Source organism: Notolepis coatsorum (genome assembly GCF_963971535.1).
Source record: "Notolepis coatsorum genome assembly, chromosome: 16".
Lineage (NCBI taxonomy): Eukaryota > Metazoa > Chordata > Actinopteri > Aulopiformes > Paralepididae > Notolepis > Notolepis coatsorum.
In genome coordinates this window covers 54,511,510-54,799,867 of record NC_140180.1, presented here as the reverse complement: position 1 = coordinate 54,799,867, position 288,358 = coordinate 54,511,510, and positions in this window count along the sequence as shown.

The following is a 288,358-nucleotide window of genomic DNA, read 5'->3' as shown; positions in this document are numbered from 1 at the left end:
CGTGGGTGCGCTCCGCCTCGGCTTGGTCACGGTCAACCCGCTCCAACTCGCGCGCGAACCTGAGCTCTTCAAACCTAAGCTCCAACTCCAACTTGCGCAGCCCCAGAGAGCCATCAGAGACTTGGTCTAACTCCTCACCGGTGTCGTCATGCACCACCTCTTGGGTGGTCAGAGCCTCTACCAATGTGCCCCGCTGCTGTGCTTTTCTACCCGGGGCCAGCTTAACCCCATAATGGTCCGCTATTCCCGCCAGCTCATCCTTCGTGCACACGCCTAACAACCCCACTGAGAAAACGAGGGATACCTACAAACACAACCACCATATATCAAAACAAACGAAAACAATCAACCCCTAACTAACCACAACAAACAAAAGAAAAACGGCTTCACCCTAGCGTCTGTATAGTCCCGGTCCCTACCTACTTCGGCCACCGCTCCACTACCAACCCTGGTACTGTATGTACGATATCTAAACAAGCGCTGGCACGACCGCCTAATGCCTCCACACCTAGAGGTATTCGCAAATCAACCACTGTCATGTGTCAAAAAAAAAAAAAAAACCCATCCCCAAACATTCTCAACCCTCACTATAGTACCCCTATATAAGTAACTACTATACACACGCCGGCCTAGGAGGAGCCTGACAGGGTCCTTCTAATACCCCGACCGCATGTGGTGTGTCCCCAGGCGATGGAAGGTACCATATATAAAATGGTCCAACTGCCCTAGCTGGTTGAGAACGCTCCCTATTGGAGAAGTATTTGCCAAGGGGGTCTAAAACATGGGTCACACACACGACAATGCCAACCATACCTCACAGTGTGGATCCAGCCCAGCGGCCATCACCAAATGCTTGCTCCTAGTCGTTTGGCCGAGCCCCCATATTACGTAACCATTGACTACAGGAAGGCTCGTTAACTTGTCAATGTTACACAATAAGGAGACGGCAGCCAAAGTATCTAAATAAAGAATATTTTAATTAATAGTTACCATGGTTTTTCGTAACTGAAATGAACATCAAATAATAGACAGACAAACACAGGACTATACAGACAGAATCAGCACCAGACGGAAGGGATGACAGACTACTTATACACAAGGGAATGACGAGACAACACACACCTGGGGTAATGGTAATTGGGTACACCTGGGGGGAAAACAATAGGGACTACACACCATGACAAAGGATTACATCTAGACATGACAACTCACATTAGGAGCGCCTGATCAGGGCACAAACATACCCCCACATAACAGGCACGTTACAGGGTAAGAGGGAGGGGGGGGAGGGAGTTTCCTGGTCCCACGCCCTGGAAGATTGGGCGTGTGCACCGCGGAAATTCCCCAGCCATAGAGTACGTCACTGTGCGCGTCTCTGTTGGTAAGACTTCCGTGAGTTGTTCAGGTCCATGTTATGTATCTGTTTTCAGGGAGTTGTCAGAGCTCCTCCTCACGAAGCTCCTCCTCGGGCCTTCTGTGAGTTAGGACTCTCCTTCCCTGTGAGGGAGCCTCCTCCTCAGATTGTCAAGGTGTGTAGAACTTCAAACAGGAGTTCTGCTCTATTGTGTGTATATTCGATTAAATTCGATTATTGAGTGTGTATTGGTTCAGTGCCTCCTCCTCGGAGAGCCCTAACCCACATATTACATAGCTCAATGTTGCAATATATTCTTTTCAATCTATACAGCTCACGTGGGAAGTCTCTCTGGGGATTTCCGTCTCCTCCCTATGGCGAGGATGGTGGGATGTAAAAATGTAAAAAAAAATTACCCTCAGCTGCGTCACGTGGGATTCATGTCAGTCTGTGTTCTTTCTTTTTTGAATAAAAAGAGGAAGGTACATGAAGCACGACGGCTCCGTATCATTCTCCCAGGCGACTTGGAGGAACAATGTTTGGTGTCTTGCTAGACTATCCATTGATGTGTTTGGGTCTTGACGCATACATAGTGCTGGCTCGGTGTGTTTCTGTTAAAGAATCACACAGGGGCTAAGTGCGCCTTGGTTGCTTGTTAAAACAGCGTTTTTATAGGGCAACTGGGATGGAGTTTTGTCTCTTCCGAGCGCCAGTTTACTAGGTTGTCTCGATGAATTCTCGTTCATATCTGGGGGATGTTAACGGAATAGATCTGAACATAGGTAGAGGGGTCTCACGCCCTTGGGGTGGGCCACTGAGCACGGTCCAAATGGGACCGTCTGGGTGGCGCCCTCTTTTCATGTTTTAGATCGACACGCATACCTACCCCCTCTCCTGGAGTGGGCATGTCAGCGTGGTTAGGACACGGGACTGGTCTGGTCACGCTGGTCCAGGTCAGTTAACCCGTTGTCCGCCGGGGATGCAGATCTGCTGTTCTGGTACCCTGAGGGACTTGTGCTTTTTTCGGGGGGAAAAATGCCGGGTCGGTCCGGGTGTCACAGGGTTAGGCGTTATGGAGACCCTTTGTTGGGTACATGTTGTACTCTGCACTATCGTAATGGCTTACGGCCATACCAACCTGTACACGCCCGATCTCGTCCCATCTCGGAAGCTAAGCAGGTTCGGTCCTGGTTAGTACTTGGTTCGGAGGCCGCCTGGGAATACCAAGTGCGGTGTGCTTAGGGCTGGTTCTCCATTCTTTTCGCTCCTCTCTAACGCATGGCGAAGAGGGGGCTGTTGGGGTGGTCTTGGACCTCCTCTGGTAACCCTGTGCTTCCCGTGCCGCCGGGCCCGGTCCGAAGTAAAGTTTTGTTGATACCGTAGGCCTGGAATAACCCTTTCTTCTTGAGGGGTTATAGGAACAACCACTGTCTGTCCCACGAGGGTGGTTGATTCCCTGGTGTGTTGGAGCAGAGTCAACTCCCGGGTTACCCGGTTGAGTGTGCCCCTGCACGTTCATGACGTCTGCCAATCATGTCAGCCTTCTCTGCCTCGACCCTTCTGGGTGTTTTTTTTTAATGGAGGCTTTGTCATGGTGATCAACAACGCCAGCATACGCGCCTTCCGCCGGGGGGGCTGTTTTCAGCTGACTCCTTTGGCGCCTGTCTCGTCCGCAGTGCTCCAGGCTCAAGTTACAGCCTGCTGCCTGGTTTCCCCGGTGCGCTGCCTGCTTCCGTTGGTTAACCTTTTGAGTGCTTATGGCCATGCTGACTGCCTGTTCTGCAGGGTCAGTGTGCCAGGCGGTGTGCTATTGGGGGGAAAGGGCCTGCTCTTGGAGGGGCCCTATCCGAATACGCTGGCGATGTGGGGGGCGGTGTCACTAAGTGACCACCTGGTGGGGTCTTGATGCCTGGCGTCATTGACCTCTCCACGCCCCCTTTTTCCAGGGGATCCAGTCCCTTCAGTGGGACTGGGTCTTCCTTCGCGCTCCGCTGCTACGGCCTTGCCACGGGGTTGGGGTTGCTCTTGACCCCGTGTTTTTGAGGGCAGTAACGAGGTTGTTCCTTCCGTTCGTTCCCTGGTGGCATGCGGGTTGTGCGTGTGTGTAGTCGTGGGGTCAAGCCACGGTCTGCTCACCCTGTGCGTTGAGTTGCTTGAGTTCCTCTTCGCCTGGTTGGATCCGTCGCCCTCCCGTAAGCCTCCACTAGGGAGGGTGTACTCCATTAGGGAGGGTCAGGGCGGCTCGGTCCTCCCCGGTCTGATGGTTGTGGGGGGCCTCAGCGGGGTGTATTTGTCGGACTAAGGCTCCCGCTCAGCTCCTGTTATGCAACTAGGTGCTGAGCGAAGCCTTAACGATACAGAACGTAAGGTTATGTATATAACCCAGTTCTGTTAGTTATGGTGCGCTCAGCACCTAGGACGCCGCTGCGGCCCTTGATTTTTCATTGTGGTGAAATTTGTTGGGAAGGAGATGAGTGTGTGGCCCCACCCCTGCTTATGAAGGTAAGCGGATGGGGGTGTGGCCAGATGAATGCTGGCATGTAATGGTACATGGTGGAATTTTTTATTCAGTGTATATATACGCTGAAGCGAGATATATGCAACTAGGTGCTGAGCGCACCATAACTAACAGAACTGCGTTATATACATAACCTTACGTTTAAGAGCAGTCTTAAACTACCCCAACAGTGTTGGGAAAGTTCACTTTCTACATGAACTAGTTCAGTTCACAGTTCACACATTTTAAAATTAACTAGTTCAGTTCATAGTTCATAATTCAAAATTTTTAACTAAAGTTCATGGTTTCAAAAATGAACTAATTTATAGTTTATAGTTATTTTTTCAATACCTTACTGCAAGCTATTATTTGTCAAATTGATTGCCACAATCCATATAGAACCACAGAATACTGGCCTTTCCATAACGATTTGCTCCCGTCCATTCAGTCCACACTAGTAGCATCTGCAGCTTTCATCTCTACAGTATATTTTCAAAAACATGAGGAAAACGTGCTGCTTGGTCTTTATTAAGTATAATAATATAAATATACTTAAAGTACCAAAAGTGAAAGTAGTCATTGTGCAAACATATAACATATATAAACTAGGGCTGTCAGTTTATCGCGTTAATTAGATTAATTAATTACACAGCAAATTATCGCGTTATGAAAATTAACTCAAACATTACAAAAAATACATTTATTTTGTATCTCATTCATTCCGTAAGAACGTAGAATACATATTTACAGACTTTTTTTTATATGGCCCATTTGCATGTTCTTGGTATCTGATTCTAGGGACATCTATGGATCTCAGGGAATGTATTCCCAGTGTCAGAAATGTGTCTGTTACTAGGCTTGAGTAAATTGTAATGAACCAAATGAGAATATCAATTGGATGTTGAGGCTCACTGAAGACAGTCTGTGATTAGGTTATGTAAGATGGCAGCTGTCTTCTAATATGGCCTTCTTTGACATGCTGACATGGTCTTATTAAATGACTAGCTCTAGTGTCTGACCTGTCAGGTATTCTAGCTCTAGTGTCTGATCTGTCAGGTCCTCTAGCTCTAATGTCTGTCAGGTATTCGTCTCTCTCAAATTGACCAGACCTGAAAAATCTAAGCAAATTAATAGATGGAAGATGATTAAACAGAAGGTTTTGTAGATACAGTACTGAATTCTGCCATCCAGACACATGCAATTTGAAATATGATTATAGAATATAGAATAGCAGGCATAAAATGGTTATGCGATTAAAATGTGATTAATTAGATGAATTAATTACAAATCCTGTAATTAATTAGATACATTTTTTAATCGCCTGACAGCACTAATTGTAATTGTTCTAATTGTTTTGAATTATTTCTGTAAAGAGTACATTTATATTTGATACCTTTAAATAGACCTTTGATTTAAATAGACATCTGATACTTACCATATCCACGACGGTTCCGGTACCGGTCCCAAAATGACATCACGTCATAAATCAATCTCTCTAGACTATATGACATAATGTTGTTGAAATGTAGTAAAGTTAAGAGTTAAGAGTAAAGACCATAATCCTGTCAAAAACAGCAGTCATAGTGTATATTTTCAACAATACGTTTTTTTACCAATAGGGTAAGTGTTATTAGTGAGATTTTAGTTTATGGAATGTGTTTATAATTTAGCGATTATCTGCCATTTTGAATTAGCGCCACATTGCCGAATGTAATCATATGAGGAGAGGGCATCCAAAGCTCTCAATGAGCATTGGAATAAATAAATAAAAACTACCTTTTCCAGCCGATTCCAGCTTCCTGCAAGCCAATGACTTCTGTATGAATCTTTTTTATTTCTCGGGATTCTCTATCACAAAACTGAATGTTATTGGCATAGATTGAAGCACATTTAGTGTGTCTACCTTCTGTGAACATTTAGCAACAATCCCTGTTGCAATCCGATCCAAAATGGCGGAGCCATATCCATTATAATAATGGAACTGTACATACAGTAGATTTCATTCACGGTTCTTCCTGCACGCCTGGTGATACTAAATCCAAATTGAACTCGGGCATTTGAAATATAAGATTTGGCACAATCCATAAATGTGCGAATTGGCAATAATAAGGTAATTTATAAGCCTGCTATTCTACATTCTATAATAATATTTCAAATTACATTGGTCCGGATGGGAGAATCCAGTACTGTATCTACAAAACCTTCTGTTTAATCATCTTCCCTTTATTAATTTCCTTAGATTTTTTGTACACATAATCTCAAGAAGGTATACTGAACGAGATTAGTGCTAGTTTTTCATGTCTGGTCATTTTTTGCATGACGTTATTCACTGTCAAAGATGCAAAGAAAAATCATAATTCATATTCTCCTTTGTTTCATCACAATTTAAGCAAGTCTAGTAATAGACAGAATATTTCTGACACTGGGAATACATTCACTGAGGCCCATAGATGTCCCTAGATACCAAGAATATGCAAATGGCCTTGTAGAAGTGGAGCAATATTCCATTTACTTAGGTATGTATTTAGGCGGATTTTCAGAAAATAGGGCACCGGGCTTAAGAGGTTAACAGATTAATACCTACCTGGTTTGATAACTCATGTATCTTGATATTATTTGTATTCAACGTTTTAACAAATATACAAACAAAACAGATCCCAACTCCCCATTACAAGACATCAGACATGCACAACAACAACAAAATTTAAATTAAAAAAGATTAAAGATTGACAGGTACATACATAGCAGACCCAAAGTCTGAAGTCTTTTTACAAGGCTTTGTCTAAGAAACAGCTTCACAGTTGCCCCTCAGTCCACTTAAAATAAATAATAAAATCTGAAGGCTATCAGGCTTCAGTTGATGCCTTTAGAGCAGGGAGCCAAGGGGGAGAAACACCACAGAACAAACCCAGCAAAAACAAACAAAAATAAGTGCTGTATAAGTGTAACGGATGGTATCGTGAAGCGCAGTCAAGAAGGGCTGGGGTGAGTAGCGGTGCCAGGATGGTATCGTGAAGCACAGTCACGAAGGGCTGGGGTGAGTATGGGTTCAACTCACTCTCACATCCTCAAAAGACGCATAGACACGGTACAAAGAAGTGAATTCACCTCTTGGTCTGTGTTGCTGGTGGCGGTGTGGGAGACCGGGGTTTACCTCCCACTCTGGGCATCGATGTTTGAGGTGACATTGTCACAACCGTTACAATGGTGCTGTGACCCGGATGCCTTGGGTGGAGTAGGTGAGTTTAAGGAGGGTGAGTGTAACGGATGGTATCGTGAAGCGCAGTCAAGAAGGGCTGGGGTGAGTAGCGGTGCCAGGATGGTATCGTGAAGCACAGTCAGGAAGGGCTGGGGTGAGTACCGGGGCTATGGGTTAAACTCACTCTTACATCCTCAAAAGACGCATAGACATGGTACAAAGAAGTGAATTCACCTCTTGGTATAGAGGTCTGTGTTGCTGCCCGCGGTGTGGGAGACCGGGGTTCAACTCCCACTCGGGGCATCGAAGTTTGAGGTGACGTTGTCACAAGCGTTACATAAGTTCACATTGTCCTAGACATCTACAGTATGTATTATATATTATAATTAGGGATGTCCGATATTATCGGCCTACCGATATTGGCATACAAATGTGATATCAAAAAGTATCGGTTTTCAATTTTTTTAATTGTTTTATTTAAAAAAAAGGAAATTTAACCTTTATTTACCCAGGCAAGCAAGTAAGAACAAATTATTATTTTATTTATTGTCAAAGTATGCATAATGTTGTGTTAATTACACGACAAGAGATATGTAATGTTAATTACCTGAAATTATTCAGTTTTATGGGGGGGGGGGCCCTGCACATATATTGGTATCGGTTGATATCGGTTGATATCGGTATCGGAAATTAAGAGTTGGACAATATCGGTATGTCGGTATCGGTAAAAAAGCCTATATCGAGCATCCCTAATTATAATGCTTGTTGCCAGGACAATAATTTAGCCCTTCAAACTAAGAAAGCAAGTCTGCCTTTGAGGTTTTCAAGTCTAATTATCTAAATGTACGAGTTGAGTGTTGGTCATTCATAGCATAAAACAGCATAGGAGTTTTTTGAGTGATACCTCACATTAACACTTCAAATGATCAACTCCACAACTACAATAATTAGCGTTACATAAACAGGCTTACATGTTTCCTCGTTACAAGGGCCCAGCAACCAGATCACCCACTCGTCTACAGGTATATCAGTTTTATAGATATAAGAAAGGGTTGCCAAATATCTTAACATTTACTGAGCCGCCCTGTGTTCTCATAACGCATTATCTCCATATGTAGCATATTGATGAGTTCTGTCAAGCAGGTTTGGAAAACAGTACTCTTTCTATCTTAAAGGAAATATAAAACATGTATCTTAAAACCCAGTTATATTTCGTATGGCTTATCGCGTCCCGCTCAAGCCTATTGAGATACCCCTTATCTCCTTGTACCTACTGTACACCACCACGAACACAACTTATACACCCACACCTGACCGGGTCCCGCCTCTATGGAGGCGTAGCCTATAAGACCATGGTCCTGGTCACCAAACACCCTTCCTCTATTTTCGTTCCATCATATTGGATGCAATGCACCTTATGTAACTAGTAGTATGAAAAAGATTGGAGGAATTGCGTAATGTTGAAAGCTTACCGGAGGTTGCGTGCCCCTGGCATCTTCGAGGCATGTTTCAGCGACACGACGGGCCTATGTTGATGTTCCTCATCTGTCGGCAGCCAGATCAAGGTGCAGCGTACAAGGTTGGCTATCGAGCCGGGTTGTACAATGGTGAGCCCTGTGTCATTAAGCACGAGTATTAGTGTTAGTAATGCTGGGTTGTTGTTACACAACCATGTTGTGTGTCGGCGCCAGGGGGGGATGGTTTGGTGAACGTTCACTGCGGTGAACGGGTTCCAAACGGTCCTGCAAGCGTGCTGTTAAACAACTAATGCTAGCTACATGCTAATACTAATGCTACATGCTGAACTCTACTGCTACGCTGTTCTAATGTCTCCGCCGTGAGATGTTGTCACTTCTCCCTCCTCTTGCCCGGTTCATCAATGAAGGTCAGTCGGTAGCTGATGTGGGGGTTTTGCTGAGTCCTATTACCTTTTTACGGGTAAATGGGTTGACAACAGGGTAGGCCGTGGCTAGGTAGCCTAGCCAGGTACGTTACCTTTGTGTTCCGGTGGGGTCTGTTGAACGGTGTCCCCATCTGGGAGCCGATGCGTGAGCTCGGCGGTGTAGCAGTAGAGCTATACTACTGCAGGATGGGACTTAACGGTGGGTTATGGCTCAGCTGGCTAGTTCCTATCCACATTGGCGTCGGGTAGTGGGGCTATGGGTCCAGCTGACATTGTAAACATGTTGCGTGTTGTGCGCAGGCGGTTGTTGATCTGGGTTCCACATCGCCTCACGCTAGGCTGTAGTAGTGTAGGGGCTACTGTTTTGTTCTGTCACTCTGCTATGAGAAGGTCTGTCTATGCTACAGCTGACGGTCAATCGGTGTTTATTGGGGGAGTATGCGGGGGGGGCTTTGTTTACCTTTTTTGGTAAATGGGCTAAGCTAGGGCTGGTGTGCTGTTGTGAATATTTTGAATGAAGGCGGGACTAGTTCGCTCTGGTCCGCCTCCCCTTAACGTTGTGTATATGGGTTTGCTCATTCTACAGTATTTTGTGGTTTAGTTCTTTTATTCATTTAACCCTTTCATGGTGCACACCACAGTGGAGGTTGCTGTTTGCAACCACCAATGGTGCTCCGTGTTAACATCAGTCCTTTGCTTTTGACATATTGAAACAGTGCCCCGCCCGGCCGACGCCATGGGTGGGTCGGCCTGGCGAGTGGCTGGTGGGCTGCTAAAGCCTGTACCGCCACGATATGGAATTGGCAGCGATTAGAACTGTGTTCGAATTGCTGTTTTTTCTATTAAAAAAATTTTGTCTGGTGGCGGGGCCTTGAGGGCCAGCCGACGTCGACACATCGTGCGAGGTTGCTGACGTTATTAGCTTTGACCCAGCCACAAGCTATAACCGCTCAGGGTTCCCCTCTCGGCAGGGGATTTTGGTCTTCTACTGGAGCGCGGGCGGTATTGTCCTAGGCCCCACACCGCCTCACACCGCGCAGCCAGAAGAAAAGAGAGCAGGGCCTCATCAGCGGCGATGACGAGGCCCTCGACAGGCGGCCATGTTTTCCCCCGCCGGAGGTATCCTGGGCGTTGAATCGACAAGTGTCCACAAGGCCGACAGCCTTGGCGGCCGAGGGATCGGCCATGTTGGATGGGTTCGGCTTGAACAACAAGCCGTCACCGTCCTGCCGCGAGCAGCCCGCTCTCCGATCACTCCCTTCCCCAACACCACCGGAAAAAGTGGGCTCTGATTGTTTCCTTTGGCTGCGGGCCGCGTGCCTTCATTGAAGCGCGGGCGGCCCCACTTTTCGCTTCTCATGGGGACAGGGGCTGACACCCAGTTGATGGCTGAGCCTGGGTCTGTCCGTGAGAATGTTGTGCTGTCAAGCGGCTCCCACACCATAAGCTGTGTTGGTTGAGCCTGGTGTTACGTCTGTCAACTATAAGTGTTGTCAGCAGGGGGGCTCGAAACCTTTTGAGGCACACAGTGCGGGCTTCCCCGGCCTCGCCTTCGCCAGGCTAGGTATCATGTTGGTGCCTCCCACTCCTGAAAGATTGGCAGTGGTCTCGCAGGCACGCGTGATTTGGGTGGTAGTAATATCACTGCAGGGCTACGGTGTGTATGAACCCATGGGGTCCTTACACCTTGCATGTCCGGCTGCAGAACAACTCCTCAGCATGTTCTGGAGGGGTGTTCAGTGGGGGGGCTTTTTTCACCTAGAAAGTTCCGCGTATTAAACCGGCCCTTTCTGTCGGGGTCCCCCCTTGGGTGCGATTGCCTCATGGGTGGTGTCAGGGTCAGATGTCCCGACACGGAACGCTCTGCTCGCACGGTTCCAGGGTTGGCTACGCACAGCGGGTGGGACCAGGCCAACTATCTACAGTTCCTGGCGGACCTGCGCCACATGGCGGCGGGTGCGTTGGGAGTGTCATCACATATGACTACGGTAGTACCATATGTCGAGGTGGATGGAGAGAACGCTGAGGCGGGGACTTGTGTTTACACAACCCCACCCGTTTTCGGGTTTGGTACAGACCCTATTGTCAGGGTCTCCAGCAGTGACAGCTCTGGTCAACGGGATCCAATCTCTGTGGACGAAGCAAGCCATCGTCGTGGCGTTCTCCTCCCGGTGTTCTCTGGTGCCTGAGAAATCGGGAGGGGGGGTGTCAGACCCAGGCTGGACCTGTCCCATGGGAAGGTTCAGCATTTTTTGGATCGTCTCCTACCTGTTGAACACTGTCAGGTGGGGGTCTGGTTCTCCTCCATAGACCTGTAGGATGCGTATGCGCATCTCCGATCTTCCATCCTAGGGCTTACCTACGCTTCCTTTGCAGGGTTAGCGTATGAGTACCAGAGGCTGCTGTTCGGTTTTCTCTGGCTCCCCGCATCTTCACCAAATGCGTGGAGGCCGCACGGGGGCCTCTGCATTGTCAGGGGTTACGGAGTGTATTCTGCCCTGACGACGTTCGGGTCCTTCGCGGTCAAGGTGGATCGTCAGGTCTCGTACCAGGCAGGTCCCTACCAGCCTGGGGTTGCTGTAGACTGGAAGTAGAGTACTCCTCTTCCCAGTCAACGGTTGGAGGGCTATGGGCATCCCTCTCAGAGCGCGTTGTCAACACGCTCGGGAGGTTCCGTCCTAGGACGGTTACGGCGCTGTCTCACGTCACGTTTTTCACCGACGCCTCCCTCGCTGGTGACGCGTCGGGCCAACGCAGTAGGGGGCAGCTGCCCGGTCTGCGCTACGTTCAATGTGTTGGTGTTGAAAGCGGTCCTTCTGGTCCTCAAACAGTGTTGATCAGGACGGACGATACGACGTCAGTGTCGTGTGTCGACAGACAGGGAGGAGTACGCTCCCCCCGTCTGCACCAGGCGGCGGGCGGCTGGCTATGGGCGTCCTCCATCTGCGCGGCCTGAGGGCTCCCCACATCCCCGGCAGGGAGAATGTGGGTACAGGTGTACTGTCGCGGCGCAGTCCTCATCCTTACGGGTGGGGATTACGTCCGGACATAGCCAGGCAGGTCTGGGACCGATGCCGTGCCGCCTGGGATTCTTCCCCATACATCTGTTAGGTCAGTTGCTGGGACGGGTACGTTGAGGGGCGCAGGTTCTTGATCCTGATGGTGTTACCATCCGGGATGCGCATGCTCCCTCCACTGTCGCGCTTACGTGGGCGCCGTTGGAACAGCTGTCTTTCAAGACCGCGTTCTTGCTGGCCCTGGTTCTCGGTACGTCCAGAGTGCCTGTCTTTCGTTCGATTGCGGTGCCACTCTGCGGCCTAATCCTGCCTTCGTGCCTGTAAATATCCGGAGTTCTTCCGCTCCAGGGATATTGTGGTTCAGGCGTTTCATCCGCCTCCTCACCTGTCATGTCCGGTCCGTGCTTTGGGAATGACCTCAGCCGTACTCAGGACCTCGGGGTCACCGTTCAGCTTTTTGTCTGTCACGGTGGTTCTCATGCCGGTAAGGCACTATCGAACAACGCCTGTCCCATTGGTTGTGCGAGGGCATTGCCCTCTGCTACACGTTGGCTGGGCAGGATCCCCCTGGGGGCGTCAGGGCGCACTCCACTCGTGGGGTGGCTGCCTCTGCCGCTCTCCTGGGTGGGGCTTCGGTGGAGGATCATGGTCCTCCCCGGGCCCCTTTGTAAGGTTTTACCTCATGGACATGACCGGGGGTTCTGTCTCCCAGGCGGTTCTGGGGTCTGTGGCCTTTCCTGCTTCCCGTCCTTTGGTAGGGTAGCAGGAGTGTGTGGGTATGGGCCACAGTGTATTAGGTCACACGTGGTTCCGCCTGTGCTGTGTGTTCAAGGGGTTCTAGTTCCCTCTTGTTTGCACTCAGGTGGAGTTGACTGCGCCCCCCCTTCGTTAGGAAGGATGGCTCCCCGCACCCCTTGATGTGGGCTTACGGGTCATCAGGGGGTACATCTGTCGGGTCTCGCGTCCGCTCTAACCCATATCTCAATAGGCTTGAGCGGGACGCGATAAGCCATACGAAATATAACGATAGGTTATGTATATAACCTAGTTATATGAGTATTGGCTGAGCGTCCCGCTCTAAGCGGCCCTGAGTTCCCTTTTGAGGGATCTTTTACTGGAACGGGATTTTGGCGAGGAAGGGTGTTTGGTGACCAGGACCATGGTCTTATAGGCTACGCCTCCATAGAGGCGGGACCCGGTCAGGTGTGGGTGTATAAGTTGTGTTCGTGGTGGTGTACAGTAGGTACAAGGAGATAAGGGGTATCTCAATAGGCTTGAGCGGGACGCTCAGCCAATACTCATATAACTAGGTTATATACATAACCTATCGATATAACCTACAATCTAAAGAAATGGTTAGTTGAATCTCTAAACTAGAGGGACAACCAAAACAAGTTACTGGTTACTTTGAAAATATGTATTTAGCTAATATGGATGCCTGATAAAAAGTGGGAGGAAAAATATTGTCCTTAAAGGCATTAAGTAGTTATGGGGAGATTCGGATAGAGAAGTAAACCCGTTGAGGCCTGGGGAGCATTTCATACTTTTTATTGCCTGTGCTGAGTCTTCAAGCGAAGACTTATAACTCTCTTCTATTATTGCAACTTGTAATTTATTTTTAAAGTCACTAATTAAGTCACACCTTTGGACTCCGAGGTATAGAGGTATACCTCATTGATTAATCAGTGGAAAGGAGATCAAAACCGGACTGGATGGAAATGATCTTATTATGAAGGTCTGGAGAGAGCATTATTGAGTGTAGATGATCAATTTCCAATATTTCATCTGAAATATCTGACAGACATTGAGTATGTGAGCAGTGAGCAGATTTTGTATAAGAAATAATTTGCCCGCAAATATAAGAGCTTCCCATAATGTTTCCATGGATCCATTCATTAATAGACACACATTGTTCTGGGCTGAAATAAATTCAACAACACTGTCCCACTGAGCTATTCAGCTTAAACTTCCTAAATTTAGCTCCTTTGAACACAAAAACATCGAACATGTCACATTATTTAACCTATATATCTATATGAGTAGTAAACCGGAAGGTAAGATATTTTGTAATCTGAAGTCCATAGTTTCCTGCAGGGCACCAGCATTGATTGATGAGGCTTGACAAGTATATTGCACAATACACGGTTGTATGACCGTTGTATGTAGGTTTGGTGCAAAGCCTAAAAAGTTTCACTTCCTGTTTACTTCATTTGGTTTGATCTGGGGGTTATATGGTCTGGCTTATTAAATATATAATTAATACACAATACACATTGATACAATAAGTAGGATATCACTAGGTTTGAAATCACTAGTCACTAGGTTGAGTATACTTTTACTGTATTTTGTGAGGCAAAACCTAAATCTAAACCATGCAGGTTCCTAAACCCAGAGTCAATACTTTTTCACAAGTTGAGAGCATCTATTGTGTATTTTTTCCTGTATGTGTGTTTCAAGGACTGTGTGGTGGCCATGTTGTGCCCCAAGCTGACTGAGAACATTGACATTGGGTCTCATTCCTCAATATTTTCCAAAGAGTTCTCTTTGAAGACTTATCTTGGAACCGCCTGAGACAGAATCAATGACAAGTTCACTCTGAGCGCTTTTAGACCGCCCGGGCTCCGTTTCAAGCTCCAGCTCCGTTCTGAACCCTCTGAACCTTGGTGCTATCTGGCGAACCACCCCGCGTTTACACTCATTTAAGCAGAACCAACATTCCACCGTCTCCGTCATCAACAGGGCCATTACTCAGGCGGAGGTAAAAAGAATGCATGGAGAGCGAGCCTCAACGTGCGAGCGCACACACAAAAGCACACACGCACTGTATACGTTTGAAATTAATCGTTCCAGCAAAGTAGGCTTCTATTATTCTAATTACTGTTTTAATGGGTATCACAGTAGTAAGTCCTACTGTAGAACATGACATATTAGTATGACATCTGATTTATTAGGGTCAAACACAATTGGCACAAGTGCAAATGATGGATTAGTCACTTAGTTTTAATATCAGACTGATTAGCTCAACTCGTTAGTCTGCTGGCTGTGGATCCTATTGTCACAGGTTCAAATCACTCTTGGTTCCAATTTTTTTTTTTATGTTTAATAAATGTATCCACTCTGGTTGGATGGTGTGTATCATGTATATGTATGTATTGTGCTGTATAATGACAATACATTTGAATCAAATCTCATTTTGAAATCGCTACCTGTTGAGTGGATCAGCATGGTGCAATGCAATCAGCTCCGAAGCTGTCTGCCACTGCCGTGTCCATAGGCAGCGTATCGTTTCAAACTTGAACTATGTGACATGGCTTGAATCAACTGCTCCAGTGGAGTTGCTCAGTGGCCAATGGTGTCAACTGTGGTTGTACTGGGCAGCTCCCAGGTGTGAATGGAACTGTGTGAATGTGAAGCAGGGCGTTCCTGAAAAAGTGCATCTGTGCTCAGCGAACCTACCCTGGGTAAATAAAGGAAAAAATTATATTATCGCGCGATACTAGTATAGCGTTAACGCAGCACGTTAACGCCGTTAACGGCCCAGCTCTAATATATATATATATACATAGATTATCTTTCAAATGCCCGAGTTCAATTTGGATTTAGTATCACCGGTGTGCATAAGAACAGATAATGATCTACTGTAATTTACTGTACTTTTTTATTTTCATCACAGTGCAACCATTTTGAAACTAATTTCAGATCTGATTGTTGCTACATGCTAACAATAGGGAGGAGAAACTAACTGTGTTTCAATATTTGTCAAAAACTTTACCTTTTGTGGCTTATTATCCCGAATAATAACAGTTGGATTGTTATAATAGTTGGATTGTATATAATTCATTCAGAACGCTGAACTTTGAACCCCCACAGAATCTGCCAGGAAGTGTAGTTCGGAAAAATTCCAACGCTGATCCACAGCTATGCATGCCCTCGATAGAATGGCTGCAAAAAAACTACAATTCCCATGGTTAAAAATGTCCAAAATGGTCGCTGTCTTGCAATAGACTTCAGCAAATCGAAAAGTTAAAACTATCTAATGTCACTTTTAACCTATTGCTAAACTAACATATTGATGATAAGCATTCTACATGCTTTTGTGACATGTTGGTGATGTTAATACTTGAATACGTTTGATTTAAAAATCGCAATTTTTGTTTGCAACACTCTGAAAAATATTGATTTATGAACATATGCCATTTTGGGGTCGGTACCAACCCTGTCGGGTGGAACAGGTGTTAACAAACTACCATTGTCCATTGAATTCAATATTCAGGATAAAGGTACACATTTTGAACACACAAGAGCGATACTACACAGGTTTGCTGCTCTGACACTCCGGTAATCAGCTCTCTGGCACCAGTTTAAAACATGGAAATGCCAGAATGAACCTTGTTACCTTTGCCAAGGTGAAGCCTGAGCTCAGGCATAGTGTAATGCAATACAGTAACAGGCATTACTTAATCAGGATACAAAAGAAAAGGTATTCTGCAGCTACAGATGAGAAAAGAAAAACATAATAACTTTTTTTTAATCTGGGTAATTTTTCAGGATTATTATAAAAAAATATTTACTTTCTATATAATATTTTATTATATTAACACTCTCCCTCTCCTTTCCTCTAGGTAGGTAGCTAGGTATGTATAGGTAGGTATAGGTAGGTAGGTAGGTAGGTAGGTAGGTAGGTAGGTAGGTAGGTAGGTAGACAGACAGACAGACAGACAGACAGACAGACAGACAGACAGACAGACAGACAGACAGACAGACAGACAGACAGACAGACAGACAGACAGACAGACAGACAGACAGAGAGAGAGAGAGAGAGACAGACAGACAGACAGACAGACAGACAGACAGACAGACAGACAGACAGACAGACAGACAGACAGACAGACAGACAGATAGACAGACAGACAGACAGACAGACAGACAGAGAGAGAGAGAGAGAGACAGACAGACAGACAGACAGACAGACAGACAGACAGACAGACAGACAGACAGACAGACAGACAGACAGACAGACAGACAGACAGACAGACAGACAGACAGACAGACAGACAGACAGACAGACAGACAGACAGACAGACAGACAGACAGACAGACAGACAGACAGACAGACAGACAGACAGACAGACAGACAGACAGACAGACAGACAGACAGACAGACAGACAGATAGATAGATAGATAGATAGATAGATAGATAGATAGATAGATAGATAGATAGATAGATAGATAGATAGATAGATAGATAGATAGATAGATAGATAGATAGATAGATAGATAGATAGATAGATAGATAGATAGATAGATAGATAGATAGATAGATAGATAGATAGATAGATAGATAGATAGATAGATAGATAGATAATATATTGTATCACATACATGAAATGTTGGATGGTTCCTCTTCCTGTTATATAGCAGGAACTATATTATTCAGTCCCCGAACTCCATTGATATAATTTGCCATAACCTACTGTAGATGATCTGGTATTATATCAAGCCATTGGCCAGACATCTTGGTGTTACTCTGATTCTGGCTTGAAGTTTGATTTACATACAAACATCATTAAATGCAGTTTTTATTCCTTTAAAATTATCTCCAAGATTAGGAATTTTCTGACATCCTCTGATCTTGAGAAGGTCATCCAAGCGTTTGTATAATCTCATCTTGATTACTGTAATTCCCTGTATACAGGTATTAGTCAGGCTTCTCTCTTTCATATCTGCAGAATGCTGCAGCTAAGCTGTTGAAGATCCAAAAAGATGGACCATATTGCTCCTATTCTGAAAATGTTGCACTGCCTCTCCGTTACTTATATAATTGGTTTAAATAATCCTGTTGTTTGTTTATAAAGATAATATACATGGTCTCAATATCTAACACGTCTGCCCTTCCACCCCTTCTGTAGGTCCCTTAGGTCCTCAGAATAGGGGCCTTTAGCTGTGCCACAGTCTAGGCTAAAAGGTGACTATGCCGTTGTTGCTGGAGCCCCTAGATGGTGGAAATGTTTTCCCCTCAGCCTCAGATCAGCTGAGTCAATTAATATTTAAAAAGGAAAATCAGCTCAATATCTAAGTAAGCTTTTGTGCCTTATCTGCATGTATCTGCTCATCTGTCATGTATTGCCTGCCTGGAGCCACATATCTCTCTTTATATATATATATATATATATATATATATATATATATATATATATATATATATATATATATATATAATTTTATTAATTAATTAATTAATTATTAATTAATTGTTAGACTAGAAGTCTTTATTTGTCATGCAGTTTTAACACACACACGCGAGATGGGCGACCCACAGGAACACACACACACATGCACTGAGTCGCCGATGAAATGTCTCTCTGCACTTTTCCCATCCCGTTGTCCTTCCCCCCATGGGCAGCCGGGAGCAGATAGGGCGTCAATGTGAGCCGCGCCCCGGGGACCAATCCAAGTGCTCCTGTCCGTCTTCGTACACAGCGTTAGCGATCTGTTGTGCATGTTTTTCCATTGGGTTTATCTTATCGGGGGGGAAACCCTTGCGAGCACAGGGAGAACATGCAAACTCCACACAGAAAGGCCTGGGAGATACCCCACCTGAGTACCTGGCATCATGTAAACCTGGTCCCCAAGCGGGAATCGAACCCTGGACCTTCTTGCTGTGAGGCGACAGTGTTAACCACTACACCACTGTGCACCGTGTGTATATATATATATATATATATATATATATATATATATATATATATATATATATATATATATATATATATATATATATATATATATATATATATATATATACACACATGCTCACACTTACATGCATGCTGTACATACACGTGCACGTGTGCACACACATAATTTATGTATTGTATCATTTTATTTTATTTTCAGTTCATACTTATTTAATTTCATTGTATACCCCAAGAACATTGTAACTCAGATACAAATCTGAAAAATATGCCTTACAATCTCCTTTACAATGTACAATCATTATGTTACTCTTCTTGGCATTGTATTGGATGTCACATTATATACCGTACTGGGAACATATCTTAAGTAGCTGTTGTAAGCCAGCACTATACGGAGAGAACACAACCAAGTCCTCTGCATACATACGATGATTAAAAACAGTATTTCCTGTTTTTTTTTATCCACTTTTTCTCCTTTTTCTATTTTTCTCCCATCCCAATTTCGTATCGCCAATTCTCCCCTCCCCTATCTTGAACGTTGCTAGACTATGTCTCCCACTGGTCGGCTGTAGTGAGGATAGAAGCCTTGCATCATGTGTCCCTTCCGGTACACGAGGAGGCAGCCTGTCGCATCTTTTCACCAGACAGCGCGGACTCTCAGTGGCGAGGAGTAACGCGTGGAAGGCTCACGCTGCCCTGATACTTCCTGTCTCTGCTGTACAGGCGTCACCCAACCGACCTGTAGACGTCACTGTCCACAACGTCCAATCCCCACCCATCGACTTTCCACCTGCTACCTCTGGCAACGCTGACTCGGGGAGTCGAGACCGGAGTCTCTTGCATTGGTGACGAAAAAACAGTATTTCGAACAATAAATATTGTTCTCCACTATTATTAGCTGGCCATTAGTGCTATTTGTTCAGAGTCTGACCGTGTGCAGTAAAAAACTGTATCCGAGTCTGTTGGTGGCCGATGGCGGGTATATCCCTGAATGGCCCGAATTCTCAATCCACCTTTTGTGACGATGCCTCGAGTTACATGCCGATATGTGAGGCGTGCACCAAAGTCTTTAGCACCACTCCCGACTCCCGACGTTCTAGCTCCATCAATCATTTGGCGACCTCGAAAATTATTGGACAGGGTTGTAACCCATGAGTGTGGCTTTCCAATGATACCCCATGTGGTGATGAGGGAATCAGGGATCTAGGTGAAAAGCAAGAGCTAAAACAGGAAGTAAAAAAATTGCCGAATGCATTGGAGTCTATGAGAAAATGGAAACCTGCAGACATTTTTATTTTTTTCCCACATTTGACAAAAATCGCTCTATATCACTCATTTCTGAACGGATGTTTATGAACTTTGGACATGTACTACACAAGACTTCAGGCTATGGACCCAGGGTGTTCTTCATGTGTGTATGTGTGTGTATGCAATACAATTGTTTTTCTAAGAACAACAACTCTGGAGATCTCTGGAACCCTCACCCATACTGGTCACCTACAGACATTTGTGAGGATTTTCACAGCTCAATAATGTGACTGTGTGTTATCGGCCGTTCTCACCCAAAGCAGCCAAGTCTAGCAGCGCGGCTGCTTTCAATTCAGTTCCGATGTAGAGGAGCGTATGCAGCCATGAGCTACAACACCGCATACACTCCTCTACATTGGAAATTAATTGAATGCAGCCATGCTGCTAGACTTGGCTGCTTCGGGTGAGAATGGTCCAAAGTGCCACATACATTGTACTGTAGGTTTTAAAATTATATTGGGGAGTTACCTTGCAAGGCAGCGAGATTCACAAGATAAAATGAGAATCCATCTCGTCTGGCTTCAAGATATGCGCTTGTGGCCAAACCACAGTGGTTCAGACCAGTCAGCGTCTTAGGAGGAACTACTGGCACCTACGGGCTTGTTTTAGGTGCTTTGATTCAAATGTTTTTTACGTATTCTTATTCCTTACAAATACGGTAAAGATCATCTACCGACATGCTAACTACATAGCTAGATGTGTCCTTGTCGTTGTAAACTGCGACTCCTACTGGTCGGTCGGGCGCCTGTTCAGCAGGGAGGGGATCTGGGGGAAATAGCGTGAACCTCTGCATGCGTTACATTCCCGCCAGTGGCGGCTCGCCACTAGGGGCGCTCGGGCGCCGCCCCCCCTGGTTAACCCTGGTTAAAAGAGAGATGAACAAGAAATCTTTTTTGTTTTGTTTTTTGTTTTATAGCCCTATAAATAATATAAACATGTTTAAAATGAATAATATTTACTCATTTTAAGTATGTTTGTGTTTCCAATGCACAACATAACATTAATAATATCAAATATAAATAATCGTTTTCCTGAACAGGAAGTGACTCACGTTCCGTTACCGTAGCCTCATTTCTCCTAGCCTTATTTCTCTCGTCTCGGGCTAGACGCAATAGCGCTCCGTGCACTGTTTCATCGCTGTATCCGTCGCAGCCAATCAGTGCGTAACGCGCTGTGCGTTGAAAAATGATGTATTATGATGGAAGCCGGGCGCGATTTGAAGCGGTCTAAGCCAGCAGCCTTAACAGCGTCTATAATTTCCGTAGCCGCATTTTGCGGAGACGCTCTCTGATTGGCCGACGTCAGTTTTTTTTTCGTAGCCGCATTTCGTGGAGACGCTCTCTGATTGGCCGACGTCAGTTTCTGTTGTAGCTGTTGTGTAACTTGTGTTGTTGTGATGCAGCTATTTGTCTTAGAGCGTGACGGCAAGTTCTTTCGACGGTTAAGCTTAGGCACTCTTTCAAAGTTGGTTAAGGTTAGAGTTTGTCTTAGAGCATGGCGATAGAACGCCAGGTAGTTTTCAGTCTGTTCGACGCGGAAATGGGCAAAGAAATCATCACAGTACTTGTGTTGTGTGGTGCTAACACTTGGCTAACAAGAAGCTATAATATGGCGGATGCAGTCTGGACAGTGGTCTGGATATACATCAACAGTCTGGGACTGTGGGACACTGGATTATACACTTTATCAAGCCCTCCTGCCCTGGACGTTTAAACTAAACAGTGAGTCTCTCTCTCTCGCTCTCTCTCTCTCGCTCTCTCAACACAGCAATGCTGTGTTCCTGTGTCTCCGAGAAATGCGGCTACGGAAAGTATTGACGGTGCTTGCTGAGATGATAATATCGCTTCAAAGCGCGCTGCTGTGTTGTGAACTATAACATTAATTTAGCTGCTGCTGATGCATAATGTATGAATGAATGAATGGTGAGTTGTTTAAAATGACAACATATACATGTGTTAATTATTTTATTGGATTGATCCGAGAGACAGAGAGAGAGATTGCTCCAGAGCATTTATTAACGTTACATTTTCAACTCGACCTAACGTGAACCCCCTGCGACCACCCAACAGTAGATAGTACGGGCCGCCACTGTTCCCGCAGTGAAACTCCTCGCTGTCAGGTGAAAAGTGGTATTGGAGGAGGCATGTGGTAGTTCTACACCCTCCCCAGGCTGACAGTGGGGCAATGCACGCAACAACCAGGAAGGGAATTGGCTAAATTCTACTAAATTGGGATGGGTGGAAAATACAGTAAGCCAATTTATTTAATAGTTTATGTACCGAAATATGGATCTGAATAACCTGCACCCTTAGCATGCAAATGCCTAGTAGCTGTGCATGTGCAAAGTGCTTTCACCCCCCCAAGGAAAAAAAAGAAAAAATAACAACCTTGTCCTACTCCAGCTGCATGTTTTAGGAGGAGCTGTTGATCATTAACACTTCACCCATTGTCTCTGGTCTCTGGCAGCATTCCCTGCTCTGTCATTGGCACACTCTCCCATCTTGTGTTTTAACAAACAAGCCTCACACAGCTCCATTCTCAGCCTCCTACAATTTAACGACACAACACCCTCATGAGTGCATGCTGGCAGCATGCCTAGCCGCTCCAGGACTGTGGCACTCTACAGCAGAGAAAACTGGAAGTGAACCCAATCTTGTTTTAAACGTGTGAGTGTGTGTTTATTTAGTAATTTACCCAGCAGTCATTAGTACTATGAGTCTATCATTTTCCCCTCTCTGTGATCCACTCCAATTAATTATATCAAACTTGCACTTTGGGTTATAATTAGGGATGGTTGATTTGGTTTCAATTTCTGATATTTAAAACAAATGTAATGTCACAAACTAGTGAAAAAGCTGGATAACTACTGTGTTAGAAAAAATATGTTAAACGTTAGCTACTCCCACATGCACTAGCCTGGAAGCCAGCATGCTCAAACAATACTGTAGGCCCACACTCACCCACCATGTACCCTTCACAGTGTAGAGAGGCACAGGCACATCACAAATTATATAGTATCGAGTCACAACCAAGCTAATCTCTATAAACAGATATCTACATGAATGCAGAGCCTGTGGGATGGCACTCAAAATGTAGGTGGTGATTTCTACAGGAACATGCTTTGGCTGCATGCAGGTAAAAGCTCTGTGTGGGGAACGAAAAAGGTGGAACGTATTGGCCGAAATGTGGTCTGGATCTAAAACGCCTACAGTAATGATGTCTGTGTGTTGTGTGTTGTGCGGAGAACACGTGCGACTTGTGTAATGAAAGAAACAAATTGCTTTCAAAGTCGGTTTACACAATTGCCTTTGCTAATCGACTGTAGACAATTACCGGCACACGGAAGAGGAAGTCTTGGCCCGGATATTAAAATAAAAACGATAGCCGATGGGTTCCAAGATTGCACACAGCTCCACAGTCCACATGTGAACATCTACGGCCGAATACCGGGTCAAAGAAAAAAAAACTCTTCCAACGTGGGGTGGTGATAGAAGACAGATTCATATTAAAAAGTGTTTTTAATGCATATTAACAGTATTTAACCCTTTGGTTGCCGTTCACGAGAATTCTTGTTTCTGTGGCCCAGCGGTTGAGTCCCGGAAACGAAGATTCTCGTTTCTGTTGTTTTTCCTTTTTTTCGATTTTAATATCCTATTCAATGTCACAGAGCTGTATTTTGCCTGGAAAAGGCATATTGGGACTCTGAATGTGCAGTACCGGCTAGATCCTGGTAGTGGCGCTGTCTCGAGAATGCAGTAACCCCTGTTGCAGACCCGGTGTCACACTGAACACTCCGGGCAGACTTTTCTGTTAGCCTGAAGCGAGGGCTTCACCCGATCGCATGGAATACTGTTTGGGACAGCGGATTCATTATGCCTTAGAGGGTTATGGCGTGGGCCGAATGGACATATGATCTACCAGATAGCGATCAAATAATTTGAAAATTATTTTTGGAATCCAACCGGCCAAAGGTAATAGGAAATTGACGTAAATTTCAGCTTGATCGTGCAAGGATTTCATAGCCATACCCCAGATTAGCGTATGTTGTGGTAATAACGAATGCCGTTATTGGCAATCAATTCATCATAAACGACCCCCCTGCCCCCCCCTTTCACGCATTCATGGTGGAACATAATTTGTAACTGTATCGTGTGTAGGGACGAAACGCCAATGGATTTAATGTTATTAGCGCCGCACCTTATAAATAGCCTCACAGGAATTATCCCAGACCATTCCGATATAACACTCATATTCACCACGGTATAAAATGGGAACGTATCAATGGAATTTTTTTTCTTTTTTGCATCTTGAACGGAAGGGTCTTACTGTCAATTGACAATGATAGTGGATCCATAGCTATAATATAAAATATAGGTTTAGCTCTACAAACAACGTGACGCACAGTGAAAGTTTGCAATGGAAAGCTGGCCTGACAACAGCGGGCCCCGTCTAATGGCTGGCACTAGGGATGTCCGATATTATCGGCCTACCGATATTATCGGCCGATATCGGCATTAAAATGTGATATCGGAAAATATCGGTATCGGTTTTCAAAAAAAGATTTAATTTTTTTAATTTTTTTTACTACATTACTATAACCTTTATTTACCCAGGCAAGCAAGTAAGAACAAATTCTGATTTTATTTATTGTAAAAAGTATGCATAATGTTGTGTTAATTCCACAATAAGAGATATGTAATGTTAATTACCTGAAATTATTATAAAAAATGCCAATATCGAGCATCCCTAGCTGGCGCTTAATGTGTTTTAATAAAGCAGACTCAAAAACTACACACTACCACAATTGATGCACAAAACAAAAACTAGACTTGAGAATTAGGGATGTGTGCATGACTGACCAAAATCATTTTAGAATAGTCTACTGTTCTTAAGACCGAATATTCAACCTCCCTCGAAATTTTATTTTTATTTTATTATATTAAAAATATATTGTTAAAAATATATTTCTGTTTCAGTTTAAATTCAGTAAACATTTTCAGTTTCAGTTAAATTCAGTTATTCTTTTTCATAGAATGGATCATTAAAATGTGGAGGACGGGAGGGAAATCGGATCTGACTGTGCGAAGAGGGTTTAGCACCTCAAATGCACACGGTGAGCAGACCATGGGACTTACCTTCGTTCAGAAGTACCCGCGACCACATGCCACCAGTGAACGGACGGGAAGCAAAACACCCACGTCACAGCCCCGAACATCACAGGGTCAAAGGTCAAGAACCCAACCCCGTGGCAAGGCTGCAGCAGCGGAGCGCGGAGGAGGTCCCAGCCCTAGGACAACCTGAGGGCTAGGACCCCCTGAAAAAAGGGGCCTGGTGAGGCCAGCAAGGCCGCAGCATCGGGACCCCACCAGACGGTCACTGGTGACATCACCCCCCACATCGCCAGCATATCGGACAGGGCCCAAATCAAGAGCAGGCTCTTCCCCCCTTGGCACGCCGCTCTGAAGCACTCTTCAAGAGGCTACCCCCCCACAACACTGCGGGCCCAGTCGGCGTGCCGGGGAGACAACCCCCAAGGAGGTTGATCCCTCAATCCAGGCAACAGGCCCCAAGAGCAGAACTCGACCTGTGCCTGGAGCACTGCGGACTAGACAGGCGCCTAAAGGGTCTACTGCGAGAACAGTATCCCGGCGGAAGGGGTGTTCGGTATGCTGTGCACCATGTCATAACCTCCACAAACACGACCCCCCAATCCAGCGGGTCAAGGTTCAAAGAAGAGGAAGACACAATTGGCAGACGTCATGAAAGATGCGGGGGCATACTCTTGGGCAGACGGGGTCAAGCCCAGTCTCAACCCGAGAGTCGACTCTGCTACCAACACACCGGAGAGAACCAACCACTCCCCTATGTTTAGTTTAACAAGAGGCGGTTGTTCCTTTAACCCACCAAGAAAACTCAGAAACATAAATGCGTATATACACAGGCTATACAAGCAGTACAAGTGTTTCAGTTTTCAAAGGGTTAACCCAGGCCAACAGGTCGACGAGAACGAGTTTGGACCTGGGCCTGGCGGACCGGGACCTACACAGGGATGCCTAGAGGGGTTGACAGCAACCTCCTCGACAGCCCCCTCCCATCCCCGCTCTGCAGGGGGAGGGAGGGGTGAAACAAATGGAGAAGGACCAGGCCCCCTAACACAGCGCAAGGTACAACACAGTATGGACCAAGCACGTCACTGTTAAGGGCAACTCGTAGTGGCATACACATGACACACACATCCACGACATCAATCCCCGCGGCCGGGCCGACCCGGCATTTTCCCCCCGGAAAAGCACAAAGTCCTTCGGGGTACCAGAACAGCAGATCTGGGCCCCGGCGGACAACGGGTTAACTGACCTGGTCCGGTGCGACCAGAACCAGTCCCGTGTCCTAGTCACGCCACCATCCCCAGTCCTAAGAGTGGGGTAGGTACGCGTGTCGATCCAAAACATCACAGAGGGTGCCACCAAGACGGTCAGTACGCAAATGCACTTCTCCTGGTGGCCCACCTCATGGGCGTGAGACCCCTTAGCCAATGTATTGATTTACTCCGTCATCTCCCCCCGGAGATGTACATGAGCCGTCGAGTCTAACCTAGTGCACTGGCGCTCGGTAGAGATAAAATCTCCTTCCCAGCCGCCCGCATAAAAAATGCTGTTTCTATGAATTGGGCAACCAAGGCGCGCCAGCCCATAACGTGGTTCCACATTGAAAGCACCCAGGGCCAGCGCTATATGCACGTCGAGAACCCGAAACACATCAATGGTGAATTCTAATAAGAAACAAAGACAACGTTCCCTCCATGCTGTCTGGGACGAGCAGCAGGAAGCCGGTCAATAAGACACAGATACGGGTCTCATATGACGCGTCTGAGCGTAAACCCTGTCAATTCTGCTCTTTACACAATAGGGGAAGACAGAAAATCCCCCAGAGAGACCTCTACGTGAGTAACAATTGAAAAAGATATATGTAATTAATATATTTTAATAGAGAGCAGAGCAGAAAACAAACAGTTTTCAAATGCATCGCATCATCCAACTTTGACAATGACAGCGGTCCGCAGCACAGAGCCTGAAAAGCTCACGGATGTCTCATGGCCAATAGAAAACTTGCCTAGTGACGTATTCCATGGCCGGGGAAATCCCATGACCCACCCATCCTAATATGGAGTGGGACCAGTGAACCCCCCCCCCCCCCTTCCCCCTCCCTGTGACATGCTGACCCCACAGCCCGACAGGGAGACTGACGGACAGGAGGCCCAACCCCCTGACCAATCAGTAAAGGGGGGAGGGGTTTATCAGTTCACCCCATATGACCCCTCATCCCTGATACGATGCAACAACAAAGCAGCGCCATGACACCAGTTGTTAGCGCGCTACATGAAAGTGCATATACCTGTTAGGGTAATAGCTTTACATTCTGCACGCCAGCCACAGACGATAAACTTGTTTGTGTAAAAAACAGGTTTTTATACAAGGCTTAGGCTCATGTGCGAAAACTTGCCACCTGCATTTTTATACCTTTACCCTAAAGTAAAGATAAAACAACAGATTCAAAGAGAGGGTCCAAAAGACCTTGGTACAATAGCTATATATGTAACCACTTCTGCAGGCTAACACTCAACCCAGCTGTGGACTCAATGCCACGTTTACTTAAACGTAGAACATGAACACACACAACCCCCTTCATACAATAAAAAAGGCATAAGTTCACTCTTACTACTGCAAGAAGAACGCCGTCTTTTATGTCGAGAGAAGACATAAGTGTTACGGTGGGTGGCGAGGGAAGGTGTGTAGAACCCAAATGCTGAACAGTTATGAACCAGAGAGAGGAGGCAGAGTCGACAGCGAAAAGTATAATCGAAGACTTTACTTGAGCAGAAGTAAACAAAGGAACACGTTACAGGGTACAACAAAAGCGAACTGTAAAACATGGAAACAAAACCTCAGCTGTGCTGGAAAACGGCGCTAGGAAGCTGGAACGGACTCAAAGAGAAACAAGAGATAAAGGGCTATTCCGCGAACGGCAGGAATAGCAGGGATACGACAGGATACAGGGAAAACAGATCACAGCACGGAAAGATACTGGAACAGGAAGCAAACAATGGCGCAACACTGGTAGACAGGGGGTGGCATGAATATATAGAGAACTAATTAGACTGACAAAAAACAGCTGGGGCTGACAGGCTAGGACACAGAACACTAACACAAAGAATACATGAGGAGTAGACTGGAGCAATATTACAGGGACAGAAATAATACAATGAATACAAGGACACTAGACTAATAGGCAGACATCTGAACATACTGGGGAGCACACAGGAATGACAGGACCGATAACAAATACAAGGGGAACACATTAATACACACATACAATAATCTCCAGAGTAGGCACTCCTGCAGTACCGCAAACAGAGCGCCAGAGGGTGGCAGAGGATTGTCTGTCTCCAGTTCAGATTATGACAATAAGTCCTCGACCAAGTGCTAGCTACAGGCCTTGCTAAGCTCATACATAATAGCGACCAAAAATAAATTTCAGAGAAAACTGCCCCACTCCCTAAGCAAGAACACAACCCCAACAGTCGTTGAGGGTTTACATCGTATCCCCAAATATATAGTGAATAAACACATGTTTTGTAACAAAAAACAGTCCCTCCCCAGGAGGGACCCTTTATTTAATAACAAAATCATATTTTGGGGGGGGGCAAACAGGGGAGTCACTAGCGTTGCCTGCCGCGTGCAGAACGCCGTTTGCCCCCACAGGAAGCCGGCCCGGAGGGACGGTGCTGAAGAGCCTCCTGGTCACGTCGATCCCTACCGTTCCCTCCGGGCGCAGGGCGACTGGCTGCAGCGGCAGCAGCACTTCCTCCACTCCTGGCCTTCTTCGCGGAAGGCCCAGCAGCGGTGGTGGTGACAGTGGCAACGGCCGCAGGCCTCTGCCGGCGTTGCCTCCTCCTCACGTCACCGGTGGCATCGGGTCGGGGAAAATGGGGTTGGAGCCAGGCTTGGGGGCGTGGAGGTACCGTTGATGGTCATCTAGTACCGCCCCGCCCACCATCAGCCCCGACATGTAGCGCGCCAGCTGCGCAATGTTGGAGGTTGCAGCCAGGCTCTGTGTCGAGGCGATGTACACCTGGTCAATCCATAAAGCCAACTGCCTAGCCGACTTCCCCTGGGGAACTGGCTTTCTTAATGGCTCCCACACCATCTCGGGGCAAAGGATGGATGCCATCGGGCTATCAAGTCGAGGCACCCTGTCCCTTAGCCCCTGGACCAAACCCACCACCCGCGTGACTGGCACGTAGGCGGGGGTAAGGCCAACGATGCGGGATATTACCTGTCCCCGCGCCACGTAAGTCTCCATTGCTGGGAAGAATTGGCAGACAACGCCCATCTCTCTCACAGGACGACGTTGCCAGAGATGACCTATCATGTCATCGGGAACAGGTGCCGGCAGTGTTTTAACCTAGTCCCAGAGTACGAGGGTCCTCAGGGAGACGTAGCACTCCCTGCCATTCCCTGAAGGGGAGTGACACGTCTCCGCTGGGCCTTCGAACAAGAGAGCCCCCGCCCCCTCCATGTAATCCTCAGTCTCCATCGGATATGGAGAAGAGGCGAGAGAACTCTCGCTCGTCTCCAGCACAACACTACCACCAGGCCGTTCACCCCCGCTGCTCGCCGTCTTACGACGAGAGCGAGCCGAGGCAAAGAGTCTGCGACGCAAATCCCCGTCGGCCGACTGCCCTCTGGCGGGGGAACCAGGGCCGGAACTTGGCCACCTCACAGGAGATGGGAGCTCAACGGCCCCTCGGCGAAGCACACTCTCCTCCGGGCGCCGCCCAGGCGCACCTGCCTGCCACGACCGTGGAACCAGAGACGCCCCACGACACACGGTGGACGCAGCGATAGTGAAGCGCTGGTGGAGGGTAGCGTTGTAGTCGTCTAGACTCTCCAACGGTGAAGACATTATCTCTTTGTTTTTTCGAAAAATAGCAAGAGAGAAAAAACAAAGATACAATGTCAACGTAGCTCCTCTCCAACAAACTACTTTGGCACTAAACTTAAAGTGGTGTATACAGACACTTTCGGTGGTGAAAGTAGGGAAGGAGCTGATTGTGTGGCCACGACCCCGCTTATATAGGAGCGGATGTGGGTGTGGCCAGGCGGAGGTAAATAGGTGTGTGCATGTGGAGAAAGTTATTCATTATTAGAGTGGATAAAGGGATAGTTCCAATAGAGCAGAGCGTAAAGCTATACAATCTATAACAGGAACAGAGGGACTAAAATACACAGGGAGCAGATGAGAATACAGGACAGACCAACAAAGAACTACAGGGAACTACAACTAAAGAACAAGACAAGGAACCAAATAGTACAGGGGCATACGATAACTGTATTGTAATAGGAAACCTTGTCTTGTATACATTCTTTGCCATTTCTTTTTTTTTTGTTCATTATATCCTGACGGTCATGGATATAATAAACTATCTGCACAAGGATATCTATATGCAGATTATTTATATTCATGGTTAAGAAGCACCAGACTAAGACTTGTTGTCCCTTTCAGTTGCATTCCTTACTGTTTATTTCTATTTTTTAATTAAAACAATATAACAGGCAGGCAGAAAAGTGGCCATTTCTTACTTGAACTTGAGGACTGTATACTTTCTTTTTTACAAAGCTTAGCTTTATACTTTATACATATAGCACATGCATGAGCCTCTTTTGAAAGGGCTGTGTTCTGAGTCCCCTCCTCTACTCGCTGTACACACACGACTGTGTGGCACAGTGGAACAACAACACAATCATCAAATTTGCTGACGACACAGTAGTGGTGGGCCTGATCTCTGCAAACGATGAGAGGGCCTACCTGGAAGAGGTAAAGAATCTGTTGCGGTGGTGTCAGGAGAACTGCCTCTCCCTGAACGTCAGCAAAACAAAAGAGATGATTGTGGACTTGTGGAGGTCGGGGGTCAGGGACTACAGCCCCCTCAGCATCGACGGGGCACCGGTTGAGAGAGTGAACAGTTTTAAGTACCTCGGAGTCCACATATCCGAGGACTTGACACACACATTGACAGTGTTATCAAGAAGGCACGGCAACGCCTCTACTTCCTTAGAATAGAATAGACTTTTAATTGTCATTGCACAGTATACAACGAAATTTCAGGGGAGCTCCCACAGACCGTAGTACATAATACATACATGAACACATAACACATAACACTGTACATAACAGAATATTTTAAATAATAAAGTGCATAATGGGTGGTAATCAGAGATTATCAAGTGCAGTGGTAAGTGCATGGTGCACGTGAGGGGACAGTCAATGAGTGTTTAACAGTCTAACTGCTTGGGGGAAAAAGCTGTTCTTAAATCGTGTACTCTTAGCATGTATGGACCGGTATCTCCTCCCTGAGGGAAGGAGCTGAAAGAGGTGATGTGCTGGGTGCGACTGGTCCTTGATGATACATTTGGAGCGGTGGAGGCAGCAGGAGGTGAAGACGGAGGTGATGTTTGGTAGAGGAGTCCCGACGATCCTGCCTGCCGCCTTCACCACCCTCTGTAGAGCCTCTTGCTCTGCCTTTGTGCAGCTGGAGAACCACACAGACACACCGTAGGTCAGCACACTCTCAACCGCACAATGGTAAAAGTTGACAAGGAGATTTCGTGGCAGGCCAGCCTGCTTCAGCTTCCTTAGGTAGTATAGGCGTTGCTGAGCTTTTCCGATCACTGAGGCGGTGTTGGTGCTCCAAGACAGGGTCTCACTCACACTGAGACCCAGGAACTTGAACTCAGTGACCCTCTCCACTACTTCGTTGTTGATGAGCAGAGGGGAGTGGTCAGGCCTTGATCTTCTAAAATCCACTATAATATCTCTTGTTTTCTTTATATTGAGCGTCAGGTTGTTATTATCACACCAGACTATAAGGTCCTCCACCTCCCTCCTGTAGGCAGACTCATTAGACACCTAAGGAAGTTCCAAGTGAGTCAGAAGATCCTTAAGAACTTCTACTCATGCACAATAGAGAGCATCCTGACTGGCAATATCACCTCCTGGTTTGGGAATAGCACCGCACAAGACCGTAGCAGACTACAGAGAGTGGCCCGTTCAGCCGAACGCACAATTGGAGGTGAGCTTCCCACTCTCCAAGACATTTACAAAAAGCGCTGCATGGGTAAGGCTAAGAGAATAATCAAAGACTCCAGCCACCCAAACAACTGCCTCTTTGAACTGCTGCAGTCAGGCAAGCGATACCGGAGTCTCATGGCAAGCACAGAGAGACTCAGAAGAAGCTTCTATCCCCAGGCCATCAAGATGCTAAATGACAATAACACTATGTAACAAACCATCAAATACACTCACAGCACACACATCCACACGCACACACTCACCTTAAACAAGCAACTCACTGCAGCACCCACTTTACCCACTTTAGACACTTAACACACTTTATATTTATTGGCAAAGAATTTGCACTACAACTCATACCTCATCACACCTTACTGTAAATTGTACCTAAATTGTACCTCATCCCATTTCTGCATTGTACTGTATATTGGATTGTAACTCAGTTACTTTTCTATTCTGCATTGTATATTGTATATATGTAAATTGAACACTTTTGTCTACGTACTTGACTTCTATTTTATACTTATCTATTTGTATCTAGCACAATCTCTGGAGCAAAGCAGAAATAAGCATGTTATATAAAAGTACTCTGTATGTTTGTATGACAACTAATAAAGAAACTTGAACTTGAACTTGAAAGATAACATTCTGAAGTTACTAATGCAAAAAAGGATAATCACTTTTAGTGCTAATGAAATAGAGTAACAGAGGTTTGAACTTGAGTTGAACTTGACCTTGTGTACTCACATTCTTCTTTAGTGGTTGCAAGATGCCTGATTCCATTATTCCAGCATAGAGGTATTAGCTGTAAAACACTGCGGTTCCATAGCCTGAAAATCTCTTCAGAAATTAGTCTTTGACTGACACCAAAAAAGAGTTCCAAAATCCATTTCTGCCATCCACCTCCATGCATTGTGAAGTCTGAGTCACTTTCACCTAGTTCATATATTTGCACCCCCCCCCCCCCCCCCCCCGCCATGTGGGGTATCATTGTAAGCGGACACTCGTTAGCTACAACACTGACCAATACTTTTCACCATCAGCGGTGATTGATAAGTTCTCAAGTGTATACTGTCCGGCGTGGTCATTTGACGCGCGGCCTGTAAAAAGACGTTCGCCTGACATATTGTCATGTAACTCGAGAACCGAGGCACAGAATTGGTTGAGTTAGGTGGCGTTCAAACAGAGGCAAATAGATGTTTAGAACGGTAATGGTTATATGTTCGGCAAAAAAAACAGCCCCGAGCCGGTAGACACCTCGCAAAGTGCTGTGACGTGCACACAGGGACGTATATGTCCCGGTGTGCGTTAACTCATTCACTGCCAACGACAATTATACTCGTTATTGGCCACCAATCGTTGAACGCCAACAACGAGTATTATTGTTATTTGATCGTTATTTCTTTTATTCGATATTTCTATTCATTACAGGCCCACTGACTCGGGGTTAACATTGAGAATCGCATTGAGAATGCCTAGGTGCAATACCGGCCGCATCACGCTAGGCGGCGGTATCGAGCACCCTTTCTAACATTGTATCCTGGGCTGTGGGATGGCCAAAGATTTCGGGTTACATTTTTCCTTGTCGGGCAAGAGGAACGGTTCTGCCGGTTACATTGAAGCCCGTCAAATATGCCTGATCCATATGTTATGGTGGATTATGCTGTCGAGCAAATGGACATTGGATGTACCAGAAGGTGATCATGAAATTGGAATATTGTTTTTGGAATACTCCCGGTTGCAGGTAAGGACGATGTGACGTAAATTTTTGCTTGATCCTGCAAGGCTTTTGTACCGATCGGGCTGATACGCGTTTTTAGTGTTGAATACGAATGCCGTTACCGACAATCAAATAATCAGAAACGGGCAACGTCAGGCAATAAACGGCAACGTCTACAATGGAATCGACGTATACTGCAATAACTAAGCATTTCATGAATTACCCTAGACCGCTCTAAAACGATACTTATATTCACCATGGTATAACACGGGAAAAATTATTTTATATAACTTTTTTGCATCTTGACCGGAAGAAACTCAATGTCAAATGACTATAGTATTGTATCCATGGCTATATAATATAGAATATTTATACAACGGCATGCAAATTTCTCGATTCTGATTGGCTGAAACAGTCCATTTACACGTCTTTATTGGCAACAATCCACGGTCCTGGGCTCAGGACCCGCCCACAACCGAATCACATAATCACTCCGCCGGCTCACTCCGGGAGAATGTTGATAGCGCCAGAATGTTGATAGCGCCATAACGACTAAATATGAAGCGATTCTGTCAAGGGGAATGTGTTAGTCCTTTAAACAATGTTGGATGATGTAATTGATGGGTCTTGAGTCAATCTAGAACAAAAGAAAAATCGCGGATTGATTGATTGATTAATTGATTGATTTAAATTTCTACTTCCTTCCCACTGACTGCAGCGTTCACTCTCACACTGTCCGACGCTGGCGTACCCACAAACACACACACACACACACACACACACACACACACACACACACACACACACACACACACACACACACACACGCACACGCACACGCACACACACACACACACACACACTCCTGTCTGCAACAGCGGGGGAGTCAGACTGAGAGAGAAGCAGCGCTGTTTTAAGTGAGCCTGGTCTATTGAATTGATTGATTGGTTGATTGCTAATTTTATTACTGTACCCCTGGTTTCCAACTGGTTAAGTTTAGGCTAAAAGAAATAAATAAAGAAATAGGGCGAAGAAAACGTTTTTTTTTCCTATAGGGCAAAGAAAACCTTTTAATTTGTTTTACCTACTTTATATAGAAGCATCTAAGAATGAAGTTCTATGGAAAGTAGGTCTGCATTCCCTTAACAATTGTGTGTATTGAGCCGTACTGTATTGTACCCATTCTGCATCTGGTAATAAAATTTTCAATCAATCATTCCAATAATACACAGTTGGATGTGTTAGTTGGTTGGATGCACTTCAAGCTGCTTCCACATGAGGCAACTTCTCTCAATCATTCCAATAATACACAGTTGGATGTGTTAGTTTGGTTGGATGCACTTCAAGCTGCTTCCACATGGAGGCAACTTGTCTTTTTTGTAGTTGTGGGAACTACTTTTTCTGGCGGATGGTTTTTTCAATAAATCTTCGATTAATGTGTGTTTATTGTATAGAAATAAGGTTGGATGAATCTGGCAGTTGTATAAAAGCTTTACACCACTTGCAGTCGTGATTTGTGAACAATAAACCATGCCTAGGGGGGTCTAACGACCCTCGGCTGCGCCTCGGGCCTAACGACCACCCCTAGCCATGGTTTATTGTTCACAAACCACTCCTGCGCGTGATGTAATGCTTAAATATTTAGCTCTACAAACAAGGTGACTAACTCACGTTTACAGCGTGGCAATACTACCACAGGATAAGGCTAATCCCCGGCGGTCAATGAGTTAAGAGGTTAAACATCGCACAATGAAGTATGACTATATTATATAAATATAGTATTTGAACATGATTTAAAGGCCATTACTAAATTAGTCAATCAATCATAGAGGTATGCCTACAGTGAAGTACAGTATATTTGCATGGCAATTTCCTACGCATGTTGTAAAGTGTCTGTGGTGTTTGTTTATTTATAAATCCTACCTTCTGCATAGAAAGTGGCATATGCATCATTCAGGTCCCGTTGTGTGCGTATGCAAGGGTTATAAATGAGGCCCCGGGTGACATTGCTTCCTATGTACAGGACGCATTATTTTCTAAACCTAGCCGCATTTCTGGCAGACGCTCTCTGATTGGCACTGACTGACGCTCTCTGATTGGCCACTGACACGTTTGCCCAATCGCGTGACGAGCTGTGTCTGTCCATTTCCACGTCAAACAGCCTGCAAACTACCTGGCGTTCTATCGCCATGCTCTAAGACAAACTCTAACCTTAACCAACTTCGAAAGAGTGCCTAAGCTTAACCGTCGAAAGAACTTGCCGTCACGCTCTAAGACAAACTCTAACCTTAACCAACTTCGAAAGAGTGCCTAAGCTTAACCAGTGTAGAAACAGGCGTCGGCCAATCAGAGAGCGTCTTGCCAGAAATGCGGCTAGGTTTAGAAATAACGCGTACAGGACAGAAGTCAAGACATTTTGATGTAAAATCTCTACTCGGATGAGAGAGAAAAAAGACAGAGTTGTAAGCAATATAAAATATAAAAAGACTGCGATGTTGTGAATTATAATAGTAAAACTACAGTTTTCACTCTGCAATTTCTTTAGCTAGCGACAATTTGTGTTTCCGTGGCTTTGGTAGGGACATGTCTCTTTGGTAGTGACATGTCTCTAGCGTCCCTATATAAAACTATGCCTATGTTCTGAAAATATATTGTTGCAGTCTGGGTAGTGTAGAGGTAAAAACACTCACCTCTACCACCACAGAGACCTTCCGGCTTGGTCAGCCATCCCTACGAACACAATTGGCAGCGTTCACAGGAAAGCCAGTGAAGGTATTAGTCCAGGTTGAGACAATAAGACAATTTCATTGTATACATTGTATTCATTTTATAGGGTGAATGTGTAAAACATAAAGTGAACACATGAGACAGTGCGTCCTCTACGTTTAGACTTATACGTCTTCGATTTAGAGCAGAGTAAATGATTTCTGTCTAAACAAGCATTTTTCATCACTGCCCCAGATTTTTTTTCTAGCTCTCCTGAAAAGTCATATCTCAAGACCTTTCACTACACTAGGCTTGCACATGCCTCAATTTAGTACTTGAGTTGAGTTCTAACTGCCTGTGTATTAAACATGTGAAGTTACGTTATTGATGAATTGAAAATGGGGGACCCTGATGTAAACAAGACGAACGTCTTTCTCTGGTCTGCATCCCCTTAACAATTGTGTTTATTGAGCTGTACTGTATTGTACCCATTCTGCAATCTGTTAATAAAGTGTTCAATCAATCAATCAATCAAAGCCTACTGTAAAATGTGTGAAGTAAAAAAATAATATATATATTTTTTTAGCCCATCAAACGAGTTGCTGGCCTTTGCTGGTAAAAGTCAGAATAATCAACGGGCTGGCAATTATCAAAGGGCAGGCTGGTCATGGATTATAAAAGGATACAATATACTTCCCAAGAAAGACCCTGGGAATAACATTATGAAGCACAAATAAGCAGATGGTTCCATGGCTGTTTTGTCGGCTGTTATGGACAAATTAACTAAATGGTATGCAGGATTTGTAAGATAAGATAAGATAAGATATTCCTTTATTGATCCCCTTGGGGAAATTCAGGCATCATAGCAGCATGGGGGGGAGGGGGGGTACAGGTAGTAAGAACAACACAGGCAGTGTAAACAATTTGGTCAATTTGGTCAATATAATTTACTATCTGACTAGCTGAAGAAAATATTCACATTATTCACAGTGTCACATAAGGTGCAGTATGCATAAGGTAGTGTTATAATTTACTATCTACTGAGTACACATTATTCACAGTATCACAGTATCCACTGAAATATACATTATTCACAGTATCACAGTATCACAGTATCCACATAAGGTGCAGTATGCCTAAGGTAGTGTAGGTTGTCCTCCTTGGGTTCCTATAAGTCCCAGGTCAATGTCTGGTAGCAGTCGCTGTCACTGCCCCCTGTTGTGGAGCCTGATGGCCGCTGGTATGAAGGACTGTCCGAGGCGGTTAGTTGAGTGTCGGGGGGGGAATGAGTCTGTGGCTGAACGAGCTTCTCATCTTGACTAGCTCGTCGTAGAGGGGGTGGTAGGGGTTCTCCATGATGGCAGCCAGCTTCCTTATCATCCCCCTCTCTGCCATCACCTCAAGTCTAGGTAGCTCGACTCCCACCACAGAGCTAGCCTTCCTCACCAGTTTGTTGAGCTTGTTGGTGTCCCTTGAGTTGATGTAGCCTCCCCAGCATGCCACAGCATAGAAGAGGATGCTGGCCACTACAGACTGGTAAAAAGACTGCAGCAGTCTGTTGCACACATTGAAGGACCTGAGTCTCCTCAGGAAGAACAGCCTGCTCTGTCCCTTCCTGTAGAGGGCCTCTGTGTTATCCGACCAGTCCAGTTTATTGTTCAGGTGTACCCCAAGGAACTTATATGAGATGGAGATGGGAATCGGGGGGGGCCTCTTCTTGCCCCTCCGGAAGTCCACCACCAGCTCCTTGGTCTTACTGGTGTTGAGTTGGAGGTGGTTGCTGTCGCTCCACCCCACGAAGCTCTCCACCAGGGCTCTGTACTCCTCCTCATCATTGTCGGTGATGTAGCTTACGATGGAGGAGTCGTCTGAGAACTTCTGCAGGTGGCACCCGCTTGAGTTGCGGCAGAAGTCTGAGGTGTAGCGGGTGAAGATGAAGGGTGACAGCACAGTTCCTTGGGGGGCGCCGGTGTTGCTCACCAGTACGTCAGACTGACTGTCCTTTAGTCTGACGTACTGCTGCCTCTCAGTGAGGTAGTCCTTGATCCAGGCCACCAAGCCGTGCTCCATCTGCATCGCGGAGAGCTTCTCCGCTAGCAGTGACGGCTAGATGGTGTTGAAGGCGCTGGAGAAATCAAAGAACATAATCCTCACTGAGCTGCGCGGCTTCTCCAGGTGCATTGTATTGCCATTAGGAGTATTGATGTTCAATAAGGTCATCAATTAATTCATTCATCATTCAGTCAGTTTTACAAGTGTTGCTATTAATGATGAGTAAATTATAGTCATCATGCAGGTGTGCTGTATTTTTGTAGTTAGCTATCATTATGCATTAGGAGGCATTGTTGCTACATTGTACAGATGTTGTCTGGTAACATTAGATATTTTGTATTTTCGTGTTGAGAGAGAGATCATTCGAATTTAGTCCCACAGCAGACCACTTGGAACCACATTAAGTAAAAGAGAGATACAAACACGGCTATCTGGTTATTGACAGCCGGCTATCAAAATAACCATTATGCAAATCTGTAAAATTAACCTGTGCTTTATTCTAAAATAATAGAAAACAGTCTAGGTTATGCATTGTAACAGACTACAAAATGAGCCCTCTTACCCCATGCATAAAAAACACTAACTCCTAGCATAATGTTCTCAAGCCTATAGGACAGAGAAGTATTACGTAAAAGTTAGAATGCCTGAGAAATAAGTACAGGGGTTACAAAGTGTAACATGCACAAAAAAGAACAGGGATTTCAGTGTGTAAATGCGCATAAGAATGCCATTGTGGGAAAAGTAAGAGATTGAGAGACCTTACAGCTAGACAGAGCTAAATATGAGTGAAAGGCTCCATGAGCCATCTGCTCACATCACCTCAACAATCAGAACCTGCAGATTCTTCCTGAGCAGAAGGATCCACCGCTTCCTAACAAAAGAAGCCACCCTACTCCTGCTGCCATCAATATAATGTCTCGACTCGAGTACTGCAATGCACTGCTAGCTGGTTTACCGGCTACCGCCACCAAGCCACTTGAACTCATACAAAACGCAGCAGCCCACCTGATCTCCAACCTACCAAAGTCAGCTCACAATACCCCACTTCTCAGAGAGCTGCACTGGCTTCCCATTGCCGCACAAATCCACTTCAAGGTCCTTGACCTAGCATACCATGCAGTGAGGGGAACGGCTCCCTCCTACCTTCAGTCAATGGTCTCTAAATCACACCCTCAAGACCCCTATGTTCTGCATCTTCTGGCCGCCTCAGACCCACACCTATCCGAGCTCCTGGGAGGGTCATCAAAATTAAGCAGGCTATTAGTCCTCGTTCCACCACCATCACAGTCAGGACAGCTGAAACCCGGCCAATTGTCTGCCGTTGACTAAAAACACACCTCTTCAAACAATATCTGAAATAATTTTAAAAAAGAACTCTCTTACTTACTGTTTTTTTTTTTTTACTATTATGTACCCTACTACTATGCTACTATTCTTATACTACAACCTATCAACCCTTGTAATATGTAGATAGGCTACTACTATGCACTCAGAGTGTAACACTCAAGCTCAATACTATTTTGACAAACAATGCCACTGACCCTTCTGACAGATGTATCCCTCCTGGTGACTTGTTGTTCACAATCTGTAAGTCACTTTGGATAAAAGCGTCAGCTAAATGACTAAATTGTAAATTGTAATTGAGTATACCCTGATCCCGACTGACGAAGTCTGTCTTGCCTGGGTGTAGCAGAAATCGATGTCTTCGCACAGCCACTATGACAGGCATATCTTTGACATAGCTCTGCCTCTGGCTGCTTCACCTCTGGAGCGTAACAGTAAGAAGCATTTTGTATAAAAGTATTCTGTACTTCTGTATGACAACTATTAAAGATTAAAGATTAAAGATTAACCATGACTACGAGCAACATCATAGTCATGGTCTGAAGTCTGCAGTACGCACGGATGGGACATAACAGATGCATGCTCCTTTGCCTGTCGTCAGATTGGGGAGGAGGGTAAAACTACTTGAGCACAATATTTCTTGAGCCCTTGATCTTCTTAGGGACAAAGGCAGGATTTGGCCTTAGGATAGCACTGCTACCATCCCAGTGTGGAGTCACAACACGCTAGACTCCAGTTATCACCCCCTATCTTTAATAAATACAGATGTTAAAATGATAAGCAAGGCCCTGGCATTAAGAGAAGATAGAATCAGAAATGTCATCGCTTGTACACCCAGATCAGACCGGTTTCATCAAATAATGACATTCCTCAGAAAACATTCAAAGATTATTCAATATAATGCATCTATACAAAACTGATACAGCGATCAAACATCCTGCTGCCATAACACTAACTATGTGTAACCATGAGGCTTAGGGTATATAACAGACAGACAAAGCAATTATATTTAATATAATTATCTTTATTGAATATTGTAATTAGTGCTGTCAGGCGATTAAAAAAATTAATCTAATTAATTACAGGATTTGTAATTAATTAATCTAATTAATCGCATTTTAATCGCATAACCATTTTATGCCTGATATTCTATAATCATATTTCAAATTGCATGTGTCCAGATGGCAGAATTCAGTACTGTATCTACAAAACCTTCTGTTTAATCATCTTCCATCTATTAATTTGCTTAGATTTTTCAGGTCTGGTCAATTTGAGCATGGTGTTATTCACAGTCAAAGATAAAAAAAAATGTATTGATATTCTCATTTGGTTCATTACAATTGACTCAAAATAAAATGTTTGTTCAATCAATCACCGCGCAGATTGATTGATTGAATGAAAATGTTATTAACAGATTGCAGAATGGGTACAATACAGTACGGCCCAATACACACAATTGTTAAGGGAATGCAGACCAGAGAAATACTTTCGTCTTATTTACATCAGGGTCCCCCATTTTCAATTCATAATGAATTGTAAGTAAGGGTGCAACTTGCACCGTGCAATCCATTCTTTGTGGATCTAGCCCACAGTATTTCTGACACTGGGAATACATTCCCTGAGATTCATAGATGTCCCTAGAATCAGATACCAAGAACATGCAAATGGACCATATTAAAAAAAAAAAGTCTGTAAATGTGTATTCTACATTCTTATGGAATGAATGAGATACAAACAAATTATTATAAAAAAAAAATTTATAAAAAGAAATAATAATTTGTTTGTAATTAATTTTGAGTTAATTTTCATAACGCGATAATTTGCTGTGTAATTAATTAATCTAATTAACGCAATAAACTGACAGCCCTAATTGTAATATAAGAATAAGTTGACTTTAATACAAATATAGTTATCACATTGGTATAAATAAGTTGCCTTTACTACGAATATAGTTGTCACAAAATATCTAATAAAAAGAGAGACAGACTGAATCCACACTAATGCTCACCCTAACCTAAGATAGGCCAAAGCAGTGACCACCTGTTGACCACCACCTGTTATGACACGGAAATGGAAGAATGAATATCCAAGCATAATATTCATAATATAACATACTCAAAATACTGCTTGTTGCACACTATAAGGCGAACACTTATAATCACCATTTAGCTTCACCACATTTATCATAAAACACTCACACAACGATACAATGGAATGCATGGCAATAGACACAAACGAGAGAGAGCTTAGACTTACACTTTGAATGACTGAATGAAACACCCAGCGTACAGGGACGCGGGAAGGGGGGGTGCTGCTCTCAATTATTGCAAAAAAAAATAAAAATATATATATATATATATATAATTTTTTTTTTTTTTTTTTTATGGCAGTATTTATATATTTGTATATACTGTAACTGTATAACTGTAACACTGTATATTATAAGTTTATCCTGCTCAAAGCACGTCACCATTTTAATAGTGTGTGTATTGAGCCGTACTGTATTGTAGCCATTCTCCAATCTGTTAAATAAAGTTTTCATTCATTCATTACACTACTGTATGTACACAATCATACGTGTAAAACCGAGTAGATTTTCGAGTGATGACAGACTGTCACAGACTGATTGAATGACAGGTGAAACAACTAATTGTATTCACCTCCCGTCTCCCGCCCTTCCCACGCGCCACGAACCACTGAGCTACTGTGATACAGTGCTTGCGCAGTCAGTCGATTTGAGCTAGTAGTCAGACTTTGCTAGCACAGAATGTCTCACTCGCAGAAAAGAAAAATATCAGATTTATTTTCGAAACGTCCCGCCGGTCCCAGTGACAGTCCCACTAAATCTGATAAACGTCAGAGAGAGACAGAGACGACAGGTTCAGCCTCAGCATCAGGTATTGAAGAGTTAACTGAGTCTGTTCCCCTATACCCCCCCTCGGGCGCCAGGGGCTTCCACTGAGGGGTGATGCAAATAGGGATGGGGTGTTATGGCAGCTCATGATGGAAAGAGTGCGCACCGAGTCTGATCCCGAGTTGAAGAATTGGCTCCAAAAGAGAGACAACTGGATGTCCAACAACATCCAAAACGAAATCTTACAGCTGCTTGCCCATGATATTCAGCGACAAATTAGAGGCAAAGCATCCAAAAGCCCAATCTTTGGCTTGAGCGCTGATGGAACCACTGATGTCACTCACTGGAAAAGAACAATTCTCGTGTAATATACAGTTAGCCGATGACAATTTGGAAACTCAGAACTTCTTTTGGGGTTTTTACAATGCCCGGCCCAGACACAACAGCCGAGACGCTGTTTTTGTGTATAAAATACTTTTACGCCTCGACCTGCCCATGGAGAGGCTGATAGGATACTGTTTTGACGGGGCCAGCAACATGTCTGGGGGGTACAGGCTAGACCAGGGGTTCCCAAATTTTTCAGGCCGCGACCCAAAAGAAAACGGTGTCAGAGAGCCGCGACCCCCACTATTATAGGAGGTAAAAAAATTATTTTAAATGGAAATGTATGGTTGAAACATGCAAACGTTCAAACGCACACACACTAATAAGCATTGGAGGCTTTTAACCAGGGCCGGACTGGGGAAATCATTCAGGCCAGGAAATATAGCCCCAGTCAGGCCACTTTTTAAGCAGGGGGTCCCCCACCAGGATTTTTTTTGTTACAAAGACTTAATTTCCTGCATTCTGGTGCAGGCATTTTTTTTATTTGTACCCTTTAAATGCCAATGTTTGTGATGGCATCACAACTTATTGTTAAAAAACAGGCTAGCATATGTATGATTAGCAACAACACAGATTTTTATGGATTTTCAGTTTTTTGTAATTGATAAATACAATATTTTATTCAACTTCAGCCCTGATCATAACACCACATATTCATTTTATAATTCTAACCCTTTAAATGCCAGTGTGTGTGATGGCATATATTTGCAATATATCAAATGCAAAGTAAATTTTTCTGGGGGGGATTATTACAGGCTAGCATGTGTCAATGATTAGCAGTTTTTCGTAAGGATCCCGCCTCCACCAATCACATGCGGCTCCCTTTGTGTGTGTGAGAGCAAGAGAGAGAGAGAGAGAGAGATAGTTCTCCAACTTGTGTGAGTTGCAGTGATCTCCTGGTTATTCCCCACCTAGGTTATCTAACTATTGCGCTGGTGCAAATAGAAACACTGGCCTGGCCTGCTTCTAAGTTCAGTGGCCTGACAATTTTTTTTTTTTTTTTTTTTTTTTCATCTGGTGACCCCCCAGCACCCCCTGCCGTTTTATAGTTCCTGCGTGCCTGCCAGCGTAGTAAACGCCACACCCAGCACACACCCGGACCGCAACGGTACCAACCTGAGGGAAATCAGGACAGTTCGTCTGTATTATACTATTTATACCCAACAGTCTGTGCGTGTAACCATAAATAAAAGAAGCGAGCGATACCTTGGTATCGCCAGGCGCAAGCACAACGCCCCGCCTCGTCGCTGTTCACAGTCTGTCGTTCCCTGGGGAAGACCAAACATGGTATAAACAACTCGACAGTGCACCTAAACCTAGCGACATGACAATGCAATAATGATAAAGACTTTACAAAATAGTTAAATTACTCACCAGGACACTTGAGTATTTACCCGCCACACTCTCTCTTGTCTGTTAACATGCGTGGGAAAATGAATGCTGCTGTCATCGCCCGTTCCCAACTAGAAGTGTTTGTTTCAGCCGCCATCCGGCGAGGCGGAAATACACGCCGATGCCAGAGCCACACCCACAATACCCCCAGCTGGCCACACTCACCCCCCTACAAAACTAATCAGGGTCCCACTGATCTCCAAGTCCGTCTTTGGCCCCGAAGGACCCCGCCTCTGTGTAACAATGCTCAAGTTGCGACGCCCCAACCCCTAGCACTGCACTCTTCCCCCCTAGATGGCGGACGGCCGATCGCGGAAGATTAAAGGGATTAGAATGCACACCCGCATTGCTACGGTGTGACCGACGCACCTGCACCGGGAGCATGGTTTTCTCCTCCGGTGCCCTCCGTTCTCTGTGGGGCCATGGTTTCACCGGTTCAGATTGTGCTCGCTGGTCTCGATGATGGGACTGTTCCTCAGAGTCATCCGGACTACCATGATGGCTCCATTCTGGACCCACCTCCTTGGGATCTGACCCCAAGCCTTCTTCTGACCCACTACAAATACCAATCCAAATCATACTATCATCTTCACTCTCCTCTCCTTGCACCCCCCTGACCTCTTCCCTTTCCCCCAGCACCCCAGCACCACAACGCCGGACCTCAGAACGGTGAACATTCCTGGGCAGTCCCGCATATACTGTACATACATACACACGTATACACCAATAACAAAATAAAAACACAGTTAAGAATCATACACATAAGCAAATAAACAAACAAACAGACATATGCACAGCCTATGTACAACAGAAATAAGCAGTTCATCTCTAGTCTTTACAGTTTTCTTCAATTGCATAAACACTCAAATCAAAAGTATTACACAATTATCAAAACCTTACACTCAAGGAGCAAAACATAGGCCCAGATTTGAACCCCTATAAGCACAATGTCAGCCTCACACTTTTTGCAAAACAATACACACAGTGATTTGCAAAACACTAAACACACTTGCATTACATTAGACACAGAATGTCAAATTACCACACATATGAGCCAATTGGTTAAACACAGCCATCAGATGCACAAACACATCATTGCTTAATTGTAGATACACCAATCAGGTTTAAGCACTATAAAAATGCAGCAGGTGAGTCCACCTGTCTTCAACCAAAATGGAAGGAGAGTGAAGCACTGTAGACAGAGAACGTGAAAATATACAATACATTCACCAAACACTACACAAGACAACCAATGATGCAGACTGATGAAAATATAAATGTTCTCCCATTTCCCCAAATCAGTCAACATGTCAACATGGAGAATCACAACAAAAAAATATCTTGCCAGATCCAGCTAGGCAAAGAGATCATGTCTAGTATTTTATGTACTCTATTTACATTTTTTCAAAATAATTTTTGTTTTACTGTAATTTTAACCTGTACTGGATACAGTAGTTTATGTTTGTCTGATATGTGCTGAGCTTACAGTGTTATGCACATAGTAGCATGACAACTGGGACATGTTTTGTTGTGATTCTCCATGTTGAAATGTTGACTGATTTGGTTATATGAAGAGAACATTTATATTTTAATCAGTCTGCATCATTGATTTGGGTATATGTAGATAAATAAATTATATTTTCATCAGTCTACAGCAGGGGTCTGCAATTAGATTTGCCCACGGGCCAAATTTTCCCCAAGCCATTGTGTGGCGGGCCAATGATAATGAATTTTTTTTAACTCTGTCAAAATAAACGACATATACATGTTTGCACTGTCTTTTTTCTATTATAAAGTGCCTCTCACACAGTGCATAACTCATGAACAGATCAGTCATTTGATTTTAATGCAGGTGCTCGCATTATAAATCGAATGTATTATTATTAGTATAACACATGAACAGATCAGTATAGGGTGCATTTGATTTGAAGCACCACGGCGGGTGTATTATACATTGAATGTACAACTCACCATAATGCAGGCAGCCCTGGGCTTATTATTGTTTCTGCTTCGGTCCTCCAAAATCCATGCTAATGTTTGAAATATGTCAAATGTCCACTCGCGTTGAATGCCCACCCATGTCCACCCAACTTGAACACAGTTGCTTGCTTCATTGAACCCATTCTGCAATCGGTTAATAAAGTTTTCAATCAATCTGTACAAAAGGCCCAAGGACTGGGCAGACATAAGGACTGTGGGGTGCTGTGCTGCTGTTCTGCTGTTCTGCAGCGGGACGCCTCTCAGTCAGACATAAAGGCTGTGGGGGGCTGCTCTGCTGTTCTGCAGCAGGATGCCTCAGACATGTCTAGACATGTCTGTCGATAGCCAGCATCCATATATACTAGTGGGCTTAGAGATTCCTTCAGTTCATGTGTGCGTCCCTGATCACAAGTAAGTGTTAAATATGTGTATGATGAGGACGCTTAGTTATTGTTGGTGATTTATATGGTTAAGGCCTATACTAATGTTATAATTCTACCAGCTGTTTAGGAAGCAATTTACCAGTATGTTTATAGTGATAATCTAGCCTATTGGGTATAATCTATGTTGTTGATTATAGTATCTAGTATCTGTTTAGCACAGTTTACCCCTGTAACTAGTATAGGTAAAGCACTGCTTATCCCCATTGGTAGTTCCACTCGTGAGGTTTATGTTACTTGTAGCAACAGTATATTGTATAGTATATAACAGACTGATTAATGAGTACTAGTAACGCTGATGTCTTTGTTTCCTCCCCATTTAGAACCACACACACACACACACACACACATACTCCCACCGTGTTAATGGGAAATAGAAGTAGAAATCGCCTGTGCATCTGTCTGACCATTGATAATAAAACTCATCAAAGAACGTTCCTGCCTCCCGTGTCCTGACTAGACACCCCGTGTTGTTGACTACATTTCCTAACCACCAAGAGCTTCACTACAAAATGGTCCTTCGAGCCGGATAGAGTCAACGATATGGCAACCAGTCAAGGAGGGACGAGCCTCCCCGCTTCACCATCCGTGCGCCCCAGACGCACCGTGCAGCGCCCGAGATGGCTAGACGACTACCTAGTGGACAGTACACGCCAGCGTGACATAGAGCAGCTGCGCAGGCATGAAGAGGATAAAGCACAGCCCAGTCCCGCTAGAAGCACATCCCCCATGCCACCAATGCAGAATGTGCACGAAGCAATAATGCACCAAGTTCTGGAGACTGCGCGGCAACAGAGTGAGACGGCTCTGGAGAATGCACGCAGTGCGCGGCAACAGAGTGAGACGGCTCAGAAGCAAACCGAGCTTTTGGAGCTTGTTTTGCAGCACCATTCCTCCCGATCCTCAGCTCAGTCGTCAAGGAGGTCATCACGGCATCAGACTCCAGTTCGCCAACTCCACCCAGAAAGAGTAGGTGAAACGCAGGTCTCCCCTGCCCGTGCACCTCACTACTCCCCAGCCGAGGATCACCCAAGTATAGCTGCAGTGGAGCTTGTTCTGCAGCACCATTCCTCCCGACCCTCAGCTCAGTCGTCAAGGAGGTCATCACGGCAACAGACTCCAGTCCGCCAACTCCACCCAGAAAGAGTAGGCAAACCGCAGTTCTCCCCTGCCCGTGCACCTCACTATTCCCCAGCCGAGGATCACCTAAGTATGGCTGCAGAACTAACCGACCAGCTAGAAGATTTGAGTATCCATGAGCCAGAGTGGACACTTCCCCCACCTCTCAGCCGAGCCACTCACCCCCTCCAACGTGCAATCGAAGTACCCCACGGCCTTCAGGCTTGCAAGCAGGAGAACCAACATAACCAAGGCTCCTCTCGTCCGCCCAGCCAGCCCAATAGGCCAACCCAGAACCTGCCGCAATCAGAGGGCCTGGCAAGAAGCGGACCCTCATACTGGCCACCGACCTCCTACCCGAACCCACGAAGCACATCCAATGTGGCTCCGCCTAGCCGCAAGTATGAGGAAAGGAATGAGCCTCAGCAGAGTTACCCGCCACCAACCTGGGCGACACCTCAGGTCATGCAGCAACCCATGCATCAGCACCTGCCTCAGTCTGCACACCAGTCAGCACATCAACCTCCGTATGTGCCCTACCTCGCCTACCAAGGGAACCCAGTCATAGCGAGACCATATCCCTCCACAGTATACCAGCATGCACCCCCCAATATAGAAGGTCCAACATTCCCGGACTTTAACAAGGAGGATAGAGCCCAATACGTGGAACTACGCCTTTCCCTCAGTACACTCCTCAATCCTTCTCATTCCGAGCATTACAAGTATGCCATTCTGCTGAAGCATATAAAGGTGCCGCGTGCCCACCGCCTGGTGCTGGCTTACGCAGAGTCAAGTATGCCCTACTCGGAAGCTCTGAGGGCACTGGACGAGCGATACGGACGCCCATACCAGTTCGCTCTGAAGGAGATAGAGGACATGGAACGCTTACCACCCATTCGAGACGATAGAGCCCTCGACGAATTTGCCATCAGAGTGCAGTCGCTAGTCGGGATGCTGATGTCTCTTCAAGGCGAAGGTCACGAGGAACTCCATTGCGGCTCAAATGTGAAGCGCCTCCTCAACAGGCTTCCCAAACACCAACAAGAGAGTTTCTGTCGTCAACAGTACAGAAAGAACCCAGACAAGACGACGCTGTCCCTCACCGACTTCGCAGAGTGGCTGAGGGTAGAAGTCAGATGCCTGGACATTGAGCCCTCCCTTCATGCTCACAGTGAGAACGACAGGAGAGACCCCAAGTATCAGCCCAAGATAAAGGTCACTAAGGTGATGCATGGTACAGACAACCCCCAAGATCCTCCACCTGAAAGACCCTCCAAAGTATATCAACCTGTCCAGACCCAAGGGAAGGGTAAGATATACTGCCCCTACTGCGAGTCAGAACACTACCTCAGCCAATGTGAATGCTTCGCTAAGCTGACCAGAGGGGAGATAGTGGACTGGATCAAATCCAAGAGAAGGTGTTGGAGATGCGGTCGTCCTCACCTAGCCTCTGCCTGCGACCTGAAGAAGCCGTGTCGACTCTGTAAGTCCAAACACCTCTCCGTCCTGCATGAGGTTAACCAGAGGAGTGGGAACGAGCCCACCATCACCTCAACAGCAGAGACTCACTACCTGGATCAGCCAAACGGATACAACCGAGTGCTCCTGAAGATCGTCAGAGTCAACCTGCACTACATGGACAGAGTCAACACCTACGCAGTGCTGGATGATGGCTCAGAGAGAACCATCCTGCTCGCTTCAGCAGCACGCCACCTGGGAATACAGGGTCAAGCGGAAGACTTGACCCTTCGCACTATCCGCCAAGACGTCAAGACCCTGTCAGGCTCACGTGTCTCCTTCGCCATCGCCCCAGTATCCGAACCAAGGAAAAGGTTCCCTATTCAAGGTGCCTTCACCGGTGAACAGCTAGGTCTGTCTCAGTACAGCTACCCAGTCACCCAGCTCCAGGAGAAGTATCGCCATCTGCGAGGCTTGGTGATTCCACCAATCGACGGAGCTCAGCCAACCCTCCTGATTGGATCTGATCACGCCAACCTGATCGTACCGATCGAGCCGGTGCATCTGGGCCCCCACGGTGGCCCTGCGGCAGTCAAGACTAACCTCGGCTGGACACTCCAAGGCGCAGCAAAGTACATGCAGCAACAGCTTCAGACCACACAGTGCTTCTTCACTGCTGCTTCCTCCCCATCTGCCGAGCTATTCAGCCAAGTCGAACGGCTGTGGCAGCTGGATACACTGCCTTTCAAGAGCAAGAGGTTAGTGAACAGATCCAAACAGGACAAGTACTCAGTGGAGCTGTTGGAGGCCGAGACCACCCGTGTAGAGGTCAACGGAGTGCAGCGGTATGCCACCCCCCTCCTGCGAGTCCAAACCATGCCCAAGCTGCAAGTTTCAAGGGAAGCTGTAATGAAGAACCCACGGAACACAGAGGAGAGACAAGCCCCTACTGAGGTTCCTCTGGAGGAACCTAAAGACAGACGAACCACCATCAGTGTACCAGTGGGAGGTCCTGCCCTTTGGGACACATGCAGCCCCTGCTGTGCAACCTTTGCCCTCCAGAAACATGTCATCGAGTCTAGCCAACCAGCAGAGGATGTTCGCCACAGTGTAGAACAGTGTTTCTATGTGGATAACTGTCTGCAGAGTCTGCCCACCAAAGAAGAGGCAAGCAGCCTCGTGAACAAGCTGAGAGCCCTCCTAGCCACAGGCGGCTTCGAGATCCGCCAGTGGGCCAGCAACCAGCCAGAGGTGATCGGCAACCTGCCCAAAGAGGCCAAGGCAGATAGCAGTGAGAGATGGGTCTCCCAGACCCATGGGGAAGCTCACGAAATGACACTAGGACTCAGTTGGCACTTCATGGAGGACACGCTCCACTACAGACATCGCCCAGTTGCCCCAAGCCAGACAACTATGAGAAAGATACTAGCAAGCCAGTACGACCCCCTGGGTTGCATCCTGCCCTTCACCACAAGGGCCAAAGTTCTGGTCCAGAAACTGTGGGACACAGACCGCGACTGGGATGACCCACACTTATCTGCCGATCTCCTGCAACCCTGGACCACAGGGGAAGAAGAGCTCCTACAGCCCCGAACAGTCAGCCTCTCACGGTGCTACTTCCTCATGGGGCGGCCCGACTCCTCACTCCCTCCAGTGGTGTACCCTGAATCCGAAATCCTCAGCCGGAGAAGATGGCGACACAGTCAGGTGTTAGCCGACCAGTTCTGGACCCACTTCCTGCATAACTACTTACCCTCCTTGCAGTCCAGGCAGAAATGGGTGAAGGACACAGAGAACCTCACTGTCGGCACGGTGGTGATGGTGATTGACCAGAGGCTACCTAGAGCACTGTGGCCTGTAGGACGGGTCACGAAGACCATCAGGAGTGCCGACGGGAAGGTGCGGTCTGCAGAGGTGCAGGTGGACGATAGGACCTACACCAGACCAGTGGCCAAGCTTATTGAGTTACCAGCCATCCCAGAGGACGCCCCGACAACGACTCCGGAAGACAGTTGAGCCTTTCCATGAACTAATCCACACCGTGGATTAGGGGGCGGCTGTACAAAAGGCCCAAGGACTGGGCAGACATAAGGACTGTGGGGTGCTGTGCTGCTGTTCTGCTGTTCTGCAGCGGGACGCCTCTCAGTCAGACATAAAGGCTGTGGGGGGCTGCTCTGCTGTTCTGCAGCAGGATGCCTCAGACATGACTAGACATGTCTGTCGATAGCCAGCATCCATATATACTAGTGGGCTTAGAGATTCCTTCAGTTCATGTGTGCGTCCCTGATCACAAGTAAGTGTTAAATATGTGTATGATGAGGACGCTTAGTTATTGTTGGTGATTTATATGGTTAAGGCCTATACTAATGTTATAATTCTACCAGCTGTTTAGGAAGCAATTTACCAGTATGTTTATAGTGATAATCTAGCCTATTGGGTATAATCTATGTTGTTGATTATAGTAGCTAGTATCTGTTTAGCACAGTTTACCCCTGTAACTAGTATAGGTAAAGCACTGCTTATCCCCATTGGTAGTTCCACTCGTGAGGTTTATGTTACTTGTAGCAACAGTATATTGTATAGTATATAACAGACTGATTAATGAGTACTAGTAACGCTGATGTCTTTGTTTCCTCCCCATTTAGAACCACACACACACACACATACTCCCACCGTGTTAATGGGAAATAGAAGTAGAAATCGCCTGTGCATCTGTCTGACCATTGATAATAAAACTCATCAAAGAACGTTCCTGCCTCCCGTGTCCTGACTAGACACCCCGTGTTGTTGACTACATTTCCTAACCACCAAGAGCTTCACTACACAATCAATCAATCAATCAGCCTCGTGTTGCCATGTGAACACGTGAGAGACACCGGTTGCGATAAACCCATATTTTAAATATGACTCCTCGTTTTGTTTGTGTCTTGGAAGTCGTAGTTTCCTCTTCTGGGTCCTGAGTTGGTATTTCCTCTTTGCAAAGAATCTATCCAAAGATGTTTGTTTTGTTTTTACTAAATGGTTTAGTTGAATTAAATTAGCTGGCGCACGCCGTTGGGGATCACTGCACCGGAAAAGAGAAACTATACGAATTTTCCATTGGTTCTCCGAGTCCACGTGATCATTTCTTGCATTTCAATTGGCTATAGTGACAGACATAGATAGACATTTACATTTCACCTGCTGCTAGGCCTGCTAGCTAATCTAAAGCATGGATAGCATGCTCAGAAGAGTACAGCAACATCAAGAGACTCGCATTGTATGTGCTCACAATGTTTCCTTCCACCTATGTATGCGAGTCGTCTTTTTCATCAATGAATGCGATAAAGACATCTCAGAGGAACCGACTGACGCATAAAAGCCTTGAGAACTGCCTGCGGATTAAAGTGACGTCCATATCACCAGCGAATAGTGACCGACGGGAGATGCCACTTTTCACACTAAACTAAAGTGAATACTAAGCCTGCTATTGCCAAATTGTTTAAAGTTTAATTGCATTGTTTTTGCAATGTTTTTAATTGCATTACTGTTTAATGCCAAATTGTATTTTTCATTTAATTCAAATACCTATAGCGCCGTCATTTCAGGAGCTTCTTCAAGCACTCTTTTTCTTTAAAGTTAATTGCATTGTTTTTGCATTGTTTTTAATTGCATTACTGTTCACATGCATGTGTGGTGCCGTCAGTCATGACTCATGAGTAAAGATAAAGCTTGAATGACTTACTGAACATGGTGTTTTTATTTCATGGACTCGCGTTTCCCATTTCAGCACCAGCGCTGTCCACCTCACTTTGAGCAAGCCTATATACACGTACATTGCACTCACCTGTTATTCACTCTCAACATGGATAAAACATAAAGTATGCATATAATAAAAATAATATATATATATATATATATATATATATATAAAATATAATATTAATATAATATAATATAAATATAATAATAATAAAAAAAATTATTAAAATAAAATAAATATCATATTCTCAAAATAAACTGACGGGCCAGAAATTATTGCTGGCGGGCCAATTTCGGCCCGCGGGCCGCCTTTGGTCTTGTGTAGTGTTTGGTGAATTTATTGTATATTTGCACATTCTCTGCGTACTTCACTTACAGTACTCTAATCACTGAGAAGTAGAATTGCTAAATGTGTTTTAGGTTTAAGCACAGCAGTGTGTGTAACTAGTTCAAACAGAATTAAGTCATATGAAATGTGTGTTTCATATGGTAACAAAATGTAGTTTTTATAAATTACTGTATGGTTTTGACAAGTGTTTAATTTAGCAAAGGATCTGAGGTGTTCTGATAATTGTGTGTGTGGTTGTGCTAATTGTGTGTTTTTGAAACACCGGGCCCCGTTTTCAAAATCATGCAGGGCTTATTGCTCCCGTGGGCGGAGAACAAAATAATTAGAATCTCTCACAAATGCTCAGGAAGTCCCGTTTTTCAAAAATCTGTAAAAATAGAACAAAGACAATTTCGAGTGCATATAGTGTAATCTATATGTATCCTTACTTGCTAAATGTAATACGACTTGTAAATATGTTTAATTCTTGCTAAATTGTATAGTTCTAAATATCCCTGTATTCCCCGAAACTACAACGCGTCACGTACATGCACACACGCACACACAAACAGCGCATAGGTGTTAATCACTGAGTGATCTAATATGCATATTCTTCAGCGCGAGAGGGGGGGGGGGGGTTGTGTTTCTCACTGTCTGTCGTTGATAATATAATCTGAAGAGGTCCTGCATTATTATTATTATCATTCTCGAGAATACACGCGGACCCGACCGAACGTTAATTTATGAATTAAAAGTAGTCTAACATGCTTTTCATCCTCGCCCGTGTATATACCCACGTCGCGCTAAAACAACATAACTACTGTATGGCAGAGACAGAGTGCGTGTGTGTACGAGTTATGAGTTATCTCGCAGTTCATTCAAGCGCGCATCACGGTGATGACAGCTCTCTAGAAGAAAGGTGCGCTCACAGGGGCGTAGCTGGAGATTCTGGGCCCCATGAAAGAATCAATTTGTGGGCCCCCAATCTATTAAAAAATGTGGGGCCCCCAATCTATAAAAAAATTTGGGGCATTTGCTGGGCCCTTGGAATCATCCTAACCCCCCCCCCCCCCCCCCCCCCAGCTACTCCCCTGCACACACACACACACACACACACACTCTCTCTCTCTCTCTCAAACAGAAAAATCAAAAGAAATCAGTACATTACAGAAGGAATTTCTTGTACAGTCTTGTACAGTGGGTGACAATATTGTCACAAGGAAAGATGAAATTACATACCTAGGTTTCATGTCTATCTATATCTCCCTCTCTCTCCCTCCATCTCTCCTCTGTATCTCCCTCTTTCTTTCTCTTCCTCTATATCCCTCTCTCTCCCCCTCTCCCCCTCTCTCCCTCTATCTCTTCTTTCTTTCTTTCTTTCTTTCTTTCTTTCTTTCTTTCTTTCTTTCTTTCTTTCTTTCTTTCTTTCTTTCTTTCTTTCTTTCTTTCTTTCTTTCTTTCTTTCTTTCTTTCTTTCTTTCTTTCTTTCTTTCTTTCTTTCTTTCTTTCTTTCTTTCTTTCTATTATATTACTATTATATATCTATCTAGATATCTAGTGTGTGTATGCATGGCATCAAATCAAAGTGTGTGTTGCTGTAGGCCTGCCTGTATTGATCAGTCACACTATACCCCCATTCAGCCGTAATTGTTCCCTGCTGGGCCTTTGTTTCATGGTGTGAATTAGTCATTGACATTGACATCACATTGCATTCTGGGAAGGAGTGTAGTTCCCTTATCATTAGCTGAATTCACTGAATTCTCTTCAGAGGCTCCTGCTGCAAATTGGTAATGACTGTACCAGAATGTTTGATAGGACATTGATTGAAAACTATCGTCTCAAATTTGACAATTGATGGCTTATTTTGAAGGTATGAATCTGTAATTTTACATTATGTAACAAAAAAAAAGAGAATATTCTGAGAAGGTGGAGCTAGAAACTCTAGACCTCAGGGGGTGCAATCGGAAAAAAAAATGTATTGTGTGTTTCATTATATACATATGTTTCAGTCTTCTCATACAAAAAAGATTCGATTTTGGGGTATTTTCCTGCCTTTGGTTCGCTTTGCATTCACATCTCAAATGAACCGCAGCAGGGTTCACTTGCAAGAGTCAATGAGCTTTCACACCACCCCAAACCAACCGGACTATCCGAGGAAATTAACCAGGGTTTGATTAAAGCTTATTATAATTTATCACAGTATCATGATCATGTCTTTGTCAGTGGACACTGGACATGGGTATGGATGGCTCCAGGTGCTGCTGCGTTAAAGTGCACATCTTCAATACCTATCTGTACTATTTAAAAGCACAGTGCAGGACACACTCAAAGGTTATCGCACCTCAGAGATGGCAGTGGACATGTATGACAGGACAAAGGCCATATGTAATGGCCTTTGGATTGAGGAACATACTACCAGCCAAAGGAGTAAGCAGAAAAGGATGGACGAGTATGTAGTTGAGTCATCTTGTGGCACAAGCTCAGACCTCAGCTCAGGAGATCAGCTGAGACAGAGACTGTTCTATCCAGTCGTCGACAGAATGCTGCAAGAGCTTGAGAGCAGGTTCTCATGAGTTGGATAACAACTTATGAGAGGCATACAGGCATGTTATCCAGCCTCAGACCAGTTTCTCTCACTGGAATTGCTGCAACCCCTCGCCACACATTACAATATCCAACTATTGCCAGAGGAGATCACAGTTGCAAAGTGTTTCCTGGTCAGGACAGGCAGAGATGCAGTCCCTACTATCCAAAGTGTCTTTTCCCTCCTGGATGATGATAATAATAATAATAATAATAATAATAATAATAATAATAATAATAATAATAATAATAATAATAATAATAATAATAATAATAATAATAATAATAATAATAATAATAATAATAATAATAATAATAATAATAATAATAATGATAATAATAATAATAATAATTATTATTATTATTATTATTATTATTATTATTATTATTATTATTATTATTATTATTATTATTATTATTATTATTATTATTATTATTATTATTATTATTATTATTATTATTTTGGCAAACTCGATCTCTAAACAATGTTTGTATGTCTCCGCAATAGTACGATTCTCGCCTGGCAAATTAAGCCACTGTTTGACACAGTTTCTATATGTATTCCACTGTGTCTGTGTAAAATCTTGTACACTTTCTTTCTGAACGGATGTGAGATGCATATAACATTGTTTAGAAACCTTTTTGCAAACATTAGAAGGTGTTTTTTGTCCATTTCCGTCCTCTTCTGTACTCGTCGAGATGTACTCTGTCCATGCTAGACTGTTTATACAAATGTGTTGTTGTCCGTAACCTGGCAACAAAGCGGCTGCTATTGGTCAAGCGCAAGACACATGACAGAACTCACATCACTTACATCAAATATAACTACGCAATGACCAAAGTATCCGTTTGCGAGGAAAGATCTAGTGCCGACTTTAAAAGTATAATTGCAAAAAAATGACACAATTGTAGATGGAGAACTTCTTATTCCTAAAACTACAGCAATAGATCTTTCACCCAGAGTGACAAATGTGTAGTTCCCCATGGTGGGAACGGGATGAAATGAAAACAGGGTTCACCTTATGGCCTATTAACCCACATTTAGCATAAAACGCCTGACGATTGCATACCCAAAGTAATTTGCAATGTATTATACTTTATATAGCACATGCATGGGTCTGCTCTCTTTTTAAAGATAACCTTCCGGAGTTTCTTACACAATAAACAAATATCACTTTGAGTGCTATAATGTAATAGAGAAACAGAGGTTTGAACACACTGAAATAAAATATTTGCTCCTTACTTTTGTGTTGACTTGTTGCCAGATTCCTGTTTTTGGGTTCCAGCTGAGAGGTAGGAGCTGGAAAACGGTTCCATAGCCTGAAGTCTTATGTAGTACAGGTCCAAAGTTTATAAAAATACCACGAAAATGTGTGTTTAACAAAGGTTTTTGTAATGCGTGTACCATAATAATTCAGTGTGATTATCCAAAATGGCCGTCCACTTCCATTCATTCAGATGCGCGAGTCAAAACAAATAACTTGTTGGTCTTCTTCTGCCCCTTTCTCGTTGCAATCAGCGCTCGTCTGGGATCGCTTACGGAGCAGACGCTCCTTGGCTACAATGGTGGTCAATAATTTTCACCATCAGCGGTGACTGGTCAGTTCAGGACCGTTTACAAGCAGACGTTGTCACTCGTCGGAACGGCTTGTCAAACGACTCTCGCCGGATATTTCGTTTTGTAACTCGAGACCCAAAGCACGCAATAGGTTGAGTGTGGTGACGATCGAAAGGCGGCAAATTAAACTTTCCAACAATGTATTGAATGATCGGGAGACACGCAGCAAGGAGTGGACAGTTGAGCGCAAAGTGGCGTGACGTGCGCGCGTCCCGTGCATGGGCGTGACGGCCCGTATGAGGGACATCGAACGTTAAGAGGTTCAAAACAAATGAAGTATTGTTGAGGTTCAACCTTTCAGAAACCAGGCCATCAGTAGCTGTCCTAGGAGGATGGCATACTTTGCGCCTGAATCAAAGCCAGTACCAGGTTAGAGAACCAGAATTCTGATGAGAATTAAAGTTTGGCGCTCTAGTTTCACCCTCTCCAACAGCTGACTCATCAGGTGAATGGAAGAAAATGTATAAAGGAGCCCATCTGGCCATGGGAACAGAGAGAATGCATCCACACCAAGGGCGGGATCCACTAAGAATGGATTGCACGGTGGGAATTGCACCCTCACCTGCGCAAGGTTTGCACTCGGATTCTGCTCCGTCATTGCGAGCTATCCACTAAAGCTGTGGTCACCAACCCGTCGATCGCGATCATATTACAGTTCTACTTTGACGTTTTAATGTTGGACCAAAGCATTGCATGTAATTAGAATACAGGCAAATAAAAGTAATTTAGTTTAAAGTACAATCTTGGCTGTCTTTTTCTCTCAACGCTTCAATAGGTAGATCTTGCCTTCACCAAAAAAGAAAAAAGTGATCTTGGTCTTAAAAAGGTTGGTGACCACTGCACTAAAGGACATTGCGCGGATAAGACACCAGCACAGACAATATGTGTGGAGTTTTCCCATGTGCATTTGGCTCGCGGAGCAGTCTGCACTCTGACAGGCTGTTGGCAGATATCAGATATCCGTAGAAACATTTAAGTCCCACCTCAAAACCCAGCTGTTTAATCTTGCATACCCTCACTCCTGACCCTCCGACCCCTGCATCACTTACATTTTCACTGTTTCAATGTACAGACCTATACTTTAGAATTATTATTTATTAAAAAAAATTCTCTCTGTCTTGTCTCTAGGGCTGTCCCCGACTAAGGATTTGGATGGTCGACTATGATTGGTCAAAATGTGCCGTTGTTACGACCCTGGCTCATGGGTACGCAACCTATGTGTAATCAACACCAAAACCCTGTGCTCTAACTCAAAAATGCTACTAAACCAAGGAACTACTAATATAACTATAAGCTAATGTACTGGTAACCCAACGGATAAGGACTGTAAGAACCTGACAGCTCTTTCACTAGGCACAGACCGTGCATGTGTGTTTCTGGGTCTGCCTTTGAAGCTCCCCAGCAGGTAACCAATCAGCACTAATTGGCTAATTGGCAGCCCTCACCTGCCTGCCCTGGTGAGACAGGAGTGACCAGGCCTCTAGTACATAACACCTCCCCCACCAAACTGGTTGCCCAAGAGGCAACCACTACACAACAACCCATAAACAAAACAAAAACAACTGTGACCCCTTAGTTGTCAGGGCCTCTACCACAACAGCGATAACGGGTACCACAAACACCGGTACTACGATCGTGAGAGGGCGTCTGCTAGCACGTTGTCCCTCCCACGAATGTGGCGAATATCCAAGTTATACGCCTGGAGGAACAAACTCCATCGCATCAAACGATGATTCGAATTCACCATGCTGCGAAGAAAAACCAAAGGGTTATGGTCTGTATACACAACAAGGGGTAAACTGGAGGATCCCACGTAAACATCAAAATGGTTCAAGGCAGGGGGCGGTTAGGTGGTCGAGCGGAGATTGCGTTCGTCACCAGCCCCGGAGCTGTGAGCTTGATTCGCCTGTTCGAATCCAGCTCACAGCTCCGGGGTTGTCACCAGCTTGGCTGGCCGTCTGCACTGATACAATTGGCTGTATCAGAGGGTGGGAGAAGCTGGCGGGGTGGGTCCGGGTCGTTGTAAACAGCGACTCCTACAGTTCGGTCGGGGCGCCTGCTAAGCGCGGATTGGACGTGAGGGGGATAGTGTGGTCCTCCCACACGCTACGCCCTCTCAATGAGAATCCGCGCTGCCAGGTGAAAAGAAGCAGTGATTGGCTGGACGTGTGTCGGAGGAAGCACGTGGTAGCCTCCACTCTCCCAAATGATCTGACTGTGGGGGGTAAAGCGCAGCGACCAGGAAGGGACTGGGAATTGGCATACGACTAACATTGGGATGGGAGAAAATCGGAGGAAAATGGAGAAAAAAAAAAAAAAAAAAAAAAAAAAAAATGGTTCAAGGCAAGAACCAAAGCGAGCGCCTCCTTCTCTATAGTAGAGTAGTGCAGTTGATGCCTGTCAAACTTTTTAGAAAAGTAGCACACTGGGTGCTCCACCTCTAATGCATCCTCTTGCAGGAGGACGGCTCCAGCACCGAGGTCACTAGCATCCACTGCCAACTTGAATGGCAGTTGAAAATCGGGAGCTGACAGAACGGGAGCGCTAATCAGAATACCCTTGATGCTCTCAAAAGACTGTTGACAAGTCTCAGTCCACACGAAAGGTACCTTAGGACTGAGCAGATTGGTCAAAGGGGCAACAACAGAAGCAAAGTTCCTACAGAAACTCCTATAGTACCCTGCCATACCTAGGAAGCGCTTTAACTCCCGCCTGGTGATGGGAGCAGGGAAGCCCACTATAGCCTCCACCTTAGCTGTAATGGGGCACACATGCCCACGTCCAACCACCTTACCCAGGTAGGTAACCGTGGCCTGTCCAAATTCACATTTCGCAAGGTTAACTGTCAAGTTAGCATCACCCAACCGCTTGAACACTTCGGCCAGATGCTCCACATGTTGTGACCAAGAGGAACTGTGGATAACCAGGTCATCCAGATATGCCTCACAGAACGCTACCCCGCCCAGGACCTTGTTCACTAGCCGCTGAAACGTCGCTGGGGCATTTCGCATGCCAAAGGCCATCACTGTATACTGGCAGAAACTCTCTGGTGTGACAAAAGCGGATATATCACGTGCTCGCGGAGTAAGCGGAACCTGCCAGTATCCCTTTAGCAAATCCAATTTACTTACAAAGGCTGCTGAACCCACCCGATCGATACAGTCGTCCATCCGAGGCAGAGGGTACGAGTCCGGCTTGGTTACTGCATTAACCTTACGGAAATCAGTACAGAACCGATGAGTGCAGTCTGGCTTATCAACAAGCAGGCAGGGGGAGCTCCACGCACTAGAACTGGGCTCCGCAATGCCATGTCTCACCATATAGTCTACTTCCTTACTCAAGATCCTTCGTTTTTCCGGATTCACCCTATAGGCATGTTGCTTAATTGGCCCTGCACTACCAACATCAATGTCATGCTCGAGTACATTAGTACGACTAGGGACATCAGAAAACAAACGTGTATGCTGTCTAAGTAGGCGCACCACATCCGTACGCTCAGGAAGTGGTAAGTACGACAGGTGTGAGTCCAAGTCACCTAGTATCTGGGTGTTTGGCAACCGGCCCTGAGAAATCTCCTTCGACACAGAACAGTCGGCTACAATAGGAGATGCAGAAACTGTTAGAACAGCCACAGGCTTGACCCCTGACTGGTCAATCTGAGCCCTATCATTGTACGCCTTCAACATATTGACGTGACATAATCTACTCTTGCGCCTGCGGTCGGGCGTTTTAATCAAGTAGTCGACCTCACCAACTTTGCGCTCAATGGAGTATGGCCCACTGTATTTAGCCTGTAATGCAGACCCAAGAATAGGCGAGAGAACCAACACCTTGTCTCCCGGTGAGAACACCCTATGTCGGGCCCGCCTATCATACCACACCTTCATTTTTCCTTGGGCTACCTTTAGGTTCTCTTTCGCTAGTTCACATGCTCTACTAAGCTTAAGCCTGAAGTCACACACATAGTCCAACAAATTAGTAGAGGAAGGAGTCTGGTCAGCCAACCACTTTTCCTTCAGCAGTTTCAAAGGACCCCTCCTGCTACCAGGTATGCTCACCAAACACTTAAACAAACAAAATAAATCCAACAAAATATTCCAAACAGGTGCGCCTTCTAACCTGATGTGACCACATATGCTTCTACGTCTAAACTGCAGAAAACCCCGGCCTACCACATGTCTACCCTAAGAAACACTAAATCAGCCCTACCACACTACCTGTGTTTCCTGGCCGCCCTAACCTACCTACCCTTAAACTAATGCCCTGTAGACCTAACTTTCTTCAACCACACCTGCTACCAGTCAAAGATCATATACAATCATTTCATTGACCGCCCCAGGAGTACGCGGTGCACCGGACGCTAACCAACAACCAGAAAATAATATCCCTATCTACATGTGGTGCCTACTAAACTATATATTTTAACAGCATAAGTAGTCACATCAAATTACAAACAAATACGGCATACTCACCTGTTTGATGAAAATGGCTCAGCCCCCACGTTACACCATGTGTAACGAACACCACCCAAACCATAATATGATGACACCCCGTGCAACACAAAAAAAAAATCACCAAACAAAGTGCTAGGGGTAAAAGATCCCGGACGAGCGCCCAATTGTTACGACCCTGGCTCATGGGTACGCAACCTATGTGTAATCAACACCAAAACCCTGTGCTCTAACTCAAAAATGCTACTAAACCAAGGAACTACTAATATAACTATAAGCTAATGTACTGGTAACCCAACGGACAAGGACTGTAAGAACCTGACAGCTCTTTCACTAGGCACAGACCGTGCATGTGTGTTTCTGGGTCTGCCTTTGAAGCTCCCCAGCAGGTAACCAATCAGCACTAATTGGCTAATTGGCAGCCCTCACCTGCCTGCCCTGGTGACACAGGAGTGACCAGGCCTCTAGTACATAACAGCCGTTAGTCGACTATTGGTAAAAAAATGAAAAAAAAATATATATATAATATTTTTTAATTTTTTTTTTTTTTTTTTTTTGTATCATTCCATTTGGGCTGTGAGGGGTGCTTAATGTCTGAAGGAGTCGACTGAAGGCTTCTTGTCCTCTGCAAAAGCATGCAATTGGTCCACTGATGGATACATCTTGATATTTGTCTAGTCTAGTGTGTTCATTAGATGGGTGAAATCCTTTTTCAGTGCCTCTGTGCCTGTTTTCGTAGGCAGTTAGCTTCTGGTATGCGTGCCATTAGCGTTAGCCACACTTCTAGGCCCCTTTTCTTTTGGGAAGAATGATACAAAAAAATATATAATTTTTTTATATTCGACTAAGAGGTTGGCTGGTCGACTACGGCTCCTTTCGACCGATTAGTCGACTAATCGACTAATAGGGGTCAGCCCTACTTGTCTCTAAGCAATATCCCTCTCTCTGTATTATCCCCACCATGTCGTCATTGTGAAAGTACATGTACTGTGTTTGTCCATGTACTGTTTGTCCATATGCATTTGTGGTACCATTGACTGGTATTTCATAACCAATATGTCTGTGTATGAGAATAAATATATGCAAAAGCTTTGTGTGCCTTTTGGAGCAAAATGGGTCTCAATTTCAGTGGCTAAAGTAAGAAACCATTGTGCTGGACTGTTTGTGACACATTCTGTGAGAAACTTCTAGGCAACCCCCCCCCCTGCTATGTTAAACTGCATCAGATAACAGCAGGAACAGTCACTCAACCCCCAATAGCCAATTGCTCAAACACCAGAACAAAGGGACTAAAAAATCACACCCAACTGTTAGTAAATTTCAGCAGAGACAGCTGAGCAGATACTGGCTCTGATAAGTATAAGACAGGAATAAAGATCATTAATCAATAGGACATTGGAATGAAAAAGCATGATAGTGATTGGATTGACAACTCAAAGAAAACATCTATATAAATAATTGGAATCAAGAATCCTGGTATATTTATCACAGTTATATTACAAAGGTTCAGGCTGGAAAATACATGATTGGTACTAACTCCTATGGACTATTTGGTATTAACCTAGAAGCAACGACTGTACTGGATATGGATATAGGAAAATCAAATAATATACAAGGAAGGTTAAAATGTCTGATTCATCCAGAGGGGAGAAAATGAGCCTCTCCCTGACTTGCACAAAGGGGGCCACAGGCAGACCCCCCCCCCCCCCCCCCGCTGTGCTGCATGAGAAACAGCCCATAGAAGGAGAAGAAGATCACCTGATTGGAACCCAAGAACAGAAGAACCTTTGTGGTTAGAATCAAGACAGCTGATTGGAAAAGCATGCCATATATAGAAGAAAACTGATTGGCTATGAACCAAGTCAAATTATGACATCATTTTGAGTATAAAGATGAGACCCCATTTGTTAGAAGGGAGGCCAGACCCCCCCCCCCCCCCCCCCCCCCCCCCCCCGGGTCTGCGCCTCCACTACTGATCCACTGTTCTGCCAGAGCCAATGCTGTTGCCATCTATGTGAGTAAATCATGGAAACCCACTGTTGGTGTTGTTTAGTGTAAAATGTAAAGATCCCTATCTTTGACCAGGTTTAACGATGTATATGGCTCAGTATATTCTCTCTTCAGTGACATAACATGACTGCTATTTGTGTACAGACTTGTTTGATGTGTAAACCTCAACAATCCTTTTGTACAGCATGTTTGATGTAATATGAAATAATCCCTGTATGTAAACAACCTTTTCTCCACACCGTTGGGCCCCGAGGCAATATTTGAACTATAGTTCTGGTTGTCCTGACTACACGTTTATTCTCTTGCTGGCTATTGGAGTCAGAGAAGAGGAGCCACATTATCATTCTGTCCTTCTTCCCTCTAGTTAGCAACCTCAATGCACTGTGATTAACCTTAGGTATTGACTTAAATATACCACACTATAATGCCATGTATGTAAAGCGCTTTGAGATGCCTAATGTAAGGCGCTATATAAAATAAATATATTCAGAAGGATCCGCCCCTTCCTGACAAAATAAGCCACCCAACTCCTCGTCCAATCAACAGTCATCTCCTGCCTCGACTACTGCAACACACTGCTCGCTGGCCTCCCGGCCACCGCCACCAAGCCTCTTCAACTTGTTCAAAACGCAGCGGCCCGCCTGATCTCAAACCTACCGAAGTCAGCCCATGTCACCCCACTTCTTAGGGACCTGCATTGGCTCCCCATTGCTGCACGTATCCGCTTCAAGGCCCTCGACCTAGCATACCGTGCGGCAAAGGGAACCGCTCCCGCCTACCTCCGGTCAATTGTCTCTAACTACACACCCTCAATACCCCTACGCTCTGCATCTTCTGGCCGCCTCAGACCTACTCCTATCCAAGCTCCAGGAGGGTCATCAAAGAGAAGCCGCCTATTCTCAGTCCTTGCCCCACAATGGTTGAATGAACTACCCACCCCAGTTAGGACAGCCGAATCCTGTCCAATCTTTCGCTGTTGACTAAAGACGCACTTCTTCAACCATTATATGAAATAATGAAAAGAATATATAATAATAATAATAATATATAACGCTAACTAACCTTACTGTAACACGCAACACTTTTATGAACATTGTTACTCAGCTGATAGAGTTGTACCCTTCCTGATGACTTGTCGTACAGAACTTGTAAGTCGCTTTGGATAAAAGCGTCAGCTAAATGACTAAATGTAAATGTAAATGTATTATTATCAGGAAGTGGAAAGATAAGACAGAAATGAGGCATAGACACAAAATACAAATTAAGCGTTCAGTCAGCATTGCATCCGGTGCAATTGGCACGTATTTAAATTAGGTAATATGGGCGGAACATGTCCCCTTTCTATGTAAATGGCTTTGTCGGAATCTGCCCGGTATCCACAACGGCTGCCGCCAATTGCACCGACCAGTTAACGCGACACACCTGCCGTCTTCACAGACATGGTGGTAAATAAGCGCAGATCCCTATAGCGCTATAAAGAGGCATCATGCCAGCGTCACTGCCAGCGTTGTTGCCAGACGCAGGCATCGTAATGCCAGGCGTGCCTGTGAAATAATATTTCGAAGGAGAATATCACCTTTTTTATTTAATTGAGACCGAAAGACACTGGTTTCCAGCTCAATCAATTCTATACATTTCATCCTGTACAGCCAGAATCTATGGACATATTTTGTTGATTGAGATTTCGTTGGAACAGCAGAAAATAGATCTTATGAACAGTATATAATTTGTTCGAGAAATATAAAGCCACATGCCGAGATAGCCTTCGCAATGTGGCATGATTTGCTCCAAGTCTGGCAGTGAACACTATTAGAAAAATAAGGCTAAGATGATGGGTGCTCAGGTAATCTCACTTATTTGATTTTGGGCACTTTTGGGAAAATCTATTTATCAAAAATAAAATGATCAATTAAGCTTTATAGTCATTTTGTCAGGAATCATAATATGAACATTGTTGTAAACATCACTTTATGGAATTTAATATATTTAACACTTTTCCTAGAATGTCAGAGAACATTGTCATTACCATCACGTTACCAAATAACTCTTTAAAATGTAAAAATAAAAGTAAAACATTTGTGCTTTTAAGGCATTTATGTAACATTATACCTTACTTCTGATATATTAGTGGTTTGAAATATTTTACTTGAATTTAAACATGCTTTAGATCTTTAGATATGCAGCCTTTTAAATATATTGCTAGATCCTGTCAAGAAAGATACAATTACTACAACAACAGGTCCATGACTCTTGTTTTTCATACATAAAATGTTAAGGGAGGGCTTGTAATATAGGAAAACATGTAGGAAAATGTCAGATTTAAACTATTTGTTACAAATTTGTTAAGAAATATGTCATGTGTTGGTAATGACGTACTGTTGTGGTAATGACGAAATGTGATGGGAATGACATTTAGATAGATTTATTGAATTCATTCATGGATACAGTAACACAACATCAGAATCATATAGGTATTATCAACAACTGTTACAACAGGATAGGAACATCTAAGAAACCATCTAAAACACTGACAACCTTTATGGTTTCAAACAACATACTTTAACAGTAAGAGGTTTGTTCTTTTAACATGCCTACATCTTCTTCTCCATGAGGGAGCATACTTGTTTCCAGACAGAGGCATTGAGCATCATATGTCTTTTAGTAATCAGTTGTGGCTCTGGGACCAGCACAATTTCCATTCTATACCTATTAGGGGAGAACGGGGGACGTTGTCACACTTTTTACTCTAGTGTGAATTGCTCATAATCAAAACATCTTTCAATAGTCATTCCTACATTAAATTGAAGCTTAAGATGTTGGCTTGAAATGTGTATCCCTCTCATTTTCCAAAGTATTTTAACAAAGAGTTAATCACCTATCAAAGACACTCTGACACATTCTGAAAACCAACCCCATCATGGGGATGGTTCTCACACACTATGGGGTTGGTTGTCACCATGTGTTTTAAAACTTTTAATGGGAAAATCTTAAAAAGAAGACAAGATTTAGATTTCAGATAATGATTGAAGAAGTGCGTCTTTAGTCGATGGCGAAAGATTGGATGGGTTTCGGCTGTCCTAACTGGGGTGGGTAGTTCATTCCAACATTGTGGGGCAAGGACTGAGAATAGACAAGAAGGCAGAACTAAATTTGAAAGTTTAATTGCATTGACAAGTTGACAAATACATAACTTAATGCATCTTAATGAACATAAACAGGAAACACATCTTTAGGCCATCCTATATAACAAAATAAGAACACAATAAATCGGCCTAACAATAATAGCCTACACAACATGTCTAGTAAAGTACCTGCACAGCAGGATGTCTACACCACATTAGAATAGTATACACAAATATACTAGTATAATATAATAATATACCCAAAAAACCCAAATATCGGTTATCGAATATCGATAATATAACAACCAAATATCAGTTATTCGATAGTTGCCCTTTATCTGGCACTATTTAAAAGTTTCACTGAGATCGGAATAAAGACGTTTTTAAACCTATTTAGTCTAGAGCGTGGAACTCTAAACCTTCTCCCATAGGGCAGTAGCTCATACTCGGCATGTAAGACATGGGAGGGGTCCGAGACTATTCTATTGGCTTGCCTTATAGTAAGTAGCCTGTTAAAAAATAGACTGCAGGGATGGGTGACCTTTCACCCCTATGATCTTCCATGCAGTCTGCATCAGACGGACCAGTTTGGACTTTAATTGTACAGACAGGTTACCAAACCAAGCTGTAATACCGTATCTGATGAGACTCTCTAATACAGATTGGTAGAAAAGTAACAAACATTTTTTATCTACACCATGAACTCTAAGGCGACGTAGAACGTGCAGTCGTTGTTGTAGTCTGCTACACAGGCTATCTACATGGGTGTTCCAGGTTAGTGTGTTATCGACAAAAATCACAAGATATTTATATGAAGAGACCGGCGAGATGGACTGTGTGGATGACCACAGGCCTGTGGTCCCCAACACCTCTGGGGTCAAACACCATCTCCTCAGTCTTAACTGATTGAAAATGTTATTAACAGATTGCAGAATGGGTACAATACAGTAAGGCTCAATACACACAATTGTTAAGGGGATGCAGACCAGAGAAAGACTTTCGTCTTGTTTACACCAGGTCCCCCATTTTCTATTTATAATGAATTGTAAGTAGGGTGCAACTAGCACTGTGCAATCCATTCTTTGTGGATCTAGCCCTTAATGTTGCTAGTCTTTAGCACTTTGTGATGGAGCAGTTTGTCAGCCATCAGTTGAGTGTTTGCATGTGTTTTACACAAGCATGTGTCCCTATCACGGACGGTTGGCCTCACTATCCAAAATGGGTAGGTTTTCCATAACTTACTATAGGAAATCTTGAGCTGTGGATGTTCATTCTTGAATTTCCGCCAAAGACTGTACGTTTCATTCAGAAAGCGCTTTTGCATTTTCACTTTCTTCTGCGTCAATGTGTCTCTCTTCCCTGTTGTTGCCCGTGAGTTATCATCACGTTCCAGAAACTCTTTGACCTTTGTCCTGGTAGAGAGAGGCAATGCATTTGCATTTTCTTCTGAAGTCCAGTTCCTCTTCTGTATTTCCGCATCATCTTTGCAGAGAATCCAAGTTCCTTTTGAGCCAGATACACCAACTTGTACTTTTTCAGAATTCCCCCCCTTAGAATCATTGAAATTACTTGCTTCTCTTTAGTGTTGGTGTCTCGCAGCTCTGACACTAGAGTATTGTGGAACAATATAGTGTCTTCCTGAGATCACATTTCTTTGACTTCATTTGTTGTTTTGATTTTGATCGTGGCGATTCTTGTGTTTGAGCTTATTTGACAGTCTTTCATATTGTTTTTTATATTTCTCCATATTTCGTTTTGCTCTCTCCAACATCAGGTTGGCTTCACACAGATCTCTGTAGACTTTATTTCTGTTTCTGTTCACCTTTGTTCGTCCTCTTTGTTGTGGGGTTTCTTGTGGTGTAGGCTGATTGGGACTTTCACATCTGGCAATAGGGACAGGGACAGCATTGTGTTGCTCAGGTTGTTGTGTTGGTGACACTGGTGGCCTATTCACTGTTAGGTAGTCATCCATATTTCATATTTGCTTATTGTTTGTTCTTTTGTTTCTTTGATTGATTCGCCATTGATGCCTTTTATATCTTTGTGTGCATTTGGGCAGCTGAGATATGCATTGCAGCTTACCAGTCTCTTTTCTCTTTTTATACCGCTCTTTTTCTTTTTGAAAGTATCTTTGATATTGTTCTGGATCATCTTTAAGTCTCTGTATGATTTTGACCTTTGGCCTGTTGATTTAGGTGCCATGGTGAAGACACTAGCATAAACAAATACAAAAACCAATAAATAAATAAATAACAATAAATATCAGTTATAAATGAGACACAACATATATTTACATATACATATACATACAAGTAATGTTATCCAAAAAAAAGAGCTATAAACAGATATCTTTGTCATTACCACCACACGTTGTCATTACCACCACACTTCATTGTGTGGCGGTAATGACCGCGATGGTAATGACATTTTCTTACTTTTAAGCTAACAGCTAGCATAACATCAAACTTGCTTATATTCAATTCTTAGCTAGCTAGCAATGTACTCAATGTACCTACAAATATGAAGAAGTTTGACTAAGATTCAAAAGCATTATCAAATTATAGTGTGTTTGGTAATGACACACAATAAACATATTCTGTAGTATGAGTAAGTAAATGTGAAAATATCTTACATTCCTGGTGATCAAAATGTCAGTCTTCCACTCTGACAGCCATGTGCTCCACTGTCACTACAGGTTGTAATGGGTACCAAAGCAAGGGGCGTAGCCAACACTTCATTGTATTGCAAATAGTTCAACGTGATGGTAATGACACAGATATTAAGGGACAAACCTATTTTGATATTTATTTTTTTCACATATTGTACTTAAGTTAAATATTTGGCAGAGAATCATTGATTCAAATGTAGTTATAGTAATATATACCTAAAAGTATTATTTTTTAATAGTTTTTTCTAGAGAAATACAAGACCAAACGTTAAAACTCTGGATTGGGACAAGGTGAAAATGGTCAAATTCCAACATTAAATAACAAAAAATAAGATAAAAAATGTATGTTTTAAATTGAATAATTAAGTCTAGGTAAGTAATTAATTATACTAATCAATGATAGCATAAAGAATCTGGAAATATTTTTTTTTCTTTCAAATATATCCCAGGGACATGAAAATGCCCATAATCAAATATATTTAATTTATACATAACTATTTTAATTTAATTATTCTGATTTAATTGATGGTCTTGTCATTGTCGTTATTATTATTATTATTATTATTATTATTATTATTATTATTATTATTATTATTATTATTATTATTATTATTATTATTATTATTATTATTATTATTGTTGTTATTATTATTGCTGTTATTGTCCTGTGAAGTCTTGTTTATTAGTATTGTTACTGTATTGTGTTGTCTTGTTTCGTGTTGAAAAGGGAAAATAAAGAAATTTTTTATTAAAAAAGAAAATAAAAATAAGGCTAAGCTGTCATGGTTTTTGCTTTATTTTTCCTTTCTGTGTGGGACAGCTGTCTATTTCCTCTTCCTGTGAGGGATAGCTGTCAATCACTGGCCTCTGTGGTTAACACATTGAGTGCCACGCCCCTTCGACCATTATGGGCTAGAGTGCCAGCACTGAAGTCAATGGGAAATTTGCGAAGGCTTAAACTATATCTTAAATTATGGCTATGGGTCTAAAACACCCCTAGCTTATCAATGACTTGCTTGCAGTCAACATGTACGAAACGGATTGTTTTTTCATTGGTACATTTCCGTTTTATACCGTTTTGAATACGAGCATAGTTTTGGAGAGTTCTAGTAATTCCAGAGAAATTCCGCGATAATAGCTCTTTAGTGGAATACACAAAACACGTTGTAATTTTTCGGCTGATTTATTAATCGTTTTCAAATAAATGCTAGATTATCGATAGTATATGTGTACTTATGTACGCTAGAGAAGCGGGCTGAAAAGTCTATTATCCATGACCTGGTCAGCGCTAACGTCATACACACACACACACACACAGACACGCTGCGATGGCTGAGAAAGAAACATCTGATTAACCCAATACTGGTAAAATAGAGTCCTTACCTCACATAAGATGTTCTGCAAAAAGATTAATCCAATTCCTGATCGCCATTCCAAATATTGATCGCGTTTATTGATCCAACGTTATAGCTCCAAAACACATAATCGACGCTGCTCCGAGCCTCGCCAGTTAATGTGATAACACGATACTGCTTGCCAGAGAAGGGAAAACCCCGGACCGGACTTTTTTTCTGATGCACATGCCCACCCAAACCAATCCAATGATGTGCATTACCATCTGGGAGATGATAGGCGGCGGTATTTGCCCTTTTCGAGCTCAGACCCATTCTCAATGATAACATCAGGCTGGATGGATGAAAAATGAATGGATATTGCTAATAAACGCAAAAACGAGAAAACAACGAGAAAACTCGTCATTGGCACTCAACGCATGGCGAGTTAGCACGACTAATCTTGTCGTCGGCACTCAATGTGTTAATTGCCTCATGGGTCGGCAGGTGTGTGGGCTTGATTGCACCTGAGTTAGTGCAGCTGTGCCTATATGGTATAGCTGAGTCTATTTAAGTTTGAATCTTGCAGCGTTAACTGCTTTTTCATTTCCTTTGTGTTGGCTATTCTGGTCAGGCTTGTTCTATATCGTATTAGCTGCCGCTCAGCGTCAACTGCACATATCTCACTCCAGTGACGTGCACTGAATAAAAACGTCACAGTGTACCTTTACATACCAACATCCGTCTGGCCACACCCCCATCTGCTACCTACATAAGCAGGGGTGGGGCCACACACTCATCTCCTTCTCAAATTTCACCCCAAGAGAGTGCCTGTATACCAATCACTTGACGTGGGAAAAGAAAGTATTTAGCTGAAGAAAGGAAAACAGAAGAACAAGGAGATACGTTGACGTTATATCTTTATTTCTCTCTCTAACTATTTTCGAGAAAATACGGCGATAATGTCTTCGTCACTGGAGTGTCTGGAAGATGATGATCATTCTGACCTCCACCGGCTTTTTCGTATTAGGGGCTTGCGTCGCTGATCTACTCCCCACCTGCAGTCCTCCTTGCTGTGGCTGGATAGGTATTGAACCTCCGGTTATACAGCTGGACTGTAGGAGGCACCGGCTGTTTGTGAGACATTGGTTTGCCTCTGGGCTGGGTGAGTAATGTTTTGCTATGCGGGCGCCAGTTGTCAGTTAATGCTATGGGGGTTAGCTGACAATTTTACAAAGGCCGGCCCCAGATTGGGGTCCTCTGCTCGGCCTCTTAGGCGGCGGACGGAGGGTCCTGGTCTGACGCCCATAATGGTCAAACTAGTGGGCCGCGACCGAGATCTGGTTTGAACCCGGGATTCTCTGGACAAGCGGATGCTTCTCTGTCCCGTGAAGGTCCCATCTTTCACATGAATGTGAGAGTACACCCTAAACACGAGGAAATGTTGGTCTGGATCTTCTTTATCGGTAGTTCCATGCTCAAGTCGGCTGCAGCCCGTATGGGAATTGTGCCGACTCCGCTGTATGTCTGGTAAATCACTGTTGAAAACTGTGTTGGCATTTCTTTTTCTCTTCTCTCTTAGGATGAGGAGGGTTTCAGGCGGCGGCCTGTCTAATGTGTGGCTTGTTATGTCGTTGTGTACAGTTCAGATGATAGCTGCTTAGCTTGCGTGCTGGTTTGTGGCCTACTTTAGCCAGTCAGCTGTTAGCTGCGGCGCTAGCTCGTTGTGTTCACTAGGCTAGGAAACGCTAGCTTGTTGCTATCAGTCGGAAGCGGCTGTTAGCTTAATGCTACACTGTTGAACGTTACTGTGAGTATAACATGCCTTAAACACTCTGACTACGACGTCATCTTTGACAGAGGATGTTAGTCGATCCTACACCGGGTGCCATGCCAGCGAGAACTTCGTCAACATGGAGAACGGCGGCTGGGTGGCGCAGCGGACATTACCCTCGTCACCAACGCAGGAGACGTGGGTTCGACTTCGGCTGCCCCGTTAACCAGTGTTGCAGTCCTCTCGGCCTGCGCTCAGGGTGGAGGTAGGAGTCCTGACCGGACTTTAAACACTTCTTCTTTCCTTCCCTTCTAAATGCTTTGTAATAACAATGTTTTCCAAAACGTGTGTTGCTGCAATACATTGAGAATACGACGCGTGTTGTGTGTGAATTGTCTTGTCACTGGTATAGCTTCTCTCTACATAGAAAATCGGCGTTGTTTTTTACATGTGTAAAAATTAACTGGTTAGTTGTGATGAGAACATGTGTGTTCATGTAACGTTTGTAACGTGGGTGAAATCACAACTAAGTGGGTTAATTAACCTGTGAAGCTATGCTTAGTGACATGTGATTGAGGAATACATTTTTTTCTCAGCCTGTGATGACAATGAACAGCGTGTTCACATATTAACAGGGGTACCTGTTCAACCTGGTCGTATCAAGGGTAAGGTAGGGAGGGGTGACCCCCCCGGTTCCCTGGGGCTTCCCCCCCTCCTCTCAGACATGTTTTGTTTACAATATATTGTGTTCTGCTTGAGAAACGATTTTTTTCCTAGGGAAAAGGTTGTTTGGTCACTATCATGTGTGCTTAGCAAGGCCTGTGGCCAATACGTAATTGAGGACTTATGTCTCTCTCGTTATGAAAAACGGCGTTCCTCTGTAGTAGCAGTGTACTTTTGCCATTTTTTGTTGTGATGAAGGGTTGTGTGTGTCGTTGAGATCTACAACTGGGTTAGGTTTTGGCCCACAGAAACACATGTGTAAGTCTGGTACCGGGGCTCTTAAAGGGGCCCTCTCTGTTCTGTGTTTTTTCCTTAGTAAAAATCAGATAGCAGGTTAGCACATGGCCTATGTGAAGCTGTTAAATGCTTCATGTAGCATGCTATGACTGGTGTCATGGCTCTACTTTGTCATTACATCGTATCAGGGGTGAGGGGTCGTAAAGGGGTGAACTGGTAAACCTTTCCTCCCCTTTTCTGATTGGTCAGGGGTTAAAACCCCCTGTCCTTCATGGTTCCTGTCACGTTGCTGTTTCTGCACGTTACAGGGTAGGGGGGGGGGGAGTTTCCTGGTCCCAGGCCCTGAAAGATTGGGTGTGTGCACCGCGGAAATTCCCCCGCCATAGAGTACGTCACTGAGCGTGTTTCTATTGGTAAGACTTCCGTGAGTTGTTCAGGTTCCATGTTATGGATCTGTTTCAGGGAGTTGTCAGAGCCTCCTCCTCACGAAGCTCCTCCTCAGGGAGAAGAGCCTTCTGTGAGTTCGGACCCTCCTTCCCAGTGAGGGAGCCTCCTCAAAGTTTCAGAGCCTCCTCCTCAGATTGTCAAGGTGAGTAGAACTTCAAAAAGGAGTTCTGCTCTATTGTATGTGTATTCGATTCAATTCGATTATTGAGTGTGTATTGGTTCAGAGCCTCCTCCTCTATCTAGGTCGTCCTCGGACGGGCCCTCCATCGGTGCTTCCAGTCATCCCGATCCTCCATGCATCTGGCTAGCTCGCTGGTGCTTTCTGTTCCCGCATCTCTCCTGAGTACGTCCACGTAGGTTAATGTGGGACGTCCTCGTGATCGATGCCCGTGTGTTGGTTCCCACAGCACAAGTTTGCTGGTTGGCATCGCATGGTGTCTCTGGCAGTGACCTGCCAGCCTCATTCTCCTGACTGCCACTTTATCGCTCACCTTTAGCACCCCCCCATACAAGTTTGCATTAGTGACATGCTCATCCCTGTTGATGTTGAGCACCACACGCATCATTCTGGTGTAGCACCCATCCAAGGACTTCTGCAGGGTGGGCTTCAAGGTCCAGCATTCACTGCCATACAAAAGGACAGACTCAACTGTTGCATGAAAGAAGTTGAGCTTGATTTGACGGGGGAGGTTGGATTTCCACACACTGGAGAGTCGGAGAGTCCTAACCCAAGTGTTACATAGCTCAATGTTGCAATATTTCTTTTCAATCTATACAGCTCGCGTGGGAAGTCTCTCTGGGGGTTCCCCGTCCTCTCCTTTTTGGAGTAGGTGGATGGGGTATTGTTAGGGTTTCCCTGACTCCTCGCCTTACAGGTCTGTTGAGTCATGGGTTTCCCCCCGTCATAGGGGTATGTCGCTCACCGTCCCCTCTTATGAAGTGTGGTTGACGGGGTGGTGTTTCCCTCAGTCGCGTCGCATGGGACCCATGTCAAACATAGTGCTGGCTCTGGGTGTTTCTGATAGGAATCACGCATGAGGCTTGTGCGCATTGGTTGCTCGTTATTAAAACGGCATTTTTATAGGGCAACTGGGATGGAGTTTGTCTCTTCCGAGGTTTGTCTCAACGAATTCTCGTTCATATCTGAGGGATGTTAACGGAATTGATCAAAGCATAGGTAGAGGGGTCTCACGCCCTTGGGGTGGGCCACTGAGCGCGGTACGAATGGGACCGTCTGGGTGGCGCCCTCTATAATGTTTTAGATCGACACGCGTACCTACCCCCCCTCCTGAAGTTGGGGATGTCGGCGTGATTAGGGAACGGGACTGGTTCTGGTCACGCTGGTCCAGTTCAGTTAACCCGTTGTCCGCCGGGGACGCAGATCTGCTGTTCTGGTACCCTGAGGGACTTGTGCTTTTTTCAGGGGGAAAAATGCCGGGTCGGCCCGGGTGTCACAGGGTTTGATATTATGGAGATGTTCGTTCTCCATTATTTTCGCCCCTCTCCTCTCCCGCTTACACATGGCTGAGAGGGGGCTGTTGAGGTGGTTTTTATAGTACTCCTCTGGCATCCCTGTGTACGTCCCGGTCCGCCGGGCCCGGTCCGAAGTCGTTTTCATCGACCCGTAGGCCTGGGATAACCCCTTTTTGAAAACTGATTGGTTGATTCCCTGGTGTGTTTGAGCGGAGTCAACTCCCGGGTTACCCGGTTGAGTGTGCCCCTGCACGTTCATGACGTCTGCCAATCGTGTCAGCCTTCTCTGCCTCGGCCCCTCTAGAGCATCAGGGATTTTTTGGTGGAGGCTTTGACATGGTGCTCAAACAATGCCAGCATACGCCCCTTCCGCCGGGGTGCTGTTTTCAGTTGACCCCTTTGGCGCCTGTCTCGTCCGCAGTGCTCCAGGCTCGGGTCAAGTGCCTGCTGCCTGGATTGAGGGATCGGCCTCTTCTGGAGGTCGTCTCCCCTGTGCGCTGCCTGCTCCCGCTGTAGTGTAGCCTCTTGAGTGCTTCGAGTTACAGCCATGCTGACTGCCTGAGTATGCCAGGGTCAGTGTGCCAGGCGGCGTGCTAGTGGGGGGAAGGGCCTGCTCTTGGATGGGCCCTGTCCGAATACGCTGGCGATGTGGGGGGCGGTGTCACTAGTGACCGCCTGGTGAGGTCTTGATGCTGTGACGTCATTGGCCTCACCGGGCCCCCTTTTTCCGGGGGGATCCAGTCCCCTCTGGGTCTGGGTCTTCCTTCGCGCTCCGCTGCTACGGCCTTGCCACAGGGTTGAGTTTGCTCTTGACCCCGTGATTTTGGGGGCGGTAACAAGGTTTGTTCCTTCCGTTCGTTCCCTGTTGGCATGCGGGTTGTGCGTGTGCGTAGTCGTGGGGGTCAAGCCACGGTCTGCTCACCCTGTGCGTTGAGTTGCTCGAGTTCCTCTTCGCACGGTCGGATCCGTCTCCCTCCTGTCCTCCAATAGGGAGGGTATCCCTCCATTAGGGAGGGTCGGGGGGCTCGGTCCTCCCCGGTTCTGATGGTTGTGGGGGGCCTCAGTGGGGTACATTTGTCGAGCTTCAGCTCACGCTCAGCTCCCGTTGTGCAGTTGATGCTGAGCCGCAGCTAATACGATATAGAACGATAGGTTATGAATATAACCGTAGTTCTATGAGTATTAGTGACGCTCAGCGTCTAGACGCCACTGCGGCCCTTGATCTTACCTTGTGGTGAAATGATTGAGAAGTAGATGAGTGTGTGGCCCCACCCCTGCTTATGTAGGTAGCAGATGGGGGTGTGGACAGACGGATGTTGGTATGTAAAGGTACATTGTGAAGTTTTTATTCAGTGCACGTCACTGGAGTGAGATATGTGCAGTTGACGATGAGCGTCACTAATACTCATAGAACTACGGTTATATTCATAACCTATCGTTATATTGAAGTGTAGTGCTGATCTCTGCCCTATTCAGCATCTAGCCTTTATTTGTAGCCATTCTTGTTTTGCTACTGGCTTTATTTTACACTTTGTTGTATAGAGCCTGAGCCTTTTATGTTTCTTTTCATGAAAGTTTTCTTGTGTTTCTTTTGGAACTGTCTTTTGCCCACTACGGCACATAAACTCCCTTGGTGGAGGTTTATTGTTTTATGTTTTCAATATAAACTCTGTTTTTAGGAGTTGCCTTTGTGGCTTATTTATTTTTCTACGATACCTCTTTATTGAGTGTTGTTTATTGTTGTTTATTTGTCCCCTTCTCCTTAACTCTTTGGACGCCACTCATGAATAAAGTCGGGTTAACTTGCCGACACTTGAGCGCCAAACCCGAGAAAAGTTTGGTTTTCTATCGTTATTTATTTTATTCGATATTCCCATTCATAATCCATCGAGGGAGCCTGTGTTATCATTGGGAATGAGTCTGAGATCGCAAACGTCCAATACTGCCGCCTTGCTTGGTCTGTGCGTCGATCTAAAAAGATGTCCTTGTCAGGCAGCACAAGCGTTTATAACACATGGATTGAGGAGAATCAAGCACTCCCGGTTCATGTTCTTTGGTGGATTATGTTGGCAACACGATCGACATCAATACTTGGAATGGCGATCAGATAATTGGAATATTCTTTTTGCAGTACATCCTAGTCAAAGTAAGGGCTATATGGTATCAATCTTGCATTGATCCAAGAATCCATTCACCGCGACCCGAGCGTATGTGTGTAATGTGTGTGTGTAACGTATTCCGTTGGTGACGATCAAAGCATAGGAACACAACCCCCCCCACCCTTTCATGCATTCATGATGAAACATAATACTGATAATATAGCGTTGATTTCAGATTGATTATTGATACAGGCGAGAAACGCCACGGTTTCTAGTGAAATGCACTAAATGCTGCATAGCATAGTTTTCTGGGATTAGACAGGATTACTCTAAAACTATACTCATATTCACCACTAGGGATGGGAATCGAAAACCGGTTCCCGTTGGGAGCCGTTTCCTAATTGTCCAATTCCTGGAATCGCATGCCTCCGTGACTATCGATTCCTCTTATCACTGCCGCCATGTTTTCCCGACCGTTGCGCATTTAAAAACAATAACGTTAGCATGCAGCCATAGAGCAGACTATTTGATTCCTTAAGGGCTTGAAATTGCCTGGGTTTTGGTCATATGCTCCCGAAATGCTCCCGCTGTTTGACTGCTTCTATGTGCAGTGAAAACTACTATGCTTTGCACAATTAATGTATAAAGCAAAAGGTCATGTATTTCCAGGAAACATTCAAGAACTGTTCTTTGATAGGGAGGGGTGTTATAATCTGAGGGGAGAACTCAATTTAAAAGTTCTAAATGTACGCACTACCATGAGAAGACACTGCATCTCAATATGTGGAGTGAAACTGTGGAACAGTCTAAATGTGGTGCTAAAGCAATGTCCAAACATGAGACAATTCAAACTGATGTATAAGGAAATTATGTTCACGAGGTACAGGGATGAGGAAGGGACTTGATATTCACAGGTGTTTAAATTTTTATTTTATTACATTTTTATTTAATTTCTTTCATGTTTTACATATATATATATATATATATATATATATATATATATATATATATATATATATATATATATATATATATATTTTTTTTTTTATATATATTTTTTTTTCTTATGTTTTAAAATAGTACACTCATTTGAGTAGTGGAAAAGGGGTAGGATTAAATAAGTGTATACTTCTTCCTACTCCTTTTCGAACATGTAGATTGAGTTGTGTTTTGCTTTTGTTTAGTTATTTGTTTGTTTGTATTCATTTGCATGTTCGAAATAAAGATTTCAAATCAAATCAAAACCTAGTCAGTCATTTAATTCGGGGTAAACTAGCGTTAGCTCCGCGTTAGCTCCGCGTTAGCCGCACGGAGCTAACGCTAGCTAACCTTGCTCCATACACGCTGCTCCACGTATACACAAACACAGAGAGAGAGAGAGAGAGAGAGAGAGAGAGAGAGAGAGAGAGAGAGAGAGAGAGAGAGAGAGAGAGAGAGAGAGAGAGAGAGAGAGAGAGAGAGAGAGAGAGAGAGAGAGAGAGAGAACAGCAGGCTGACTAGAATAGGGTGGGGGCTAGCGGGGAGGGAGCCGTCTCTGTGTGTGTGTGTGTGTGTGTGTGTGTGTGTGTGTGTGTGTGTGTGTGTGTGTGTGTGTGTGTGTGTGTGTGTGTGTGTGTGTGTGTGTGTGTGTGTGTGTGTGTGTGTGTGTGTGTGTGTGTGTGGTGTGTGTGTGTGTGTGTGTGTGTGTGTGTGTGTGTGTGTGTGTGTGTGTGTGTGTGTGTGTGTGTGTGTGTGTGCTAGTCTTCTGAAAGACAGAGGAATAATGACCAGTTGAATGCAACTACAGTTTAATAGATTAAATTAGTTTCAGATATTGAACTGTAGTTGCATTGAACAGGTCGTTATTCAATAGATTAAATTAGTTTAAGAATAAAAAAATTCAAACAAATTTATAAATAAATAAATTAGTTTAAGAGAATCTCAAATACATTATTTTATTTAAGTGTATAGAAGTGTATAGTTAATTTATTTTGTTTACAGTTTTTGTATTTTTCTGACATGGGGGCCCAACAATAAATGACAATCAGAAATGTCAAGTTGCATGTTGTTATTCTAACCAGCTTAGGTCTGTTGCATTTCCAATTTATTTATTTAAATGATAAATTAGCAGGAATCGATAAAGAAGCATATCGATAAGCAGAATCGATAATGGAATCGTATCGATAAAATCGTATCATTTCCCATCTCTATTCACCATGGTATAAAACGGGAATGTATGGATGAAGAAATTATTTCTTTTTCACAAATTGAACGATAGATACTCGATGTCAAATGGGCAATAGTATTATATCCATAGCTATGATATTTAATATAGTTTGAGCCCTGCAAACACTGCCATGTGATTGAGTTAATGTCTGCTTAAGCAGTTTAGTGGTTATTCGTTACACGGATAACTTAAAGAGTCCCTATTATCTGCTTGTGACCCACACACACACGCAGCCCATACAGAATACAAAACAAGGTAATTTCAAATGCTTGGTTCTGAGATTATCAATACAGTAAACATTGATTTCTGATAGGCGTGCTGATCAGCAGTAATGCAACTTCATGATTATTATTATTATGAAGTTATTAGTATTATTATTAAATGAAGTCTATAGTCCAACGCACACGGCAGGTGATTTTTGCCAAGCAACAGACGAGGCGACCGACAGAATTGTATCGCTTCCATTGTTATGAATGAAACAACCCGTTTCTCTCTCTCTTTCCCTCTCTCACACACACACACACACACACACACACACACACACACACACACACACACACACACACACACACACACACACACACACACACACACACACACACACACACACACACACACACACACACACACACACACACACACACACACACACACACACACACACACACACGCCAACAGCACTGTCAGGAGTGCAGACTGCTCCGCGAGCCACAAGTGTCTGCTACGCCTAATACCGTTAGTGGATAGCTCGCAAAGACAGAGCAGAATCCGCGTGCAAATCCCACGCAGGTGATTGATTTGGGAGCACAGCACTGTCTGTGTATGTATGCCACTGTTGTTCGGCTGTCTGTTCTGACCAGTACATGCCAACCCTTCACAGGACAGTGGAAGTGTTTAGGCATCAGTAGCACTGCTCTGAGCTCGAACACATTGATGTGGGGGGTTGAGGGGAGCATCACCATGCCCCCTAATGCCTGTGTGAGCCACACTTGGAGGCATCCATGAAGACCATCACATGTTACGTTATGTTGGCCATAGGAAACACCCCTCGAGAGGATCTCAGGGGTCCTCCAGTAGTCCAGGTCGACTTTGACAGGATGGGGACGTCTCATGAGTTTCCCTTTTTAGCACACAGGGTTGACTTTCATGACAGAAAACCACCTCTGTAGATTGTGCATATGACCCAGGTGGACCATTGAGTGGGCTGCAGCCATTCTGCCCAGCGGGCACATCGCTGACAGCGCAGTGATCATCCTGTAAGGGTGACACTCTCTCAAAGATGACAGGATATCTTCCTGACGGAGAGAGAAGCCGTCATTGGTGCTGAATTCCGACTTGTGCCCAAAAATACCATGTCTTGGCTGGTAAAAGGAGCACTCTTTTTCCAATTGATGGCGAACCCCAACAGTGACAGGTTCTCCACCTGCATTCTGGTGTCTGGTCTCCTCTGACTGAGAATCAGCATGTCATCCAAATAGAATAAAATCTTTTAGAGGTTTGAGAGATGTCTCCCCACAGTTGGAAAAAGTGCAGCATGCCAGCGAGTACCCAAAAGGGATTTTGTGGTATTCGTATGCCATTCATTGAAAGGCAAAAACTGAGGAATTCTCTGTGGGGTGGAAAGATCCACATCTGGGAGTCTATGGAAAACCTTCATTGCATGTGCATGGGCTTGAAGAGTGATGCAGAGCTTGCTCTATTTCTGAAACTCTCTCTTGCTAAGTTCTCAGTAGTTGCCTACTGCAGCTTTAAGATAGATATTTAAGATAAGATAAATATTTCATGCTGTGGAATCCCTTTGGATTGTCCTCACCTAAAATGGTAGTGAGACATTTGCTGATATCTCTCTCTTCCATCTTCACGCTCAAATAGACATGAAAAATGCACCAGAGTTACTGGGGACTTTCAGTACAGTATCTGTATTTTGTACACTTGGTTCAATATTTCATATTGTAACAGCATCAGATGTGCACTAGCTGACTCGGCTGGGCAAAGCTGATAAGTATAGCTTTATTGTTGCCTGGCACAACTTAAATAATGAATAAAAGCTTTTAAGGTGGCCATAGACAACTGTAAAAGTCCTTATAAACTTTTAATAATGAGCACAGTGATATGGTATTACTCTGATGGGATACTGCAGAGTTATGCATAAATGATTATGCTGTTGCCCTCAATCCATCTCCAGTATGCTGAGTGCAAGGCTGTCGGAAGGGCTTTGAAGAGTGTGAGGTCCAGTTGAGAATTGGACTATCTTGTCTCACATAGTGCCGTGCCCCACACAACAGATAGAAAGCTACTTCTTTTTTTACTGCCAATTGTGTTAGTAGGGACAACTGACCAAGCTGGAGGTACCACTGACGGCTAGATTCAATCCCAGAGTCTCTGCGGTGGTAGGCGAGTGGTTAGTCCACTGCGCTAGCCAGCTGCCCCCTGGAGTATGTTCCTTTTTGCCTCCTTGATGTGCACACACTGTCTGGTGTTAACGAGAAACCTGTCTATATACTGTATATCTCACTCAAGGGGCCAGGATGCAGAGGTTTGTTGTGTGCCTTGGTGAAGAGACGACACTTGGCACTCAGCAGTGTCCACGCTGTGATTGTCCTCTTCTCTCACAGCGAGCACTTTAGACTTCTACAGGATGAATACATGCAGCAAACTAGGGGAATATTTAGACTATTTGCTACTTATGCCAATAAAGAGGGAATGTTGTTTCTCCATGCACAGTTCAAACTTTAGCATTATGACAGCAAACAGAGATAGGCATGGGGATGAAAAGAAGCAGTACGGTCGTTTTAAAAAGTTTAAACTATTTTCAGTTTTCGTGGCGGCCACTGTAGTCCACGCCTGCGTGAGTTGAATGGGTGGAATGCTCCATCCTGGACCACAACAAGTGGCGCCTGTGCCAAACATATTTTGTGCAAGGGAGGATCCACTACTAACACCTTCGCCTGCATGGTGTACAAATCAATGAGTGTGTTACCATGTTTGACATGTTCCGCTGGTTAATTCTCAACAGCAAGACAGCAAACAAGTTATACTTGACCAAAGTGCAAAAAACTGTGTTGAATGTAAATACTGAAATGTATTATTTTGTAGATGAAGTCTGCAGATTTCAAATTATGTAATGTATTATTAATTGAATCATTAATAACTAGGGATGCTCAATATTGGCTTTTTTACCGATACCGATATACCGATATTGTCCAACTCTTAATTTCCGATACCGATATCAACCGATACCGATATATGCAGGGTTTCGCACCCCAAAAAATGGAATAATTTCAGGTAATTAACATTACATATCTCTTGTTGTGGAATTAACACAACATTATGCATACTTTTGACAATAAATAAAATCTGAATTTGTTCTTACTTGCTTGCCTGGGTAAATAAAGGTTAAAAAAAATAAAAAATAAAAAAGGATACAGATATTTTCCGATATCACATTTTAATGCCGATATCGGCCGATAATATTGGTAGGCCAATAATATCGGACATCCCTATTAATAACAGAAACCAAATTAAACTGTATGCAATCATTTACCGGTTCAACTGTATGAAGTAAATTGTAAATATGAATGTCTTGTGTAAAGGTAAAAAGAAAAACATTTGTATCTGTTTTGAACAACAGTGAGTTTTGTCCTTGAATCATTTGCAATTGAAAGGTCCCTACAACATCAAGGTGTGCGTTAGGAATGGGAGACTACTGTATGTAACACAAGGAATTACTATTTTATAAATAATTTATAATAATAATAATTTGTTAGATCAGTAACTGCAATGTGAACAGAAAATTGGAACAGTAATGTGTAGGGATGTTAACAATTAATCGAAAATCAATTGATTTGTCGTTAAGGATTTACTCGAACATGTGAAATTTACTCGATCTACTTAGGGCACACACACACACACACACACACACACACACACACACACACACACACACACACACACACACACACACACACACACACACACACACACACACACACTAGAGTACTAGACTATACTCTCATGTCACCCTTCAAATCATTATCATACAATAAGTTGGACTTCCTCCCTGGTATACTTTGTGAACACCATCTTTTTGAACTTCCTCTTTAATATACTTATAGATTGACTGGATTTGATCTCCTCCTCCAGATCATTCCACAAGGTAACTCCACACAGAGAAATACACATAGCCTTCCTGGTTGTTCTTGAAGATTGCTGTTCCAGTTTGAGTTTCCCTCTAAGGTTATATCTTTGAAGTCCAGCTCTCTCACAGAACAATTTCTGTATCTTGTCAGGAAGGCTGTGATGTATGACTCTGTACATGAACTGGGCGGTTTTGTAATCCACCAGGTCCTTTAATTTCAGGACTGAAACTTTTAAAAACAAAGAATTTGTATGTGCTTTATAGCTCTCATTGGTTACAATCCTGATTGCTCTTTTTTGGAGCATAACCAAAGGAAGTAGGTTGGTTTCATAGGTATTTCCCCACACCTCAACACAATAATTCAGATATGGAAGGACCAAATAATTATATAAGATATAAAAGAAGAGTGTTGGTTCAGCCAATACCATGACCTGCACATAATACCCACACTCTTTGACATTTTTGCTCTTACATGGCTTATGTGAGGCTTCCAACTAATTTTTTTCATTCATGATCACTCCTAAAAAAGTGGTTTGCTGAACTCATTCAATAACGGTATCATCTATCGTAACTTGGATCGGTGTGTCATAATTACGATTTCCAAAAATGTGTTTTGTTGTGTTCAAGTTTAGAGACAAACTGTTTTTGTCAAACCACTTTTTTAATTTGACCAATTCAGTTATGGTTTCATTCAAAATCTGTTGTAAACTCTCACCAGAGCAAATCATATTTGTATCATCTGCAAAAAGCACAAATTTCATTGTTTCAGATACTTTACAGATATCGTTAATGTACTAGGTCGCCCGTCGTGTTTATGTCATGATGTGTTTTGGAGACAACGTTTTCTCCCCTTTGCTTTCCCCATTATTATATAATATAGTTCAGTTTATTGTTTGTGCTTTGCGTATTTTGGAGACTTGATTTCTCCTCTTTGCTTACCCTCTTTTTGGAGACAAGTACTCTCCCCTTTTGTTTGCGCACCATTGTCTGTGCGTACGCCTTTCATGTTCGACAAAATAAAACGGTAACCTTTGTTTGAGAATCAACACCTGTCTCGTATGTATTTAACCTCCATCGGACGGCGGTTAATATGTCTAGGCCTCTACGTTTAGTTTAATATGCTATGCAATGTTGTGAGTGTTGTTCGAATGCAATATGTTGTTGCTGTATAAATAAACCCTTTGAACAAATAAATGCATTTGTTATTGTTTGGTAAATTTGGTATTTTTTTTTTTACAATTGATCGATTAATTGCTCGTTAACGTTATCAATGATTTAGTCAGGAAAATGCTTACAATTCCCATCCCTTACATTACTTAGTTACAGTAGAAAGTAATGTTATTACAGTAACCCCCAAACACTGCATGATTCACTTTGGAATGAATGACTGCATACTGTCATGGTCAGGGCTCGGGCCTTCCTCTGCCCTCATCCTGCCGCGCCCATATATGGGCAGCTTCCTGCTGGAGCGTTCCCACGCTGCCAGATGAACATCAATCAGCGCGGCTGTGAGGGATTCCCTCATCAGGCAGCTCCTATATCACCTGACAGATCCTGTCATCCCTCGTCGCAGTGTTAAACTGCCTACCTAGGTACGACCCTTCAGTCCGAAGACCTGCTAGACACACTCACATTATTATTCCCTGTTCTAACCTTCCCTCTCTTGTGCCCAAGGACCTCCGTTCCAGCGAGCCCGTCTGGACCCCTGGAGCTTGACTACGGAGTTCCTGCTCTCACCCCCGACACAGCCGGTGTCTACGTTCTCCCGCACTGCACAAGGAGTGCACCTGCTTAAAGAACATTCTCCCGTACTGCACAAGGAGTGCACCTGTACCAATCCCAAGAACATTCATCCCTGTCTGTTGTACATTTCTGAATGTGATTCCTGTCTGCTTGGGGAGAACAATTAAAGCACCCTAAACCGCTCCATTCTCTCTCCTCCTGTGTTTGCTATTGGGCTCCGCAAAAACCCCTCTCCTCACACATACTAACAATTGTAGGAATGTCAGGAACCTGTGAGGGTGAACAAATATGATGAAGAGCCTTAATTATGTGATTGCTGGCTTTGAAACCATATCCCTGAAAATAGACAGGAGCTCTACAGGGAGGGGGAGAACTCCTACACCTGTCACAAGGGGAGAATGGCAGGCACTCCACAGTGCTCTTAAATGGTGTATTTCTGTGTCTCTGTACATTTCCCCCCAGAGCGGCTACACATACTGTAGATCCAAATAAATGTCCATAGGCTCAGGAAGGAGCCAAACCTAAACTGGTGTTCTACGCACAGCACTGGGATGGATTAATCCACTTTAATTATATGTAAAGACGGGCGCTGTTAAATTCATAGTACAGTTGATTGTATCATTCTGTATTTATTTTAGAGGGTTTTGGGACCGTTGCGAGGGGAACAAATAACACATTTAAGGGTTACAATGTTTTGACCCCACTAGCACCAGAAACACACAGGACCTGAAAGCGCAGCGAAATGTCAATTCTCACGTGAGTGGGAACCTGGTTGTTTGTTCACACAAGCAGCACATTTCTCCTCGCCCGTCTGCTCCACTGCTCTTTCTCTGTTTGTGTCTGTCCGTGTGTGTGTGTGTGTTTGCCAGAGTAATATTACCAGTTTGGATAGCAAGGCTTCAAATAGTTCTAGGGTGTCAGTGGCTTATGACTATGAAAATATGTCCACAACCTGGACAAACTCTGGTAATAAATGTTTCTGGCAGACAGAGAGAAAGAAGCAGACCAGGCTGCAGAAACAAATTAGTGGGGGGGCATAAAATGTTCTCGGGGGGGCACAATGGTTTTTCAACACAGGTTCCCTTTTATATGTTTCAGCTGGGACAACGGCACTGTGGCTTGCTTGGCGCTGCCCACGGTGCTGAACTAAACAGCAGAGGATACGGCAGGAAGAGGCACAGAAGGAGACGTGGAGGTATTAGGCTGAGATTAAAAAGAGCTGCTTACCGCCCAGCAATTCCATCCATCTTTCTGGAGAATGCCCGTTCGTTGGAGGGTAGGATGGATGACCTAAGATAGATAAGATATTCCTTTATTAATCCCCTTGGGGAAATTCATGAACCTGAGAGCGAGGGTCCGCTTTCAACGGGAGATGAGAGACATCAACATCATGTGTTTCACGGAAACATGGCTCACGTCGGCGACTCCGGACAAAAGCGTCTCTCCCTCGGACGCCTTCACCGTATTACGTGCAGATCGAACGGCAGCCTCAGGAAAGAGCATCGGCGGCGGGGTCTGCATCCTCACGAACAATTCCTGGGTTAATCCCGAAGGGGTGCATGTTCTCTCGAGCTTGTGTTCCCCGGACGTGGAACAACTTTCTATCCTGTGCCGTCCGTTCCACCTCCCACGGGAGTTTACCGCGGTCATCATGACCGCCGTATATATTCCCCCACAGGCGAATACTGTCAAATCGCTGGGGGAACTACATGATCACCTGAACAGACACCAGATAAAACACCCGGACGCGGCGATGATAGTGGCTGGCGATTTCAACCAGGCGAACCTGAAGAAAGTGATGCCGTCCTTTTTTCAGCACATCCCCTGCTCCACGAGAGGGAGGAACACGCTAGACCACTGTTATTCCCCGTTCAGAGCTGGCTACAAGGCAGTAGCCGCTCCGCCATTAACGGGGTCTTCAAGCTCGAGTGATCACGACTCCATCTTGTTATTCCCCGCCTACCAACAAAGATCACGTGACGCCGTCGTGTCACGTGAGACAAAGAAGTGGACTGACGAATCAGAGGCCACGCTCCAGGACGTGTTAGCAGACACGGATTGGGATATGTTCCAAGGCAGCGCCAGTGACGTCAGCAAGCTCGCAGACACAGTGGTAAGCTATATAACAACAATAGCTGATAGTATCGTCCTCACGAAAAAGGTGCAGGTTTTCCCAAACCAGAAACCGTGGGTGGACAGTACTATTAGAGCAGCTCTGAACTCTCGCACCACCGCTTACAACCTGGGTAGAGAGTCAGGAAACATGGAGGAGTATAAGGCTTCAGTCTATACTCTACGCAAGGCTGTTAAACTTGCTAAGAGGACATATGCTGCCAAACTGGAGACACAAATGGCACAAAACGACACAAGAGGATTATGGCAGGGACTGAAGACAATAACTGACTACAAAGTCAGCGCCCCCTCAATGGGGAGCGACGACGCCTCCCTCGCGGACAAGCTCAACTCTTTCTACGCTCGGTTTGGTGTAGACAGTGGCGCTGCTGGCTCTCCGGCTAGTGACGTCACTGGCGCGCCGGCTGTTGTGGAGGGGGGGGGGGGGGCAACCGCGGGGGGCGGGGACGCTCTCTCGTTGTCGGAACACAGTGTGAGAAGAGCATTTATGCAGGTGAACACCAGGAAGGCTGCTGGCCCAGATGGTATAACAGGACGCATACTTAAGTCCTGTGCCAACCAGCTGGCCCCGGTGTTCACCGCCATATTTAATCAATCCCTGGCGGAGTCAGTGGTCCCGCCTGCTTCAAGATGTCTACCATCATCCCTGTACGGAAGAAACCCTCCCCAACATGTCCAAATGACTACAGACCGGTGGCACTCACCTCTGTGGTCATGAAATGTTTCGAGAGGCTGGTCAAGGACCACATTTGTGCCTCCCTCCCCAGTGATATGGACTCTATGCAATTTGCATACAGGGCAAACAGGTCCACTGACGACGCGGTCTCCCAGGTACTGCACAGCACCCTCTCTCACCTTGACCATCAGAAGGGGGGCTATGTGAGACTGTTGTTCATTGACTAAAGCTCAGCGTTCAACACCATAGTCCCCACCAGACTGGTGGACAAGCTGATCGAGCTGGGTCTGAGCTCCGCCCTGAGCGCCTGGGTACTGGACTTTCTGAGTGAAAGACCCCAGGCGGTCAGGGTGGGGGGTCAGACCTCCAACACCATCACCCTGAGCATCGGGTCCCCCCAGGGCTGTGTTCTGAGCCCCCTGCTGTACTCACTCTACACACACGATTGTGTGGCCAAGTTCAGCTCCAACTCCATAGTGAAGTTCGCAGACGACACGGTGGTGGTGGGGCTGATCTCGGACAACGACGAGAAGGCCTACCGGGAGGAGGTTGAGGTACTGGAACGCTGGTGCCAGGACAACAGCCTGCTCCTGAACATTGGTAAAACCAAGGAGCTGATCGTGGATTATAGGAGAGGACAGCAGGAGACACACACACCACTGATGATTAACGGGGCTACCGTGGACAGGGTGAGCAGCTTTAAGTACCTGGGGGTCCACATCTCAGAGGATCTGACATGGTCAACACACATAGACACAGTAGTAAAGAAGGCGAAACAGCGCCTCTACCACCTGAGACAGTTAAGGAAGTTCAGAGTATCGGGGAAGATACTCCAGTCCTTCTACTCAGGAGCTGTAGAGAGCATCTTGACCGGAAACATCACTGCCTGGTATGGAAACAGCACGGCACAGGACAAGAAGGCCCTACAGAGAGTGGTGCGCTCAGCCGAGCGTACCACGGGTATTGCACTACCTCCCCTGCAGGTTCTATACAACAAGAGGTGCAAATCCGGAGCCTGCAGAATAATGAAAGACCCCCACCACCCCAATAACAGCCTGTTTCAGCTGCTGAGGTCAGGCAGACTCCTGCGAACCCCAGCTACTAGGACAGAGAGGCATAGGCTCAGCTTCTTCCACCAGGCCATCAGAGTCTTGAACAATGAACATTGAGTACCACAGAACACTGAACTATCCACACATAAGCACACATGAGCACACACACGACACGCACGCTGTGCACGCTCACACACTAGCAGCCACTTTAACACTTTAACATGAGCGGGCACACACTCATGCCGCACACACCCACACTTATTGCCAAAAGGAAAGGCCACTTTAAATTAGTATTAGCAACAGTAACAGTGTATTGCACTACCAAAGCTACCTAGCATGTCCTATATGCTCTGTAAATAACTATGTACAAATACCGAGATGTCACACCATGTTACCTGTTACCTGTTATTGCACAATGTTTTTTGTATTGGATTCTATTATATGTTGTACCACTGTATTGCACATCGTTGCGGGCAAGACCACCCGCATTTCATTGTATACTCGTATGCCGTGACAAATAAAACTCTTGACTTGACTTGACTTGACAGAGAGGCAATTGAAAAATCTAATTTCTCTCTATCTTAAGAACATTCACTTATACAAAAACAGACTGAACGGATATATATAACAGACCTGCTGGGGCAGCGGACTGAGAGCAGGGGACACAAACAGGCTGGATAAGATGGTCAGGAAGGCCAGTAGCGTGGTTGGGGTGGAGCTGGACTCTAGCGAGGGTGGCGGAGAGGAGGAACCTTGCTAAGCTCCAGGCCATCAGGGAAAACCCCTCCCACCCACTATACACAGACTTGGCTGACAGGAGGAGCATGTTATAGGCTCACACTACCTAAATGCAGCACTGAAGGGCACAGGAAGTCCTTCATTCCGACAGCCATCAGACTTCACTATACAATGCATCACTGTGCCTCACTGCATCACTGAGCACAGAGTGACAGTTACCATCTTCCTGGACTCTTACTTTTTAAACAGCACTGGGCAATATTACACCTACTGTAGACTTCAGTATATTTTTACTGTATCTTTTATTCTATTTTTATTCTATTTCATTTTATTCTATTCTTAGGCCATTTGTTTTGTTATTCTTATTCGTGACTTGTTCTGTCTAAATGTTTAATGTTGAGTGATTTGCAGTTTCAAATTTCCCTCAGGATAATAGATTTCTATTCTATTCTATATCTTTGAAAAGTCTCCATTTATTCAACACTTCTGAATTTACTGACAAACTGAACTGAACTGACAAAAATAAGGTGCATAAAAAAGCAAACAAAATTCCTCCACAGGCTACTCACCAACATTAGTAGAGCGGCAAGCAGCGTTTGGGGACAGAGTGAAATCTTCTTAAAACACTGCCCCTCCACTCATTCCTGAACTGTTTTGTTAAGTCCTTCTCAAATGCCAACTGAATTAAATTGGCCTTGCGTCGATGAAACATACTAAGGCGATGTTCTGTAAAGACGTTCTTGAGGGTAGAAAACGAATTCTCACAGAGTGCCGTGCTAGCTTCAGTAGTGTTGTTGTTGACATCAGTGCCCACTAGGGCTGTCCCCGACTAAGAATTTGGATAGTTGACTTTTATTGACCAAAAAAAATAAAATTATTTTATAGTTTTTTTTTTGCCAGGGTGGGCACAGCTGACTCAGTGGGTGGGCCCGGCCCCCTAATGCCCGCCCATGGCGCCGGGTCTGGAAAGAAGTAGGATTTAATCTCTCTCACATTCTGTTTAGACACAACTAACAAATATGTATATATATATGAGGCTGGACAGCCAACGCCATAAAAAAAATTTCAGATGAGTGCAAAGCACATGCAACTGCCCTCCCTGTCCCTCATTGGCACAGGGTGTTTTATTTAGAAAAATTACTGTACGCTTAATCCCGTTCCTGTGTCTTCCTGCCCAGCTTGATGGAGCTGCTCTTTGCCATGGCTAATTAATAACCTGTTTGTTACTAGCATTGATGGCGGTGCAGAATATGGCTGCCCTGACTTGTGCTCCTCCATGACCTAGCAGATTTTTGGCTATTTTAGTGTTTTCACCTCCAAAGTAGCCTGCTACATTACACATGACAGAGACACATTACTAGACGTATGAGATTTGGCGATCACTCACCCAAAGCCGGTGTTTCTCCACAAAGACCCTCTGGTTATCCAGAGAGCAAGTTGAGAGCAAGAATCTCCGTCCAGTGGGAAACAAAGGACTGCAACATCATCTGCTTCACAGAGACTTGCCTGACAGAATCAATCCCAGACCACGCCATTACAATACCTGGCTTGGCCGTGTTTCGAGCAGACAGAGACAAGGAGCACTCTGGGGAAAAGCAAAGGTGGAGGTGTTTGCTTTATGATTAACACCACCTGGTGCAATCCTGGGAGCATTCACACATTAAAAACATTCTGTTCCTGTGACTTGGAATATATCTCCAGCGATCAGCAACGCAGAAAACACGCACACAGAGGCTGCTTTCATCGTGGCCGGTGATTTCAACCAAGCACCTATGTGCAAAGTACTACCAATTGTTGCCAAAGTACTACCAACATATGGATGTAAATACACATGGAGACAACGTTCTGGATTACTGCTACACCACAATATGGAAGGCCTACAAACCCACCCACTCCACGCCAACCTACCACTACCCGATTACAGACAGTGGCTGAAACAAACACTGTCCACCACAAAAAAGTCGAAAGTATTCTGCTGGTTTGAATCAGATGTCATGTTACTTTGAACGCTCAGACTGGCAGGTGTCCTGGGATGCGTCAGAAAACATTGATGAGTACACAAAGGGAATCATGGGATTTATTGAAAAGTGTATAAGTGACGTTGTACCCACCAAAACAATCCGGGTATTCTCCAATAACAAACCATTGATTATTAGGTCTGTGAGCACAGCATTAAAGGCAAGATACACTGCTTTTGCCTCTGGACACAAAAATAAAGAAAAAGGAAACACGATACAATCTCTGCAGAACGATCACAGCAGCCAAACGGGAACATTAGGAGAAAATAGAGACACAACTAAGTAGTATTGACTCACGCAGCATGTGGCAAGGACTACACATGATATTGGATCGTAAAGGGAAAGCCAGCAGCACAGCCTCCATACCGGATGAGCTGAACAACTTGTACCCCTGGTTCAAGGTTAACCACAACAAACACAGAGGAGAAGCCCCGCCTCCTGCACTCTGGTCATTGCTGAGGATGATGTGAGCAAGGAATTCAAGTGCATAGATGTAGACAAGGCAGCCGGACCAGACGACATCAGCTGCCTGGTGTGTTAACTGACATATTCAAAGAGATCACAGCAATGGCTCTTTTGTTTGTAGTCCAGCCTTTCTTGCTAGAAGGCCTCTTTTCCAGGCTTTTCTTCCGTTACATACAGTATCTACAGTCACTATGGCAGCTTGCCCATGAACTCTTTTTGTTCTATTATTCTGCCTAAACAGTTTACTAAAATATGTTTCTGACAACATTTTAGGCAAGAAAAAAGATATGCAAATGCTGGATCTGATCTGCAACACCTAGTTTTACAGTTTGATCTGAATTTTGTGAACCAGGAAGTGCAGCAGAACCGGACGCGTAAAGATTTTCCCTAACGCACTTTCAGTTCCGCGTTCGGGTTCTGCAACCTGATTGGCCACTGACGTTTCTCTCAGCGCCAATTGCGTTACGCCTAGTTCTATCACTGGTTAAGCTTGGCGACTCTTTCGAAGTTGGTTAAGGTTAGAGTTTGGTTTAGAGCAGGGCGATAGACCACCAGCCCTGATTCCAAACTCTAACCATAACCAACTTCGAAAGAGTCGCCAAGCTTAACCAGAGATAGAACTAGGCGTTAGCTAGCTAGCAGGCTGTTAGCGGCAGAACTAGGCGTAATGCGATTGGCGATGAGAGAAACTGTTGACAGAATCTGGCTATGGGGCGACAATAATGTGGTCAAGAGGCATGGTTTCTATCTTTAGCCTTTGGCGTGGTTTATTATTCACATGGTAAAGCAGCAGCACATGAGTTCTCCTCTCCGTGAGAGGCAGGTGGGAAAAGAGGTAGAGGGGGAGGAGACATCTCCTTAAATACTCGCCACCTGGTGGCAGCATTAGTGGCTCCGCATAGAGCGCCCTCTAGTGGAAACAGTTATATATACAGTTAGACAGTTACTTACAATTTACAATGAAAATAATACAATTCAGAACATCAAAAAGAATATGGCAGTCAATATTTACACACCAAACATGACCTCTGCAAATCTCTTCAATTTCAATTTGGAAACAGGTTTCCTCATAGTGTCTGCTACCATGTCATCCGTTGGACAATAAATCAGTGTCATTCTTTCTTCCCTGATGACAGATCTGATGAAATGATATTTTATATCGACATCTATGTTGGCACACAGGGTTTCTAGCAATCGCAATGGTTCCCTGGTTGTCCTCGTAAACAACAGTCTTCATATATACATACTAGGTATCCATCCCTTCGAGCAGTTGTTCTAGATAAATACATTCCTGTATTGTAATAGCTAGAGACATATATTCAGCTTCACAAGTTGATAGTGTCACTGTGGGCTGCTTCTTTGTTTTCCACGAAACCAGTGAGCTGTTTGTGTTCAAACTCACACAATATCCTCTGGTACTTCTTCTATCTGTGGTGTCAGCTGCCCAGTCTGCATCACTGTAGGCTTTAAGCCCTAAGCCCTCGCTGCTCTTTCTGAAACACAGCTGTTTATCTACTGTACCTTTGAGATAACGAAAAACATGTTTTTCTGTAATCCAATGCTCCTCTGTGGGGTCAGCAAAATGATGTGACAATTTACTCACTACAAAACATAGGTCAGGGCGAGTACATGTTGTCAAATAAATGAGGCTACCCACAGCTTCTCTGTACATTTTTACATCTGTCAGTTTCTGAGCATCCTCCTGGTAGTAAAATGTTTCCCTTGATCTACATTCTTGCATGTCAAAACGTTTCAGGATATTTTCCACATATCTCTTCTGGGACATTTTTACACAATTGGCAGACTGTTCAAAGTCCATGCCTAGAAAATGCTTTAACCTTCCAAGGTCTTTCATTTTGAATCTGGTGGAGAGCATACTTTTCACCTGTTCTAGGTTTCTAGTGTTGTCTACTGCGATGATCAAATCATCCACCCAAATGACGATGATCACTTTTCCTGACTCTTTTGACTCTCTTGAGTAAACACAGGGGTCTATTGGGTTCTGTAGGAAGTGATCTTCAATGAGACATGTATGAAGCATCTCGTTCCAATTTCGCCCAGACTGTTCCAGGCCGTAAATGGATTTTTCTAGCTTACACACTAGCTTTTCTCCTTTCTTTTCGTAACCTTCAGGTTGTTCCATATATATCTCCCTATCTATGGGTGCGTGCAAATAGGCTGTCTTCACATCCATCTGATGTAAAATCAAATTGTCCTCAGCTGCTTTCTGCATCACTACCCTTACACTGGTCAGATTGGCTGTGGGGGAGAATGTTTCACCGAATGTTTCATCTCGCTTTGTACTTGTCTTTGCCTTCAATACCCTCCTTGATTGAGTCCACCCATTTCCCTCCCACTGTCTGTCTGCCCTCTGGTAACTTGGTTAGAGTAAAGGTGTGGTTGTCCTCTAGGGACCTCATCTCCTCATCCATTGCTCTCTCCCATTTACTTGATTCAGGGGACACTATGGCCTCTTTAAAGGTCTGAGGTACCCCACTGACTACCCTGTAGCAGTAATCAATGGTGGTAAGTGTACTGTCATCATCGTCACTTCCTCTCCGGGCATAGTCTGTCAGATACTTTGGGGGTTTGTGTTCCCTTGAGGGATACCTCCCACTGCTTGGGGCATGTGACGTCACCCTCGGGTGATCCTCGTCATCGCCCTCTGGGGGTTGCTGACTGTATGTCTGCACGACCGTGCTAAGTACACTGGGCTTGTGCTGAGGTGTCTCTGTTTCTTCACACCTTACTCTGGAGTCCAGCTCTGGCTCCTCTGTCTGTGTCTCGCTCTCACATGTTGTCTTTGTGACAAACTTGACTAGCCTGTGTTTCTGCACTCCCCCTTTACCGGGATAATAAACTAGGAAAGCGGGGTTTTCTTTGTTGTGCCCTACAAAGAGTCCTTTTTCACATCTGGACTCAAGCTTTTCTCTGTCCTGCAGGTAAGCATAACACACTGATCCAAATTTGTGCATTCTAGCTAGATTACACTTCTTTCCTGTCAGTGCTGTATACGGGGTGGTGCCCGTGTGCTTATTAAAGCACCTGTTTCTGGTGTAAGCGGCTTCTTGCACCGCATAATGTCATAGACTCTTAGGTAAGTTACTGTCTACTAGCTTACACCTAGCCATTTCGAAAAGAGTGCGCCATTCCCTCTCTGCCACTCCGTTCTGGTGTGGGGAATATGGACATGACGTCTCGTGTCTTATCTTGTTCCTCCTCAACAGTGATTGGAACTCTCTGTTTGTGAACTCGGTTCCGTTGTCGGACCTCAAGCATCTTACGTTACCATAAGGGGCTATGTCTGCCAGGAATTTCTCCGTGGCCTGGAGTGTGTCACTCTTTGCTTTGAGAAAGTAAACAAACACTGCCCCTGTGCACACATCTGTAAAAGACTGTACATATCTAAAGCCCTATGGACTCGTTTCTTACTGGACCGGCAAGATCTGTGTTAACTAGCGCAAGTGGTACCTTTATTTTTTCTGTGGGATTTCTGTTTCTCGATTGAGTAAACTTCCCCTTTATGCACACTACACATTCTTTGTCAGGTCTACGCTTTTCACCTTCAATGTGCATGCCTTCTGTCACTGCTTGCAGTTTCAGTAAATCCTCGTAATTACAATGACCCATAATATCATGCCATGTCTGAATATCGTGACTGACACGTTACACATATCATTATCATCATTACACTTGTCGTTGTCATTACACTCTGTTTGCAGATAATACATTCTCTGGTACACCTCTACGTTAAATTGCGTACCGTTGGGCTCTACAAGAAAATGTTTACCTTCAATGAAAAACACTCTGGCACCGTTCGCAGTAGCAGCTATTACAGAGAATAGTCCTTGTGGGAACAATGGTACGTAGACAGCGTTCTTTAACGTCACTGTACGCCGGCGCCCCTCACTGTCTGTGAGGCATAAGATAAGATAAGATAAGATATTCCTTTATTGATCCCCTTGGGGAAATTCAGGCATCATATCAGCATGGGGGGGAGGGGGGAGGGGTACAGGTAGTAAAACAACACAGTATACAGGTAGTAAAAAACAACACAGGCAGTGTAAACAATTTGATCAATATGGTCAATATAATTTACTATCTGACTAGCTGAGGAATATTCACATTATTCACAGTGTCACATAAGGTGCAGTATGCATGAGGTAGTGTTATAATTTACTATCTACTGAGTATACATTATTCACAGTATCACGGTATCCACTGAAATATACATTATTCACAGTATCACAGTATCCACATAGGGTGCAGTAAGCCTAAGGTAGGGTAGTGTAGGTTGTCCTCCTTGGGTTGCTATAAGTCCCAGGTCAATGTCTGGTAGCAGTCGCTGTCGCTGCCCCCTGTTGTGGAGCCTGGAGGCTGCTAGTCGCTGCCCACTGTTGTGGAGCCTGATGGCGGCTGGTATGAAGGACTGTCCGAGGCGGTTAGTTGAGTGTCGGGGGGGAATGAGTCTGTGGCTGAACAAGCTTCTCATCTTGACTAGCTCGACTGTGCGTCTCCTCTCTCTTGCGCCAACCCGTAGGTGCGCTTCCCGTCTGCCAGCTCCATGCTGTGTCTCTCCGGGTGGAAAGTGTTGTCAAAGTTCTTGAACCGACTCCTGTCGTGGATGACGTGGGACGACGCACCTGTGTCCACGATCAGTCCCTTCCTTTGGGCCTGCTGCAGCTGCGTTGGCCTGGTGACGTACGCTGTCTGCGCCCTGGGGATGAAGCCCTCTTGTCCCGCTACTCTCCGGGCGTCGCCTCGATTCGTCTCACGTCGACCGTCGCCGCCATCTTGTCCATGGCCGCCATCTTGTCCATGCGCGTATCGCATGCCCTGGTCGTGTTTCTTCATGCACGCTCTGTCTGTGTGCCTCGTGGATCTGCAGAAGCCACACCAGACAGTCCTTGTGCAGTTACCTCTCCGATGGCCTTTCTCTCCGCATCGCCAACACGCCAGCTCCGTCGTGGGCCTGGTCTTCTCCATTGGCGTCGCTCGGGCCTTCAGCACCCTCTCTCCCGCCTAGGCGGCGGCTGGGTGGGTATCTTCTGAGGCCTCGAAGCTTCGGCCTTGAACTGTTACCAGGAGTGTGAACGGTTTGTACAGCTCCGGTAGTCCCCTCATCACCATCGCCATCATTAGCCCATCGCTTGGTGCTTCTGCTGCACTCTTCAATGCCGTCATGATCTGCTCAGCTCTGATGACGTATTCGGTCACAGTCTCGGTGTGCCCCTTCTTCAGGGCTGTTAGTGCTATGTAGAGGGCCACGACTCGGGGTCTCCCTTGCCCGATATAATGCTCTCTCAACACTCCCAGGCTTTCTCTGCCTTTGTCTTTAGTGTCGCGGAATATCAGCCTCAAGCTTGTGTCGTCAAGCAGTGGTGCTAACTCACAGTATGCATCTGCATTACGCTTGTCGTCCAGGGCTTGCGCTTCTGCCGTCAGGTCTCCCGTGGGGGCCCTCAAGATCGTCGTCTTCAGTCCCACACCGTGCATGCAGCATAACATGCGCTCTTCCCAGAGCTCATAGTCCTCTGCCTTTCCATTAAATGAGGGCCATTTGCTCCTCCCCTTGGTCGCCACGAGTTCTAAGACGGGGTTCTCCCCCTCGCCTCCGTTGGGCTCAGCAGGCTCCGTCTCCCCCGGTGCCGCCTCCCCGGGGCTCTGCGCGCTGCTCTCCGGGCGGGTCCGCTTGCGCTCCAGCAGCAGCAGCGTGTCGGTGGGGTCGGTGCCCCGCTTCCTCTTGACGCGCAGGATCGTCATGTTGGATTCCATGTTGCTCTTTAGCTCCTGTTGGCCTAGCGTCTAGCCACGTGGTACTCCCGGTGCTAACCTAGCCTATACTTCAGCTAAACTTGCTACCCTTTATTATTTCGCCCCTGCGTGATCTGGGCCCATAACCTGTTGACAGAATCTGGCTATGGGCCGACAATAATGTGGTCAAGAGGCATGGTTTCTATAGCCTTTGGCGTGGTTTATTATTCACATGGTAAAGCAGCAGCACATGCGTTCTCCTCTCCGTGAGAGGCAGGTGGGAAAAGAGGTAGAGGGGGAGGAGACATCTCCTTAAATACTCGCCACCTGGTGGCAGCATTAGTGGCTCCACATAGAAGAATGTTTGCGGCTCTGCAGATTCTCCCAGAAGGTGATGGTGAGGAATTTGCCTGTGACGTCGGAGCCGCTCTGCAGATCCCCCCAGCATACACTCCAGGCGGAAGCGGAGAGAGAGAGAGAAATCCCAGTTATCTCAGCGCACAATAGAACAGAGAGGTGACTGATCCAAACAATATATCCAAGTGACTTGATCTTCGGTGTGATACACACAGTTAGCAGTGTCCAGAGAAAAAACAATACGGTAATCCAACGTGTAAATCCAACAACAAAAAATAGGTGAGAACAGTATAACAAAAACGGGATCTCTTCGGTGTTTCACAAACACACAAAAACGATTGATCCAAAAAAGACTGTTTCCAAAAACTCACCAGAGCGCAACGCGTAAAGCGGGCAGATAAACGAGGCGTAGCTTCGTACGGGGAATCAGGTTCTCCAACAGGGATACTTCACGAGAGTCCTGGGGAGCAACAGACAGCGACGGGAAAGAAAGGCAGATGCAGGGAATATTCAAAACGATCCAACATCGATATTAGGGAGATCAGGGTATTTAAAGCCACGGGGCGCTAAATGACAAGCTGTGACAGCTGCGGGATGAAATTGATCATTGCTCCAGAAGCGTGTGGTGGGGAGAGCACCAATCAACACGGCATCTTACAGGAAAGAAGCGTGAGGCGCGGAATGCAATTAATTAACAAAATACCTTAAAGGAACGGAGCGAGTGGGTGGGGAGCGGACAAAACCTCACAAATGCTATATCAAACCCATTATCTGTGAACATTTCCAGAAACTCAGGATAGTTACTTTTGTCTATGTCGACAGCAACTCCAGCCTATTTACCTTGTGCAAAATAGAGCTTGGAAGTATTCATCTTTGTAAATGTGTGGAGGGATCCACAGATAATTCCATCTTCATGATGCTCTGTGGAAGATAAAGGTTGCCTCACATACACATGAGACAGAGAGAGAGAGAGCGCGTAGCGCAGATCGTTGTCACATTGTTCACGTGGGCAACCTGTTCTCTCTGCCGTCTCGGGGCAGAGTGAGCCTTCCTCGCGTGGAACAAGGTTTATTACCCCTCTTTGTTGTACCACAATGCCTCAGGGCCGGAGTTCGGTCTGGCCCGGTTGACTGTCAATGACGCAGTTTAGCTTCTCTGTCTCTCCCAGGCCCGAGGAGGAAGTATAATTGAGAAATCAGCAGGCCCCTCTCCTCCTCCACAAAGTCATTCTCTTACATACTGTGTTCCCACTCCAATCATCAGCTTAGCGGCTTAGCTGTATTTGTACTTGAAGATTGTATGGCCGCTTCCGTCGGCTTCTTATCCTGGCAGAGGGCGGCGAGGGAGAGGGGAAAACTTTCGGTCTGGCACGCACACAGTATTGATCTATTTGCGGTATATGATTCTCCCTCTGAACTCTGATGATTAAAATCATTTGCGCTGGAAAAATGTCTGTAAGTGTATGACCTCAAAAATGTAGACATTATCGAGTGTTGTGCTATGCGTCCATCCGCTTAAAATAGGCTTGTTGCCAGTTGACATATTGAATGACAAGTCTTTATTGCTTTTTTCTTTTTCTTTTTGGTACAGATGCACACGAACATGGTTTAAAAAAATATATAGAAAAAAAAGAGACTAGGACAGCACTCCAATTTCACTTATTAATGATATATTGCGAACATGGACCTTTTAGGGCAAGGCACCCTCCCTCAAGCGTGCATTCTGGCAATTCAACAATAAAAAGACCCAGGTGGGGTCAATTATAGACACCCTCAACCTGCACAACGGGCACCTCCCAACAGGGGGAGCCCCAACAATTCCAGGCAAAGAGTTTCATGATGTTACAACAACATAACAAATATAAATTATATTCACTTCATAAAAAGTACATTAAATCTCTGTTGGGAATGAGGGTACCGAGGAAATATATCCAATACGCCTCCCTTTGGAGAAGGATTCTGTTCCTAAAATCCTCTCCGTTCTTTTGTGTTTTTAAAAGAAGAAACAAGGGGAGTAATGTTGCCGTTGCCCCGTGTGATCGCGATGAAGGAAAGACAGACTGTAGGAAGATAAAGTGCTAGTTTACCGTCACGAGGCCAATCCTCCTCAACTGCCCTGTAACACTGAAAAGAGACTCAGGTGAAATATATTACGATGGGATGATAAATTCAGATGGAACATATGATTAATGGCAAATGGGACGAGGTGTTTTGAAATACCGTCAAAGGAAGCTGGCGCTTTATGAAAGCTTTATCATCATTTGCTCATATGGTGATATTCAGAATGTCATCTTTGAAGGTCATGTGCTTGTAAAGGGGAAAAAAGGTAAAGAAAATAAAACTATCAATCCACAAAGGCTTGAATGCATGTGCATTATTGAGAAAGGTAATGTTTTATTTATTTATTTAAATCTCCATATTGTGCCGGATTTCCCCCCCCCCCCCCCCGCTGCAGTATTGTCGTACTGTGAAAAGGGCTCCTGTTCACGTTCAAGTTACAGTGAGGAGAAATGTGCTGAGGTGCTGGATTTTCAATAGATCCCTGTGTCATCACTTTTGGGGGGGGGTTAAGGTGAGGAGTCAAGCCCTTGGAGATGTGATCATTCTCTTCTTTTTTAAAGATGAGCAAAATCGTTTTCTGAAATGTCGACGCCTGCTCTAGCTGTGTGTGTGGGGGTGAATAAATCCAAAAAGGATTGTACATGATTCCCTAAGTAGTCTCCAACCACAGATATACGTCCCACAAAAGACAATACTACTACTCAGCGGCCTCATATAATGATTCCCACAAAGAATGGTATCTGTATAACAGCCTTAACGCATCTCCATAAGAAACAGTGTTTTTTCTTTCTCTGTGAATCCCAAGAATTGGCCGATTACGAATATACAGTATATCATAACGACACTCCGTCCATTGAGGGGGAAATGCTTTCCATACCATAATGTATACACTGATACTGAATTAGCATAGGACTTACAGCTTCGGCAATATGAATCCGACTCCCAACTGAAACATAAATGATTTGTCAAGACGTTATGCTGACATGAGAGGAACCTCATTGGAATATGAATAAAAATGGACGAAGCACCACGGTGTAACACACTTTTAAGCCAGATAACTAATTAAAACTGAAAAATGGGGGATTCATTCTTCACGTCAACAGCTGATGAATAACGATGGTACAGGCCTGGCATGCTGAATGCAGACTCCGTGGATCTCAGAGTCGGCCCGGCGCATCAGTCCAGCACTTGCAGATTGTGCTGATCTGATGGGTGGACGGAAGGGTGCAGTTCAAGGAAGTGGTCAGTCCAGTTAAAAGCAGAAGATTTATAGTCAAGTGAAGGTCCACAGACCTGACTGAAGCTATTATGTCCCAGGCCTTATTTATAGATGGGCTTTATCTAGATGAGTTAATGGCATTTGAATAAAATATTTGCAGGGTGCTGGCAACAGAAAACCTCTCAATTAAATGTATTTTTTTTGTTTTGTATCTACCTACATAAGTTTTATATAATCAAAACTGCATAAATCACATGCCCCTACAGGTATACTGTATGGTTCATACATGATTTCCCAATTACAATTGGTATAAGGCTTCAACCAAAAGGATGTTCTGTTAATGAATGGCTGAGGGATAAACAATTAAATGTATGCAAGCAACAGAAAACAACACTATTAACAAATGACAATCAATATTTGACATTACTAATGATTGTGGCTACCTGTAAAGGATGGCACGGTTATATAAGTACATTTCCTGGCTACCTTTTGTGGATAAAGCAACAGAAGACCAGACGTCTCTTATGTTCCTTTAAAAATCTCTTTAATCTCTTGTTGTGTAGGTGCTTGTAGCAAACTGAGAACCCATCATAGAGTGCAGGTGAATGGCTATAGAAGGAGAACTGCTAAGGTTTCATTGTCTGTAATCCTCGGGCAATCAAACACTAATGTTCCAATTTGAAAGGCGAAACAGAGGTTCTGTTTCCTGAAGTGAAAACACAGTTGCTTAAGGCACCAAACAACCGGGGTGGTTGCACATATAAAAAAAATAAAAAAGAGAGAACAGTAAAGACACTTTGATTTAAAGATTTATGGGACGGGTGATATAAGCTCCAGCCAAAAGGCATTATTAATCCAAGGCTTTACCTCAACTTCATTCACCTGTCTGAATCAATCTGAGCTCTCACTGCAACATGATCCTAAAAGAGACACATATATGCTTGTCATCTTAAGATAGGAGAACATGGAAGGGAGTTACATTTTACATTTAACCATGCTGTTTTTTGTGACAATGGGTCTCATTTCGGAACGAATTTACAACCAAAAAATTCCTCTTAGGCAGATTTCTGCCCATTTAAGACATATTAGGGCTGGTAGCGCGAGTCCCCAAATTTTCCTGAGATCAGATTTGAGCGTGGCTGAGAGCAGATTTAAGAGTGCTGAGGAGCACGCTTATGATTGATTGACTAATTGAAAATGTTATTAACTTGACAGACTGTGTTCTCATAGTGATTCCTTCATGTTCTGTATCGTATGGCTCCGCTCGGCGTCACTACTGCACTGTACCTCACTTGTGCACGCGCACTGAATAAAAAATTCCACAATGCACCTTTACATCCCAACATCCGTCTGGCCACACCCCCATCAGCTTACCTACATAAGCAGGGGTGGGGCCACACACTCGCCTCCTTCTTCGCTTTCACCACAAGGAAGTGCCTTCGGTAGATCCCCACTTGACGAGGTTGCTAGTTGAAGAAAGTTGGAAAACAAGAGATACGTTGACATCATATCTTTATTTTCTCTCTCACTATTTCTCGAGAAAATACAGCGATATTGTCTTCGTTACTGGAGTGTCTGGAAGATGATGATCATTCTACACCTCCACCGGTTTTTTCGTATTAGGAGTTCACGCCGCTGACATGCCTCCCAACTATAATCCTCCTTGCTGCGGCTGGATGAGGTAAGACCCTCCAGCAACACAGCTGGACTGTAGGACGCACCGACTGTTGTGAGAAGCGGTGGGTTCCAGGTTTGGTGAGTAATGTTTGCTTGCGAGCACCACTTGTCTGTTAGTGCTATGGGGGCTAGCTGACAATGTTTACGAAAACCGGCCCCAGATTAGGGTCCTTCTGTTCAGCCTTTTAGGCGACGGTGGAGGATCTTGGTTTGAAGCCCATTATAGTCAACTAGTGGTCCACGACCAGTAACTGGTGATCCCAGGATTCTCTGGACGAGTGGATGCTTCTCTGTCACCGTGTAGGCCCCATCTTTCATATACAAATGAGAGTATACCCTCACGAGGAAATGTGGGCATGGATGTTCGTTATCGGGAGATCCATGTTCAAGTCGGCTACAGCCCAGATGGGACTTGTGCTGGCTCCGCCGGATGTCTGGTAAAATCACCGTTGTAAACTGTGTTGACATCTCTTTTTCTCTTCTCTCTTAAAAGGTGAGGAGGGTTTCAGAACGGCGGCCTGTCTGAAGTGTGGCTTGTTATATCGTTTGTGTACGAGTTCGGGTGGTAGCTGCTTAGCAGATAGCTGCTTAGCTTGCGTTCTAGTTGTGGCCTACTGTTTTAGCCAGTCAGCTGTTAGCTGTGCAGCTGTTAGCTGCAGTGTTAGCTCGCTGTGTTTACCAGGCTAGTACACGTTAGCTTGCTGCTATCAGCCAAACGGCTGTTAGCTTAATGCTACACTGTTGAACGTTTTCTGTGACTATAACATGCCTTAAACACTCTGACTACGACGTCATCTTTGAGAGAGGATGTTAGTCGAACCTACCTGGAGCCGGCCGGCGAGGACTGCGTCAACAAGGAGAACCGTAGCGGCGGGGAGCAGCGACGCTGCCCGTGTCGTCAAACACAGGATGCTGTGTTTACTATCGGTGCCCTGTTAGAGACTGCAGTTCGCTTGATCTGCGCTCTCGGTAGGAAGGTCCTGACCAGACCTTAAAACGCGTCTTCTTCCTTCCCTTCTAAATGTTTTGTAAATAACGATGTTTTCCAAAATGAGTGTTGCTGCACTACATTTAGGATACGACGCGAGTTGTGTGTGAATTGTCTTGTCACTGGTACTAGCTTCTCCATGCAAATCGGGTTGTTTGTTACAGATGTAAAAATGATCTGGTTTGTTGTGTTGAGAAACATCATGTGTGTTCATGTACCGTGTACTCACAACTAAGGGGGTTAAACTAACCTATAAAGCTATGCTTAGTGACATATGAGTGAAGAATGAATTATTTTTCTCAGCCTGTAATGACAATGAACAGTGTGTTCACATATTAACAGGTTTACCTGTTCAACTGGCCGTATTAAGGGTAAGGTAGGAGGGGTGTTTCCCCCCGGTTCCCTGGGGACTTCCTCACCCTCCTCTCAGACATGTTGTTTACAATATATTGTGTCACTGTGTGGTGGGATACGATGTAACCCTTGGCTTGATTGCTGGGGTTGTGCTAAAACTGCTTGAGGAACTGTATTTTCCTAAAAGAAAAGATTGTTTGGTCACTTTTCGTGTGTGCTTAGCAAGGCCTGTGGCCGATACTAATCGAGAATTGTGTATTCTCTCATTATGAAAAACGGCGTTCCTCTGTAGAGCGTATTGCCATTTTTTGTCGTGGTAAAGGGTTGTGTGTATCTTGTGATCTACAACTGGGTTGGGTTGGCCACAGAAGCACATGTGTAAGTCTGGTACCGGGGCTCTTAAGGGGGCCCTCTCTATTCTGTGTTTTTCCTTAGTAAAAATCAGATAGCAGGTTAGCACATGAGCTGTGTGAAGCTGTTAGACGCTTCATGTAGCTGACTATGACTGTGTCATACTCTTTTTTGTCGTTACATCGTATCATGGGTGTGGGGTCGTAAAGGGGTGAACTGGTAATCCTTTCCTCCCCTTCTTTGATGGGCAGGGGTTAAGACCTCCTGTCCTTCAAGGTTCCTGTCACGTTACTGTTTGGCACGTTACAGGGTAAGGGGGGGGGGGGGGAGGGAGTTTCCTGGTCTCACGCCCTGGAATATTGGGCGTGTGCACCGCAGAAATTCCCCCGCCACAGAGTACGTCACTGTGCGCGTGTCTGTTGGTAAGACTTCCGTCAGCTGTTCAGGTCCATATGATGGATCTGTTTCAGGGAGGGGTCAGGGCTCCTCCTCACGAAGCTCCTACTCGGGCCTTCTGTGAGTTAGGACTCTCCTTCCATGTGAGGGAGCCTCCTCAGAGTGCAGAGCCTCCTCCTCAGATTGTCGAGGTGAGTAGAACTCCAAAAAGGAGTCCTGCTCTATTGTGTGTGTATTCTATTCAATTCGATTATTGAGTGTGTATGGGTTCAGTGCCTCCTCTTCGGAGAGCCCTAAAACCAAACATTGCTCAATTTACATGGCTCAATGTTGCAATATATTCTTTTCAATCTATACAGCTCGCGTGGGAAGTCTCTCTGGGGATTTCCGCCTCCTCCCTATGGGAGGGTGGTGGGATGTAAAAATGTAAACAATTTTTACCCTCAGCCTGCGTCACGAGGGATTCATGTCAGTCTGTGTTCTTTCTTTTTTGAATAAAAAGAGGAAGGTACATGAAGCACGACGGCTCCGTGACGTTCTCCCAGGCGACTTGGAGGAACAATGTTTGGTGTCTTGCTAGACTATCCATTGATGTGTTTGGGTCTCGACGCATACATAGTGCTGGCTCGGTGTGTTTCTGTTACAGGATCACACAGGGGCTAAGTGCGCCTTGGTTGCTTGTTAAAACAGCGTTTTTATAGGGCAACTGGGATGGGGTTTTGTCTCTTCCGAGCGCCAGTTTACTAGGTTGTCTCGATGAATTCTCGTTCATATCTGGGGGATGTTAACGGAATAGATCTGAACATAGGTAGAGGGGTCTCACGCCCTTGGGGTGGGCCACTGAGCATGGTCTAAATGAGGACCGTCTGGGTGGCGCCCTCTTTTCATGTTTTAGATCGACACGCATACTCTCCTGGAGTGGGCATGTCGGCGTGGTTAGGACACGGGACAGGTCTGGTCACGCTGGTCCAGGTCAGTTAACCCGTTGTCCGCTGGGGATGCAGATCTGCTGTTCTGGTACCCCGAGGGACTTGTGCTTTTTTCGGGGGGAAAAATGCCAGGTCGGACCGGGTGTCACAGGGTTAGGCGCTATGGAGACCCTTGTTGGGTACATATTGTACTCTGCACTGTCGTAATGGCTTACGGCCATGCCAACCTGTACACGCCCGATCTCGTCCGATCTCGGCCGCTACGCAGGTTTGGTCCTGGTTAGTACTTGGTTGGGAGACCGCCTGGGAATACCAAGTGCGGTGGGCTTGGGGCTGGTTCTCCATTCTTTTCGCTCCTCTCTCACGCGTGGCGAAGAGGGGGCTGTTGGGGTGGTCTTGGACCTCCTCTGGCAACCCTGTGCTTCCAGTGCCGCCGGGCCCGGTCCGAAGTAATGTTTCGTCGACCCGTAGGCCTGGAATAACCATTTTTTTAAAACTGAAACACTTGTACTGCGGTATAGCCAGTTATGCCTGCAGGTGTGTTTTGGAGTTTTTTCTTGAGGGGGTATAGGAACAACCACCGCATAGGGTAACGACAAGGTGGTTGATTCCCTTGTGTGTTGGAGCAGTGTCAACTCCCGGGTTACCCGGTTGAGTGTGCCCCTGCACGTTCATGACGTCTGCCAATCATGTCAGCCTTCTCTGCCTCAACCCCTCTGGGTGGGTTTTTTTTAATGGAGGCTTGGTCATGCAACAACGCCAGCATATGCCCCTTCCGCCGGGGGGGCTGTTCTCAGCTAACTCCTTTGGCGCCTGTCTCGTCCGCAGTGCTCCAGGCTCAGGTTACAGCCTGTTGCCTGGTTTCCCCGGTGCGCTGCCTGCTACCGTTGGTTAACCTTTTTTGTGTGCTTACGGCCATGTTGACTGCCTGTTCTGCAGGGTCAGTGTACCAGGCGGTGTGCTATTGGGGGGAAAGGGCCCGCTCTTGGAGGGGCCTTATCCGAATACGCTGGCGATGTGGGGGGCGGTGTCTCTAAGTGACCGCCTGGTGGGGTCTTGATGCCTGGCATCATTGACCTCTCCGGGCCCCCGTTTTCCAGGGGATTCAGTCCCTTCAGTGGGTCTGGGTCTTCCTTCGCGCTCCGCTGCTACGGCCTTGCCACGGGGTTGGGTTTGTTCTTGACCCCGTGATTCTGGGGGCAGTAATGAGGTTGTTCCTTCCGTTCGTTCCCGGGTGGCATGCGGGTTGTGCGTGTGTGTAGTCGTGGGGTCAGGCCACGGTCTGCTCACCCTGTGCGTTGAGTTGCTTGAGTGCCTCTTCGCACGGTCGGATCCGTCGCCCTCCCGTGATCCTCCAATAGGGGGGGTGCCCTCCATTAGGGGGGGTCGGGGGGGCTCGGTCCTCCCTGATCTGATGGTTGTGGGGGGCCTCAGCGGGGTACATTTGTCGGCCGATGGCTCTCGCTCGGCCTCCCTTGTGCAGTAGGGACGCCAAGCGGAGCCATACGATACAGAACGTTAGGTTATGGCTATAACCAAGTTCTGTGAGTATTGGTGATGCTCGGCGTCAGACGCCACTGCGGCCCTTGATCTCGCCTTGTGGTGAAAGCTTGGGAAGGAGGCGAGTGTGTGGCCCCACCCCTGCTTATGTAGGTACGCTGATGGGGGTGTGGCCAGACGGATGTTGGGATGTAAAGGTGCATTGTGGAATTTTTTATTCAGTGCGCATGCACGAGCGAGGTACAGTGCAGTAGTGACGCCGAGCGTCACCAATACTCACAGAACTTGGTTATAGCCATAACCTAATGTTAACGCTACAGGCCTCCTTGGAATTAATTACTTAATCATAATTAAAATAAATATGACAATATTTGTACGATAAGAAATTACGCATTTGATGTCGGAAAAATAAATAATATGGATTAATCTGATCACAGGGCAGCTGCTTAATCATATCTGAACCAGCTATTTTGGACAAATGTATAATTACTTTAATTACTCAGATATTCAAACACAATTATGCAATTATTGTGAAATGATTGAAAATAATAATTATTTAATGCCTTCTGTGGAATTTGTATTTCTTATTGGTTACACATCTGTTTTAATGATTAATTATATACATTTGAAAGAATGCAGGTCAACATACAATATATCCCATTGATTGGTATACAATGGGACAGACCTTTGTTTGATTGATTGATTGATTGATTGATTGAAAACTTTATTAACAGATTGCAGAATGGGTACAGTACAGTACAGCTCAATTACATACAATTGTTAAGGGGATGCAGACCAGAGAAAGACGTTCGTCTTGTTTACATCAGGGTCCCCCATTTTCAATTCATCATAACATATGACACACACGACATACAGATAGACAGTACTGCTACATCTATACATTTATGACATACCAGATTTGCAAATACAGTACTGTTTGTGATACAAAAAGAGTCCATAAAAGAGAGTATATACATTTGACGTAGAAACTGTTGGAGGGGGTTGGGTAGGTGGGGTGGGGTTGGGTGGGTGGGTGGGACTGTACATTGAAGGTGGTTGGGTGGGGGGGGGGGGGGGGGGTTGGGTAGGAGGGGTGGGTGGGGGACACTGTACAAGCAAAACTGTACTTTGGAATATTGACCAAACCATACTTGGTAATTTACTGTACATTGGAGGGGGTTGATATAGCTATAAACCTGCATTCCTTCGAATATATCATTAATCAATTAAACTTATATTGAAATACACTATATAGCCTATACACCAACACTGAAATGACAGTGGATACATAAATAAATAAGAACTAAAGCTAATCGCATGGAAATTAATTAATTCCATAACAAGTCTTGTGTGCGCCAGTATGGCCTACGTGTCTAATGAACAGTATAGGCTTAATATATTCTAGTTACTTGTTTCATTAGGATTTAGTAGATACTATATATGCTCTGCCTCTGCCCTACGTACAGTATAAGTACAGACTGTATCTATACTGTATGTAGGGCAGAGCATATAGTATCTACTAAATCCTAATGCAACAAGTCATTAATGGAATAATAAGCCTATACTGCGTTCATTCATTACACTGTAGGCTACAGTATACTGCGTGTGTGTGTGTGTGTGTGTGTGTGTGTGTGTGTGTGTGTGTGTGTGTGTGTGTGTGTGTGTGTGTGTGTGTGTGTGTGTGTGTGTGTGTGTGTACGCGCGGTGCGGCAGGTGTACCACGAGCTGTATATGATGACAATACATTAATCTAATCTCATTTCGATGCGTCATTACTTTGCCTTATAAGGGGCTCTGGAGGCGTTGTTTTGTATGCAAATGACCTGAACGGGAACGCGCTTTCGAGTTTAAGACAGAATGCCATTCTCCAAGCAGATATCAGATCATATCACAGCTGTGACCGCTTCAGCCCCTTAAGACATATTACCAGCACGTCCGGGACTCAGAGTGAACTTGTCATTGATTCTGTCTCAGTTGGTTCCAAGATAAGAAGAGAACTCTTTGAAAAAATTTGGAGAATGAGACCCATTGTTCTGCCTAAATATATTTAAAATTGTGTTAGAAATTGTTAGCGCCTCACTTCACAGCTAGAACTATGGGTAATCCTTGATCAGCGATTGGCTCCTGAACACCAGTATACCTACCGGCAGCCAGCCAATCTTCTTCAAGGGGTATATAAGGCCACATACAGTATGTATGTGACATGGCATGGTCTAGGTTGGGTTGTTAAGACATTGGTCGCCATGGGTTATATCCATCAATATAGCCAGTCTGCCACCGTTGAAAGCCTAGGAGATGTTTACCTTCTTTGCAGGGCTATAACTTTTTAAATTGTATTGCTATATCTGCATTACTACGGCCCATTCAACATCGATTATCTATCGTTCCGGATGTGGGAACGTTATATTTTTTCATTCATACATTGTTGTGTTAATACCGTCTTGAATATAAGTATGTTTATAAGCTTTTCTGCTGTAATTCCAAAAACGCTAGTTATTCTCCACTTGCACAATCTCAAAGTAGCCATTTCCGGCTGACTTCCGGTTGCCAATGGCACTTCCTGTCCCATCCAAATACATTGGTTTTAGCTACTTTTCTCCCCTTATTTAAACAACTTTGTCGTCACAGAGAGGCAATGAAACGTTTGTATTGTTATAGTATAGAATGTATTTAATAAGCAAACGTTTGTCAGCAGGGTTTTTGGGCTGTATTTCATGTAAAAACGTTTACTGTTAGTTTCCTTGCTCAGCCAGCATTAGCTAACAGAAGCTAGTGGTTAAACAGGCCGGATTAGCTTTGAGCTAACTATCTTTCCCGACCCATGTATTCATTCCATTCTAAACATAACGTTAGTTTACAAAACATGACCCGTCTATATAACGTTGAGGAACAAATTATATAGACGGGTAATGTTTTGAACAACTAACGTTACGTTTAGAATGGAATGCATCGGCAAAGATCCGTTAGCTCAAAGCTATTCCGGCCAGTTTATCAACTTCCTGTCATTTAGAAATATGATTTTATAGTGAAAATCATTACCAAAACGTCCGGAAAAACCTAACGGGAGCATTATAGACGGTCATACAAATGTACAAATGCTATAAGGTGGCAAGAAATGCACTATAAACAATACTTTGCGGCGTCGTTTCTTGCGCTAGCCTCTTGTTAGCCAGCATTAGCCTTAATAGCTTTGAGCTAAGGATCTTTGCCGATGCATAAAGTATTGTTTATAGTGCATTTCTTGCCACCTTATAGCATTTGTACATTTGTATGACCGTCTATAATGCTCCCGTTAGGTTCTTCCGGACGTTTTGGTAATGATTTTCACTATAAAATCATATTTCTAAATGACAGGAAGTTGATAAACTGGCCGGAATAGCTTTGAGCTAACGGATCTTTGCCGATGCATTCCATTCTAAACGTAACGTTAGTTGTTCAAAACATTACCCGTCTATATAATTTGTTCCTCAACGTTATATAGACGGGTCATGTTTTGTAAACTAACGTTATGTTTAGAATGGAATGAATACATGGGTCGGGAAAGATAGTTAGCTCAAAGCTAATCCGGCCTGTTTAACCACTAGCTTCTGTTAGCTAATGCTGGCTGAGCAAGGAAACTAACAGTAAACGTTTTTACATGAAATACAGCCCAAAAACCCTGCTGACAAACGTTTGCTTATTAAATACATTCTATACTATAATAATACAAATGTTTCATTGCCTCTCTGTGACGACAAAGTTGTTTAAATAAGGGGAGAAAAGTAGCTAAAACCAATGTATTTGGATGGGACAGGAAGTGCCATTGGCAACCGGAAGTCAGCCGGAAGTGGCTACTTTCAGATTGTGCAAGTGGAGAATAGGCCCAAACGCATATGATAGATTATCGATTGCCGTTTCTTTCCTATACACGCTATATTAAAAAATTCAAATGTATATGATCGGTATACATTATGCTTCATCATGCGTGGAGGAAAGGGGGGGCGGGGGTCGTCTATAATTCCTTTATCGTCAGTAACGGCTTTATGTAGTATGGGTTGATATATTGATCAGACTGTTTGCAAACAAAGAAACGCACAATCGGGCTGAAAATAACGTTACTGTCCTCTTACCGTTCGCGGATGAGACTGGAAGAAAAAGATCCCAATTATTTGACGCCGATCGCCTAGATCGATTTCCGGTTTGTATGGTGCAATAAACGCCGAAATCATATCGATTATTGTGTTATGGAAACAATCCATATGCACGCCAGTGTTTGGCTGTAGTCCCATAGCAAGATATTACTGCCGGAGGGATTTCCTCGACGCACCGATCACAACTTCCGGTTTTGAGAGTGTAACTCGCCCGACCATCCACCAGGCGGCGGAATTGAGGCGTTGCAATCTCATTCAGGGTCCCGCTGCAGGGTCGGAGGTTGGCTGGATGAATTATGAATGCCATGGCGAAAAGATTAAATATTGATTTAAAAAACGGCTTGCGCCGTTCAACGCATGGCGGCCAAAAACGGCTTAACTCGTTTATGGCGACCAATGTGTTAACACTTTCCGTGCCACTCACGAGATTTCTCTGGTTTTTTTATAGGTGGTTGCTAGCCACTCACGAGATTTCTCTGATTTTTTTTTTTTTTTGCGATCTGAAAAATTATTGCATCACCCGAGCCTACCCGAGTATAGCCGAGGGGCGCCGGCGATCACTGTGGAAAAAAGCGCCCCCTGTCGTCTCCCAGATGACATAAGTGATTTTGGAATGGACTCAATGAAAATGAATGGGGAAAAAAATCCGGTACTCCACATTTTCCAGTTCACTGATACAGCCGGGGTTACCACAGTTCACTCTGGAACCTCAGATCCCCGCGGATCATGGAGATCTACAGTATCGCGTTGGATCCATACACGTATCGATTTTTTCGAATGGTGATCAGGAATTGGAATATACCAGTTGGATACCATCTGATGTCAGGTAAGGACTCTATGTTATCAGTGTTAGCATAATCAGAGTAAGTTTGATGAAGTTATAAGCTGTTTTGTGAAATGTCTTCTTTCGGTTTCACTGTAAAAGTCTGTGAGGAAATCAACGGAGCGATTATCCGCACGCGGCCGTAATGTGCTTGCGTGCACGTATAATATTGATCATCTAGCGTTTATTTGAAAACGATTCATAAAAAGGCCGACGAATATCAACGTTGTGGAATATTCCACTAAAAGACGATTTTCATAGAATGCTCCAGAATGAGCTGTTTTTTATATCAAAACGGGGGCTTTTCTAAATGCTCTAAAACGGAAACGACGCGATAAAAAAACAATCTGCCTTGACAGCACTGACTGGAAAATAGTCTTTGATAATGCGATGGGCAGATTAGACACATAGCCATAATTTAAAACATAGATTAGGCGATATTAACGTTAACATTGGCGCCGATGGTGGCATTCAGCCGGTAAAACGGAAAACCAGGCGTGGCGCTCAAAGTGTTAAGGAGCTCACAGACCGTCAGAAAATGCCAAAATGTCACGCAATTCAGAAATAGGTCGAAATGGAGATATTGGCTATTTTGAGTGCTTTGAAATGTTTTCTATCTGTCTCCTTATTTGCAAAACGTAATACGACTAGTAAATATGTGACGCGGCATGGTCTAGGTCGGATTATGCCCGCGCAAATGATTCTTCAAAAATTCAGACATAGGTAACATTTTTGATATTGGCTATTTTAAGTGCTTTCCTTATTTTCTAAACTTAATACGACTTGTAAATGTGTTAATTATTGTTAGATTGTCCGACAGTTTTATTTTCCTCGCTGTGTGAAAAAACCACAGTTGTGTCAGATGGGAGTGGCTTGTACTTTCTTTCTCAGGTGTCGGAGACAAGACGCGCAGAAATGACAGCTGGCACCAAAATCCATTCCGAGACAACGGGCCCAGTACTTTGTTGGCGAGAAATATGCAGAGAAACATTAATATCTTTGGAACGGTTTGTGTTTAAATTGTATCTGAATCAGGAAATTATCTTATCTCCGTCAAAATGTAAAGTGTATCTCTCCGTCGCATGAAGGCATAGATTATTGAATTATCAATTATTGAATTAAACAAATGCATCTATTTCAGTTGCAAGACAGACAGGCTTGCACTGCTGCGCTGCACTCATAACAGAGCGACTCCGATACTGAGTGTGGGCAGCACACACACACATACTGTACACACTAGGGGTGGGGGGGAGAAATCGATACGTAGTAGTATCGCGATACTTTGCATGGCAATACTGTATCGATACAGGGACGCCAAGTATGGATATTTAATTATTCCTAAAAATTCTTTTTTTTAAATAAAGAAATTTGTATAAGGAAGTTGCTTTGTTCATTTCAATACCTGTAATAGTACAGTAGTCCACACACGCACACATGTGCATTCAGTTAAGTTGGAATATGACTGTAATACAAACAGTTCAGTTTGTCAGGTACATGCAACACAGATTACAGTGTTTACATCTGTCTGCTTGAGAAAATACCATGTTCTGCAATACAAATTATTGAAGTGAGATGAACAGACTGAACTCTGAGTTTTACTTTGCAGTTGAAAAAAGGTAATACATTTAATTTGATTAAAAAAATATGCAGCAATACAGTGTATGCATTTTTTCCTTTCTTTTTTCACAGTAAACGACAACACCAACACAGACACAGGACAAGAAACAGTGCAGTGGAGGATTAATCAATTAAATACATTTATATATATATATAAAGTGAAGAGTGCAGAGTTCCAGTAAGGACTAGTGCAGTGCAGTCAGTGTCATTGTGCCAGTGTCACTTGGGGGCAGAGGGGGGGGGGGACCTGAGGCATTGATCAGCCTGGCGGCTGAGGGGAAGAAGCTCAGTATTTAGTATCGTATCGTGACCCAAGTATCGCGATAGTATCGTATCGTGAGGTCTCTGGCGATTCCCACCCCTAGTACACACACCACATTATTCTTCGGAGTAGCCCAGGCAGAGTGCGGGCAGCACACACACGAACACACATACGCACACCAAACATTCCCCAATCCCTTCTGTTTCTTCTGTCAAAAACATCACCATTATTCATCTTTCCCTTACTGTTTCAGTAGCGCGGCCAAGGGTGCACACCTGGGAGTTCTATGTTCATTTTGACCATCATATATACATTTACTGTATATACATTTATTCACTCACCATTTCCACAAGACATTCACCCCTGCATTCAGTCCATTGTTTTTGATTTAACGTTCCGCTGTGATAACTTTTTCCTCTAACAGAATAATCACCCTTTGTCATTGTCAGCTCTTTTTACAATATGAGTTAAATACATTTTTTTTTGTTGTTGTGATAAACAGCCTCTGTCCCTCTCCTTCCTTTAATGGAAACCCTGTGTGGGGATTTAGTTAACTGGTAGACTATAAACTGTCTCACATCATCACATCATAATAACAAAGCTCTCCTGCAGCTCACCTGGATAAGGTGTTGGGTGGGGGAGGGGTTAGGTGTGTTGCAATGTGGGTAAAGTAGGGCTGCAATGCATGCATCACCTCTTAAGCCCGATGGGTCCGGTACCGGTCCCAAAATGACATCATATCATGAATCAATCTCTCTACTGTATGACATAATGTTGCGTTTTTTGTCAAATCTATCCAAGAGTAAAGACCATAATCCTGTCAAAACAGCAGTCATCGTGTATATATATTTTTTTTAATTTTTATATATGTTATTCAATTGTGAGACTTCAGTGTGATCCACGGTTGAGATTTTTTCCTGTGATATGTAATCTGAGAGAAGGCCCAACCATTGCCCAGTATTCATGTTCGGCGAATGTAGTCATATGAGGAGAGGGCATCCAGAGCTCTCAATGAGCGTTGAAATTTCGAAAAACTTTTACCCAGCCGATTCTAGCTGACTTGTGTATGAATTTTTTTTTATTTCTCAGGATTCTCTATCACAAAACCGAACGTTATTGGCATAGATTGGAGCGCAGTTAGTGTGTCTACCTTCTGTGAACGTTTAGCAACAATCAGCTTTGCATTCCAAAATGGCGGGCCATATCCATTATAAGAATGGAACTGTACATACAGTAGATTTCATTCTCGGTTCTTCCTGCACGCCTGGTGATACTAAATCCAAATTGAACTGTGGCATTGGAAATAGTAGATTTGTCCTGATCCATATTATGTGCAAATTGGCTATAATAAGGTAATTTATAGGCCTGATATTCTATATTCTATAATAATATTTCAAATGGCATGTGTCCGGATGGCAGAATTCAGTAGTGTATCTACAAAACCTTCTGTTTAATCATGTTCCCTTTAGTCATTTCCTTAGATTTTTTTGTACACGCGATTTCAAGAAGGTGCTGAACGAGCTCAGTGGCAGTTTTTCATGTCTGGTCATTTTTAGCATGGTGTTATTCACTGTCAAAGATGCAAAGAAAAATCTTAATTTATATTCTCCTTTGTTTCATCACAATTTACTCAAGCCTAGTAACATACACAATATTTCTGACACTGTGATTACATTCCCTGAGATCCATAGATGTGCCTAGATACCAAGAACATGCAAATGGACCTTGTAGAAGTGGAGCAATCTTCCATTTACTTAGGTTTGTATTTTAGGCGGATTTTCTGAAAATAGGGCTAGGGCTTAACCTCTTAAGCCTGCATGGGTGGAAGAGGTTAACAGGTTAAGAGAAACAGCTCCAAGCATTTGAAGCTCCGCCACTCTAAACAAGCTATTGTGGTATCATCTTGGTTAACAAGACATAGATTGAAAAGTATCTGCCCGATTTGTACAAGTGATGACTTATTTTGAAGGTATGGACCTGTACTTTCATATCATGTAAAAAAGGTCTGTGCCTGGTCACATATTCCCAACCTACTCTTCACAAACTCCACCGTTGAAGCTCTGTGGTAACTCATAAAAGTAGAGTTACATTTGTAAATGTAGCTTTCTCCACTGCCGACTTTTAGCTACAGTACTGCTCTGGGGTCGGTACCAAAGGTACTATCCGTGCTGCAATAGTGTAGAATGTTGATTGGTCAATGGAAATCATCACAACATTTTTATCTCATTGCATGTGGGTGGTCCTTGACTTGTGTCTCCACGTTTTTCAAACATGGAGAGATTTTGACCAAAGACTGAGAAAGTTAGGCACATTGAATGCAGCATGTCAGTCATCTTGCAGAAGAGCCAGTAGCTGAGGAGTGGACAGATTCCCTCCTTCTGGGGTTTCAAGGGAGCAACCCAAGCTAAAGTGGAGGTCAAACGCAACTTGTGGATGAAACTCTGGATGACAACTTCACGGTACTAACGTCACGGTTCGGTACATCCAGCCATAGATATGACGAATACGTCTCATACCACTAGGTGAAACTAGGGTTGCACATTTTACAAATGTATGCTCAATATCTTTACTTTACACTGGCTTACTAACAGTCTTAACACAGAAGGTCTTGAATATCAAGCTTGTATTGCCACATTTAGATGATGAATAAAACGTTGAAGCTTGTAAAGGCATGATGACAAGCCGACATAACAAATTAACCGTGCTCTCTGCACTGGGCTGTTTCTTCCCTCCTCCCCTCCCCTTACTACAGGTGTGCCTGAAACTAAACCATTCATTTTACATTTACATTTACATTTAGTCATTTAGCTGACGCTTTTATCCAAAGCGACTTACAAGTTCTGTGCGACAAGACAGCAAGAAGGGTATAACTCTATCAGCTGAGTAACAATGTTCATCAAAGTGTTGCGTGTTACAGTGTAGGTTAGTTTATTAGGACAAGTGCATGACATTAAAGTTAGTCGGGGTTAGATTTTTTTTTTTTTTTTTTTTTATCATTTCAGATAATGGTTGAAGAAGTGAGTCTTTAGTCGACGGCGAAAGATTGGACGGGATTCGGCTGTCCTAACTGGGATGGGTAGTTCATTCCACCATTGTGGGGCAAGGACTGAGAATAGGCGGCTTCTCTTTGATGACCCTCCGGGAGCTTGGATAGGAGTAGATCTGAGGCGGCCAGAAGATGCAGAGCGTAGGGGTCTTGAGGGTGTGTAGTTAGAGACCATTGACCGGAGGTAGGCGGGAGCGGTTCCCTTTGCCGCACGGTATGCTAGGTCGAGGGCCTTGAAGCGGATACGTGCAGCAATGGGGAGCCAGTGCAGGTCCCTAAGAAGTGGGGTGACATGGGCCGACTTCGGTAGGTTTGAGATCAGGCGGGCCGCTGCATTTTGAATGAGTTGAAGAGGCTTGGTGGCAGTGGCCGGGAGGCCAGCTAGCAGTGCGTTGCAGTAAACGAGGCGGGAGATGACTGTTGATTGGACGAGGAGTTGGGTGGCTTCTTTTGTCAGGAAGGGGCGTATCCTTCTGACGTTGCTCAGGAGGAATCTGCAGGTTCTGGTTGTCGCTGCGATGTGAGCAGAGAAGTTCAACTGGTCGTCGAGGACAACACCAAGGTTCTTGGCGGTCGGCGACGCGGTCACAGCTGCATTCTCGACTGTGATGGAGAGGTCGGTCAGGGGGGAGGATTTGGCCGGCAGGTGGAGCAATTCTGTTTTGCTTAGGTTCAGTTTGAGGTGGTTGGTCGTCATCCAGGCGGAGATGTCGGACAGACAGGCCGAGATCCGCTCAGAGACGTGGATATCTGAGGGAGGGAAGGAGAGGAAGAGTTGAGTATCATCGGCATAACAATGATATGAGAAGCCATGAGACGTGATAATGTTACCCAGTGATTTAGTGTAGAGGGAGAAGAGAAGGGGTCCTAGGACCGAGCCCTGGGGGACACCCGTCCGGAGGGGGCGGGTGGCCGACAGAGTCCCTCTCCATGACACTTGGTAGGAGCGGTCATTGAGGTATGATGTCAGCCATGTCAGCGCAGATCCAGCCACTCCCATTCCTGCGAGGGCCGCGAGGAGGATCTGATGGTTGACTGTGTCGAAGGCTGCAGATAGATCTAGGAGAATCAGGACAGAGGAGAGGCCTTTCGCTTTTGCTAAGTGAAGTGCCTCTGTGACCGCAATGAGGGCCGTTTCTGTGGAGTGGCCAGTCCGGAAGCCAGACTGATTGGGGTCTAGGAGGTCATTCTGTAAGAGATAAGCAGTAAGTTGGTTGGATACAGCACGTTCAAGTGTTTTAGAAAGGAAGGAGAGAAGAGAGACAGGGCGATAGTTGGCTATGATGGTGGGGTTCAGGGTTGGTTTTTTTATGAGGGGCGTGACTCTGGCTTGTTTTAGGGAGGTGGGGACCACCCCTGAGTTGAGTGAGGAGTTGATGGTTGCAGTTAGGAATGGGAGGATGTCCGGTGCTATGGTCTGGAGGAGTGGGGAGGGTAGCTGGTCCAGCTGGCATGTAGTCGGACGGTTCGACGTTACCAGTGTCAGGGTCTCGGCTTCTGTAATGGGAGAGAAAGATGACAGAGTGAAGGATGAGGTTCTCGATTCAGCGTTTGGAATGGGTGGGGGTTGGGAGAAGGAGCTGCGGATGTTCTCCACTTTTTCCTCAAAGAAGATCGCAAAGTCTTCGGCAGAAAAAGATGAGGGAGGAGGAGGTGGGGGGGGAGTGAGGAGGGAGGACATGGTAGCATGCAGTTTGCGAAGATTCTTGGCAGAGGCCTCGATCCTATGGTGAAAGAAAGAAGCTTTGGCATTAGTAATGGTTTTGGAGAATGTTAACAAGAGGTTGTGATATGTGTCGATGTCAGCAGTGAGGCGTGACTTTCTATACTTCCTCTCAGCCGCTCTCAGGACCTGTCTTTGTTCTCTCACTGCATCCGTCAGCCATGGACTGGGTGGGGAATGGCGGGCAGGTTTCTCAACTCATATTCATGAATGATATGTTTGTAACACAGCAGGGTCATTACACAAGGCTGAAAATGTTCATCGTTTTCTTGTTCACCTAATAATGTTAACTAGGGATGTTCGATATTGGCTTTTTTACCGATACCGATATACCGATATTGTCCAACTCTTAATTTCCGATGCCGATATCAACCGGTACCGATATATGCAGGGTTCCCCCCCCCCCCCCCCCCCCAAAAAACGGAATAATTTCAGGTAATTAACATTACTCTCTTGTTGTGGAATTAACACAACATTATGCATACTTTTTACAATAAATAAAATCAGAATTTGTTCTTACTTGCTTGCCTGGGTAAATAAAGGTTAAATAAATGTAATAATTATTTTTTAATAAAATTAGAAACCCGATACCGATAATTTCCGATATCACATTTTAATGCCAATATCGGTAGGCCGATAATATCGGACATCCCTAATGTTAACCAATGGAAAGACACACACCCACACCCACTAACGTCTTCCGCGCTACTTTCCCTTCACAGCTGATCAGAGAGAAAAAACGCAAACATACTTTTGCTGATCTGGACTGGTCCTCTGAGCTCCTCTCCAGTCAAGCTGCTGTGTTTAAATCCAAAATATTGATAAATCCTCTGCCATTGTTGTGTAACATGGTATCTCTTCTCTAGTCTTTTTCTGCTTCACGTGAAGTAAAATCTACTCTAGAAGTGAAACTGAAACTATACACGTGGGGAGGGGGCACTAGGCAATTAATTTACTCAACTGGATTCCTGAACACAGAATGACACCGTTATCACTGACTGACGACTGCGGCAACCTAGGTGGAACTAAGTATAACTTAATAAAACTAAATTATATTTAATAATAATTATTATTATTATTATAAATAATAATCATTATAAATATTTGTTTCCTGTTGTACCGAACTCGTACCAAACCGTGACCCCAAAATCAACTGTGGCTTATGTGTACCGTCACATCACTACTGAATAATATTTAATGTTTCAAGTTTAAATACAAATTGTCGTTATTATCCTTAACATAGTATTCCAAAGTCTAGTGAGGGCATACAAAAACAAATTAATGTCTATGTGTAGCAGCCTGAATATTCTACAAAGTATTCAGTAGTGCTAACTAACTGTTACTTTCCCTGTGTGTGTATAACGTGTGATTTACAGTGTTCCTTTGGATAGCCTAACAGTGTTCCTTTGGATAGCTCGCCCAGTCTAACGACGAGGTGAGGTGCTACTCTGCTCCGGCTGCAGTATGGACTACTAACAATAACATTGAGCCCTTTTTCCCTTTCTGGCGCGGTCCTTGAGTGGGACCAGTGGAGGTTGCCAGCAGAGGGCGGAGTGGCAGTGGTGGTAGGTGGAGCAGTGGAGAGAAGCAAGCAACGAGGAAGAGGGAGTTACCTGGAGGCGAGGGGAGCAGGAAGCTCTCTTCGGCGTTGGACTTGGCCGTGAACGGTCGCAGCCACAACGGGCGTGTGCTTTGGAATAGCCCCGTTGAAGAAGTGACGTTGGAGAGCCCTGCCGGAGCGAGCGGCGGGTGATGAGGAATACTTGCTAGTGACGGGTTATCCTAGAAGTATCAGCGATAGTGTGTGAGTAAGAGAAACCGAACCCAAGGACTAACGTCTAGAGCTAACGAGACTAACATCTAACGTTATCGGGTTATAGTAGTTACTGTGTGCGGTATAGTAGTATGCTGCTAACGGCTCCGTCTGACTTGAGTAGACTACCGGGCGCGAGGCGCTGAAGAGACCGGTGGTATAGCCAGCCACGTTGCGTTAACAGTGTAACCGAATAGCAGGAGGGTGCGTCGAGACCCAAAGCTTAGCTGTGTTTAGGGTAGCCAGAGTATTAGCACGCGCGACAGAAGCAAGCCAGCAACAGCAGCGGTGGACGTTTCCCAGACGGTACTGAGGACGCCTCTTCCCACCAGCAGAGGACACCATACAGCACGCTCCTTCAGCTAACCACTGCCTGCCGTCCGCCCAGCCTGCTGGCTGTGCTCGCGGGATCGCCGACGCCATCTTGTCACCCGGACGAGCGGTGACAAGAGGCGTCTCTACTTTTCGTAGCTCAATTTCTGCAGACCCCTCTCTGATTGGTTGAGCTCCATTTCTGCAGACCCCTCTCTGATTGGCCGAGCGCGCGCATGAGCCGCGCCAAGCGCCTCTAGCCAGGAATCGAAACTCCGTTAAGCTCCAGAGAGAGAGGCTGAAAACCCACAGTTCTTGCCCGACGGATGGGAGCCGAATCCCGGATCCTTCTCATGAATACCCCCAAAACATGGAGGTCGCGAACGCAATTTATACGCATGGAAGTATTGATTACGCCATAACGAATCATTAAAAAAATATACCGTTAACTGGAATATGTTGTGTGTGCCTTTACACATATGTTGGATTATGTAATTGGTTTGTCATTAAAAACCAATAATAATCGCTCGCATCGCCGGCTTTGCTGACCAGAGCTCTCTCAGATTCAAAGTTTTAATTGCAGCCTGGAACATACATGTTTCGGAACCAATGTGTAACTAGACAGTTACAATATAACATTTATATTAATTAACCCAGTTAATGCCTTAAGAGAAAGAGTCTGGTGGTCAATGTCGGATTGCTACGGAAATGTTGTGTCTTACTAATAATAACTAATTCCTTGGTCAATAGAAGTCTCTGTGATACTTTCTGAATATGATTTGGGAACATCAAATGGGCAGGGTTATAATAGAAGAAAGACAGTGTAAACAATATAATTAACTCTGAATATAATAATGAGGAAAAATAAACAGGATACACAACAAGGTGCATGAGATGAGGTGGGGGAGTCATGTCATGGTACAGTTACAGTAAGTGGGGAGTGCGTCACGGTACAGTTACAGTAAGTGGGGAGTGTAAACACTAAACAGTGATTCAACCCCCCTCAATGTACAGTTTCTGACAGCTGGGCTGTGTTGAACTTGTCACGTGAAATAACGTTATATGACGTATGGCTATCGCGTCCAGCTCTTAGCCTTATGAGATATCCCTTATCTCCTAGTACCTAATGTACTCCAATACGAACAACTTTAATGCACCCCACCTGATCGGGCCCCGCCCATATGGAGGCGTAGCCTATATAACCATAGCTATGGTCACCAACACACTCTTCCTCTATTTTCGTTCCATCATAACGGCTGCGTGCACCGTATGTAACTAGTAGGATGAAAAGATCAGAGAAGATTCATAATGTTGGAAGCTTACCGGAGGTTGCTGGCCCCTGGCATCTTCGAAGCATGTTTTCAGCGACACGACAGGCCTATGTTGATGTTCCTCGTCTGATGGCAGCAGACCAAGGTTCAGCTGTGCAAGATTGGCTGTCGGGCCAGCTTCTACCCAGGTAGGCCCTGTGTCTTCAGGCATGGGTATTAGTGTTAGTAATGCTGGTTTGTTTTGTTACACAACCATGTTGTGTGTTGGCACCGGGGGCAGGATGGTTTGGTGAACGTTTCACTGCAGTGAACGGTTTCCAAACGGTCTTGGACGTGCTGTTAAACATCTAATGCTATGCTACATGCTATCGCTAATGCTACATGCTACCACTACTGCTACATGCTAACTGCTACTCTGTTCTAATGTCTCCGCCGTGAGATGTTGTCACTTCTCCCTCCTCTTGCCCGGTTCATCAATGAAGGTCAGTCGGTAGCTGTTGTGTTTTTTTTTTGCTGAGTCCTATTACCTTTTTTACGGGTAAATGGGTTGACAACAGGGTAGGCCGTGGCTAGGTAGCCTAGCCAGATACGTTACCTTTGTGTTCCGGCGGGGTCTGTGGAACGGTGTCCCCATGGGGCCGATGCGTGAGCTCGGCGGTGTAGCAGTAGAGCTATACTACTGCAGGATGGGACTTAACGGCGGGTTATGGCTCAGCTGGCTAGTTCCTATCCACATTGGCGTCGGGTAGTGGGGCTATGGGTCCAGCTGACATGGTAAACATGTTGCGTGTCTGTGCTCAGGCGGTTGTTGATCTGGGTCCCACATCGCCTCACGCTAGGCTGTAGTAGTGTAGGGGCAGGGCCGCCTGGGAGAAATGTGAGGCCCTGTGCGAGATTTAAACGCGAGGCCCCCCACCCCCTGAGGCGGCCCTGTGTAGGGGGCTACTGTTTCGTTCTGTCACTCTGCTATGAGAAGGTCTGTCTTTGCTACAGCTTTCTCTCCTCTCAACCATTTATGCTGACGGTCAATCGGTGTCTACTGGGGGAGTAGTGCGGGGGGGGGCTTTGTTTACCTTTTTTGGTAAATGGGCTAAGCTAGGGCTGGTGTGCTGTTGTGAATATTTTGAATGAAGGCAGGACTAGTTCGCTCTGGTCCGCCTCCCCTTAACGTTGTGTATATGGGTTTGCTCATTCTACAGTATTTTGTGGGTTAGTTCTTTTATTCATTTAACCTTTTCATGGTGCACACCACAGTGGAGGTTGCTGTTTGCAACCACCACTGGTGCTCAGTGTTAACATGAGTTCTTTGTTTTTGACATATTGAAACAGTGCCCCGCCCGGCCGACGTCATGGGTGGGTCGGCCTGGCGAGTGGCTAGTGGGCTGCTAAAGCCTGTACCGCCACGGTATGGAATTGGCAGCGATTCGAACTGTGTTCGAATTGCTGTTTTTTTATTTTTTTAATGGTGTCTGGTGGCGGGGCCTTGAGGGCCAGCCGACGTCAACACATCGCGCGAGGTTGTTGACGTTATTAGCTTTGACCCAGCCGCAAGCTATAACCGTTCAGGGTTCCCCTCTCCGCAGGGGATTTTGGTCTTCTGCTGGAGCGCGGGCGGTATTGTCCTTGGCTCCACACCGCCTCACACCGCGCAGCCAGAAGAAGAGAGAGCACGGCCTCGTCAGCGGCGATGACGAGGCCCTCGACAGGCGGCCATGTTTTCCCCCGCCGGAGGTATCCTGGGCGTTGATTCGACAGGTGTCCACAAGGCCGACAGCCTTGGCGGCCGAGGGATCGGCCATGTAGGATGGGTTCGGCTTGAACAAACAAGCCGGCACCGTCCTGCCGCGAGCAGCCCGCTCTCCGATCACTCCCTTCCCCAACACCAGCGGAAAAAGTGGGCTCTGATTGTTTCTTTTGGCTGCGGGCCGCGTGCCTTCGTTGAAGCGCGGGCGGCCCCACTTTCGCTTCTCATGGGGACAGGGGCTGACACCCAGTTGATGGCTGAGCCTGGGTCTGTCCGTGAGAATGTTGTGCTGTCAAGCGGCTCCCACACCATAAGCTGTGTTGGTTGAGCCTGGTGTTACGTCTGTCAACTTAAGTGTTGTCAGCAGGGGGGCTCGAAACCTTTTGAGGCACACAGTGCGGGCTTCCCCGGCCTCGCCTTCGCCAGGCCAGGTATCATGTTGGTGCCTCCCACTCCTGAAATATTGGCAGTGGTCTCGCAGGCACGCGTGATTTGGGGTGGTAGTAATATCACTGCAGGGCTACGGTGTGTAGGAACCCATGGGGTCCTTACACCTTGCATGTCCGGCTGCAGAACAACTCCTCAGCATGTTCTGGAGGGGTGTTCAGTGGGGGGGCTTTTTTCACCTAGGAAGCCCCCCGTATCAAACCGGCCCTTTCTGTCGGGGTCCCCCCTTGGGTTCGATTGCCTCGTGGGTGGTGTCAGGGTCAGATGTCCTGACACGGAACGCTCTGCTCGCACGGTTCCAGGGTTGGCTACGCACAGCGGGGGGACCGGGACAACTATCTACAGTTCCTGGCGGACCTGCGCCACATGGCGGCGGGTGCGTTGGGAGTGTCATCACATATGACTACGGCAGTACCATATGTCGAGGTGGATGGAGAGAACGCTGAGGCGGGGACTTGTGTTTACACAACCCCACCCGTTTTCAGGTTTGGTACAGACCCTATTGTCAGGGTCTCCAGCAGTGACAGCTCTGGTCAACGAGATCCAATCTCTGTGGACGAAGCAAGCCATCGTCGTGGCGTTCTCCTCCCGGTGTTCTCTGCCTGAGAAATAGGGAGGGGGGGGGTGTCAGTCCCAGGCTGGACCTGTCCCACGGGAAGGTTCAGCATTTTTTGGATCGTCTCCTGCCTGTTGAACACTGTCAGGTGGGGGTCTGGTTCTCCTCCATAGACCTGTAGGATGCGTATGCGCATATCCAATCTTCCATCCTAGGGCTTACTTACGCTTCCTTTGCAAGTTCAAGTTCAAGTTCAAGTTTCTTTATTAGTTGACATGCAAAGATACAGAATACCTTCACATGGAATGCTTTTTTCTGTTATGCTCCTATGAGGATCATAGGACGCTTGGATCATACACATACAGCTCATTACAGTAATATTCCACAATTATTACATTTTAGATAGTAATAATGGTACAGAGCTTTGAGACAAACATATGCATATTCACCACCGCAAACACACTGGCAGCCGTCATAGGCAGCGCCATTTACGGAAGGAGGGGGGAGTGGGTTGGGGTTGTTACAGGGCTGAAGGGGGGGGGGGGGGGGGGAGTGATCCCTCACACGAGGCAGCTGACAGTGCAGCGCCAATGCAGAGGAAGGGGGGGGGGGGGGGGGGGGGGGCGGCGGAGTGCACAAGCCAAGTCATGGGTGGGGGAGGTAGGGATTGGGTGGGGAAGCCGCTCGCCACTCTTATCTCCCAGAGGCCTTCGACTCCAGCAGCTCCCCGTTTCGACCTTGGTCAGGAATTTGTTTTGGCAGCCACGTCACTTTAAATTTGATTTGAATAGAGTGAAATATAACTCTATTGATTTGAGTGGAGTGAGTTTTAACAACTCCGTCCAAATGACTGAATGCATTATTAGTCCAAGTGTCCAAGTGTCTTATCAGTTCATTTTGGTAGATCCTGTGCGCGGTAAACAGATCCAAAATCTTCTTATTGCAGTCCAAAAGCTTTGATAATCCAAAAATGACCAAGTTTTCAAGTTGGTAGCCCGATTATGATGTCCCAATAGGCAGAGAGGGTTAGCCTTATTCTGCTTCTTGAAGAAAATATGCAATCCACTGATTAGATCCATTTAGAGTTGATTTGAGTATAGTCCGGCCACCGGCACGAAGCAGGGCATAGCAGCGTCAGGCTCCATGGTGCAGTAGAGGCGGCGGTAGGAACGGCCTTGAAGGCCTAGGGAGAGAGGAAAGAAATGCGACTTGTCTCTGCAAGAGGTGGGAGGGATAACGAGGGTTAGCGTATGAGTACCAGAGGCTGCCGTTCGGTTTTCTCTGGCTCCCCGCATCTTCACCAAGTGCGTGGAGGCCGCACTGGGGCCTCTGCGTCGTCAGGGGTTACAGAGTGTTCTGCCCTGACGACGTTCTGGTCCTTCGCGGTCAAGGTGGATCGTCAGGTCTCGTACCAGGCAGGTCTCTACCAGCCTGGGGTTGCTGTAGACTGGATGTAGAGTACTCCTCTTCCCAGTCAACGGTTGGAGGGCTATGGGCATCCCTCTCAGAGCGTGTTGTCAACACGCTCGGGAGGTTCCGTCCTAGGACGGTTACGGCGCTGTCTCACGTTGCGTTTTCACCGACGCCTCCCTCGCTGGTGACGCGTCGGGCCAACGCAGTAGGGGGCAGCTGGCAAACCATGCTGCCCGGTCTGCGCTACGTTCAATGTGTTGGTGTTGAAAGCGGTCCTTCTGGTCCACAAATGGTGTTGATCAGGACGGACGATACGACGTCAGTGGCGTGTATCAACAGACAGGGAGGAGTACGCTCCCCTGTCTGCACCAGGCGGCGGGCGGCTGGCTATGGGCGTCCTCCATCTGCGCGGCCTGAGGGCTCCCCACATCCCCGGCAGGGAGAATGTGGGTGCAGGTGTACTGTCGCGGGGTGGTCCTCATCCTGGCGGGGGGGATTACGTCTGGACATAGCCAGGCAGGTCTGGGACCGATGCCGTGCCACCTGGGATTCTTCCCCATACATCTGTTAGGTCAGTTGTTGGGACGGGTACGTTGGGGGGCGCAGGTTCTTGATCCTGATGGGGTTACCATCCGGAATGCGCATGCTCCCTCCACTGTCGCGCTTACGCGGGCAGATGACGTATGTTCCAAGTGTGGTGTAAGGCCGGGGGCCGGGACTCAGTCTCCTGCCCCCTGGATGCTGTCCTTAGTTACCTCCAGTATCTCCTTGATAGACTGTCGGCTTCGACGGTGAGGGTATATGCAGCAGCTATATCCTCCTATCATGAGGGGTTTGAGGAGATGTCTTGTTCAGCCACCCTCTTGTGAAGCGTTTCCTGCTTGGCGCTCGGCGCGTTAAGCCGGTGCAACGCTCCTGGGCTCCGACTTGGGATCTTCAACTGGTCCTCGTCGGTTGTCCTTGGCCACGTTTGAGCTGCTCGAGCAGGCGCCGTTGGAACAGCTGTCGTTCAAGACCGCGTTCTTGCTGGCCGTCGCCTCCGCTGACGCGTGGGTGTGCTTTGTGCTCTCTCGGTACGACCAGAGTGCCTGTCTTTCATTCCGATTGCGGTGCCACTCTGCGGCAGTTCTTCCGCTCCAGGGATATTGTGGTTCAGGCGTTTCATCCGCCTCCTCATGGTGGTGAGTTAGATGCAGGCCTTCACCTGTCATGTCCAGTCCGTGCTTTGGGAATTGCCTCAGCCGTACTCAGGACCTCGGGGTCACCGTTCAGCTTTTTGTCTGTCACGGTGGTTCTCATGCCGGTAAGGCACTATCGAACAGCGCCTGTCCCATTGGTTGTGCGAGGGCATTGCCCTCTGCTACACGTTGGCTGGGCAGGATCCCCCTGGGGGCGTCAGGGCGCACTCCACTCGTGGGGTGGCTGCCTCTGCCGCTCTCCTGGGTGGGGCCTCGGTGGAGGACATCTGTGCTGCAGCTTCATGGTCCTCCCCGGGCCCCTTTGTAAGGTTTTACCTCATGGACATGACCGGGGGTTCTGTCTCCCAGGCGGTTCTGGGGTCTGTGGCCTTTCCTGCTCTCGTCCTTTGGTAGGGTAGCAGGAGTGTGTGGGTATGGGCCACGGTGTGTTGAGTCACACGTGGTTCCGCCTGTGCGGTGTGTTCAAGGGGTTCTAGTTCCCTCTTGTTTGCATTCAGGTGGAGTTGACTGCGCCCCCCCTTCATTAGGAAGGATGGGGTGACAGGGCTCCCCGCACCCCTTGATGTGGGCTTACGGGTCCTCAGGGGGTACATCTGTCGGGTCACGCGTCCGCTCTAACCCATATCTCATAAGGCTAAGAGCGGGACGCGATAGCCATACGTCATATAGCGATAGGTTATGTATATAACCTAGTTATAATTGTATTGGCTGAGCGTCCCGCTCTACGCGGCCCTGAGTTCCCTTTTGAGGGATCTTTTGCTGGAACGAGATTTGGCGAGGAAGAGTGTGTTGGTGACCATAGCTATGGTTATATAGGCTACGCCTCCATAGGGGCGGGGCCCGATCAGGTGGGGTGCATTAAAGTTGTTCGTATTGGAGTACATTAGGTACTAGGAGATAAGGGATATCTCATAAGGCTAAGAGTGGGACGCTCAGCCAATACTAATATAACTAGGTTATATACATAACATAACGTTATGTGAATAAACCGCGAAATAACATAACGTTACAATGTACAGTTTCTGACAGCTGGCTGTGTTGTGAAACGTGCATAACGTTATGAATAAACCGCGAAGTCACGTGAAATAACGTTATATGCGAATCTGGTAGTAAATTTCTTTTTATCTTCTTGATAATGATAACATTACATCCGCCTTTTACCGCGTGATGAGCTATACCAATCAGAGAGGGGCTTCGCTCAACCAATCAGAGAGGGGTCTGCAGAAATGGAGCTCAACCAATCAGAGAGGGGTCTGCAGAAATGGAGCTACGTAGAGACGCTGACAAGAGTGGGTCCGCCATCTTGGCTAAGTACTAACAGTACCACGTGTATCAACAGCAACGTCCATTGAAGTGAACGCTAACAACCAGTGTCTAAGGGGTACCCTGAACAATTTAAGCCGGCTTAGGTTAGGTTTTCTCTGGTAACGTGGGCCCACATTTACTTGGTTTATTTGGTTATTTGTTTATTTGATTGTTTGATTCTTGAATTCCCAATGTGTCTACATTTTATGCCTGGGTTCCCCCAGTACAAGCGGGGTGTTTTAATGTATTGAGCACTCGGTGCCTATGGTGGGAATAGCTTCCCCTACATTGATAACAAGAGCACCCGGTGCCATATATTAAGGATTAACATTGTAATGGATAACCTGCCCAAGCTTCGATAAAGTAGACCTAATTGGGATCATTGTGTGTGTCTGTTTCTTTAAGTTCCATTTGCTATTATAACCTCTGGGTAAATATTGTGACTGCATAATTATTTAACCCTTACACCCCATTTACAGAATAGCATTTGAAGGGTCTATACAGGTGGTCAAGGAAGGGTACTGCTTAAAGGGAAGCCCAATAATACTATTTAACTGACAGTCACTGGGTGTGGGAGGGCTGGCGGAGGTACTGAGGGAGTGAGAATGTGTGGGGAGCTACTGCTGACCGCCTTGGAAGGCGAGGGAGACCAGAGTACCAATCCCCAGGTTAGTCAATCCTGGGCCCCATCCACTCCAAGGGATGTCTGTCTAAAAGGTCTTCCCTCCTCTTAACCATTCATGCTGACGGTCAATCGGTGTCTACTGTTGGGAGTATTGCAGGGGCTTGTTTACCTTTTTCATGGGTGAATGGGCTGAGGTCTAGGGCTGGTGTGCTTTTTGTGAATATTATGAATGGTATGCGGGACTGGTTTTCTCTGGTCTGCATCTCCTTAACGTTGTGTGCATGGGCTAGCCCAGTGCTTCTCAAACTTTTTCTGTCAGGCCCCCCTTTGGCGGACCAAAATATTTTGGCCCCCCCCCCCCCCCCCCTCGCCCCAACAAAATAGTCATGAAATGGGCCATGTTTAAATTTATTGAAATAACACCAATATCGTGACCTTTCAAATTGACAACACCTTCCCTCGCGAGAGCCACCTTGCTTTGCTGTGAAACAGCACTGCAGAATGGTCAGCTCCCATCTCCTCACACAGCGCAGAGAACAGGCGCGCTTTCAGGGGTCGGGTTTTGATGAAATTTACCACGTTTATAACTTCTGTCAAAACCTCATTCAGCTCAGGGCTAAGCTGTCTTGACGCTGGCGCCTCTCTGTGAATTTACAGTGCGTCCATTGCACGTTTGGCGAGACCCCCTTGATGAGCGCCTGTAGCCCCCTCCTTTTCCCTGCCATGGCCTGCGCACCGTCAGAGCAAAAGCCCACACAGTTCTCCCATTTCAGTCCATGTTCTGTCAGGTAACTGTCAATAATTTTGAAAAGCTCATCAGCTGTCGCTCTGTTTTTGACATATTTGCAAAACAGCAGATCTTCACTCAGTGAATGGGAATTTACAAATCGAACATAGGAAATAAGCAAATTTATTCCTGTCAGTCTTTGACAAGGCAACACGCATGTCATCCTCAAGGCTCAACTTGGCCCTATATTTTGTTTTCAGAGCTGTCATGGATGAAAAGCCAGCTTCACACAGATATGTGGTGCTGAATGGTATCAACACCTTAACTGCTGCATCATGAGATACTTGGTACTCAGCGCCACACTCTGAAACTAGCTCTCCAGGTGGTATCAGATGAGATTTCAATGAGTTCTTCCAAGAGTTTGGATGGAGATGTGTCAGGAAGCTTTGTCTCAATGTTGTCTGTAAAGTTTTTTTTATCCAGAGTAACTTGGTGATCCTTTTCTGTGTTTTATTAAATAATGATTTTCAGATTTTGAGAAATGGTCAAACTTATCCAAATATGGCAACAGATAGCACTTTAGTGATAATTTTCTGTAATAATTTTTTATTTTTTATTTAATCTCAAGGCCCCCCCTGTCATGCCTCTGCGCCCCCCCCTGGGCGGCGCGCCCCACACTTTGAGATACACTGGGCTAGCCCATTCTACAGTGTATTATTGGTGGTGTTTCTAGTTCATTTATTCATTAACCCCTTCATGGGTGCACACCACAGTGGAGGTTGCTGGTTGCTACCACCACTGGTGCTCCGTGTTTATGAAGCAGGTGGCATCAGTCCTTTGCCTCTGGCATGTTGAAACAGTGCCCCGCCCGGCCGACGCCATGAGGTGAGTCGGCCCGGCGGGTGGCTGGTGGGCTGTTACCGCCACGGTATAGAATTAGCAGCGATTAGTAACTTTGTTCGCTTTGCTGTTTTTTTCTGTCAAAAATGGTGTCTGGCGGCGGGGCCATGAGAGCCAGCCGACGTCGAAACATCACGCGAGGTTGTTGACGTTATTAGCTTTGACCTAGCCGCAAGCTATAACCGCAGGGAGGGCTAGGATGCTGTCAACACTTGTTTACAGACATCTTGGTTGGATTAGTCTCCCTTTGAGGGGGTGAGAAGTTAAAAATAATTTTTCCCTCCTCAGGGCTCCCCTCTCCGCAGAGGATCTTTGGTCTTCCGCTGGAGCGCGGGCGGTATTTGTCCTAGGCCCCACACGCCTCACGCCGCGCAGCCAGAGGTGTGAGCACGGCCTCGCCAGCGGCTGTGGCGAGGCCCTCGACCAGCGGCCATGTTTCCCCCGCCTGAGGTACCCTGGGCTCAATGTCAACAGGTGTCCACAAGGCCGACAGCCTTGGCGGCCGAGGGATCGGCTACATTGGATGAGCACGCCCTAAAAAAACGTCGCCGTCCAGCTGTGTGCAGCCCGCTCTCCGGTAACTCCCTCCCCCAACACCAGCGGAAAAGGGGCTCTGATTTGTTTCATTTGGCTGCGGGCCGCGTGTCTTCAATGAAGCGCAGGCGGCCCCACGTTCGCTTCTCATGGGGACAGGGGCTGACACCCAGTTGATGGCTGAGACTGGGTCTATCCGTGAGAATGTTGTGCTGTCAAGCGGCTCCCACACCATAAGCTGTGTTGGTTGAGCCTACGTCTGTCAACTACAAGGGTTGTCAGCAGGGGGGCTCGAGACCTTTTGAGGCAAACAGTGCAGGCTTCCCCGACCTCGCCTTTGCCAGGCCGGGTATCACGTTGGTGCCTCCCACTCCTGAAAGATTGGCAGTGGTCTCGCAGGCGCGCGTGATTTGGGTGGTAGTAATATCACTGTAGGGCTACGGTGTGTAGGAACCAATGGGGGCCTCACACCTTGCATGTCCAGCTGCAGAACAACTCCTCAGCATGTTCTGGAGGGGTGTTCAGTGGGGGAGCTTTTGTCACCTAGTATGATGTCAGCTTCCCCCGTATCAAACCGGCCCTTTCTGTCGGGGGCCCCCCTTGGGTGCGATTGCTTCGTGGGTAGTGTCAGGGTCCGATGTCCCGACTCCACGGAACGCTCTGCTTGCACGGTTAGCAGGTCCAGGGTTGGCTACGCACAGCGGGTGGGACCGGGCCGCCTATCTACAGTTCCTAGCGGACCTGCGCCAAATGGAGGCGGGTGTGTTTGGGAGTATCATCACATATGGCTACAGCAGTACCATATGTCGAGGTGGATGGAGAGAACGCTGAGGCGGGGACTTGTATTTACATAACCCCACCCGTTTTCAGGTTTGGTACAGACCCTATTGTCAGGGTCACCAGCAGTGACAGCTCTGGTCAACGAGATCCAATCTCTGTGGGCGAAGCAAGCCATCGGCATGGCGTTTCCTCCCAGTATTCTCTGGTGCCTGATAAATCGGGAGGGGGGGTGTCAGACCCATGCTGGACCTGTTCCATGGGAAGGTTCAGCATTTTGGACCGTCTCCTACCTGTTGAACACTGTCAGGTGGGGGCCTGGTTCTCCTCCATAGACCTGTAGGATGCGTATTCGCATCCCCGATCTTCCATCCTAGGGTTTACCTACGCTTCCTTTGCAGGGTTTAGCATATGAGTACCAGAGGCTGCCGTTCGGCTTTTCTCTGGCTCGCCGCATCTTCACCAAGTGCGTGGAGGCCGCACTGGGGCCTCTGCGTCGTCAGGGGTTATGAAGTGTATTCTGCCCTGACGACGTTCTGGTCCTTGGCGGTCAAGGTGGATCGTCAGGTCTCATACCAGGCAGGTGGTGGAATTCCTCACCAGCCTGGGGTTTGCTGTAGACTGGGGGTGTGGGGGCTCCTCTGATAGGTCAGTTGTTGGTGCGGATACGTCGGGAGTGCAGGACCTTGGTCCTGTTCGCGCTGGACTGGGGCACAGCTGTGTGGTTCCCGGTCCTGATCCAGCTCTTGTTAGCCCCGCCGTGGCCTGTTCCTTGGTCGTTGCGGGCCCTCTCTCAGGCGCACGGGTCTCTGTGTCAGTTCCCTGTGCTGGGCCAGCCTCTGATGGTTTGGCTGGTGAGAGGGTGAGTCTGGAAAGGATGGACCCTTCTGTGGTCGACACCATCCGGAACTTGTATGCTCCCTCCACTATCGCGGGTTACGCGGGTAGGTGGCGTATTTTCCAAGAGTGGTGTAAGGTGGGGGGCTGGGACCCGGTGTCCTGCCCCCTGGACGCTGTCCTTACCTTCCTTCAGTCTATTTTTGATAGACTGTCGGCTTCGACGGTGAGGGTATATGCTGCGGCTATATCCTCTTGTCATGAGGGGTTTGAAGGCGTTACGTTGTTCAGCCACCCTCTTGTGAAGCGTTTCCCGCTTGGCTCTCTGCGCCTTAAGCCGGTGAAACGTTCTCTGTCTCCGAGTTGGGACCTTCAATTGGTCCTCGGCCGGTTGTCCGAGGCCCCGTTTGAGCCTCTTGAGCAGGCGTCTTTGGAACAGCTGTCTTCAAGACTGCATTCCTGCTGGCCATCACCTCCGCTGAGGGCGTGGGTGAGCTCTGTGCTCTCTCGGTGTGGCCTGAGTGCTTGTCTATTCGTGTCAATAGCGGTGCGACTCTGAGGCCTAATCCAGTCTTCGTGCCAAAAAATATCCGGAGTTCTTTTCGCTCCAGGGATATTGTGCTTCAGGCGTTTCATCCGCCTCCTCACGCTGGAGAGTTAGAGGCGAGCCTTCACCTGTCATGTCCAGTCCGGGCTTTGGGGGTTTACCTCAGCCGGACTCAGGACCTCAGGGCTACCGATCAGCTCTTTGTTTGTTACGGTGGCTCTTGCGCTGGTAAGGCACTGTCGAAACAGCGCCTATCACATTGGTTGTGCGAGGGCATTGCCCTTTGCTACACGTTGGCTGGGCTGGCCCCCCCTGGCACTCCACTCGTGGAGTGGCGGCCTCTGCCGCCTTGTTAGGGGGTGCCTCGGTGGAGGACGTCTGTGCTGCGGCCTCCCGGTCATCCCCGGGTCCCTTCGTTAGGGTTTACCTCATGGACATGACTGGGGGTTCTGTCTCCCAGGCGGTTCTGAGGTCTGGGACCTCCCCTGCGTCCCACCCTTCGGTGGGTTAGCAGGGTTGTGTGGGTGTGTGCCACGAGGTGTTGTGTCACACGTGGTCCCGCCTGTGCTGTGCGTTTTTAGGGGTTCTAGTTCCCTCTTTTTCGCAATTGGGTGGAGTTGACTGCCGCCCCCTCTTCGCTAGGAAGGGGGGGTGACGGGACTCCCCTCCCCCCTGGTGGTAGGGCTTGCGGGTCCTCAGGGGGTACATTTGTCGGGCCTCGCATCCGCTCTGCCCCATATCTCAATATGGCGAAGAGCGGGACGCGATTGCCAGTACGAGTATATAACGATAGGTTATGTATATATAGTACTGGCTGAGCGTCCCGCTCTAAGCGTGCCCTGAGGTCCCTTGAGGTTTTTTTTTCCTGATGGAAAACTTTTCCCGAGGAAGGGCGAGTGTGACCACCCCTGGTGACTTATAGGAGGTTACTGGGGCAGGGCCTGGTCAAGTGCAAGGGTGCTTTGTTTTCGTTCATGTAGTACAATAGGTACTGGAGATGAGGTATATCTCAATATGGCGAAGAGCGGGACGCTCAGCCAGTACTCATATAACTAGGTTATATACATAACATATCGTTCTTCTAGTCATCTGCTGATGGCCTAAAGGTAGCCTATACAAAATGGGTTAGAGTCAGTCTACACTGTCGAGCCTCTTCATAGTACTATAGCACATTTTCTCTTTTTACACTTCTCCCCACTGAGTTTCAGGCTGAAATATTAAACAGATGCTAACTAATGAAATACATTTATTAAATGAGTCTCCGGGTCATGGAGATGGATTGTGAATTAGTTATGATCAGCTGATACAGAACCCGTCAATAAACATGTATGTAACATGTCATTAAACATGTATGCAACCAAGAGGCTAATAAATAAGACATCAGTGGTCAGACCAGGCTACTTTTCCATTTGTAAAATGCAAAACTTGCAGGTTTTTGTTTGATTTCAGGCATAAAAACGTTTTGGCGTGAGTTGACTGATGGCCTATGTAGATTGAACATCACATCATAAGTGATGATGACTAATTGCATGTCCTCGCATTGCAGATTTTGATACGGTACTGTATGTAGTTCAGGCCTAGATTTCACGATCCCTGTGACTTATAATTAAACCACATGATTTCTAAGAAGTCCTTTCTAGGAATATGGAATAATCACAGAAACATCCCTGGATTAAGAAAAACCAAATGGCAAGTGCACTTCCTCATCGCTCAGCGGGTCATCCCTCTATTGGAAGAGAGCAGAGCGATGGAGCAGAATCGACAGACAGAGAAGGAATATATAACAAGAATACACTTTTGCTATGCATTATTTACTCCAGGTTCACCTTGGCAGTTTCCTCCGTGAGATTAAATGAATAATTTCAAAGCTGTAAATAATCTGTGCGGGAACATATCACATTTCTCTGAAGGGCAGTGAATTATTTATTGTAATCTGGCAATGCAAGGTTGTTTATCACATATTAATGTGATACATCAGGGGAACAATTCTCCTCTGGCGCACTATGAGCCGTTTCACTCAGCCCGGCGTTGGGATTCACTCTCTATCGGCCAGGATTCATGAGACTGTAATCTGTGTGGGAGCTAATCTACACCTGCAGTGCTCTGTCAAGTACTGACTGATTATTCAGCAAAACTCATGTGTGACAATATGCAGATAAATTGCTTGGGTATTGATACAATACAATATGGACCTAAGGAGCGCAGTTGCGTGAGGCGAGATAAATGTGAACGCGTCATGCTGTTTCTACAAGCAATTATTGTGCAATTATTATTATTATTCCCACCACAAAAGGTGAGGAGAAGAAAGACAACTCAACAGGGAGACATTTAGATTTTTGAGTTTCACTTGATGTATGTACTATCAAGTTTCATTGATCCGTGTGCAAGTAAACACTACAACGGTTTTGGAACTGTTTGTATTTGTTGTGTTTTACGTGTAAAAGCTGCATAATTAAACTTGACTCTCCCCATCAAATGTACCAGGACATTAGCCTCCAGATACAAGTCATGATTTTCCTGAGCCAAGTAACATGTAACATGCCCTAAAGTAAATTGTCAATGTTTGAATCTTCTTTTTAAGAAAACCCATAGAAATACATATCTTTGGAGATATATCAAACATATTATGTTGAGAGATCAACTGCTTATTAAAAAAGCTGGAAAATCTACCAAAAGGTCACAACACGTTTGGGATGGGACAGCGTATGCCTCTTAGTTGCATGCTAGAACTAACCAATGTTCCTGAATACAGAAGGCTTCGGTCCTGCTCTGAAAGTGTTTGATGCATCTTCAGTTTATAAAGTATTATTCTGACCCTAACCAACAATCTATTTCACAGCTGCCACAGCAAGACAGTGGAAACAAGGCCACAGTGCATGAGACAGACCATTTACAGGTACTGAAGGCAAATTACTCAACATAACCTTCCATTAACATCTCAATAAATGTCAGTAATAATATCAAGAAAATAAATGTGAGCAAACAACTGGTGATGACAAATGATTTAATCTAATTGGTGTCTGGTCCTGACTATGTGGGCAGGCAATAAGTCACCAGTTGCACAGGAGACAGGGCTATAAGTTGCAGAATGAGAGATTGCCTTCAGGCTCATTAGGAACAACAGCTGGTTGGGTAATGAACAGGAAACGGCATGTCAAGAGGTTCTCCAAACCTCCCCCGAGATTCCCGAGAATCACATCCAGAGTATGCGATTGAAAAGAAAGAGTAATGGTGATGCCTCATTACCTCAGCACACTGACTGGGAATGTCTCTTATGTAGCGAATCGAAATCAAAATGTATTGTGTGTTGTTGCGTTTTAAACGGTAGCTATAGCCTAAACTCTGACCAGTGGTGTGTTGGAAAAGACTGAGGGGTGAATTCACAAATGCATTATCTGACGCTATGCCTGCGCAAATAGCCCCAAAACAAACCTTGCTATTCACAAAGCACTCGCAAAGGGTGAAATACCGTACTAACTGCATTGCCATAATCATTGCATCTCTGTGCGTCCATGCTATTTGCGGGTATTTAAATTAAGTAATATGGGCGGAAAATGTGCCCCTTTCTATGCAAATGAGCCTCATTGCAAAAACACTCCAATTCACAAAGATCGGCGCTAATTGCCAGACGCAATCTCTTAACTCATTCTGCGCCATCGCTTAAGTGCGCGAGAGGGTGCTAGAACGCCACCGCTTTAATCAATGGGGGGACTGCGAGATTTGCGAGTGCTTAAAATATATCTTAAATTATAGCTAGTCTAATACACCCGTCAATTATCAGTGAGTTGCTTCCAGTCAACATGTACAAAACGGATTGTTTTTTCATCGGTACATTTCCGTTTTATACTATTTTGAATATGAGTATAGTTTTGGTGATTCTTAGTAATTCCAGGAAAAGACGCGATAATAGCCCTTTAGTGGAATACACTAAACACGTTGTAATTTTTCGCCTGATTATCAAATCTTCCTGAAATCAACGCTAGATCATCATTATTATCCTTCCTCGTGCAAGAATGAAAAGAGCCCTGGACCGCGGCGCCCTGTGTGTGTGTGTGTGTGTGTGTGTGTGTGTGTGTGTGTGTGTGTGTGTGTGTGTGTGTGTGTGTGTGTGTGTGTGTGTGTGTGTGTGTGTGTGTGTTATTGGCTGCATTAAAGACAGCACATAACATTTATAGTATTGGTACAGTTCAATAGTTCAATAACTATAGCTAGCGCTAGTCTCCTGGCTAATGCATTATCTAGCCGACAAGGTGAATAATGAGTAGCGAGGTCAAACATTCTGCCGTATTCAGACTCAGTGTTTTGTAGGCTGACAACCTGTCAACCTCATGCTGTGTGAATATCTATGCATTACAAACATTTCTCCCAGGTATATTTGTTATGCGTTGGCTGAATCAAATGGGCTGTGTGGCACAGAGGTAATAATTCAGACTTCTATGTGAGCGATAGTAGAGTAAAACAAACGTTCTTGTTTCTCATTTAAAAAATATTAATTTTCTACAATATAAATAATGTTATTTTCTGGTTTTCTTTCAAACACGCCCAAAAAGAAAATAATGAATGTCTTCTCGCTTCATTGGTGATAATTGTGCCCATCAAAGTACATCCACTACAGGGGCAGGGCTAGGGGGTGGCTACTTGGGCTCAAGCCCCGAATGTTTTCTGAAAAGCCCCGAATCTACTTAAAAAAAAAAATTATTAAAAGAATATAATATATATATATATTTTTTGGACAATTAATCATTGTTACATGAAAATATGTTTGCACCAGATTTAGCAGAATCTAATTTCCATCTGTAGTCTATCCAGCTGCTAACTGTATTTGAGTGAGTTAAGTCTTGGTGTAACTGAGGGGTACAATTCCCTGACTGTATTGATAAGTATGGTATCATTAATACACTACCGCTTTATGTACTTTAATTACTGGCCATACAGTACATGATATATAAATATGATGAACACTTCCCACAATGAATCGGTTCCACACAAAGTGGTAATTAAGTATTTATTGCAGCAAAAGGTACATAATATACTTCTCTATTTTACTTTGGATGCGCTTATAAGGCAAAGGAATGTGCGTAGGCAAATCAATAATGAATGTCCATTCTCTGGTTACGCAGGAGGTAATTATACAACCTGAATCTTAGGGAATTATATCTATGGTACACTAGTAATATATAGCGGGAGATACTGGAAGGGTCCCCCCGGTTGTAAGCCAGCAGGGGTAGAGGATCTGTCGGTAGTAGAGAGTCTGGTCAATGATGACTAAGGAGACTCCAAGTACAGGAGTGCAATAGTCTCTTGATCCACAGACGAATACAGCTGTTCTCCGTAGACTGTAGCTCCACAGTGAAGAAAGCTAGCCGGCCTCAGGCTCTCTGAGGCGCAGACTCGACGTGGCTCCTCACAGGGTAAATCCCACACGTGTAGGCGTCGGCGATTCTCCGCTCCATAAATCACAGGACCAAAACAAATATAATCCAGCCGCAAAGGGCTATGCAGTCGTCGGGTAGATTAATCCAGTGTACATGTCCACACGGTTCTCGTCTAGGTCTCCTCGGGTGAAAGCGCCATGAAAGCAGCCCAGCCTGGATAAGCACTCTAGCTGGTACGAGGAAGCGTTGGTGATGCTGGTCACTGTAGAACTTTAGCCGCACGATACACTATACACAAATAGACTATTACTGACTTAATAGAAATATGTCGCACTCGACGGTATAGCGCCAAACTCTGACAATTCAGTTATTAATTCGCACGCGGTCTCAATGCTCTATTTGGGGCCAAACAGGCCATACTTCACCGCACGGAGTATCGTGGGTGAGGCTTCAACTTATTGGGTAACTCTACTTCTGTATTCACCTGCGCCATATTTATATGCACGGCGAACAATCTAGTGCCAACCTCATTTCTGTCTCGTATCCCTGGGCAAGGCCGGGCATGTACAGACATGTCTTGACGGTGGCCTTGAACCTGACTCTGGAGGCATGGCCCTGGCGCCTGTGGACCGCTGTCCAATAGGAGAATGAAATATTATGGTCTGTACTAGGCTAAAGGGATATTCCGTGTATATGTACAAGGAATATACAAGGGATATCAAACGATATACAAATACTATGCAATATATATCAATCAATAAATATATATATTCGGTTTAATCTGATCCTTTGTAACACTTGGTGTTATGGTAGACTCAGACCTAAGCTTTAAATCACAATCAACAAGTTGACAAAAACATAATTCTTCCACCTTAGAAACATAGCTAAAGTACGGCCATTTATAAATCAAAAGGACGCTGAAAACCAGATCCATGCCTTTATCTCAAGCCGACTTGACTACTGTAATGCACTCATTACCGGCCTCCCGAAAAAATATGATAACTATTTTATTGCAATGCACTATTGCAGTGGTTCCCAAAGTCTGGGTCGCAACCCAAAGGTGGGCCGCGAGCAGCCACGGATGGGCCGCGAGATGATTTTAATTTTTAATTTTTTTTTGTCAGGCCACTGAACTTAGAAGCAGGCCAGGACAGTGTTTCTAGTTGTATTCTAAAATTCTTTTCTATTGTATTCTTAAATGTGACTATATGGTTTTATATTAACTTAATAAATAAACAAAAACGAAAAATCTACTTATTTCAACGAACATTTCAAACTAAATAACAGATTTTGCACATAAAACGCTGAAAACAACCGAAGCAACAATAGTATTTTAATGAGGCTATTATTATTATCATTATTATTTTGCAACAAGTTAGCCCTCTCATAAATAGCACATATAACTGAATAACTAACTTGAACTAACTTAATAGGATTGAAGTGATATTTGGCTTAAAAAATCGGTCGCCTAAAAAAAAAAAAAAAAAAAAAAGCCAGACGATGTGCATTGGGCCGCGGCTCTCTGACGCCTTATTTTCTGGGCCCCGGCCTGAAAAGTTTGGGAACCCCTGCACTATTGCATTATTTTATTCTATTTTACTAACTATTTTATTGCACTGCACTATTTTACTTTGTATCAGTGATAATCAAACCGTAAACAAAGACGCATATTAACACTTTCAGTGCCAGATGGCACTGTTTACTGTTACTGTTGAAAGGCCAGCGCCTTTTAACATGGGGATACGTGGCTGTGTTTGCAGGCCTAAAGCTATATTATATATTATAGCTATGGATCTAATAATATAGTCGATTGTCATTGAGTTTCTTCCGGTCAAGATGCAAAAAACAGATCATTTTTCCATCCATACATTTCTGTTTTATACCGTCGTGAATATGAGTGTAGTTTCAGGGTGGTCTGGTGTCATTTCCAAAATGCTTCGTAATGGCCGACAACGTGTATTCTAGTAAACGCGTTATCGTTTCTTCCCTGGACTAGCTACTGTTCTCAAATAAAATTTTGATTATCGGTATTATGTTTCATCATGGATGCATGAAGGGGGGGGGGGCGCCCCTCTGTGCTTTGATCGCAACCAACGGAACAGGCTACACACACACACACGCCCCGATCAGCATGAAGGAATTTTTGGATCAACGCAATATTGATACCATATAGTCCTTACCTTGACCAGGATCTGTCCCGAAAAGAATATTCCAATTATCTGATCGCCATTCCAAGTACTGATGTCGATCAAGGTGCCAACGTAATCCAGCATTGAACATGAACCCGACCCTTGTCGATGCATGCGTTATAAGCGTTTGGCTTGACTGAGTAGTTAGACCCCGCCCGCAGGCCGCAGCTCAGCCCAGATACCAAGCCACATTGTTTCAAATGGAGTGCAATAGCGGCCGCAAGGCGTTAGGCGGCGGTATTGGACTTTTGAGATCTCAGACCCATCCCCAGTGATAACACAGGCTGCCGGCATGTCTTTATGAATGGAAATATCGAATAAAAGAAACAACGATGAAAACCCGACTATACTCTAGTTTTCGGGGGTCCTGGCGCTCAACATTCGGCGAGTTAACCCTAGATCTTAGATCCTAATATGAAAAACGATGTGATTTAATGCTCTATGTCTTACCCTGACTTTGTTTATTTTGCTGCTATCTATTTTATGGTTTATGTCTGCACTTTATGCATTGCTCTTGATCTGCCAATGTTGTGCTCATTTTATGTCTTTTTTTACTGCTGTGAAGCACTTTGAGCTGCAATTCTTGTCTGAACGGTGCTATACAAATACTGTGTATTATTATTATTATTATTATTATTATTATTATTATTATTATTATTATTATTATTATTATTATTATTATTATTATTATTAATGATTATTGTTTGCTTCATTAATTAAAGGGTGTGAATTTAAGTGTTCTCTAGTGCCTTTTGTCCGCTTTAAGGTGGTGGTATAAGTTAAAGGCTGTGGTGTCGAAGGAAAACAATTCCGTGCCCGCGAAAGCTAAGCCCCGGATCTCCTACAATCCTAAATCCACCCCTGATCCACTATACGTGTTTGTAATAAAGAGACAATATGGATAATCATTGCTTGGTTTTACTGTAGCTGTGACGGAAATACCAGAGCCAATGGCACAGCCATACATACATAATATGCATTTGTGTAGCAAGTGGGCCAAACTGCTGCGTGCTGTCATGATAAATGTGTGCCGCTTGCCCGGGGGTATACAGTCAGCCAGACCACCTGGTCCAACAAGATGCGCCGGCAGAAGCACAGTTTGGTGCGTGTGTGAAAAAGCTCTGTGTAGCACAAAGTGACGTTCTCTGTCGGTTCCATCCTCATCTGGGCGTCAGGTCATTACCTAATGGAGAGGAAACTGCTATCAGTGGCTTGCTGTTTCCAGTTTAACATCCAACCATACACAGCGAGGTAACAAGAGGGTACTTAACTGGTGCTAGATGGTGCGTTGAGGGGCCCCCGATGAGTAGCCTCCGCGCCCGCTGTGGAAGAGAAGATGGATGGTGGAGGATGGAGTTGGAGGATGAACTGAAGCCAACATCGCAGAAGGGAGTATGCGCTCTCACGTTTTGGAGTCTTCCACCAGGAAGGGTCTGCCATGTTGACTGTGGGCTCTCATTATGAAGCCCCGGTGTGTCTCCATGATCTCATCATGCACTTATGGACAACTAGCAGAGAGCTGGAGGAAGCGCCTGGAGGCCAACCAACAGCCCAGATCTCCTGATGACATAGTAATTTGTCCACAGCTAACCTCGTTCCCAGTTTTATCTCCTCCATGAGATAAAGCCTGGTAAAGAACTACGGCCGAAAGTGTCTATGGGGTAGAATTTCCGGTTTATGTACTTCCCCTGGAAGCTGCCTCCGAACGGACCAAACTTTTCCCGGATCCTGTCGGCAAACAAGCTAGAACGTCCCGGTCATGTAGTGAATTCTTTAGGCAAAGCCGTTGCAGTGGCTTAAACGAGGACATATTGTGCACTTCACACGTTTCTATAATTGTTTGTCGAAACAATTAGCCTGTACTTCTGTTTACACACTTTAGGAGGCATATCTTGTCCAGCCTAGTCCACAGCTGCTGCGTCCAATCATGTATCAATTAGTCAATAATGTCAGTAATGTTCTGGACATAGCTGTGGAAGAGACATCAAAACACAATTCAAGCAGTTCATTATTGTGCCTCAGTCGTCTATGTAATAATCCAAAACGTATGTTCCCAGATAATCCAAATGGGGGCATATTCAACAGTAAAAAAAACGCATTTAACAGCATCATAACCCCTCAGACGTTCCATTGCAGCACATTGTTTGAAAGCTAAAATGGCCACCATTTGATTGGCATCCTGCTTGACATATTACGCACTTCCAATCTCGGGTTATAAAACCAAGCGGCCAACGAGCGTCAGTTTCGAACGTTCGTCACTTTCAAAAGACACCAGACTTATACTACATGTACACAAAACGTTTTTTTAGAAACAAATAACATTTTATAGTAATACAATAGTAATAGTTACCATTCCTTTAGGGATCTAACATAATCAAACTAAGGCTGTCAATAGATAAAAATATTGCATGATTGTCCACAGTTAACTCGTGATTAATCGCATATTTCTTATCTGTTCTAAATCGACCTTAAACGGATATTTTTCAAGTTTTAATACTCTTATCAACATATGATTGCTTTATGCAGTCATTTAACCTCTTCCACTTGACGGGTCCGGTACCGGTCCCAAAATGACATCACGTCATAAATCAATCTGTCTAGACTGTATGACATAATGTTGCATTTCCCCCCCCCAAATGTATCCAATAGTAAACATCCTAACCATGTCACAACAGCAGTCATAGTGTATACTTTCAGCAATACGTTTGTTTACCAATAGGTTAAAGTGTTATTAGTGAGATTTTTGTTTTTGAAATGTGATCATATTTTCGCGGAGATCGGCCATTTTGAATCACCGAATGATGATGATTTGTAGTCATATGAGCACAGGGCATCCAGAGCTCTCAATGAGCGTTGAAATAAAAAAAAACTACAGTTTGTGTGTGTCTACCTTCTGTGAACATTTAGCAACCATCTGTGTTGAAATCCGATCCAAAGCGGCGGACCTGTTGCAAGAATAAAAAGCTGACTGTACATACAGTAGATTTCATTCTTCATTCTCGATGCACGCCTGGTGATACTAAATCCAAATTGAACTCTGCCATTTGAAAGAGGAGATTTGGCCTGATCCATAGATGGGCGAGTTGGCTATAATAAGGTAATTTATAGGCCTCATATTCTATATTCTATAATAATATTTCAAATAGCATGGGTCCGGATGGCAGAATTCATACTGTATCTACAAAACCTTCTGTTTAATCATCTACCCTTTATTAATTTCCTTAGATTTTTTGTACGTGATCTCAAGAAGATACTGAACAAGCTCAGTGGCAGTTTTTCATGTCTGGTCATTTTTTGCATGGTGTTATGTCAAATATGCAAAGAAAAATCATAATTCATATTCTCCTGTGCTTCATCACAATTTAAGCAAGCCTAGTAATATACACAATATTTCTGACACTGGGAATACATTCCCTGAGGTCCATAGATGTCCCTAGATACCAAGAATATGGACTTGTAGAAGTGGAGCAATATTCCATTTACCTAGGTATATATTTTAGGCGGATTTTCACCACGGATGGAAGAGGTTAACAATTGTGTGTATTGAGCTGTACTGTATTGTACCCATTCTGCAATCTGTTAATACAATTTTCAATCAATCAATGAATCAAATAACAACCGGTAACTTCACTGTGCTTCTTAAACAATGATTGGTGTAAATCGTGTCGGTGCCCGCGGCTTTACATATTCGGGGTAACATCATACATGTACATAGATCAAAATGTACAATGATAAGTTTGTTTTCGTCAATGTCAGCATGTCTTTTTTCCTTCTCCGACTTCTCCTGTTGTATAAGTTTATAGACTTATATTATTCAATGAGACTGCCAGACAGCTTTTGCGCGACGGACACTGACACAGAGAGCACTCAGCCTCAGAACCCCCCCCCCCCACGATTTATATTTTGTTTTACAATGGGTCATGACAAACCAATTACATAATCCAACATTCTGTAAACAACTAACATATTCCAGGTAAGTGTATCTTTTTTGAATGAGTCATTATGATGAAATCAATACATCCATTCATAAAGATTATTGTCCGCCATCTTGGTTTCATTCAGAAAAGACGAACGGCGGATTCATTCGGAAAAAAAAGTTATTCGGTTGTGAGCGGGTTCTGGGGTCACGTGGAGTGTGTTATATGAAATAACAACATCTGAAACAACTTTTTCAGCCAATCAGAATCAAGACATTTGCATGCCATTGTATAATAAGAGGTTAACACAAAAGGATGACCCTCATGCATTGCAAATTTGAATCAAATTCAAAACAGAGTGATGCACAAAATAACTTAAAAGAAAATAATAATTTAAAACTTTTAAATGAATAAAGTGTGCATGAAATAATAGGGGAAAAGAAACGTTAGGAACTTGTTACATTCACCCACACAAGGGCTGAGGACTCACACCCCGCCCCCCCTCTCTCACACACACACTCTCCCAGCTCTTTTGTTCTTACCTGGGATTCAGCAATGTTTTCTTATTGTTGCTTTTCTCTCAGGCAAGACCAAATTCTAAGAGTGGTCGAGAGCACTCTTACCCAGATGAGAAACATTTAAAAAAGCCTACCATTCCTAATAATACTGTGAGGTTTTGTCCGCTGCTCACCTACTCGCTCTGTTCCTTTAAGCCTACTCGCTCTGTTCCTTTAGTTTTCTGTTAATCAATTGCATTCTCCTCACCTCACTAGCCCCCACCCTCGCATTCGTTTGCTCTTCAGCAACCACACCCTTGGACTACCTGTCATTATGTGTTTGATTGGTCTGGTGCCGAACACACACTTCTAGTTTCAAGTATCAATTACCTTCACGCACCTGATGTGCATTCTAATTAGTTCCCCTGTGGGCTTTAAGTACCTCGCTCTCCCCTCAGTTCCTGTCGGGTCGTTCCGTATCATATCCCTATCACCAAGACTCCTTCGGGAGGTTCTCTGTCTAAAGGCTCCTACGAGAGTTTCGGTTTCTGTCTGTTATGCTGTTTTCATCTCCGGCGTGAGATGCGCTCAAGCCTTCGCCTCCTGTCTCCGTTTGCCTGGAAGGAGACACTGGACTGCGCTCTCTAGACTTCCACGGGAGGTATTCCAGTGTTCCACTTCAGACCTCCGCGCAGCAGACGCCCAGACGCGCATTCAGACCTCCGCGCAGCAGACGTCCAGACGCGCATCCAGACCTCCGCGCAGCAGACACCCAGACGCGCATTCAGACCTCCGCACAGCAGACGCCCAGACGCGCATCCAGACCTCCGCGCAGCAGACGCGCTCTTCACTCCAGACGCGCATCGCTTCCTAATACTCTACGGGAGGATGCGTCTCTCCGAGCCGGCGCGCTCTTCCGCGCAGACGCGCTCTTCACTCCAGGCGCGCATTCAGACGCACTCCAGATGCGTCCTCCGTACCGGCGCGTACTCCAAGCAGACGCGCACCACTCAGACCTCCGCGCCTGATGCGCCCTCCGTACCGGCGCGTACTCCAAGCAGTCGGGCACCACTCTGACCTCCGCGCCAGATGCGCCCTCCGTACCGGCGCGCACTCCAAGCAGTCGCGCACCACTCAGACCTCCGCGCCAGATGCGCCCTCCGTACCGGCGCGTACTCCAAGCAGTCGCGCACCACTCAGACCTCCGCTTGGACAACCCGTTCCCCGTGGCGACGCGCTCGCCCTGTTTTGATCCCGCTCTCTTTACGCACAGCGCCTGGGTGAGTTTTTGCAAGACTGTCTTTGACCCTATTCGTTTTTCGTGTGTTTAATACACTGAAGAGATCCTGCTTTTTGTCTGACTGTCACTCACCCAGTGCTTGCTTTTTGGATAGTTCATTTGGGATAATATTTGCTTGAACATCGCTCACTGTGTGTATTCACACCGAAGATTCTATCACGTGGATGTTTGTTGGGACATTACTCGCAGTGTGTATTTACACCGAAGATTCTGTCACTGGATTATCTGTTTTGGGACAAGTCACTTCTCCTGTCACCTGCTCTGTTCCCAACTGTTCTCTGAGCTAACCCGCTCTCTCTCTCCCTCTCTGTCCCGTTTCCACCTCGGAGAGCTGCCGAGAGGAATCTGCAGAGCGGCTCTGACGTCATCGTCTATTCCTCAGACGAACCTTCCCGGGAGAAGCTGCAGAGCAGCAACATTCTTCTAATGCCTTATCCCAGGCCTTGTCTGTTTTTCTCTGTCCCTGTTTCCCCACTCTAGTCCTCCTAGTCCTCCCTGTCCCCAGCCCGCCTCCGCGGGCCTCTGTCCCTGTTTCCCCACCCTAGTCATCCTAGTCCTCCCTGTTTAGTCCTCCTAGTCCTCCCTGTCCAGTCCTCCTAGTCTTCCTAGTCCTCCCTGTCCAGTCCTCCTAGTCCTCCTAGTCATCCCTGTCCAGTCCTCCTAGTCCTCCCAGTTCCTGCCCTTGTCCCTTGCCCTGTCCTGTTTCCCTTAGCCTACCCCTTAGCCAGCTCGCCTCTTAAAGGCACTGTGCCTTTTTTCCCTTCTCTTGTTTTCCAGTAATTTGTGTTCTCCCTTAAAGGGACAGTGCCGTTTTCTGTGTGTTTCAATAAATGCCCAGTTCTTGGCTTACTCTCATACCTGTCTTGTGTTGTGTGATTGGGGTCGGTTACAAACCATAACAGTACGACCCGACCAATCGACGACCCCAGCCAGCACAGACGGTGTATGTTGAGTTTGCCTTTTTTTTTTTTTTGCCCTGTTAGCTTCCCTGTTAGCCCTGTTGGCTCCCCTGTTAGCTTGTTAGTCGCCCCTGTTTGCTTCCCTGTTAGCCTCGTTAGCTCCCCTGCAGCTTGTTAGGCCTCTACTACCAGCTTGGCCCCTGTCTGCTAGCTTAGCCCCGGCTGCTAGCACAGCCTCTATGTTAATGCAGCCCTTGCTGCTGGCATAGGCCCTGTAGCTAGCTATGCCCAGGCAGCTAACCCAGTCCCTCAGCATGGCCCCAGTCTGCTAGCTTAGCCCCGGCTGCTAGAGCAGCCTCTATGTTAATGCAGCCCTTGCTGCTGGCATAGGCCCTGTAGCTAGCCATGCCCAGGCAGCTAACCCAGTCCCTCAGCATGGCCCCAGTCTGCTAGCTTAGCCCCGGCTGCTAGCACAGCCTCTATGTTAATGCAGCCCTTGCTGCTGGCATGGGCCCTGTAGCTAGCCATGCCCTGGCAGCTAACCCAGTCCCTCTGCATGGCCCCAGTCTGCTAGCTTAGCCCCGGCTGTTAGCACAGCCTCTATGTTAATGCAGCCCTTGCAGCTGGCATAGGCCCTGTAGCTAGCCATGCCCAGGCAGCTAACCCGGTCCCTCTACATGGCCTCCACTTTTTGTGTAGTTTTCTCCCACTGCTAGGACTGCCCTTTCAGCTAGCAAGGTCAGTTTTCTCCCACTGCTAGGTCTGCCCTTTCAGCTAGCAAGGTCAGTTTTCCCACTGCTAGGACTGCCCTTTCAGCTAGCAAGGTCAGTTTTCCCACTGCTAGGACTGCCCTTTCAGCTAGCAAGGTCAGTTTTCCCACTGCTAGGACTGCCCTTTCAGCTAGCAAGGTCAGTTTTTTCCCACTGCTAGGACTGCCCTTTCAGCTAGCAAGGTCAGTTTTTCCCACTGCTAGGACTGCCCTTTCAGCTAGCAAGGTCAGTTTTTCTCCCACTGCTAGGACTGCCCTTTCAGCTAGCAAGGTCAGTTTTTCTCCCATTGCTAGGACTGCCCCTTCAGCTAGCAATGTCAGTTTTTCTCCCACTGCTAGGACTGCCCCTTCAGCTAGCAAGGTCAGTTCGCTCCCACTGCTAGGACTGCCGCTTCAGCTAGCAAGGTCAGTTTGCCCCACTGCTAGGACTGCCCCTTCAGCTAGCAAGGTCAGTTTTTCTCCCACTGCTAGGACTGCCCCTTCAGCTAGCAATGTCAGTTTTTCTCCCACTGCTAGGACTGCCCCTTCAGCTAGCAAGGTCAGTTTGCTCCCACTGCTAGGACTGCCCCTTCAGCTAGCAAGGTCAGTTTTCTCTCACTGCTAGGACTGCCCCTTCAGCTAGCAAGGTCAGTTCCCCACAGCTAGGACTGTCCTTCCAGCTAGCTTGTTCTCTCATGCTGGTCCAGCCCTGTCTGCCAGCCTAGCTCCGGCAGCTAGCGCAGCCTCTATGTTAATGTAGCAGTACAGCTAGCTTAGGCCCTGTAGCTATCAGTGCCCTGGCAGCTACCCTTTCCCTCTGCTAGCCCCTTCCCTGTTCCCCTCTCCAGTGCCCCTGTTCCAGCCCTGTCTGCTAGCCTGGCTCCGGCAGCTAGCGCAGCCTCTTTGTTAATGTAGCAGTACAGCTAGCATAGGCCCTGTGGCTATCTGTGCCCTGGCAGCTACCTTCCCTCTGCTAGCCCCTTTCCCGGTGCTCCTCTAGTTACCCCTCAGCTCCTCTAGTTACCCCTCAGCTCCTCTGGTTACCCCTCAGCTCCTCTAGTTACCCCTCAGCTCCTCTAGTTACCCCTCAGCTCCTCTTGTTACCCCTCGGCTTCCCTAGTTACCCCTCGGCTACCCTGCCCCAGTTGCTAGCCCCACTTTTGTTGTGGCTTCCCCTGCTGGCTTGGCCCAGTACTTTTTGTTTGTTGCCTTGTTTTGTCCCCTGCCACTCGTGGAGGGGGGGGTACTGTGAGGTTTTGTCCGCTGCTCACCTACTCGCTCTGTTCCTTTAAGCCTACTCGCTCTGTTCCTTTAGTTTTCTGTTAATCAATTGCATTCTCCTCACCTCACTAGCCCCCACCCTCGCGTTCGTTTGCTCTTCAGCAACCACACCCTTGGACTACCTGTCATTATGTGTTTGATTGGTCTGGTGCCGAACACACACTTCTAGTTTCAAGTATCAATTACCTTCATGCACCTGATGTGCATTCTAATTAGTTCCCCTGTGGGCTTTAAGTACCTCGCTCTCCCCTCAGTTCCTGTCGGGTCGTTCCGTATCATATCCCTATCACCAAGACTCCTTCGGGAGGTTCTCTGTCTAAAGGCTCCTACGAGAGTTTCGGTTTCTGTCGGTTATGCTGTTTTCATCTCCGGCGTGAGATGCGCTCAAGCCTTCGCCTCCTGTCTCCGTTTGCCTGGAAGGAGACACTGGACTGCGCTCTCTAGACTTCCACGGGAGGTATTCCAGTGTTCCACTTCAGACCTCCGCGCAGCAGACGCCCAGACGCGCATTCAGACCTCCGCGCAGCAGACGTCCAGACGCGCATCCAGACCTCCGCGCAGCAGACACCCAGACGCGCATTCAGACCTCCGCGCAGCAGACGCCCAGACGCGCATCCAGACCTCCGCGCAGCAGACGCGCTCTTCACTCCAGACGCGCATCGCTTCCTAATACTCTACGGGAGGATGCGTCTCTCCGAGCCGGCGCGCTCTTCACTCCAGGCGCGCATTCAGACGCACTCCAGATGCGTCCTCCGTACCGGCGCGTACTCCAAGCAGACGCGCACCACTCAGACCTCCGCGCCTGATGCGCCCTCCGTACCGGCGCATACTCCAAGCAGTCGCGCACCACTCTGACCTCCGCGCCAGATGCGCCCTCCGTACCGGCGCGCACTCCAAGCAGTCGCGCACAACTCAGACCTCCGCGCCAGATGCGCCCTCCGTACCGGCGCGTACTCCAAGCAGTCGCGCACCACTCAGACCTCCGCTTGGACAACCCGTTCCCCGTGGCGACGCGCTCGCCCTGTTTTGATCCTGCTCTCTTTACGCACAGCGCCTGGGTGAGTTTTTGCAAGACTGTCTTTGACCCTATTCGTTTTTCGTGTGTTTAATACACTGAAGAGATCCTGCTTTTTGTCTGACTGTCACTCACCCAGTGCTTGCTTTTTGGATATTTCATTTGGGATAATATTTGCTTGAACATCGCTCACTGTGTGTATTCACACCGAAGATTCTATCACATGGATGTTTGTTGGGACATTACTCGCAGTGTGTATTTACACCGAAGATTCTGTCACTGGATTATCTGTTTTGGGACAAGTCACTTCTCCTGTCACCTGCTCTGTTCCCAACTGTTCTCTGAGCTAACCCGCTCTCTCTCTCCCTCTCTGTCCCGTTTCCACCTCGGAGAGCTGCCGAGAGGAATCTGCAGAGCGGCTCTGACGTCATCGTCTATTCCTCAGACGAACCTTCCCGGGAGAAGCTGCAGAGCAGCAACATTCTTCTAATGCCTTATCCCAGGCCTTGTCTGTTTTTCTCTGTCCCTGTTTCCCCACTCTAGTCCTCCTAGTCCTCCCTGTCCCCAGCCCGCCTCCGCGGGCCTCTGTCCCTGTTTCCCCACCCTAGTCATCCTAGTCCTCCCTGTCTAGTCCTCCTAGTCCTCCCTGTCCAGTCCTCCTAGTCTTCCTAGTCCTCCCTGTCCAGTCCTCCTAGTCCTCCTAGTCATCCCTGTCCAGTCCTCCTAGTCCTCCCAGTTCCTGCCCTTGTCCCTTGCCCTGTCCTGTTTCCCTTAGCCTACCCCTTAGCCAGCTCGCCTCTTAAAGGCACTGTGCCTTTTTTCCCTTCTCTTGTTTTCCAGTAATTTGTGTTCTCCCTTAAAGGGACAGTGCCGTTTTCTGTGTGTTTCAATAAATGCCCAGTTCTTGGCTTACTCTCATACCTGTCTTGTGTTGTGCGATTGGGGTCGGTTACAAACCATAACAAATACATCATATTTATATAGCGCTTTTCCTAATGCTCAAAGACACTTTGCAAAACAAACAATACAGTACAGTTTTAGTAGATACAATAAAGTAATATATATATAAAAAGGTGAGAGAGGAAGGAGTTCATGGGTTGAAAGCAATGGTCAATTGCCCCCAAATACGACTTTACAAACCCAGAACTTTTCAATAATTGTTATTATTATTATTATAATTTATTGTGTTGCATTCTGCTTCTGAAATGGGTTATATATTGCTGTTAGAACAGTTAGATGCTGGCTGCCCAGGCGTACGCATAGAACGCATATTTACAACATCTCCTCTCCTCCTCTCCTCTCTTCTCTTCTCTGCTCCACACCTACAAGTTCTGAGCGCACTCGGTTTTAGCCACAGGAACCTTTCAGAAAGAGATGACAGGTGACAGATCCAGTATTTCCCAACCTACTATGCGATTGGTTCTTGACAAGCGTGCAGTCGTTCAGTATTGACAAAGCCTACTTTATTATTTATTTAGTATTCATGTACAAGTCTTTATTTGTCATCAGATTAACACACACACACATGCGATGAACGACCCACAGGAACACACACACACATGCACTGAGTCGCAAGTCGTGAGACGTGTGTACATGTCATTTTGAGATCAGTTGCAAATCACTTCCTGTTGAATGGATCAGACAGGGATCATATGCCGAAACTTTTACACACGTTTCCTTCGCCTTATAAGGAGATGGCGGGCGTGTCTGTATGCAAATTAATTGAGCGTGAACGCGCATTTGAATTTAAGAATGAGTGGGATTCATCATGCAACAGACCTGGGTAAGAACAGATTTGGACGTTAAGAACGGCTTGATGAATGTGGCGGTGGCTTTCTTATTGTTCTCTTAACACATTCATTAACACAGCCATTAGATGGGCCCCACTCTAGGAAGGCCACCTTTCCATTACAAACGTTCACTGTGCGTCACGTTGTTTGTAGAGCTAAATCTATATTTTATATTATAGCTATGGATCCAATGGCATTGTCAATTGACAGTATGAACCTTCCGTTCAATATGCCATAAAGAAATTATTTTCTCATCAATACGTTCCCGTTTTTATACTGTGGTGAATATGAGTGTTATATCGGAATGATCTGGGATAATTCCTGCAAAGCTATTTATAAGGCGCTAAGCTAATAACATTAAATCGATTGGTGTTTCGTCCCTACACAAGCTAGAGTTAAAAATCCAAATGCATATGATCGGTATTATGTGCCATGATGAATGCATGAAAGGGGGGGGGAGTCATTTCTGATTATTGATTACCAATAACGGCATTTCGTTATTACCACAACATAGGCTGAGCAGGGGGATGGCTATTAAATCCTTGCACGATCTAGCTGAAATTGACGTCAAATTGCTCTTACCTGTGGCCGGTTGGATTCCAAAAAGAATTGTCCAGTTATTTGATCGCCATCTGCTAGATCATATGTCCATTGGCTGATGCCATATTCCTTTACTGCATAATGAATTCGGCGTCGCAAAAAGTATTCCATGCGATCTGGTGAAGCCCTCGCTTCAGGCTAACAGAAAAGTCTGCCCGGAGCGTAAAAAATTTGACACCAAGTCTGCAACAAGGATTACTGCATTCTCGAGACAGCGCCAATACCAGAATCTGGCCGGTACTGCACTTTCGGAGTCCCAATATGCTGTTTCCAGCCAAAATACAGCTCTGTGACATTGAATAGGATATTAAAATCGAATAAAAGAAAAAAACAGTTAAAAACGTATATATGTGACGCGGCATGACCAAACCCGACTTGGTGCGGCAGGTTACATTCCTCAGAAATCGCGAAAATGTCTTGCATTTCAGAAATAGGTCAAAATAGAAATATTGCATTTTTGACTGCTTTGAAATGTTCTTTCTCTGTTTCCTTATTTGCTAAACTTAATACAACTTGTAAATGAGTTAATTATTGTTAGATTGTCCGACAGTATGTATTCAGAAACATTGGGGAAAGACTACATTTGCGGGCTCAGCAGAGCCTCTGAGGGGGTGTGGTCTGGTGTGTGTGGGCGCCTGTTCATTACAGCTCATTCATTACAGGGTACTTGAGAGGTGCGAAAGCACACAGACAGAGAGCTCTGCTTTCATCATAGCGGAGAGAACGAAGCGTTCGAAAAAAGCATGCATAGTGTAACATTAAGGCTGCGGTTAGACTGACTGATGTTTTTGTTTCGTTTTGAAGATGAGTTTCGCTTTTCCAGGTCGCAACGTAGCGGTAGGCGAGTCAGACATTCGTTTTGCAACCTGAGTACTTTCGTTTTGTCACCTGAGCACAGTGATGTAGTACAGTGCCAAAGCAGTAGGTGGCAGTAGGTGGCGAACATGAAGGCAATTGTCAACCAATCAGAACTTGAATGTGCCAATACACTTCCTGCAAAGAAATGTCAACACACCGCCATCTTTAAATGCCTGCTTGAGCTATTTAGCCACTGTAGCACTTATTTTTCAGCAAAGAACGTGCAATAAACAAAACGGATACATTCACTGTGTGTTCTGCCTCTCATTTGTTGATGAAACAAAACTAACATCAACACAATTGAACACCAAAAGCGGAGTTTAGTCTCATCAGCGCGGATTTTGTTAGCTTACATGCTAACGTGAATGAAATATGCCAGCATAACAGTATAGCATTGTGGCTAGCAGCTAACGTTAGCTCACGTTATTAGCCAGCCAGCACCAAACTGATATCGGGAGCTATCAGTAGCTAGATAACATTAGAGACAACGCCTCATGTATTAAACAAAAGTGAATAGATGACTGGGCCATATTTTTTAATGCTTGTTATGTTGAAAGAGGGGCTCTGAGCTAACAGGGTCTGATAGCTACAGTAGGTAGCTAACGTTAGCTCACGTTAGCCGGCTGCTCATGCAATCGTTAATGCTAGCAGAATGAATGGATGTAAACTTTATTTAACATATTGCAGAATGGGTACAATTAGGGATGGGTATCGTTAGGATTTTATCGATACTACTACTCTTATCGATACTGCTTAACGGTTCGGTACTTTATCGATACTCTTATCGGTTCTTTTTGATTATTTTGCAAGAAAAAAAAACAATTAATTAAGAACAGAATCGACATTGCTTTATTATTCTTTTATATAACTATATAAATATAAATAAATATTATTTCTTCAGCAGCAACAGCAGCAGCAATGTTTTAAATGTGTCTGAATTATAGACTTTTTATAATTAACAACAAATGTAAGATAAAAAAGTTGGAGTCATACAATACTATTTTGATTGACAGTCGATCTGCCAATTACGTCACACCGCTTGCACCCACCTCTTCTTCTTACCACCAATCGGAAGCTCTCGTTCGTTTATTTACTTCCGGAGTGTCAGCCATTATTCTACTCGGAGCTCTCAGCTCAGGCTAATAATGTTAGCTCCCCACCAGCCACATTGACAAGTACAGCGCTTATACATTACTGGCAAATGTCTTGTTGCACTTGTGGCAACGAGCGTTGTCCGCATCGACTTTAGTAAAATAGACCCAGACTTTTGAACGTTTCGTTCTCTCCGCCTAGATGAGAGCAGAGCTGTCTGTACTCTGTAGCCTACAACAGCACCCGTGTGTGTGTGTGTGTGTGTGTGTGTGTGTGTGTGTGTGTGTGTGTGTGTGTGTGTGTGTGTGTGTGTGTGTGTGTGTGTGTGTGTGTGTGTGTGTGTGTGTGTGTGTGTGTGAGCACAGCCCGCTCCTCGCGCAGGCAGAGAGAGACCGAGGGAGGAGAGATATAGAAAACGGCCAACAAGATTAGTTTGCAACGTTTAAATTCCTCAAAAAAAAACTCCATAAATTGACGCCGGAGCTTATAAATACTCCGGTCTTTTCTAATATAGTACCGGTTCCCGTTTAGAACCGGGGTCCGGGGGTCATCCCTAGGTACAATACAATACGGCTCAATACAAACAATTGTTAAGGGAATGCAGACTGTTGTAGCTTGGACTGGGGTCCTTACAACAATAACTTGACAACACATGGTAGCTGCAGCTATAGCTCTGTTGTCACTGGACGTTGGTGAGGGCACGCTGATGTGGGTATCTACTGCGCATGGGCGTTGAGCAACAACGGCTCTGCGCAGATTACACGACACGCTCTCAGCGAGTTTTGGCGAGTATCCAAAACGAAAACACCTTTTCAGCGTTCCCGCTAGGGCAACGCATTTTCCTGCCAAAACGGCATTTCTATGTAACAGGGACAGCAAACATATTCAAAACGTATTCAAAACAAAAACAAAAACACCTAGTCTAACCATGGCCTAAGTTACACTGCTATCTTTTTTTCTTTTTTTTCTCCATTTTTCCTCAGATTTTCTCCCATCCCAATGTTAGTCGTTATGCCAATTCCCAATCCCCTTCCTGGTCACTGCACACTTACCCCCCACAGTCAGATCATCTGGGAGAGTGGAGGCTATCACGTGCTTCCTCCGACACACGTCCAGCCAATCAACCGCTTCTTTTCACCTGGCAGCGCGGATATTCTCCGAGAGGGCGTAGCGTGTGGAAGGATCACACTATCCCACTCAGGTCCCATCCGCGCTTAGCAGGCGCCCCGACCGAACTGTAGGAGTCGCTGTTTACAACGACCCGGACCCACCCCGCCAGCTTCTCCCACCCTCTAATACTGCCAATTGTATTAGTGTGAACGGCCAGCCAAGCTGGTGACAACCCCGGAGCTGTGAGCTGGATTCGAACAGGCGAATCCAGCTCACAGCTCCGGGGTTGGTGACGAACGCAATCTCCGCTACGCCACCTAACCGCCCTGTTACACTGCTATCTTAACGTTAGCAAGCTTACGCAACCTGTGTAACGTTAAGTATCTTGTGTTCCGCGGGGAAAGACCGTTCCATTTGGGAGCGTATCTATGTTCCCCGGGTCCTATGTTCCCCGCTCCCGATAAAAAGGGTCCCATGTTCCCCGGGTCCTATGTTCTTGTCTTCCTCGTCTACATCAAATATGTTGGTCACGTGGCAGTTTTCTCTCCAACACCGCCACCAAAAATTCTGTTAGTTGGTGCAGTGTTTATGGTATCTAAAATTATCTAGAACAAATGTTTCCTTATCATTATCTTAGCCAATGTCATTGCCCCCGGATCCCGTAATAACAAGGTACTGTAAGCTAATGACAGTGTGACCCGGGGAACATGGGACCCTTTTTTTGGAAGGGAGATACAGTATCAGACCTTTTTTCGGGAGGGGAAACATAGGACCCGGGGAACATAGGGATGACCCTCTTGAAAACCAGTGACTGGTGCCGTGCCAGTGATACAAAAATGTAAGCTAACTTTATGCTAGCACCCTTTTCTGTTGATAATGTTGCCTATGGTTGACAAACTGTATACGTACTGTATAGACATACATCTCATACTCCCCAAATCAATAACTTTTTCAAACAAATGTGCAAATTAGCCATGTGCTTTATTTTGCAAGTGATATTATTTATCCAAGTGGGATGCTGCTGATGGTTTGGTGAAACACGTCCTGATTATATGAAACTAAATAAATACTGCCTTTCCAAACACCAGAGTGCTGTGCCAGCTCAGTCTTGATGAAAGACTAAGATATTTGTCCAACAGAATAGTTTTATATCCATATATCAAATCACAGCAGTGCAAGTTCACAGCAGTTGATACCAAGTGCATCACAGCAGCTGCCTGCTGATGGATATTGTACATTGTAATGTTTTGACAGTGCATCATTACTGTCAAGGAGGAATTCTTTCAGTAATCGTTTACCACTAGGTACAAAGTACTGAAGCTTCTCCATAGACGCCGGATTGAGAAGGGTTGGGATGACACAGAGAGCACCCAGAGGAATATTATGATTATATGGCTATGTTTTCTGTGTATAGGATAAAACTAATCTGGATATAAAAAGTCAACTTTTTTCTTTAATAGTCATATGCACACCGTACGTGGTGCTCAGTTGACTTGAAACATGTAAAGACAATGCAAACATACCAATACTTGTGATGATTTTTACGACACCAGCCACAGCTGTAGAGGTTGGCGGTGGTGAATACATTTTGTAGCCTGGACAGCAGCAGCACAACAGGCTTTGCCCGCTAGGGGTCACGGGTGTAGGCATCCCCTTCTAGTTAACTTTTTCAATTACCCCTCCTCACACACTAGAAATCAGACCTGTCACTCATCACCGACCCCTAATCCCTCAGTCTGACTTCAACAATTCCTTTTATGATTAGCCACTACTCCTACCCAGGGGCGGCTCACTGATTATGACGATTTGTGCGTCGCCCTCCCTGCCTCAGGCAATTTTTTTACACCCCCCCCCCCCTCAAATAATGATGATGTATAGGGGTGCCCTTGTGGCGCACCGCATAGTGCCCCGGGTTCGCCCCCCGCTCCTGGTGACATTTGTTGCATGTTTTCCCCGTCTCTTCTCCCGTTCATCCTCTCCTCCTCTGTCGGTCATGTCTGACCATGAAAAGCAATAAATGCTAAAGAATGTATCTTAAAAAAAATCCTGCCTCTGAATATCATAGTCCAATCGGCCGCAGCATCTAATTTTGTTCTGGAATGAATCTCGGAATCACATATCTGACACTCCATGGGCGACTTCTCTCTGGCAGCCGATGTGTTGGCATTTTTTTTCAAACACCACGACTTCCAATGCATTTCTATGGGTTATTTTAGTGCAAGCCCTAACGTGCTTTCGTCATACTGTACGTAAATCACACTAATAAAGCAAATAGTCTATTGGCTGAGCGTGTGGCATTCGTTTCACATCACGTCCGGAATCACGGCAACCAGGAAATACCTAATGCTAATAGTTGTTGTTGTCGTCGAAATTTTTAATAATCAAAAGATACATTCAGTGCTGGATCTAACTAAATGGATTTATGGAAAGTTCAAGCCCGGACCACAAAGCTTCTGGAAGTGTTAGCGCGACACGCAACGGCTCTTCCAATTCGTAAGGCGAAGTTCTACCGGCAGCAAAAAAAAGCAAGTCTCAACCTCTGCGTTATGATATTATGATATGAAAATGTAATTGTAGTGCTGTCAGACCTGGATACGGGTTGTCTTTTCCCTTTATTTTCTGCTCTGAGTGCTTTGTTTACATGTTAAAATCACAAAGATTTTCTTCTGGGGGACAATGGGTCTCATTCACCAACATTGCCATACGATTTATCTTACGACAACCACCTTGGAAGGTCATAAGAGAAAGCCAATGACAATTACACCCGGATTCACCAACGCATGGAGAGGCTGTCTTAACTCATTCCCCACCAACAACGAGTATTCTCGTTATTGGCGGCCAATCGAATAACGCCAACAACAAGTATACTCGTTATTTGATTGTTATTTCTTTTATTCGCTATTTCCATTCATAAATCATCCAGGAAGGCTGTGGTACCATAGGCAATGTGTCTGAGATCGCAAAGGTCCAATACCGCGGTCTGGTGGTATGCGGGTGATGTTACACCTCCTTTGAGACTCTGTGTATCTCTCTGTGCGTCATTGAAATTCCTCCGGGCGGACATTTCTTGTAACGTCGATCAAGAGCATCACCCGATCGCATTGAATAGTTTTCGGGAGGCCCGATTCATTATGCTGTGGGGGGTTATGTCGTGGCCCAAATAGACATACGATCTAGCAGATGGCAATCAAATAATTGGAATATTCTTTTTGGAATCTCATCGGTCACAGGTAAGAGCAATTTAACGTCAATTTCAGCTTGGTTGTGCATTGTTTTCATTGCCATCGCCCTGATCAGCGTTTGCTGTTGTACTAACGAATGCCGTTATTGACAATCAATTCATCAGAAATGACCCCCCCCCTTTCATGCATGCATGATGGAACATAATATACCGATCATATGCATTTACATTTTTTATTGTAGCCTGTATAGGGACGAAAAGCCAATGGATTAAGTATAATATACGTTGCAGGCAGTGGCGTCACGTGGGTAAAATAACAGGGGCCAATTTTTTTTTTTATAAAAAAATATATATGTTGTTAATTTTTTTTTTTATATATATATTTTTTTATATTTAAGCCAAGCAGTCACCATGTACACCACCACTCTGTCAGGATCTATGGGTAACAGTAGTGTATATTTGGATACCGCATATGTCACAAATGTATCAGTACTAAATACCTATATGTCCCTATGCCATAAATGTCATGTATGTTGTGTATGTCATAAATGTCAATATGAATTGAAAATGGGGGACCCTGATGTAAACAAGACGAACGTCTTTCTCTGGTCTGCATCCCCTTAACGATTGTGTGTATTGAGCCGTACTGTATTGTACCCATTCTGCAATCTGTTAAATAAAGTTTCCATTCATTCATTAATTTGCTGTCTCGTAATAACACAAACAGCTCACGTTAGTCACCATGAACCATGACCAGCTTACGTTAGTTAGCATCCAAGCTAGCCTGATGATAACGTTAGTAGTTTAGCTAGGCTGCTTACCTGGCCAATAATGTGGTCCTCCTCGCTCCTCCTGGACAGATAGATCATAATATCCACAGTGGTGTGCTGTGCTGGTCCTCAGTAAATGTCCCGCCAGCGAAAAATAAGTGGCTAATAAAGTGCTAAATGTTTGATACACTAATAGAGGATTCGAACGTGCCGGCTCTGTTAATAAAATGTTCAATCAATCCCGCGAGGGGATGGCGTTCAGACGTTGTCGCATGACTCAACGTTAGATGCCAGTATGTGGATGCTAGAGTACTTTTCTGTGGAAAGTGCTTTATTAAGCTCGAATCCTATTGGCTAATAATTGGTTTTGGTTGAATCACGTGGTGGAAGATATAGGGAAAGACACCCCCCTCCTCCTTTCCTGCCTGAGCTGCAGTGACTGACTGAGCACAGTGACTGCCAGCCTGCCTCAGTGAGTCTGACAGTGTAGAGAGAGTGAGAAAATTCAAAAGAAAATTATAACGGAGATGAAAAATAATGATTTTTGATTATGATTGTAAACTATATAAAAAAAAAAATATATATATATATATATTTTTTTTTTCTCATATTCATCTTCTAATGGGGAAGCCTGGCTTCCCTTGGCTTCCAGGAGGATTCGCCACTGGTTGCAGGCTATTACTAGCCCCCCAAGGAATTACCCTAAACCGCTCTAAAACCTTTACTTATATTCACCACAGTATAAAACGGGAATGTATGGATGGAAAAAATATTCCTTTTTCACATCTTGAATGATAGATACTCGATGTAGTAGTAGTAGTAGTAGTAGTAGTAGTAGTAGTAGTAGTAGTAGTAGTAGTAGTAGTAGTAGTAGTAGTAGTTTATTCAGTCATCATCTCACACAATACAATATACACCATCATTTAACAATATTTTATTTTACAGTGACTGAAAAGGTACAGACTGAAGCATAATGCCTGTCCTATATTCTTAACAAAAATTACAAAAATTAAGACTCCAAAACAGTATTCTAAAAGAAAATAGCAAAAAAAAAACAGTATTATTCACCCTTGTAGTTTTCAAAGATAGCTTTACAAACAATTTTCTTAAAAACCAAAAGCTAATTACTCATTCTTAACTGTATATCAGCATTGTTCCATAAGTTAACCCCAATAATAGAAATACACCTCCTTTTAATCCCTTTCTTAGCTTTTTATCTCTCAAATCATATTTTCTTTCATGTATTGAAAAAAACCTTTGCACCCGGTCTGGGAGTAACTTTGCTTTAGCTCTGTACATTATTTGCATAGTTTTATAATAAACCAAATCATAAAATTTCATAATATGAGACTTTATAAACAATGGATTTGTGTGTTCATAGTAACCAACCTTGAAAAGGTTCCGAATGGCCCACTTTTGTAGTACGACTATTGGATTTACTGTATTTTTAAATGTCGACCCCCATACTTCCACACAGTAAGATATGTAAAATCAGTATAAGTGAGCAGTAAAGTGATGTGCAAGGCTTTGTAGTTTAATATATCCTTACATTTATACAATAATGCTACTGACTTAGATATGTCAAATGGGCCATAGTATTGCATCCATAGCTATAATATTAGTAGTAATAGTTATAGCCCTGCAAGCAAGGTGAGCGACTCCCATCGTTTACAGTGGTGGCGGTAACTACTACAGGATGAGGCTAATCCCCAGCGGTCAATGGGTCTCATTCCCCAAAATTTTCCAAAGAGTTCTCTTGGAAGACGTATCTTGGAACCGACTGAGACAGAATGAATGACAAGTTCACTCTGAGTCCCCAACGTGCTGGTAATATGTCTTAAGTGGCTCAAACGGTCGCACCTGTGATATGATCTGATATCTGCTTGGGGAATGGCATTATGTCTTAAACTCTAACGTGCGTCCCCGTTCAGGTCATTCGCATACAAAACAACGCCTCCAGAGCTCCTTATAAGGCAAAGTAATGACGCAGCTGTATAGAAATGGATGCGCAAGTTCCGTGCGAGTCTTGCGCGACCCATCGAAATGAGATTAGATTAATGTATTGTCATCATATATACAGCTCGTAGACGTGGTACACCTGCCACAGCGCGCGGACACACACACACACACACACACACACACACACACACACACAGTAGCGGCTCGTGGATGCTTCGCCACTAGGGGCGCTATACCAAACATTTTGCAAACATGTACAAGGCACGCATTGGCGAATATTATCACCATTGCCATTGATCAATATATGATCACAGTCAGTCAAATGCAACCACGTTTCCAATAGCCCAACACAAACACGCACAGCTCTCTCTCTCTCTCTCGCTCTCTCGCTATCTCTCTCTCTCTCTCTCTCTCTCTCAGATGATGTCAGATCCATTCAATAATAAACACATTTGTATATCTCGTCATTTTAAACAGGTTACCATTCATTGTCTGAGTGGTTATGCCCCACACGCGGCGAAATTAGAGAGAGAGAGAGAGAGAGAGAGAGAGAGAGAGCGAGAAAGCGAGAGAGAGAGAGAGAGAGAGAGAGAGAGAGAGAGAGAGAGAGAGAGAGAGACCACGGCGGGTGCAGCATAACAGAAGAGAGAGAGAGAGAGAGAGATAGAGAGAGAGAGAGAGAGAGAGAGAGAGAGAGAGAGAGAGAGAGAGAGAGAGAGAGAGAGAGAGAGAGAGAGAGAGAGAGCGTTAGTTAAGCATTAGCTGAGTGGCTAACAGCAGCTAAAGTTAGCTGAGTTGGCTAAGAGAGAGAGAGAGAGAGAATTAACTCACTTTGTTTAATTGAAACGTGGTCCAGCCGGAGGGCTTAATAAAGTGTATGTCCACTGACTGTCCCCCAGACTGTTGTCGATGTATATCCATTCCACTCACTGCCCACTGTCCAGACTCCAGACTGAATCACAAGTTCACAACACACAGCTTCGAACATGTTGCAAACTGTGGCTAAGGAAAAAACTGGCATCGCCGCGTCGACCAATCAGAGAGCGTCTCCGCGAAATGCGGCTATGGAAATTCTAGACGGAAATTCTAAACGCTTGACTAGACCGATTCAAATCGCGCCCGGATTCCAACATAATAGTCATATTTCAACGCACAACGCGTTACGCACTGATTGGCTGTGACGGATACAGCGATCGAACAGTGACGCGCACTCAGAGCGCTATCGCGTCTAGCCCGGGCCGAGAAATACAAAAAAATTAAAAAATTAAAAAAAAGTTAGTCACTTCCTGTTCCTGAAAACGAGTATTTTTTATTTTATATAGTAACGTTATATTGTGCATTGGAAACACAAACATACTTAAAATGAGTAAATATTATTCATTTTAAACATGTTTATATTATTTATAGGGCTATAAAACAAAAAACTAAAAAATAATTGTTCTTGTTCTCATATAACCAGGGCAGGGCCTGAGGGGGGGCGGCGCCCTAGCGCCCCCCAGTGGCGGCCGCCACTGCACACACACGCAGTATACTGTAGCCTACGGCGTAATGAATGAACGCAGTATAGGCTTATTATTCCATTAACACATTCCCTGCCACGCATCCATCAATGTAGGATCACTGCCACCAGTCTAAGCCTATGGAGATGTTCACCTTCTTTGCAGGGCTATAACTTTTTAAATTGTATTGCTAAATTGACATTACTATGGCCCATTTGACATCGATTATCTATCGTTCAGGATGTAGGAACGTTATACTTTTTCATTCATAGATTCTTCCAAAAATACCTTCTAGAATATAAGTATGTTTTTATCGTTTTCTGCAGTAATTCATAGAACGTGAGTTATAGGCATAAACGCATAGATTATCAACTGCCGTTTATTGCCGATACACGCTATATAAAAAAATCAACTGTACATGATCGTATACGTTATGATTCATCATGCACGGATGAAAGGGGGGGGGGGGGGGGGTCGTTTATAATTCGTCAGCAAATGTAGTATGTAATTTATGTAGTATGGGTGATATATTGATCTGATCGGTTTGCAGTGAAAAGAATAAACAATCAAGCTGAAAGTAACGTTACTGTCTCTTACCGTTCGCCGATGAGACTGGAGGAAAAAGATCCCACTTATTTGATGTTGATCGACTAGATCCATTTCCGGTTTGTATGGCGCAATAAACGCCCAAATCATATCGATTATTGAGTTATGGCAGCGATCCATATGCACGCCAGTGTGTGTCTGTAGTCCCGCAACGATATGTGACTGCCGGATGGATTTCCCAGATGCACCGAGATCACCAGATCCACTTCCGGTTGTAACTCGGCCGATCATCCACCAGGCGGCGGTATTGAGGCGTTGCACTGTTGTGCATGGTCCCACTGTATCACCAGAGGCTGGGTGGCGGAATTATGAATGCCATGGCGAAAAAATGAAATATGATCTCAATAACGTCATACAGCGTGGTCTGGCAGAATGAGGATGTCTGATCACGATTTCCAGTATTGGTGTCCATCGGGTCCCCGACATAATCCGGCACAACACATGCATCGAGTGGCCATGGACGCGTTCCAATGTGATCGGGTGAACCGCTAGGCTTGCCTGGACCAAAATTCTCCGCCTGGAGGGGTTTAGATGTGACACAGGGTCTGGAACAGGGTTTCAAAGGGTGGGCGATACTGCCACCTAGCATGATCTGGCCGGTACTGCACTCTCGGGGTCCCAGTATGCCTTTTAACAGTAACATAGAGGTCCGTGACACTGAATAGAATATTAAAATAGAAAAAAAGGAAAAACGATCCAAAACCGCAATATTACGTTTTTGGCGCCCAACAATTGTTGAGCAAACACGTAATATTATGTAGTTGGCGCAGAATGAATTAAGAACACGGCGCACGCCAGTCTGTCAACTTACTGTACGACTGCTATGCAGGGATCCTAAATCCTGCTCTTAGTTAGGACCGAATCCAAGACAAGGGACGGTTGTTGAATCCCAAAATCGGCCCGAAAATGTCTTAAGTGGCGCTAAGACCAAATTTGTTCACAACTTTTATTCTAAGTCCATTGGTGAATGAGACCCAATGCCCACAAACCGCTACAGGGGTTTGGTTTACAAACATGTCACCTTTTTCACCTCAGTTTGCAGGTCTGGTTATATACTGTAGTTACTGAAACTGAGTAAATATGGCACCGCCCCTTCTAGAATATTTTTTACCAGCCGCCACTGCTCCTACCATTAAGTTCTTATTCCATCTGCCAAGTGAAAGATTACAGTGTTTTCAGCCTTTAATCATTTAATCAACTCGTCACCTGCTGCTCCGTGACTTTCCTCCGCGTTGTGTCATCCGTACTTGGTTATCTCATATTGGCTGTCGCACACTGTATCAACCCGTCCATGCAATCCGTCTGATAAAGAATTCGACATTTGCAATGTGATCTACTCCCTTAGATCGTGATGTTTATTTTCATAAACATAGCACCGTACAAGATGGAAACAATTCTGAAATGTCCTTGAACGAACTAAATTCATTATTCTACCGTCTCTTCTGCTTTAAGTCCAATGGTTTTGAGGCCTCATCGCCAGCCAAAACCTTCCCTGTTAGCCGGAGCTAGCGATGTCGTGGCACTCCATTCCTCCCCCCCCCCCCCCCCCGTGAGGGGAGGAGGGATCGTTTCAAAGTCTCTGTCAACGCGTCTGCTCGCATCCGCTTCGTGTCTTAACACATTGGCGCCCAGCCACGGAGATGTCCGTGTTTCGAATCCAACGCTAGAGGGCCATCCACGGACATGTCTGTGGCAAGGTTGTTTTGGCTTTTATTCCATTTTAATAACCTACTCAAGGTCACCGAGCGGCACTGCAGAAGTACCCTACTCTTTGAATTCTGAAAAGTGCATTACCGGCCAGATCCTCTTAGTGGCACTGTCTCGATAATGCAGTGTGCCCTGTGGCAGAATGGTGCACTATTTTTTTTTTACTTTCAATGGAGTTTCCAGTTAGCTGGATCCTATATGTGTAGCCTGTAGCTTGGAATACCTTTTGCGATGCCGAATTCACTATGCAGTAAAGGAATATCATCAGCCAATGGACATATCGATCTACCAGATGGCGATCGATAACTGGGTAATCCTTTTGGGGATCCAACCGGCCCACGGTAAGATCTTTTTCACGTAAATTACACGCTGATCAGGCCTTGTTATGATAGCCACCCACCCGATCAGCGAATGAGGCTAATGCGGTTATTGGTAATAATCAATAATCAGAAACGACATCCCCCCCTGGTGGACCATCAATACCGACAATATGCATTTTGCGTTTTAGCTCTAGCTTCTGTAGTGGCGAAACGCTGTTCGATTTAATGTTATTAGCTTAGCGCCTTGTATCTCGCCTTCCAGGAAATATACTAGCCCAAATCCCATATAACGCTTATATTCACGAGGCTATAAAATGAGAATGTATTGATGAAAATTTATTTTCTTTAAGCCATTTTGAAGGGACGGTTTATGGTCTCAATTGACAATGAGAATGGACAGATAGCAATACTATAAAGTATAGATTTAGCTCTACAAACAGCCCCACAAACTATGCAAGTCTATTTTGAAATGCTGGCCGTCTAGAGTGATATTAGACGGCCCCCAATGGCCCTGAATGTGTTAATCTAATTTGTCTTTTGAAGAACTCACAGCTCATAACGTCTTTCCCCTAGCAACGGGGGCCCTGCCCCCTTTTCTCGTTTCTAAGTGACACGATACCATGGCAACAGCACTTTTGACCCACATCACTATAGCAACGGTGATATTGATATTACCGCACCTCTTACCCCAAAACAAACGCTGTGGCTTGGTAATGCACTTTCTCAAGATCGAGTAACCTTGACGCTGTGGCTATCAGCTGTTGATGTTACCAGCACAGCCCAAATCCTCTCTCGCTGCTATTAGTTTGCTGCTAACACACACTCTCTCCCTGTTGTCCTCCTCCTCTGAGATCTATGAGTAGATGTCATCTACAGATATTTACATTATATACACATTGAAAAACAAGGCTACTTCCTTCACAAGCGTACAATTGTACGCAAGCACGTTTATTCACTTGATGATGTGTTTTAAAAGGAATTGTTGTTGCCTATGTGTAATGCAAAACTACAGAATATCAGTTCTAGTTGGTGAAATTAAAGTCCACACATTATACATGTTAGAAAACAGTTGCTAAAAATATGTGAAGACTGCAAACTACAGTACTGTATATTTGTTTCTGATATCATGGCTCTATGACACACTGGAGCCATCCTTCACATAACCCATCCCCTAACACTATACAACTAGAGTGCATTAGCATGGCTCTCCCAGAGTTGAAAGCTAATAATAGCTGGGCCATGTATGTGAATGGAAAATGCTAAAACAATAAATAAAAAAACGCCTATAGTTAAATAAAAACATTGGTGGACGAACCTAGTTTACTAGTTAGTCAATTAGTTAAGCTTTCTTTTTTTTGTATCTACTTTTTCTCCTTATTTTTTCTGTATTTTCCTCCCATCCCAATTTAGTCGTTATGCCAATTCCACCCTCCCCTTCCTGGTCGTTGCACACATTTGCCCCCCACTTGCCGGTCTAGGGAGCCCTGAAGACTATCACATGCTTCCTCCGATACATGCAGAGTCAGCCAGCCGCTTAATTTCACCTGACAGCGAGGACTCTCACTGGGGAAGTGTAACGCATGGGAGGATCACACTACCTCCCCCAGTTCCCTCCCTCGCTGTGCAGGCGCCCTGACCGACCTGTAGGAGTCGCTGTTTACAACGACCAGGATACACCCCACCGGCTTCCCACCCGCTGACACTGCCAATTGTATCAGTATGGACGACCGACCAAGCCGGAGGTACCGCTGACAGCCGGATTCGATACCAGTGTCTCTTGCGGTGGTAGGCAGACGCTTAGTCCGCTGCGTTACCCGGCCGCACCTTAGTTAAGCTTTCTAACCAAGTATGGTTGATTTGATAGATTTGGTGATTTATAGCAAAACGTTTTAGTGATTGAATGGAAAATGAAATGGCACTTGAGCTGAAAGGGAGCTGTCAATCAAGCCTGATCTCCCTACAATCCTGGGAAATGGTCTGAGCAGCCAGATGAGCTGTTTTTGAGCTGGGTTTTATAGTAGTTATTAAAGTTTTTAATCACTCCAATTTGGCTGGGTGGCTAATAACACATTTGTCTGTGGTGTGACAAACTCGGAACACATAATTTATTTTCACCTCAATCCAACTTTAATAGTTCATTGCTGCTGGATTGTCCTCACCCTGCATCCTGTCTGGTGGGTTGCAGATAGGAATAAAGATGTTGACAACACACACTTTCTTGACCTGAACATTTGATAAAGACAGTACTTTATTATTGCTTGCAAATGCTGTGGTGGCAAAATCAGAGATACGGAGAAGTGGGACGTTGTCAAGGAATCCGTAGGTACCTCATTTATATTTTAATATTTATTTTTAAACCTTTAGTACAGGTCACTTCTTGAAATACCTGGAAATTCACAATTTCAACTCTAGAATGTTATTTTTGTGATATTTCAAAAGTTATCTACAATTTTGAAATACATTTTATTTTTATTTTCCACCTGTAAATTAAGGTTAACCAAAGTGTCCGTAAACAGGCCCTCGACGTCGACCGGTACCCCTAAAAATGTGGGGGCTATGGGGCATATTTTTCTATAGGGGGCATATCTATGAAACTTGGCAGGCTGATTCATAACATAAAATAAATAAGAAAATGTATTGGGAGTTTTCTTGAATTTGCATTGCCATGGCAACAGTAGCCGATAAAGGTCCAAATAAGAATAGCGGACAAAACTATATAACTACATGGTACTACATGGTACTACACGGTACTACATGATACTACATGATACTACATGGTACTACATGGTACTACTGGGTAATACATGGTACTACATGGTACTACAGGGTACTACATGGTACTACAGGGTACTACATGGTACTACAGGGTACTACATGGTACTGCATGGTACTACAGGGTACTACATGGTACTAGTACTACATGGCAATACATCGTACTACAGGGTACTACATGGTACTACATGGCACTACAGGGTACTACATGACAATACAGGGTACGACATGACAATACATGGTACTACAGGGTACTACATGGCAATACAGGGTACTACATGGTACTAAAGGGTACTGTAACGGTCCCCCCAGTCCTGCTCCACAACTCCCATTTGTCCATGGACATTTTCCCCCTGGTCCTGCTCCACAACCCCCATTTATCCATGGACATTTCCCATGCCTAAACTACGTCTCTCAACCACCAGGTGGCCTAGTTCAGTGCATTCATCTTTGTTGTCTTGTATTTATTAATGTCCTGTCTGTCATCACCAATCTGTTGTGTGTTCATCTGTTGTCTTTACTGTGCCCCATTGTCTAATTTAGTTTTGTCTCCTTGTGTCTGTATCTATGTGCTGTTTGGTGTTGTCATGTTTCTGTATATTTACCCTGTTATGTTTAGTCATTACCCAGGCTGTGTGTAATTTACTAAATCACCCTATTGTCTCTAATTAGTCTGTGTATTTGTCGGCCCAGCAGTCCTTTGCTGGGTCATTACTTTTGTTCCTGTTCTCTGTTGTGAGTACTCGTGAGTCGTTAGTGTTTTGCATTTATCGTTTTGCCGTGTTTCACAATAAAGTGAACTTATTTGTGAAGAAGCAACCAACGCATTCCGTCTCCTGTCTATCCTCTTCTCTGGTCTATGCTGCAACTGGGTTCCACACAACACCATGCCATCCAAACGTTCTGGTCGTAACAGGATACTACATGGCACTACAGCACTACAGGGTACTACATGGTAGAAGTAATACCCTAAGTGTGACTGACTAGATCAGGGGTGGGCAATTATTTTTCCCAGGGGGCCGAATGAGCAACTGAAAATATGTTGGGGGGCCGGGCCAAAATTCCAAACTCAATTATGCATAATATACATTTTATTTCTATATAAAAAGCAGTAAATGGCATTGTTTTGACCCCTGGTAAGAGTGTATGTTATTATTTGGCAATTAAAAGGTGAGGTTAGCTTTGAAAAATATCATTTATTCAAATAGAATTTATTTCCAAAATGATAAACAAAATGTGAAACATTAATAACAAAGGGCATTTTGAGTTTCATATACTATTGAAACAAGGATTTTCTTAGCTTTCTAAAGACATCACATCATCTTATAGCAAAAGTCACTGAACTATGTAAAGAAAAGTGTCCCAGTTTTGTAGCCTTTTTTACTTTACATGACTATATTAAACATTTAATGTTTTCAGAACTGAGCAAAAAAAAGAAAAAAAAATATCAAGTGTCCCATTTCACTTGTTATATTTCCACATTTTAGTGTTCTTCAGTTCTTTTTTTTTTCATTCAGTGTGAGAAATCCAGTCTCTGTTGAGCTTTAACAAGTCCATCAAAGTCAGGTTGCATGTCTGAGGTGGAGATGCGAAGCACAGCTGCCAGATGTTCATCAGTGAGAGAGGATCTGTACCTGGACTTGGTAAACGTCATGACTGAGAATGTCTGTTCACATATGTAGGTGGATCCAAAGAGAACCAACATCTTCTGAGCATGTCTCCTAAGCGTATATTGTGCGTGTGAACGTTGACATGAAAAAAAAATTAAATACATTTTTTTTTTTTTATTATCATGTAATCTTTCGCGGGCCGGTCAGAATCATCCCGCCGTACAATGCCCAGGTCTGGACTAGATGCATCAGTATGTCAAAACATTTACACTATGTCACTTCACCTTATGGCTTCACCACTTTTTAGCTAACAACAAATCCTGATTTCACTAATCCTATGCAAAAAACACCTACTGTATCCCATCCTTTACAATGCTTGTTCAACAGCAAACATTTGTAAATGTTATCAACTCACCATGACTTGTTGAGGAAATAATGGATTTTGAAGAGTAGAAGCAGGTGCAAAAATGCGATTTTTTTTTTATGTGGTGAAAAGAAGGAAGGTGCAGATCCCCAGGGTCTATCCTGATTGGTCAGATGGGATGGTGAAATATCTGTGTCATAGACTGACCTGTGCTGATTGGCTGGAAGAAGTTTTTTTCATAGATTAAAGATCCCCTCCTCTCCCACCTGGCTAATATATTGTATGGGGAAGTGGCCAAAAATGGTTACTTGGCCGGTAAAGGGTTAAACGGGGACAGTGCACATTATTCAATATAACTATTATTCAGTAAATGGGCCAGGGTTAATTTCCACCTGTAGTCCATGAGCAGGAGAACAATTGGGAGGTAGGCCTACATTAAAAGGTATTTATACAAAGCACAATATTGCAAATAATACCATTACATACACACAATTACACAATACATTGCATACCATTAAGAATGCATTATAAAAGTAGTGCTCTGTAATTGTATCAAACATATTGGTGAAATTACCATACACAACATCTGAACAAATGATCCATTTTAATTTTTAAAATGTGGTAGTTAGTGCATTTTCCGATGGCTATAGGAGTTTATGCCAGATCTTTGAGGCACTGAGAATGCAGATTTTCCAAATGTACTGTGTCTGTATTATCATACTAATTTACCTGGAAAGGGGCTAAATATCACCCGAAGATAAATGTTTCCATTAGTTTCCAACACCTCTTAAACTCTAGTCGTCTAGTTGTCTCATATTTGGGCCAATACATGCATTAGGAATGATTTGACGGGGTAGTTAGTGAGATCTGAATTCAATGTGTCAGGATGCAGAGAAGAGTCTAACCGGCGAGAGTGAACCGCTTCCCCTCGGAAGCCGTTTATCATTGGATTGATTCTCTGTGTTGATCGTTCCCATATCATTCTGCGGGGTGGCTTGGGGAGAGAGGTGCTGGGGCAAATGAAGGGCAGATCTGTTTTTGCGTCACAGAAGGAACTTGTCATGTTTTCCTTACGTTGACGGATGAGCTGTCGTCCTTAAAATGGTCTCATAATGCGAAAACCAAATCGCTGGGCACCATTACATCATTTTCACTTTGGAAATTGAGCCGCTGTATAAAATATGCGCAGCCCTGGCAAAGCATACTCAGTCAAATATTCAATACATCCAGAGTGTGTAAGCGGCCTTCTGTTGCACATTAGTTAGTAATAGTGAACTATTTCCATATCATACATTTCTCCCATGTCCATGGATGGAGATTTTAAAATTGTGCCATTGACAAGTACCAAATGACACAAAATACATGGGCTAATGGGCTCTCTATCAGGATACATTACGTGCTCGTGTACGGGCAGCCTGGCAGGTACAAATGTCTACGCTAACCTTTCGCAATGGCCGTGGCCAACGGGTCTGCTATTGAATTTATAATTAACTCGTGAGGAAATGTGGGCATTTTTCTATTAGAAGAGACATCTTGTCAATTACAATCCTCGCAGAGATAGTCACTGAACTTCCTGTTGGAAGAAAGGTCAATAGCCATGTGTAATGAGTCATTGACTCAAGGCAGAGAGCGGCTCACTCCACGATTCTGATCAAGTAGCAAAATGTGATTTATTTCCATATCATTTTCTCTCTCATTTTCCAATGTGTTACAGAAAATCAGGCCCTGATTGAAGCGGCGCCAATCCATCACCAAAAAATAGAGTTAGGGAAATGGGGTTTAAATGGGGGGCTGATGACAGGAACATGTGTTCTTGAATATGAACAATGAGATAGACAGAGACTAATGACCTGGTAGACTGAACATCGCTTTAACAATGGGCTAATGTTCTTGGTCCACTGGTGACAGCAGAACACCACGCTAACAAGGCAAACATGACAGAGTGTCTGTAAAGTATGATACAATTAGCACTGTACATACTGTAGATTTGTTTTTACATGGGCAGATGCAACTATGAAATATAACTATATAAGGAGATAAAGAAAAGTCCACTAAAGACACAAATGGACAAATTCCAGGTGCAATCATTTCAACTAAACCATCATAATTCAATATTATGTTCTATCAGACATCCCACAATTATCTATCAACTGCCTTCAATTTAGCACCATATTTTGCAAATGAAACTAACAAATAATATTCCTAACAAAGTATTTTCTCATTGCAACCCAACCCTCTACCTATATGTTTGAACATTCACCTCCTGGATAGCTTCACATTCAAACATACACAGCCGTTGAAATTTACAACTAAATTTACAACTCAAAACACGCCTTGGTTTGGGCTTTTATTTTTCTGTGGTTTATATTCAGAAAAGTAAAACATGAAATATAAAGGCCCGATAGTTGAACAAGAAAAATAAATAAATATAATTTATTAATATAATAATAAATAATGTAACGGTGGTGAGATTATTTTTTGGAGACTCTGTGGTGTGGCTGCTAGTCATGCTGATTGAATATGTATAGAAATGTTTGACTAATGACAGGGACAATACAATACACACAAATATTCTGATGATGGCTTGTGGGCATATGAGATTTGTGATTGTTGTATTTGTGTTTGTAGTTCATGCACAAACCACCTCACACAACCAGACTGACAATGCATGCACACACACAAACACGCTATAGCAATCTTTGGCAGGGTGTAAACTTGATTATGGTATACAAATTAACCTGTTGAAAAGAGAATGATAAGCTGGAGAAAAGTTCCTCACTTCCACAAGTGTTTGATGCCCTGAAGCTGTCAGTTCAGTTCAGTTCAAATATCTCCATGAGCAACCCAACACAACATGAACTGTGTCTGTGTGGGCAGACCAGGGGAAAAGCCTGATAGAGATCTAATAACTGTGCTACTTTTATTCTAGTGGAGAACCCCTAACAGAGATCTGGAATAACTGTGCTACTTTTCTTCTAGTGGAGAACAACCAAAGATATGGAATAACTGTGCTACTTTTCTTCTAGTGGAGAACAACCAAACATATATCTGGAATAACTGTGCTACTTTTCTTCTAGTGGAGAACAACCAAACATAGATCTGGAATAACTGTGCTACTTTTCTTCTAGTAGAGAACCCCTGATAGAGATCAGGAATAACTGTGCTACTTTTCTTCTAGTGGAGAACTAATGATAGAGACCTGGGATAACTGCTACCTTTCTTCTAGTGGAGAACCCCTAACAGAGATCAGGAATAACTGTGCTACTTTTTCTTCTAGTGGAGAACCCCTGATAGAGACCTGGAATAACTGCTAATTTTCGTCTAGTGGAGAGAAAAGTGAAAAGGCATTTTATTTATTTTACAGTGAGCCAAGGCTGTTCCCATGATGCTGATTTAGGTTAAGTTAAGTCATACCTTTTGTTAACCCCCTTGGAGAAATGCATCCTCTGTATTTTACCCATCCTAACTATTAACTCTTAGCCAGGGGTCTCTGTCTACCTTCTGGCTAGAACGCCATCGCTTTAATCAATGGGAGACTGTGAAATTTGCGAGTGCTTAAAATATATCTTATATTATAGCTATGGGTCTAATAACACCGTCGATTGTCAGTGAGTTGCTTCTGGTCAACATGCAAAAAAACTGATTGTTTTTTCATCAGTACATTTCCGTTTTATACCGTTTTGAATATGAGTATAGTTTGGTGATTCTTAGTAATCCCAGGAAAAGACGTGATAATAGCGTTTAGTGGAATCCACTTATCACGTTGTTGCCTGATTATCGAACGTTCCTGAAATCAACGCTAGATTATCGTTATTGCAAGAATGAAATGGGCCCTGGAGCGCGGCGCCCCCCCCCCCCCCCCCCCCCCCCCCCCCCCCCCCCCCCCCCTCTTGCCACCAACGGTAAAAAGCACAACACACACACACACAGACAGCTTCTGGACTTCCTGACGGGCAGACCCCAGGTGGTAAGAGCCGGCAACTGCACCTCCTCATCCATCACGCTCAACATAGGGGCCCCCCAGGGCTGTGTTCTGAGCCCCCTCCTCTACTCCCTGTACACACATGACTGCGTAGCACAGCGGAACAACAACACCATCATCAAATTTGCTGATGACACAGTAGTGGTGGGCCTGATCTCTGCCAACGACGAAAGGGCCTACCTGGAAGAGGTAGAGAACCTGTCACAGTGGTGTCAGGAGAACTGCCTCTCCCTGAACGTCAGCAAAACAAAAGAGATGATTGTGGACTTCAGGAGGTCGGGGGTCAAGGACTACAGCCCCCTCAGCATCGACGGGGCACCAGTTGAGAGAGTGAACAGTTTCAAGTACCTCGGAGCCCACATATCCGAGGACTTGACATGGACCACACACATTGACAGTGTTGTGAAGAAGGCACGACAACGCCTCTACTTCCTCAGGCGCCTAAGGAAGTTCCAAGTCAGTCAGAAGATCCTTAGGAACTTCTACTCATGTACAATAGAGAGCATCCTGACCGGCAACATCACCTCCTGGTTTGGGAATAGCACTGCACAAGACCGTAGCAGACTACAAAGAGTGACACGTTCAGCCGAACGCACAATTAGAGGGGGGCTTCCCACCCTCCAGAACATTTACAACAAGCGGTGCAAGGGGAAGGCTAAGAGAATTATTAAGGACTCGAGCCACCCGAACAACTGCCTCTTTGAACTGCTGCCGTCAGGCAAGCGATACCGGAGTCTTATGGCGAGCACAGAAAGACTCAGAAGGAGCTTCTATCCCCAGGCCATCAGGCTGCTAAACGAACGATAATCGCTAAACGAACAATAATCACTATGCAACAACCATCAAATGCACACAGCACACACACCCACACGCACACACTCACTCAAACAAACAACACACTGCAGCACCCACTCTCCACACTTTAGATCACACAAACACACTTACACTTTATATTTATTGATAAAGGATTTGCACTACAACTCGTACACCTACTGTGAATTGTACCTAAACTGCACCTCGTCCATTTATGCCTTGCACTATATAGTATTGTATATTAGTACACTGCACAGTATTGTATATTGTATGGTAACTACGTCTACGAACATTGTACATATGTCTAAACTGAACACTGTGACCTCTTTTTTTACTTCTAATTTTTACTATTTTTACTATGTTTTTATTTCATACTTATCTTGTCATGCACAGTCTCTGGAGCGCAACAGTAAGAAGCATTTTGTACAAAAGTATTCTGTACTTCTGTATGACAACTATTAAAGAAACTTGAAACTTGAAACTTCAATTGCTGAAGAAAGTAATATCAGATCAACACAAGATTTGATATATAGTGTTCTTACCTTGTCTCTAATGTAATGCAAAAAAATAATACAATTATCTGATCGCCATTCCAAATACTGCTCACGGAGGTCCATCACATGTTGTCCGGCATTGCATATGAAGGAAGGGGGGGGGGGGGGGGGGCAGCCTCGCAGATGTATTGTTGTAAACGCTCTTCCTGCCGGAGTATTTAAACCCCGCCTGCACGGCTCAGATTGGCCCACAAAAGAAACAACAGCATTTCTAATGGAGTGCAATACCGGCTGGAAGGCGTAGGCGGCGGTATTTGCCCTTTTGCAAGCTCAGACCCATTCCCAATGATAACATCAGGCTGGATGGGTGAAAAATTTATGGATATAGCTAATAAAAGAAATAACGATTAAACCCAGACTTTTCTCGTGATTGGCGCTGAACGGTTGGCGAGTTAACCTGACTTTTTCCGTGATTGGCGCAGAATGAGTTAAGGAGCAGTGGGCAACATTGCTAACCATTGTGCCACCGTGGTGCCGTAAATATCACACAGACTTCCCAGAGTAACACACTGAGGGTGGAATCCAGAAAGGGTTTGCACGGCTTTTTCCGACGCAAAGCCAGTGCAAATAGCGCTGAAACACATTTTGCTATCCAAAGAATATGCACAACGGGTGAAATGAGGTGGTAATTGCGTTCCGTCAGCATTGCGTCCAGTACAATTGGTGCATATTTAAAGGTCCCCTATCTTATAAATGGCTTTTTTCCAGTGTTTTTTCATACGGTGCGAGTCTCGGAGTGCACTGCATTGAGAGAGAGAGGGGGCTTGTGTCTCTCTCTCTCTCTCTCTCTCTCTCTCTCTCTCTCTCTCTCTCTCTCTCTCTCTCTCTCTCTCTCTCTCTCTCTCTCTCTCTGTCAAGAGAGCAATCGCTGTATCACTGTCAACCTGTTGCAAGATAGCATAGCGCACGCTCCCACGCACGCGCCCGTATTCTGATCCGTGCAATAATATTCACGGGGGTAAATCTTGTCATGCGAAACAAGTTACCAATGCATTGTCCCGTGGGATTATGCCCCCCCACGGCAAAATGTATTAGTCCCACAGAACCATGCGTCAGCACACACACAGACACACAAATTGGCCAGGCTCCTGACGCCTCGCGTGTATGAGAGCCTCTCTCTCTCTATCTGTCTCTCCCTCTATCTCTCTCTCTCTATATCTCTCCCTCTCTCTCCACCAAAGGTATCTGCCAGTGCAGGTGGGTGATTGTCACTCAAAGCACATTGCGAGTATGGGCGGAGCCCAGCCAAAAACAGCTTGGACTTTGTAAGGGCAGAAAGTGGTGCACCAAGGTACTTGATTAAAAATACATAACGGCCCCAACCGCTGAGTGCCAAACACGTGTTAAGCTGTAGGCTGTATTTCGCCTAAAGGTACATGCCTAAGTAAATGGAAGATTGCTCCACTTCTGCAAGGTCAATTTGCATGTTCTTGGTATCTAGGAACATCTAGGGACCTGGGGGTATGTATTTCCAGTGTCAGAAATATTGTGTCTGTTACTAGGCTGAGTAAATTGTAATGAAGAAAAGGAGAATATAAATTATGATTTATGATTTTTGCATCTTTGATCATGTTAAATCTGCCGGCACGAGAAAATGCTCACTGAGCTCATTCACCACCTTATTGAGATCATGTGTGCAAAAAATCTAAGCAAATGAACCACGGGAAGATGATTAAACAGAAGGATTTGTAGATACAGTAATTAATGATAATCGATTTTAATTATAAATTCATATTTGACCTTGAACTTGACCTTGACCTTAATATGGCCAAATCATACATCTATGGATAGGGAAAATGCTCCTCTTTCCAATGGCAGGGTTGAATCTGGATTTAGTCATTTCCTTGCGTTGTTTACGATAATGAGCATTTTCCGATAAATTCGTATTTCCGATAAATCGTATAAAACATCGGTCAAAATGAAAATATACACTTTGACTACTGTTTTTGATAGGGTTATGGTATTTACTCTTGGCTACACCTTTTTATTTTTTTTAAACATTAAACTCTTAACATCCAAGTGTGGACGATTCTTTGGTGTTGTTATTCACAGCCTCAAACCTCGCATAGAAGGTATTGAGATCATTTGCTAAGGAGATGTCACTGTTCAGTTTGAGGGAGGTGCCTTTGTAATCTGTCATTGTTCTGAGGCCCTGCCACATACCTCTAGAGTCAGCCTGTTCAAACTGAAGTTCAACTTTATCCCTGTAACGCCGTTTTGCCTCTATTACTGCTCTCCTGACGTTGTATCTTGCCGTCTTGTGTTCTTCCATGTTGCCTGTCACAAGCCCAGTGTTGTAGGCTGAGGTGCGCACTTTCAGAGCCTCACGGACGGATTTATCTCCCCAGGGCTTTTGTTTTGGGTAGATTCTAATTGTGGTAGAGGGGATTGTTTCTTCTACCAGAGTACAGACAAAGTCAAGCACCGTTTCAGTGTATTCGTTAATATTGGCTGTGTTATCACGGAATACACTCCAGTCTGTCCATTCAAGTGCAGCCTGGAGTGTCTCCTCTGACGTCACAGTCCAACGCTTAACCTCTCGCGATACTACCGGCGTTCGCTTGAGACTCTGTTTATACTTTGGCAAAAGAAAGATGGCGGCGTGATGAGATTTACCGAATGGACTAAGAGCCTGTGACTTGTACACATTCTTAAATTGCGAGTATACATGGTCTAATATGTGGCAAATTGCACCCAGCAGTTAACGCGCCGCAACTACCGTCTTCACAGATATGGTGGTAACTAAGCGCAAAGCCCTAAGCGCTATAAAGGGGCATCATGCCAGCGTCACTGCCAGCGTCACAGGTGATCATGGCAGCAGTATTTGTTGGCAGACATAGACATCGTAATGCCAGGCGTACCCGTGAAAGAATATTTCGAAGGAGAATATCACCTTTTTTATTTAAGTGAGACAGAAAACATCCGGAGACACAGGTTGCCAGCTCAAGCAATCCTTTATCTACTGGATGAAATCAAGGATAATATTTAGACAGCCACCCATCCTGTGTCCCAGAGATCCCATGCAATCGTATTTATTATTTAAATATTGTTATTTAACGTTGTCAGCTTTCCCAATGTTGTCAGCGTTATTGATTTTGATTTTGCATCATGATGCAACTTTTATTTGCTACTTGTTTTATTATGTATTCATTATATAACGCACTGTGAACTGCAATCCTTGTAGGAAAGGTGCTATATGAATATGTTTATTATTATTATCATTATTGACTGCACTCACGTTCCAATTGTACCACTGCACAATACATTTTTAATTTATAACGTTTCGTCGGGTCCATGAGGAGTAGACACTGGAAACAGGCAAATGAAAAGTCTATTCTGGAGTATATGATAATGCAGGCTATTTTCCTAACTAAACATTAAATACAACTCGCTCACTCAAAATATCCGTTAACTCATTCAGCGCCAACCATTAGCCGTGTCCCGTTGTAGCTATGCCACGCGTTAAAGATAGGAGTGCGTCACCTTGTTTGTAGAGCTATATCTATATTCTATATTATAGCTATGGGGACAATACTATGGTCATTTGACACTGACTTCCATCCTTCCGTCCAAGATGCAAAAAAGAGATAATTGTTTTATGCATACATTCACGCGTTATCCCGTGGTGAATATAAGTATAATTTCAGAGTTGTCCGGGATCATTCCTGGGAAGCGAGTAATAGGGCGCAATGTGAATTCTACTATAAGCGTTGGGATTTCTTGCCTGGACACGCTACTATTTCCAAATCAAATTGATATAATAGGTATTATGTTTCATCATGAATGGGTCGTTTCTGATGCTTTGATTGCCCGTAACGGCATTCATATTGAACACAAAATACGCTGATCAGCTGGATCGGGATCAAAACATAGTTGGATCAAGCTGAAATTGATGTCAGATAGTCCTTACCTGTGGTCTGTGGCAGGGTTCGAATTATCATCTGAGAGCTATGGGGGCCACCTGATTTTTTTTTTTTTTACAATTTTTTTCCTGAAATTGTGGCTGTTTTTGAAGTCATAATTAGAGGAATATCTCATTAGGATTAGTCTAATACTAAGTAATAATGACATCACACAACAGTCATTAGACTATTGTGTGATGTCATTATTCAGTCTCATTAATTTTATTACTCACCTCTGATATATAATGCCATATTTACTTAATTGCATTTTGCACCTGATAAAATACAACAATTTAATTAAAAAAATTAGACCAAAATGTATGAACTTGAATTAACATGTATTTGTCTCTGCACTTATAAATCAAAAACTAACTAAATAATCGAATGGAAAATAAATAGTTGTATGGCACAACAGCAGCATTTATCAGGATACAGTAAGTAACATTATCATCTGATAATAAAATGAACATAAAATAAATACTTGTATAAATCAAAATAAATAATGTTATAAACAAATGTGCACAGGTAATCAAGAGAACTGAATGAAAAATAAATTAGAAGTAGCAGCATCTTCTTAGAACAACGAGAAGAAAAGTAACTACTGCAGCACGTCGCCGACATGCAGACCGGAAGAGCCGGGATTCAAACCACTGACCACTTTTATCCAAAGTGAGTGGTGACGACTATAGCTCTACCTCCTGAGCTACAGCCGCCACATCATGATGACTTAAAGTGTCAGACAGGCAGCCAGGGGTTGATGCCTTTTCTATCTCAGACCACGAGAGTAATAACAACATCTGCAATTAGAGCTCTGCATTATCAGAAGCCATTACATCAAGCTATAGATTGCATCATCTCAAGTGGCAATTATTACGTTTTTCTTAACACTTTCTCCCACAAATCTGTCAAAATGCAAAAACTATACAATGATCAAAATACCAGCAGCATGTTACCAAATAAGCAGCAACATTACATCAAGTAAACAACAGTAACAACAACTTCCTCAGTTTTTCCTCCTACAGCTCTAAAGTGTCTCATGTCAGTCCAGAATCCAGAAGACCCATCACGCCCGCTCCCTGCAGCTGCGTTTTTCCTCTTCACTCGTTCTCTCTTCGGTTCTGTCTGTCTGCACATTTGAGGTTTATTGTTTATTTATATATGTCTAGTTGTTGTGTTACATACATACATTTACTCTATTTCCGAGGGACAAATTGTCTGCTTCTTCTTCACTAGGTTGGAGTAGCGTTAAACTCATGGGCGACGCTCATGGGCGACGCATAATCGGCTTGGATGTGAAATGCAGCCTATTCCACAACATTAATTACTCTGTTCTTTTAAAAACTGAAAATAAAAATATGATCTATTAACAATTTATTTAGGTAACATAAATAATAATTCGTACACATAAAAAAAAAAAAAAAAAAAAAAATTATATAATTTTTTTGAGAGACCCCCACAGGGGGTCTTGACTATGGGGGCTCAGACTATAGCTATGGGGGCTGAGCCCCCATTGGCCCCCTCATAATTCGAACACTGGCGGAGCCCAGCCAAAAACAGCTTGGACTTTGTAAGGGCAGAAAGTGGTGCACCAAGGTACTTGATTAAAAATACATAACGGCCCCAACCGCTGAGTGCCAAACACGTGTTAAGCTGTAGGCTGTATTTCGCCTAAAGGTACATGCCTAAGTAAATGGAAGATTGCTCCACTTCTGCAAGGTCAATTTGCATGTTCTTGGTATCTAGGAACATCTAGGGACCTGGGGGTATGTATTTCCAGTGTCAGAAATATTGTGTCTGTTACTAGGCTGAGTAAATTGTAATGAAGAAAAGGAGAATATAAATTATGATTTATGATTTTTGCATCTTTGATCATGTTAAATCTGCCGGCACGAGAAAATGCTCACTGAGCTCATTCACCACCTTATTGAGATCATGTGTGCAAAAAATCTAAGCAAATGAACCACGGGAAGATGATTAAACAGAAGGATTTGTAGATACAGTAATTAATGATAATCGATTTTAATTATAAATTCATATTTGACCTTGAACTTGACCTTGACCTTAATATGGCCAAATCATACATCTATGGATAGGGAAAATGCTCCTCTTTCCAATGGCAGGGTTGAATCTGGATTTAGTCATTTCCTTGCGTTGTTTACGATAATGAGCATTTTCCGATAAATTCGTATTTCCGATAAATCGTATAAAACATCGGTCAAAATGAAAATATACACTTTGACTACTGTTTTTGATAGGGTTATGGTATTTACTCTTGGCTACACCTTTTTATTTTTTTTAAACATTAAACTCTTAACATCCAAGTGTGGACGATTCTTTGGTGTTGTTATTCACAGCCTCAAACCTCGCATAGAAGGTATTGAGATCATTTGCTAAGGAGATGTCACTGTTCAGTTTGAGGGAGGTGCCTTTGTAATCTGTCATTGTTCTGAGGCCCTGCCACATACCTCTAGAGTCAGCCTGTTCAAACTGAAGTTCAACTTTATCCCTGTAACGCCGTTTTGCCTCTATTACTGCTCTCCTGACGTTGTATCTTGCCGTCTTGTGTTCTTCCATGTTGCCTGTCACAAGCCCAGTGTTGTAGGCTGAGGTGCGCACTTTCAGAGCCTCACGGACGGATTTATCTCCCCAGGGCTTTTGATTTGGGTAGATTCTAATTGTGGTAGAGGGGATTGTTTCTTCTACCAGAGTACAGACAAAGTCAAGCACCGTTTCAGTGTATTCGTTAATATTGGCTGTGTTATCACGGAATACACTCCAGTCTGTCCATTCAAGTGCAGCCTGGAGTGTCTCCTCTGACGTCACAGTCCAACGCTTAACCTCTCGCGATACTACCGGCGTTCGCTTGAGACTCTGTTTATACTTTGGCAAAAGAAAGATGGCGGCGTCATGAGATTTACCGAATGGACTAAGAGCCTGTGACTTGTACCCATTCTTAAATTGCGAGTATACATGGTCTAATATGTGGCAAATTGCACCCAGCAGTTAACGCGCCGCAACTACCGTCTTCACAGATATGGTGGTAACTAAGCGCAAAGCCCTAAGCGCTATAAAGGGGCATCATGCCAGCGTCACTGCCAGCGTCACAGGTGATCATGGCAGCAGTATTTGTTGGCAGACATAGACATCGTAATGCCAGGCGTACCCGTGAAAGAATATTTCGAAGGAGAATATCACCTTTTTTATTTAAGTGAGACAGAAAACATCCGGAGACACAGGTTGCCAGCTCAAGCAATCCTTTATCTACTGGATGAAATCAAGGATAATATTTAGACAGCCACCCATCCTGTGTCCCAGAGATCCCATGCAATCGTATTTATTATTTAAATATTGTTATTTAACGTTGTCAGCTTTCCCAATGTTGTCAGCGTTATTGATTTTGATTTTGCATCATGATGCAACTTTTATTTGCTACTTGTTTTATTATGTATTCATTATATAACGCACTGTGAACTGCAATCCTTGTAGGAAAGGTGCTATATGAATATGTTTATTATTATTATCATTATTGACTGCACTCACGTTCCAATTGTACCACTGCACAATACATTTTTAATTTATAACGTTTCGTCGGGTCCATGAGGAGTAGACACTGGAAACAGGCAAATGAAAAGTCTATTCTGGAGTATATGATAATGCAGGCTATTTTCCTAACTAAACATTAAATACAACTCGCTCACTCAAAATATCCGTTAACTCATTCAGCGCCAACCATTAGCCGTGTCCCGTTGTAGCTATGCCACGCGTTAAAGATAGGAGTGCGTCACCTTGTTTGTAGAGCTATATCTATATTCTATATTATAGCTATGGGGACAATACTATGGTCATTTGACACTGACTTCCATCCTTCCGTCCAAGATGCAAAAAAGAGATAATTGTTTTATGCATACATTCACGCGTTATCCCGTGGTGAATATAAGTATAATTTCAGAGTTGTCCGGGATCATTCCTGGGAAGCGAGTAATAGGGCGCAATGTGAATTCTACTATAAGCGTTGGGATTTCTTGCCTGGACACGCTACTATTTCCAAATCAAATTGATATAATAGGTATTATGTTTCATCATGAATGGGTCGTTTCTGATGCTTTGATTGCCCGTAACGGCATTCATATTGAACACAAAATACGCTGATCAGCTGGATCGGGATCAAAACATAGTTGGATCAAGCTGAAATTGATGTCAGATAGTCCTTACCTGTGGTCTGTGCCTCTGTGGTATTCCAAAAATAATATTCCAATTGTCTGATCGCGATTTCCAGTATTGCTGTCCATCTGGTCCCGGACATAATTTGGCACAACTTATGGATCGAGCGTGCCAGATGCGTCTCGAAGTGCTCAGATGAAGCGTCTTACTCAGCTCCGTCTAAATATAGTGCCCGGTTACATTTGAATGTAACACAGAGTTAGATATAAGGTTTCAAAGGGTGGGCAACACTGAAATTTGGCAGGATGCGGCCGGTATTGTACTTTGGCGATTTCAAAATCCTTTCATATGGCAACACCGAGGTCAATGGATGAATAATGAATGAAAATAGCGAATAAAAGAAGAAATACCAAAACCCGAGATATCTCGGGTTCTGGCGTCCAACGCATGGCGAGTTAACCTGAGATATCTCGGGTCTGGCAATTAAAGAGTTAATTATAAAATATCTTCACTGGCACAGTGCTTAATTCGGTATAAAGATTCAGCACTATGGACAGTTGTGCTCCAAAAAATGTATAATTTATAATGTATTTGTGTAATGTAATGTACATGTTATTCAGCAGTAGGTAATTAGGAACAAACAAAATCAGTTAGATTGGACATTTTGATTAATTATTTCAAGCGGAGAATTGAGAAATTTGGCGCTACTGATATATGAAGTTATTTCAGGACACTGCCTATTGAATAACATGACAAATGAGTATGAGTGAACAAAGCAATGAGTGCTTGAGAGGTTAGTCACCTTACTAAAAATGCTTTAGAAATTTGCATGAATAGAACAATTAAATTGGACATTTGATTATGTATGTCCGTTCAGCGCCAATCATGAGAAAAGTTGGGTTTTAATCGTTATTTCTTTTATTAGTTATATCCATTCATTTTCATCCATCCAGCCTGATGTTATCAGTGGGAATGGGTCTAAGCTCGCAAAAGGGCAAATACCGCCGCCTACGCCTTCCAGCTGGTATTGCACTCCATTGGTATTGGTGTAGTTTCTTTTCTGGGACGATCTTGGGTTTAAATTCTTTTCTGGGTTTAAATACTCAGGCGAGAGGCCTCAACAACGATGCCATTGAACAGTAACCCCGCCCGCCCATCATTGTGTAACGGTCGGTAATGTGGTACCGACCTCCACAAGCAGTATTTGGAATGGCGATCAGATAATTGGATTATTTATTTTGCATTACATCAGATACAAGGTATACACTATATATAAATTTGATCGTTGATCTGATATTTTTTCCTACCCCCGATCGACGCTGTCTCTGTGTGTGGCTGTGTGCTGTTTGTGGCAGGAGGGGGGGGGGGGCCCGCGGTCCAGGGCTCTTTTCATTCCTGCACGAGGAAGGATAATAATGATGATCTAGCGTTGATTTCAGGAAGATTCGATAATCAGGCGAAAAATTACAACGTGTTTTGTGTATTCCACTAAAGGGCTATTATCGCGTATTTTCCTGGGATTACTAGAAATCACCAAAACTATACTCGTATTCAAAATGGTATAAAACGGAAATGTACCGATGAAAAAACAATCCGTTTTGTACATGTTGACTGGAAGCAACTCACTGATAATCGACGGGTGTATTAAACCCATAGCTATAATCTAAGATATATTTTAAGCACTCGCAAATCTCGCAGTCCCCCCATTGATTAAAGCGGTGGCATTCTAGCGCCATCTCGCGGATTAAGCTCCGGCACTGAATAAGTTAAGCAAGCTCTATACACGAAGTAAACAAAATAAAATACGAAATGAACGGAATACTAATGGTGAAAAATAGTGTTATGCCTATGCCTCATTTCGGGTTTATTTTTCCCCTTCCTGATATCTGCCAACAGCACTGTCAGGTGCAGACTGCTCCGAGAGCAAACTGCGCTGGAGCAGGCGTGTCTGTGCTAGTATCTCATACGCGCAATAGCCCAATTATACTTACCGCGTCCGCAGGTGTGCGTTAGTACTGTATGCGTGACGTACATTTCGTGAATTTCGTCACTGCTCTTGTCTGCACGGACATTGCATGGGTGTCCGTGTGCCTGCCAGATTTTGTGACCACGTGGATACCCACATGGATATGCGTGCCGACTGTGCATGTATCCAGCTGTCATAACATAAGCATGCAGCGCTTACAGCGCAAACACACCAGTCGCGCACGAAGGCAGGCGGGCGGGCGGGCGACCAGCACTTCACTTTCGCTCCCATGTTAACGGACGTAGCTGTGCCCACCGGCCGCACGCGGGCGTGCGACTCGCGGGGTGGAAGCGATTGTTTTCGCTTTGGTTGGATTCCGAGGCGTGTGCCGCGCGCATTTTCACAGAAATACACTCAATATCTGCATTATTACAGATGTTGTGTCTGTATCTTTCCCAATACAAATAAACCATATTACTATACTTTTTCAGGAGTACAGTCACACTGATCATCATTCTAAAATGAATTCTAACATTCTAATTAATTATATAATAACTGGTTATACATGCAAAATGGACAATAGAACACTGGAACTGGACATCTTAAAAACGGGGACTGACTTACGGGCAATAGACTAGGCATTTACAACTGTTCCAATGTAAATGTGCCTTCCTCCGTGCACTTTCGCCCGCTCTGAAGTCGGACTCGGTGTGTCTGCAGCCGCTTGCGTGTATGTGTCAGTTTTCGATTATAAAGACGGAGCAGATACCGTGTGCAAACCCCGCGCAGTTAAGGGTGCAGTTAGCACCGCACAATCCATTCTTTATGGATTCCACACTGAGGCCTTCGCTTAGATGTGCAACTCTTCGCCAATGACAAGATATATAAACATATTTGTGTGGGGAGTGTTCATATTTTCAACCGTTTAACACAGACATATAGGTCCATATGATGTTGAGCCTGCACTGTGTTGAAAATGCACATGAATAATTCTCTGTGAAGTGGAAGTGCTTCTGACACATCTCAGCAGGTAAATGTTTGGAGAAGGTTGGGCAATATGGATTTTGGCAGCTTAGAAAAGATGGTGGCACGTTGCCAAGCAATATCAAAATGCAAATGTATGTCCATCACCAAAACATTTCTGCATATATACCAGGCACCCAGTACACTTCTCTCCTGTTTCATAATGCATTTCCATTAATGAAATACATGATCTGGACTTTTTTATTTTTTTTACCATGGCTCACTTCATTATTATGATTTTTGGACTTTGGAGCCTGATATAGGCTACTGTACGTCTGATGATTTGTATATGATTAAGGGAATACGCCAACATTTTGGGAAACGTGCTTACCATCTTTTCCAGAGTCAGACAAGAAGATAGATACTGTGCGTTCAGTAGAAAGCTATCCGGCTGCCTGCTAGCCTAGCTTAGCGCAAATGAAAAGCAAGTTTTAAGCTAGGCTAGTGGTCGATATCCATTTCCAGTATACAGACCCTCATGCACATTCTTGTCTACTGTTTAATTTTATTCATATTGTATATTCTTATAAAAATGTTGTATTACCTATATTTATTGTCTTCCTATTACTCTGCCCATACCTGTACCTCGCCTCCCCCTCCACCATGCTGATATGAGACCTGAATTTCCCCAAGGGGATCAATAAAGGAATATCTTATCTTAAATAGAATCAGGTGTGAGTGTGCTGAAGGTCATGCACAGGGGGCAGCAGCACGGGTGTAGGCATCTCTGTGAGTGCTAGGGTTGGGCCAGTGAAAACATGGTAATAATACAAATACAAATAAAGCCAAGTACCGGACCGGTAAGACAGAATGTTACCACTAGGTGTTGCACGTTACTCAGCCGCTCCCGAGTGGAACATAATGAGCGCCCATAACACAAGGATTCAATGCCCCTGATGACATCACTGGCCATATTCAAACTAATTTAATATGTGCAAAACTGTTTAGCATTTTTGGATGCATGGAAAATAAATCAGCATTGTTTTTTGGTGAAGTGACCCTTTAACATTTTACAGCAGAAACAATCAAACACCATTCCTGTTTTTTACAGAGCCAGATAAGTCTTCAGTATTCAGGTCAGGTGACCCATTATGGCTGCTACCTGGAACTGTGCTGTCTGATAGCGAATCGCAGTGTAACTTTGGCATATTTTTAATATAGCTAATAGTGCTCCTGTTGTGGCCACCTGGAATATACTTTATTTATTTTAATTTAACCTTTATTTAACCAAGCAGGTAAATTAAGAACAAATTCTTATTTACAATGACGGCCTGGCAAAAGGACCAAAACACCTCGAAGGGTAACAGGGACATTTTATTTATTTATTAATTTTTATAGAAAAGAGACAGACGATACATACATCACAGAGGTAAGGGAAATAATTAAAACACACATCAAACAAACAAGGTCTTTTATTACGTGAAGTAGAACAGCCAAATGACAGTCAAAATGCTAAGTGACAGTTGCAGGTGTGTGTAAACAACTCTGCGATAGAGTCCTTAAAAGTAGTGAGGGCAGTCCATCTGTTGGGACCCTGACAAACTGTTAGCATGATGTGACTTTATGTTCTTTAGGTCAGAGCCAAAAAGAGGAAAGCTGAAAAGTATTCAGGTAACACCAAAAACTAGGAAAATCTGGTTAATTTTCTGGTTTTTTAAGTTACCTGTATTTTTACTTGATCAAAACAAACAAACTGCAGTTTGATTGATATTTCCGGGAAATCACAATTAACACTTTCAGAGCCGGCAGGGGGTGTCGTCCTTTACGTGGTGGATGCCAGCATCCACTTCAATGATAACGTTAAAAAACGCATAATCGATGTCTTAAATTATGGCTATGTGTCTAATCTGCCCGTCACTTATCAATGACTTGTAGTCAACATTGTTGAAACGGATTGTCAAAGCTATCGTTTTCTCGAAAATTTCAGGAAAATAGAAAGATTCCGTCAAAAAACGACATTTACTGGAATATTCTCGAATACACTAGAAACGCTGTAATTTTTCTGCCTATTATGAATAGTTTTCAAATAAACGCTAGATTATCGATAGTATATGTGTACTTATCAGTGATGTCAGTAACGCGTTACTAAGTAACGCGTTATTGTAATCTGATTACTTTTCCCCGAAAATAGTAATCTAACGCGTTAATCTTTAAAAGCCAGTAATCTGATTGCAGTTACTTGTCCAAGTGGCTGTGCGTTACTATTTCGTTACTATCTCATCATAAATTCATAATGCAGGCGGAATGCAGTATTTTATTTCGTTTTCGACAGTCAAAAATACATTTTGAGCTGTTTTTCTTATTTGGGAGTGACGTGGTGTGGCAGTGAAAGGGTTAAATACAAGAATGTGTCCCGCGGCGTGACTGGACCCTCTGTGAGTGACTCTGCTTTGGTCCAATCACATTCCCCATCCACAGTCTGCGAATCAGAGGCAGAGTAGGGCGGGTCTTCACAGCACGTCATGTGACATATGCGCCAATCGTGTGACAGCAGGGCTCCGTCGTCGGAGAATTCCACCACAAAACAAAAGCATCTGGAATCACAACACTAGCCGACGCTTCAACTAGGTACAGGAGGGTTGATGGTGGCAGAGCAAAAGCTCTTATTTGCCAGATTTACAGTTAATTTACATGTTAAAGAGAGACTGATTGTATGTTTATAGAGAGACATTTATAAAAACAATTTAATAGTTACAGTTGATATAATTGAATAGTGCAGCCTGCATTTGTTAGATGTGATACACTGGTTTTGTAAAACCACTGGCTGGCTGCTCTAATGCTGTGAGCATCATAGACTGTTGCTTTACCATACTTGATGGTACAGAAGCTGAAGCACTAGTTTAACAATTTACGTTATGTGCAGAGAAACAAGTTAAAAACAATTTATGCTCTTGTAAAGCGTTTAAAAAAAAACTGTTGGGGGAACGACGACAACTTCGTAACCTAGTTACTTTCAAAGTAACTAAGTTACTCTGATAATCAAGTAATCAGTAAAGTAACTTAGATTACTTTTTAAAGGAGTAATCAGTAATCAGTAATCAGATTACTTTTACAAGTAATCTGTGGCATCACTGGTACTTATGCACGCTATAGAAGCGAGCTGAGAAATCAATTCTCTCATTTCCTGATCAACACGCGCACACACACACACACACGGGGCACGCTGTTATCTCAGTGAAAATAGCTCCGATTATCCTAAAACTGGTAACATAGACTCCTTACCTTAGATCAGATGTTCTCCAAAAAGATTATTCCAATTCCTGATCGCCATTCCAAATATCGATCGTGTTTATTGATTGGATTATTGGCTACTGTAAATATATATTCCAGGTTGTTTTCTATCTCGCGATCACTTCCCTGTTCATCAGATCCCTCGCCAGCATAGTGGAGCGAGGAGGCTCCCCCCCACACATCCACCAGTGTAATCGAATGGGGTGCCGTTACACAGGGATAGACGATAGGGGGCGGTATTTTCCCATTGGAGCTCAGAGAGAGGCTGCTGTACTAACAGGAGGCTCGGTTGATAAAATATGAATTCAGATAGCTAAAAAAAAATAACGACATTTAGCGTTGTCGGCTCTCAACGGGGGGCATGCAAAAATGATATATAGCGTTGTTGGCATTGAAAGTGTTAAAAGAGAACGTAATTTGTGAAAATGAACTATGTTTGCCAATGAACTATTCGAATGATATTGCCAACACATTTTTTTTTTTTTTTTTTTTTTTTAGTAAGTCATTTTTGCAGAGATCCTAGTCTAACAAGGCTATCGATATGTCCTCTTACACTCCATTTTAGAGGTCTGGATCAGGCTGGAAATTTAACCCATGCCCTTACATCCCTGCTTATATTAAGACCCTACCTGAACTGGGCTGATGACAGGTCTCACCACAAAGTTGTAAATGAGCACAATCACACTTTTTCCACATTTACTGTAATAGTATTATCATGATGTATAGTGTAGTTGCGATGCTCATAGACATTTCTCTCATCACAGAAATTCTTAGTCCCATGATTAGCTTTAGCTAACCTAAGTGATAGCTTAGTTAGCCAAACTGGGGGAGTATCCACACGTTGTCTTCATCTGTATTCTGCTGAATGGATGGATGATAAGCTGGAGACAACTGAAGGTATTTTGCTGGGTATGAAAGACTTCAATGATGTAATTAGTTTGCACTTCCTTTGCATTTGCCACCACACCTGAGATAACACAAAATGTCTGCTATTTTACTGCCTACATACACTGACAGCTTAATAATCATTTTATGATCCAGACCTCCAATTCTATTAATTTTATCTTCATACTGTATCTTGCCTTTGATGAATTAGCTATTTTTTAACAAATGTCTAGTTAGTATAATTACCTATCCCACGTTGACTGTCAGTAGCTGCCACAGCTGTCAGCATGCATGTCAACAAATATGGTCGCCCTTCCATATTTGTTCCAAGTCCATATTCCAAGTTGTAACGTCAGCCATTTGTGATCTATAGGGAAGTGAAGGCTAGCTCCATTGCCACATCTGGTATGTTCGCATTAGCCATGGCTGCCATATTAGCACAGAGATCACCATAGACATCACATTCAGGGACTTGGTATAGTTACACAGAAACACAACAAGTTATACTGTAGATTAAAATCCACCAGGTTCTGTTTCAGTCCATTTTGGTTGTTTTAGAACGTTTAGAAGAACTAAATTCGACTGCATGTGGTGTTCCATACATGCTATTTTGGCCATTTTGTCACAGGGAATGTATTTTAGTTTGGTTCACGTTGGTTGAAAAAATGAAATAGAGTGTCGGGGTAAATTATGGCTATACAATGAAGTCAGACAGAGTAGAAAACACATGTCACCCTAACTCTGTACCTTCGACTGCAAAGTCACCGGGTCATCTACTGACTAGTGACGTTCACCTTCAAATGGATTTGATGAAAACCGAGTTGATAGAAGAATGAAATCTTCAAGTCAATCAGAATTAGATGGCGAGGCGATGGAGAATACATTGTGCAGCGGCTTGTCAGATTGTCCACTTGACTTTTTCATCTAGTGATGTTTTCTTCCTGCTGCAGATCATTTTGAATGTCATTCAACAGCCTCACAATCCTCCTTACAGGTCTAAGGTGGGTCAAAAGCAAATGTCACGACAATCCACCCAACCAGAGATGTCAAAGCTGTGTCTTCTATGACCATTTGGAAATACCACCATAGGGCAAATTAGAATACAATTATTCTACATTTACATAAATTATGAGGACTTTTCACAATAGGTCATGTGAATGCTGTTTGATATAAGATATACTGTACTATAATGTGCTATGATTGTGACAGCTATTCTGAATATCAAGTATTATAAAACAACCAACCCTTGCTGTGTCAGTCATGGTAGTTTGATAGTCATTTCCGTTTTACAATGATTTTGGACATTATTGGTACGGACATGGTCAAAGTTAACACTTTTGTACTTAAATAATACCATGGTATAATCCAATTACATTTAAACCATGATACTGATATAGTGGTATTTCCATCATGTCCTGGTCACTGCTATCATCATATAAATACCATGACTTTTATGAAAGGGAAGAACCAAAAAAGGTTAAAATCACCTGAGTGAGATTCATGCTCCAGCCCCCAAATCTCTCTCAAAACGCCTTTTTGTGGTGTGTGTGTGTGTGTGTGTGTGCGTGTGCGTGTGTGTGTGCATGTGCGCGTGTGTGTGTGTGTGTAACACAGATCTAAAAATGTCTCTGATAGCTGGAATGACCTTAAAATCAATACATTAATGTGCACTAAGAGCTCCAGAAGCAGATAGATACATCCTGCACTCCCGCTCTCTCTCTCTAACATGCAAATACACTCTTGAGTCACCATGCAGGGCCTGCCTGAGCGGGCCGGGCCCCTTCACGTGGCAGGTGATTTTTCATGGACTTCGCTGCCACCCGTTTTCTGCTCTGGGATGCAATGAAGATCCTTAATGACCCCGATGATGGTTACATCGGAATGCAAAGGTAGACTTTTTGACATTCCGCCAGTAGCAGCGGTCTCCTCTGCAGAGCCATCATCAGCGACCGTATCAGTGAGGCCTCATTAGAGCCGGAATCCAACTGTAGAAAGGGGATTTTTGCAACATTAATTTTAACATTGCCAATCTAGTAAATAATATTCTAGTTAGGGCCTTGATTGCCTGCTAAAAAAGAGGGAGAGAGAGAGAGACAGAAATAAAGAAGGCCAGGTTAGAGCAAAGGACCCACATAAGTTGAATTGAGAGGCGTTTTACAATACGGTTGAGGTGTACCGCTGGTGATACATCAAAGTGTGAGGATAATCTAAATGTTTTATTTAATGTTTAAGTATTTTTTTTATAGGCTTGCACCATCTGACATATTCATCCAATCGGATAAAGTATCTGCAGTCGGGGGTCAACGCCGAAACACACTGAATTCCATTATGACTGATCCTGCGTTCCTCCCTGAGCAATACACCAGGTAATCATTTTGGAATGCAACACTAGTTACAAGGGGCCTAACTAAAACACATTTCCTGTAAATTATGTCACGGATATTGGCAACGCTTGTCCATGCTTGGACGTATTGACATGGCTGTGTCACTTGATATCAATGAGTCGTTCAAGGTGGCACGTGATTGGACACACTTATACCAGCCCTATGGGCCATTATGTTTTAATAAGACTTTTTTTTTATTATTCTTTTTTTATTCATGAGGAAATCGATAAAAAAATAAATGCATTTTAAATGCCGTTCAAAAGTAAGCGCTATGTACAGCAAGTTTAATATGAGCACAAGGTCATTGGGATTTCTAATGAGTTTTTAATTTCAGCGGTTAACATATTCTCAATACTGTATATGATGGCAGGCTTATTTTTACTTTGTCTGAATCAATAATGTGTGGGGACAATTATACCCATTATTTCGGGATATCCTGCAACCAGACATTAAATCCATGGTTCACTGTCATAATAGGCCAATGAAACATTTCCTGGAAGAAAAGGAAGGAGAAGAGGAAGATGAAAGAAATGACACTGTTTAAGATGTCGTCAAGAGGGCCCTGCTTTCTGTATGTATGTCTCTCTATCTCACAGTTGTCTCTCTCTGTCTCTCTATCTCACTGTCACTCTGTCTATCTCGCTCTCACTCTGTCTATCTCGCTCTCACTCTGTCTGTGTCTCTTTCACTCTCTGTCTCTCCCTTATATCACCCCCATTCTGTGTCTATTTCACTCTTGCTCTCTTTGTGTCTCTTTCGCTTTCAATCTTTGTTTTTCTATCTCGCTCTCACTCTTTGTCTCTCTCCTTATCTCGCTCTCATTCTGTCTATGTCTATCCGTCTGTGTCTCTATCTTGCTCTCACTCTTTATCACACTCTATGTCTCTCTCCTTATATCACTCTCATTATGTCTATGTCTGTCCGCCCATGCCTCTATCTCACTCTCACTCTCTCGTTGTCTCTCTCATTATCTCACTCTCATTATGTCTGTCTGTCCATGTCTCTATCTCGCTCTCACTCTTTATCACACTGTCTCTCTCCTTATCTCACTCTCATTCTGTCTCTGTCTGTCCGCTCATGCCTCTATCTCACTCTCACTCTCTTTGTCTCTTTCCTTATCTCACTCTCATTATGTCTCTGTTTGTATGTCCATGTCTCTATATCACTCTCACTCTTTATCACAGTATCTTTGTCTCTCTCCTTATCTCACTCTCATTATGTCTCTGTCTGTCCGTCCATGCATCTATCTCACTCTCTTTGTCTCTCTCCTTATCTCACTCTCATTGTGCATTATGTCTTTCCATCCATGTCTCTATCGCACTCTCTTTGTATCTCTCCTTATCTCACTCTCATTCTGTCTCTGTCTGTCCATCCATGTCTCTATCTCACTCTCTTTGTCTCTCTCATTATCTCACACGTATTCTGTCTCTGTCTGTCTGAGTGTCCGTCCATGTCTATATCTCACTCAATTTGTATATCTCCTTATCTCACTCTCATTCTGTCTGTCCGTCCATCCATGTCTCTATCTCACTCTCTTTGTCTCTCCTTATCTCACTCTCATTCTGTCTGTGTATATGCATTGCTATAAATCTGGACTCTAAATCTCTATCTCAGTCACTATGCCTCATAGTGCTGTGACAAACTGTCAAAAAGGGCTTTCGTTTTTGAGATACCCCTACCGGAGGTAGAACAAAACACAACATTGTGTTTCCTCATCTCTAAGGTCTCCCATATATGAAATGGATTCTTGTATAAAAAAAATTTACTGCAAAAATAGGTAAATTGATAGATATTGTTATACACCCCCAAAGGAAAAAATAACCAAAATATAACCTGGCCGTATGGGAGTTGAGACATATAAACTCATGTAGATTAATAATACAAGCTCCAAGAGCTTTCAAAATTGACATGCTAGCAGTCAGACAGTTGCTTAACATAATAGAAGAACCTGGATGTGAATATCTTTATGCATGTAGGAAATATATACATAGTGAAGTCTTCAGTCCAAAGCCCATTATCAGTGGTGAGAAGCATGTTGACAAATTCAATGTTACTGCTATGTCCACACCGGCAGAGGGCAGTAGAGCCTGCACTGCTTACAGTTTATTACAGTTGTGGTGTGGTCAACAATTGGCTACTGTTAGGCTACCAGTTGGATCCTGCTGTAGCTAGCTGCATCATTGTCTTCATGGATACTTCATAACTTGACAGGTAAATCATTGCAAATATTATGTGATGTGAAAATGCTGAGACTAACTTTCCTAATCTAAGTAGCTAAATAGCCTAGCTTAACTAGAAAGTAGTTAAGTAGTAGTAGTTAAGTTGAGTAGGCTATGATTAGCACAATTCTTACGGATAATAATACCATAACGTTAGGTTACATGTGTAATTCAACATTTTATTACATGCGTGTGAAAATACTAATTCTGAAATGTATATTTTTCCTTTTTACTAGTCTCATAAAACAATGGAGAATGTCTTACAGACATTGGATCCAAATCTGTGTATCATCTGTGGGAAACATTTGGAAAAAGGCAAGAAAAAAGATCCCTACATCCAAAGGCCCACAATAGAAGGCCTCCAACGCATACTTACTGTTGCTCAGCAGAGAGATGATGATGTTCATAAAACCCTGGCTCCATATACAGATGACATACTTTCCTCCAAAATAAATGTATCATATCATGTATCATGTAGAGCAAAATACTCCAGTAAGACCAACATCAGTGAGCATCAAGGTGTAAATGTTGAGAGTGAGAGCCTACCTGCACCAGTGTCATCAAGAAGACTGAGTAGGGTTGATACAACATCATTTAACATACAAAGAGATTGTTTCATTTGTGGGAAGGCCAGTACTAGACCAGAACCTCTGACAGCCATTACAACTGGTACAGGCAAGAGTACCAGAGACAAGGTCCTTCATGCAGCATCTGAAAGGCTTGATGAAGATGTACATCTTCGGCTACTTTCATACCCAGATCTATTTGCGTATGATGCCAAATATCATAGAAGCTGCCTTGCACACTACATATCTGAACGAAATATAGCAGCTGCCAGGCGAAGACAAGAATAAAAAAAGCAGACCAATATCTATGACAAAGCCTTTATTAAGCTCACTGAAGACATTGATAAAACAGTATTGTCTGAAGATATGAAAGTGATGACTCTAATCTCTTTGACTGATAGTTATGATGACATACTGAAGACCCTTTCTGAGGAAGAAGATGAGACCACGGTCCAACACAAGAAATATAGATCCTGGAAACTGAAGGAAAGGCTCATACAGCATTACAAGGATAGGCTGTTTTTTTTCGCGTGCCGGAAAGTCAGATCTGGTGTGCTCTGAGAGTATGCCCGTTGGTTATGCAATGAGGGAAGCTGCCCAACTCACAGAAAAGACAGAAGACTGTGAGACAACACTTCCACAGACTAGTCAGAGTCTCTCTGAAACCCAAATATTACACAGGGCTGCAGACATATTGAGGAAAAGCGTGGAGCAGGTTGAACATGACTGTAAATCATATGTCAGCAGTGATCGGCTATCACGTCTCCAATGGAGCAAGTATGTACCCAACATCCTGTATGACTTTGTGAACTGTTGTGTTGATTCACACGCCCACAGACATTACCAAACATGTGATGAGGAACCAGCTTTGAAGGACAATCTGTGTGATTGCAATCTGCCATGATCTCATTGCACAGTGCTGTCACATCAAGACGCCAATCACACTGGGACTTGCCATTTTGATTCATCATGAGTTTGGTAGTAAGACACTCATCGATGAGCTCAGTGCAATGGGGCACTGCATTTCCTATACAGAGGTTAGGCACTTCTTCACATCTGTGGCAGCAGACCAGATATCAAGGACAGAGAGTGGTGTCTACATCCCAACTGGCCTCACTGGAGTCTCTGAACACGGAATTGTTGATGCAGTCATCGACAACTTTGATCAAAATGAGGACACTCTGGATGGGAAGCATACAACCCATGCTATGGCTTCTGTTGTGTACCGAAGAGATGTCTCCACAGCAGATAAATGCCTGGCACGGGTCCCAGAGAGGTTTCTCACCACCTTAAACACATTTGACTTGAACGGAGATAAACTTCACAGGTACATTTTGTGTATTTCTTTTTTTATCTGAAATCTGTTTATGTTATGTATTTGCTCAGTCACATGAAATACAAAAAAATTATGGGGGGGGGGGTCAGTATAAATGTATTTAGATTATTCTGATTTGATATTTAATGCATATGATCACAAGCTTATCTTCTCATTTCAATTTTGATTAAAGATACATCAAATCTCCAAAGCGGCCAGAACCACCTGAACTTCCCAAACTTGAGATACTGCACACAAACACAGCAGTCTATAAAGCAGCTGAAGATAGAGATCTGGTATGGAAGCTGGCCCGAAACATAAGTGAGAATCAGCAGCATGTCCCTGCATGGTCTGCATTCAATGCCTTCACGTCAGACACTGCTTGTCCAGTAGCCAGTGTACTCTACATGCCCTTCATAAGAGAATCACCCACAGAATTGTCCACCATTTACACATCTATGATACGACTTGTACAGCTTGCTGCAGAACTGGGACAACACCATATTCTTGTGACTGCAGACCTAGCAATTTATAGTAAAGTGCAACAGATCTTGTGGAGCAAACCACCACTCTTACAAGGAAAGATCACAATGAGACTGGGAGGTATGCATATCATGATGGCTTACCTTGCAAGCATCGGAAAGCTCTATGGTGATGGCGGACTCTTTGACATACTAACTGAGTCAGATGTGTATGCAGAGGGAACAGCTCGACAATTGCTTCAAGGGAAACAGCTGGCAAGAGGAGTAAGGAGCATAAAACTAGCCTCTGAGGCCATGTTCCGGCTCTTCTGGAAAGCCATGTAATTGTAGCCGGTACAACACTGTACCTGCCAAACACTTCGACCATGCCTTGAGTGGGAGTGGAACCCCGGGCGTCCGCACCGGGGCCAGCAACACAGACCGCTGTGCCAAGAAAGGATATCCTCTCTAAGCGCTCAGTCTGGATGCCTCAGGGGAGCGAGTTTTACTTCTATGTACCGTAGTCACACTATCGCGGTACATATCCGTTACACAATCATGGCTTGAAAAGCAAGGCCAATGTGCAATGACTGGAGCACAAGAGCAACTCCTACGACATGTACAGCATGCATTTCATGATAATGACAAGGCCACTGCTCAACAGCTCATCGGTGAGGTGGAGACTGAACTTTATGAGATCCAGAACAGTATCCAGATGTTCACAAATGAGGGAGTTAAGCAATCAGCAACCTTTGGATACTGGTTAACGTTCCTAAAGGGTGCTGATCTGTTGCTAAGGATGCTTCGTTCCGAGCGTGAAGCAGACTTTCAACTTCACCTGAATTGCATGTGTGAAGTTATGCCTTGGTTCAGAGCTGCTGGAAGGACCAAACATGCCCGTCTATGTTGCCGAAATAAAAGCCCTTGAACATGAACAACCAGAAGCATACACATTCATGCAACAAGGTGGATTTGTTGTTCGCCAGTCGGAGGATCGAAACTTCAACTGTGTTGCTACTGATCAGGCACTGGAGCAAACCATCAACCGAGAAGGCAAGAGTCAGGGTGGAGTTGTTGGCTTCACATTACGAAAGGGAGCTCTCACAAGATGGTTGATGACAAGACATGTGACCACAGCATATGTGGATGCCATGAAAGAGCTTTGTGACACTGATGCAAAGTGCCCGAAAGCACACCAGGAGCATGGAGCATCTAGGATGGACAGAGATGAGAGAGACATACAGAAGATAATGGAAGCAGTGGAGCAGAAGCAGAACCCGTTTGATCTCGATAGCATTCCTGAGGAACTGATCAACATTGCAAGTGGTCAGGTTGCATCTGAGAAAGTTGCAAAAGAGCTCTCAAGCTTCCTCCAAGACGGTGCAGAGCAGAATGCCATCTTTATTAAACAACACCTGGAAAAATCCAAAAGAACTAAGAGCTTCTGGGAGCCAGAGAAAAGAAAACAGTGTGCAACCTTCAAAGACATGAAAACATCAGTTGGAATCAGTGTACTCAGAAAGGTTCACATGGACTCAGATGTGCTCTTTCAAAGGTTACTTGCTGTCTCCATGCAAAGAGAGGTGCCCCCCCCTCTTTGTTTTATGATGATGGAAGCATGAGGAAGACAACAAAAGCTGACCTTGCTAAGAAACTGGAGTCTGTAGTTGAAGAGATACAGCAGCTGCCTAATGTTGCAGAACCATCAGCATACATCATAGATGGCATGGCTCTTCTACAGAGTCTCCATGACTCAGGCCTTCAGACATACAATGATCTGGGTGAGTGTGTCTGGAAAAGGATCACAACAATAATGGGAAAGGAAGGCATCAACTGCGTTGTTATAGTGTTTGACAGATATGACCATCAACACTCAATCAAAGACCTTGAAAGGCAAATAAGAGGCACCATCCAAACCAGCAGACCAACACATATTATCACAGGACAATCACGTGTTCCTAACTACAGGAAATACCTGAGGATCAGTGGGAACAAGGCTGCTCTATGTAGCTTTGTCAGCAACTACATAACCAACACAGGGCCACAGAGAATCTCTTCAGAGAACACAGTCATTTTGGCAGGTGGCTTTGAAAATGGTGAGGAGGTTAAGACGGTTAGCAAGTCAGGCGTTGACAGCTTGACAGATCTTTATAGTGACCAGGAGGAGGCTGACACAAGATTGGTGTTACATGTAATACACCTTGCACAGTTACATTCTCATCTAATTGTCAAATGTGATGATACAGATGTACTGATTTTGCTTGTGTACTATTGAAGCAAAGGGATGTTTGGATCCTCCTGCATGCCACGCCCTCACAGGTTGCGATACCACAAGCAGCTTGTACAGAATTGGGAAGACCACTGCCTTCACAAGACTGAAGACCCATCTGAGTGAGTTAAAAGAAATGGCCAATTTTGGACTGTCTGAAAGCCTAGAGGAGGCTTTTCCTTTGGCAAGAAAGTATGCCCTCCTCCTGTATGGCCAAAAGAAAATGGAGAATGGACTTCCTTGCACCAACCTGGATGAGCTGAGGTACACACTACCATCTACCACAGATTCATCAGCTGCAAATCTACCCCCAACAGAAGATGCCTTCCAGCAACATGTGTTGAGAGCCTTATACCAAACAGCAGTGTTGCGTCACAGCCATCTGGCCAAGCCTTTTCTCTGGAACCCAGTTGGTAGAGGGTGGAGGCTCAGAGAAGATGGGTCCATTGAACCTGTGATGTTCCAGAAAGCACCGGCACCTAAGGAAGTTCGAGACATCACCCACCTGTACTGTAAAGATGGAAACTGCAATGATACCAGCAAATGCCAATGGGTCTCATTCTCGAACGAAGTTACGACAAAATATTTCGTCTTAGCCATATTTCGGCCTATTTAAGACATATTAGGGCTGGGAGTGGGAGTCCTCAAATTTTCCTGAGATCTTATTTGAGAGCAGATCTAAGAGTGCTGAGGAGCACACTTAAATATGCTCTCAGCCCACGATCAAATCTCATGATTGATTGACTAAAATGTTATTATAACTTGACAGACTGTGATCTCATAGTGATTCCTTCACGTCAACGCTACAGGCCTCCTTGGAATTAATTACTTAATCATAATTAAAATAAATATGACAATATTTGTACGATAAGAAATTATGAATTTGAAAAATAAATAATATGGATTCATCTGATCACAGGGCAGCTGGATTAACCATATCTGAACCAGCTATTTTGGACAAATAATTACTCAGATATTCAAACACAATTATGCAATTATTGTGAAATGATTGAAAATAATAATAATTTAATGCCTTCTGTGGAATTTGTATTTCTTATTTGTTACACATCTGTTTTAATGATTACTTATATACATTTGAAAGAATGCAGGTCGACATGCAATGTATCCCATTGATTGGTATACAATGGGACAGACCTTTGTTTGATTGATTGATTGAAAACTTTATTAACAGATTGCAGAATGGGTACAGTACAGTACAGCTCAATTACATAAGGGGATGCAGACCAGAGAAAGAATTTCGTCTTGTTTACATCAGGGTCCCCCATTTTCAATTAATCATAACATATATGACACACATGACACAGATAGACAGTACTGCTACATCTATACATTTATGACATACCAGATTTGCAAATACAGTACTGTTTGTGATACAAAAATAGTCCAGAAAAGAGAGTACATTTGACGTAGAAACTGTTGGAGGAGGTTGGGTAGGGGTGGGTGGGGGATAGACTTACACTGTACAAGCAAAACTGTACATTGGAATATTGACAAAACCATACTTGGTCATTTACTGTACATTGGAGGGGGTTGATATAGCTTTAAACCTGCATTCCTTCGAATATATCATTAATCAATTAAACTTATATTGAAATACACTATAGCCTATACACCAACACTGAAATGACAGTGGATAAATAAATAAGAACTAAAACTAATCGGTGGAAATAGACTGCATTAATATTCCATAAGTCTTGTGTGCGCCTACGAATGAACAGTAGCCTATAGACTTACTTATGGAATAATAAGCCATATACTGTGTTCATTCATTACGCCCGCCGCCCGTAGGCTATATATATTATATGTCATTCATTCATTCATATACAGTACTGCGCGCGCGCGTGTGTGTCTGTGTGTGTGCGCGCGCTGCGGCAGGTGTGTACCGCGAGCTGTATATGATGCCAATACATTAATCTAATCTAGTTTTGATGGGCGCAAGCGTGATTACGAAACCTAGCCGCATTTCTCGGAGACGTTCTCTGAATAGCACTGACTGACGCTAGGTTTCGTAATCACGCGGCTCGCAAAGCACTTCCGCCATTCCATTTCACACAGCTGCGTCACCAGTTGCCTTATAAGGAGCTATGGAGGCAGTGTTTTGTATGCAAATGAGCTGAACGGGAACGCGCTTTGGAGTTTACGACAGAATGCCATTCTCCAAGCAGATATCAGATCATATCATTTCTGCGACCGTTTCAGCCACTTAAGACATATCTCCAGCACGTTCAGGACTCGGAGTGTACTTGTCATAGATTATGTCTCAGTGGTTCCAAGATAAGTCTTCCAGAATATATCTTTGAAAAATGTTCGGGAATGAGAGCCAATGTCTTTCAGTGGGCTTGACTTGCACTGAGTTTTGCTCTTGCTCTTTCCCTGACTGCCCAAATATGATCCATTTTGTCACTGATGATAATGTGGATGAGTGACAGTGATGTGTTGCTGTAGATTGAAATAAAGGTGTTCTATTTCAATTTCAACCTGATTTAATTGGATCTTTGTTTCCATATGAAGTATCATAAAATGTATCATATGAAATGTATAATGTATTATAAATATATTAACATAGACCAGAACATTACCTCAAGTGACTTTACTTTTCAGTAACATTGAATTTGTCAACATGCTTCTCACCACTGATAATGGGCTTTGGACTGAAGACTTCATTATGTAAATGTTTCATTTTCTTTCATTTAGGACACCTCATACATTTACTGATGTAAGTCCCTGACCATGCATGCTATATTTACACAGGTATTGCTGGATTCAGCACAACCACACCTTTCCGAAAAGCCCTCATCTGTGTTTCTATGACAATCCATGGCAGAGGTACTACAAAGTAAATGAGAACATTCTGCAGAGATATTCATTTTTTACATTTCCGCTTATTTTAAGTATGTGTACATAGGTATATATTTCCTACATGCATTAAGATATTCACATCCAGGTTTTTCTATTATGTTAAGAAACTGTCTGACTGCCACCATGCCAATTTTGAAAGCTCTTGGAGCTTGTATTATTAATCTACATGAGTTTATATGTCTCAACTCCATAAGGCCAGGCTATATTTTGGCTATTTTTTCCTTTGGGGGTGTATAACAATATCTATCAATTTACCTATTTTTGCAGTAAAATATTTTTATACAAGAATCCATTATATATGGGAGACCTTAGAGATGAGGAAAAACAATGTTGTGTTTTGTTCTACCTCCGGTAGGGGTATCTCAACATTTTGGGGGCATTAGGCTATCACTCGCCCTGTTGCTCTTGTTCCGTCTTGTATCTGTCTACCCCTTCTTACAAAATGATGCACTATCTATATCTATGTATCTACAGTATATATATTATATATGCTGAGTTAGCTGAATTGGAGCTAACCAGGAAGTGGACGTTCAATGAAGAAAGCTAGAGCAGATTAATTTGAATGATTAATGAGTTCATGGTAATGAGTTAATGATTATGGATCTACTGTATGAGGATGGGGCATAATTCATCATTACTCCACACCACCACACCTGTACCTACAAGTTTACAACGACAGTATCAACCTTTATCTGCTAAACAAACATCACCAACAGGGGGATGCAGAGTGAAGGAGAAAACAGAACTGAACAAACAGACAATGTGAGAAACCTGCTGACTAGTAGGGGCCTGTATACACTTACTGTATAGGCGTTGACACGTTTTGGGAACACTTTGGTTCCTCAAAATGATAAAATCCAAAAAAGTGTTGATTGATTGATTGATTTTAATTTGTATTAACAGATTGCAGAATGGGTACAATACAGTACAGCTTAATACACATAATTGTTAAGGGGATGCAGTCCAGAGAAAGACTTTCATCTTGTTTACATCAGGGTCCCCCATTTTCAATTCATCATAAATGAGGTTTACCCTTGAACTGAGCTTAAGACCTGTTTTAGGAAGTGTTTAGGAATCATGGTGTAGGACAGTGAACTGTCAAAACATTCTATTCTCTACAGGTCTGTGCCACATCACATTGTTCACGATAATAGAGGTATACATTTGTACATGGAACAAAAGTGTCAGCAGCATCAACAATATAGCGGTGTGACGATGTGTCGATGTGTTTGCAGACCCTAGCATGCAGCCTAGGTCTGTTTGATATGATGAGATATATCGTGGGACAAGAGAACAATTCCATTTCCTCTATCTTTTCTATCGCTATTGTCGTAAAAAAGCAGCAGAATTGCTTTGTGTCAGTATTTTACTTAATTCCCGACCCCACACAACAAACATGGAGGAGCGTGACACAGAACGAAACTATCTGCGACACTCCAATACAGAACAGAACACAGCTCAGCATTCAATACCATAGTCCGCTCCAAACTCATAGCCAAGCTCAGGGACCTGGGCTTGAACTATGACCTCTGCCAGTGGGTCTTGGACTTCCTGACGGGCAGACCTCAGGTGGTGAGAGCAGGCAACTGCACCTCCTCATCCATCACTCTCAACATAGGGGCCCCCCAGGGCTGTGTTCTGAGTCCCCTCCTCTACTCCCTGTACACACATGACTGTGTGGCACAGCGGAACAACAACACAATCATCAAATTTGCTGACGACACAGTAGTGGTGGGCCTGATCTCTGCAAACGACGAGAGGGCCTACCTGGAGGAGGTCAAGGTTCTAGCGGGATGGTGTAGAGAGAACAGCCTCTCCCTGAACGTCAGCAAAACAAAAGAGATGATTGTGGACTTCAGGAGGTCGGGGGTCAGGGACTACAGCCCCCTCAGCATCGACGGGGCACCGGTTGAGAGAGTCAACAGTTTTAAGTACCTCGGAGTCCACATATCCGAGGACTTGACATGGACCACACACATTGACAGTGTTGTGAAGAAGGCACGGCAACGCCTCTACTTCCTCAGGCGCCTAAGGAAGTTCCAAGTCAGTCAGAAGATCCTTAAGAACTTCTACTCATGCACAATAGAGAGCATCCTGACTGGCAATATCACATCCTGGTTTGGGAATAGCACCGCACAAGACCGTAGCAAACTACAGAGAGTGGCCCGTTCAGCCGAACGCACAATTGGAGGGGGGCTTCCCACTCTCCAGGGCATTTACAACAAGCGGTGCATGGGCAAGGCTAAGAGAATTATCAAAGACTCAAGCCAGCAAAACAACTGCCTCTTTGAACTGCTGCGGTCAGGCAAGCGATACCGGAGTCTCATGGCAAGCACAGAGAGACTCAGAAGAAGCGTCTATCGCCAGGCCATCAGGATGCTCAACGAACAATAACAATATGTAACAACCATCAAATGCACTCACAGCTCACAGCACACACATCCACACGCACACACTCACTTTAAACATACAACTCACTGCAGCACCCACTTTAACCACTTTAGAACACCTAAGCACACTTTATATTTATTGGTAAAGAATTTGCACTAAAACTAGGGATGCTCGATATTGGCTTTTTTACCGATACCGATATACCGATATTGTCCAACTCTTAATTTCCGATACCGATATCAACCGATACCGATATATGCAGGGTTCCCCCCCCCCAAAAAACGGAATAATTTCAGGTAATTAACATTACATATCTCTTGTTGTGGAATTAACACAACATTATGCATACTTTTGACAATAAATTAAATCAGAATTTGTTCTTACTTGCTTGCCTGGGTAAATAAAGGTTATAGAAATGTAAAAAAAAAAAAAAAAAAAATTGAAAACTGATACCGATATTTTTCCGATATCACATTTTAATGCCAATATCGGCCGATAATATCGGTAGGCCGATAATATCGGACATCCCTAACTACAACCCATACCTCATTACACCTTACTGTAAGTTGGACCTGAATTGTACCTCATCCTTTGCACTGTATAGTATATTGTATGGTAACTCAGTTACTTCTACTCTACATTGAGCATTGTGTAAGGGCAACCTAACAAGAAAAGCTGCCAGTGAGGGAATACTGGGTGAAGCTCTTTCCTACACGTGATGCTTGTTGATAATAAACTGATGTCTTCTCCTTGGTTACTGTTGAGAGTTTTTATTACTACTTGCAGTGTGGACAAATATAAGCATACAAAATAAACTCAAAAAGTGACTCAATATAACTGAAAACAAACAAACGAGCACGGTAAAAAGATAGTGTGGCTTCCCTGTGATAATTACCCAAATTCCCTGCCGCTGCACACCTGTGAACACATACATATAGACTGCACCTAAGCGCACATGAGCCCCGCCTCCTGTGCCCACTGCCTGCTAATTGGTCAACACTTTCATGGTGACACGGTGCCTTCATACAATAACATAACGGCAGAAAATCATTAAATTGGCTACAACACCCCGGCCCCCAATTGATACTATATAAACATGTAACAATTCAATGCATGCAAGTGGTTGTAGCCAAGTGCGTAGTCCGCGTTGATATTTAATTCGTAATGTCCAAAGTTCATGTAGTCCGAAGGAAAACAGATAATAATGTAATTAGCTTCCAAAAGAAGACAGATCTTGGCGATAGTTCAAAATTCACGTAGTTCATAAAGTTCATGTAATCCAGTAGGGTTGGTAACCCCAGTAATAGAAAATTGGCTTCGGTCTATTCAGCGTCCAATAGAAAGTAGATCCTTATGATGGTTTGCTCCAGGACATTGTACTGGATCCAAACATTCAAACTGCACAAGTCCATGTCTGACAGGTTCCATGAGGTGCGTTAGAGTCCGATACCATGGAAACTGCTCCTATGTCCAAAGGAAAATGGATATTAATCTAGTCAGCTTGCAACCTTTCCTTTGGTAAGTCTGCCATCTTTTGCTCACCCAGCTTTCCTCTGTTTCGTCGACAGACAACGCAGGAGTTGAGTACTTTTCTGGCAGCCGCATTTGCTTTGGTGATCCAGTACCGTCTGCGAAGTCCCGAAAGCAGGTGGTTCCTTCCACAGTGTCCCAGCTGTTCATGCACATGGCATAAGATGAGAGTGGTGATGTGTTGACCTTTAGCAAGAATGACTGGATGTTTTATATCATCGGGCATTGCTCCTTTGCTAAGTCTTCCTCCCACTCTCAAAAGTCCGTGATCCAGTACTGGATCAAGTTTGCAAATGTGGCTGCCTTTCTTTACTCCAGATGTTCCTTCCTTTAAAGCAGTGATTTCATCACTAAACTTGTCCATTTGACAGTATTGAATGATGGCTCTTTCCGCAGTGTCGATGTCTTCAGGACATAGGGTGTGACCACCCATTGTGGCTCTGAAACTCTTCATGTCCTCTTCCACTTTGTTCTTGTGAGTTATGTCAAACTCGGTGCTGGACAGAGCAGCTTGTAGTTATTTTCTCCTTTGACGCAGCACCTGCAGCATCTTCCTTAGCTGGAGAAACCACGCAACTGAGGTCTTAAGTCTGTTCCATGAGGAGAAGTAAGTTATCAGCTGATTTGTTGCTTCTGGTGCGTCGGGCCGTGGATCCATCTACTGCAGGTGAGAATGTGTTCAACTTTCACCCCGCGGGAGGCCTCGTCTGCTGGGTTCCGCTTTGTGTCAACGTACCTCCATTGTGAGATATCTGTAGCTTCTCTGATAGCAGCAATCCGATTAGCAACAAAGGTGTGAAAGCGCTTTGTTTCATTCCTGATGTATTTTAACACGTTGTGCTGTCTGTCCAGAAGGTCGAGTTTTCCAGCTCCAGCTGTAACTCTGATATCAGGAGCTTGTCAACTCTTGCTGCCAGTACAGCAGCTGTCAGTTCCATCCTTGGAATTGTCACACTCTTTAGAGGAGCAACCCGTGCTTTTCCTAGAACAAAAGACAGATGGACCTTCTCATTATTGTTTTGCAGCCTCAAGTATGAAACTGTACCGTAGCCATTCTCGCTGGCGTCAGAGAAGTGGTGTAGTCTGGCACCTGTGAGCTGTCCAAAATCTTTGGGTTGAAAGCATCTTGGCACACTAAAGGTGCTGAGTCTTTTCAAGTCCTCTAGCCACCCCACCCATTGCAACTGATACTTTTGAGGAATACGCTCATCCCAACTGTAGTCCATTTTACATAGAGTTTGCAACAGCATCTTGGCAGGTAAGGTGAAGGGTGATAGAAACCCAATAGGGTCGTAAACTGAGCTGACAACAGACAAAAGACCTCGCCTTGTGAATGGTCTGTCCTGAACTGACATTTTGAACCTAAAGGTGTCAGTTTCTGCACACCATTGCAGTCCTAGGGTTCTCTCGACGGGAAGGCTGTCCCCGTCGAAGTCCAGTTCCTTTACGTTCTTGGCTCTTTTTTCTACATCAATGGTTTCCAACACAGATCTGCTGTTGCTCATCCACTTCAACAATTGGAAACCTCCCAACTGGCATACGGCTGTAAGGTCTGTAACCAAAGATATGGCTTCTGCCTCTGAGGACACAGATTTCAGGCAGTCATCCACATAGAAGTTGTGCTGGATGGTATCCGTTATGTGGACTGGGAAGTCTGCTTTGTTGTCTTCAGCCGTTTTCCTAAGGGCAAAGCTAGCACAGCTGGGTGATGATACTGCACCAAACAGATGGACAGTCATTCTGTACTCAGTGAGTGGCTGTGTTACATCACCTCCTGGCCACCAGAGGAAGCGAAGGAAGTCCATGTCCCGTTTTGCCACGTGGACTTGATGGTACATAGCCTTTACATCAGCCATAACTGCTATAGAGTTTAGGCGAAACCTTGTGAGAACTCCAAGCAGGGAATTTGTCAAGTCGGGTCCCTGAAGTAGCTTGGTGTTGAGTGACACTCCCTTGTAGCTTGCTGTACAGTCGAAAACCACTCTCAAGTCTTTCTTTTTAGGATGGTGTACCCCGTGGTGAGGGATATACCACACCTTTCCCTCTTTTCCTTCCAACTGGTGCTCTGGCACTCTCTCTGCATAGCCGTTGCTTATGACGTTATTGAGAAAGTTAGTATATTCTTCTTTGAAGATAGGGTTTTTGTTTAATTTCTTTTTTAGGCAGATGACTCTTTGCTCAGCAAGGTGGCGGTTGTTGGGCATGACAACGTTGTCCTCTCTAACAGGCAATGGCAGGCAGTAATGTCCATTCTTTAGTTCGGCTGAAGTATTGACAATCTGCATGAACTTGAGGTCTTTTATGGACATTTCTGGCTTGTCTGCTGTTGATTTCTCATTGAAGTCATGGTTGTATTGTTCAACCAACAATTCCTCTATCTGAGCAATGGAAATGCGGTTGGCTGTGACCGTGGGGCAGCCGATCCCACTGTCACCGCCTTCTCTCAACGGTCCGTTAACAACCCATCCCAACAGGGTTTTAACAGCGTAAGGTCCTTTACCCCTGCTGTTTATCACTTCCCATGGCTCCATTGCGTCTGGAGTGTTAGTTCCAATTAACAACTCCACGTCAGCGTCAATAGCAGGAATTTCCACAGTGTTTAAATATGGCCAAGCATACAAGTCCTTCTGTCGCGGGATGTTATAGCGAGTCAAAGGCATCTTGTGTTGGGTGTACACATCAGGCAACTCAATGTAGGTGTCACTGTTTAGTGCCGCAACCTCTAGTCCCGAGATGACTTGACTGTTGACGAAGTTTTCTTGGTTCATCATTTTCATTAGGAATCTAGTGCTCCTTCCTGTCACGTTGAGCTTCCTCATGAGTTGCTCAGAGCAGAAAGTGGATGAACTGCCGGGATCTAAGAATGCATACGTTTCTAAGACTGTGTTGCCTTTCTTTGCCTTGATCTTGACAGGCACAATAGACAAGACACAATTCTGTGCTCCGGCCCCTATGTGGCCACAAGTTTTGGGAGTGGTGACTTGACTCATTCTGTTTTCATCTCGTGTGTCATCTTGTCGTGATCTTAGTTCTTTCCATTCCCTTTCGTGAATATGGAGAATGGTAGGATGTCTTAGGTTACATATTTTACAAAACAGCCTACTATGGCACTGTGAACTTATGTGCCCGACATATAGACATCCAAAGCAAGCGCCCTTTCTTTTTAGAAAGTCTATTTTTTCACCATGCCGCTTCTTCTCCATTTTAGAACATGTTTCCAAACTGTGGCACTCTTCACATAGCAGGCAGGATTCTCTTATTGGTTTGTCTCTCTCCTCTTGATTGTCAAACTCAACAGGTGCCACAAATGTAGCGAAACTGCTTCCTCTCTCCTGCAGGCGCCCTTGTGAAGTTTTGTTTCCAATCTTTAACTTTGACATTGAGACAACAGTGTCTAGAATGTCCCCGTACAGTGGGTCAGATGCAATAGACACTTGTCTTTCAATGAAGGTGACAACTTCACTGAAACCTGCTTGACGATGGTGTCTCTCCTGGTATTCAAAAGCAATGTTTCTCCATCTGTCTCTGAGTTTGTAAGGTAGCTTCATGATTATTGCCCGTAGGTTTGATGGCATGTTCATCTCAGACATGTAGCTGATGTCTTCCATGGCATTACAGCAGATGCGTAGAAATAACGAAAATGCTTGTAAGGCCTTGATATCTTCTGATTTTACAGGTACCCATCCAAACGCTCTCTCCATATATGCAGTGGCTATTTTCTGCTCATTTCCAAAACGTTCATGCAGAAGCGTTCTAGCCTTGTGATACCCCCTGTCGGATGGCATATGTTGACAGCTCTTTACCAGCTCTTTAGGTTGCCCTCTAGTGTACTGCTCCAGGTAGTACAAGCAGTCCACACTGTTAGCAGCCTTTCCTTCCACGCCATGTTCAAAGGCTCTAATGAATGTGTTGTACTCAAAAGGGTTTCCATCAAAGATTGGTATATCCCTGGGGGGTAGTGATAAGGAAACTTGCTGTTGCACAAGTAATGCTGTAATGTCATTTTGCTTCTGCATGATCGTGAAGATATTGCCTTGATCCTCACTGCTTTGAATGGGTTGCTGCGGTGAATATACAGCATGGGGTAGGTGTTGAGATCGTTGTGGCATGCTTGCAGTGAGAGCACTTGGTTTTGTTTTGGTTCCTTGAGAAATGATTTCCTTGTGCCGGGTGGCTACAGTACTGAGCTGCTTGTATGGCTTTTGGTGTGATTGAGTTGGTCTTGCAGGTTTGCTGCCTCCTGTTGGTGGATAGTTGACATGACAGTCTGACATTGATGGAATGAATTGTACAGCAGAGGGGTTGAGAGCAGCTTTTTCTTTTGATGCATAAGAGTTCATTCCATCTGTATATCTGCTTTCAATGTCAGACCCTCTGTTCCTGAGAACATTCACCTTAGCTGTCTGAGCAGCAATTTGACTTTGTATTTGAAGCAATTGTCTTTTTTTCCTTATTTGTGCCTCCTGGGCTTCCATTTGTGCATTTAATTGTGCTTGCTGGGCTTCCATCTCATGACTTTCTTTTAACGCCATTTCCAATACCACGAGTGCCGCCACTTCGGCCTGTGCCAAGATGGATGCAGAAATGTTTGATGACATTGAGTGTCGGGTAGAACTACCACGTGACACCCTTGATTTACCCGTATTGGAAACACTGTCATCTGGCCCAATACTATTCACCTCCTCGTTTCCATTTGACACAAAGTTGAAATTTGAACCATCATTATCAAGACCCTCGTTTGTATATGACACAGCATTGTTATTTGAATCGTTGTTATTCAGAACCTCATTTGTACTCGACACAGCATTGTTCTTTGGGTCAACCACAACCTCAGTTGCATTGGGCACACCATTGAATTCGTAACCATTGTCATCAACTTGTGTGGGCATGCACTGCTCCCTGTTAGCACACACCCATTTCTCCATTTTGTCAATGATTTGATTAACATTGTGCAGGTGACCTTGAAACCATTCTGTTTGTTTAGACATTTCGTCGTCGGGCAATAGAGGTTTTAGTGATTCATGTACCCGTGTAGTTTCACCAACCAACTTCCACAGTGTGTCGTGCTTAATTTGCATGACGGAAATATTTTCATTTGAGCACATCATTTGATCCAACTCTTTAGCCATTTTACACAATTGTTTCAGTCCAAAGTTCCTTTCTTTATGCAACAACATGATCTTTGTTTCCAAAGCTTTAAATGTGGGCTTAGAAAGCCTTTTGCCAAGTTCATTGTCTGTTTCATCTTGATTGACAGCTGCCTCCATTTCAACGTTAATTTCCTGATTCCCCACGCTACTCATGTCTACAATGTCAAGCAATAGGCGGAGGTTTTATTTAGAATTCTTGGTAGGATTTGCCTTTATCCATTTGCGCGAGGCCACTCCTTCCACAACTTTATTCCATTCATTCATGAATCCGTCTCACCGTAACTTCTTTGATGTGTTGTTCCGCGTTGTGCATGTTGATATCGTGGTTGAATCGGCAGAAACGTCAATGAAAGGGGCGCTGTTCCTTGACTCCTTCCGTATCTGTCTGTCTTCGAAAACAATCTTGTTTAGAAGCTTATCTTTTTACTTGTGTAAGGGCAACCTAACAAGAAAAGCTGCCAGTGAGGGAATACTGGGTGAAGCTCTTTCCTACGCGTGATGCTTGTTGATAATAAACTGATGTCTTCTCCTTGGTTACTGTTGAGAGTTTTTATTACTACTTGCAGTGTGGACAAATATAAGCATACAAAATAAACTCAAAAAGTGACTCAATATAACTGAAAACAAACAAACGAGCACGGTAAAAAGATAGTGTGGCTTCCCTGTGATAATTACCCAAATTCCCTGCCGCTGCACACCTGTGAACACATACACATAGACTGCACCTAAGCGCACATGAGCCCCGCCTCCTGTGCCCACTGCCTGCTAATTGGTCAACACTTTCATGGTGACACGGTGCCTTCATACAATAACATAATGGCAGAAAATCATTAAATTGGCTACAACACATTGTATATATGTATATACTGAACATTTTTGTCTATGTACTTGACTTCTATTTTATACTGCTATACTTATTTTATACTTATCTTTTTTGCCTAGCACAGTTTCTGGAGCGTAACAGAAAGAAGCATTTTGTATACAAGTATTCTGTACTTCTGTATGACAACTAATAAAGAAACTTGAAAACTTGAACAGCTGGCCTGTGATGGAAATCAATCACACCTCATCTCACTATGCGCAGAAATGCAAATTCCTCGATGTATCAAGCAAACGCACAGAGCATTATCTGCAACTGCATTGTGTTTTTATTGAATACAAATCTCTCGTCACCAGAACGAGCATGGCTGACAGCCAGAGCAGCGCGTTAGCCTCTGGCGAGGATTTAGTACCTACTTTATTTTGAAGGCAGTATGTTACGTTGCTTTTATTTGTTGTTAAACTAAAATATTAAACTATTTATTTATTTATTTATTTATTTATTTATTTATATATATGTTTACTGAAGATTCCAAGGAAAACACAATTATACCTACTTTTATGTTTATATTTTGACTTAGATGATCACTATTAGCACTAATAATGCTGCTGCCACCTTGTGGCAATATAAGATGCACACTACAAATGACGTAGTCAGTCATCAATATGACAAAGAAAGAAAGAAAAGCTTCTCAGCAAAGAAGGATGGAAACTGTCAAAGCGAGCGACACTTCAAAAGAACTTGTAAGGTTTGGTTCTTTCCCCACCACGGGCTTCTTGAAGTACTGTGATGATTGGTCCGCTGCTCACCCACTCGCTCTGTTCCTTTAAGCCTACTCGCTCTGTTTCCAATTGTTTTCTGTTAATCATTGCATTCCCCTATTCACACGCTTCTTCCCAGAGACGTCGTTGATTGGTTCTCCCCCGTCCACACGCTTATCAATCACATCCCTCAGCTGTCACTGCTTGTCAATTAAGCATTCCCTTATTATGTATACCCCATTCAAGTTTTGTTGGATCGTTTTGATATTTCTGTTGCATTCGCCGTTCCTGCTGCCTGCTGTTGTTTCCCTGTGCTTTGCCTCCAGGATATTCAAGAAGCATTCCTCTTGGACACCCTTTCCCCGAGGCGACGCGCTCGCTCCATTCTGTTCCAACGCTCTTTACGCACAACGCCTGGGTGAGTTTTTTATGACTGTCTTTGATCCAATTCCGTTTTTCGTGTGTTTATATAACACTGAAGATTTCTAGCCTTTTTTGGATTGTTTCATTGGGATAATATTTTGGCCTAACATCTCCCACTGTGTGTTTACACACCGAAGATATTATCACATTGGATTTGTATTTTGGGACTTCGCTCACAGTGTTTATTCTGCACCGAAGATATCTATCACTTGGGATTGTGTTTGGAACGTTACTCACAGTGTGTATTTACACCGAAGATTCAGTCACTAGGATAACTCTGTTTTCGGGTACAAGTCACCTCTCCTGTTCACCTGCTCTGTTCCACCTGCACTCTGAGTTAACTCGCTCCCTCTCTCTCTCTCGGTCCCGCAACCACCTCGGAGATTCTGCCGAGAGAAGTCTGCAGAGCGGCTCTGACGTCAGCGTCTGCTTCCCCTGACTACCATCCCGGGAGAAGCTGCAGAGCAGCAACATTCATCCTTGCTTGTATTCCAGTCTTTGTTTGAACTCTTCCCAGTCTGTGCTGTTTTTTTAGTCTTAATAAACAAGCCCTTGTTTTTGGCAACTCTGAATCCTACTCTCTTGTGTCGTTGCGTTTGGGGTCGGTGTCAAACCATAACATTACGATCCAACCAAATGACGACCCCATCCGACACAGAGAGAGTCGTCACCTTGGGCATCGAGGGGGTGGTAAGGCGTGCCCTACGCTTCCATCGCGCTCCAGGCAATGTACCGGTTCATCGTCTCTTTGTCCCCAACTCAGTCCGGTCCCGGGTCCTCCAGTGGGGCCATACCAGCCGGTTCGCCTGCCACCCAGGCGTTCTTCGCACGTTCTCCTTCCTGGCTCGTCGATTCTGGTGGCCCACCATGAGGAACGACGTCAAGGAGTTCGTACTGGCCTGCGCGGTCTGCGCCCGCAAGAGAGTCGGCACAGCAGCGGCAGTCCAGTTAGAGTCGGCCAGGGAACACAGCCTACAGCTAGATGCGGCTGCGGCTGCTGTACTGGAACTCAGGGAGCAGGTCCAGCTTATTCAAGGGTCCCTGGTCGCTCTGGCAGGACAACAGTCAAGTATACTCGGTCAGCTTCACACGCTGAGCGACACCGTTAACGCTTTAATTCCCTCACTTCCTTCAGGAGCATTCCCTGCAGCCCCAGCAGTTCCCACGTTTCCCGATCCCGCACCTCGGGAACCCCGTCTCTCCGTCCCACAGCTGTTCGACAGCAATCCCGAGGAGTGTGCCACATTCATCATGCAATGTGAGTTGGTTTTCCGTCATCAACCAAGTCGATTCACTTCTAGAGGGGCCCAAGTGGCCTATATGACAAACTTGCTTTCAGGCCGGGCTGCCCAGTGGGTCACTTCCTCCTGGGCAATGGATGCAGATTTTGTTTTCTCCTATCCAGACTTCGTGGCGGAGCTCCGCAGGGTGTTCCACCATCCTGCCCGTGGTCTGGACCCTGGAGCCCGGTTGGGTACCTTCCGACAGGGGAGCGGTGGGGTAACTGACTACGTCCTGGAGTTTCGACTGGCGGTGGTGGAGAGTGGTTGGAGCGACCCAGCACTTCGCCTAACCTTCTTGAGGGGGCTCAGTGACGCAGTCAGGGACCAGCTCGCGACCCGGGAGGAGCCTAACTCCCTCGAGGACCTGTTCAGCCTCGCCATTCGCATCGACGGACGCCTCCAGGAGAGAAGACGTGAGAGAACCCGACGGGAACCCCCAGACGTACCCCCCGAGGACCACGACCTCGAGGAGGATTTCAGTACCCCAGACGTACCCCCCGAGGACCACGACCTCGAGGAGGTTTTCACTACCCCAGACGTACCCCCCGATTACCACGACCTCGAGGGGGTTTTCAGGGAGTCCAGGGCTCAGGTTTTTCCGCCTCGCCGGCCTTACGACTGTGCCATCGACCTCCGCTCAGGGGCTCCCTTTCCCGGCGGCCGCCTCTACAGTGCTGACCGCCCTGCCCCCTCCGTGACTGGTGGGTTTGTTCTCTCCCGAGCCGTGACCGAGGAGGAACCCATGCAGCTGGGACGCAACCGCCTTAGCCCGGCCGAACGGGAGTCCAGGCTCTACTCCGGCCGTTGCCTCTACTGTGGCCGGGATGGACACCGTGTCTCCAATTGCCGTGCCCGGCCAAGGGGACCAGGCCCGCCGGGACCCCGGGAGATCCTGGTGAGCCGTCTTTCCTGTTCCCCCACCCGTGCACCACCCAACCGTCTGGCGGACGTCACCCTAGCCTGGGCGGACCAGCGGGCGACGGTGGGTGCACTCATGGACTCTGGTGCTGATGGGAGTTTCATGGACGTTGGGTTTGCCACCCGGGCCAACATTCCACTTGAGGACCTCGAGAGGCCCTTGGAGGTCTTCGCAAGGGATCATCGCCGCCTGGCTGACGTCACTCAACGCACCTGTCCAGTCCTTCTCACCGTTGCTGGTGACCACGTTGAGAGGCTCCAGTTTTTCGTCACCAGCTCTCCTCTTGTCCCTGTGGTCCTGGGCAGGCCCTGGCTCGCGCTGCACGAGCCCCACATCGCCTGGTCCTCCGGTACCATCAAGGGGTGGAGCTCCTCCTGTCGTGCCCGGTGTCTTCGGGTGCCGTCCGGCCCCCTCACCGGGTCCCAGTCCCCGTCTCCGGCCTCCCTCGCCGGTCCTCTGTCCCCGTGCCCGGCCTCCGCTGTCGGGCCCCAGTCCCCGTGCCCGGCCTCCGCCGTCCGGGCAGGCCGGGGCCGAGTGGGTCGCCGGGTGGCTCCCGTGGAGGGGGGGGTACTGTAAGGTTTGGTTCTTTCCCCACCACGGGCTTCTTGAAGTACTGTGATGATTGGTCCGCTGCTCACCCACTCGCTCTGTTCCTTTAAGCCTACTCGCTCTGTTTCCAATTGTTTTCTGTTAATCATTGCATTCCCCTATTCACACGCTTCTTCCCAGAGACGTCGTTGATTGGTTCTCCCCCGTCCAATCACATCCCTCAGCTGTCACTGCTTGTCAATTAAGCATTCCCTTATTATTTATACCCCGTTTCCCCATTCAAGTTTTGTTGGATCGTTTTGATATTTCTGTTGCATTCGCCATTCCTGCTGCCTGCTGTTGTTTCCCTGTGCTTTGCCTCCAGGATATTCAAGAAGCATTCCTCTTGGACACCCTTTCCCCGAGGCGACGCGCTCGCTCCATTCTGTTCCAACGCTCTTTACGCACAACGCCTGGGTGAGTTTTTTATGACTGTCTTTGATCCAATTCCGTTTTTCGTGTGTTTATATAACACTGAAGATTTGCAGATGCAGAGCAGCAACATTCATCCTTGCTTGTATTCCAGTCTTTGTTTGAACTCTTCCCAGTCTGTGCTGTTTTTTTAGTCTTAATAAACAAGCCCTTGTTTTTGGCAACTCTGAATCCTACTCTCTTGTGTCGTTGCGTTTGGGGTCGGTGTCAAACCATAACAGAACTACTCTACACGCCTCATCATGAATAGTATTACCATGAATTACCCTGAATATTGTGATATTATTTTAAGTATACAATTTACTTTGTTGACTCTCCTTATCCTTATTGTTGACTTTGGCCAGAACATAAAATATTTTCAGATCTTTAAACCGAATTCACCCTTCCCAATCAGAACGCATCAGGATGCCTCCAAAGCCATGCCCTGCTAGGTAGCTAGCAGACAGCTATGTGTTAGCAGCAGGCCTTTGTGTATGTTATCATGCACATAACAAGCACATGTGTCACTAGAGGGTTTGATAGACAGCTCACTCATTCCAATCATTTGACTTGGTCGTTTGTTTGATTGGATGCCGTTTTTTTAGCTCCTGCCCCAGAACAATTCTGACTGTAGTGTCAAGATATAATAAGAAATGTTGCCAAAAGTCAGCGGCAGCCTATTGATCCTTTAAGGTGATTTCCCCCACTCCTAATTCCCTATTGCATCATGCAGCTACAAACCACTATGCTATCAAATCACTTTGCTGCATTTTAAGAAATATTTGATGGCTTCAACTCAGTAAACAGTGAGGAGGGATATGGAAAGCAACTCTTACTGCATGACTGCCGTGTTGAAAACACACACACAGCTACATTTTCAATGACAACATTGGGAACATTGCAGTAATAAGCTTTACATGTAAATTATTATTTTTTTTTTTTCAAAATGACACTGCTACCAGTCTTCGAGTGTGTAAAAGGCATTCGTGTAAAGAGCTCTCCTTTGGGATTTGAAGTAGTTTCTGCTGCGTTACTAAACAATCCGCAGACTTTGATAACTTTGCATTTTGTGCCATTTTTCCAAGCTGGGTGTGTTAGCACATTATAGAATACTATCAGTTCCACTACCTTGCCTCATATTAATTTTTCCCCTGGTTGATTTTATATCCCTTTTCTCTCACCCCTCGCTCTAGCCTGCCAACATTAAGGCTGCGTACCAATCATTTCAGTTTTAATACCCCCGTGAGATGAGCAGGTATAGTGTTATGGCAGACGTATACCGTAAGAACAGTTCATTGTTGTCAGACAAAATATGTTCAAGGATGCGCAGACACTGGAGTATAAATGCATGCAGTACTGCATCTCAGAGGGGATGCATTGTCTTGCGATGTCCCCTCAAACACTATGATGCTGTGTGGATGACTTTGTCAACAAACAGTGAAAATATGAAATATTGTATATTCTGTAGGTCACTTTCAGATTTCAAAAGGTCTATGCAGCAACATACTTTAATAGGTGGCGCATAACGAATTATAAAGACCCAATCTCTCCACAGTTGAGCAACTCATTAAGTAACAAAACAGGTCATTGATTTTACAGCTTTGTCCAGGGATTTTATGAGACATAAGTGACTTTCATAAGATTTCACTATGCATCATTAAATCAAGGATGTGGATGATCCACCAAACATTTCACCCTCTGTAATGACAATGAGCCTGTCCTTTAATGAGTGGTCCTTTAACACCACTCCCCCAAAAGGTCCACATTATAGAGCTGAGCTGTGACAATAGAACCGTGTGCCAGAAAAGGATAGCTCAAGGTCAATCTGACATTCTTAATTTCTAAGCATTCTCTGCCAAGCACATGTGTATTTTTTCAAAGAAAACAAGGTTTTGATTCTGAATACATTTGTAGTGTCATTGTGGCAATTATTTCTCCTTTGTAGGTTAAACTACTGAATATTATAATACTATTCAGCTACAGTCAGTTCCACTGGAGAATGAGCTACATGGGCCTCCCCCTTTTCAAAATGAATTTCATAATACATGAAAAGGCTTTTAAAGCCTTGCATAGCTTAATGGATGACCTTCTTAAGAGAGAGTTGCAGTGAAGTGCAAAACTGTTGCTTGATTACTAAGAGCACAGCTAGACATGCCCACTTCACAATTAATATCCTAATATGGGAACAAAAGTTGCCGTCAAAATATTGGTCTGGTAAATCAGCATTTCTAACTAATTTACTTGGTCCTCAGAAAATGTAATTGAATAGCCTGCACTTGGAATACCCACCTCACCCAAGCAATTAGAACAAACGTGTTTTGTTTATCGCAGTGCAAGGACAACCTGATTTTTTACTAAACACATCTCTGTGTAAATGAGTATGGGAAGCCCATATGTTTACCACATTGGAGTTATGTTGGCAGCACCTTGCAATTAGTATGCAGAAACTAGCTGTCTTGCTTCGGTGTGTGAGAGCGGGAGGATACAGGATACGCTGGTGATACTTTTCAACCTCCATGGTGTGGCCTTTTCTTTCTATTGTGGAAACCTGTCCTGAGAGTCATCCTCCATTAAGATATATCTGTGCTCATTAGCAAAACAACTGCCATGCTATTGCTGGCTGTAAACAAGCTTGCTCCGTTGTACTCTCTCAAACAGGAGGGCATAAAACCCTATAGCAAAACTAATCCTGAAGCAAACTTCTCCCTCTCTGGTTCACTTATTCCATCCCCTCCTCCTCTCATTGGTCTCTAATGATCGGCCTACTCTTGAACAAATTGGGGCAGATGGAGTGGGTCTGTCATCCATCTCTTGCGAGAGAAATAGATCAAAACTTTCTTGACCAGTGCACTTTCAAAGACAGATATGGTCTGACTGTCTGTATTGATCTAAAGAAGTACATTTTCAATAATGATGTGAAACACTGCATGCAAGCCCACAGAAGGCAGAGGAGGAAGTGAATGGATTGGCCGTCTACCTCAGTGACCTCAACTAAAAGGGTCGGCCTAGAAAGAACCTCTTTCCCTTCATGGAGTTAAGTTGTAACGAGTCCAACCTCCTTTGATTGACAGGCAATTTGCTTGTTAGATTTAGATTGAAGCCATGTTTACAAACCTCCTGTGCACTCTTTTTGTGTTCTCTGTCACCCCGTGCCCGTGGTGTGTGTGTGTGTGCGTATTCGTGCGTGTACTGGAAGAACACGTGATACAGAGTTTCTGGGGACCCCTTTCCTCCTACTGTGCGATATAGTGCTAATTTCATCAATTAGTGGTAAAAAAAACCATTAGATACCGACAAATTGATGTCAAATAAATTGTAGTAAGCCATTGATTCTGATGACCTGATGGATGATAGTAGCCCATGAAGAGATGTATATATGACTTAGTTAAAGGCAGGGGCGGGGCTAGGGGCTAGGGGGTGGCTACTTGGGCTCAAGCCCCGAATGTTTTCTGAAAAGCCCTGAATCTATGAATTTTTTTTTATAAATGAACCATTGTTACATGAAAATATGTTTGCACAAGATTTAGCAGAAGCTAATTTCCATCTGTAGTCTATCCAGCTGCTAACTGTATTTGAGTGAGTTAAGTCTTGGTGTTATGGTAGACTTAGACCTAAGCTTTAATTCACAATCAACAAGTTGACAAAAACATAATTCTTCCACCTTAGAAACATAGCTAAAGTACGCCCATTTATAAATAAAAAAAATACAATGATAACTATTTTATTGCAATGCACTATTGCATTATTTTATTCTATTTTACTAACTATTTTATCGAGTTAACCCTAGATCTTAGATCCTAATATGAATCCTAATATGCTTTATGTCTGCACTTTATGCATTGCTCTTGATCTGCCAATGTTGTGCTCATTTTATGCCTGTCTTTTTGTACTGATGTGAAGCACTTAAGGTGCTATACAAACACAGTGTATTATTATTATTATTATTATTATTATTATTATTATTATTATTATTATTATTATTATTATTATTATTATTATTATTATTATTATTATTATTATTATTATTATTATTATTATTATTATTATTATTATTATTATTATTATTATTATTATTATTATTATTATTATTATTATTATTATTATTATTATTATTATTATTATTATTATTATTATTATTATTATTATTATTATTATTATTATTATTATTATTAATAATAATAATAATAATAATAATAATAATAATAATAATAATAATAATAATAATAATAATAATAATAATAATAATAATAATAATAATAATAATAATAATAATAATAATTATTATTATTATTATTATTATTATAAATTATTATAGTTTGCTTCATTAATTAAAGGGTGTGAATTTAAGTGTTCTCTAGTGCCTTTTGTCAGCTTTAAGGTGGTGGTATAAGTTAAAGGTTGTGGTGTCGAAGTAAAAAAAATCCTTGCCCGCTTAAGCGGGCACCTATCTGGGCTAAGCCCCGGATCTCCTACAATCCTAAATCCGCCCAAGGCATAATCTGTAATGCCATCGAACAGTTACCTCAAGGCAAAATAGCCCCATTTGATATTGCGCATTGTTTACTTTTTTGTTTCAGTCTGTTTAGTAACTTATTACAGAGTGTATTTCTCCAGACCTCTCTTGGTAGAGCCTGAGGTGTGGCCAGCAGTAGCAACCCCTCCCCTATACCCACTGAGATCCAATCCACACATCAGACAAAAACAAAGTGTAAACAAAGCGCAGAACCATGTTGTCATCTTTTGCTTAGAGGTCGCTGTTTGACGACATTACAGATTATACCTTTAGGTGTTTGTTTACCATTAATTAATGCAGTAACTAACATTAATACTCAGTTTTTTGTAAAGTGTTACCAGGTAACGTTTGTCCTCTATCCCTATTTCTTCCTATTTTCTTGGCTGAGAAGAAGGTAACAGATTGAGATGGTTTAACCCCTGTGTCGGGGGACTTGTTAATTAGGTTCACCACATGACAGTGGATATATTAAAAAAAATTGGAAACTGGGTCAAGCAAACAACGTATGATTCTCACTGTAAAACTTGGGGTGAGATAACATTCATAATAGCCTGTGGGTTTTTACAAACACAATGTGATCTTTGGTCAGATAAAGCATGTTACCAAAAAGGGAAATACACAGGGTCAGGAACTATAAAAGGAAAAATAAGCTAGTTTTCCTACAAAGGTTTTTTATTTTTCCCTAGTCTCTTACTAAAATATGTTAGCAATGCTAGTGTACATTAATTATATTCACATCCTCAATATAAAAAAATATCTGCACGTGCTTTTTAAACTGTCCAATGCTATTTCAACCAGATAAGACTACAATTGAGTGAAACAATCAACTTTTATTGCATTTGATTAAAAACAGGGGAAGGCTCCAGAGGATGAAGTGGGAAGTGGGAATCCATTCGAGGGGAGAGAAAACCCCTGAGAATAACGATAGCTAGATATTTCCCCCAAAAAGAAATGAGCCTATAAATGATAGGCTATGCACATTCAGAGAAGGATTAGCCAGGGAGTAAAACAAGGTGACGTGCATGTGAAGAGAGCCAAAATAAAATTACAGAAAACAGTAGGCTAATGAATGATTAGAGAGGAATGAAAGAGCGCTGGCAGATGGAGGGCCAGGTAGAAGCTTTGGCTAAGCTGGGAGATGGGAGGCCAGCTAGCTTGGCTGATGGAGGGCCAAGAATTTTATAATAATGGTTACTGAATGAAATTATCAATATTATAACTATGAAAGAATGAGAAACTGATTGAAGCAACCTGGGAGATGGAGGCCAGCTAGCTTGGCTGATGGAGGCCCAATAATCTTAACAGTAGCAGAAGTAACTGAATGAAATGATATATATTCATGACCAATGAAAATGGTTACTATGAGCTGGGGGATGTAGGCATGATGGCAATTTGATAAGCTAATTCAGTCGCTAAGGCTGGGACACTGAACTGGAGCAGAGGGGTGACTTTTTAAGATGTCTCCTTCTTTGGAGCTGTCCTCTGTGAGCAAACCCGATGGGAGCACATGGAGCGGGGATGAGACTCTTTGCATGTGCTGCAGATGCAAAGAAAAACACAATTTGGGTGCACACACTTTCATTGAAGCTATTGCAAATGTTCCTATAGTTAAAGTGAATCCCCTGATGGCCATGACCATCAAACTGAGTAGGAGTGTAGGGTGGGGGCGGGGTAGCACTTTGAGGAGCACTGAAGAAAAGGGACTTTCAGGCACAAAGTAGCTGGGTGCCCTGCATATCCGCAAGGTGCACAGGACAGAACTTGACAACCTCTGATTAACATAACCAACAGCTCGGTATCCAGAATAGACTAATTCAAGCGGGAATTGGATAGAGATAAAGCTTTAATATTGATAGAATATGTATATCAGAATAGAATAGAATATCATCAAATTGTTTGCGCCGCAGATTACTTCTCGGAAAATCCACAAATGCAACTGCAAACAATGGAAAGTGTTACAAAGGGTCAGATTAAACCGAATATATATATTTATTGCCTGAGATCCCATGTATAATATTTGTATATCGTTTGATATCCCTTGTGTATTCTTTGTACACATACACTGAATATCCCTTTAGTCTACAGGACAGACCATAATATTCGTTCTCCTATTGGAAGCGATCCCCTGGCGCCAGTGACTTACCCCCCTAGACCCGACTTGAAAGGTGCCGACGAACATGTCCCAACTAGCCCCGGTTCCGCGTAGGAATACGGCTACCAAAATACGAATGGTACTATTTGTTCACCGTGCACATAAATAGGGCGCAAGAAATGTAGAACTCCTCTTAGTCCCTTGTCCCGTTCAGTCTCGTTCAGTTCCAGTTATCCAAGTGACGTCTCTCCCCACTACGCAACGTGGGCAGAGTAGGGCTCGCATCGCCCCAAGATAGAGTCTCGTGTTATCCTAATACGTTTGTTTAACGTATCGTTCGCTATTTATTAGTAAACCTTCATTACGAGTCAAAGACCACGTGAAGTGGGTAATTGTGCGTCTACATAGAGCATTTATTGCCGCGTACTAATAGGATAGTAAAGTCAAGTTCAACCGTGCACTACCGCGCACCACGGAGGATATCTACACCGGACCAGTAGAGCCACTTTCCGGCAAGGATTATTATTCTTCATTGCTTTGACCAAGCTGCTGGAGCGGAGAACCGTCTACACCCACTGCTGTGGGATCTCCAGCCCGTGGGGACATCACTCGAGCCCGCCTCTGTCGTACCAGAGGCTCCACGGCTTTCACCTCCACGGCTTTCATCTGCGCGGAGCGCACCCTGGGATTACCACTGCCTTTCCCCGCTGACTCAGGGAGCAATATACCGTCTCCACAGGTGCCTATTGAAGCTCCCTTTGGAGCCATTGACTTTCATAGAGCATTGCCCCCCCCTGCTGGCTTACAACCGGTAGTACACCCCTTTCCCAGAGTACCATAGAGATAATCCTTAATATTCATTATTGATTTGCCTATGCCCATTCTTTGCCTTATAAGCGCAACTAATTATATAATGTAATACTATTTTGATGTAATAAATATTCTAAACAAGTATTTGTGTGGAAACCGTTTCATTGTGGAAGTGTTCTAATCTAATATACCTTTGTACGGTATTGGCCAGTAATGTACAAGACGGTAGTAGTTTAATGATACTAGTACTTGATTAATACAGTCAGGGAATTGTACCCCTCAGTTACAGAAAGGTTTCTCAATAGGCGAGGATCCGCTGAATTTAGCCCTGCAGACACGTGATGGCAACCTGTTATTTTCATATCGCACTCAGGGCAGAATTAAGCTCTATAGGTTCACATCTTTATACCACAGGCTTCGGGCTCTTCGTTTGTCTGGGATGTTAGTGGCCAGAGAAGACCTACCGAGAGCTGGGTCCAGGTCGGCCATATGGCAAGAGAACCCTGGACAGAGGGCTGATTGGCTTGAGCATGCGGTGGCATTAGGAGGCGGGCATGCAGCAGGTTGAAGAGGGGGAAATCCTTGCGGTGGCACCGGAGACACTATTAACAGTGGCAGCATTCTCCAGCAGTTTTAGACGGGCATCTACGGTGCTGAGGGAGCCAATGTGAGACTGCATGGTATCCCGGAGGGTGTCGTTGCAGGATGATGCATCTGCTGAAGTTGAGGCTGACAGTGGATCCAGGAGAGAGGAGTCACCTCTGTCATTATCAAAATACCGCTCAGATCTTGTCCGACCTCGAGAGACTGTATTGAGCTGCTCAGCTTGAGGCAAGCCAATTTCAGAGTCTTGTGGGTCTTATCACCTGATCTCTTTGCGATTCGTGAGCTTCTTCCGAGCGTAAGATTACTTAAGATTGCAGTCTCTGTTTGAGTGTCCAAAATGACTTCACCCTCGGATTCAGCCATGACAAGTCTTATTCTGGGAGTGAGACTACAGGCGCTTAAAGCGCATCGCAGCCGGAATATGAAGAAGAACACAAACAAAAGGTATTTCTCACACCGCATTGGTGTGAGAAACAAGGTTTCTGTTGCAATTTCCCAATAACCCAAATTCTGGTGTGACACCTTGTTGGATCTTTTGAAAGCACTATTGTTTTTTTCTTGATGGTAAGATTCCTTTTTTATATATAACATACCCCCCCCCCCCAAAAAAGAAACAACAACAAAAGAAATAATAGAAGTTACAAAACAATGAAACACTATGTAATCTAATTTCAATCCACACACAATCGTTCACCCTCATGAAATGTATACTTTGGTAAATAAAGGTCTTATAATTATACACATTATGCAGCAAAATGCATACATTCTTTAACTCAATACAAACATATAAGAATGTCTTTTGAATGTCTGAACTTGGGGAATCGTCGCAACTAAGAGAGTGCACTGTGCTGTAGCTCAAGCCCTTCCTATAGACAAAAGAAAACCTGGTTGGTTATCCACTTAATCTCCTCGTGTATTCATTATTTCCTCTCCTTTTGTCAATTACTTTGATTTGGGCCCGTGCTTGATGAGGCGCTCCCTCTTGTCCAATGGGATTAGGTGTCTGGCTGGTCTTGCCTGTGGCTATACTGGTGCGGTCAGAGTGGCAGTGCAGTTATTCACTGTAACTGGGAGATAGCATCTAAATGTTTGTCAGATCCCTAGCCCACTGTTTAGGGTGGCCATTATTTTTATTCTGTCACTTTGGATGGGAGGCTGCATCAGCTAAGTGTTGTCCCCTGAAGCAGGATGAGTGCAGGGTGCTGTGTTCTACTATCCCCACCCCACCCCACCCCCAACAGCCAGGGCTTCAGCCTGGAACTGTGTGGTAACTGGATTGGTGCAGTCACTAGAAGTTATCTATTGGTGCGGCTGGGTGGCGAAGTGGACTAAGCGCTCGTCACCAACGCAAGAGACACTGGTATCGAATCCGACTGTCAGCGTTGCCTCCAGCTTGGCCGGCCGTCATTCTGGCTCGATTGGCAGAGTCAGTGGGAGGGAAGCCGGTGGGTGGGTCCGGGTCGTTGTAAACAGCAACTCCTACAGTTCGGTCGGGGCGCCTGCACAGCGAGGGAAGGATCTGGAGGGAGGCAGTGTGACCTTCCACACGTTACACTCTCCCAGTGAGAGTCCGCGCTGCCAGGTGAAAAGAAGTGGTGGGCTGGGTACACATGTGTTGGAGTAAGCATGTGATAGTCTCCGCCCGCCCAGACTGACGGTAGGGGGTAGAGTGTGCAACGACCAGGAAGGGGATTGGGAATTGACATAACGACTAACATTGGAAGGGGGGAAAAGATAAAAAAAATAAAAATAAAAATCTATTGGAAAGTACAAGACAGAGTGGGAATGAGGTAGAGATGTTTATGTTTATGTTTATTAGGATCCCCATTAGTCATCATCGACCTGTTGACTATTCTTCCTGCAGGTCCTCACAGATATACACATACAAATATGAAACATTCAGCATAAATCAGTCATATATCACATACATAATCAATAAAAAAATAAAGCAAGATCATAGGTGAATCCATTTCACCATACCTTTAAAACAAAAACAAAGTAAACAGAAGAAGTTTGGATAACATGGCTGCAGCTACACTCATGCATCACATATATTGATTTCCTTCCAGATTATGGCTCCTTTAAGTTTATTTTTGAAACTGTTTTCCGTCAGTATGATATGTAATGGGATCCTATTCCAATAATTATGTTCCAGAGGTGAAGATCAACATGCAACAGAATTGGGCTGGATACAATTATTTACAAATGGTAATGTTTATACCGGTAGGCCCACAGTTTATGAGTACATGGTATGTGTGCAAGTCTTCTGATCCACGAGAATATTCTCTATCATCAGTCAGTTCAACACAGGGGTGGAATATACCTAAGTACTTTTACTCAGGTACTTTAATTGAGTATTTCTATTCATAAGTCAAGTCAAGTCAAGAGTTTTAATTGTCACGGCATACAAGTATACAATGAAATGCGGGAATATGTTGTATGTATGTATAATTTTACTCCACTACATTTCATAGCATCAACTACATTTATTTACAGCACCTCAAGTGGGCTATTAAGATAAGATAAGATATTCCTTTATTGATCCCCTTGGGGAAATTCAGGCATCATAGCAGCATGGGGGTGAGGGGGGGAGGGGTACAGGTAGTAAAACAACACAGTATACAGGTAGTAAAAGACAACACAGGCAGTGTAAACAATTTGATCAATATGGTCAATATAATTTACTATCTGACTAGCTGAGGAATATTCACATTATTCACAGTGTCACATGAGGTGCAGTATGCATGAGGTAGTGTTATAATTTACTATCTACTGAGTATACATTAATCAAAGTACCAGGGTAGTCTACTTTGTCCCCCTTGGGTTCCTATAAGTCCCAGGTCAATGTCTGGTAGCAGTCGCTGTCGCTGCCCCCTGTTGTGGGGCCTGGAGGCTGCTAGTCGCTGCCCACTGTTGTGGAGCCTGATGGCCGCTAGTATGAAGGACTGTCCGAGGCGGTTAGTTGAGTGTCGGGGGGGGATGAGTCTGTGGCTGAACGAGCTTCTCATCTTGACTAGCTCGTCGTAGAGGGGGTGGTAGGGGTTCTCCATGATGGCATCCAGCTTCCTTATCATCCCCCTCTCTACCATCACCTCAAGTCTAGGTAGCTCGACTCCCACCACGGAGCTAGCCTTCCTCACCAGCTTGTTGAGCTTGTTGGTGTCCCTTGAGTTGATGTAGCCTCCCCAGCATGCCACAGCATAGAAGAGGATGCTGGCCACAACAGACTGGTAAAAAGACTGCAGCAGTTTGTTGCACACATTGAAGGACCTGAGTCTCCTCAGGAAGAACAGCCTGCTCTGTCCCTTCCTGTAGAGGGCCTCTGTGTTGTCCGACCAGTCCAGTTTATTGTTCAGGTGTACCCCAAGGAACTTGTATGAGTCCACCATCTCCACATCCACCCCTCGGATGGAGATGGGAATCGGGGGGGGCCTCTTCTTGCCCCTCCGGAAGTCCACCACCAGCTCCTTGGTCTTACTGGTGTTGAGTTGGAGGTGGTTGCTGTCGCTCCACCCCACGAAGCTCTCCACCAGGGCTCTGTACTCCTCCTCATCATCGTCGGTGATGTAGCTTACGATGGAGGAGTCGTCTGAGAACTTCTGCAGGTGGCACCCGCTGGAGTTGCGGCAGAAGTCTGAGGTGTAGAGGGTGAAGAGGAAGGGTGACAGCACAGTTCCCTGGGGGGCGCCGGTGTTGCTCACCAGTACGTCAGACTGACTGTCCTTTAGTCTGACGTACTGTGGCCTCTCAGTGAGGTAGTCCTTGATCCAGGCCACCAAGCCGTGCTCCAGCTGCATCGCAGAGAGCTTCTCCGCTAGCAGTGACGGCTGGATGGTGTTGAAGGCGCTGGAGAAATCAAAGAACATAATCCTCACTGAGCTGCGCGGCTTCTCCAGGTGCGTGTACGCTCTGTGGAGCATGTAGATGATGGCATCCTCCACCCCGATGTTTGCCTGGTATGCAAACTGCAGGGGGTCGAGGGAGTCACGCACCAGGGGCTTGAGGTGTTGCAGGACCAGTCTCTCAAACGTCTTCATGACGTGTGACGTCAGAGCGACTGGCCTGTAGTCGTTGGGGCTGCTGGGACGTCCCTTCTTGGGCACCGGGACAATGCAGGAGGTCTTCCAGAGCTGGGGCACCCTCTCCAGCCTCAGGGAGAGGTTGAAAAGATGCTGGAGCGGTGCTGCCAGCTGCTCTGCACATACCTTGAGCACCCTGGGATTGGTGTTGTCCGGTCCTCTGGCCTTGTTTACGTTAATTTTGGAGAGCTGCCTACTTACCTGACTGGTTGTGATCGTCAGGGTTGGGGGTGGTGGGCAGTCTGCTGGTGTTGGGGGTGGGGTGCCGTTGCTGATGGGTGTGGGGGGGTGGGGGGGCTGCTTTGTAGGTGTGATCTGGTGCTGGTGTCGATGGGTGGGGGGAGGGGTGTGGGGAGGCCACTCTGGTCAAAGCGGTTGAAAAATGAGTTGAACTCGTTTGCACGCTCTGGAGGGCCCTCCACAGCTGTGCCCTGCTGTTTGAAACCAGTGATCTTCCTGACCCCCGCCCACACCTCCCTGGTGTTGTTGGCCTGTAGTCTGCCCTCCAGCCTGTCCTTGTAGCTGACCTTGGCTGCCCTTAGCTCTTTTTTGAGCTCCCTTTGGACAGCCCTGGCCTGCTCAGTGTCCCCTGCCATGAAGGCCCTCTTTTTCCTGTTTAGAAGGTGTTTAATGTCCTTGCTAATCCAGGGTTTATTGTTTGAGAAGCAGCGTACCCTCTTTGTGGGTACGATGCTCTCCTCACAGAACCTGATGTAGTCTGTGATGCAGTGGGATAGTCCATCAATGTCATCACCGTAAGCCCTCTCAAACATATCCCAGTCTGTCGACCTGAAACACTCCTGTAGCTCCTCCTCGACGTCGTCAGAACACTGTGGGACAGACATGGTGGTCGGAGGCTGTCTCTTAATGAGAGGCGTGTATGTGGATACAAGCCTCACAAGGTTGTGGTCTGACTGGCCGAGGGGGGGCAGGGAAGTCGCACTGAAAGCCTCCTTCACGTTAGCATACAGGAGGTCCAGAGTTTTGTCTCCCCTGGTTTTGCAGGTGACATACTGGGTGAAGTTTGTCAGGGTCTTGTTCAGTCTGACATGGTTGAAGTCCCCATTGATAAAAATAAATGCATCCGGGTGTTTTGTCTGAAGCGCCGCGACGGTGGAGTGTATGACGTCACTCGCCTGCGCCGCCGCCGCGCTGGGTGGGATGTAAACAGTGAGAGCCAGGACGTGTGTTATTTCTCGCGGTAAATAGTATGGCCGCAGACTCAGTGCCAATAGTTCAATGTCGGGGGAACAGATACGTTCCTTAATGGTGATGTGCCCCGGGTGGCACCATTTGGAGTTAACAAAGACAACAAGCCCTCCGCCTCTCCGCTTGCCGCTCTGTTTACTCCGGTCGGCGCGCACCACCGTGAAGCCCTCCTGTTCTATTGCACTGTCCGGGATGTTCTCGTTCAGCCAGGATTCGGTGAAGCACAGTAGGCTTGCCTCCTTGTACTCACGCTGGTTGATCATCAGGGCTGAGAGCTCGTCGGTCTTGTTGACCAGCGATCGCACGTTCCCCATGACGACAGCGGGCAGGTAAGGCTTGAATCTCCTGCTGTCCGTTATCCTGTCCTTCACGCTCGTGCCAGCTCGATTTCCCCGTCTGCGAATCCTTATTTCGGCTGGTAGATTCCTCGGTGGTTCTGCAACTCTGTTTTGAAAGCAGAGGAGAGCCTCCCTCGGGTAAACCAGCCCGCCGTTGTTGCTGTTGTTGTTGTTGTTGTCCTGCCGCGGGTAAACCAGCCCGCCGCCGGTGTTGTTGTCCATTGTTCAGAGCTGTGCTCGACCGAACTTGCCTAACTCAGCTAACTTCACAGAAGTTGTTACAAATGCCTTAACTTGGTCTAAAGCAACGCACAGTCACTTATACACCTATTAAGTAAGTATAATCACAAAAAGAATAAGTAAGAAAGTAGTAAACGGGATAAGAAGTAAAGGGGGTGGGAGCTGCTATGAAAAGGCTGCCACTCTCCTCGGCGCCAACTACTACTTAGTTAGTTGTGATCATGAGACAAGACATCAATTAATAAATGTTTATCCAGCCAGCTTAACACTTTGAGTGCCACGCCGGGTTTTCCTTTTTACCCCCTTGATGCCACGGTCCACTTCAATGTTAACGTTAATATCGCCTAATCTATGTTTTAAATTATGGCTAATATGTGTCTAATCTGCCCGTCGCTTATCAAAGACTATTTTCCAGTCAGTGCTGTCAAGGCAGATTGGTTTTTTATCGCTTCATTTCCGTTTCAGAGCATTTTGAAAACCACCCGTTTTGAAATAAAAAACAGTTCATTCTAGACCATTCTGTGATAATCGTCTTTTACTGGAATATTCCAGAACGTCGATATTCGTCGGCCTATTTATGAATCGTTTTCAAATAAACGCTAGATGATCAATATTATACGTGCACGCAAGCACATTCGCGCCGCGTACGGATAATCGGTGTGTTCATTTCCTCTTGGACTTTTCCAGTGAAACCGAAAGAGCCCATTTCACAAAATAGCCTATATATTCATCAAAATTAGTCTGATTATCCTAACACTGATAACATAGATTCCTTACCTGACATCAGATGGTATCCAACTGGTATATTCCAATTCCTGATCACCATTCGAAAAAATCGATAAGTGTATGGATCCAACGTGTATACAATGCAGTACATGATTCCGCGGGGCTGAGAGGCTCCAGAATGAACTGTGGTAACCCCGGCTGGATCAGTGGACTGGAAAATGTGGAGTAACGGATTTTTTTCCCCATCCATTTTCATTGAGTCCATTCCAAAATCCCTTATGTCATCTGGGAGATGATAGGGGGCGCTTTTTTCCACATATGATCACCGGCGGTGCTCGGGTATACTCGGGTAGGCTCGCGTGATGCAATATGATTTCAGATCGCTAAAAAAAATTTATTCAGAGAAATCTCGTGAGTGGCTTTCAACATAACTTTTGGAAACCCGAGATATCTCGTGTGTGGCAGTTAAAGTGTTAATGAGGAAGGCAGCCATGTAATATAACTGTAGTTATATGAATATGGACAAATCATCTTGCTATTGGATGCCTATTGGACTGCTCTGTGCACCAATACATATAAATAATTGTACAACAGACCAGCTACGCGCCCTCCAGCTAGTACAGTATTTCAAGTGTAGAAGCCTGACTCTCTCTCCATAGTTCCTTTCAGACAGGGAGAAAAGCAAGATGTTTTGCCCACAATCATATAACTAGAGTTATACTACATAACTATCATATATTATTAATATTCTGTCTAACCATTCTGACAGGTGGCAGGATCTAGGGAGTGCCAAGTCAGAGGCAGCAGGGTTGTCCATGTCGATAACGGACCCATCGGCAAGGAGAGGCTCCAGTCACAGTGGGCAGACTGTGCCAGTTGTCCTGCTGGAATTGAGGGAGAAGCTGGTACCGTGGGCAAGTGCTCATCAGGGAGAAGAGCAGTACAACTAGGACAGTCCAGCAGGTCGATGGTCCTCATGGCGTGAGTGGACATGGGCGTCTGACGCATCCAACTTGGCTGGGCAGAGCTGTGACAGGTACAGGATGATGGCCGTCTTGGTGGAGAGTGATTCTTGTGATGCATTGTCAGTGTTGGAAAGGTTCTTCAAAGCGCAATCCTCAGCTGAAAGGAATGGAAGGGAGAGACTGCAGGCCAGGATTCTGCCCTGGCTTTTATACTACCGGCTTTTATAAATAAAGCCTTATTTCAGCTGGTGTGCTATTGACGCACAGAGCAGTCCAGGCAAAGCAATATGTGGTATATAACTGGATCACCAACCATTTTAAGTTTAATATTAAGTAGTTAACCTCTTAAGCCCGAGCGGTCCGGGATCGATACGAGATTGATATCAAGCCATCAATCCATCTCTACAGAATGTATGAATTAATGTTGTGTTTTTTTGTCAAATGTAGCCAAGAGTAAAGACCCTAACCCAGTCAAAACAGCAGTCAAAGTGTATATTTGTTTACGAATGATTTGAACTGTTAGTGAAATATGAGTTTATAGAAAGCTCAGGGCATCCAGTCAGAAAAAGGCGCTTATAGACACGAGGATTTGGCGCAACCTAACTTGAGTAGTCTTTTGAGAGAAGAGACCTAGGGCTTTCGATGGGCTTTCGAATTTCAAAAAACTACACTTCCCAGCTCACGCCAGCCCCTGTCAATCATCTGACTTCTAGCTGACTTTTTTCTTTCTGTTATTTTGCGGGATCATATCCCACAAACCTGAATGTTATTGCCATAAAACAGAACGCAGTTAGTTTCTTTACCTTTATGTGAATGTCTAGAAAAATAGGGCATTGCAATCTGATGAAAAAGGGCGGAGCAATTTAAAAAAGTAACTGTACTTACAGTAGATTTCATTCACGGCTTTTGCTGCCCTGTCAGAGGCGCCCGGTACTAAATCCAGATTGAACTATGCCATTGGAAAGGAGAGATTTGGCCCGATCATAGATGTGTGACTTGGCCATTATAAGGTAATAGGCCTGATATTGTATATTCATATTTCAGATTGGATGTGTCTGGATGGCAGAATTCAGTACTGTATCTACAAAACAACCTGTAAATCATCTGGCCTTTATTAATTTGCTTAAATTTTTTGTACACGTGATCTCAAGAAGGTGCTGAATGAGCTCAGTGGCAATTGTTCATGATACATTTTTGCACCATCAAAGATGAAAAAAGAAAATGTATATTCTCCTTTGGTTCATTACAATTTACTCAAGCCTAGTAACATACACAATATTTCTGACACTGGGAATACATTCCTTGAGATCCATAGATGTCCCTAGATACCAAGAACATGCAAATGGACCTTGTAGAAGTGGAGCAATCTGGCAATGTATTCACAAAATGTTCAACTCGGTTTCTAAGCGGCTGGACTATAGGGCATACATTAATATAGGGCCATTTAATTTAACTTAATTTGCTTAACACAACAAAGCATTTTTACATGTAGGCTATAATCAAATTATCTGTCATATTTACAACTGCAATGCGCTGTGCAATTTCCAGTGTGCCTCCTTGCATGAGCACCTTGCACCACAGCCACTTGGCTTTTACAACCACACTTGGCCATATCAGTGCAGGCTTTTGAAGCCATCGGTAGAATGCTCCACACAGAAATCCAGACCTGGCTGTCTCTATCCAATGTCCATCCACTGCCATCTTAATGAAGTCACTCCCACCAACCATTTAAAGCTATGGTGATGTAGAGAGATGTGGTGTTTTCATCCGGCGTGTCCCCATAATTTTGCTAAGCCACCACACTACAGAGCTTGAGTAGAATTTTGAACGGAGTATCACTCTATCAGGGGTCGTCTCTACTGAATCTAATGGATTTATGTTCTTCAGCCTTTGTTTCACACTAACAAAGGAGTTGAAGCATCCGTGTATAGGAGCTTGCTTTAATTCTATATAATGTACAAGTACACATTCAAGTCAACTATGTGTGTTTATCTGACAGACTGGCATCAATTCTCATGGACTCTGCACTTGGTTTGTGAAAGTTAGAGATGATAGGATAGGAATGACTTGGCGGTGTGGATAATTAATGTTCTCCCACATCGATATCATCGAGAGACGTTGGTTCTTTACAAACAAATGTCGATGTCAGGTGCTATACTCAGCACAGGCAGGCTAGTGACTGCATTCACCTCCGTTTAAACCATCTCCATCCAATCGGGATGTCTGATTTAGTACTGAATTACCCGACCTGCAGCTAGAGCCTATTGCTAAGCTGGGATCAGTCACCCTGGGGTTGTAATGAATACAGCTTTGTTGGCTATGTTGTCTGCTTATATGTGTGTGTGTGTGTGTGTGTGTGTGTGTGTGTGTGTGTGTGTGTGTGTGTGTGTGTGTGTGTGTGTGTGTGTGTGTGTGTGTGTGTGTGTGTGTGTGTGTGTGTGTGTGTGTGTGTGTGTGTGTGTGTGTGTGTGTGTGTGTGTGTGTGTGTGTGTGTGTGTGTGTGTGTGTGTGTGTGTGTGTGTGTGTGTGTGTGTGTGTGTGTGTGTGTGTGTGTGTGTGTGTGTGTGTGCATGCACCGCTATGTGACTGGCAGTGAATGACAGCGATAGAGGATTCTTTGGGAAAGTAAAGTCAAACTGCTACTAGTAACGCATAATAATACTATTATAATATTACTTTTCCCATTAACAAGTAGTCCCATTAACAAGTAGTGTAATGAATTACTACCTCAATTTCAGTAATACTTATATAATAATAATAATAATAATAATAATAATAATAATAATAATAATAATAATAATAATAATAATAATAATAATAATAATAATAATAATAATAATAATAATAATAATAATAATAATAATAATAATAATAATAATAATAATAATAATAATAATAATAATCACAGTTACCCCATCAAAAAGCAACTTGTTACTCCATTACTTTTATTTTGTCAAGACCAAAGATGACAAGAACATTATTGTTGATCTGTAATCTTTCCAAACTGTGCTCAGGGCTTAGGTGAGTAAGACAGTAGGGCAGGGCTATTCAACTAAATTGTTCAGGGGGCCACATTGTCAGAAACCCAAGGGGCCAGGGGCCGGACTGCCACGGCGCCTCCCCGTGCTATGAATATATGTACACTTGACACAACACGCAACCACATTTTCACAACTTTTATTTAACTACATTGCAAAAGTAGTATACTTTTCAAAAAAAGTGCTTCATTTATGTGCCACATCTGCAACATCTCATGCAGAAAGTGCTTCATTTATGACTGTGCAACAACTGCAACATCTCCTCTTCAACATTTCAATATAAAAATAAAATAAAAAACAAACAAGTGCATGATGTGCATCTGAACATTCTAACATCAACACTTGAACAAAAAAACACATTTATAGTGCAGCTGAGCTTATGAAAAAGTGCTTCATGTCTGTGCAACAACAGCAAATCACAGCATCTTATTAGCACTTATTGTCCACTCTTAACTCTCAAACATCAGGGGGGTGGGGGGCAGACAGGCCTAGCCTACATACACACATCTAATGAGAGCGATTGCACTTCTTTGACTGGGCAATGGCAGAGAAAGAGGGTTCATAGGAAGTGAGGGCTACCCGCAAACAGTGATGCAAATGCTCATTTGTCAAGGAGGCACGTTGCTTGTTTTAATGGCATTCATGTGAGAGAAACTGGATTCACAGGTGTATGTTGAGCCAAACATTGTTAGCACAGATATTGCCAGTGTTTTTATTTTGGGGAATGTCTTGACATGAATACACTTTATCCAAAATGTTGTGGTGGATTCATTCTCAAGTGCCTGCTTCAGAGCAGATGATGCTTGCATGTCAATTATTTCAAGTTGCAGGAGACCTTCATCAATGTGAAGTGATGCAAGGAACTCTTGTCCTTTTGTGGAAATAGCAGCTACATTGGCAAATGGGTTGCTCACAAAATGCATCAATTCTCTGGACATGTCAAATTCATCAAATCAAACCAAATGTATATTTTGACACCAATATTTAATTAATTAACTTAAACAATGAATGACATAAAAACAGCTGATAAGTTAAATCAACAACAAAAGCAATGCCAAATATTTAGCTTGGGAATGAAATGTGTCTGAAACTACTCTTGCTGGTACTAGTTTATAATGAATTAGCTTAGATTTGGCTTTCAGAACCATGGTCAGCTCACGTCAGGCCTGCTGCCTAGAGAGCAAAAGGGAGAGTGAGAGACAGATGGGGAGCAAGCGGGAGAGAGAAATGTCTATTGGTGGAGGAAGAATGAGTGGCTCACAGCCTGTTCACATTGAGTGAAAACAAGTAGTTTATTTTATTAATAATATGATTATTATAAACTGTATTTCTGTAAAAAAAAAAAATTTTTAAAAGACTTACCGTTTATTCAATCTGAGGTAGTCCTACCTGTCTAGCACTTCACCCTCCTATGCTTGAGTGCTGAGAATGTGCTAATAAGTTCATCTGTGTCCAGCGATCTTGTTACTTCATGCTGAGCAAGAGCTGACAGATGCTCCTGGAGCATGGTTGACCTCCAATGACCTCCATGGTTGACCTCCAATGTGTTTTGATGAGCTTTAGTAGACAGAAACTTCTCTCTCTGGTTGCTACAGTCACAGGCACTATCAGCATGAGTCATAGAGCAATGCTGAGTTTTGGGATACAGTTAAACTAAATTGTTGCTGTAAATGTCTACAAATCTGCAGGCCAGTGGTTTCTTACACTGACATGGCACTGACTGCAGCCGTCACCTTGCACAAAAGGTTGTCTCCATGTTTACACAACTGTCTTTCAGTGTGCAACTTTCGATGGCCTTTTTAATTTCCTGTCTTCCATAAATTAAGGCAAACAGACTGTAACATGACTCCATTTTACTTGTGTAGAATGTTGTTCCAGATGATAATGGTCATCAGGAATTTCCATGACAATGATCTCCTGTTGTAGGCGTCCGGCTATGGTTTCACCATCACTTTTCTCTGTGGTATGATCAACCAGTGAGTGGAGCGCATTCCTAACTTGGGGAAGCTGGTAGCTAAGGCCGTTTTACATTTTCCACACGGCACTCCCATCACACGTTGGATATAGCCTTGGGGGTCATCCGTGGGACATTCGCCTTGAAAGGCTCCTACTTCTGTGTTGACGAGCTGAATAATAATGTGTATAGGCAACATTGCAGCACCACAAAGAAGCTCACAGACTCCCCTGTTGATTTGGCAGCATCGCCACGGTGCCGTGTGGCAGCATCTACAACGACTCGGTTTAGTGTTGTTGGCACACGGCACACGTTTCTGTTACTATCCAGTACTCTCTTCTGTAGCACAATATTTTTCACCCACATATTGCTCCCGTTAAGATATGCCCCTGTCCCCTGCATTTTTAGATATCCAATCCGAACTTCTCCATACAGAAGGCATCTGTTAAGCCTGCGTCTGATCAAGCACTGGTAGGAAACCGACAAAATGCTCACTAACAGTAGCCCCGATATCGACTTGGCATTTGATGATGTACATTATCACAGAGAGCTGCGCTGCGTGTGCAGTGTCAAGGATGTAGTCCATTATCACAGAGTAGTAATTTGATTGTTTTACTCTCTCTCTCTGTTATTTCCTCCAGTGTCTTGAATCCAATAAGTGTGATTAACTCATTTTGTACGCTCTTCCCCACGTAGTGTACAGTTATTTTTGTGGCTGCTCCGTCTGACGTGTTCACTCATCTCTGGGTCAAACTCAGCAAGCAGCTCCCACCAGACTTAGAAGGTTCCCTTGCTTTGGTTCATGTAGGGTGGAATTGTGGCGACAGAAAGCAAGGTTTTTGTTCTGCAAGGTGACAGACTATATGGCAATGAACCTCTTTCGTGACATCATTCCAGTGTTTTTTCCCCCCCAGAATTTGCATTTCTTGGTAAGTGCTGTCAATAGCACTGTGTTCCCAGGCGAGTCTCCTGCGCACACCAGCTATCTCTGTTGGCACGGTGCACGTTTGACTTCACTCATGATCCCTCCACCTGTCTCAGTTGTAGTATTGTCACCGTGTGGTGCTTGTTCATCAAACCAAAACATTTGGTCATTATTATCGCCATCTGCTTGAGTAAAAGGGTTCTCATGTCCATTGCTCTGATTAGCAGCGTCTCCCTCACTGCTTGTCACTAGACACTGTAGCCCTGGTGTTTTGGATAGTAGCGTGCTGTACCTGTGACGGCAGTGTGGGTGCAGTTGTCAGCAGGCCTGGTGCAGATGCTGGACCAAAGAAAGAGGGCAATTTTGGCAGACGATTTAGACGTTTTCTTTGTTTGTCTATCATTTTCTGTTTTTCACCGCTGCTAAGGTGTGTTTAATATGGGGGCGGATAAGGGTAGAATTGCCTATTGGGTAGCTGTAACTGAGGGGTACAATTCCCTGACTGTATTGATAAGTATGGTATCATTAAACCACTACCGCTTTATGTACTTTAATTACTGGCCATACAGTACACGATATATGAATATGATGAACACTTCCCACAATGAAATCGGTTCCAGTCAAAGGTATTAATCAAGTATTTAATGGAGCAAAAGGTACATAGGATACTTTACATTATTCTTTGAATGCACTTGTAAGGCAAAGGAGTATGCGTAGGCAAATCAATAACGAATGTCCATTCTCTGGTTACGCAGGAGGTAATTATACAACCTGAATCTTAAGGAATTATATCTATGGTACACTAGTGATAGCGGGAGATACTGGAAGGGGTTCCCACTGGTTGTAAGCCAGCAAGGGGGGTAGAAGATCTGTCGGTAGTAGGACGTCTGGTCAACGATGACTAGGGAGACTTCAGGTACAGAAGCCGGTGCAGTAGTCTCTTGATCCACAGACGAATACAGCTTGGTTCTCTTGTAGACTGTAGCTCTACAGTGAAGAAAGCTAGGCGGCCTCAGGCTCTCTGAGCGCCGACTCGACTTGACTCCTCTCGGGGTAAATCCAACACGTGCAGGCGTCGGCGATTATCCGCTCCATAAATCATAGGACCAAAGCAAATATATTCCAGCCGCAAAGGCTATGTAGTCGTCGGGTAGATTAATCCAGTGTACATGTCCATACGGTTCTCGCCTAGGTCTCCTCGGGTGAAGGCACCATGCGGTCGGCCCAGCCTGGATAAGAACTCTAGCTAAATACGAGAAAGCGTTGGAGATGCTGGTCACTATAGAATTCTAACCGCACGATACACTATACACAAATAGACTATTAAAGACTCAATAGAAATATGTCGCACTCGACGGTATAGTGCCAAACTCTGACAATTCAGTTACTAATTCGCACGCGGTCTCGATGCTCTTATTCTGAGGCCAAACAGGCCATACTTCACCGCACGTTGTATCGTGGGTGAGGCTTCAACTGGTCGGTAACATGCTAAGTGCACGAAGGGTACGGAGGTAAGGGGCTAAGGGTCTTCTACATTCACCTGCGCCGTATTTGTACGCACGGTGAACAAATAGTGCCACTCTCATTTCTGTCGCCGTATCCCTGGGCAGGGCCGGGGCAAGTACAGACATGTCGTGTCGGTGACTTTCAACTTGGCTCCGGGGGCCGGTCCCTGGCGCCGGTGGACCGCTGTCCAATAGGAGAATGAACTATTATGGTCTGGGCTAAAAGGGATATTCCGTGTATATGTACAAGGAATATACAGGGGATATCAAACGATATACAAATACTATTCAATATATATCAATAAATAAATATATATATTCGGTTTAATCTGATCCTTCGTAACAGCCGCCCCCTAATTAGTCCCACCTAATTAGCTAAGCAGAGACAGATTAACCGCACTGTCCTCTACTCAATGTCTGTTGTGAGGGTCAGTCAGTTCACAAAGTCATGGGGTCATGGTCGTCATCGATAGTATCGGGGAGCCTTGGCAGTTCTATTAGCCTCGCCACGGGTCGGGTGTAGGTCCGCCCTTGGACGAGCACTTCAGCTGCTCGGACCTTTCCGTTGGCACCGGTGATCACTTTGCTTACGCGGCCGGCCGGCCACATAGCTCGGGGTAGTGACTGGTCGATAATCATGACGACTGTTCCTTCTGTCAAATTGTCTCTCTCTTTTACCCATTTCTGGCGGGTCTGTAGAGACGGTAGGTAGTGGAGTAGGAAGCTGTTCCAAAACTTGTCAGCCAATACTTGACTGTACCTCCACATTCTTCGGCCGTTCGCTTCTTCAGGCCTGTACATTGTCTGTGGTAGCGCGGGGTCCAGCCGCACCATCAAGAGTGTGTTGGGGGTGACTGGGTCGACATCTGCTACATCACTTGAGACGTAACCGAGGGGCTTTGAGTTCAATACTCCCTCGATCTCCGTGAGGACTGTCATTAGGACTTCTTCCGCCACGGTCTGGGCCCCAAGCACGGCGTACAGGGCTGTCTTTATTGAACGTACTTCTCGTTCCCAAGTTCCACCGAAGTGAGGTGCGTTCGGGGGATTAAACTGGAAGTCAATCTGGGATGGAGCGAGGTGGGTCTTAAGTTCTGGGCCCATAGCTTGGAAGCTCTCTCTCAGCTCTCTTTCTCCGCCTTTGAAGTTTGTCCCGTGATCAGACAACAATATAGACGGTTTGCCTTTCCGCGATGTGAATCTTCGGAAGGCCATAAGGAATGAGTCTGTGCTCATGGTTGGAAGGAGTTCTATATGCATCGCTCGGGTGGTCATGCATTTGAATACAATACCCCACCGCTTCTCGGTTCCTCTTCCTTTCTTTATATACAGCGGGCCGAAACAGTCCATACCGGTGGAGTGAAAAGGCTTGTCGCCGAGTCGGAGGCGACAGGGAGGTAGGTCAGCCATCAGGGGTATACTGGGCTGCGCTCGCCACTTACGACAGTCTAGACAGGTTCGCTGGAAGCGCCGCACTGCTTCTCTCCCTTGCAGTATCCAATAACGACGTCTGATCTCCGCGAAGACTCTCTCTGCCCCTGCGTGGTGCACATCCTCGTCGTATTTCTTTATGATCAGCTCTGTGACCTTGTGTCGGCTGTTCAAGACTATCGGGTACTTGACGTCATCCGGTAAGTCTGGGGCTCTCCGCAGACGACCACCCACTCTGATGAGACTATGGGCGTCGCTCTCGGGTGCTAGGTGGAGCAGTCTGCTGTCTGATGGGACGGGCTTTGCTCCCTGTAGACAGTCTAGCTCATCGGGGAACGAGTCTCTCTGGGCTCGTTGTAGTAGAAGAAGTTCTGCTTCTTCGTAGTCAGCTGCTGAAATGTCAGTAGTGGGCTGAACCTCTGGGTGGTGCCACAGAAATGTCTTTAGCTGCGCACTCTCTAGGGTGAGGCAATCGTCTATGTCGGGGTCTGTGGAGACGAGTGTGTTCAATCCACAGAACACAGATTTCTTGTTTTCGGCCTCCTCTTTACTCGCCTCCCGTGGGGTGGGTGTAGGCCACTCTTCTTCCGGGAGCTTGAGAAACTCTGGTCCGTCACTGTATAGGTTGTGACGGGTGAGGTCATCCAGGGACATTCCCCGGGTGATGACGTCAGCTGGGTTGTGTTTTGTGTCCACATACCTCCAGCTTGCTACTTCTGTTAACTCTTGAATCTCTGTGACTCTGACCCCCACGAAGACCTTGTATCTGCACGAATCAGACCGGATCCATGTGAGTACTGTCGTGGAGTCTGACCACAAGATTGTTCTTTGCACCGGGATGGTGAGTTCACGTTGGATTAACGTGGCGAGGTGCGCTCCTGCTAGGGCTGCGCAGAGCTCTAGACGCGGGATAGATTGTTGCTTTCGTGGGGCTATTCTTGAGCGAGCCAGGATGAAAGCAGTATGTATTTCTCCTCCCTCCTCTCGGGCACGCAAGTAGGCCACCGAGCCGTAGGCTACTTCGGAGGCGTCGCTGAAGACGTGCAGGTCCATCTGGCACGTCTCCGGCCTCACTGTGGGTGGGAAGTAGCTGCGGCGTATGTTAACACCTGGGAGTGAGCTGAGTTCCGTCTCCCACTCTCTCCATGTGGATGCAAGGTGTTCGGGTATGGGGTCGTCCCAGCCCTGGTCCTTGTCCCATAACGCTCTTACAATCATCTTTGCCCTGGTGGTGTAAGGTAGAATACATCCCAACGGGTCATATTGTCTGGCGAGTGTTGTGTATACACTCCGTCTGGTGGTCGGTAGTGCAGTCGACCTTCCCTGCTCCTTGGTCAGGGGTGTGTGTTTATAATGGAGCGAGTCTGTTTTGAAGCGCCAGACTAGTCCTAATGTCATTTCTTGGGCTTCTCCTGGGATGGTCGCCATCCAGGTCTCGCTGCTTGCTGCCTTGTCCTCGGGGGAGAGGCTGCGCAATACTTGCGGGTCACTGCTGGCCCACTGCCTGAGATCAAAGCCGCCTTTGATCAGGGAGGCGCGGAGCTTGAGTAGAAGGGCCTCGGCTTCTTCTGGCGTCGAGACGCTTTGCAGACAGTTGTCCACGTAGAAACTATTTTCTACACTTTTTCGGACCTCTTCATCAGCTGCTGGGTCCTCTGCGACGTGTTTTTGCAGTGCAAACGTAGCACAGCATGGGCTGCATGTGGGTCCGAAAGGGAGGACTTCCCATTGATAGATGGCTGGTTGCTCATCCCCGATCCTCTCTCTCCATAGAAACCGCAGCAGGGGCTTGTCCTCTGGGGAGAGGCTGCGCAATACTGGGGGGTCGCTGCTGGCCCGCTGCCGGAGATCAAAGCCGTCTTTGATCAGGGAGGCGCGGAGCAGCGCAAGACGTCGCCAGTCAATTTTCTTTATGTGTCCCGCTGTGATTCGCTTGTTAATCTCGGCGCGGTACACAGTCTCTTGAGCGGGGTCTCTGGCTAGGCGCCGCTCTGTGTTCAATAGATACCGCTCCGTTGCTTCTTTTGGGGCGTGGAAGGTGGGCATACCCTCTCGCCTCAAGAGTGGAGTTGCGTATCTCATCACTCCGTTGACTTTGACTCTCTTTGTCCCTTGCTCGAGGAGTGCTATGGCGTAAATGTCTTCCTTGGAACGAATGTCTTTCTTTTCGTTCTTAAAGGGCATTGTCTCTAGTGTCCATAGCCTCTCGACATGCTGTAGGAGTGTGGTGTCTTCTTCTGTCACTCTGGAGTGGAGGCAGCTAGTGGCTGCTGTTCGGTTAAGAGACTTAGCGAGGGGGCCTTGTAATGTCCATCCTAGGCGGGTCTCGACTGCTGCAGGACAGCCTCTGGGCCCTGTGTGGACCCGGTCTATCGGGACTATGAGGTCTGCATGGTCGGAGCCTATCAGCAGGGTCGGGGTGGCACCGTCTATGAGCGGGATAGGTAGTTGACGCAGGTGCACATATTTATCCATCAGCTTGGCGATGGGGTAGGTGTACTGCGACAGGCCTATTTCTTGGCTGGTGAAAGCATTAGTAATCCTATACCGTCTCTCTGGCTGCCCGCTTGCTGCGATAGTGAAGGAGACATTCTCGCCCTTTATCGTCTTTAGATCTCTTCTTATTGTCCGAATCGTCATCTGGTTTTCGCTCCCCCGCAGCCCCAGCTGGGCCGCAGCGGATGCGAGGAGAAGGGTCTTCTCTGACCCGTCGTCAAGGACGGCGTAAGTGTCCATGACCTTGTCTTGGTAACTCAGTGTTACGCGGACCACCTTTAAGAGCACTCGGGCTTTCTTCTGTTACTGTCGTGTAGGACATCGAGGTGGGCTCCGTCACACCGACTACACCTCTTCTTTAAGCGGCACTCGGCTGCCATGTGACTGCGCGCACATCGGTAACAGCGTCGGTTGAACTTTATCCATTGACCCACTTCGTCGGCGGTCATCTTCTTGAATGTGTCACATTGTGACAACCAGTGTTCTTTCTCGCAGTACGGGCACACCATCTTCCACTTCTCTTTCATCGAGGGGGTACTGTGGTTCTTGCTGCTCGGTACTGGTTCTGATTGGTGCATGACAGTCACCAATCTTCGGCCATCGTTTGCTCTCCTAGGTCCCTCTCTGGAGCTTGGTGTGCTCCGCACGAACGTATCCAATCGCAGGCTGCTGACTTCTCTCGCCAGGAAGTCGGCTAGGTCTAGGAGGGATGGCTCGGGACCGTTAGGATCACGGTGGTCTCTTTGCCGCCTGAAGCGCTCTTGTCGGGCGGGCGGAAGCTTCTCTAAAATCCTCTCGACATTAGAGTTTGCGTATAGTTCGTGCATACCCTTTTCTCGTTGCGCCCCCAGCATCCCTACCAGGGATTGTACCTTGATAGACAGGTCGTCTAGTGAGCGATTGTCTGTTGCTGGGGGTAGGCGGTCAATATGCCTTATCTCTTGTATTACGTAGTCCCATATGCGTCCATATCTTTGGTCGAGTGCTGCTAGAGCCGCTGTGTATGGGGTAGTAGAGGTGGCATAGGCCAGCGCTATATTGTGCGCTCGGGGCACCTTGAGGTGCTTCAATAGGATAGCATACTTGTGGCGTTCATCAGCTACATCAGCCATCATTGTCTCTAAGCACATCCGTAGCTCCGTGTACTGTGCTCTGTTCTCATGGGTGAAGTCTGGAAACGTCGGTGTGCCAATGTATGATGCCGTAGATGGCTGGCACATCGGTGAGCGTTGGAAGAGAGGCCTCCTAGGCGAGTCTCCTCTTACGCCTCTCGGTGGGCTGGTACCGGCAGGGTACCATGGCCCGCGTATCCAGGTGCTATTCCTCGGGACTGGTCGTGCGTCAATCTCACCCGTGAATTGAGTCGGGGGTCTGTAGCGCAGAGCCGCGGGGGTAGAGCCTGGGCTGTACTGGACCTCCTGGTCCTGTGGAGTACTGTGCTGCTGTCGGGCTTGACTCTCCTCCTCTCCCTCTTCTTCTTCCTCTGTCAGGTCCTCTAGATCCTGTAGTCGTCTATTTAGCCTCTCCGCGGTGTATACCGTTCCTTCCTTGTAGCTGGGTCTCACTGGGACCGGTCGGGGAAGGAGTTCGGAGGGGGGTATAGGCTCTCTCTGGTGGTCGGGCTCAGGGTCGCTTGATCGGTTAGGGGAGGGTGCCCTTGACCCGTGTCTTGACGAGGCCCTGGAACCCCGTGTGGAGGGAGGGGGTGTTGCCCTGGCGATCAGCTGCTCCATTAGCTGCGCTTGTAATCGGTCGCGCTCGGCTTCGCGCTTGGTGAGAGCGATGTCGCGCTCTGCTTCGCGCTTGGTGAGAGCGATGTCGCGCTCTGCTTCTCTTTGGGCACCGGCAGCGGCGCGCTGGGCTTCGGCGGCGGCGCGCTGGGCTTCGGCGTGGTCTCTTACCATATTCTCTTCCGTCTGAAGGCGTCTAATCTCTAGACGTATACGATCTTCGTCGCTCCGTTGCTGCGCTTGGAGGCGTTCTCTTTCCATGGAAGAATGTTCGCGCTCACTAAGCGTCTGTGCTTGGAGTCGATCGCGCTCTGTTGAGGCTGCTAGGCTGGCGAGGAACGCCTGTGCCAGCATCTTGTCCGCCTCGCTGGGGGAAGACGCTGGTTGAGGTGATCCGCTCCTGGCAGTACTCGTTGGAGATGCGTTCTCCTGCGGGGAGTCCTGGAGCTCTATCTCCTGGGCGCTCTCCTCTTCTTGTACCGGGCAGAGTTCCATCTCTGGAGGGTTGTCTTTCTCCTGGAGCTCTCCGGGGACTACTTCTTCGGTCTTGGCGGGGGGTAAAGTCGTGTCAGTTCCCTCCTGGTCCCTACCGTGAGCTTGGTCAGTTACATTAGAACCCACTAGGGCCTCTGTTGGCGGGGTAGCCTGGTTGATAGGGTCGGACATAATTTTACTTTCTACTTTTTCCGCGTTTACCGTCTGTAGAAGGCTAGGTAGTATACTGGCAACGTAATCCTCTAAGTACTGAGGTGGCTGCCGTCTACGCTGCGGGCGATCTACTTTAGGAGGACCGTTTTGTGGAGTGTTCATCATAGGCCATTTCAATATTAATACCACTATATTAATATTACACTAGTTATTCTCCGGCTCGAAGGACCAATTGTAACTGAGGGGTACAATTCCCTGACTGTATTGATAAGTATGGTATCATTAAACCACTACCGCTTTATGTACTTTAATTACTGGCCATACAGTACACGATATATGAATATGATGAACACTTCCCACAATGAAATCGGTTCCAGTCAAAGGTATTAATCAAGTATTTAATGGAACAAAAGGTACATAGGATACTTTACATTATTCTTTGAATGCACTTGTAAGGCAAAGGAGTATGCGTAGGCAAATCAATAACGAATGTCCATTCTCTGGTTACGCAGGAGGTAATTATACAACCTGAATCTTAAGGAATTATATCTATGGTACACTAGTGATAGCGGGAGATACTGGAAGGGGTTCCCACTGGTTGTAAGCCAGCAAGGGGGGTAGAAGATCTGTCGGTAGTAGGACGTCTGGTCAACGATGACTAGGGAGACTTCAGGTACAGAAGCCGGTGCAGTAGTCTCTTGATCCACAGACGAATACAGCTTGGTTCTCTTGTAGACTGTAGCTCTACAGTGAAGAAAGCTAGGCGGCCTCAGGCTCTCTGAGCGCCGACTCGACTTGACTCCTCTCGGGGTAAATCCAACACGTGCAGGCGTCGGCGATTATCCGCTCCATAAATCATAGGACCAAAGCAAATATATTCCAGCCGCAAAGGCTATGTAGTCGTCGGGTAGATTAATCCAGTGTACATGTCCATACGGTTCTCGCCTAGGTCTCCTCGGGTGAAGGCGCCATGCGGTCGGCCTAGCCTGGATAAGAACTCTAGCTAAATACGAGAAAGCGTTGGAGATGCTGGTCACTATAGAATTCTAACCGCACGATACACTATACACAAATAGGCTATTAAAGACTCAATAGAAATATGTCGCACTCGACGGTATAGTGCCAAACTCTGACAATTCAGTTACTAATTCGCACGCGGTCTCGATGCTCTTATTCTGAGGCCAAACAGGCCATACTTCACCGCACGTTGTATCGTGGGTGAGGCTTCAACTGGTCGGTAACATGCTAAGTGCACGAAGGGTACGGAGGTAAGGGGCTAAGGGTCTTCTACATTCACCTGCGCCGTATTTATACGCACGGTGAACAAATAGTGCCACTCTCATTTCTGTCGCCGTATCCCTGGGCAGGGCCGGGGCAAGTACAGACATGTCGTGTCGGTGACTTTGAACTTGGCTCCGGGGGCCGGTCCCTGGCGCCGGTGGACCGCTGTCCAATAGGAGAATGAACTATTATGGTCTGGGCTAAAAGGGATATTCCGTGTATATGTACAAGGAATATACAGGGGATATCAAACGATATACAAATACTATTCAATATATATCAATAAATAAATATATATATTCGGTTTAATCTGATCCTTCGTAACAGTAGCAATTCAAGTTTCAAGAGTAAATCATCCACATTGTTTCATTATTTTAGAGTCTGAGTGGAGCCCCGACTTCTCATACTTTCCATTTTGAAATTCAGGTATGTATGTATATTTGTATTCAGGTGTACATTACTGTATGTAGACATTGTCATCACTAGGCTGCAGATAGGGTTATAGTTAAAGAAATAAAATAATAATAAAGATTGAACGAGGGTGTAGCCAAGGTAGAATTGCCTACTGGGTAGATTTAAAGATTCAAGATTAAATCATCAGCACTGTTTCATTATTTTGGTGTGCGAGTGGAGCCCCGACTTCTCCTACTTTCCATTTAGTAAAATACAACCTCAAATCTCTTGAGACACCTGCTACAGCACACAAACAAAAAGTTGTTTAAAAAGATTGTCCTTCATCAACTCAAGACAGCTGTGTTTTTGATCAAGCCCTCTTGTAGCCTTGGTACCAAACTTCCAATGCTGCAGGGAACAAAAGCAGCCGGTTGTCACATTAATGAGCTCTCACACCAGCAGTGTCCGGGTCTTCCCTTGAAAACAATGGTCTAGCTCAGCACAGCTTTGTCTGGTTTTGATAGCCCCTTGAGGTGTCGCTAGCCTGACCTGATCATTCACACAGAAGCGCACAGGCGAAGGAGCCTGTGTTGTATTGAATTTTGACTGCAAGAAAGTAAACAATGCACAGGAGTAGCCATGCTTTCAATACAACGATAGATAACATTTGGAGGGAATATCTGGGGAACCTAACCCAAGAGTTAAAGATGTCAAACTCTTGGATATCTTCAAAGAAATTATTTGATATCCTATATGTTGAGGACAAGTTTAAATATATAGTGAAATGAAAAAGACCCTTTTCACCTTGTTACCAGTAGCTAATTTCTCAGTCATATTGTGCAACTATTTAACAATATATGCCAATACAATTTTAATATATAATGTTTTCATAATCGTACATACAAATTTAATAACCTTTCCTGCCTGTAAAGCTAATTATGTTTCGTCAGCATTTCCCTGTGAGCCGATTCTAACCAATAATATTGCAACATAATTGTCTCTAATATTGTAATACATTCTCTTTCTCAAACTAGTTGACGTAGCCTTGTTACTTCAGCAACCAAGTGCCTGTTTTTTCACCTTGGTTGGATTCTGAGCCAGGAAAATAGTGTCACTCTAAAGAGTATTCTCATCCATTTTCACGAGTGCCCCCTAAAACAGAGAAATGTCGTTTCATGATTTTTATGTAGTTTACCAGCTATTTCTTTAGTTGTAGCTACTGTTCTTCTCATCTGTTATTTATATTGTGTTTATTTTAAGTTAGTAGATACAATTAATTCAAGTTGCCATACAATATGTAGGCCTTGTCATCACTATGGCTGCAGATGGGGTTACAGTTTTTAAATGTTTCCCCAAACTAGCCAAATAACCCCTTTTAGTGCTATCTATCTATAGCACCATTTGACAAAAGTGTTATATACTGTAGCACATTTTAAAGAAACAGTAGGCGCTATATACTGTAGCACCAAAAGAGGTTCCCCTGTGATTACAAGCCAAAGAACCACTTTTAGTGCTATTTAGCACCATTTTTGTTAAGAGTGTAGTGGGATGCACTGACAAAAATCAAACCTGTCGTCATCATCATCAAATGGTAAACAAGAAGCAAAAAAGAAAAAAAAAATTATTTGCATTGGTCACATAATTGAAGCAGTAGGCTATTCATTGACTGCAATTCATTGGATGATCTGTCCAGCTTTGACTCCAAATTAGAATAGGTCTTCCTAGTAGCTGGACCTATGTGTTTTGAAAATGGCCCCCACATATTGGTGTGGAGTTAAATTCTTCGATACATCACTACTGTTTTTTATTATTAAAATATGCTTGTTACATTTAGGGTTCCATAACTTTTTCAAAACAGATTATTACTTTATGGGTCTTGTGGGGAGGGGGAGGGTGGATGTGAATGCATGGTTGATTATGTAGCTATATATGTAAAAGTTATGTTTCTTTTGTTTGTGTTTTGTGCTGGAAAATAATTATATATAACAAATAAACATTTGACCACAAAAAAACTGATTACTTATGTTATATATGACATGTATAAGTAATAGAGTGCTTGCACTTTTACTTATGTAATGGCAATAAATTGTAGCGTCATGCCGGTAAAACTGAGGGGGCACGTGCTCTCTGAAAACTGATATTTCCATATTTCATGGTAATTTGAATCCAAGGCTAAATGTATCCTATGATACAAGAGATCACGAGTGTGGATGCACTGTGGAGTAGGTTTATATAAGGGCTTGTACAGTGGAGCCCCATTGACTTTCCACTACTTTTGCGCCTAACTAGCTGGAAATGCGGGTATCCAATATGAAGAACAACATGGATTTTAGTGAGAAAGGACTCGACTGACAACATCATTGGTAAGTAGAAAATGGGTCCAACATTCCAAAAATTGTTGTTATGTTATCAACCCAAACCCATACACTATAATCTTTGAATAGATGCAAATCAAAAAGCAGTGCTTATTACATATTTATGAAAATATGTTCACACAATGCATCCCTCCATCTGCAACCCTCCAAAGGGGGCATGGTATATTTCTCAGAGGGCTAACCATATGCACTATGTTGGCATAGCTGCTATGCTGTAATGAAGAAATGCTCTCTACAAATAATTACATTGTGTGACCTTAAGTTTTCAAGTTTCAAGTTTCAAGTTTGTTTATTAGTTGTCACTAAGGCTGTCCCCGACTAAGGATTTGGATGGTCGACTATGATTGGCCAAAATTTGACGTTGGGTTGTGGGGGGTGCTTAATGTCTGAAGGAGTCGACTGAAGGCTTCTTGTCCTCTGCAAAAGCATGCAATTGGTCCACTGATGGATACATCTTGATATTTGTCTAGTCTAGTGTGTTCATTAGATGGGTGAAATCCTCTTTCAGTGCCTCTGTGCCTGTTTTTGTAGGCAGTTAGCCTCTGGTATGCGTGCCATTAGCGTTAGCCACGCTTCTAGGCCTCTTTTCTTTTGGAAAGAATGATAAAAAAAATGAAAAAAGCTCTTGGTTCTGTATGAGCCCCTGAGAGTAAAAAAGTAAGTAAAAGAGGAATATACAATATACAAAATACAATGCAATATACAATCTAAAGTACAGCCTAAATAAATCTAAGTACAGTGAGTAAAAATTTGTAAACAGTGAGGTACAAATGCAGACAATGAGGTACAACAGTTTAAGGTAAGGTGCAAATGCAAATGAGGTATGAATGTAGTGCAATTCTCTTTAATAAATAGGTAAATATAATGTAGTGTTAAAGTGTCTAAAGTGAGTGTTAATAAGGTGAGTGTTTGTTTAAAAGTGAGTGTGTGCATGTGGATGTGTGTGCAATGAGTGTGTAGATGATGGGTTGTTACATAGAGTCATTGAGCATCCTGATGGCCTGGGGATAGAAGCTCCTTCTGAGTCTCTCTGTACTGGCCATGAGACTCCGGTAGCACTTGCACAGTTCAAAGAGGCAGTTGTTTGGGTGACCTTACAGCAATAGATTGGTGTTGCCAGACATCTAAACACAATGGCAAGATACATTCTTCCAAGTATGGTCAAAATCACTGACTCACTCACTCACTCACATCCGTCCTATTGGTCCAGCAAACACTGCGGTGCACGGGAGGAGGATCAAAACCATCGTAGCTTTCTCTGACTACATAATGCATCCAGTCATCAACAATGCATGGTTGTGTAATAAACATTTTATGTTTTGTTTGGTAGTAAATATTAATGAAGGGATTTTCAGGAATATATAATGACCCTAGCATATCATCTGTAAATACATAAAGACAATAAACAGTTAATAAGCACATACAATATTCATCCATATTACAATATTACAATTAAAGCCCTGATCCGTAATGCTTTTGAGCATAATGTGCTCAAGATTTCACAAACATTCTTCAAGTGTTTGATCTGTAGATGGGACTTTCTTACAGATTCAGTACAATGAAAATCGTTGTTTCTAATCGTGTTGCATTTTCTAACAGAATATATGTTGACATAAAATTACACAAAATGTTAGAACTGTTGTTGTGAAAATAATGACTAAAGGCCTTTTTTAATTTAATTTTTTTTAGATTAGATTAGATTAGATTTCCTTTATTGTCATTACACAGTAGGCTACAAGACAGTGCAACGAGATTGTGTACATCCAACCAGGATGTGACAATCAACAGTCTGTTGCAATAAGACACATATAAATAAAACTATACAGTAAAGTGCAATGGTTAGCACAATGTGCGATGGTGAGAATAATTAAAATAATAATTAAAATAAAGTCTACATAAGCTATGGGCTATATACACAGGTATACAGTGAGGTGCAGTGGGCTAAGTGGAGTTTTGATTCAGAAGTCTGACAGCTGAGGGGAAGAAACTATTTGTGGTCCTGTTGGTTCTGCCTGGGAGGCTGCGGTAGCATGCCCCAGAGCGAGTACCCCGCAGGCGGGTGAACAGTCCATGGTTGGGGTGAGAAGCGTCTGATGTTTCGTGCTCTCCATGAGCACCGCTTCTCATAGATTGATGAAATGGGGGGGGAGTGGGGTCTTGGTGATGCGTTGGGCTTTTCACTACCCTTTGCAGTGATTTCCGGTCCTTAACAGTGCAGTTGCCGTACCAGACTGAGATGCAGGTGGTGAGGTGATAAAAAAGTTTGCTCGCACGGGAGGGGATAGGTGGAGTTTGGCCAACTTCCTCAGGAAAAATAGGCGCTTGTGGGCCTTCTTGACCAGGGTCGAGGTGTTGGTGGTCCAGGACAGGTCCTCAAAGATGTGGACTCCCAGGAAATTGAAAAGCTTTCATTTTTGCACAAAATGAGTTCCCTTCTACCACTAACAAAATTGGTCTCATTCACCAAGGACTTACGACAAAAAGGGCTTTCTCTTAGGGCCATTTGAGAAATTTTCCGGACGATTTTGGGATTCAGCAACCGTCCCAATAAAACACATATAATTAATATTATATTATAATATATTGTCTATATTCATGTCTTGCCCGAAAAGTCCTCAAATGGCCCTAAGAGAAAGCCATTTTTGTCGTAAGTCCGTTGGAGAATGAGACTCAATTATTGTTTAAGCATTTTTGGTTGAAATAAAGGTAGTTATAAGGTTTTTAATTTGTCGTTAAAAAACAACTACACTTACCAGTACGGCAGGAGAATGCCTGTCGTTCAGTGTTGTCGCATAATACACGTCACGGCCAGCTGATACCACGCTAGCTAACGTTACCTAGCTAAAGTTAACATACTAGACGTTAGCAATGTCTACTGTCGTATACATAAGTTCCCTGGCAGAATACTTTGTTGGTGAGGACAAAAGTATACAAAGAGGAGAGAACCATTTTAAATCGGGGCATGTAGAGGAGTTTCGGGAATGCCGGCTAGCAACCTAGCTAGCTACTAACGTTACGGAAATGGGCAATGGGGAAATACATTGCGTTGGACAGAGGGTGGAACACGGAAAAACGGCAATGACGTAACCACTACACATCCCTATTGTAACTGAGGGGTACAATTCCCTGACTGTATTACTAGATATGATACTTACTACCACTACCTTTGTACTTAATATTCGGCCACCCAGTACACGGCATAAATATATTATCATAAACACTCTCACGTAGATGAAACGGATCCAACACAAATGTACGAAGTCGAAACAGGTCTTTATTTCTACACAGCGATGGTGTGTAGAACAAGCACTTAATCACTTAATTACATTTATGAATTGAAATAGTATGCACTTTTATGGCAAAGAGTATTCGTCGGTATATCAATAGAGAATGTCCAATCTCTGAAGGCGCAGGTGGTAAATATACGACCTGGAATAGTTAAGGAATAACAGCAATGATACTTTAATGATTATATACTAGATACACTAGAGGGGGTTAATCCGGTCGCTTGTAAGCCGACAGGAGTAGGAGGGGGGGGGGGGGGTAGAATCCGGCTGCCTCGTCCGGCCAAGGGTATCCCAGGTGAACCCACTGTAGTGCCGTTCAATGCGCCGGCGATCCTTGGACCACAGATGAAAGCAGGTGGACTCTTTGTGGGCCGGCTCTCTCCGGTCCACGGGGGAGAGACGTGAAGCGACCTCGTCTTGCAGAGCGTCTCCTCACCTTGCGTCCTCTCCAGGGGGGGGGGTTCCAACACACGGCAGTGTCGGGGGTCTTTATCCATGGAATAATCAAAGTATACAAAGCATAATCCGTGCCTGGGAAGGCGGGCTGTCGTCGGTAGAATAATCCGGTATACAGGTCCACTCGCTCGTCGGCTCTGGGGCTCCTCGGGTGCAGCTTCACATAGGGTCAACCACCCTGGGTAAGCAGCCAGTTCTCTGCCCGAAACGATGGGGTACTGACTACGGTAGTATTCTCACCGCACGAAGCACTATATATTAACAGACTATTATTAGCTTAATAGACTACGTCCAACTCGACGATATAGTGCCAAATATGACTATTCAAATATTAATATACACGATGTCTCAATACCGATGGTAGGCGAACTTGGCCTTACTCCCACACGTGGCGTCGCGGGGAGGCTTTACGTCTGTGACTCTATTGGAGGGTAAGAAACTGGACTGAAAAGAAAGTCCTACTTTAGTAGCGCAGTATATATACGCACTATGAACAAATAGTCCCATTAGTGGTGCGGTAGCCAGATTCCTACGCGGAACTAGGACTTGTTCGTACATGTGGAGCGGTACGTTTGAACTGGGTCTGAGGGGTATGGCAGCCTGGCACCAAGGTCTCGACCAATAGTAGAATGGAGACTATTATGGGATGTTCAGTAGGCTAGAATGGATATTCAATGCATATTGTACAAGGAATATACAAGGGATATCAGGGAATATTAGAGAATATACAAATACAATTAAATATATATATATAAATAAATATATATATTCGGTTTAATCTGGCCCTTCACAACAGCCACCCCCTGAATAGGTCCCAGACCTAATCAGTTAAACAGAGACAGATTAATCGCGTTGTCTATTTACACATAAGGGTTTGCTGTAGGGGTCAGTCAACTTCACAAAGTCATAGGGTTGTAGGGTCATGGTCATCATCGATTGTGTCTGGGAGTCGAGGCAGTTCTATGAGCCTTGCCACGGGACGGGTGTAAGTGCGACCCTGGACGAGCACTTCAGCTGCTCGGACCTTGCCGTCGGCACCGGTGATCACTTTGCTTACGCGGCCGGCCGGCCACATAGCTCTGGGCAGTGATTGATCAATAATCATGACGACTGTTCCTTCTGTCAAATTGTCTCTCTCCTTTACCCACTTCTGGCGGGTCTGTAGAGACGGTAGGTAGTGCAGTAGGAAACTGTTCCAAAACTTGTCGGCTAATACTTGGCTGTACCTCCACATTCGTCGGCCGTTCGCTTCTTCAGGCCGGTACATTGTCTGGGGTAATGCAGGATCTAGCCGCCCCATCAGGAGTGTGTTGGGGGTAACTGGGTCGATATCCGCCACATCACTGGAGACATATCCGAGGGGCTTCGAGTTAAGTACTCCCTCAATCTCCGTGAGGACTGTCATTAGGACTTCTTCCGCCACAGTCTGGGCCCCAAGTACTGCGTACAGGGCTGTCTTTATGGAGCGCACTTCTCGTTCCCAAGTGCCACCGAAGTGGGGTGCGTTTGGGGGGTTGAATTGGAAATCAACCTGTGCTGGAGCGAGGTGGGTCTTAAGTTCTGGGCCCATAGCTTGGAAGCTCTCTCTCAGCTCTCTTTCGCCGCCTTTGAAGTTTGTCCCATGATCGGACAATAGGGTAGACGGTCTTCCTTTCCGTGATGTGAATCTTCGGAAGGCCATAAGGAATGAGTCTGTGCTCATGGTCGGGAGAAGCTCGATGTGTATCGCTCTGGTGGTCATGCATTTGAATACAATACCCCACCGCTTCTCGGTTCCTCTTCCTTTCTTTATGTGCAGCGGGCCAAAGCAGTCCATACCCGTTGAGTGGAATGGCTTGTCACCGATTCGGAGGCGACATGGAGGAAGGTCAGCCATCCTTGGTATGCTGGGCTGCGCGCGCCACTTGCGGCAGTCTAGACATGTTCGCTGGAAGCGTCGTACCGCCTCTCTTCCTTGTAGGATCCAGTAACGACGTCTGATTTCCGCGAAGACTCTTTCTGCTCCTGCGTGATGTACATCCTCATCGTATTTCTTTATAATCAGCTCTGTGACCTTGTGTCGGCTGTTCAATACGATCGGGTATTTAATGTCATCCGGTAGATTGGGGGCTCTGCGTAGGCGACCACCCACTCTGATGAGGGTATGAGCGTCGCTCTCGGGGGCCAGGTGAATTAATCTGCTGTCGGATGGGACGGGCTTTCCTCCCTGTAGACAGGCCAATTCATCGGGGAACGAGTCTCTCTGGGCTCGCTGCAGTAGAAGCAATTCTGCTTCCTCGTAGTTAGCTGCTGACATATCAGCGGGGGACTTGCACTCCGGGTGGTACCGCAGGAATGTTCTTTGTTGTGCACTCTCTATGGACGTGCAATCGTCTATGTTAGGGTCGGTGGAGGCTACGGTGCTCAATCCACAGAACACAGACTTCTTATTTTCCACCTCCTCTGGACTTGCTTCCCTCGGGATAGGCATGGGCCACTGTCCTTCCGGGAGTCTTAGGAATGCGGGGCCATCACTGTAGTATCCGGTATACAGGTCCACTCGCTCGTCGGCTCTGGGGCTCCTCGGGTGCAGCTTCACATAGGGTCAACCACCCTGGGTAAGCAGCCAGTTCTCTGCCCGAAACGATGGGGTACTGACTACGGTAGTATTCTCACCGCACGAAGCACTATATATTAACAGACTATTATTAGCTTAATAGACTACGTCCAACTCGACGATATAGTGCCAAATATGACTATTCAAATATTAATATACACGATGTCTCAATACCGATGGTAGGCGAACTTGGCCTTACTCCCACACGTGGCGTCGCGGGGAGGCTTTACGTCTGTGACTCTATTGGAGGGTAAGAAACTGGACTGAAAAGAAAGTCCTACTTTAGTAGCGCAGTATATATACGCACTATGAACAAATAGTCCCATTAGTGGTGCGGTAGCCAGATTCCTACGCGGAACTAGGACTTGTTCGTACATGTGGAGCGGTACGTTTGAACTGGGTCTGAGGGGTATGGCAGCCTGGCACCAAGGTCTCGACCAATAGTAGAATGGAGACTATTATGGGATGTTCAGTAGGCTAGAATGGATATTCAATGCATATTGTACAAGGAATATACAAGGGATATCAGGGAATATTAGAGAATATACAAATACAATTAAATATATATATATAAATAAATATATATATTCGGTTTAATCTGGCCCTTCACAACACCTATAGTGTAGTAAAGAGAAGGCCACGCCCCCCTCAGCCTACTGAGAGTTTGCTGTGCTCAGAGAGGCTGCACACACTTATAACAAAACAAATGATACACCTGAAGTTGAACAATTATACTTTAACATTCCACAATAAGCAATTCATGACTTAAACCAATTATAACATTATTTTACTGGATCTTTAAGAATATCTGTTTTACTCCAGTGTTTCGATCGCTGGTAGTCGTTGGTACAAACAACACCCAGTGGTAGAATGACCAAAATGGTGGAAGAAGGCACCATTCATTTCTACACTAAAAGATGTGTTTGGAACTGGAGATATACTGCTTCAGAAGGACACCTTGCTGGAGAGGGATTATCAAAGCACCGTACCTCGCTATCCTAAACTGAGTCCAATTTGTCAATCTTTGAATATTAGGGCGTGGAATCAGTGTCGTTTCCATCAATCTACGTCTACGGTATACGGGACCGTGACCCAAGATTGGCTGTATAAGTCTCACATCATAGACTGGCAGCGTGAAACAACTTGCCGCCCTGACATCTCTCTAGCATAAGGACCTGCCTGCCGGCACGGCTTTGATTGGCCCGCTGGTAATTGACACATTCCCTTTGTTAATTATCAAGGTGACGTGACACATATACTCATAGAGACCCAGTGAATCTGCATTGCAGACACATCCTCCACTCAGTATGTCAGCAAGGTGTCCTTCTGAAGCAGGCCTCCGTCTGAGCTGATTAAAGATCCTGTCATGTTACATCTTCCTGGGCCAATAATTAAATCGGAAACATAAAGCGGGGTCTAATGAACTGCAGCTTCATAATTGTTTTATCAATAAATACATAGCGTTCGCATCTATTTCCATCCCTGAGTTAATGCCATGCTTGCACTTTAGGGATGTGTCAATTATTGTAGGGGCAAATAAGTCATTAAGTACAAGTGTCTTACCGGAGACCTGCAAACAGCGAGTATAACCAGGCACAATTATCACATAGATAACATAAACATAAGCTCTACATTGGTGTGAAAGGGATACAACCGACTGATAATGAATCATAAATATAGCTCATTAAGTCATTATATAGACAAAATCGACAAAATAATCTTCAAAAATATATATTCTTTATTGTTGTTATTTTTGCTATTAATATCTCGCCCTAACCTGCTCACCCTTCCATCATTCTATCAATACTGTGTGTGGCCTGTATTACAAACTACTGGTGTTCTACCATAATTGTAAGGCCTTAAGTAGCATGTGTTGCTCCTGTTACAAATTGATTGAATTTGCAAAATATTAATCCCATCGTTGTACCTTAGTGACTTGGCTGAGCACCTTGTGGCACATTGTAGCTTTGAAAATAAACTCTCTCTCTCTCTCTCTCTCTCTCTCTCTCTCTCTCTCTCTCTCTCTCTCTCTCTCTTTCTTTCTTTCTTTCTTTCTTTCTTTCTTTCTTTCTTTCTTTCTTTCTTTCTTTCTTTCTTTCTTTCTTTCTTTCTTTCTTTCTTTCTTTCTTTCTTTCTTTCTTTCTTTGTCTCTAGACTATTACAAAAAGTGTTTTATGGATTTCCTGCATTTGAAACATCACAAACGGAATTAGAATAAAATGTGTGTGTGAAGGCCAGTAATGACCATGTCAAATTGATTGGCATAGGACTCCCTTGGATGAGCTATAGATTTTCATCTTGTGCTAAATGATTAATGCCAATGCTGTAGCCACAGACAAATAAATGCAATATTAAACTCTCCACATTCCATTGTGTATGATGAGGCACCATACACAAACCTGGTGGCTCATATCTTACAACCTTGGGAGTTTAAGCCTCTGGACGGCTACAGTTCTAACCACTATCGGTCTCGTTCCCTCATGAAAAGCCGGGTTGACGTGTTTAAACCAGTGGAAGTCATTATGTGACATTAAGGCGGCGAGAGTGGACTGGTATTAGACTGGTGACTCGGCTGGTGTTGGACTGAATGAATTCACTCACCCTAATTAAATCATTTTGCTGTCGTGCTTATTATTTTTATTGTCTTGTACAGTATTCTGTACACTTCTTCAGAACAAGGTCACAGCCGACTGTGTGAACATTATAGCCTCGTATTTGAGGCCAGCGCTGAGCCTCGGGCATCAAAGCCGAACGCCAACCTGGATGAGCGTGTCTGTTACGCTAATGATGGCAAGTCAAACTCATTCTCATCCACGTCTTCATATCGCTGTGTGTATTTGGTAACATTTTAAAGGGATAGTCAATAATCCAAGCATGAATGAAGGAAACACATAAACCATGACAGCAAATCAAAGACGTGGGATTAAAAATAGATTCCTCACCCACTCCAGTCATTGACATGTAGAGGCTGACAGCCCTATGAGACAATTCAATAGGTAATTAAAATAAACATGAGATAATGCCTAAAAAATACCCTCTTCATTCAAATAAATATCTTTAAAATAACAATTCTGATTATGATGGGGAAGGGGGATCAACTATTATTAAATAGGGATGTTCCACATCCATAGTTAATATATTCGTGATCACCAACATATCCCTTTCATAATTCCATATCAATTTATTAGGCTACGTAACCCTTCCACTAACACTACTACTACAAAGGGTTAATGCTTTCACTACCACACTACAGAAGGTTAACGTTTTCACTACCACACTACATAATGTTAATGCTTTCACTACCACACTACAGAAGGTTAACGTTTTCACTACCACACTACATAATGTTAATGCTTTCACTACCACACTACAGAAGGTTAACGTTTTCACTACCACACTACAGAAGGTTAACGTTTTCACTACCACACTACATAATGTTAACACTTTCATTACCACTAGCAGGTTAATGCTTTCACTACCAAACTACAAAAGGTTGACCCTTTCACTACCACACTACAGAAGGTTGACCCTTCCACTACCACACTACAGAAGGCTAACCCGTTCACTACCACACTACAGAAGGTTAACGCTTTCACTACCACACTACAGAAGGTTAACGTTTTCACTACCACACTACAGAAGGTTAACCCTTCCACTACCACACTACAGAATTTTGACCCTTTCACTACCACAGAAGGTTAACCCTTCCACTACCACACTACAGAATGTTGACCCTTTCACTACCACACTACATAAGGTTAACCCTGTCACTACCACGTTAATTCTTTCACTACCACAGTGTTAACCTAATGTGGTCGTGAAAGGGCTAAAAACACCACCAACGACCCAACCATTTAAAAAATAAATTAAACTCAGCAAACACAACAGTCAGTGAATTTGGAACAAAACTAAAAAAAGAAACAAGACGAGCCAACAGCACAGAAATGTGAATATCTGGGCGCCGGTGTGCATGCTTTGCGGCTAACACAGCGGTGCGGTAAGGAGGGAGAAGATAAGGCTCTGCTCATCGCGGGGCTGAGGGCTGTGAAGAGGCTCAGGAGTGATATGTGGTGACAGCCCAGTGCCAGGCTGTTGACACAGCCTGTGTCTCTTGGGTACCGAGGGCAGGATGGCCCCAGGCTTGATTATTTACATGCCTGCGTGCCTCCAAAAAGCGAAATCTTCCATGACGACGCCCGGCAAATCCCCTTTCTTTCGCAAAGGCCTTCTAATTGGATCCCAGCTATCATTTATTAATCGACTGACAGTATATGCAAGTCTAGCTTTTTTCTTTTTATGCCTCCCCATGATTATTAATGGGGTGCTGTGGATCAAAAGGCCGATATGACCTGTGTGATACACTGTGTCAGTGCTGAAAGAGGAATATATTTGCATCGTGAAAAACCAGAGGGCGTGAGACTGGGTAGTAAAAAGATCGCACACACACACAGTTTGAGAGAAAGCTAAGGGTTTTTGCAGTGTGTGGCCCTGTAAGACATTGCATCGTAATTCCTGTGAAATCCTGTAAAAATATTGACTTGCATTGACTTGCGTCATGCGGCATGTTCCATCATTTGTATGGTCCTCCAAAGGATGTTCATCGTTGCTGAATACTTGAAACTTGACACATCTGCGAACACGGCAGCGTTTCTGGAAACCAAAAATAAAGGGTCAAGGCTTGTCTTACAAAAATCATTCTGAGATAGTGTTGATGCTAATTAAGTCAATAACAAGATTCCAACTGTGTAATTAGAGTAGTACATTGTCACATTGCTGTGGTTTTCAACAGTGTGGTTAGTTTGATGTCATATGTCACATGTCAGTTCAGAACTTTGAGGTTCACATAAATAAATAGAACATACATAATAAGTAGCCTGACTGGATGATAGTGTCCTTACACTGCAGTCTTAATAATAGCTGTACTTAATTGGCCTGCACGTCGTGTGATGAGATTAGGAATTTCTACTAGTTTTGCCGTTGAGCAAAAACTTCAGGCAAAAACCGCCTTCATTTAGAAATGGTATAGCTGATATTCTCTTGCATTTAAGTCTAGTCAAGTCAAGTCAGCTTTATTTATATAGCACATTTACAATGACTAAAAGCAAACCAAAGTGCTTTACAGGTAAGCCATGATAAAAAAAAACATACAATGCAGTAACAAATCAAATACACAAAAATTACAGAAAAAGGTATAGTACAAAAAAAAACAAGAGCATGGTGCAATATAAAAGAGACAAGAAAATAGATAAACAGCTATAGCCAGAGTAACAGCAAAACATAGTGTACAGGTGGCAGGCTAACTCTGGTCAAAGGCCACGGAAAAGAGGTGTGTTTTAAACAGCGATTTAAAGGCCTCTAGGCTCTGGGCAGATCTTATGTGGGGGAGGCTGTTCCAGAGCCAAGGGGCAGCAGCAGCGAAGGCTCTGTCTCCCCTGGTTTTGAGCCTGGTCCTGGGCACCTCCAGCAGCAGCTGGTCAGCAGACATTAGGGCTCTGGATGGGGTGTGGTGGCGCAGGAGCCCAGCAAGGTATAATGGAGCCAGCCCATTTAGTGCTTTAAAAGCAGGTAGCAGTCATTTAAAATCAATGCGGAAACGGACGGGGAGCCAGTGGAGAGTACCAGAGAGATTTTGGACCAATTGTAGGCAACAGAGCAGAGACTGGTCAATGCCAACATAGAGCACATTACAGTAATCTAGCTGGGTTGAAATGAAGGCATGGATTACCCTCTCCAGATCCTTCTGAGAGAGGTATGCTTTGGTCTTAGCCAGGAGTCTGAGGTGGAAAAAAGGGTTTTAACCAGAGAGCTAACCTGTTTGTCTAATTTAAAAGTATTGTCAGAGATTACTCCAAGGTTTCTGACAGAGGAGTGTATATTTGAGCCCAGAGGGCCTAGGGCATTGACAGTAGTGTCAACCGAAGCGCTTCCAAATAAAATTATTTTCGTTTTGTGCTAGTTTAGGTTGAGAAAATGTGCACTCATCCATGTTTTTATGTCGGCCAGGCAATCTAACAGTGGCTGTAGAGTGACCTTGCCTTTTGCCTTTAACACATTGACTGCCACGCTTCTATCCATCAATGTATGATCACTGCCACCAGTCTAAGCCTATGGAGATGTTCACCTTCTTTGCAGGGCTATAACTTTTTAAATTGTATTGCTAAATTGACATTACTATGGCCCATTCAACATCGATTATCTATCGTTCAGGATGTAGGAACGTTATACTTTTTCATTCATAGATTCATACGAAAATACCATCTAGAATATAAGTATGTTTTTATCGTTTTCTGCAGTAATTCCTGACACTAGTTATAGGCCTAAACACATAATATAGATTATCAATTGCAGTTTATTCGCGATACACGCTATATTAAAAAATCCAACTGAATACGATCCTAAACGATGTGACTCATCATGCGCAGATGAAAGGGGAGGGGGGTCGTTTATAATTCCGTGATCGTCAGTAAATGCTTTATGTAGTATGGGTGATATATTGATCAGAGCGGTTTGCATTGAAAAGAATAAACAATCAAGCTGAAAGTAACGTTACTGTCCTCTTACCGTTCGCCGATGAGACTGGAGGAAAAAGATCCCACTTATTTGACCTCGATCGACTAGATCCATTTCCGGTTTGTATGGCGCAATAAACGCCCAAATCATATCGATTATTGAGTTATGGCAGCGATCCATATACACGGATGTGTGTCTAGAGTCCCGCAACAATATGTGACTGTCGGACGGATTTCCCAGATGCACCGAGATCACCAGATCCATTTCCGGTTGTAACTCGCCCGATCATCCACCAGGCGGCGGTATTGAAGCATTGCACGGTTGTGCAGAGTCCCACTGTCTCAGCAGAGGCTGGGTGGCGGAATTATGAATACCATGGCGAAAAAATGAAATATGATCTCAATAACGTCGTACGCCGTGGCTTGGCAGAATTCCCATGACCAGCAAACCTGTCGTACAACGTTATTGGCGGTCAATGTGTTAAGGGTAGATAGATCTGCAGATCATCGGCAAAGCAGTGGAAGGACATGTTGTGCTTCGCAAGGATTGAGCCTAAGGGCAACATGTATAATAGAAAAAGGATGGGGCCGATTATCGACCCCTGGGGCACCCCACAAGTAAAAGGGGCCGCTGATGAGAAGAATTCTCCTAGCTGGACTGAAAAGCTCTGGCCAGTCAGGTAGGACTTGAACCAGGTTAGGGCGACGCCTGTGATGCCAAGATATTGTTCAAGCCGCGACAGTAGGACAGTGTGGTCTATGGTGTCAAACGCGGCTGTGAGGTCTAAAAGCACGAGAATGGCGGGATTGCCAGGATCAGCAGCTAAAATGAGCTCATTAAGAACTCTCAGGAGGGCTGTTTCGGTGCTATGGCGCGGTGTAAAGCCAGTTTTTTGTGGATTTTGTGTGCATCTAAAAACTGTAGTAACTACAGTAGAGGTATACTGCTCACTCCAGGACTTTTGACAGGAGTTGTGCCACAGCATGTTTGAAGGCGGTTGGGACACAAACAGAGCTGAGAGAGGAGTTTATCAACAATAAAATAATGGGCAAGACCGAATCAAGCACTTCTTTTAGAAGGCGATTGGGTGCTTAACTCTTTGAGCGCCACGCCCTTTCCCCATCTGTACTGCCTGGTGCCAGCTTTTTTTTTTTTTTTACCATTTTCACGATATTTCACGATCTTTGTGGCGCTATTATATATTCTATATTATAGCTATGGAGACAATAGTATGGCTCATTTGACAGACACAATTTACAGTCCAACATGTAAGAAATGTTTGGCGCTCAACGCTTGGTGGCAAGACATGAGATATTACGTTTTTGGCCATCAATGAGTTAATGTGCTTAATTATGTCAGAAAGAGAGGAAAGAGAAACAGGCTCAAACTGCTCAAAAAAACAGCAGGCAGGGGTGTAGAGGTGGGGGGGGGGGGGCTGAGGAGGCTGTGGTGAGAACTGGTTAAGATGTTTTAATAATAATAATAATAACTTCGTTTTATATAGCGCCTTTCAGAGGACCCAAGGTCGCTTTACTTAAGGGGGGGGGGGGGAGATGACAAATTAACAAATTAACAAACATAGTGGACAGACACAACATATACATATAAAGTTTTAAACGTGTTAAGATGTTTCAAATGGAAAAGAGCCCACTTAAATGGTTCAACAACTACTTAAAATGAGCTAACGAAAAAGATAAACCATTTTGAAGAACAAAACATCCCCCCATTGAGAACCGGGAGATGAAGAGGATCCTTCACCTAGTATCTGATTAGCCACATGTCACAGGCTTGTCAATGCCGCTCACATAAACCAGAGAGACACGAAATTCTCCTGACAGCCCGGCATACTTGTTCAGGATTAATTATTTATGACCCGAGCACACTTAAATTATTTAACAACTACTTACAATGACACATTGAAACTAAAAAACTAAAAAAGAGAAAAAGTTTTTGAAGAACAAAACATCAGTTTTCCCAATTGAGAAAATGAGGAGATCTAGAGGAGGCTTCACCTAGTATCTGATAAGCCGCGCATTGCCGCCTAGTCAATGCCGCTCAGAGAAAGCAAATGAGACATGACGTTCTCCTGACAGCCCGACATACGTCTTCAGGATTAATTACTTATAACCTGGGCTGGCAAAGTGTGTCAGACTGGAGTTTAATTGTCAAATTCTCACTAGGCTAAAGGGCATTTTCTTGTCACTCACCAGACTAAATTGAGTATGTATATCCTCCTCGGGACCTTCAACGACACTTGGGCATATTTCACTTCCACTTAAAATGGTCTCTCTGGGTCTGAGGGCTTTTACAGCAAGTCACAATGCACCATATCTGATAGTTACAGTTTTGTGCTCCACCTATATGCTGTAGTCAAAGAAAACCAAAAAGACGAATGTTGGTGTTCATGTATGTTTTGATACTGGCCACACACTATCCAAGGTATTTTTCGGCTGGGACGAAATTAATCAAATGTCAAATAGGGAAGAACAAGGAGACAGCTTCCAGCCATGTGCTGTCTCTGTTAGTTAAGAGTAAGAAGTGTGTGGAGACAGCCACCAGCCCTCTTTATTGTGCCAGTGAGGATAAGCATACGTCAATCACATTTGATACAAGATGCATTAAGGTGACGGTCACAACGAAAACACAAAAGGACAATGCAAACATTTCTCTGCTGGAATATATTGTATATATACAATATATATATATATATATATGTGTGTATTAGTGTGGCAATTCTAGGTGTAGGGGTGGCAGAATAAAACAACAGACAGACGAGTGGTGTTTCCCAAAATAATACTTTTCCTTTATTTTCTAATCAAACAAACATTTCATCGGTAAAACCTTCTGAATTTGGTGAACAGCGACCCATCCGGGGAGTCTGGAGGGATCCTCTTCTGGGAACCACATTGAAATTATATTATGTAGAACAAGGGTTGAGAGATAATTTTTTCTCCAAGATCAAAATCCCAAAATGTATATCTCTACATTTTATATAATTTAATACTTTTTAGGGATTTAATAGGTACTGGTATCTAGAGCAACAATGCAACGCCTACTGTAAAGTGTAGTAGTGGAATTAGCTCAAATTCTTACACCGACACAACCTAATCAACAACTCCCAATAAATAGCCTGATAATTAATAGCAAAAAGTAAAAAGTAGTTTAGAAAGAAAGAAAAGTTGAATATGATATTCTGATGTGTGAGGTATGAATTGAAATTGAGATTGGAATTGCAGCTATTGAGAAGAAGGAGCCTGTGCTGGTCTCAGGTTGCCTGTTTTGACACAGTACACTTTACATTATTATGTGTGACACTATACACAGTATATTGTGAAATGGTTGAGTACATTTTTTTGGTTTTTTACACTCGTAATACTACTACTTATAGTAATAATCAGCAACATACTGTATCCCATTACTTGTATCCCATTTCAACCACATGTATTTTTGTCTTACAACTAAGGTGTCCTATACTGCTGAATGACAAGCTAAAAGAGTCAACAGTAACATTAACACAATGACTGAGGGCTCCCATCATAGCCGAGGCCTCTAATGTGCTAATGATGTTCAAACGTGCAGTTTAACACAAGACTGTCAATCAAGCCATTGGCATTTTAGTATGCGACAGTCGGGTCATGTGTTCCTCTGAGGGACATGAGCACGTTACCCACATTATTACACATGGCTCTCACACAGATGATTGATGTATTTAGCCCCAGAGGCCGTGTTTCTATTTCTCTTTTTTAGGGTTGAAATCAACAGACGTTGAAATTCATCTGAATGTTCAATGAGGTTAACCAAGGTACACGGTATGGGCTCTAATGGTTGTGAGTAATCAGGTTATTCGCGCATTACGTCATTGATACAGTGTGTGCGCTTGAATGCTAAATACATTTCATTATCTCTGTTTGTGTGAAGTGACATGTCTTTCTGGCTGAGATACTGTAATATGCCGTAATACATTTTCTTACAGTACAAGAAAGGAGGAGAAGGAAAAGGATGCCTGAGAAACATAATTATTGATGCTTGAAATGGGATGAGAGGGATATTATTTTACACTCTGCATTTCATTGCTGTTATTTTTAGCATAAGGAATAATTGAGAATGATGAAAACAGAAACACCTCTCTGGGGCTTTTCGCAAGGATAAATATTTCATAATTTGTCAAAGCCTCTTTTTATTATTCCTATCAAATAACAATGACTTTTCTATTAAACATTTTATTAAGATTCTTAGGGGCGAATTCCCAAAGGGATTGCACAGCTTTTTCTGACGCTATATCTGTGTAAATAACCCCCAAAAACCCCTGCTATTGTCACCCTATCATTCTCATGTATTGTAATCTTGAGCCTCTGTTCAGTGGCAACTGTCAACAGCTATTTCTGACCAGAAGGCCAGGCAGCTGTTGGTAAGAATCACAGGCAGAGATTGCAGGATTTATTGCTGACTAAAATAAACTAGTTACAGTATTCACAAATATCACTGATTCTTGAGAGTCGGGACAAAACACTTTTTAAATATTATATTTTGAGAATGCACACTATATTAATTAGAGTTATATATTCATGTAGAGAATGGTCTGAGCTATTTAACCATGTAAAGGTGCGGGCTCTACATAGAAAAACATTTTCAACAAATTCACATGTTTCCCTTTGAAACTTGATTTGTGTTAACTCCGTCAGACACACAAAAAAGTATATAATTCGAATTATTCCAGTCCAACAAGAATCTAAAGTTCTGAAGTATGTTGTAATAGTGTTTAGTTACTCTGGTATGCAATACAATATAATATATAAACCTCAGGTGTAATTTCACACTATTCTGAAAACCCAGAGTTAGAAATATTAGCATTTTCAAACTTTGTTTTTAATTTTGATATGATAAAAAAAGATCATTAAGTAAATAAGACACACGAGGATGAAGATCTAATGCTCCTTTATTACTTAAACAACATAAACTGAAGAAGGAATTTGTATTTTCCCCAAGATTAACAAAAATAAATATCTGACGGTGTTGACAATGATCTGACGGTGTTGACGAGAAACTGACGGAGTTGACAAAATTGGATTTGCATCTCTGCTCAATTTTTTAAACAGATGGAACTGACAATAATAAGAACTAATAACTCCATGTCTTATACTGAACATTTTGTTAACTCAATTGTAATAAACAACCAACTTTACATACACTGTTTCCAACTATTACAAAATGCACAGTTTCCAACAACAAAAACAGTAATGGAGAACAGGACCCCTTCTTCTCGTCCCTGTTTTCATCTACCTCCTCTACACCACTTCCTGATCTCCACTTTCTCACTCACTTCTCCTCTTCCTTTCCTTCTGCATTTCTGATTAGTTTCACTATGATGTCTTGAACTGGGCAGAAACAGACATCCTTCTTGCCACATTTGGGCTGAACCACATTTCTGTTGGACCATGGGGATGCAGAAATTCCACTTTCACATCTTGTTGCTCATTATCCACATCGATGGTCTTGGCTAGCCACCAGTGGTCATCATATACTACTGCTAACCAGTCTCCATTACTAAGGCTGCTAACAGTCGTTACTGTCACCGTACCCTCAGGACCTTTCAAAGGTTCTTCGTCCAACTCCTCCATTACATCTTCCATCTCCATACCCTCTTCCATCTCATTTTCCATCTCCTCCCAAAACATGGCCAGAGGTCTCTTCTTCCTTGCCCTCCGTGTATCACTCTGCTGTTCTCCTGGGTTGCCATGGTAATAGGAGGTAGCTGGGCAGAAGCACTGGCAATCCAACATCTCGCTGCAAAAGCAGGATAGTTGTCTGTTGTGGATCCTGTCCTTATGTGCGATGATCTGGTGTATTTGTCTTGTTGAGGGAACCGGTTTGAGAGGATTCATGAGAAGTGTGTCATATCTTTTATCCATTTGTGTCCAGATTGCTGCAGCATCCTGTCTCTTTGACTCTGACAGTGTGCAAAACCCTGCCTTTCCACCCTTAGTGTAATACATTCTGGTATGGAGTGTTATCTGTGGCAGATTTTGTCCGAAATGGCAGGCCTGAACTTCAGCTTTATATTTGAATTTCCAGGATTCTGAAAAGTCAACATGGACGATTGCTGTACTCTCATCACAGGACTCAATTGTGTTGCTGTATTCTTTTGACTGGTTTCGCAATGAACACACATGTGTTGTGGTTTCCTTTCTGAGTTTTTGCTCATAGAGTTTGATGAGCAATGAAAGGCTGCCTCGGTGTTCGACAAGCTTAGTGTTCATGTCGATTCCATTGCATGTGTCTTCTTGAACTCTCTCCCACTGCCTCCATTGAACATCGATTTTGTCTTGCTCTTGGGTTGTAACTGTACCTTTGTTTAGACATTGTGAGCAGGCGCGAAGAAGGCAGGCCTCACTTGCTGGAGAGCAACAAACTAATTGAAAACTGTCATCCAGTTTGTTTGACTTCACAACACCAGACATTTTAAGGACCTCGAGCATTAAGCATGCATTTTCATGTATTTGACACAGACATGTCTTCCGATCAGATGCTTTTGGTGCTGTGACATAGAAGGGCCTCAGAGCACAGAATGAAGAATAGCTCAGCTTTACAGTGGGGTTCTTAATCTGGAATTCAGTGTGGAGGTTGAGCATGGAGTCTAGCAGGATCATTATGTGCCGCTTGATCTTGTTCCTGGTGATTGTGTCAGTCTTATCCGTTGTCACACGTGTAGAGTTCAGGAAGAAATCCTGAACAGTCTGTGTTATACCCTGTATTAATGTTGGCTTTTTCTGAGGCTGCTCCTTTTCTCTCATTAACTTGTAGGTTAACCCAAACTCTTTCATTTGTTGAAGAAGACGATACTTTTTAAGAATCGTGCCCGATGACACACTCAGTGCTGGTTTTTGGCGCCGTGGGCCAGGAGTTTGTTTGTCTTCAGCTCTCTTCTGGGGATGTTGTGGAATAGAAGGGTCTTTTGGATTTTCGGATTCCTTACTTTGCTTCCTGATAGCATCTTCTTTGTTTCTGTGCCTGGAGAGTCCAGTGGTGATGTATTTGTAGCCTTTTTTCTGCGCATTATTGTTTTTATCAGGTTGTTTCGTTGCTTTGTTACATTTGTAATATTCTCTTTCATAGTTTTTATTTCTCTTGAATGCCTTTTTCGCATTTTACTTCATTGCTTTTCCTGTCTGAGAGACTCCCTGCACTGTCTGGCATTGTTATCTAGAATATCCTGATCTGATTTTTATCTGATCCTGATTTTTCTTAAACTCTACACTTGTGACAACTGATAAGATTGAGACAACTGACTAGCAAAATATTATCCTGTTGATCACTCCATACCATAATGTATTACACTATGGATGGAAAGAGTCAGATAAAGGATGATGTAGCAATCTACAGTAGACACACATGGACCAGTCCTATATTAAGAATTATTATAAAGATATTAAGATGAAATATCCACAGTTTACCACCGTTCACCTTTGCTCTGATGATCTAAGTAAACAGTATAAGAACAAGAATAACTGTTTTCTTCTGTCTTGTATCCCTACTGGGTTATGAAATTTTACATCAATCAATCAACCACGTAGACAAGTGATATATTTATATTTATGTATTAACACATGTGCTGGGAAAGTAAGACAATTATTCAATAAGCAGACCACAGCCTGCCCATGCTCTAAAAGTCAGAAGTGTATTGTAATGCATGCTATTATATGCACACTTCTGTGCAGATACAACTCTGAAATAACATTTAAATCCTTTACCATGTTCAAAAATAGTATAATAATAGCATATTATGAGGTTATTGATGGATTTGTCAACTCCGTCAGACACAAAATCTGACGGAGTTGATGTCTGACGGAGTTGACAAAAAGGCACACATTTTCCCTCCAAGCCTGTATTGTGCACTGCAGCTAGCTAGTTTTTTGGCAGTTGCTAGCTGTCTTAATAATCTCACTGAAACACTTGAATTCAATCCACTATTGTTTTTTAAAAGTATAATAACGGAGAGATGGTGTTGACATGTTCCAGCTGTGACCATAGGAATATTGACATTGTTTGTCTAAAATATCAAAACGTATAAAATTTACCAGACCATGTGTGGTAGTGTTGCATTCACCACAGGCAGGGAAAGGAAAAGGGGTCCTCAGGGATAGAGCTGGCCATGCTATTGCCTGATTTAATTAGGTTTATGAAAAAGTCTGACGGAGTTGACATAAACTGAGGACACAACTTTGATAGGCAGATTTCTATGGAAAATATTATTTGAGTTTCATGGCATGCATTGTTTTATACATTTATAACCCTTATCCTTGATTTGATATGTATGTTTTCACAAGTGGAGAGGTTTTTCAAGCTTTTTTGGGCTGGTCAATAATGTGACCCTTGCTGAGGACAAGGACATTAACATGGGAGCTTCTAACCACAGATTATACATTTAAACAAATATCCCCCAAAAAAACAAATATATGTGCTAAAACATAACATCAGTATACACAATACCTTTAGATTGAACTTTGTGAGTATGTCAATCATTATTAATTTCTTTATTTTTTATATAAATTAGACTTTTCTATGTAGGACATGTTTTGTCCCGACTCTCAAGAATCAGTGATATATGCTATGTTAATCAATCTTTTGTTCCATTTATCTATTGTAAGAATGTATAGACAGACATCTACAAATATGTGTACTATTACGGAATGTGCTGTTTACTGTATTAAGACACGCCATTGCCCATGTGTAGAAATGCACTGATTTGGCCCTCAGTATGTCCTTCACAACTGAAACACAGGTGACAAAACTGTAACCCTAGATCCTCGCTATTCTTGTTTTTCCCTTATTTAGTCGTATTGCATGCAGCTGAATGTGAAGAAGGCCAGGCCCCAAAGAGTATAAGATGTCACATGTTTGAGAGGTTCAAGACACATTCTCTCTGCGAAGCCCTAGCTAAGTAACTGATTGTGTCCACTCCACAGCTGTGATGTGTATTCTCTGTAATATTGTTTTATTCACTCTGTAATAAATCTTTGAACCTAAAACCCTCTTCTTACCGTCTCTTCAAGGTCAAATTAACTGAACCCGACACTATTCACAAAGCACTCGCAAAGGGTGAAATACTGTGCTAACTGCGTTGCCATCAGCATTGTGTCTCTGTGCATCCGTGCTATTTGCGGGTATTTAAATGAGGTAATATGGGCGAAAAATGTGCCCCTTTCTATTTTTTATATATTTTTTTTTAAATGTTCTTTTTTTTCTTCCACATGAAACAAGACAACACAACACAGCAACAATAACAATAGACAGGACTTCACAGAACATAGTACTTTTAACACATGCAGTTACATAAAGTGAAGTTATTTACGTCAGAGAGTTGGTGGTAACTAAGCGCATTTATAAGGGGTGACATGGCCAGCGTCTCTGGTGATCCGGTGGGTTAGGTAATAATCACAATAAAAAATGTAATAAACTTTTAATTTATAACAGGTCCATGAGGAGTAGACGCTGGAAACACAGTCAATGAAATGTTTATTCTGGAGTATATGAGAATGCGGGTTCTATTCTTTTAACAAAAAATTAAATACAACTTAATTTCTCACTCTAAAAACTCAAAACTGTGATTGTTACCAAAAGCAAGTTTTAGGTCTGGTAAAATACGACACGCTGATCGTTACAAAAACATGTTTCAGGTTCGGTAAAATAGACATAGAATATACCTTACCTTAGCCAGAAGGTACTCCAAAAAGAATAATCCCCAGTGATCCCATCGCCATTGCGATTACTCGTGTATATGTCTATACTCGTGTATACGGGAAATAGGTTTCAGGCAATAAAATCTCAGAGTGATCGCTCTGTCGCTCTGTCCCCTGACTGGGAGGAGTCCTTGCAAAAAAAAAAGTATCTCCACACCAAACGATTCCAGTTCAAAAGGTAGGCAATACTGCCACCTGGCAGGATTCGATCGCCATTGCAATTGTAACATAGGCAGATGAGCCAGGGAGCTCCGGCCGAGTGTATAGAACGGGGATCAAAGGGAAAAGATAAAAGGATCAAACCCGAATATACTCAGGTATGGCACTCAGCGCATGGTGGCGAAACCCGACTATACTCGGGTATGGCGCAGAATGAGTTAAGACAGAGCACATAGCAGGCACAAATTGCATGCAGTTAAGGGTGCTATTAGCGGCTGCAAACCATTATTTGTGAATTCGCCCCTTAGAGTAGATTTTCATGATGAATATTTCACACTCCGAACAGCCTTAAGTGGAGGTTACAATCAGTATTGTGGGATGCGCTGCACCCATGAGAGAGGTGTTATGAAGTTTATAGCGGAGACAGAAAAAGTGTTACATGTTTAATATCTTGAGAAATTATTATTAGTTTACTTCCTTCTTTTTCAAAATCAACGGAAAATAAAACTAAAGTAAGTTGAGAAAAAGGTCAAGGGTCATTTCACAGAAGATAGGCTATATAAGCGGCTGAGTGACGCAGTGGGCAAGGCGCTCGCCACTAACGCAGGATATGCTGGTATCAAGCCCAGCTCTCGGCGTTGCTACCGGCTTGGCCGGTCGTCATACTAACACAATTGGCAGTGTTAGAGTGTGGGAAAGCCGATGGGGATTGGACGTTGTGGACAGCGACTCCTACAGGTTGGTTGGGTGATGCCGGTACGGCGGAAACAGGAAGTGTCGGGGGCAGCGTGAGCCTCCCACGCGTTACTCCTCGCCACTGAGAGTTCGAGCTGTTGCAGTGAAAAGATGCGACAGGCTGCCTCCTCGCGTACCGGAGGGGACATGTGATGCAAGGCTTCTATCCTCACTACAGCCGACCAGTGGGAGGCATAGTCTAGCAACGTTCAAGACAGGGGAGGGTAGAATTGGAAATATGAAATTAGGATGGGAGAAAAATAGAAAAATGGGGAGAAAAAGTGGATAAAAAAAAGAAGAAGATAGGCTATATATTTTCTGAGGTGTTTCACTATGAGAGCAGGTCTAGGTTGAAACGGGAGCAATTCACTTAAGCTGCAACGTCCCACATATACGACGTTTTTTGGACTTTTTGCAACCGGCACTTTGGCGACCCCTAGTGGCTCGGCTGTGCATATTTTGTAATACAATATATATTATATCGAATTGAAGGCTTATTTGTTGTCTGTCGATAGCGACAAAATCCAACAAAATCCGTTCAGCGGTTCTCGAGTTACATGCCGGTATTTGAGGCTTGTGCAAAGTACACGGTATTGCGCAAAATACCACTCCCGACTCAGGCTGCAGTAGTTCCGTCAATCTAGATCCGATCTCGAAAATGATTGTGGATCGTTGTAGCCAATGAGTGTGGCTTCCAATGATACCCCATGTGGGGATGTGTGAATCAGGGATCTAGGTGAACAACAAAATTCTTTAACACTTTGAGTGCCAGCGACGAGATTTCTCGTTAGTTCATGCCGACCGTTGAGTGCCAACGATGAGAGATCTATTTTTTTTTTATTTATTAGCGATTTCCATTAATATTTCATCAATCTAGCCTCACGTTACCACTGCAAACTCTCTCTGAGCTCCATTGGGAAAATACCGCCCCCTATCGTCTCTCCCTGTGGTACTGCACCCCTTTGGATTAGACTGAATGAAACGCATGGGGGGAAACAAATCCTGCTTCCACATTTTACTTCTCAGGCATGTAACTCGAGGCGATCGGATTCATTGTGGAGCCTCAGAACAGCGTGGAATCGGTGTTTCGACCACCCAGCGTTGGATCAATAAACGCAATCGATATTTGGAATGGTGATCAGGAATTGGATCTGATCTGAGGTAAGGAATCTATTTTACCAGTCTTAGGATAATCAGAGCTTTTTTCACAGAGATATCAACGTGGGCCCTATGTGTGTGTGTGCATGTGTGTGTGTGTGTACTGATCAGGAAATCGATTTTTCAGCCCGCTTCTATAGCGTGCATAAGTACACATATACTATCGATAATCTAGCGTTTATTTGAAAACTATTCATAAATAGGCCGAAAAATTACAACGTTTTTTGTGTATTCCAGTAAACAGCGATTATCACAGAATCTTTACATTTTCCTGAAACTTTCAAAAAACGAGAGTTTTTCAAAATGGTATAAAAAGGAAATGAACCGATTAAAAAACAATCCGTTTCGACAATGTTGACTGCAAACAAGTCATTGATAAGCGATGGCCATATTATACACATAGCCATAATATATAGTTTATGCGTTCACAAATATGAGAGCTGAAGTGGGCGTTGGCATTCAACGGGGTTCCGGGGCACCGGACCCGTGGCACGGAAAGTGTTAACAGGAAGCCAAATGAATTGAAGTCTATGAGAAAACTGAGTTTTTCTTTGTACACAGTTTACCAAAATCACTCCTAATCACTCATTTCTGAATGGATCTTTATGGTATTGGATATGTACTACATAAGGCTTCAGGCCATCTGGATTTCCGTCTGGATTTGTAAGCCATACCACCTTCTGGGGAAATACTACCTCTGGACTACTAACTACTACAGAAAAAATTGAGTAACAAGTTTTTTTACAACTCAAGTTCAGACCTATGTTACTCTATTATGTTAGCACTAAAAGTGAATATTTCTTCTGTAATCAGAAACTTCAGAATGTCATCTTTCAAAAGAGACCAGGCGCATGCATGTGCTATAAGTATAAAGTATATTGTTTTGGTTTGCAAAAAAAGTATGCAGTCCTCAAAAATGAAAACGAAAATGGCCAGGAGACTCATTGCAGGTTAACAGGTAATCAATGATGTCATAATGATTCTGTTGCATGCAAGGGCATTCAGTTTATTGTCATTATACAGCACATAGGACTACAGTACAACGAAAATAAGTTCGGCATCTAACCAGAGTGCAAATGTAACAGTAAAGTGCAACAGCAATATACAATGTACAGGTGATTAAACAAATTTGTACTACTGAGTGTAGTGCTAAGCAGTGGCGTTGTTAGCCCTGGGCTTCCAGGGCTCCAGCCCCGGATGTTTTTCTCCTAGCCCCGGAGCTTAAAAAAAGAAATAATAATAATAATACTTTTTTGCGCCCTCCAACCGAACAAGGCCACTGGCCATGACAACATCCCCTCCAAATTCCTCAGAGACTCAGCAGCCGCCATCACCCCAGTCATCACACACATAATAAACCTCTCCATAAAACAGGGACACGTCCCCAAGGACTTCAAAATTGCGAGAGTAACACCCCTGCACAAAAAGGGCAGCAAATTAGACCCAGGCAACTACCGCCCTGTTTCTATCCTTACATCCATCTCGAAAGTCATGGAAAATTTTTTATACAAACAGATTGAAAAGTACCTCGCGGAAAAAAATCGAATCTACGAATTCCAATCTGGCTTCAGAACATCCCACTCCACTGACACATGCCTTCTCTATTTGAACGACCACATCAAACAAGAGGCAACAATACTGTGGCATGGTTATGCTGGACCTACAAAAGGCCTTTGACACTGTCAATCACACCATTCTGATTGACAAGCTAAAAGCAATTGGTTTTGATAGTCTATCAGTGAGCTGGATACAATCCTACCTGGAGGGGAGAGAACAGATGGTGGAGGTAAACGGTACCCATTCCCCCCCCCTAACAGTGAGCTGTGGTGTTCCACAAGGAAGCATACTAGGACCGCTACTATTCCTAATTTATGCAAATGACATGTCGTCAGCTTGTGACTGCAACTTGTTCCTGTTTGCAGATGACTCAGCCCTGCTGGTCTCTGACAAGAACAAGTTACAGGTTGAAAAAGCCCTCAGCTCGGAACTAAGCAAAATCTGCATATGGCTCGCCGACAACAAACTATCATTACACATGGGCAAAACAGAGTCCATTCTCTTCGGTTCAAATAACAAACTCAGCAAGACCGAGGCTTCTCGGTTACAGTGGGTGACAATATTGTCACAAGGAAAGATGAAATTACCTACCTGGGTTCCATCCTAGAGACTAATCTTTCCTGTGACAAAATGGCATCCAATGTAATAAAAAAAGTCAACCAACAAACTCGATTCTTGTACCGGATCTCTTCTCTGGTAAACAAGAATACCCTGAAGACTCTGGCAGGAGCACTCATTCAAGGGTACTACGACTATGCTTGCATCTCATGGTACCAAAGCACCTCAAAGGCACTAAAAAACAAATTACAAACATCTCAAAACAAGCTAGTCAGACTACTGCTTGACCTGACTCCTAGAACCCACCTCACCCCTGCCCACTTTGACAACCTAGGATGGCTTAGAGTAGACGACAGAGTACAGCAACTTGCAATGGGCCTGGTCTACAAGATACACTATGCGACCAAGGTACCCATATACATGTCAAAATACTTCCCAAAGGTCAGTGAATACCACGATCACAATACCAGAGGGAGCTCCACAAATCATGTTAAACCCAGATTCGGCTCAAACAAGGGACTAAACACGTTTCGCAATTATGCCACATCAATGTGGAACGCCCTACCCAAAGCTGTAAAGGAATGTGAATCACTACCCACTTTCAAAAACACTCTCAAAGAACACCTACGGGAGACTGCAATTCGAAACTGGCCCCTACAAATGTCCTAACCCAGTTGTACAGTAAATGACCAAGTATGGCTTTGTCAGTATTCCAATGTACAGTGTACAGTGTACCCCCCCACCTCCAATGTACAGCCCCCACCCACCCAACCCCACCCCACCCACCCAACCTCCTCCAATGTACAGTGTCTACGTCAAATGTATATACACTCTTTTTCTGGACACTTTTTGTATCACAAACAGTACTGTATTTGCAAATCTGATATGTCATAAATGTATAGATGTAGCAGTACTGTCTATCTGTATGTCATGTATGTCATATATGTTATGATGAATTGAAAATGGGGGACCCTGATGTAAACAAGACAAAAGTCTTTCTCTGGTCTGCATCCCCTTAACAATTGTATGTATTGAGCTGTACTGTACTGTACCTATTCTGTAATCTGTTAATACACTTTTCAATCAATCAATCAAAGGCGCCTTATAAATAAAATGCATTATTATTATTATTATTATTATTATTATTATTATTATTATTATTATTATTATTATTATTATTATTATTATTATTATTATTATTATTATTATTATTATTATTATTATTATCCAGGAGGGAAAAGACACTTTGGATAGTAGGGACTGCATCTCTGCCTGTCCTGGTCAGGAAACACTTTGCAACTGTGATCTCCGCTGGCAATAGTTGGATATTGTAATGTGTGGCGAGGGGTTGCAGCAATTCCACTGAGAGAAACTGGTCTGAGGCTGGATAACATGCCTGTATGCCTCTCATAAGTTGTTCTCCAACTCATGAGAACCTGCTCTCAAGCTCTTGCAGCATTCTGTCGAGGACTGGATAGAACAGTCTCTGTCTCAGCTGATCTCCTGAGCTGAGGTCTGAGCTTGTGCCACAAGATGACTCAACTACATACTCGTCCATCCTTTTCTGCTTCCTCCTTTGGCTGGTAGTATGTTCCTCAATCCCAAGGCCATTACATATGGCCTTTGTCCTGTCATACTGTACATGTCCACTGCCATCTCTGAGGTGCTATAACCTTTGAGTGTGTCCTGCACTGTGCTTTTAAATAGTACAGATAGGTATTGAAGATGTGCACTTTAACGCAGCAGCACCTGGAGCCATCCATACCCATGTCCAGTGTCCACTGACAAAGACATGCTCATGATACTGTGATAAACTATAATAAGCTTTAATCGAACCCTGGTTCATTTCCTCGGATAGTCCGGTTGGTTTGGGGTGGTGTGAAAGCTCATTCACTCTTGCAAGTGAACCCTGCTGCGGTTCATTTGAGATGTGAATGCAAAGCAGACCAAAGGCAGGAAAAGACCCAAAAAGCTCATATTTTTTTTATGAGAAGACTGAGACATATGTATATAATGAAACACACAATACAGTTTTTTTTCGATTGCTTAAGCACAATTTTGAAAACAGGGCCCGGTGTTTCAAAACACTACACACAATTAGCACAACCACACACACAATTATCAGAACACCTCAGATAAATTTGTCAAAACTATACACTAATTTATAAAAACTACATTTTGTTACCATATGAAACACACGTTTCATATGACTTAATTCTGTTTGAACCAGTTACACACTCCTGTGCTTAACCTAAAACACATTTAGCTATTCTACTTCTCAGTGATTAGAGTACTGTAAGTGAAGTACACAGATAATGTGCAAATATACAATAAATTCACCAAACACTACACAAGACCAATGCTGTAGACTGATGAAAATATAATTTATTTATCTCCATATACCCAAATCAATGATGCAGACTGATGAAAAAAAACATTTTCTCTCCATATGCCAAAATCAATGATGCAGACTGATGGACATATAAATCTTCTCTCCATATAACCAAATCAAATCAAATCAAATTTATTTATAAGGCCCGACAACACACGTTAATGTCCCCATGGGCCGTACAGGTCTTCTTTAAACAAGTCAAGAAGAAAACATAACAATAAGTCAAGAACAGAACAAGAACACCATAAGGTCCAAACTATTTAAGATAAATGCAAATAAATGAAAGAATGCAAGCACTCCCAGACATACCCCACGCGAAGGTATGGAAAAACTCACTAAAACCTAACAATAGGGAAAAAAGCTCCACAGGCAGTGTGGAGGAGAGAAACCTTAAAAGGGCCATTCAAGGGGGGATCTCCCTTCTTAGATGTTGGTGATAGTAGTGTTGCAGACGGACAGTTGGTAAGCATGCACTCATGTGTGTAGTGAAACACAGATGAGTGCATGCAATAGCAACTGAACATTTTTAAAGATTAAAGATAGAGCTAATAGCGATAGCAAATGAACATTTTGAAAGATTAAAGATAGAGCTGATAGCGGATCTATTTGAGGCACAGGGGCGGCGCAAAGAGGGTCACGTCCTCCCCGTCTTAGTCACGGGACATTCAACACTCCGGTCATTGCTCAGGGACAGCCGGAGACAGGGAGATAGGGGGGCGGCGCAGAGAGGGTCGCGAACTCCCCGACATCATCGCGGGACGTCCGGCACTCCGGTCACCACTACGAGACCTCCGGAGACAGGGGGGCATGCAGAGGTGGTTGCAACCTCCCGGCCTTCATCACGGGTCGTCCGACACTCCAGTCAGCACTCCAGGACAGCAACTCACAGGGAGACAGGGAGACGGGACAGGCGTTAGACAGCTCATGTGATTGTAGTGGGGGGAGGGGGGGGAGGGGGGAAGTCGGGGGGGAGGGAAGAGTTACAGAGTTCCCATGTTTGTGGTGCTGCAAAAGAGCAGACATGTAGTACCCTGTAGTGCCATGTAGTACCATGTAGTACCCTGTAGTGCCATGTAGTACCCTGTAGTACCCTGTAGTACCCTGTAGTACCCTGTAGTACCCTGTAGTGCCATGTAGTGCCATGTAGTACCCTGTAGTGCCCTGTAGTACCATGTAGTACCATGTAGTGCCATGTAGTACCATGTAGTGCCATGTAGTACCATGTAGTACCCTGTAGTACCCTGTACCCTAACTAAACTAATCAGTCCACATTTCAAGATGGAGAATCACAACGAAACATGTCCCAGTTTTCATGCTACTACAGTGTGCATAACACTCAGCAAATATCAGACAAACATAAAATACTGTATCCAGTACAGGTTAAAATTACAGTAAAGCAAAAACAGAAAAAAGAAAAATGTAAATAGAGTACAGAAAATACTAGACATTATCTCTTTGCATATGTTGATATGTTGACTGATTTGGGTATATGGAGAGAACATTTATATTTTCATCAGTCTGCATCATTGGTTGTCTTGTGTAGTGTTTGGTGAATGTATTGTATATTTTCACGTTCTCTGTGTACAGTACTTCACTCTCCTTCCATTTGGTTGAAGACAGGTGAACTCACCTGCTGCATTTTTATAGTGCTTAAACCTCATTGGTGTATCTACAATTAAGCAATGGTGTGTTTGTGCATCTGATGGCTGTGTTTAACCAATTGGCTCATATGTGTGGTAATTTGACATTCTGTGTCTAATGTAATGCAAGTGTGTTTAGTGTTTTGCAAATCACTGTGTATTGTTTTGCAAAAAGTGTGAGGCTGACATTGTGCTTATAGGGGTGCAAATCTGGGCCTATGTTTTGCTCCTTGAGTGTAAGGTTTTGATAATTGTGTAATACTTTTGATTTGAGTGTTTATGCAATTAAAGAAGGGGTCAGTGTTGGGTCCAAAACTGTTCATCTTGTACATTAACGAGATATGTAAAGTATCCAATATATTTAAATGTATTTTATTTGCGGATGACACTAATCTTTTTTTTTCTGGTGAGAATGTCCAGCAGCTTTTAGAGGTCATCACATCTGAAATGAAGAAATTGAAGGAATGGTTTGATAGAAACAAATTATCATTGAACTTGAGCAAAACTAAAATTATGTTGTTTGGAAACTGTAGATTGGATACTCAGGTACAAGTTAAAATAAATGATGTGATTATTGAAAGAGTTTATGAAAATAAATTCCTAGGTGTAATAATAGACCATAAAATCTGTTGGAAACCTCACATAAAACATGTCCAATCTAAACTCTCACGAAGCATTTCAGTCATGAGTAAAGTAAAGCACATCCTGGATAGAAAATCACTCTACATTCTCTACTGTTCACTAGTTTTACCATATTTAAATTACTGTGCTGAAGTCTGGGGAAACAATTATAAGTCTACACTACAACCACTTTTTATACTCCAAAAAAGGGCCATAAGGATAGTTCACATTGCAGGTTATCGTGATCACACTAACATATTGTTTCTGGAGTCAAAGACATTGAAGTTAAATGATCTTGTGGAATTTAAAACGGCACAATTAATGTATAAAGCAAAAAGTCATGCACTTCCAAGAAACATTCAAGAATTGTTCTTTGATAGGGAGGGGGGTTATAATCTGAGGGGAGAACACAATTTAAAGGTGCTAAACGTACGCACTACCATGAGAAAATGGAGTGAAACTGTGGAACAGTCTAAATGTGGTGCTAAAGCAATGTCCAAACATGAGACAATTCAAACTGATGTATAAGGAAATTATGTTCACAAGGTACAGGGATGAAGAAGGGACTTGATATTCACAGGTGTTTACATTTTTATTTTTGTTTTCTATTTTATTTTATTTTATACATATATAGTTTTTGTTTTTTGTTTTGCATATATATATATATATTTTTTTTCTTTTCTTTTCTTTTCTTTTTTATGTTTAAAATAGTACACTCATTTGAGTAGTGGAAAAGGGGTAGGATTAAATAAGTGTATACTTCTTCCTACTCCTTTTCGAACATGCAGATTGAGTTGTTTTTCTTTTTTGTTATTGTTTGTTGTATTCATTGCATGTTCGAAATAAAGACTTCAAATCAAATCAAATCAAATCAAGAAAACTGTAAAGACTAGAGATTAACTGTTTATTTCTTTTGTACATAGGATGTGCATATGTTTGTTTGTTTATTTGCTTATGTGTATGATTCTTAACTGTGTTTTTCTTTTGTTATTGTTGTATGTATGTATATTTGTACTCCTGCTGGGGCCTCTTGGACTCTGGCTAAATAAAGGTTAAATAAAAAAATAAGAAACTGATGATTTGGTCCTGTTAACTTTGAATTTTCTATGGGGACTGCCCAGATCCCTCTCATGGACCTGGACCTCACTTTGAGAACCTCTAATCTAGTTATTCAGTATTCATCTCTAATTACTCTAATTACCCTTCCACCCCCCCCCCCCCCTGAGCTGAAGCCCCCAATGTTTTCTAACCCTAAAAACACCCCTGGTGCTAACCAGATGTATGTACAGAGTTGTAGTATAATATGTACAATGGACACAGGTGTAAAGCCAGTATGGTAGTAGTCATACTGTCCAGCAACGTAACTAGTAAGAGTAGGATATGTACAGATATAGATACAGTATAGTATCTACTAGGGCTGTCCCCGACTAAGGATTTGGATAGTCGACTTTGATTGGCCGAAATTGGCAGATGCTCTACTAATAGTCGACTACCCCCCTGAATGAAAAAAAATTTATAAATGTTTTTTTATTTTTCATTCCATTTGGGCTGTGGGGGGTGCTTAATGTATGCCGGAGTCGATTGAAGGCTCCTTGTCCTCTGCTAAAGCATGCAATTGGTCCACTGATGGACCCCCTTGAAAACGAGATGGTTTCATCTCAAGGGGTTATTCCCAATAAAGAAATTTCAATACATCTTGATATTTGTCTACTCTAGTGTGTTCATTAGATGAGTGAAATCCTCTTTCAGGGACTTCAGTGTTTTCTTAGACAGTTAGCATCGCTGGTATGCGCACCATTAGCGTTAGCCACGCTTCTAGGCCTCTTTGCTTTTGGAAAGAATGATAAAAAAAATATATTTTTTGCATTCGACTAAGAGGTTGGCAGTCGACTACGGCTCCTTTCAATCGATTAGTCAACTATTCGACTAATCGGGGTCAGCCCTAGTATCTACATGTTAAATGACTAAGTGCAGGTAAATACAGACAGGTAGGATAGGTTGTCACATTCATTATATTTCACCACCAGAGGGTTCTGTCTCCCATACTTTGGTATTTAAATGTCCAGAATTGGGGTCAGAGTTCAGCTACATTGTCATCTTTGGAGTGAAACAGCTGAATTTGAGGTGAGAGGACTTTTTGTGTTTTTCATGTCCATTTGTAAATATTCCGCTCCTCAGTATTTTTCTTCTAAGCTTTTACACAATTGGTTTATAATGAAACAATTATTACCCTTAAAAAGTGTGAAGTGATAGCTATAGTTTAGATTGTTGTTAGCTAGCTAACTAGTTGTTAGATGGCTGTTAGCCTTGATGCTATCAAGACATTCCAGTTGGGGTTGGTCGTCACATTTTATTTGGGGTTGGTGGTCACATGTTGTGTAGGCTATTATTGTTCTCATTTTGTTATATAGAATGGCCTAAAGATGTGTTTCCTGTTTATGTTCATGTTAAGATGCATTAAGTTATATTTGTCAACTTGTCAATGCAATTAAACTTTCAAATTTAGTTCTTCCTTCTTGTCTTCTTTTCAAGATTTGTCCCATTAAAACACATGGTGACAACCAACCCCATAGTGTGTGACAACCATCCTCATGATGAGGTTGGTTGTCACAATGTGTCAGAGTGTCTTTGATAGGTAACTCTTTGTTATAATACGTTGGGAAATGAGAGGGATACACATTTCAAGCCAACATCTTAAGCTTCAATTTAATGTAGGAATGACTATTGAAAGATGTTTTGATGATGAGCAATTCACACTAGAGTAAAAAGTGTGACAACGTCCCCCGTTCTCCCCTATACTGTATTATGACTGTCTCCCTGTCTCCGGCTGTCTCGTAGTGATGACCGGAGTGCTGGACGTCCCGCAATGATGACGGGGAGGTTGCGACCCTCTCTGCGCCGCCCCCTATCTCCCTGTCTCCGGCTGTCTCAGAGCGATGACCGGAGTGTTGAACGTCCCGTGATTAAGACGGGGAGGACACGACCCTCTTTGCACCGCCCCTGTGCCTCAAATAGATCCGCTATCAGCTCTATCTTTAATCTTTCAAAATGTTCAGTTGCTATCGCTATCAGCTCTATCTTAAATGTTTCTAAATGTTCAGTTGCTATTGCATGCACTCATCTGTGTTTCACTACACACATGAGTGCATGATTACCAACTGTCCGTCTGCAACACTACTATCACCGACATCTAAGAAGGGAGATCCCCCCTTGAATGGCCCTTCTAAGGTTTCTCTCCTCCACACTGCCTGTGGTGCATTTTTTCCTATTGCTAGGTTTTAGTGAGTTTTTCCTTACCTTCGCGTGGGGTATGTCTGGGAGTGTTTGCATTTATTTTACATTTGTTGGACCTTATGGTGTTCTTGTTTTATTCTTGACTTATTGTTATGTTTATTCTTGACTTGTTTAAAGAAGACGTGTCCGGCCCATGGGGACATTGACGTGTGTTGTCGGGCCTTACAAATAGATTTGATTTGATTTGATCTATGATACAGCATTTGTACATGGTATCATACAGAGCTAAGGTTTATATGCAGGTGTATAAGTAAGTATATGGAGAGGTTCTGTATCGTATAGCTCTCGCTCTGCGTCACTCTCTGCACTGTCCTCGCACACGTGCATGCGCACTGAATAAAGACCACAATGTACCTTTAATCCCAATATTTGTCTGACCACACCCCTATCAGCTTACTCATATAAGCAGGGGTGGGGCCACCTATTCGCCTCCTTCTCG